The sequence below is a fragment of the Mugil cephalus genome, chromosome 9 (genome assembly GCF_022458985.1).
Source record: "Mugil cephalus isolate CIBA_MC_2020 chromosome 9, CIBA_Mcephalus_1.1, whole genome shotgun sequence".
Taxonomy (NCBI): Eukaryota; Metazoa; Chordata; class Actinopteri; order Mugiliformes; family Mugilidae; genus Mugil; species Mugil cephalus.
In genome coordinates, this window is record NC_061778.1 from 3,856,779 (window position 1) to 4,084,698 (window position 227,920).

Sequence of the window (227,920 nt, forward strand, 5' to 3'; positions counted from 1 at the left end):
CAGCGTGAGCTCAGCTTTTGGCACAAATCTGGCCTTATTTGGCCATATCTCTGGGTATTATGATAATGAACCACTTTGTATTTCCTACTCCGTTTTAATTTCCCCCTTGGTTTTCCCTGCGTCTGTGGCACCGGTCAGGATTTTCTTTTCCACCGTCACATGTTCACCCGATCCTCTTTTTTTTAACTCACGCCTTTTCCCCCCGTTCACGTCTAATTTTGTCATCATTCTCTCATTTATACGCTCTCTGCGTGTCCTCCTTTCTGTCCATTTTTATTTTTATTTTTTGTCTCATTTCGAACAGCATGAGTGTTTGATGTGTGCTGGGCACAAGAACAAGGGAATCGGATGCACACCCCAAACAGGAAATGAGAAATTCAAGCAAATGGACGCATGTCTGCGTGCCGAGGAGAGAAAGACAGAAACTCACAGGGAGGACCGAAGATAGATGGAGCGGAGCAGACGGTGCAGAGGATGTGAAATAGACACACTGAATCAAGAGGCTGTAAATGTTTGAGGGTAGAAGGCTGTTGCGCAACGTATGAGAAAAGAGACAAGAGAGAGGAGCAGTATGATTATTTATAGACGGTGGCCACCCATGACGCTGCTCCGTGATATCAGCCGTCCTCATGAGCCCGTCCAGAGCCCGCCGGAGCTAGACGCCGGCGGTGTTTGTTTGCCGGCTTCACCTGGAGCTAACACCAACTTTGTGACAGGCTTTTTTGCATCACACCCACACCCTACAGCTGTACCCGGCAAACCCTTTTAGTAGTTGAGCTCATAAAACCCCCGGAGCGAGCCCCCGGGATTATCTATCAAAGCGACAAGGAGCCGCGGCGTGACCCGGCGCGGCTCTTTCATCTGGTCGCGCGGCTGTTTTGTTTTTTTCCGCGGTAGTTAGCGGTAGCGACGACATGTTGTGGCGTCTAGTTTATTTTACATGGCAGGCTGCGCTCCTACTGTTTATGAGCAATGAACAACCGAGGCGCAGCACACACATGGTCAAGCTTTTCCCACAGAATGCAGCCCGCATCATAAGTGACTCAGGATGTCTGGGTACACGCACTCTGACCATTAGATGAGTGTGGAACTTAAAAGGGAAGGAAGGCTTCAATAAGCGGACAAGGTGGGAAGAGAGACGAAGGCTGTTGTGGAAAAACCACCTCGGGGCCCCTCCTAACGGGGCCAGAGCCGTCTCAAGTGGCGTGAATTGCTCAAATCTGATGCGGCGAGACGGAGATAACAAACAAGCGAAGCAAACCAGACAGACAGACAGACAGGAATCCATGTCACCGGGGTCGGAGACAAACAGCAAATATGTGTCAGTAGAACAGCAATGCTCTCCCTCTCAAACCGCCGCATAATAAGAGATGCACGCACACACTGAGAGGGGGAGACAGATGTTTTCAAGTCGCTAACGAGACACTAAAACTTTGCCATGTCAATACCAGCTGCGCAGCACAAACAGAGAGACCCCTTCACAGCGTCTGAAAATATCCAGTCACACATAAGCCGGCCATCCAGGATGTTGTGGGGGAGAGTTTCCTCTTCCTGTTGCTCTTACTGTTGGACTTTCCTGTCAGTTACCATTAGCTCCTGACAGACCTTTGGGTTCCTTCCAGACTCATCCTTGTGCCTCTTCTTCTTCTTTTTTTTTTTTTATCTCTAGGGAGTATGATTCCTCACTGTAAAGTATTAGTCCACATCCTGTACTCTTGGGTGGCCAGGCAGGGGAGATGGCATCAGATCAAGGTGTTCCTTTTTTTTTTTTTTTTTTATGCACCTATTTACAGAGCAGAGAGCGGCGGGTATATCTAAGAGAAAAACGAGGACCACACTCGGTGGCGTGGTCACATGTGTTTTTTGTCGGGTGGGTTTTTCGAACCGAAAAAATCAACCGCAGATATACTGTCTTCCAGCTTCTTACTGGACCACGGTGGAATGCGTTTCGCTTTGTGATCTCCATCTTGATCATCACTGTGGTCATATTTCTGATCAGCCCTGATGCATTTTGTCAGATAGTTCCAGGGAAGGCATTGCTGCGTGTGAAACACTTTAGTCGTTCCGTCGCGTTAAGAGTTTGCCTTTGTGATTCAGCGCGGCCAAAGGGGCTGCGCAGAGATGAACTGGCTTAAATTAGTTTCGTTTTCTGGGTTGTGTTAGTGTGTGTGTGTGTGTGGTGGAAGACGTGTGTGTTTATTGTGTGTATGTGCGTGTGAGTATGCCAAAACTGTTGTCAATACTAATTGGTTTGTTTGCTGCCTTGGAGGAAGAGGAGGGTGTAACCTGAGGAGAAAACTGTTTAAGGAGTTTTATTCTGACGTCAACGTGTAATCGCGTGACTTTTTCAGTTTAACATAGTTGACAGGTATCATGGTCGATCACATTTTGTCCGTTTTCAGGCCTTAAATCAACATGGACGCCTATAACCAGTCACCACAAAGATTATTCCACATACTATATACAAAACTGAGTAAACTGAAAGTTACTGTAGTGACTCTGTTGACGTGTGATAAATCCACATTTGACTCACGCACTAGTTTATATGAAATAACTAGGAAAGAGGAGGAAGAACAAACTGTAGAGCAGGTCATGAGATTCTGATTTGACACAGGGAGGTAGAATGTCATGTTTATTGTTTATTTTTTTCATTTACTGTTATTTATGCTCATTGTTTCCATTTCTGTGTGATTTCTTTTGTCTGTTTTTTACATGTTCGAATTAAACTAAACTAAACAATGGGTAAACGATAATGGCTAATTCTCAGACACAGATACATTTTGTTATTTTCCATATAGAATTTGATATATTGCCCCAAAAAAAGAAATATCTGTCATGATTAGTTCAACTTAACAAATGTTGAATAAGCTCATTTTATTATCGTTTAGTTGACATTTTATTGACATCTAGTCATTTTTTATTAATAAGTGGTTGTTTCCATAGTAAATAATTACAGATTCTGTAAAGACATGATCATAATGAACATAAAAAACATTAGTCTTTGGTAACTTTTAATAAAAATGTATCCAATACATATATCTTCAAAAGACCCTCAATTATATATATTGACCCTGTGAATATAATGTTTTACCAACAGTAATGAGCTATAAAAAGGTGGTCAGTGTAGAATTATTTATATTTTTCAGTATTTTAAGGTAAAATTTCTACTTTACATAACTTAATGACTCTTTTAATACAAAAAAGGATAATAAAAAGGACTATATTGCTGCCTGTGATGTAAACATATGAATTACACTCAACATTTTCCTTTTTTTTTCTTTCCTTGTGCCTTTTTTCTTAAATGTCCCAATACCTGTATACATCTACATATACTTGGTATAGATTGTCTTTAATATGTGTACTTTATATATAAATTGTGTATAAAAAATATATTTAACATACTTTTGCATATTTTATATCTATCTTTATACATTCTAGATTCTTCTACCTCTATTATACTTTTATTTTTTATCCCTTTTTCTTACTGTCGTTCCTCCTGTCTCTGCGTAATGATGCTGCTGGATACCAAACATCTATCTATCTATCTATCTATCTATCTACAGATCATATTGGACATCTATGAATGGACTTGTCCGAATATGTCCACAGAGGGACGAACTGATGTAGTTTGCGTGTGAGAGCGCAATGAATCCAGGAGACAATAAAGATCGCATAAACCACACACCACTTCACCCTTGCTGCCCACTCCCAAAGTGCCCCAATCACAGGAAATGGGTGTAAAGCGATGACTCAGCTGGCTTTGACCTCCACCTCCGCCCCCCCAAGTTGCTAACACCACCACCACCCTCTCCTTTAGGGCTGCTTTAATTAAAAAAAAAAAGAGAAGTAACTCATTCTGTCTTTGTTTCAACATCCAGTCTTCCCCTTCTCCTCTGCCTTTTAAAAAATGAGGGCATCCCAAGTTTGGAGATGACTCACAGCTTTCTCCTCCACCCTGCGCTCTCATGCTACTCTCTCCCTCTCTGTGTATAATTCACATGGCCTTGATTTCTGCCTGGGTGAAAGAAGCAGCTGTTGCACAGATGTATGCCCTTATCGTACCTGCTCAGGTATGTCAGGTCCACAGAGGAACTCGCACTGGCAGCGCTGCCCGAGCGCACACGGCCCAGCTCTGATAGCCCTGACATGCTGAAACGTTTATTTATTTATCAAGGCTCCGTTGCTGGAGGCTAACTCGCAAACAAACACGCGCACACATTTGTGCATCCGTGCACATACACGTACTCACACACTGCTTCAAAGGATATCGTGTCATAAACAGAGAGACTGGGAAGGAGGAATGTGTTGTTCATTGGGGAATTCAGAGCTGGTGGGGAGGGAAAGGAGGGGTGGGGGCACGCTGACCTAATGTCCCTCTGTGTGAGCGGAGGCAGCGAAGGAACTGGCTGACGAGCCTTCCTCTGCGCTGTCATAACCCTTGTACGCCCATCGGTGCAGCCGAGGGACACGCCGGGCTTCTTATATTCGCTCTTTGATTGCCCAGAAAGTTGGTGGCAGCTACAGCTTGAGATCACCAGACATTAGGCCATCAACTGTACCAAGTGTAAGGACTGAAAAACATGGTGAAATGTAGCAGTAAATACGGCGAGAACGGGGAAAATGTGGATTATCAGATCAAATTAAGCACAACTGGACTCGACAACGATCCATACGAACAAGTGTGGATTTAGAAAAGTGGATTAGCCTCAGTTTCAGTTAGTTCAAGTTCATTTCAGTTATGATAAATGCAGCTAAATGAAAGATGCTAACGCTAAGAGCTTTTAAAGGAGGACGAGGAGTGATCACAGATATTCCATTTATCGTTTTATTGTTATTTATTGTTGCTTAAGAAGCAACTTAAGGTTTGACTTCATCAAAAAAATAAATACAGCATAAATTAATGTTACCTGACACTAAATGTGAACCACAACACCAGGTTTCTGTGTCTGGATTCAAGTTGTTTCTTTGTAATTCAACAGTCCATTTACTTCTCTTTTCTTTGGCAGATATCTGTAAAAGTGTAAAATCTCTGACTGCTTATCTTTACTTTATTTTATTTGATATGGATATATTACATGCTGCTTTGTTTGGGTGCATGTACTGTATGTAGCAGACCAATCCGACAGACCAAGTTCATAGTATCATTAAGAACAATAACAATAAATGATAATAAATCCCGTTTTAAGTAAGTGATCCACAGGTTTACCCCTTTTGCTGAGAGGACTGATGTTGTGTTTTTCAAATCTTCTGGTTCAGTCAGTCACGCAACAGCTCTTCCCCATTTTTAAAATTATTCTTAGTTGCATGGTTCAAACTAATGCTGCTAATCTCCGCGCTCAACTCCAACTTTTTTACCACTCAATGGTAACCATGGAGACTTCAGCTTGTTTGTTGTGTCCTGTCTGTTACTTTTTGTGTTGCTGCTATTTTGGCCAGGTCTCCCTCCCTGAGATCATCAATCTCAATGGGACAAACCTGGTAAAATAAAATATATATATATAAATAAATAACAGCTGAGAGCCCCCTTGACACCGGAGGCCACAGATCATGGCTAGCTAATGAAAAACAGACCTGCCCCTCGAAAAGAGCTCACACCTCCCTAACCTGCCATTTATCCGATAAGAAGAGTCAAGTTACCGTGTGATACAACCACCGTTGTTAGTGTGTTTCTATCCTTTCTTAACTTTACTTGGATTCAGCAGCGTTGCCTCCTTCTTTCCTGAATATGTGTGTGTGTGTGTGTGTGTGTGTGTGGATGGATGAAGAACTCGGTGGGATGAGTAATAGAGTGTGACTGAGTTTAAGTTTACTCCCAGCGGTGAGGGTCACAGCCTCAGTTCAGCCAAACTCACTCTGGGGTCCACGGAGAGCGGACGCCCTGCCCCCACTCCCCACATGCCTCCTCCTCTGGCTTCTGTAAGTATGCGGCTTCAAGTGTCCAGAAGTATTTAGTTTTCAGTGCACAGTACATTAAAAGTGGTGGAACAACAACAACAAAAACAAGGCCAAGCGGCTGTCGGCCTGGTTTCAAAGTCAGTACGTTTACACGCACATGAAAAAAACCCACTAATTATTGCCTTAGTCTGACTTTAACTGGACAACTTAAGGTTAGCCTGGTTATCTTGGTGCTGGGAAAAGGAAAACATAAACCATTTGTGATTAAGTTTCATTAAATCATGTGTATTTAGACCACATTATAATCTAAAGTGGCATAAAGGTTAAATCATATACTTATTTTAATTAGTCAAACAAATTCAAATATAAAAGTCTCACTCAAGTGAACTCACTTCAGAGTTACAATATCAAAATAACCAGCTTTACAGTTTAACCAATTACAAAAAAAAGAAAATTTGGCAACTTTCAGGCTTTTAAAACTTAATGGATCAAACACATGTATTTTTGTTTACATGCAGGAGAAAAAAAAACAATTGTTGCCTCAATCTGACTTTAACTGGACAACGTAAGTGCATGTAAATGCCTTATTCGGACTTTAACTGGACAACACCCGTACACATGCATGAAATCCGGTCACAGAAGAAGAAGAAGAAGGTAAACAGAGCTGGTAGAAGAACCACCTGAGGGATAGCGCCATCTTATCTGAACCATAAGTAGCACGCACATTAAAAAAGCTGAACTAATATCCGTCTGGTTGTCGTTTAAAATGTCGGTCTTCTGCATTAACGACTCTTGTTTATTGTATGACGTAATAGGTCAACAAGGAAAGGGGACTAGTAGGGAGGAGGAGGACATGTCCTTGCCAGTTATTCAGTTTTTTACGTTGTATATAAAGTTTAATTTTGAGCATAGCTTCATTAAGCTGTGCATGTAAACGTAGTGTTTCTATCCCCAATCGACGAACAATCGGTGTGCAATTAAAAGTCCTGTTTTCTTTATTTTACATTACCGAGTATGCTTCTTTTCCTTTCTTTTTTTTTTTTTTTTAAGCAAAATTCTGGCAGCGTGTTCAGAATTGCAGATGCTGTTGTAACTGATCCAAAAAAAAAAAGGATTCTCAGGGGCATGACTGGGCCCTGAAAGGTCATCCCTGACGAGTCACCCTCTCGCCGTCACCATCGCCCACTGGGGTGTGTTCCTCAGTCGGGGTTGAGAGATTAAACTGCTATTTGTGGGTTTGTTGCTGTCCTCTGGGTATAGATCCCACATGGACGCAGTTTTGCCTTTTTCAGCCAATGTCGCTCCTCTGTTTATCAGCCAGGGAGATGGCAGCTGTTTATAGGAGCGGATCTGTCCCTCTGTGTCCAGGGAGAGAGCAGGGAGACTCTGAGAAGAAAGGAAATGGAGGGGCGGTACCCTGAGAAGAGGCCAGTCCAGAGATGTAATTGGTACCTTTCCTTTTTTAGAAAACTTTTCTTACTTACCGAGGTCCAACAAATGAGTCAAAGCACATCATGGTTCGCAACCACACTCACACACTCACTCGGTTTATCGTGCTCGCCCTTTGTAGTTTTCACTTTGAAGATTTTTTTTATTTTTTTTTTTTCAGTTTCTCCGGCCTGTCTTTGATCCACCGTATACTGAGCTATGATCTTAACTACTGGTTATTTGAATGACAAAAGCGTGCAGCCACCATCTGGTGAAGAGGAAATGAACAACTCTGAGCTGCTAATATGTTCTTCTTCTTCTTCTTCCCCAGTTAGCTTTTGTTTCTTTGAAACCGGTGCTAAAACAAACAAAACAAAACAAAAAATACTAAACGTTCAGCAAGTCGATGTGTGTGGTTTTTTTTTTTATCCTTTCTCTGTCTCGTTCATTCATTCACCTGCCTACATCTGTTTTCGTCCCCTATGTCTCGCCTTCTCTAGTTCGGGTGATTACTCAGAGTTGTCGGGGAATGTTCAAAGAGCGTCATGGTCCACTGGCTCAAAACCGCGATAACCATCTTAGATCAAACTGCAGGTGTGAAAAAAGGGAGCACAGGTGGAGAGGAGACACCACTGGGACTCAGTTTAACAACAGTTTGTATGATGTTTAACTTATTGGGGCTCAATGAATCCACAGACTCTGGGGCAAAGAACTGAGAAACCAAAGTGTTACTGTTACAGTCTTGTTTAGATTTATGTGGTATAGTAATCTAGGTAAATGCAAATAATAAACAATGCTAACGCGTTACTTACTAACTTAATAGCAACGTTGCTTAATGCCTTACTATTTTTCCCATTTCATATTTATGCTTTCTTCTTGCCACCCTCCCCCGCCCCGCACCCTCCGACGTTAAAAAGAACAACTTTACAGCGTTATTAAACGTGTTTACAGCCTGGTACGAAAAGACAGTTTTAGTCTCAATGGTTTATTTCACTATTCATGACAACTGCACATTTATTTATTTATTATGCTTTAAATTCCTACATAATTAAGAATGTTCCTGCTTTGAGTGACAGGTGCTAGCCTGAGCTAACAGGTAGCGGAGAGTTTGGTGGGCGGGTCCCAAGCGTCCGACGCGACCCCTCCCCCCCATGACCATATTTGGAATATCTGCGTGTGGGTGGAGCAAAGTTCATCCAACATAGCGACCGCGGGGCTCCGCCCACTTCGGGCTTCATTTTCTGAATGAAACTAATGTGTGACGTCACAATGGGTTTGTCCATAGTATAAACAGTCAATAGTATTAATAGTTTATGCGGAAGCCGAAAGGTCAGAGGTTCGCCTCCTCGAAAACTTGTGGAGCGTTGAAAAAGTTGGTAAAGCAGTATGTTAGTATGGAATTGCTGCATTTTTGATTAAAAAACACATATTTTATTTATTTATAGTTTTTTTTGTGGGGGAGGGGGGGCAGCAACTGCTGAATGTAACTAATAATGTAACTTGTAATCTAAATTAGTTACTTTTTCAAATTAACTGCAGCAACACTGTCTGTCAGAATTTTAAATAAATAAATAAATAAAGGATGTATAATGATCATATTAATGAGAACATTTTGAAGCAAAGTCTCAAAAAAACAACCTTAAATCTTAAATTTGCATATAACTTAAAAGATATATATATATAAATCAAAAGTTTTGTTTTTTATTCCAACAAAAATGACACAACAGGTGAAGTGGAAGTAGACGAGCATGTTTGTTGATGTGTGTGTGTGTGTGTGTGTGTGTGTGTGTGTGTGTGTGTGTGCGTGCACCGATTCAGCACCTGGAGCAACAATGGCTTTGAGCAGCTGTGTGTTTGTGAAGCGGAGCCGCGCAGCAGCAGGACATCAGCGTCTGTTATTAAGGTCGCAGTCAGCTCCGTCTGAGTCCGCCAGGCCGCTTTACTGCTCCACTTTTAATGACCAGTTGTGACGAAAGATCACCGGACGTATAATTGGAAATGTCATGGATGTTGTAATAAGACAGAGCTGAAAATAACATTTCGAGATCGGCGCTGTGGCGAGTCGGCTCACGTTTAACCGGATCGCTTTTCACGGGGGGGGAACTTGTAAAAAGCGCCTCGGAGAGAAAGTGTTTCAAACATCATTACGAGGACAGAGCCTTTAATTTTTTGCAGATAGAAGAAGATGAAACGCGACATATGGATGCGGTTAGGAAACCAATTATGTCAAAACCGATGAAAGGCAACAGCAGAACACATTTCTGATTACTCATGCAGTCGTATAAACTCTGCACGTGGATTGTGTTAGTGGTAAAAGAACACCTGCTTGACCTCGAAACGCTTTGTCTTCAATCTCGTCGCTTGTGTAACATTTATGCACAGTAAGGTGAATTAAACTTAGAGTCATTGATTCTCTTTGTACGGAGCGTTGTTTTTGTTTTTTTTTTCTTAGGGGATGTACGTTCTTCTGTCTGTATCTGTAGCAGGAGGTGTCAGCAGTAAGTTTCAGTCCCATAAAAAGCCCGAGGGCTTGAGAGGAAGCAGCTGCTGAGAAATGAACATCGGTTAGAAAGACAAGCCTACTTAGTTTAACTTCCCTCTGGGACTGTTCCATTAACACCACGATAGATTTATGAACCTCGTGACATCCATACCCTTTGTTTGGTCATTATAGAGAAAGTAAAACAGAAAGGTGGCATTGCAGGCATTCAGGGAGTCGTTTTTTAATGATCTTGTCTCCTCCAACAAAACTCATGAATTCCTGATTTATGTTTGGCGACGTTCCTGTGTTCTTTAGAGAGAAACCTCTTAACTTTCAAATTACATTTCTCCCCTTTGAAGATAATACGGTTCGTATTGTTTCTTTGGCACCGTCGCAACAACAAGAGCTGGCAGCAGATTATTCGGAATCATTTTGAGAGGTGAGACAAAAAGGAAGGTTCGGTTGTGCTGATCGTGTTTCATTACACTTTGTTTATGCGCCTTCAAAGAGGAGTTTCCAAGCATGCACTCAGCGTGTTCTCTGATAGGAGGCAAATTCCTGCGCTTTTCTGGGTAATACGACCAGCTCTGGAACAAGATAGCACAGATCACTGTCACCTTGTTAGCAGAAGTACAAGCATCCCCCCACACTGCTCACAAAGCTTATGCAAGGCATTTTGATGCTGGTGCGCGCTGGAGCTACGACCGTGTGTCAGTGGGTTCAGTGTTTTCATGCGTATGTGTACAGTATGTGTGTTTAATTTTCCATGTAGTCACTGCCCTTAAGTCTGGTACTTACCAGCGGGTCTGGACCTGTTCGCCTCATTCCCAATTCAGCTTCGTGGGCTGACAGTAATCCCTTGAGTGCAAAGGAAGAGGGGTGGGGCTGGCAGGGTGGGGGTGGGGTGGACAAGGTGCACAGAGATAGTGAAAAAAAAAAAAAATGTAGGTACGCCGTGCATCCCTTTCGGGTAAATCGCCAATAAAGGGGCCCGCGTGTCCGGGAAGCAGGACCTGTTCCTCCTCTGCAGTCAGTCCGCGGTCGTTCAGAGTAAACAGGCAGAAATAGTCCACACACACCTGGCATGCGCCGCGCTTTTCCATGATCTGCCTCACGACATTGGACACTCGTGACGCAAGCAAAACAACCCAGTTTTATGACATTTGCTTAAACGCGAGATGATAAAATCTGTCGCCACAGAGGGTTTAGACGTCGGGGGGGGAAAAGGACGTGTGCATGGTGCAGTATCAGCGATCAGCAGCCTGAGCCTCAGTTTCCGACTGAAGCCACATTTTGTTTTCTTTTTTTAATCTACATTTCAAGCAAAGGATTGTTGTTTTTTCATGGGCTGTTGTTACCCTCAGTCAACAGTTCAATTGCTTTTTATTTGATCAACAAGAATGAATGCATCATGCAATCACGTCTGCATCATCCCGTGTGCGCTTTATCTTGTGCTGCTTCCATATTTGTTAATAATTAATGCTCACTGGTGCGTGCATGCACTGACACGTGCAATAGACGTACAGCTTCACAACAAAGCTCAGACTCTGCCAAGTGGAAACATCTCGCATAGTTGGCTCAGGAAGTCCTCCACTCTGTTTTGATAATTTAACTTGTTTATTTCATTTTTTATTTTTTTTTTAATATTTACAAAAACAAGTTTCAAATAGTAAGTGCACTATAAAAAAACAAAATATCAAGAGCTGACAATTGTGCTGATTTTATAACTAAAGCGAATCATAGAAGCTGAATCAAATGTGGAAAAAAAAGAAAAATTACATTTCAGACGAAAGTTAAAAAAAAAATAAAAAAATCCTCCTCAAAACTCCCGAAATAAAAAGAGAATAATTTACCATTAAGATTAAATAACGTCTAAATGGCTTCCCTAACACCAACACCACGACCACATCCCTCACCATCTAAAGACAACAACGCTGGCTGTGAAACCCCAAGTGGGTGAAAAACATGCTGTCATCACTCTGAAAACCACCCATGTTACTCATTGCTTTGACAGACCAGGAGGCCTCAAGGACATTCTGATATTCAATTATGAACACAAACATGCTGACAAAGACGGCGTTGTAAAAAAAAAAAACAAAACAAACAAAGCCAGTACAGTAAAAACTGATGGACGGTTCTTGGGAAATGTTGCTCGGTTGCTTGTCCAGCCTCTCAGTCAGGGGGAGTGTCCCTGAGGTTCGAACTACCCCTGTTGGGGTTTTTTTTATTTTTTTCCATCCTTTACAATGTCGCTCTCTTCAAAAACACCTGCAGCATTATCTTCTAGGAAAGCCCCGACCACAGTTTTCCACCTGTCGTATAGCACCTTTTTTTTTTTTTTTTTTTTTTTTTTTTTTTCTGGGAAGCTGATGCCTGCAAACAAAAAATGTCCCAGGCACTAATCAAAACGAAAAGTTCTTCCATCCGAGTCCTCAGTTTTTGGTCCTGATTTTCTTTTTGGGTCCACCTTTCTTTCTTTTAGTTTCTTTTTTTTCTACAAATAATTTTAATCCTTTTTTTCCATGTCACACTTGTATGCCACTTCTTTAAAGATCCGTCCATCCAACAAATAAATTAATTCATTTCAAGACAGACATTTTTTTACTACTGAAGAGAGAAAAAAAAACAAAGTATGGACTGTACATAAACATGATGATATCGTTATAAAGTAGTCCGTTGTTGTTTTTGTGTCCGTCCGAAGTGATAATGGATGGCCTGCGGGAGAAAAGCTGGAGAGTCTAATGACTTTAAATATTGTGTTCCCCTCGTCCACATTATCGTTTATTTTTTTCTTCCTTTCTTTTCTTAGTCACACGCTCTTCTCGGCAGTCTCACACACAGTTTTTTTCCATCCGTGCGTGTTCTGAGAGGAAGCAGATCAGTGTGCCATGTGGTATTTTTAGCTACACTTGCAGGACTTCACAATCATATTGGACAGCTGCTCCACCTGAAAGAAAGTAAAAAAAAAAAAAAAAAAAAGGACATTAAATCAGCTGTAAGAGAGCAGCTTCCAACCGAAAAACGCTGTGTAAACAAAGGAGTGCTGCGGGCGCACACGTACCCTGTGTTGCCTGCCCACGTAGTATAGGATTGGTAGTGGATCCAGGGCCTGAGGGACACAGCAGGGCTGGGCAGAGGCTCCCGGGTTGTGTTGCTTATACAAGGCCAAAATCTGTAAGCAATAAGACGAGGGAAATACCACAAAACAAAGAGCTTAGAACGTCACAGAAAAAGGACAAAATGGTAGATGATCTTTTTTGTTAAAAGTGTAGCCACCAGTGCGACCGCACTTTCACCAGCTCATGTTTTTAATTAACTGTTAAACATTTTTTTGTTTCTTCCCATCAAATTATTCTTTCACGCCCAGAGTTTAATTTATTACTGGAACAAAGCTCCGTAAGGACATTCAGCTTCGAAAAGGAGACAAATAGTTATTCTGGTAAATGTAGCAAAATGCTAGTCGTGTGTGATTCCAGTCGGACAAACCTCGTAGTATCACTACTTAACCATAGTGTTGCCTTGAGCTAAGTCTAATTGGGTCACGGCGGAGGCTCGGACTGATGGGAATGTCATTAGTTTTGCAGGTGTTTATAAATAAAAGTGTCTGGACTGAACACGAGTTTCCGTACCAAATATAATGGCAATCAAACCTCAGACTGTGTCAATGCACTAGTAATGGATACCATCCTGTTAGCATGCTACTTTTCTCATCATATTCATGAGCATTACGGGCGTCTTCTAGTTCTGCGCTGAGTTCGGTCACATTTAAGAACCTAGAGCAGGAGTCTTCAACATTTTTTAGGTCAAGGACCCCCCCAAACTCACGGGGATTGATTAAGTAGCTTTCGTGTCGCATGCTATACCTGAGAATATTTGTTTTCAGAACTCCAGATGTAGGTGCAGGACCCCATGCAGTAGTTGGCGTGGTAGCCCGTCGGCTTGTTTATCCACTTCCAGCCGAGGTCTTTCCTGAAGTCGATGTATAAGCTCCGTACGCAGCAGTTCTCTTCTTGGCTACGTGAGAGAACGCAGATGTTTTATAACATGTAAGATGTAGAAGGAAATAGGCAGTAGTGCTATGTAAGTATAACCATTGAGGGAAATGGAAACTATTCCTAAAGCAGAGCTACTGATGGCCTGTGGTGGTGGCTTAGAGGGAAGAGTTTTTATGGTGGCACTGCATTTTAAATTTCACCAGTGAGGTAAGGTGCAGCTTTAAATATGCGTGCAATAGGATGTGTCCAGAGCTGCTTACGCTGAGCAGGTGTCCTTTGAATCCGTGGAGCGCTTCTTGCGTCCAGTGAGGTGGCTGCTGATGTTTTGGTTGGTGGACATGGTCAGGATGTAGGGCGGCTGCCATGTCAGCGACTCCATAGTCTGCAGGTCCCCCCGACGACGGTCAATCCCAAAGATGGTGAACTTGAAGCTGCAGCTGTCCGCCGGCTTGTCGCAGTCGCAGAACAGCCGGAGCTGAAAGCTCTGTTCGTTCTCTGGTGAGACAGAAATGTCACATGAGTCACGCGATAAACAAAAGCACGGAGGTTTCACTAACAGCAACTCCGAGGTTGTAAATCTCACCGGTCCCTTGGAGCCAGATCCTCAGAGGTTCAGTGACATCGAACGTCAGCCATTTCTCGTTCCAGTTCTTGTTGATGAGGCGGGAAGCGTGGTAGTGGGGTAACGTGTCCCTAACGTAGTAGAGGTCCACTCGTTGTTCGCGGTTCTCCTTGTCATCGGAAAACCTGGTCTTTTTAATGAACATCCGTAGTTCTGCGCTGGTCAGCAGGCGGTGTTCCCCTATGCTGCTCCGTATCTCAGACATGTTGAAGGACATGGGGATGATTTTCTCTTTCTTGGTGTCTGTGTTGTTTTTGTCTGTGTGATGTAAAAAAAATGGAAAATTGCTTTAATAAAGAGTTCTATTTCTGACCAGTTATATCGATTTTTTTTTTTTTTTTATTGTTTCTGATCGCTCCACATCAGATGTCACAGTCTAGTGTTTCAACTATAGGCTGTATTAAAAATACACAAGTGAAGCTAATCAGAGTCATACATCAGAGAGAGTCCAACCAGGGAATGGACCGTCTGAGCTGTCCCTCTATGCTGATTGGTTCTGAGCTGGTCACATGTTTCATGGGCGCCATGTTAGAGGCATCTAAGCAATATTCACCCATAGAGAAGTGGCAATAACAGAGCATAAAGTTGGAGTAAAAGTTAAAATATGCAGAACAGTATCAGGAAAACGTGGAGGAAACTCCACCGTTTCCCCAGAGAACAAAAACGATTAGAGTTATGAGAGCAGAAGATTAAAAGGAAGAACTGGATGTCAACTGATTTCTCCCTGTTATGTGATGAGGTAAATGTCAATGTCTCTCTTTGATGTTTATTAAGATTTTATATAGGAAAAATAAAGTCATAGCATCATTAATGTGAACCTTGATCTCAAAAACCCACTTTACAAATCAATTTGAAGTTAACCTAGCCTTATGCTAGCCTGATGCTAGCTAGTTATCTAGACTAATGGTCATATATACTGTGAAACCCATGTGTGCATGTAATTTATGTCGATGTAGTTAAACAAATTTTCATAGACACATAACATTGCCTTTGTTACTATTTATAATTTTCTGAGTACTGAGGTGACTGATGAGGTGATTGGATTACAAAACATTTTACAGGCGCATTTAAGATATTTAAAATAACATTTATAGGCACGTTAATGGTGAAAATTAGACTTTTATTTCAACATAGCACATCCGCCCCATAGGGTTACACTGTAAAATCTTCCCTTCGATGTAGCAAACATGGCGCCAATGATTTCAGTTGGCCAGTCTCTCTCTAATATACAGCTCTGAAGCAAGTAGAGCTCCCCCTGGTGGCTGGCTGCAGTATAGGTCATAAGCTCCTCCATGTTAGTGGATGGGACTTGAGCCAAACTCAAATACTAAAGTACACATCACATATAAAATGCTTTATATCATTTTATGTAGTTAATATAATGCTGGTGCATGTTCAAGTGACAGTTTTTTTTTTGTTTATGTTTTGTTGTAGTTAGTTATTTGACGCTCTAGAAACAGGATGTTACATAACGCCGACTACTAGTTGCAACGCTGACCGCTACGTGAACCGCTCCATTACCACCGTGAGAGTTTTTATAAATAGATAAATAATTAAGTACGATGTGTAATCCAACATTTGCTTGTAACTAGTGGAGGTATTACCCCTCCACTCTCAGGAGCCACACCACAATCCCTGGGAAAGTAGCATCAGTTTTTCTAATGCAAGGAAGTGGTCTAACGTGTTTTTATTCTTTTAGGCTCCGTTTAGACTCGGTATTAATGTGCGTGATCAGATCACAAGCACAAAGAACAGATGTGAATACCACATATAAAAACCATTTGGGTTTTATTTGAGATGAATTGCTTGGCATATTTTTTTTTTTTCCTCTCGATTTTGCTCATTAATTCAGAAAAAAAAAAAAAAACACACCACAGATATTTTGAATAATCTCTAGAAATGGTAATAGAGTGAACCACTTCAGATGTTTTCCTGCGAAACAAACACATCCAAACAAGTATATTGAATATTAGATGACTGCTTGTAATTCCATGTGGTTAATCTGCCACATTGATGTCTCTGCATGCACAGATAAATTACTAGATTTCATCTTCTGGCCACTGCCATTATCTACCTTTATTTTTCTGACATTCCTGTGCATGTGGAGGCTTCCAGGGTTGGGGTTACGAGTATAAGACTGTATTTTCAGATGCTTGCACGATTTGCACAATATTTTACTGCACTTGACTTATCCTGCGCGTCAATTTCCAATTATCCAAAATTAGTAGTGCAAATGTAAAAAAGGGTATGAGAAATACTGAAGGGGCACAACTGGTGGAGCTCTGGTGAGTTTTTCAGTCATATTTCTTGGCACAAGAACCAAGCGATTCTCCATAACTAATAAGACGAGACAAATTAGACACCGTGAGGGAGCAATTATTGGGTACAAAGAATGTGGTCGTTAAAGCTCCTTGATTTAGATTCATCATATACTTGTAAGTGTGTTATGGTTTTGTCAAGTTTCTGACCTTTTTGTACCACAACAAACTCAAAAAAAATACGTAAAAATGCCGTTTATGGTGAAACAGACTAGCGGAGTATTTCTCAATAAAGGCGAATGCAGCCAAACGTTCATCTGTTCCAGCTGCTGTAAAGTTGACCGTGGAGAGAGTTTTGTTTTCCTGCTGCCCACATTTGCAACGTTAATCCCTGTGTCTGCCCATGACATGACAGCAGCAACATGGAGCCTGATAAAAAAAAAAAAAAAAAAAAAAAACAGAGCCAAGAGCCAAGCTACTGGGGACTTTAGCACCATAAATCTACTGGGGGTTGCGATGCAGGAGACGTGCAAAGATGAGCACAGGAAGGCAGATGATGTGCAGGAAGATAGTGTGGGAGGCGATGGGAGGGGCGGTAGAGCATTTACCATTTGCCATACGTATCTATACAGCTCACAGTTGGGAGGGTGGGAAAGATGTAAGTAATTTGAGATGTGTGTATGGATGTAGCAAGGTTCTGGCCCAGGCCCAGAAACCTTCTGCCTCTGCCTCTGCCTTCCAAAAGCCGGAGGGTCTTTGCTCTTTTAAGACAGGGAATTACAGCCCTGCATACTTGCGCCTGGTTCGCAGGCCGTACCAGGACACTCCGTGTCACGGCTGCTTGTGTATCATTCGACAGCATCACCATCTGAGCTGTTGCAGAGGTAGAGTCCCCCCCCCTCCCTTCCCCAACCCCCCCCCACACTGAAAGTGAAAAGCGCTGATGTCGAGCGTAACGGGAAATGAGATGACATTTTACTGGTCCCACCCAGCAGAGCCAGAAGAGTCAAATGTTTGGTTACACTGTAAGCGAATGAATGGAAACACAGAGAGAGAGAGCGAGAGAGCAAGCATCACGACGGAGTACAGTACGGGGAGAGCAAGAGGGGGGGGAACTGGCAAAACTAGCGGCGTTGTGTAGCAGGCAACAGCGAGCGGAGGAAAGTCGACGAAGTCTCCAGCTCTCGTTTAAGAAAAGTGAGATAAATATGTTAAGGGTTAGAGAAGTGTTTGTGAAACAGGAAATTAAGTCATTTCCCCTCAGAAGCATATTGGCTGCAGTGCCATAACTACTGTGAATCTTTGTCCTCACTCTCGACTCTAATTACTTCGGTTTGTCGCAGAAAAGCTGCTGTGATCAAAATTCGAGCCTTCGAGGGAACAAAGTGTAAAAATTCCTTCGCCGTGCTCGACTGCCTGCCTCGCTCTTCCACATAGGGGTGAGGACGGCACCCTGGCCTGCATGGGTGTGTGTGTGTGTGTGTGTGTGTGTGTGTGTGTGTGTGTGTGTGTGTGTGTGCGCGGAGGTGTGTGTGTGTGGGGGGGGGGGATTTGTGTGTTGAATCAGGGCCTATCCACAGGTAAGCCGGGGACAGCTGTTGTGACAGGTATGGAGACAGCTCTGTAATTACCAGTGGGAGGAACCAGATTCCAGCAACAGGCTAAATATCTGCCTCCCTCTTTCTCTGCTCCACCCTCCCCACGGCCCACTCGGTCGATGTCGCTTCCCCCCTCCCACCGCCACCCCCCACCCGACCCCTATCGCTGTGCGATCCCTCCCCATTGTACAGTGGAAGAAGGTTCATTTACTTGTAATTATAATGATTATTCCAGAGCAGTGAACTCATTTCACTTCCAAGTGGCCGCCGTCCAAAGGAAAAAACAGCTCCTTTGGTAAACGAGCTGAATTACATGCGATGGCCGACACCGTCTTAATTGGTGGAGGTGAATTTGTGTGGGCTTCAAGGAGTGCTAACTAGCTGAAGGAATTTAGCCCTAATGCAAAATTACCGCAATGGAGACGAAAACGATTAAGCTTTTAAACGCTCTGCACACAAGTTAAGCATCCCCGTAGGCTGTTCTGGGGGTGTCAGGAAGGTGTGAGTCATCCAGTAAAAACAAAACGCAAATGAATGAAATGACGATTGCTAATAAGTATTCTGAAGACAGACAAAAAAAAAAAAAAAAATGTTTTCCACCAGGAATCTATTTTTATATCTTCAACTTCTCTTGAAGAAAAAGCAGAAGCAGCAGCAGCAGCGTCTCTCGCTTATTGTTAACGAAACCTTTCTTGGTGGGCCTGCATGCAGTTGCCATTCTGCTTTCCCGTTGCGTGTGGAGGATAAACTGAGGGGGGGGGGGGGGGGGGGGGGGGGTTATGACAGTGGACGACAACTCCCTGGCCTTCCACAGGAGTAGGAAACACGTGCTCCCCATGGGCACCCGCATGCACCGGACCTGAGTCACTCAAGATCTCAGTGGCCTTCAGAGCCGCTTTCCTTCCTGCCAAGCTGCCCTGTCACAAACACGCTGCTAACACTCTGATAATAAGTGCAGGAAACCCAGCGGCGGAGGGAGAAGGAGGCGGCTGATCGCGGTTAAAGAGATTACTCAGGGGGGAAATGGCAACACGGAAAAAGAGAAAGAGATACGAGAGCAGGCGACAGGATAAGTCAGGGAGAATCCGAAAGCTCGAGTTACAGGAAAACCCCGCTCCCTGAGGGACGACACCAGAAAAGAAAGGGACCAAGAGCTCGTGACATATTTTACATGTTTGCTTTACACCTAAGCAGAACAAGCTCTTCATTTCTTTCATTCCTGCTTTTTAAAGCTGCTCCCCGTTTGGTTTTCACACCCCCCGAGCGTGGTCCATCCACTCAAGTCTTTCGTTTGAAGTGGTGGATTAAAGAGGGATAGCATGGATGCCTGCCTGATAGGGTGAGGAGTATAGGCATGTAGAGAACAATAGCAGCATAGAAACAAAACCAAAAAAATATGTTTATCATAATGAGCGTCGTTGCACAATTACAGCCAACAAGTATTTGGCTGAACAAACAGCGCATCCAGCGTTGCCAAACAAACAGCGCTAATAAAGTAGTAAAAATGTAGCGGTTATCATGCGAACCAACGCGGAGCATCGGACCAGATGCGGCTCGCAGTTGCGCTAACTTGTAACGCCTGTGATCTCTGAACTCCCGAAGCTGCCTGGATGTGTCGGGCGGAGATCGTAAGGGGTTACACGTGTTGAGAGAATTTATGGAGGAGATTGGAACCGGCGCGAGGCAGCCATCAGGCAAATGCTGATTATTTCGGGGCCGCATCTGCGGAGTTAATCGATCCCAGAGACTGCTTTCTTTAAGACGCATTAGCGCCGAAGCCTGGCGGGCTAACACCATGTCAAACATTGGCTTTGGAACACATACAAGCTCTGTTTTGGTTGTTTGGTACATTCACACTCAGCAGCTCATTTGCAAACGTTTTATTCAAATATTATATATAAAAATGTCAGTATATTTTCCTCTGTTTTGTGTATGTGCCTCGAACAAACGTTCCAGTCTTGACAAACAGTTCAATTGAAGACAAACATTGCGTGTTACCCTCTTGGTACTCACTGGTCATGTTGAACTTGTGCAGCACCTTGGCGAAGTACTCCTCCTCCTCCTGCTCCGTGGTGACTTCTGTCTGGACCTCGACCTCCTTCAGCAGGTCCTTGGTGCTGTTGTAGAGCGACAGCAGGTTGGTGGGGATGTCCTCCGTTTCCCCGGACTCGCTGGGCTCGGGCGCCTTCGACAGCCGCAGCTTGCTGAGAATCTGGCTCCTGATGGCCTCGATGCGCTTCTTCTTCACCATCTCCAGGTCCACGGTCTTACACGTGGACATGCCGCTAACCTTGCCCACCGTGTACACGGCCATCAACACCAGCAGCCACAGTTTCATGGTGACGGCCTCGTCAGTCCAACCACCCCTGTGCTCTTTGGTTCCTAGCAAACTCTCCCTCACCTTTTTTTTTTCTCTCAACCGCCTGCCTCTCTCCGGAGATGCTTGGGGACAGTGAATCACTCTGTGGAGAGGTGTGACTGACGTAAGATGTTTACACACGACAGAACAATTAGGGCAGTGTGGAGACTCCTGAAAATTCACCGGTGCCGCAGCTGTCGCTGCTCCCGTAAAAAGCACCTAACACTCGCGTCGTCTTTGTACAGAGGCAGGTGGAGAGAATCCCCGTGGGCAGACAGACATGGAGGGATGAGCCAGCCTCTGACTCAACAGCCCAGGTTACACAGTGACGTCCCAGACTCTGAAGCGGAGCTGTCAAATGCTAAGAGTCCATTAAAACATGCACACACACACACACACACACACACACACACAAACACACTCCGGTGACTCCGGTGAATGAGAAGGCCGCTACCGCACCCGTACGTTCCCACACAAAAACAGTCCACAGACCTGGTTCTGTACCCGTACGCCGACTTGTTATTGTCTTCGAGCTCCGACGTTAAACTGAATACTGTCTTGTTCACGGCAAACATATACTACTCCACGTGTCGGCTCTGCTGTATTGCTCACCGATGCAGTCTCTCATTACACGTCCCCAGAGGCCATTCAAGCGAATGTGAAAGGAGCAATGAAACACTCAGCAAAACAAGTCCAACTTACTTACTGGCAGAGTACAAGGCTTTTAAACCTGGCACCGCTTCCTGTCCTGCAATACCCAGGAGGTGTCTTTGCAAATGATGCCAAATACCAAATACACTCGCTCTGAAAGTCTCTGAAGGAAGAGAAAACAACGCTGTAAAGCCTCGTGCTTAAAGTGGAAAAATGAGCTTCCTATTTTTGTGTTTCTGAAGTTTGATCAGATGACCTCTGGCTTCCTTTATAGCTCGCATAAATCTCCCTTGAGCTTTGAGTTAGCCCAGAGCTGAAGAGCTGAAGAAATACCCACAGTGAAGGGAAAGAGGGAGTAGAAAAGTATATCCACTCCTGATTCTCCTGACTGTACAGCAGTTAATAATTTCACTCAGACTATCTGTTCGAGAGAAACGTCTCATCAGTGCCCCTGCACAATCTCACTTGACATGTGCTCTCTGCTGTAACTACCTCTTTTTTTTTTTTTTTCACCAATAAGAGCATGTGATCAGCATAAAGCAGCAGCACGCGAGAAATTGCTTTTAATGCCGTGTCTCCGTCCGTCCCTTCACTGTCAAACATGGAAGTGCGACAGAAGCATGCTCTCTGCGCTGAGTATGAAGTGGAACGCCGTCCTCCTCTAAGAGATCTTAAAGTTTGACACACCTTCTGTTTAAATGAGTGCACCATCCAGACACAGCAGCAGCAGTAGTAGTAGTTGTAGTAGTAGTAGTAGTAACAGTCCTTCTTAGCTCGCACAGTTTTGGGAAGTGTCCTCTCTTCTCTCTATCCATCCATCGGTATCATCTCGCTTATGCCTCCACAGCTCATCCACACCTTCTGCCTTCTTCGACTCTCTCCGCTGACACAACTCCCTGTTCACACCTCTTCTTAAATCTGCCCTTCTGCTCGTACTCTCTCCCTCCCTCTCCAGTCTTTCTCGTGGTGCTTGTCAGAGCTTGCTGGTGACAAAGTGATTTGTGGGTGCCCTGAGCTCAGATAACTTTTTCTTTTTTGCGCTTGCCTCTGCCTCTCTGTGTTTCCCTCTCTTCCCCCTAACTCTTTTTTTTTTTTCTGGTTCCTGTTACTCATCTAATAGAGCGAGGAGAGCTCTCCGCCCAGGAAATGAGGGTAACGGCCACAGTGTAAAACATCTGCTGTTAAGCTCTCTCTCTCTCTCTCTCTTTCTCTCTCGCTGTTGCCTGACTTCTGTCCACATCAGGAAGCCGGCAGCCTGAACGCGCTGAATAACCAACTTTTTAACTGACTTAAGAAACGCCGGCTCTCTCTCTCTCACGCTCCCCGAGGCCCCCCCCGTCTGCCACCGAGGCAGCGATGACTGACATGTCAACAAGGCCGGGGCTGCATGGGCGGGCTTGCCTTGCGTCTCACCAGCCGGCCGCCACATTTACCTGGTGGCTGTGAAGGTGTTGCGCCTGCCAGGCTGGAGAGCCGAGGCCACTTGAGACGAGCGGCGTCTAAAAGTAGAACTTCGAAGGGATGGAGAGCCAACAGGGCAGGGCCGTGTGGTGCCGCTGTCCCATGTCTGGGTGCTTTTTAGAGGTTGGGATTGTGTATTTTCTAAAGGAAGGCAAGACTAAAACAAAACCCAGTGATGGTTTCAATCAGCGGGTCTCCGTTTGGAGGATGAATCAACGGGGATGTAAAGATAGCAAACTGACAATTTAACGTTTACTTTGTTCTGTCATTAGGGTTTAATCTGGATGTATTTCCCACGGCCGTCTATTGTTAGTTGTCAGAATGAGCTGCTCATCAAGCGCTGGCAATAAATGACATTCAACATGAGGAAGCTCGAGGCAAAAATCCCCTAACATTCCAGCCGTAATAACACTAGATATCAGCGATCTCTCACACAAACAAATTATGAGCTACAATATTCTAACCTGCTTTTGTTGGGGTTTTTTTTTTAAGCGAGCGCTGCCACCTAGTGGACAAAGATGTAACATTTTAGCATTGTTCAAGGGAAGTAACGTCCTTTTCCTTATGTTTTCACGTTGTAGTCGGGATTTCCCTGCGCAAAATATGCAAATCACCAGTACCCACACCAGTACACACACCAGTACACCAGTGCGCAGCAGCCCAGACGGTGTCAAGAAGAGATGCTGCAGATCTAGATATTGCAGTCATGCGTTTAATGGAAACAAGTACAACAGTGCATTTCCTTTTTCCCTCTTTCAAACGAGGATGTGCAGCAGTTTGCGATAGGGATCTGTATTAAAATGTCGCCGCACGGGCCTCTGAACACAGCCGCCCTCATGCCTTGTTGACCCCTCTGACCGATGTGCCGTGGGACATTTCATACCCTTCACCACAGGGCCTACGTGCCAGCACCCTCAAGGTGTCTGTGTGTCTCCGGGCACAAGAGTGCAACATAGCCTCTTTTTTCTACCCCCCCCCCCACCACCACCAACACCACCACCATTCTCTGTGAAGTCCTAAATGATTCACTGTGCAACGCTGCTGGAGATCACATGGAGCCGTGGCAAACGCCAAAGTCTCAGAAGGAGCAGAAAGGATTCACAGTCAACACAGAGAACAGATCATGTTGCTAATAATAAGATAACGTTCCAGTATATTTTTGTGCACGTAGATTATTAGAACTAGAGCCTGTGTGTCTTTAATGTAAAATCCAAACATTGAAAGTAAGTAATTTGTTCTTGCTAAATAATAGAGGAAAATAGTGACTACAAGCAAAGTAAACCAGCTGCAATGAAAATTCAAATATTTGTAGGTAACATTTAAAAATGTGCGTGGAATATTTACAACGTTATCCAGACGTTATAGTTAGTGTTTTATTTTTTTATTGATTGGGTAACTATGTGTCCAGGCTGCTTCCTGTCAACGTTGTCGGTCCTCTGTCTCCATGGCTACAGCGAACGTGTATTCACGTGCGTGTTTTAACTTACGTAGCCGCTATTTGTGAATCGGTGTCCGGCGTGTGGGTCGTGTCAGTGCTGCTTTTTTCCCCCATTTCTGCGCATTTAGAAGGAGGTAAGTGTTATTTTAAGTCTTTATTCCCCCTAGAAAAAGAAAAAGAAAAGAAAAGTAAGAAGAAATGAGCAGATAGTTGTAAAATAAAAAGCAGTGAGTTGTTGAACTGTGCTGAGAGGAAATGAGATCCAAAGGTGGTTACCAAGGTAGTGACGACGCGCCGGGCGAGGGGGACGCAAAGGGAGAGTGGAGAGGAATGACAGATAGAGACATCTAGATATAAATAATAATAATAATAACCAGTAGAAACGAGCTTGGGAGAAATGACAGATATACATACTGGTGCAGGAGGTTTTTCAGACTGTTGATGCACTAGACTCGCTGTTGACTGGATGAAGACGCTTCGAGATTCTGGACTGGATGTGAGTTTATCTCTCAGCCTCTCAAATGATCCTGTCTCGACTGTTCACTTCTTAGTAGTAGGCCTACTTGAGCTTGGTGATAAATATTGTGAGGTTGCAGGAGATCTCTAATAGCCTGTTATTTTATTTGACGACTTAATAACTGAATATTAAAAATAAGAGTTTTCAAAATATATATTTTTCTTTAATTTTGTCTGTGCACAGGTAACACAGCTGTAAACGGATGGAGAAATATGAAAAACTGGCCAAAATTGGCGAGGGATCCTACGGTGTGGTGTTCAAGTGCAGACACAGGGACTCTGGACAGATAGTCGCCATCAAGAAGTTTGTGGAATCTGAAGATGACCCGGTCATTAAGAAGATTGCACTGAGAGAAATACGTATGCTGAAGGTAAGAAGAGATTAAAATAAGGTTTGTTCGCACTGCATGCGCATAGATACCCATGCACTCTTTGTGGTTTCTGCACAGGAGCTGTTTCTATCTATATTAAATAAGAAACATTATAATGCACCAGAAAATTACAGTGTCAGTTTCATAGCTCCTCTGGAGGTGTGATTAAACATTTATTAAGCATTTTGTCCAACACGTTGAGCTGCAAAGTGCCGACAGAGTGTCTGTTTTTATGTTCCGGTCTTGCAGCAGCTGAAACATGTGAATCTGGTCAACCTGCTGGAGGTGTTCAGGAGGAAAAGGCGGCTGCACCTGGTGTTTGAGTTCTGTGAGCAGACGGTCCTGAACGAGCTGGACAAACACCCTCGAGGGTAAGTCAGGGACAACGCGGCGGTAAACTAAAGATGTCCAGAAAGGACGAACATCTGCTACATGTGTAGTATACAACTACAGTGAAAGTGTGTTCCATCTAATTGCGTTTCTTGCTTCTACATTGGTGCAGTCTTGAGATACTGAAGGTATTTGTGCATGTGAGTTTTCTATAAAGCTAATTTGCTATGAGGGTACAGCAGGAAGGAAGAGGGTGAGTTGCGAAAAGCCAAGGCGGTTGCCAAGAGACTTCAAAGATAGAGAATGTTGGCAGCTAAACGGAGGGAGGAATAGCTGAGTTAAAATCAAACAATCAAAGTATTTAGGGCAAATGATTCTTCCCTTTGCTCCCACGCTTTGAACACGTCACTCCATCTTTAGCTTGGTGTTTGTTTTGTGAACTAACACAGCAAACCACAATGTCTTCTCTGTTGTCTGGACGTTCTTTCCTTTTCCCACTGAGGCTGTGCGGCAGAAACTCTAGCTGCTCGTGAAAACAAAGGCGCTGCTGCTGCTGTTAGAGACAGGCCTAAGGTTACCCCGGTGACAAGACGACTGTGTAAAGCACCACTTCTTTTCTTGAAATGACTGGAATAATAGATGAGGAAAAAAAAACCATGACGGGCAAATAGGTTGTGTTCAGTTCCTCTTACAGCAATCAATATTCCTTTGTCTGTTGTTCTCTGTAGGGTGCCCGAGGCTCAGCTGAAGAGTATAGTGTGGCAGACTCTGCAGGCTGTCAACTTCTGCCACAAGCACAACGTCAGTATATCTTTAATATTTTTCTTCATTTATCGTTTCCCCGTTTAAACAAGAGTGAAATCTGTTTTAAAAGCAGAATTTACTGTTTATTATAATCGTTCCTCCTTTCCTTTCCACATTCAAAGAGTTTATTGTCACATGCTCAGTATAGAAACACATTTCCTCTTACAAAGAAAGACCCTGTCTACCACAATGCCATAAAAAGATAAACTGACACACACACACACACACACACACACATATATATATTAACATATACCGTTGTGAAGGATGCAGACAGTGCAAAACTGCACGTATAAGAATGTACATGTAGTTACATAGAGAACAGTAGTGCATGAGGAGGAATATTGCACATATGTTGTTGTGGGTCTACTGGTTGTGTCATGCACATTATTGTGCCCGGCCTACATTGGCTTACAAGACACTATACAGTATAAATTTAAACAATTCAAAGATGGCAAGCAGAAAAAGAACAAATGCCTCCATCAGCTCATACAACAACAAAAAGGTAAACAGATCAATAACACACCTGAACACATCTTCCAGTATATACAAAACCATAATAGAACAATGTTAATGTCCACGCTTTTTTCAATAATCAAGATGCATATAATACAAAATATAAAACAGGAAGTACAAATATCCTTGTGCATATGAGAATATTAGCAGAAACTCAAAAAGTGAACAGTTTCTCTGGATGAGAAAGGGGAATTAGCTCAGATGGTAGAGCGCTCGCTTAGCATGCGAGAGGTAGCGGGATCAATGCCCGCATTCTCCAATAAATAATTGTCTTATCTTATTAAAAACTAGCATTTGTTAGGAGTCAAAATGTGCCACTTACTCTCAGTCCAGAGTGTTATTATTACTTTACTATTTTATCGTGGCTAACCTGCTGCATATAATGTTTGAAGCTTGCTACAAATGATAATAAATGACCCAAATTCTTCTAAAACCTCCTTATATTTGACACACTAGTTATTTGGTACAAAACATTGGAAAACTTTACAAATCTTAGTAAATACTCCAACAGATGAAGCATATTATTAACCTTCAGCTCCCTCAGTAAGACCAATAAAAGTCTCAGTGTCTGCCGTTCTGTTTCAGTATTAAAATAGTATTTTCTCATCGGGCTCTAATCTGCCAGCCTCAGTTAAAAAAACGCTTCCTTCTCCATCACAGAGGAACAGATACCACTATCATGCCGTCTAAATCCCCGGCTCTGATTGTTTGTGTTCCAGTGCATACACCGCGACGTGAAGCCAGAGAACATCCTCCTCACGAAAACCGGCATCATCAAGCTCTGCGACTTTGGCTTCGCCCGCATCCTGAGTAGGTCACGCTCGCTGAGCACCAGCGTACTTATGTGCATTTAGCGTTAATGTAACCCCTAATGACTTATTCAACACGAAGGCTATATCGGCCGCTGGTGGCCTCCTCACTTTCAATGTTTGAATGAATGCATGGCATAGGAGGACCATTCAGCCAGTTAGCGTGTCTCTGTGTAGCGTGTCTCTGTTTACCCCTCCTGCCTTAGGTTTCAGTGTTATCTTACCATATATTAACATGTAGTCATTCAGCATGTCTTGTAATCCCCAGTCCTCTGCGCTGTACCTGTTATTTAGTGTCCATTATTCAGCATCTGCATGAATGTGTATGCCTACTTCTGCCTGTGTGTTGGTGTGCTCAGCGGGGCCAGAGGACGACTACACAGACTACGTCGCCACCCGCTGGTACCGGGCCCCCGAGCTGCTGGTCGGGGACACTCAGTACGGGCCTCCTGTGGACGTGTGGGCTCTGGGCTGCGTCTTCGCCGAGCTGCTCAACGGGAATCCACTCTGGCCCGGGAAGTCTGACGTCGACCAGCTCTACCTTATCCGAAAAACTCTTGGTAAGCTCCTAAGAGGCTTAGAAGAAACAAAACAGAGGCCGCAAACTTAACTTGTGTAAGTTTCTGTGCAGGAGTTGCGCAACATTTCAGTTCCTAGTAGAGTCTTGTGCTGCATCTTCTGCCACACTTGTCTTGTGGTTTTTTTGGTTGTTGTTACACCCTCTGCATCGACACTGCGCCTCACGCAGCGCTCCATGTAGGGAAATGCAGCCGTTTAGGTGTGAGTTGGAACGAACAGGTTAGGTGAGCACACCCTAAAAGAAACAGGCACGTTACAAAAGAAGAAAATTTACTTTGTTTACAGTAGAAATTAAAACACGGAGCCTGTTTAAGAGCTTAGTTTAACATTTCCTTAAGGTTTCTTCAGGGCAGAATGAGTTTCAAGCCTGCCAAATCCAGGTCCTTTGTCCTCAGGAAAGGAAAGATAATTGATAAGTTCCACTCCTTCTGTCCGAGAAGCCGGTGAGTTTGGGGAAGCTCTTCACTAGCGAATTCAACCAGTCAACTAATGAGGACATCAGTTCTTGGCTTTCCGCTGTGGACAGTTCAGGACTCCCTGGGAAATTCAAAGCCTGGATCTATCAACATGGCATTTTGCCCATTTTGCTCCTCTGACCTCTTCTGGTTTATGAAGTTCCTATTTCCACCGCAGACAGCTTTGAACGGAAGATCAACCATTTCCTGCACAGATGGCTGGGCCTGCCTCGGTGTCTCAGCAGCATCGCCCTCTACGGGCGTTACACCGTGCTGCAGATGCCATTCAGCAGTCTAGTGGAGGAGTTCAAGGTGACCAAGGCGAGAGAGGTCCTTCTGTTCAGAAACCCTCGGCAGGAGTGGAGGTCAGAACAGGGAGGAAGTGGCGTGCCCAGGAAGCCGTCGACCGGGCTGAGGCCAGACTGCGCCACAAGGCCCTGTTGGGGACGGTGGCTGTTGGGCGGGCTGGCCTAGGGTGCATCCCCACGCCGTCATTTAGCAGAGCCAGGGGTAAGGGGAGGCGGACTCTCATCCAAGCAGAGGTGCGGGCAGAAGAGGAGGAAATCCGCCTCAGCAGGATGGTGGGCATGGGCAAGCACGGAGCCTGGTGGGAACACGCTTCTGGCTGGAAGATCTCGTGGGCTGATCTGTGGAGTTCTGACCCACTCCAGGTCAAGTTCTTGGTGCAGTCGGTATATGACACCCTCCAGGGGTCTGGGGAGTCCCCTTCATGTCAACTCTGCCAGAAGAAGGGATCTCTAGAGCATATCCTTAGCCGCTGTGAGCCCTTCGAAGTGGCCTGCAGGAGCTTCGCAGGACGATCATTACATCGAGTGCTGGGGCTCTTGGGAATCTGTGGGCAGACGACGAGCCACCGAGAACATCTTAGAAGCCGCAGAGAAGGCTTCCCAGTGACTCTGGGTCAAGAGGGGGGATGAGTGGTGCAGCTAGCTACCTGGACACGAGTCGGGGGCTGATCACCTCCGGCTGGGTCGCCTGGAAGAGGGTGTCTGTAGATAAGACCCAAAACACCCGATGACGCCAGGTTCTTCACTGACGACGTGTCCAGGTTGCACCAAGAGGTGTATAGCAAGACAGGAAACACATACGCTGCTCAAAAGTTTTTGGTGTGTATTTTAATTATGTATTTTCTGACCTCAGGTGACCTGATCCCTCATCATCAACAGGTCTTCCGCTCAAATGTTTTCTTCAGTGGAGTCAGTATTCCTGAACCTGATACTACGGTATGAACTCTCTATGTAAATACAATAAGGTGCAGATAAGAACGCAGTATATTTTAGAAAAACAAAAGCATTTATCAGATATTGAAGTTTCACAGACATTAAGTTGTTTAGCTGACGTGTTGCTTTGGGGTAAACAATGTTAATGAGTCTGGAGAGGTGATAAATGAATATTATTAATAAATTATGAATTGTATTCTATTGGATTTTGTCTCAGGAGCCCTTGGAGAAGCGCTTCCATGGTGTGTCTCCTCATGCCCTCCAGGTTATGAAGGTATGTTATGTTCATGTGTAAGAGAGCATAGTTGATATAGTTTATTTCGTTGGCTGTATGATTTTGCTTGATTAGTGCTATTAAGTTAAACAGTAAAGTTTGTTTTTTCATGTGGTAATTATCCAATAATCAAATTACAGACATTTATTTATGTTTTAAATTAGCGCTGTCGCAGTATACAGGTATTGACGATAATTGTGGTATTTAAAAATGAAATTTCAATATCGTGTTAAAAAGGAGAATATGATAATATCGTGTAAATCCCAATTTGAGGTTTGAATACTGCTTATCGGTGCACTTCCACTCCTGACCAGATAATACCATTGTGATACATTGATGGTAGGGGGGCGCTGTTGAGCTCCTGCCAGCTCAAATGCTGTGGGGTGAAGAAGACGAGCAGCGAGCGAGAAGATGCAGATGCAACGTGTTAAGGCAGCGATGTTAAGACAAACCAAAGTTCAAAAACAGTTGGGAAAACGATTATGTTTTTTATCAAAATGTTATATCTTTCTAGTCTGGGGCGTATTTTTTGTCCTGTTTGTTGCACTAGAAGGCTAAATACAGTAGTGATTTCATTCCGGGCATGTTTTGTTCCATGTTTTTATCTATTGCACTAAATCTCTTTGTATTTAGATGAAGATATGGGTCCAAGGATTAGTAATGATCCATGTCTGTTTTTAAATATTTCAGAGTGCTTCAATCATTTTTCTTATTTAAAGAAGCTGGATAGATGTAGTATTTTTTTAAAACATAAATGTGAAGCACAAGAACCAGTGTCATTCATTTTCCAAAATTAATTTAGACTTAGACAGACTATAATGATCCACAAGGGAAATTGATCATAGTAGCTTAATTGACACAAAAAGATGAGTTGTTATAGAACTGGATGGAATATGGAATGACGGATGGATTGTCCATAATGGAGAGCAGTTTATTCAATGTCCTCCTGTCCCTCACTGAGACAAATGACTCCACGTCCCTACCGATCACTTGTCCAGCCTTTTGGATCAAGTTGTTGATCCTACTGTTGTCTTTTTTGATGGTACTACTTCCCCAACAAACCACAGCAAACAATGCACTTGCAGCAACAGACGGGTAAAAAAGACTCATTGTACACAGTGAAAGATCTGAGCTTCCTCAGAAAGTAGAGTCTCCTCAGGCCCTTCTCGTACACAGCATCACTGTTGTCCCTCCAGTCCAACCTGTTGTTCATGTGAACTCCCAGGTACTGCACTTTCCTCATCTTCCTAGAGTCAATGACCAGCTCCTTGGTCTTGTCCACGTTCAGGAGTAGGCGGTTTGCCCGGGACCACTCCACAGAGTCCACAATCAGTGTCCTATACTCCACCTCCTGTCCATCTCTGATACACCCAGAGTCACCAGAGAACTTCTGCAGAGCTGTATCACAAATCAGAGGTGTAAAGAGGGAACAGGAAAGGAGACTGAATGGTGTTAAAAGCGCTGGAGAAATCAAAGATCCTCACAGTGCCCCTCCCACCATCCAGGTGGGAGTGAGCCAGCTGCAGCAGGTAGATAACAGCATCATCCACACCAACATGAGGCTGATATGCGAACTGAAGAGGGTCCAAGACAGGGATAACCAGGGGTCTGAGCTGAGCCAGGACGTGTGACGTCAGTGCAGCCGGTCTGAAAGTCATTAAGCCATCAGATGGGATGGGCTTCTCCGACTCCGGTACTGCGCAGGATGTTTTCCATAGCACCGGTATCCTTTCCAACTCCAGACTCAGGTTAAACAGGAAGTGAAGGATGTCAATCAGCTGGAAAGGACCCCGGGGGATTACGCGATCCGGGCCCATTTTGCCTATATTTAACTTAATGTGGGACCACAACCCTCCCATGGATTCACTTCCCTCCACTGGGAAGAATCCAGGCCTCCCTGGTGTAAATGATGCAAAGCCACATGAACAGAGTGTGTGTTTTGTTTTCTTCTGTTTTACTGTTACTTTGAATGTAATTCATCTCCCACAAGAGAGAAAATTACATTAATTTTTCCATTATTGTTTATATTTTTGTTGATGTGTGACAGCCCTATTTTAAATCAAGATTGGTCAATAAACGACAAAATGTACGAAGTACAGAGGCCTCAACAGTCTCAGTCCAGTCACTATGACATTTATTTGTCATATGTGTTAAACGTGTCTTTGTGTCAGCAGTCATGCCTGGTGATGGACCCCTCTCTCCGCTTGTCCTGCGAGGAGATCCTGGAGCTGCCGTACTTCCAGGACGAAGGAGGAGCCTCGTGGGGCCGAGAGGGCGAGCGCCCGGGCAGACGACACGACCGAGGCTCTCGACGCAGACAGGCCGGGGTACGTTTCCAACGCGGCGCTTTAAAGGATCATCCCCTAACCGCAAACTCACCCTCCCTAACTCTTCCCTTCCATCTCCCCCGTCCAGGCCCAGTACCTGCCTCAGCTACCGAACAGCAACATCTCCCCAGCACCGGACGTCAAGAAACAAGTGAAGCACAAATACCACCTGCCCAACATTTAACAGGGAGGGGATTTGTGCAATGGATTTTAAACCATTTTTCAAAACGCATATATTCTTGCTGTGTTGAGTGTTAAAAAAAAAACGAATTTTTGATTCCGCTTTCATTTGCACAGACTGATGCTCACTCGATATGTTTGTTTGTGCATGTGCGGTAGCGGGTAAGGCAACACACGTACTAGAGAATGAACGTTCAATACAGTCTTACATCAAATGTAATGGGAACTGCATTTTTACACCTCCATAAAATGATATCAAATATCATTCACTAGTGTGCCATCATCACTCAGACTACAGCAGTGTAGTTGTCTGGCTCCCACACATTAGAATGAATCTTTTTAATAGTTTTTATTTTCAGATATGCAGAATAGAATTATAAAACAAAAAAAAAACATAAAAAATATATGCATTTAGCCTTAGATTCTGGAAACGTATTGTAAATGTTGTATTATAAATCAAACAATGCTGAATATATATAATAAAGAACAATATATGTGCCGCTGTATATTTGATGTCTGACTTCCTGACGTATTAAGGTTTAATAAAAAACCTGCCACGAGAGCCGATACCCTTCAGTAATTTGATGGGTTCTTAACAAAGCGGATCCACAGTGTCGACAGCGATCCCCAAAGTCGGACATGGACTCTGTCGCTCAGAGACAAGACACGCGTCAACTCGCTGACAGTCTGTCACACAGCTTGACTGATCACCGGACCGCCAACATATCGGATTACTCATGTAACTCCTTCTTCTTCTTCTTCTTCTTCTTCTTCTTCTCTGAGCTGGGAGCTGTAAACCAGCACAAAATAACTAATGGAATTGGGACAACACAGTCAACACTACCTGTTTACCAAGAAAATGATTTAGTATACGTCTATTTTAATGTTTTCTTTTGTAATCCATGCATTATAATAGCAGACCTTAAGGCAAACATGAACCATCAGGCCACGAAACAACACAAAAATACTATACAAAAAAAATATACATTCCAGTTGCAGTAATACTCAACTTCGCATTGCAACTGATATTACATACACATGCATTATAATATAGTTCAATTGCTTGTTTTAGTTGGGAGTTTGCAGAAGCAAATCTTCACATTAAGACAAGTGTGCAGCATTTAAGCATCCTTGGTCTATTCTATATAAACTACGCAAACTTAATCTGCTTACTGAGGTCACTTAAGATACTGCATTTAAAGGTGAATAGATGACACTGATGAGCAGGTTGTTATCATTGCCGCTACCGGGGCGTTGCAACGATGATGTATCTGCGAGGCACATTGGCGAAGCTGCTGTACTCGGGGCTCAGGTCAATACTGTCCGGTCCTCCAGGGCAGGAGAAGGTGTAATTCTGCAGGAGCGACACCAGGAAGAGGAAAATCTCCATGCGAGCGAGAGCCTCTCCAACACAGGACCTCTTTCCTGAGAGACAACCACAAATAAGAATAATGAAGAACTTAAAAAGGTTTGGATTTATAAGTCTTCTACACACCTAGTTCTAGTCACTATAAAGTTCTGAAATGTTGTGGTCCAGCGTTCACACTTTCAGATTGAGTGTTTGTGGCTAATTACCTGCAGAGAACGGCAAGAATGCTGGGTTTTTCCTAAAGTTTCCACTCTGGTCCAGGAAGTGCTGGGGGTTAAAAGACCAAGGGGTGGCCCACTGTTTCTCTTCCTTCAGCACAGAGTGCAACAAGGGGATAATTATTGTACCCTGTAGAGAAAAAAACTTAGTTTCAGAAGGAATGTCTTGTATTATGTGGGAACATTATCTATTAGCGGTATTTTGAAAGGCACAAATAGTGTTTTTTTTTTTGTTGTTGTTTTTTTTTACAAAGTTCTTCAAAAAGTTTTCAGATTATTTGTATTTAAGAAGAAGACAAACATCCTATCAAAAAGTTGCCCTTCCTCATACTTGACTTAACTGCATCATTATTTTTCTTGAATAGATTAGTATTATTATTATTTTTACCATGATCAGGTTGTGGAGGCAGCAAATAACTTTTAGGAAGTGGAGTTTGACCTGTAGATTATTCTGTTACGTTACATTAGTGTTGAGACGCCTGCAGTCAGGCTCTCACATGTTAGCGTTAGCTCGCTAATTCAGACTAACCTCTCTACCAGCTGAGCCACAGTCAGACACAATCATCATCACAGTCATGTTCTGCCCCTTCAAGTCGGCCTAAATCTCCTTTATTAGCTGCCTTTAATTCAAAACATCAACCAATACTGCAGTTACATCCATAATTATTACAGTGGACAATTCAAGAATACTTATTTTTACACGTATACAGTATGAGCATGCACTCAAACACTGTGAAGCCTCAGTGCAATAGGCTGACTCCTGCTTTACCATAGCCTCTGGTGACTCTCTTAAGAAAAGCGATGGGTCCCCTGCCAGAGAAGTCGTCTCCTTGGTCCACCAGTGCTTCCTTCACAGCCTCGTACCCGGCCAGGACCACAGCGCGCTGAGGGCCCAGATACACAGTAACCACTGGACCATAGCTTTCACTAAACTGAAAGTAAAGCGCAGCAGGAAATATTATTGTACAGGGACACAAGGAAACACGCAGAGCCACGCACTGCAGAGATTAAGGAGATATACACTTTGAACACAAACCAAAACAAATCACACACAAAGACAAAAATCACACGTGCAACTGAGATTTTGCAGTAGAGGACTTAAACCTTGAGTATCTTTTAATAAATGAAGTTCAGAATAGATAGAAGGACTCTGATTGTACCCATCTGCAGTGTGAACAACATGCAAAAGTTTGCACACACAACAAACACAACAATATTACTAGTCACTGTTTGGACACTCGCCTTTAGGAAGGTTTTAAACGGAGCTTTTTTATCCAGCTGCAGGATGTTTCCTATAATTGGCAGGCCGGCGGGTCCCGGAGGTAAACCCCGCGGTTTACGGCTCTTCAGGCTAAACAGCAACAGTAAAGCAGATATTAAAGCGATTAAAATGAAAGTCGGAGAAAGCTCCATGGTGACAAAGGGAAAGTGCGCTCCGTTACTGCGCTCTGTAGTTGAAAGGTCTAAATTCCTTGGAGCAATAAATAAACTGTTGGCACTGCTGTCTGTCAGGTGCCCCACACTGTGCATGAATCCCACGCTGTTTGTGGAATGCATCGGGGTCTTTCATGGTCATTCCGGTTAGTTAGGAGTGCATGCGGAGACAAAAGATTACTTTTATTTCTGCAGAAAAATCGAAATATGTGTTATGTTAAAAATAACAATAATAATAAAAATCAGGACATGCAAAAGACCAGTTTCGCAGGACTTTGTTTACTTGCCCTCAGACTCTGCGTGAGGAGGCGTTTCCTTTTAGCAAATGTCACAACTGTTTTTATCTCACGCGCATGCGCAGTTCTGAAGCTCGTCTTGGGTAAATTTGCATTTGGGGACTTCAAGGTATGAAAAAACTACGAAATCCGGTCTGGTATTTATTAAGTGTTGCAGATGCAATATCAACAAGTCATCATCTGACAAAAAGCTTGTTTTATTGCACTGTGTATGGAAACACTAGGGCAGCCCTGGTGCAGCTGTCACAAGGCTTCATTTTTTTTTTTTGCAGCTCATGACAGAGGCAAAGATTGAGAATTGTTATTGTTGGTCTGAGTGTTGAATGACAGTTTCTGGCGTCAGATAGAAGCGACTCCTCTAATCATTACTTTATTAAATATTGTTGGAAAATGTGTTGTTTTACGACAGACACTTGTGTAAAAAAAAAAAAGCAAAAGAATCACAATTTCTCTTTTAATAAATCTTTAATATGGAAAATTATTACACAATGTCAGGAAAAACATTTACTTTTCTGCCCAGGGGAACTCAGATGATCTGTGTCAGTTAAGGAATCAGCAAACATCGTCTGTACGATGAGTCTAAGAACATCACAATAATGCCATGTATATTGTAGAGAGATCCTTGTTCGTTCACAGTGTTTCAGTGATGTCAGACCGCCTCAGTGATGCCTCTGTTTTCAGCGTGGTGTGGCGATGATGTCGTATCTACGGGGCACACTGGCAAAGCCGCTGTACTGTGCAGTGAGGTCGATGCCGTCGGGGCCTTCAGTGTAGGAAAAGGTGAAACGCTGCAGCAGTGACACTAAGAAAATAAAAAGCTCCATACGAGCCAGAGACTCGCCAACACAGGCTCTCTTCCCTGAGAAAAGACACAAACAAAGATTAAAATATATTGACAAAGAAGACACTCAGGAACACTCAGGATCACTGGTCACTTATCAAGCGTGTGAAGTCTCTGTTTTACCTGCAGAGAACGGAAGGAATGCGGGATTTTTCTTAAAGTTGCCATTTTGGTCCAGGAAGTGCTTTGGATTGAAGGACCAGGGAGTCTCCCATTGCTTTTCCTCTTTCAGCACAGAGTGCAACAAGGGAATAATTACAGTGCCCTATTGAGAGAAGATTGTTTATATCATCATGATTTAATTCCTTAAACTTTAAGTTAGCCTCTGCAGTGCTGCATGCATCGAGAATACCTTGGGGATTGTGTAGCCCCTGAATGAGACGTCGTGCAGTGCGTAGTGAGGCAGGCTGAAGGGGGCGATGTCCAGAAAACGCTGCACCTCGTGGATGACGGCATCTGTAAAGGGGAGGGACTTCCTGTCCTCCATGTTGGGACAACGTTCTTGTCCAATGACGGTGTCAATCTCCTGCTGCATTTTCTCTGGAAAAAGACATTAAGCAAGAAGCATTACCACCCTGACCTGTTCTTGTGAATGATGTGAATACAGGTGCAACAAAAAGATGATTTAATTAATAATACGACTGTATTTGGATCTGTTGTAATAAGTGACCCACCCTGTATGCTGGGGTATCTGATCAGCACGCTGAGAGCGTATCTGATGGTGGAGCTGGTGGTTTCTGTTCCTGCCAAGAACAGATTCAACACTGTAGAGACCAAGTTTTCATAGTGGAACTCAGTTGTGGGAATGTCCTCTTCCTGCATGACAAAGTGGTGTTAGTGATGTGAGATGTGCACCAGAGCCAGAATATTCACAATATTCACTTGCACTCGGAGAACAAGTACCTGTTTCATTCGGATGAGGAAGCAGTCGATGTAGTCTCTTGGAGAGCTGGGGTCCAGTGTCTCTCTGTGCTCCTGGATCTTCTTCTTGATAAAATCTCTCACCTCCACAATATGGGCAAAAGCAGTGTGTTGTCGGCCAGGAAGACGCTCCATGAGCCAGGGAAAGATGTTGTACATCTGTGGGAGTATGAAAAATGCTGTGAACTAAGAATGCTTTCAAAAATTGAAGCGTTAATAGTTTCCTTTCATCAATTAATAAAATGAAGAGAATGAACAGAAGAGAAATCTAAATCAAATCGATATCTGGTGTGACCACCCTTTGCCTTCCAGACAGCGTCGGTTCTTTTAGGAACTAGCACACAGCTTTTGAAGGAACTCGACCGGTAGGTTGTCCCAGTTTCTGGTCATGCACATTTCTGGTGGGTGTACCCACACAGTTATTTAAACCTCAAGTTCCCACTAGTCTATCAGAACTAAAGAAGCTACTCGGATGAGTGGCGAAACATCTTCAAGAAATTCTACAAGTCCAGTCGCCTTTTGGATTACCATGACCTGGACACTCAGAGACACTCAGAGAACTAACCACAGATCTTCTATGGATGTAGGCTTCCTCAAATCCTTCTGTCTCTTCATGTAATCCCAGACACACTCCATGATGGTGAGATCAGGGCTCCGTGGGGGCCATGTCATCACTTCCAGGACTTCTTCTTTATTCTCACCATTAAGGAGGACGCCATTAATCCTGACCAATCCTGACTAACTCCATTTGCAGAAATGCAGCCCCAAGCTTTCCAGGAGCCTCCACCATGCTTCACTGTTGCCAGCAGACAGTCATTATTGTGGCTCTGCTTTCTGCTACAGACAAACATTTCAACATTTTGACTCATCAGTCCAGAGCACCTGCTGCCATTTTTTTCACACCCCAGTTGCTATGTTTTTGTGCATAGTTGAGTCTCTTGGCCTTGTTTCCATGTCAGAGGGAGAGATTTTTGGCTGCAACTCTTCCATGAAGACCACCTCTGACCAGACTTCTCCATTCTGCTGCAAGTTTCCTTGACCAACCACCGCATCTACGATGCCATAAAATCCCTGACTTTTATTATATTTATGTGTAAGGATTGACGCTGGTTTGAAGGCAAAGGGTAGTAACACCAAATATTTTGACATGATGTGACTTAGATTTTTCTTTTGTTCACTCACTTTGTATTCTGTAAATTGATAAAAAAAAATTAACAATCAAAGCATTCTTAGTTTAAAGCATTTTTTTCCACACCTGTCTAAAACACAGTACTGTATATTAAACTCTCTCATTCCTCCTTGTACGTACCTGACCTACTGGGCTGCTACCGAATTTTAAAGTCTCAGAGAAGATGTTGAGAAGCCGCAGAAATTGTTTGTCCTCGTAATCGAAACGTTCGCCAAACACCAGGCAGCAGATCACATTGGACACGGTGCGGCTCAACAGGAACGTTGGGTCAAATGACTTACCTGGAGGAAAAACAGTTAAAAGAATATTAGACTCATCTTTCAAAAGCACAAGAGAAAAACAACATTTTATCATTGTTTTTTATTTTGGATGTTGCAGACAATGTCATAGTGAATGTAAAATATTCACATCAACTAATTTCTAACAGTGCACAGTTACAACGTGTTTCAAGGTTTCTGGAACAAAGTTACCTTAGTGTTTACTTGGTCATGTACTAAACCATCAAGTCACCCTGTGGACACTTTTAATCTCAACCACTCGATTCAATCATTAACTTACAATGACGTTATGAATGTTACTCATTACATAAAGGTTCTCTAAAATTAATATTGATAAATTGACCCCAGAAGACAATTTGATCATTTTATTTTATCTTTTTTATTTATCTTTCTTGTGGTTTTATGAGTGTTTACTTTTATATGCAACAAAGCTACGGTGACAAAGTAATTTCCCTCGTGGATCATTAAAGTCTGTCTAAGTCTAAGCATACTAAATAAATATGACGCTTAAAACACTTTAAAATTCAGCGTCTCAGCAGCATTGAAGCTGTGACTGAAGCGTCAGTGTTTTGCAGGACATTATGTTTACTTTGCACAGACTACCACCAGAAAGAGATAAGGATTAAAGACTGCAAACAAGGTTGATATGTACGAAGCCAATCCACCAGAAATTACCTTGTTGTGCTTTTTAGTTGTTCACTAATTATTTGATGTATGTTTTACGTGGGAAGTCTAGACGAACCCTCTCCCGGGCCACTAACACCAGCTCCACCGGAGGAATCCCCAAGCGCTCCCAGGCCAGATGGGAGATATAATCCCTCCATAGTGTCCTGGGGCGACCACAAGGCCATGCCCGGAACACCGCTAACGGGAGGCGTCCAGGAGGCATCCTCATCAGATGCCCAAACCACCTCAACTGACTCCTCTCGACGTGGAGGAGCAGCGGTTCTACTTTGAGCTCCTCCCGAGTGTCCGAGCTCCTTTCCCTGCGAAGGAAACTCAATTCGGCTGCTTGTGTCTGCGATCTTGTTCTTTAGGTCATTACCCAAAGTTCATGATCGACTGGTAAATTGAGAGTTTTGCCTTTCTGCTTAGATGCTCAGATTTCAGGTGTGAAGTTGTATTGGCATCTTTTTTGTTCACATTTCAGTTAATGTCCAGGAACACAGACTGAAAGCTGGTCTTAATCTGAAGCTGTGAGCTGCACAAAGTAAAATTAACTTGACAAATTGTGCAACGTTCCTGTTTTACAGCAGGCTTGTGTGAAATACAGTATGTTTCCTTACAGCGGCTGAAGACACACCTTTGGATTCGTGCACGCGCGCTGTCAAGTGTTTGCTCTCTTCTTGGATCCACTCCTCCATCCCCTTGCGTCCCATCCCAAAGTCTCTCAGGGTTGTCAGCGTGAAGCGTCTCAGCTGGCGCCAGCGGTCGCCATTACTGATCCCTAAACCTGACAAAAATAAATGTGCACTTGTTGATATGGAGTCATGCAACATATAAAGACGTGCAGGCGAGAAGGTTCTGAGATGTGAGAAGCATTGACATAGATGAGTGGTTTGAAGTGTCCTGTCTTACCATAGCCTTTGGTAGCTTTCATCAGAAATGGAAGTGGCCCTCTGCCTGTGAAGTCGTCAGCCTGATCCACTAAAGCTTCTTTCACTGCGTCATATCCAACCAGAACAACTGTCCTCTGCCAGCCCAGATACACGGTCACCACAGGACCATAGGCTTTACTGAACTGTTTTGAAAAACAGCATATATTACGTGCATGAAAAACTAAATGTTCAGTTCTTGTCAGTTTACAGCTAAACAATCTGCAAAACACGCTGGTTCCGACACTCACCTTGACTAAGTCTTTAAAAGGGGCTTTTTTATCTATCTGAGGCAGGTTTCCTATTAAAGGGAGCGCAGGGGGTCCTGGAGGCAGTTTATACTTCCCACTGGTTTTTACCCTAACCAGCCACAGCAGAGCAAAGATTAACCCCACCAAGATAAGAGTCGCAGACAAATCCATAGCGCCGCACTTAACTCTCACTACACCGTTCCTTCTTTTATACTATCTGTCTCTCTCTCTCTCTCTCTCTCTCTCTGTGTGTAATTACCTGTTACGTGTAAACAGATGTGTATATGTAACAGGGCTTTGGGAGGAGCATTGCAGTAGGGCAAAGGGAAATTGGTGGTTGCTGCAAAGTTGTTCACTTAAACGTGGGGGACTATGGGGGGAGGTGCGATATGGTGTTGTAATGGTCAGAGCTGATGCCTCAACAGCACAAATGTTCCAGGTTTTGAACCTGCAGGAATGTGCCGTTTGCATGTTCTCCCTTCGTCACGGCTGCGTTTTTTCTCCAGGTGTTTCAACTTTTTCCTACTTTGCGAGTACATGCTTGTCAGGGTTCACTGGGGATTTTAAAGTGGCCTGCGGGTGTGCATGTGGGTGTGATTGGTTGTTTGTCAGTCAGTCTGCGTTAGCTCTGGTGATTGACTGGTGACCTATCCGCGGTGCATTCTTCCTCTTATATTCTTTACATTACATTACTTTTGTTCCTCAAAAGTGGAGCCAGAGTGACTAGAGCTCCCCTTGTGTCTGTCTGCATTACAGTTCATCCATGTCAATTTTTTATTTTATTTATTTATTTATTTTTTTTGTAGTTAATATAATACTGATGCATACTCAATATTCTGTTTAACTTTAGTTATTTAACACTATAGAAACATGATTTGACATGACGATGACCACTAGTTGCCATACCAACCAGCATAAGTGCCAGTGAGTCTGGCAGAAGTGTGGTTGGGTCATTGATGTTGCAGCTCCACGTGGCTCCACTCTTAGGCTGTACTGCACAGACTCTGGCTTCCAAGTTGCAAGATAGCATCAGTTTGGGGAACGCAAGTGAGGACGCATGCTCCATATTTATATACAGTCTATGGAACGGCAAGCCTCATGTGGCCATCTGAGGAACTGCATTTTCTCTGGACTTCTTGTAAAATCCTGCATACTGTACATATAGCAGTATTAACATTTTTTAAACAATAATTATTATTTAAAATTAAAATATAAATGATTTCACTAACAAATAGTTCTAAATCTAGCAGAAATGATTGTCACAAGAGGACAGTAGTTGAAAAGCTTTGAATTTATTTTATACAGGTTTCATTGAAATATACAGAAAAAGAAAAAACATTGACAAAAGTTAATCGCATTCACAGTTCAGCAATGAGAAAGCTGTTCTTTATATCTGACAGTCTTGTGTACAACAAACATCGTCTGTACGATGGGTCTAAGAACATAACAATAATGCCATGTATGTTGTAGAGAGATCCTTGTTCATTCACAGTGTTTCAGTGATGTCAGACCGCCTCAGTGATGCCTCTATTTTCAGCGTGGTGTGGCAATGATGTCGTATCTACGGGGCAAACTGGCAAAGCTGCTGTACTGTGCAGTGAGGTCGATGCCGTCGGGGCCTTCAGTGTAGGAAAAGGTGAAACGCTGCAGCAGTGACACTAAGAAAATAAAAAGCTCCATACGAGCCAGAGACTCGCCAACACAGGCTCTCTTCCCTGAGAAAAAGACACAAACAAAGCCCTGGATTAAAATATATTGACAAAGAAGACACTCAGGAACACTCAGGATCACTGGTCACTTATCAAGCGTGTGAAGTCTCTGTTTTACCTGCAGAGAACGGAAGGAATGCGGGATTTTTCTTAAAGTTGCCATTTTGGTCCAGGAAGTGCTTTGGATTGAAGGACCAGGGAGTCTCCCATTGCTTTTCTTCTTTCAGCACAGAGTGCAACAAGGGAATAATTACAGTGTCCTATTGAGAGAAGATTGTTCATGTCATCATGGTTTAATTCCTTAAACTTTAAGTTAATCTCTGCAGTGCTGCATGCATCGAGAATACCTTGGGGATTGTGTAGCCCCTGAATGAGACGTCGTGCAGTGCGTAGTGAGGCACGCTGAAGGGGACGATGTCCAGAAAACGCTGCACCTCGTGGATGACGGCATCTGTAAAGGGGAGGGACTTTCTGTCCTCCATGTTTGGACAACGTTCTTGTCCAATGACGGTGTCAATCTCCTGCTGCATTTTCTCTGGAAAAAGACGTTAAGCAAGAAGCATTACCACCCTGACCTGTTGTTGTGAATGATGTGAATACAGGTGCAACAAAAACATTTAATTAATGCCACAATTGTATTTGGATCTATTAGAAGGTCTTTCCTTCCTGCTGCTGTTCGGCTCCACAACAAATACTCATAATATGTGCAATATTATTAATCCTCAAGGTTCAAATGCTCTCATCATTTCACTACTCACTCTGTACTGTGAGCAGTCCTGTGCAATATACATCCGTTTACAATTCAATACTTTTTGCTGCAATTCATTACTTACTTACCGTACAATACTGTGCAATATTCGGCAGTAGCTATCTGTTTTGCAATTCATCACTGTCAGTTTGTCATGCAATGCTTTGTTTTACTATCCAATTACTTTCTGCTGCAATTCACTACTTTTATGCCAATTAGGGCTGCACGATTCTGGAAAAAAATGTGAATCGCGATTTTTTTTGCTTAGAATTGAGATCATGATTCTTTGGCACGATGTTTTTTTTTTACCAAATATATATTGCACTGATGAACTTTAACAAAACAAACAACAAAACATTCAAATGGTCATTCAAGTTGCCTTGCGGTGCTGCAAGTAGGGCAGAACACACTTGGCAATGCACCTCAGATTGTTTGTCATAGTCTGGCTTAAATCGAAAACACCGCCCAATGCGAACCTGTTTTGGGCGCATGTTCGGTTCGGGTCTGTGGGTGACTCTCGCCATTACCACCTTGGGGTTTCTTCGCCATCCATTTAATTCTCTTTACCACTGACTTCTCTCTGCTTCTCTCCCTCACCGTTTCCAAACACTCAACTGACGGAATCATGTGTTGTAAAGGCGCTTTACCATAGGTCGAGGGAGGAGTCAGCGGCAGTGCTGCCTTTAGGGGCGCTTGAAAAAAATCCGGGAAGAAATAGGAGCATTTGTTTGTGATGCCGCTCGTGAAATAAAATGCTTTCAGAATCGTTGAGTTTCGAAACGAGATCACGTGTACGTGTGAATCGAGATCTCGATTTTTTTTTTTAACGATTTATCGTGCAGCCCGAATGCCAATACTTGTATATTGTTTATTCTATTCTACTTTTTAAATCTCAATATTTATCCTTTTACACAGTCCACTCTTTATCTTGTTACTTTTATGCACTACGTATGCTGTTGCAAACTGAAATGTCCCCTCTATTCTATTAAAATAAGTGACCCACCCTGTATGCTGGGGTATTTGATCAGCACGCTGAGAGCGTATCTGATGGTGGAGCTGGTGGATTCTGTTCCTGCCAAGAACAGATTCAACACTGTAGAGACCAAGTTTTCGTAGTGGAACTCAGTTGTGGGAATGTCCTCTTCCTGGATGACAAAGTGGTGTTAGTGATATGAGATGTGCACCAGAGCCCGAACATTCACAATATTCACTTACACTCAGAGAACAAGTACCTGTTTCATTCGGATGAGGAAGCAGTCAATGTAGTCTCTTGGAGAGCTGGGGTCCAGTGTCTCTCTGTGCTCCTGGATCTTCTTCTTGATAAAATCTCTCACCTCCTCCATATGGGCAAAAGCAGTGTGTTGTCGGCCAGGAAGATGCTCCATGAGCCAGGGAAAGATGTTGTACATCTGTGGGAGGAGAGCACACAGTGTATTGCAGATGTGTTTGTGAAGTGGTACTAATGTACAGCTCTCTTATCATGTCTTGAAAACATTATATATTAAACCATCTCATTCCTCCTTGCATACATCCGTACATACCTGACCTATTGGGCTGCTACCGAATTTTAAAGTCTCAGAGATGATGTTGAGAAGCCGCAGAAATTGTTTGTCCTCGTAATTGAAGCGTTCGCCAAACACCAGGCAGCAGATCACATTGGACACGGTGCGGCTCAACAAGAACGTTGGGTCAAATGACGTACCTGGAGGAAAAACAGTTAAAGGAATATTAGACTCATCTGTCAAAAACACAAGAGAAAAACAACATGTTATCATTATTTTTATTTTAGAGGGTTCAGATAATGTATGGAGATGGATGGATGGATGGATGGATGGATGGATGGATGGATGGATGGATGGATGGATGGATGGATGCAAAACAAATGTTACGTTTGACTCAAGTCTGCACAGACATCAAAGATGAGGTGTCATAGCAAATTTAAAATGTTCACATCAACTCAAAGTGTTACAAGTCTTCGAAGCGAGCGCTGGAACAAAGTGACCTTAGTGTCTACTTGGTCATCTACTAAACCATCTGGTATGTGGGTCACTCTGTGCACAGTTTAATCAGTTTAATCATTAACTTATATTGATTACATAAAGGTTTTCTAAAATTCTGATTGATAAGTTGACCCCACGAGACAATTTGATACGCATGCTAAAATAATATGACGCTTAAAACACTTTAAGCATTGAAGCTGTGACTGAAGCGTCAGTGTTTTGCAGGACATTATGTTTACATTGCACAGACTACCACCAGAAAGAGATAAGGATTTAAGACTGTAAACAAGGTTGATATGTACGAAGCCAATCCACCAGAAATGATCTTGTTGTTCTTATTAGCTGTTCACTAATTATTTGATGTATGTTTTATGCGTGTGCAGTATTTCTTTTAGTATATAGTTTGTGCAGAATTGTGTTGCATGCTCAGATTTCAGGTTCAAAGTTGTATTGGCGTCTTTTTCGTTCACATTTCAGTTACTGTTCAGGAACACTGATTGAAAGTTGGTCTTAGACTAAAGCTGTGAGCTGCACAAAGTAAACTTCACTTGACAGATTGTGCAGTAATCCTCTTTTACAGCGGCTGAAGACACACCTTTGGATTCGTGCACGCGCGCTGTCAAGTGTTTGCTCTCTTCTTGGATCCACTCCTCCATCCCCTTGCGTCCCATCCCAAAGTCTCTCAGGGTTGTCAGCGTGAAGCGTCTCAGCTGGCGCCAGCGGTCGCCATTACTGATCCCTAAACCTGACAAAAATAAATGTGCACTTGTTGATATGGAGTCATGCAACGTATAAAGACGTGCAGGCAAGAAGGTTCTGAGATTTGAGAAGCGTTGACATAGATGAGTGGTTTGAAGTGTCCTGTCATACCATAGCCTTTGGTAGCTTTCATCAGAAATGGAAGTGGCCCTCTGCCTGTGAAGTCGTCAGCCTGATCCACTAAAGCTTCTTTCACTGCGTCATATCCAACCAGAACAACTGTCCTCTGCCAGCCCAGATACACGGTCACCACAGGACCATAGGCTTTACTGAACTGTTTTGAAAAACAGCATATATTACGTGCATGAAAAACTAAATGTTCAGTTCTTGTCAGTTTACAGCTAAACAATCTGCAGAACACGCTGGTTCCGACACTCACCTTGACTAAGTCTTTAAAAGGGGTATTTTTATCTATCTGAGGCAGGTTTCCTATTAAAGGGAGTGCAGGGGGTCCTGGAGGCAGTTTATACTTCCCACTGGTTTTTACCTTAACCAGCCACAGCAGAGCAAAGATTAACCCCACCAAGATAAGAGTCGCAGACAAATCCATAGTGCTGCACTTAACTCTCACTACACCGTTCCTTCTTTTATACTATCTGTCTCTCTCTGTGATTGGCTCTTGCATGTAAACAGCAGTGTCTGTATTGTGACTGGGCTTTGGGAGGAGCATTGCAGTAGGACACAGGTAAACCAGGTGACTTTTTTTATGTAACTCTACTCCTTCACCTGATTATTGCTTTCCAATGGTTAGAACTGATAGTACATTTGACTTGAATCACTGCGTCTGGGGTTTGGGTGAAAATGGCAGAATGTGCATTGTCGATCATTAATCTTAAAATGATTGTTTTATTCCGCAGTAGGGAGGTGTCAGTCAGTCTTTACTGAGAAAGGCTCCTTTTTATTTACATTTCGTTGTGCATGTTGAAGTGTGCATCAATCAGTCAGTAAATAAAAAGCATATATGGCATATATCCAGGTATTTATTTATGGAATATATTTACATATTTATTTTATTAATTATTTATGGCATGTATGTGTAGGTATTTATTTATGTATTTATTCATTTTATTTATTTATTTTTTAATTGTGGCAGAATTGATCCTCCATATATCACACCTGAGTTCAATTTCTCTAACCACATCCAGGCCTGATTGCTGCTACACCTGTTCCCAGTCAAGAAATCCCTTAAATAGGACCTGGCTGACAGAGAGACGTAGACCAGAAGATCCTTAAAAGCTAGACACCATGTCGAGATCCAAGGAAATTCAGGAGCAAATGAGAAAGAAAGTAATTGAGATCTATCACTCTGCAAAAGGTTATAAGGTCATTTCTAAATCTTTGGGACATTATCCAAATGGTGAAAACTTGGACAAAAGTTGAACTTTTTGGAAGGTGTGTCCCTTTACATCTGACGTGAGAGAACTTGGGTTCTGCAACAGGACAATGATCCAAAACACACAAGTCCACCTCTGAATGACTGAAGAAAAACTACATGAAGACTTTGGAGTGGCCCAGTCGAAGTCCCGGCCTGGATCTTATTGAGATGCTGTGGCATGAAATTAAAAAGGAGCTTCACGCTGGAAAACCCTCCAATGTGGCTGAATTACAACAATTCTGCAAAAGATTCTGAGTGGAACAAAATTCCTCCACAGCTGTAAAAGACAAGTTATCGTAAATGCTTGATTGCAGTTGTTGCTGCTGAAGGGTCCAACCAGTTGTCAGGTTTAGGGGGCGATCACGTTTTCTCACAGGACCATGTAGGTTTGGACTTAATTTTCCTTTAATAATAAAAACCTTCATTTAAAAACTGTATTTTATGTTTATTTATAAGATAATACTTTTCAAAGTTACGTTGTTGTCTAGTTTTTGCAGGTTTCCAATGTGTTTATAACTTGTTTGCTTCCTCTAAGTAATGCATGTTGTCATCTACCTTTCACCTGTACTTTTTTCAGGGGTGGTGCACCAGGGAACTTGTTTGTTTGGTCTGTTTGGCAGTCACCAGGATTTTAGGTATTGGATAACTTTGTATTGGATAACTTTGTACTTTATTGAGCTGAAGTGGAGCTGGTGATAAAAACAAATTAGGAGACATTAACGTATTCCAGCCATTTACCGTATTCTACATCGTGTCAGTGCTTTTTGTTCATAGTGTCTTATTAAATATGTGTCAGTTTTATCCTTTTTATATTTTATGTGACAAGAAAAAAAAATCCTCCTTTTGCACCACTACAAGCGGCAGTATACTGTATGTACATATAAATAAATCCAAAACACACATTTCAACTGGTATGACGAGCTTGCAAAACGTCTTATGGATTTTTTTTTTTGGTTTGTTTGTTTGTTAGCTGGTGCAGAATGCTGATCTCAGCATGTGCGATGCAGTCTTTTGAATGAACCGTGTGCACACTCGCAAACAAACGTCGATATTCGGCCCATGAACCGTGTGCACACTCGCAAAACAAAAGTCAATATTTGGCCCATGAACCGTGAAACCAAAAAGGGTATTTTTGCGGCAAAATCTCGGATAAGCTTGTTGTGTCATGGAGGATCTGCGTATACCGTCTCCTTACGCTGGCCCACGTCCACACCACGTCGGTCAACATGCAGCAGATGGAGCTGAACAAAAAGGAGCACAGTCACGGTGACAGCAGGGTTTATTTAGAAGCAAAAGACGGGTAATAAGGGGATTTCTGCAAAGCGGGGCAAAAGAAGTGGAGAGAATGTGGTCCACACGATTCCCACGTTACATTCTGGAGATACAGTATGTAGATGAGGAGAAATGTGTTTTGTTTAAAAGTAGAAAATGAGGCAAATAGTGGAAAACACAATAATAATTTAACACTGACAAAAACAATGGGGTTTCTGCAGCTTTGCTGCTTGGATCCCCAATTAATTCTGAGACAAAAAAAAAAAAAAATCCTTATGAATGTCCATGGAATGATGCTGCTGTAACCGAATCAACATCAAGCCGTCATGTTGCATGGAAAGAGTGATACAACACAGACAGACGGTGTTCAGAGGAGTCAAGATCATGAATCATTTACCTGAGGAGCATGGGCGTAAAGCCAGGAAGAACAGCTTCATTAATTTATAAATTCTTAAACCCATCAAGTGATCACAATGCCCTTATATTATAAAGGAATACCAGCGCAGGGGGATCTGTTGGGCAGGGGCAGGAAAAAGTGTATTTCACACAGTTTATTTCTCTTTCCTCACAACTAAAATGCAAATCCCCCACAGTCAAACGCATCAAAGTCGGAGTCTCCTTCAAAGTCGAAGCTGTTGAAGTGCGGGGAGTCGACGTCCTGGCTGCAGGCGTGGAAGGAGCCGCCGGCAGAGAGCTCGGAGAAGCCTCCGGCGCCGTGACCCAGCTCGGGGGCCCTGGTGGCCAGGGGGGAGGAGGGCCCGCAGGAGCTGAGGTAGCCCAGGGCGGAGGAGGCCGCCGCCCCTCCCATCAGCAAGCACACCGCCCTCACCGCCCGGGCATCGCTGCTGTTGCCGTGGCGAAGGCAGTCCGACACACGGTGGGGCGGTGCCGCCGAGACGCTACGCAGAGAACGCCGTGATCCACTGGCTGCAGGAGAAGAAGAAGACAAGGAGGGCAAGAAGTTATCACGTTTAATGTCTTATCTAGTTACAGTTTTCTCCATTGAAACAGAAGTTACATTCTCAAAACCACAGGATTAAACTCCTCATTCTTTTCATCAAATTACAAATGTCTTAGTGCATCTTTGCAAATGACTAAGTGCAGGTAGCCTGCAGCCCACAGCACAGTTTCCGAATGAGAAGATCTTTAGTCTAGTGAAAACACGTTCATTGTATAAGTCATCACATGCACAATAGTCTGTTCGACTGTGAGAATTAGTTTAAGAAGACAACACCATGAATACCACGTACGAAGCTGTTGAAACGTTTGATAAACTGATTAATTTGATGGACGCTGGGTGTGAAGATATTACAGGAGATCAGTGTAGGGGGGCGGTGTTTATATCACAGTTAATTTCCTCTTTACTCTGATGTATGGACGTTACTTTATGTGTGTGAATGAAAATGGTTCCATTTCCTTGGCACTATGAGCGCAATGTCAAACTGTGGAGGCTGCTCTCACATCCTATTTTTGTTTGTATTCCTTTAGCGAGACAAAAAATAAACTAGTACAGTAACCGTTGTCAGTGGAGGACTGGGATAAGACTGAAGGGGTGGACATGAGGGATATTTCCCTCATGGGGACACTGACTATATTTATATGAGGAAGGAATTTAGTTTTGAAGCATGAGTGAACAATTTTGGAAGAGATTTGAGCTTTTGCAAGTGAGCTGTGGCGTTGTGTTGAACTATAAGTCTGCTCTCTTTGCCAAGTGATCTTAGAGTTTTGAGAATGTAATTTCTGTTCCAAGCCAACAGAGTAAAAAACTGTAATACGCGACTGTGATTTAAGAGACAGATTCTGTCCCCTGATACTCAAACTAATAAGCCATATCATTAAAAAAATCATTAGGTGGAAACGCGCTGATGCATTTTATTTACAGGTGACACATTTTACTGTAAACCCTTCGACTTCCACACAAGGAAATACGATTAATCGCGATTAAATATCATTCATTTTTAATCTATATTAACAGCGTGCACTGACGTATAAATACTGAAGCTGTGTGATGTATATTTTTGAGCTAAAGCGCTACAGCTCAAAAAATATAAAAGCCACAGCTTAGATGTTTGTATATATAATGTGTAATGCAAATTGAATGCGGGTACGAAATGAGAAATTAAGCATTTTATTGTCTACGACTACAAAAAAATGATCAACTGTGTGGTTAATAATCATTTGTGAGTTATTTCTGCCCCATAATTACAGATGACCTGACAGCAGACCTTGGTCTAGGCCTCTCTCTCGGAAGGAACCCCCTCGCTCGGTGACTCGGAGCAGAGGCGGGGTCCCCTCGCCGACCCTGGGGGACCCGGGGTCTTTATCGCTGGATGAGTCGGGGAGGGGGTCTCTGTCCGTGATGCAGGGGGTGAGGAGGCTGCGTTGTCTCTGAAGGGTCACGGGCGACATGACACCCTAGAAAAAAACAGACAAATGCAAAGTCATGTTGCGGTAAGAGGTAAAAGAACTCCCCCCTTTTGAACGTTGACACAACTGTTGCCTCACCTCTCTCACTTTCCTGATCAGCTTCAGCCAAAGACTGTGAAAGGTAAAAGAGACACGTTATAACCCCTGAACCACAGCCAGGCTCCTGCTCTTTTATTACAACACAGGGGTTCCTGTCCAATTTGAACTGATAAAAAAAAAAACGGATGCTAAGTAGGACAAGGGGACATGTGCCCCAGCATGTCAATATGTCTCCAGATAACAGGTGACAGTGAGTGGGACAGAGGACATAGACACAGGGACCCACTTGCAGTCGTCCGGGTTGTCTGAGAGCAGCAGCAGGAACTTGTTCTGTGGCAGGATGAGAGCGAAGCAGCAGTCCCTTCTGCCCCCTGGAGGCAGCTTGGGCAGATCGAGTATTTCTCTTCCCTCTACGATGGACTCGCAGTTGGTCTGTAGCGCCACCACCTGGTCCGGAGGAGACTCTGCATCCCGGCACACCAGCAGGCTTCCCTCCATGGTCAGCACAAGGTATTTCTCCTTCCACTGCTTAAACATGAACCCTCCTGCAGAAAACACTTAGACTTTTACTGCCAGTTAAACATGGAGAAAAGCTGCTGATTGTTTCTGATTGACACCAGATAGTTGTTTACATATATTTATATATCTTTAGATAGTTATATATTAGATATTTCTTTAAATAATCCTTAAATAAATTATGTTTATATAAAAAGTATGTGCATATATGTACATAAAAAGTATAGTTGTATGCTTGAATATGTATATATATATATATATATAGTATATATATAGTAAGGAGTAATGTAATGATGCATTACATAAAAACATTATAAATTAATAATTTATGGAGAAGGAGTAAATAAGTTGTACTTCTTTCCATCTATTTTTAGGACATGTAAGTAAAATTATTTTTGCTGCTTTTTTAAAATTATTTTTTTTATTTGTAAGATTGTATCAACTTTTTTGTAATATCATTTCTGTTTATTTGCTCGTATATACATTCGAATAAATCATTAACTAAAAACGACGGGCACAAGAAATGCACAAGTTTTCCATCACACTGAATATAAACCACTTAATCACACATTCTTTTCTTTTGTTATTTAAAACCAACTGTGTCCTGTGCTGATTCCAGCCACGCAGGTAACTTTTTAGTGACGCGTTACTCTGATCTGACCACGTTTTTTTTTTTTATTTTCCAGTAACCAGTAATCTAACGCGTTACTATTTCCAAACCTGTAATCAGATTAAAGTTACTTATCAAAGTCAATGTGCCTTAATATTTTCCCATTTTCGTGAGTAAAAAGGAAAAATATTTTTGCGGGAGTGACGTCACACATGCGACAAGTCACGTTTTTAGCATGAGAACAACTCGCGTGCAGAGACACAAACGTAAACAACAATGGAGGAGAGGAGAGGAGGGAGATTGGCGTTTTCTAGGTGGAAATACCGCCGCTGTTTTGAGTTTGTGTCGGCTAAAGAAAACAAGCTTCAAAAACACAAGATGGAGTTTAAAGAAAGAGTCGCACCTAACGCAGGAAGCCCCCCCCCACCACCACCCAAACAACAAAACCTGGACTTTGGTGCAAAACCAGTAAGTAGGGGAAGAGTTGCAGAAGTTGGTCGGGCAGTGTGTTGTGGAGGAAATGCTGCCTCTTTAATTAAAAAAAAACAAACAAACAAACATGTGTTTTTGTTAACTGGTAAAACTGTTAAAATGCACTTCCATTGTCATGTAATCGGATTACGTTTTAAAAGGTAACCATGGCAACACTGGTTAATTCCAGTTTTTCAGGTGGACCTTTTAAATTATAATAAATAAAATATATAAATATATAAAAACAGTAATTCTGTATTATCTCCAAGTTATTGATGAACATTATGATGTAAAGAATTATACCAACATAAAGTACAATGGAAAACTTTAAATGTTTTTTTTTTTTTATGAGTCTGTCCATGTTAATTATTTTTCCCATTTTATATTTCTGCTTTCTTCTTGTGTCTAGGGGAGAGACATATGTGATGTGAAGTCACGTTTTCGGCATGAGGACAACTCACGCTTAATACCACGCAGCAACAGCGACACACAAACGTAAACAACAACGGAGGGAGGGAGAGAGATGAGCGTCTACGAGCTGGAAACACCACCACTGGAGGAGTGGTTAGAGTCACAGGTTCGTCATCCCGAAAAATAAATACACAAATAAATAAAAACTCAAATTAAAAGTCTCTAAATTAAGAATTTGGAGCAAAAAAACTGGTAAACTGGGGAGAGCTGAAGAAGCTGGTTGGCAGCATTCTGTTTTTGGTGGTGAGGTGGGGGGGCAGCTGCTGAATGTAACTTATAAAGTAACTTGTAATCTAACTTAGTTACTTTTAAAATCAAGTAATCGGTAACTAAGTTACTGTTTAAGGCAGTAATCACTAATTGGAGTGTTTTTTCAAGGTAATTGTGGCAACACTGCTCGTGACAGACAGTAAAGTTTATCTTATCTTATCTTATCTTATCTTATAACATGTCATGTAGTTGAGTGTAAAATAAATGAATGATCATAAATTAATGGAGTGAAACAAAAGCCACACAAAAATCAAACCCTTAAACCAAGTGCGTTTTCTTTATACGTGAAACAATAATAATTTGTGAGTAATTGCCGGCACATAACTACATATGACCTGACAGCAAACCTCGGTTTTGGACTCTCTCTCTGAAAAGAAACCCCCATTTGTCATTATTTAAAATTTTCTACAAAGGCCACTTCTGAACCGTGTACACCAAGACGACAAGGCAAATAAACTGCGAAGGCCTGCAGCCTGGAATATGAACCAAATGGACGTCTTTATATATACATTTATATTATGGTGTGACTGCTAAATGTCAACAATAATCTCCCTGTAATTTAAAACCGGTCGTTCGGGGTGAAGCGAGCGATTCCAGTCAAGTGTCGAACTGTCTGCCAGGACAGGACGCACACACTCACGGTGTGAGATTGTCCATTGTGTAATAATAATAAACGGAGAGCACATGCTGATGGACAGTGAGGGCCTGCTTTATTTGTCCGTGCAGAGGATTAGAGATGAACAGGTGGATTTTGCCAAAGAGGGAGAGACAGAGAGAGGTGTAAGAATATGATTCTATAAACGTTTCTTTTTTAGATTTTAGTGTAATACTGTAATCACGAGGATCCACCGTGACGCCAGCATCAGATAAAACGAAGGGAGATGTAAACCAGATGTAACATGAAGCACAAAGACATGAAACTCCGGCTCAGACCTGAATCATAACTTGGCTTTGACAACTAACATCTCGTCATTCTGGCAAAAAAACAAAACAAAAAAAAAACACACACATCTGGGACAGATTATATGATACAGTGTGTTTCTCGGAGTGATATCACTCGTCTCAGAGTTGGAGCGCTGATCTGAGACGGTGCTCCTCTTCGCTCTCTGCTAAATCGACAGCGTCATGAGCTGCGCTGCAGATAAATCTCAAAGAATAAATAAGCGCACGGTCATCATTTGATACATCCTCAACCACAACCTGCAGCCAAACGTAGGAAGAGCATTAAAACAGAGTGCGGATCAATAACCTCCATTAACAGCAAAAACATATTCAACCCTGACCCTGGTCTCTAATGTAAAAGGAGGAAGGAGGAGGGAATGAGTGCAGGCCTACCATATTTCCTGAGGAAGCCTCGATGAACCCCCGCCGTGTTCATGTCTGTGGTCATCACCGCAGCGGAAAGTGAAATGAGAGGCAGAACGTTTGATGCAGAAAAATAGGATAAGAGGGGGAGAGAGGGAGGGAGAGAGAGAACAACATAATCCCCCACTATTTAGGCCTTCCCTCCTTAAACCCATGCTGCTGTGAGTGGAATTGGAAGCCATCCCCGCTTATGTACACGTAAATATCATATGCACATAAGAGGCCCAAATAATCTTAGCAGCGATGGATAAATCCAACGAGAAACATCCCATCCCATCTCATTAGTTTCCTCCGTTGGCCGTCAGCAGACGTCACGCTGGACGTTTCCATACTGCACAAGTTTAAGCCTCCATTTTCTGTCCCACACTCAACATATGGGAGATTTACTGTAGCTTATCATTAAACTGTCGTCGGACCCTGTAACTTGGTGTGGCTCTGCGCCCTTGGACGGCCTCCCAGCCAGGGCTTGGATCGCCCTCCCGCTCTGGCAGATTAAAACAGAGGGATTATCTTTCCCCGCACAGCTGGAGGCCTGTTGTCAGGCTCGTGTGGATAGCCCCAACCAAGACTTTAATCTGTCCAGACCCGGGATGTGTGGCCCGAGAGAAGCAGCAACCTCCAAGATATTAACTGCTTTTCCATGTCATAAATCCCAGCGGGATTAAATGTTACTCATTCTATTGTTTGGCATTTTCTTGTCACTGTTTTAGAATAAGATTATGTAAGAGCAGAGACTTTTCAGGCCTCAGTCAAACGGGTCCCACGTTCAGATATGATGGCTGCATATTAAGCATGGCTGTAGGACTGGGTGAACTGGGTGCAACTGAGAGTTGGGTGAAGATGTAAAAGTCCAAAAATTGAACCAACAGAACCAAAAACAGGTGCTGTGTGTTGTTTTTTTTGTTTGTTTGTTTTTTTGAGGGTGACCAGACACCCCTGATTTCTTGGGACAGTCCCTGTTTTGGATGACCTGTCCCCCGGCTACACCTGCCCCCGAATATGTCCGCATTTTTAGCTTTTTATGAATAAGGGAAAAAAATGTTGCACGCAGACTACAGTTATTACGGTAACTGGTTGCGTTGCTATTGACGTTACAGACAGTTTAAATATGTTTAAATATGAATAAATCTATAAAACCGTAAATGTCCCTGTTTCTTTATTTCATCTTGATAACATTTAATTTTTTTTTTTTTATTATTGACCAGATTTCCACATCAGCAGGTAGTGCTAACATGGGACCATGCAAACCTGTTTTACCACTTATTCTACAATATTTACTCATCATTATATTAAAATAGTCCATCCTTAGTCAATCTACTGCATTAATTCCTCTCAACCAGTAGAAAATGCTGTGAACATGTGATTATGCATGAAAAAAAAATACCGTAATATACTGTGATACTGTCAGAATTTAGAAAAATACCGCAATATACATTTTTGTTATTTATACCGCCCAGCTCAACATGGCTGACTGATATAAATAAAATAAGAAATTACACCTCTAACAAAACAAAGCAGAGTAGAGGTCACGTTTGCGGAGAGGAACCCACTGAACCCACCCAGACTCATTCATTCACTCGGCTTAAATGTGAGACTTCTGGAAGGAACAGTTTTCTGATTTCAATCTTCCAGCTGCACTCAACAAACATTTCAAGCAAAAAAAAAAAAAAAAAGAAAAGAAAGAAAGAAAGAAAGACTACATGTGAAAAGAGCCCGGTCTGTTTGAAGCGTATTCTTGTTTTTTGAACTCCGTTCTGGGATTTCATTCCCAGTTATGACCTGCTCCGTTTGCAGTTCACGACGATCACAAATGGTTCCAACGAGGAGCTGTGAAAAGCCAAGCGATGATGGAAAAAGCAGATCATGGTCCAAATACTCACTGAGGCTTTGTGTTTATTGTGAAAGCAAAATAAAGGTGTGTATATACTGTATGTATATATATTTATTTCTTTCTGATATTATATAGATATAAAAATATCTTGCACGCAAAGTTTGTGCAACAAAACCTTCTTCTGGAAGTATGTGGATAAAAAAACCTGTGCTATTCTGGTTGCACACAAAAAGAATCTGTGCACACAGTATGTAAATTAATATCTTGAGTGCACTTTGTGATGTTTCCATTCTTTAACTGACACATAATATCTTCTGACTTTGTTTTCCACTTGCAGTGAAAGAGCTTTGTCACCAACAGGGGGCAGCAGAGCCTTCAACTTCAGGCAGACATGGTGCGATGGTTCTTTTCAAGGCATCAACAGGTTGAGGGAAGCAGTTTTTTTTAATTTATTTTTTTTTCCTACAAATTTTCTTTGGCTGTGCAATTATATGACGATGAAGGAGAACAAGGGGATGTTAGCTTATCATTAGCACCCCGGGTGTAGCTGGGAGAGCAGCGGGAACTTGTTTCCCATGTTTCGCAGCCAACAGGTCGTCTCTTTCCAAACGAACAGGTTGTTTTGTTTAGCAGACATTTGAGACTAGCGGGGATGCTAGCGCCGCGCTCTTCCTTTGTGACTGAACAGAGTAGCTGCCGTCTGTGGATTTTGCACAGGTGTTTTATAAGTGGGAAAAATACATTTTTTTTTTTTTTTAAATCGTGGTGGATTTTGGTGACACAGAGTCCTGAGGCCCATCCCCCTCAGAACCCAAACATTCACTCCTTCCAGGCCGATGCAGCCCCAAAAACTTTGTGTTTTGGAGTAGAACACCCCTCTTTCTTGTACAGGACCCCCTCTGTGACCCTCTTCCCTCCCTCTCACTGCTTCTATCTGGGAGCAGAGAGAAGCACCATTGCTCAAGCTCCTTTTTTGAAAAGGGAGCATATACAATGGGGTCTTTCTCAGTCCCTCTCTGTCTCCATTAAAGACCCTGGGAACACAACACTGTCCACAGAGCCACTCTTAAAGGGCCAGTGGGACCAGAGTCCTCGCAACCTGAGTTCCAGCACCTCCCATCGTTTTCATGGGAAAAAAAAAAAACGAGGAATATACTCAGCAAATCAATTATTCATGAATGGTATGTGAACTCTGCAGGGTTTTCTCCCAGGCAACGAGCACCAGCATCACCTCCGTCCTAACACACACACACACACATATATATGTGTATACACACACACCTCAGACATCACAGTCTGCAGCAGCAAAACAAACCAGATTGTAATCAGGGACATTTATTTAGACTAAAGCTGATTCAGGGTGTTTAGACTGAAACCGCATGTCCAGATGCATTCCCAGACAGTTTGGTGACATAACCCTGTTTATGTGGATTATTTCTGAAAAAACATTTTTCGTCTCTTCTGTTTTCTCATCTTCAGCTGCTTATAATAAAACTTTAATACATCCGATTATATTAAAAAAAAAGGGGTCGAAATATTTGATTTAAAACAGTTTGCAGCAGGTTAATAAAATTCCAGTGTTTCAGATCTTAACAGGTTAATCTCAAGAGGATTTTACATTTATATTTATATAACCTCTACAAATTATTTAATCACTTCATTATTATTTAGCCATAGCATAGGCTAGAAAGCAGAAAAAATCCATTTAAATAGGACTAAAAAAAAGATTATGCTGCAATAAAAACAAGCAGTACACGTGCAAATAAATTATGGAGCCCAACCTGACACCAGAATGAGAATCTGTTTGGGGAGAGGTTAAACAAATAGAGGCGTTTTTAATTCACTGCGCCTCGTTTATTAGCGCTGATTTACTTTCTGTCCGGATAAAAACGTGATCGATTAACACCAAAAGCCCAAAGCCCAGGTCTGTGACAACTGTTTCAAGCGGGAAAACCCTTTGATTTACGGCAGCTATTTACAACTTCTGGGGATCCGTGCGTAATTAAAAAGCGAATGGGGGATTGTGTTGAGACAATCAGCATGCCGCAGGGTTTCTCACATCCTTTTGAGAAAAGGAGGGAGACTGCGGAGAAGGAGGAGGAGGCGGAGGAGGAGGAGGTGGAGGAGGGTGGAAAGAACTTGAGTTGAGGAATTTGAATCCTGGTTGAAGGGGGTGAGAGGGGAAAGAGAGCCAGGGGAATGTCTGAGGGAGTCTGAGGGAACCGGTGGTCAGGAGAAAGAGACTTTGGACGGCAGACTAGCAGGAAAGACTGGTTTAAGAATAATCTCTCGGTTCATAGTTGCAGTTTCAACTTTGGACAACTTCATCAGCGGAATTAAAGTTTCGCGTTTTGCTGTGAACGCTACAACTCCAGCAGGAATCAACCAAAACAACGACCGCGTAAGAGGAAACACCAAGACGCTTCTTTTTTTTTTTTTCCTTCTACTTCTTCACAGTTTGTGTCCTTGAAAGAAACCAAAAAAGCAGAACTGAAACGAGCTGCTTTGGTCTCATCTGAGGATAATTTTCAGCATCTGCTCATCAGTCAGAAGTTTTACTACAACGCGCAAACTTCGAGCTGCGGAGATGCGCCGGTGATGTTTCCGAGATGACCGCTTTCCACAAGAAACTCGTTCTCAGAGGTGATCTGCTACCAAGACGAACCATGAGCGGCTCTGGCTGTTCGCTTCTCATCCTCGTCGGCGTTTTTTCGTGTTTGAATCCAGCATCCGCCGGAGCACTGACAGGTAAGGTTTAACCGAGACCGATCAGTTAAAGCAGCAGCTTCGTATCCAGCCTTAGTGTCGTTTCTTAACCTCAGTGCGTAATGAGCAATTAGCCCAGTCAGCTTTCTGCTCCTAACTCGTTAAATCAATTTGCTTTGGGGTGACGAGTTTAACCACAGCTGGAGAGAGCCTTCAACATCTGGCCGACATGAAGAAAGTCTTTATACTGCTAATAAAAAAAAAATCCATTAAAACAAGGTGATCAAAGAAAACAAGCAAATAGTTACTGCTTCATTGAGCCCAGTTCTGAAAATCAAAGTCACTTTATTGTGCTGGTGCTGTGGTGAAAGGAGTTGTTTAACTGATTGTTTAACAAGACAGCTGAAAGGTCATGTTGTTGTTTTTTTTGTAGATTAAATGTAACATGAATCTAAATCTTTACTCTTGCTGGGAACTCATCCAAAGACGCCAGGTACATCCAGACCAGGATTCCCACCGGTCATGACTTTTCCAGCTGTGGAATGTGAAAGATGTACAACTGCTGCTGCGGGCAAGGACGAGGCTTAAGAGTGTCTCCCATCCTGTGGTGGGGGGAAGTAGAAAATACTTTGAATTTCACTCCTTGGGCATATGTGCAAAAGAGAAAGCTTGTTTCTGTATTGATTATTATCTGCACTAGTGCACCACAACCCTGTTTGTCGTCTTTCAGAATCTGTTTTGATGGGGTTGGGGTGGGGGGGCTCTGTGCATGTCAGCTCATGTGTTTTGACCATCATGGTCACACGGTCTCTCTGGGAGCTGCACCCTCAGTGGATGCATGACCTGGAGACGTAGCTGGATGTGATTTAGTGATGCGTTCAGAGGAGAATATTTCCTGATGTCTCAGTTCCTATTTGGATTTGGTGATGGCTGCGGCCCAGGAGTGAGGGGATGTGAAGGATGAGGAGCGGATTATGTGAGCGAATGCTCTGGTTTGTGAGTCAGAGCCCGTCTGACTCAGAGACTCGAGCTCCCAGATGATGGATGGGGTACGGGGGGGGTGTGGGGGTGTTCAAGAGCGGAGGAGAAAGAGTTCGGAGGGGAGGTGGCAAAATGTGTAGCGATGAATCCGAAGAATGGCATGAAAAGGAGGAAAAGGGTAAAAGGCGCGGCGGCAGCGGCGGTGAATGGAGATACCAAAAGCCAGGAGGATAAAGGAGGGAGTGAGAGGAGGACAAATGGTTAGACTGTGTCGGGTATTTTTGGTATGTGCACGTCCACTGACATTTAACATCTGAGCACTTTCATCAGGAGGGAGTGGGAGTAGTGGTTCGGCTGGAAGGAGGGAGATGATGAAAAAAAAAGTGGGGGGACCTCAAGGGAATCCAGGAAACAAAAGGGAGGAGATGGAGTAGCTAAGTACAAATGAATCAGTGGAGACAGGCCACACACACACGTACACCACGGTCTGCTCGCTCTGCCTTCTAATAAAAGGTTTACAAGCTTATTATTATGTGAATGTAGCAAAAAGGAAAAAAAAGATACAGAGAAAGAAAGTAGGGCTGTTTTTATTCAGAGTGGCTCCGAGGAGGAGGAGGAAAAAGAAAAAGCTAAGCCAGGGTCACTTGAAAGAGCTCAGCCAAGCTTAAAAATAAAGGGAGGGATGACTTTTTACACCGAGAGAGCAGAGACACAGAGAGGAGGCCCCTTCATTTATTCACTCACACTCCCACAGCAAAGCTTTCAGGAGAACGTGAGGTGTTTTACATGCACATCAAGATCTCGATGTGTCACAGTGAAACGAGGCGGCGTTTGAAACGTTTCTCAGGAGCTGCTGAATTATGTTTTTTTCTTTTCGTTTGCTGTTTGGGTGAGACGGGTTCTGCTGGAATCCTCCGGGGTCACGGTGAAGGGGCCGAAGGTTGGAGGTTGACTGTGACTCGCGGGGTGGCGGCGGCGGCGGCGGCGGCTCGACAAGCCTGAGAAAATCTTCACAGGCGTCACTCAGATTGTCGTAGTCCAGCTGTAGTTGTTGTGCTTTTGCTCTCAGCTGGGGGTGCTTTGCACACATTTTTTCGATGGTTGCGACACTTTATTTCCTCCTAAGAAGTCTGAAAAAAAAAAGAAGAAGTTTACACTCATCACAGTTATGATGACTTTCTGTTCAACATTTTCAGAATTTAGAGCTTCGTTCTGATCACTGTTCTCTAGCGCTGAGCAACAGGAGCAGGCGTCCTCTGACAAGAAGCCTTTGTCCTGGTATCAGTGCTTGTCCTTCCCAGGTCAGAGTACACCTGTGTGGGATAAATAAACATTTATCATGATTAATTAAGAAGTAAACACCATAAGTCATGGGTCTTCAACAGGGGGTCCGCCGAGGGGTGCAAAATCTTTTGGTTGATTAGACATTTTTTATGTATTTTTCTTAATTTTCCGCAACAAATTTAAATTTCTTAAAATATACATTAACATTAAACCATTTTACTAATGAGATAAATGGAGGCAGAAAACCTGTGTATTATTTGCATAGCTTAATATTGAATGCAAACATGATAATAATGATACATATTTATAAATGGCACTAGGCCGAGGTTAATATAGAACACATATAGGTAGGAGCTCCCGACTTAATCTCTCATTAATTTGAGGGTTTTAAGGTATAGGAGCCAAGTGCAGGACCAAAGGAGATGACGCCGGGGTGCAAACAAAATGTGGCATGGAGAGGAAATAAAAAAACACGGCGATGTGACGATAAAGTGGAGACAAAACCCAATAAGCAATCAAAGGAAAAGGCAGGGAGTAACACCAAACAGGAAACGAAGAAACTTAACAAAATAAAACAGGAAACTCAAAACATGGATAGAATCATTGCAGGTTATTATTTAAATGTTTAGGTCATTGGTGAGATAAAAAGTCTCTTGGTGTGGTTCTGGTTTTTATATCACTAAACTGAATAAAACTTTGGGTTCAAACTGTTGTTTGGGCCAAATAGCCTTGAGTTGCGGTGGAGTTATTCAACAACCAAACTAAACAATCATTAACATGTTCAGTGTTTTTCTCTTAATTCTGGAAAACTATTAGTTATTTAAAGGCGTCATTCGCTCGTGTTTTTTTTTTCACCTGCTGGCTGCAAATGTTTGTGTAACTCGAACATCTTAAAGGCAAAAGATATACGAGTCAAAGTCCAACATCTATCCAGCGTTTTATGAGTTCAGCACAGTCTCAGATCAGAAAATATAACAGCATGAAATAGGTTTTAATATTTGGTGTAAAAACTGACCCATTGTCCCTTTTTTTAAATTTTTTTTCCTCTCTCACAGTCAAAGATTTGGAGTTTGTACGGAGTCCCGACACCATCGTCTCCTCCCAGGGCAAACCCGTAACGATGCAGTGCAGCCTGAAGGGTAAAGGGGGCGAGGACGAGGACCCTCCCGATGTGGTCTGGTACAAAGACAGTAATCCACTCCCATACGCAGACACCAACCAGTTCCAACTTCCCACCGACAGCAACGGCTGGATAATCATGAGCACACTCAGGTAAGAGGTGATTTTCTGCTACACTTCTACAGTTGCTTTTCTTTTTTTGTTCGAGTCAATCCTTTCGATTTAACGGGATTTAAGGATTTCAAGCTGTTGTGAGGCTGTTGTGAGGCAGCCACTCCTGGCGTGCGTCAACACATCTCCTCATCTGTGATGATTGCATGCATTTCCGGTTCCTACGCCTTATTTTTCTCCTCGCCGAACCAGTCTTGTTGCTGGATTAAGTCACTATGTCGGCTTCCAGCCAGTGTTGAGAAAGAAAAAAGTTTGTTATAAATGATATCATCCAAGGAAAATCCCATGTGTCTCTCCAGCTGGAGGTTCGTGTTTTATATTCTGGTATGACAGGAGGAGAAAATATGGATGGTTTTTCATGTCTTGATCTAAATTACAACCATTCCTCTTTATAAAACAGAATTGAGGAGGTGCGGCTCCTCGACATGGGCTCCTATAAATGTGCTGTCACATCAGGAGGAAACCAGACTTTTTCTGAGGAGGGAAAAATTCAGCTGGAGGGTGAGTTCAGCTACAAAAATAAGCAACTTTCCTCTGAGGGCCACCGTCGTATTTGGATTGTTTAGGGAGAGTGAAAGACCCTGACTCAGCTGATTCTCTCCTCAGGCCTTCCCCATTTCTCTGTGGGGCCCCGGGACATGTCTGTGGTGGCTAATGTGTCTCTGAGCCTGAGCTGCGTGGCCCACGGCCCTCCGGAGCCCGTCAGGGTCATCTGGCTGCAGGACGGAGCTCCACTCAACTCACTGTCGGACCCTGTGGCCCTGTCGCCCTCCACGCTCAACCTCACAGGTATCATCCGTCACTCTCACACCAGTTAAAACATATCACCTCAGTCGGCTCCTCCAGGGCTCACGCTTTCCACTAATGAACCCGACAACTGATTGTTTTGTCCATTTTTATCCATAAGATATGAAAAATATTACATTTAATGGTAACATTTTAATAGTTCCCCCACAAATTAAATTAATTTAAAATGCAATGGTGACAGTCAGACACTAGGCCCCGCCCCTATTGGCTGCTGAGCCAATCAAAATGCCGCACATTATATTATACACTCGGCCAAGACCTTATTCAGTCTCCAGGTGAAATCCAGACACACGCCGCTATGTTTATGTCAGGTATGTTTAGGTTTACGCCAGTTGCACGGTCATATATGACCTGTGCATTATTTGAACAGCTTAATACTTAATGATATTTATAAGGAGCACGAGTTTAATACAGAGCACATGCACTCGCTTGCCACTTTATTAGGTACACCTGTTCAATTGCTTGTTAACACAAATAGCAAATCAGGAGACAAGTTCAAACCGAGCATATGTCAATATGGACCAAAACCTCATATATCCATATTGAAAGTACGACACCAAGAATGAAGGCAGTTCTGAAGGCAAAAGGGGGTCCAACCTTTTACTTATTTGCTCATCAGTTTGGGCGTCCTTGTCCTGAAAAACGTTGAAGACTCCTGGGTTAGATCAATGAATTGTGAGTTGATTGATTATTGCAACCTGATTCAAACACTACACAGAAATAGATTCTTCCAAATCCCTTCTTCCACGGCTCTAACAAAACCACCAAATAACTGCCCTCCCTTAAAGGGAGGAGGGGGGGGTGATGGTTGGCACAGTTCCAGCGGATCCATTGAGGACGTGCCTCGTGGTTGGGTGAGCAAACTCAGAGCAGCAGGCACGAGAAAGACAGAGTCGGGAGATGGAAAATTAACGTGCCGAGGGACGGAGTGGGATAAAAGAAAGGAGAGGAAAGAGGAGCGTTTTTTGCTTGTGCTTGAATGTGAGCCACAGCTGCCTGCCAGATAGCTGGCCCGCGCTACAGTCCGGCGGTAGGGGTATGGGCTGAGCCGGGTGAGTCAGACGGAAGGAGGGAGCGTTCGGTTGATGGGTCTGGTTTGACTCATCGGAGCAGGCCGCCTGGTCCCGACCAGAATCCGTTTTGCCGGTAACCCACACTCACATCTCTGGAATGGACAGCTGCTCTGGCAGACTACGGGTCCAGACCACGAGTCCAGACCACGAGTGCAGACCACGGCACAAAACACAAATAATCCTTCAAGAAGCTCATAAAGAGAATGGAGGCATGAAGCACATGCAACACCCAAAAAATGTCAAGTATGAGGTTGTAGTTTTTTATAGTTTTATTGTTTAATATAAATGTCGAGAATTCGTCCCGTCTTCTACAAGTGTTTTCTGGTTTCACAGTCACGTGTTCACATCATTTTCTACTGGTTGAGAGAGGAATTAATGCAGTAGATTGACTAAGGATGGATTATTTTACTGTTATGATGAGTAAATATTGTAGAATAATCCCAATGCCCCGTGTTAACACAGACTGCTGCGAAGATTAAATGTTATCAAGATGAAATGAAGAATTACGCTTTCATTCATTTTGACATATTTATTCATATTTAAACACTTTTAAGCTGCTACGTCTGTGACGTCAGTAGCAGCGCGACCGGCTACCGTAATACCTGTAGTGTGTGCGCAACACCTTTCTTCTCATTCATGAAAAAAAGCTAAAATTGGGGACATTTTCAGGGACAGCTTTAGCCGGGGGACAGGTCATCCAAAACGGGAGACTGACAGAAATCAGGGACGTCCGATCACCCTAAAAAAAAAAAAAAAAAAAAAACAACCAACACGGCACCTTTTATCGGCTTTTCCCTATGACCCGTCTTCATTTTCAGACTTTTCCGTCTAAACCAAACCTCGCAGTGACACAGACGCACCGTGCATGTTTAGAAGCGATACATTGTTTCGGTATATATTAAAAATTTATATCATAACTTAAAAAAATATTTGGTATGTACCGGTTTACCGTCCAGCCTTAATGGCGTGTATGAACAGAACTATGTAGAACGTCGTTAAGATAATCCGCTATCTAATCAAACCAGGACTGTACTGTGTCATTCCCAGCTGTCATGAACCCTGTTGGTCAACACTGTGAAGATCATGAGCTTCTTCTTCTTTAGTGACCAACTATAACACTTCTTCAGCTCGGTGGGGGTGGGGGGGATGTTGTTTTGCGGTTTGCTGATGAGGAAGGAAAAGAGGAGAGACGGAGGAGCAAGTGGCGCAATCTCGAGATGGCCTGATGAGCAGTTCATTCGCCCTCACAGCCAGTGGTCATCCCTCACCCTTCCCTCCCTCCCTCCTTCCCTCCCTCCTTTTTCCTCTCGCACAACCCCTCGCTTCACCCGGCGAGGATCCGTTCTGTTCTTTTTCCGGCGGCGGCGGTGGCACAATGGAGGCATGGTGCCGTTGGCGCAGCGCGGCACGCTGCGTAATCCCGTGTCAGTTTGTGGCTTATTGACAGCGTCGGGGTTGTTAGATAACGGTGACAAAAACTTGAATGTCACATGTTTCTGTGTTCTGTGTGTGCCCCGCGTGTTTTTTTTTTTTTTTGTGTGTGTCTGAGTGTGAGCCCATGTTGTGGAATGTTTGGAGTGAGTGCGCAGTGACTCACTTTCTGAGAGGACTCATTCTCTCTGTCTCTGTTGAATGTCACAGTGTTTTGCCCCCTTTCAGCGGAGCCCCGGCCTCTCGGAGGCAGCGGCTCTGCCTTTTCTTTTTCTTTTTTTTTTCTTTTTTACACCTTAGACCTCAGCAGGACCGGCCTCTTTGTTCCCAGACACAGGGAAAGAATTTTTCTGCTCTCAGTTTTTTTGCATTAAACACCAACTGCAGCCGATTTCATGCTCACATTGTTTGAGATTCTTAAGAGTTGTTTTGCAGCAGTTCAGTCTTCTTGATGCAGCTTTTTTAACCACATATAACAATTTAAATACTCTAGTAGCCGCTATTACCTTTTGAGACAAATTTAGTCCCCATCTTCAACCTAAAAAGCCTCATTTTATTGTTTTTCCCATGCATCAATCTATTGATTATGCTCCATAAGATTAGAATCAAGACAACAAAAGCTTCCGTTAAGAAAATCTTGAAAGAGCAAAGAGGAATATAAATGGTTCAAGACTTCACCTCAGTGCATGTTTGCCTGTAATCGATCTCGTTATGACAAAACCAAACTATATTTGCTAATTATTTTATAATTCTTCTAAATATTGACGTCACAAACAGAGGGAAGCTTGAGGTGAACACTCATTGGTTAGACTACGTTGTGACTGAAATTACGTTAGGTTAATAATTACTTGGAGGATTCCTGTTATGTGTAAATGCTAATGCTAACCGCTAGCTAACTCAACATTAGTTGTGTGTTTCAGGGGTGTTGCATTTACTACGTTACCCTCCGCAGTGGTTCCTCTTACTTCTTGTAAAACATGTTGGAGAGGCTTCACTTGATAAAGACAGACCAGACTTTGTCCCCTCTGTGTGTCCTACTTTAGTTAAATCGTCCATCCAGTGAGTGAGAGTGTAGGGGTCGGTGAATGTAGTCCCATCAGTCAACTTTTTTAAAATAACACTCATGGTCTCAGGGAGTGAGTGTATTAGTATATTCTCTAAAATATGCGTTTTCCCTTGTCCATTCTTGCCAAAACAGTCCATTGAAATATGCTAACCACTGTTTACACGCTATATGTTTGAGATGTTTTGCCTCCAGTTAAGCTCCGCCCCTCAAAAAACGCCACATTGTTTACAAACTGTGAAGGGGTCTATAGTATATTGTGTTTTTTGTATTATATATGTTGTCGAGTGCCTGTACGTTGCTGCTGCAACTGTGAAATTTCTCAGTTCCTGTCTATTCTCACTGTAAAGAGGTTGAAGCTGCTTTCATGGAGAGATTTCTTATGACATTCAGAAAAATTTTTGCTTTCACATTAACAGGCACCCACTAAGTGATGGTAATACTGCTGACAGAAAGATCCTTTGTGGAAACTATTACCGACACACTAGTCTCACTTTAGTTTGAACTTCTCACACCGACATTAAGTCCGAGTCAGCACGCTGAGCCGGCAATTCTGTTCAGAAGACCTCAAATCTCACCGCTTCACACTTTTATGTTTCACGTTTTTCGACCCAGGTCTGAACAAGACCAGCACCTTCTCATGCGAGGCCCAGAACGGGAAGGGCGTGGCCACGTCCGGATCCGGTACCGTCACAGGTAGGTGCCGCACAACGGGAGACACAGAACTCTCTCTTTGATTAGTCTGTTTTCAATAGCTTTTATCTGATCATTTTGTTGCCTTTCCTCAGTTCTCCCATCGAAGCCCCAGAACGTGACCGCGGTGGAGATCACCCAGACCGCGGCCCGGCTGTCGTGGCAGCCCGGTTTCGGAGGCAACTACCAGATAATCCGCTGCTCCGTTCAGGTGAGACGTCACTCGGAACGTGAGGGGAAAATACCGCGGCTGGCCGAGAAAAGCTTGCCTGGAAAAAAAAAATCAGCGCAACTGTTTGACCTGGCAGCTTAAACAAACACATCATTCAAACCGGTGTTTGCAGACTGATTTCCGAGGAACAGGGCTTTACCTTTTAGCTTTAGCCTAATTTTAAAGAAAAGAGAAGTAGCTTTTCTTTTCTTGGCTTTACTCATCCTGAACCCCTCCCTGCCTTATTCATGAACCAGTGGATCATGTTTCACTCTGGGAAAGTGGCCTCCTGGACTAATCTTACGTAGCATGTCTCTCTCTGTGTGTGTGTGTGTGTGTGTGTCTGCCACTATTCTGCTTCGTGCTATTACAACTCAGAGCTCAGAGGAGGAACATTTTCTCCTGGAAGAGGGAGCAGCACAGCACCACCCCTAAACGTCTGGTTCTAATAAAGCTGCCCCTCATACCTCTAGCTGTTCTTGCCCCCCCTCTCCCTCCTTTCCCCCCTCACAAGGGAACAAGACAAGGGGCCTGCTTTAGCAGAATGGGGCAAAAAAATCTGAATTTAACACTTCACTGTTTGGCGAAGAAGAGAAACTGGGGCGAGAGCAGAACGATGTTGCGCCACTAATAGACACATAAGAAGAACAAAGAAAGTCTGTAAAAAGAAAACAGGAAAGACAGTGACAGCAGGTATCGCGGGTCTGAGCCATTCGAGGGGAATGCAGCCTCAAGCCGTGAGTCAGGTTTGAGCTGTACTATTAGATTCGAAACGCTTGTTGTGCTGCCCGGTCGGTGATTCATCGAATTAAGACTCTCTGTTACAAACATTCATACCAGTCTCTCATTCATGCAACAAACTCGTGGGATCTCAAACTCATGGAGTCACATGGAGAAAAAAAATAATAAATAAAATCTCATATACTGACAAATCACCACCTGCTCTCACACACACACATCTAACATGTTTGTGTAAAGCTCCATTTCACCACAATTATAAAGTGTAAAGCTCGTCCTGCCAAGTGCAGCCTGTAGCCTGGGGGAGCTGCCTGATAATGAGCAATACAGCAGAATAATGAGACCAGCCAGACCAGCAACTTTATTGTGGTTTTTAAGGATTGCTGCAGTGAAGCATTTTCCCCACCTTGTGTTCCTCTTTAAGTGTGTTTACTGCGCAGAGTTTGCCGAGGCAGCAGGTTTCTGCCGATGGTTTCTGGCCGATGAGTTCTGTATTCGGTGCACCTTGCTGAGTCTGGGCCACGTACAAAAGAGCAGTGCAGCAGGTTTTACGATGTTTATGGCAATTAACACTTAATAACTCCCCCCTCCCCCACAAAAAAAAAAAATCCCCTCCTGCCTTCAGCAGAATTACATGCTAGTCCTCCCTTTTTTCTTAAGAAGATACAGCTAATTATTAGAGAAACAACTTTAAATGCACGGAGACAGAATTTCTCTGTGAAGTTTTTCTTATTTTTACATTTGCATCAAGAATTATATTATAAACAGAAACCTACTTCTATAATTTTCCATTTAGATTATGATTTTCACAATTATAACTTCATCCCGTCCATTTGTATCTCGCTGCTTTCTGTCTGTGTCTCTAAAGCACTAATGCTCTTGTTTATATCATTTCTTTATTAGTGCATTTATTCATCAAAATCTTTGCCTTGAGTTCGTTTTGCACTGAAACGACGGCTTCCTCTTCCCGTTTGTTCCGTAAAGAGTCTAAATGCACGTGTGAACGCCGCCTCGTCTCAACGTTTTTTTTTTTTTTTTCAGGCCAAACACGCAGGAGACCCCTTCACGTCCGGCCCCGACGAGCTGATCCACAACCAGAACGTGAACATCCCACCAGCCACCCACCTCATCGAGAACCTGGAGCCCCACGGGCGCTACGCCGTCCGGGTGGCCTGTCACAGCAGCCAGGGCCCGTCCGACTGGTCGCCCTGGGTGGAGCTACGCACCAGAGAAGGAGGTGAGTCCTCCGAGGGCAGAGATTTGTTTGTTTTCACCGTGTCTAGTTGTGCATACGTGGGATTACTTCCTCGGGAGTGTGTCGAGGTCAAGGGCGTGTTATCTGGCTACCGATTTAGCTCAAAGACCAAGGCTATGGAGAAGCTAGCAGGTGCCACTAAATAGCTTTTTAGAGTATTTTTTTTACTCTGTTGCACAGACAATCTTAATATAATTTGCACTGAATGTTTGGACATAAAACATGTCTGGTGTTTAACAGCTAACACACATTTATTCAGTGCACGCAGTGTGCATGGGCCTTTTAATGGGATATTAAAAGATAATGGCTTTGCAAGGCCAACCTGTGGTTTTTTTAATTTGTCCAAAGTCAAAAATTGTGTCTGGGATGTATTCAGATCGGATATTAACTATTCTATTTTTTTGTAGTTAATGTGCTGCAGCTGCGTCCTAATGCTTTATGCCTCGGGTTGTTGGTTTTACCGTCTACAATTGAAGCTGTCATAGGCTCTGCAGCACTGGAGTCACATCCGTAGAAACGATTTGCCTTAATCTTTGCCTCGAGGATTAAATTGTTATCACTACTAAATAATAGTTTTAAAGTCTTGACTCTAAGATACTTTCATTTTTTTTTTTTTTTTTTTTAGAGATTAACTTAATTAACTGCAGACCTACATCTGCTGGTTGTTTATTCAGTTTGGTTCTGTGTGAGTCAGGACTTACTGTACGCTAACAGTGAGCTACGGGAGTCACGTTACAGTCGACCGTTAGTCATAATATTCCTTCTCGTTGCCCATTTAACTCTGAGTCTGTGTTTATGAAGGATTCCAGATGCGAGTCACCGTGCCTCCGTGGACCCGGTCTCAAATGTAAACTGAGGTGGAAGGCTGGCTGGTATGGAAGAGACAGAGAGGAGGTGGAGGTGGAGACGGGAAATAAAAAAAAAAAAAAAAAAGAAAAAAGGAAAAAGGGAGGGTTGAATTCTCCTGAAAGGCTGCAGTTAGTTGTGGCACTGTGTCCAAACTGTAACGCCAGGGCTCTGCTGCGAGTTTAAACCGAGGTGGGATTTTCCATGCCAGCTCATGCCGTCTCTACCCCTGGATAAATAGGAATGGAATGGAAACAGTGCACAGGAAAGAGGAGACTTAGGCCCATGCGAGGGGTGGCTGGGGCTTTCCATGATGGAAGACGCTTATAATGTGAAAACTCTTGTTTTTCTCATAAAAAGGAGAAAAGGAAGAAGTAGCCTCCCTCCTCCCCCCACACCCCACACACCCTCCTCCCCCCCAACTCCCTTGAAAAACTCGCGACAGTCATAATTTTCAGTTCTTTATTCCTAAGAGTTCGTACAAATCTTTGTTTCATTTCAAGTAAAACAAAATCACAAATTGCTTAATTTTCGCTTTGAACGACACGGTTTGATCCTCGTGCACTTGTTGCAATCAGTCACAGGACGGGAAACAATTAAGATAACATTCATTCAGCTTGTGTTCAAACAGTTTGGAAGGAACCGGAAAGTTTGCGTGTCTCTCTGCTTTTGTTCCCGTGAATATATTGTGCAGATTCTGCACGTGTCTGCGCGTTTACACACCTTCCATTTCCTCCAAGCGTCTTCCGTCTTCAGCTCCTGTTATTATTATTATTACTATTGTTATTTCCCGCATCCCCAAACAAGCTGGACAAGTTTTTTTTTTTAATCCAGTCTTCTCTCATTTCCCCTTCTTTCTTTCTTTTTTTTTTTGAACTGAGTTGACCTATGATTTCTTTTTCCAGCACATGCAGCCACTAGGCACTGTGGGAAAAAAGCTGGGAAAAAAAAAAAAAAAAAAAGTGGGTTGCCACTGGGAGCAGGGAAGGAATGGATGTAAGAGCAGGGAAACGGGAGACGGGGGTGCTTTGAGAAAACACTTCATTTTTTTTTTTTTTTTTTGCTATTTTCCCAAAGCCCACGATTTTCCCTAGAGTGGGAGAGTCTGGGAGAGGAAGTGAGGCGACCCTGTGGCACCCTTTTAATCCTAAAGCTGCGACGTGCTCGGCCCAAACAACTCCACAAAAATGCGTCTTTCTAAACAAAATGAATGAAAGAATGAATGAGCACAGAAAAGGGAAAGAAAGTGATTCCCCGTTTCCCTTTAAACATTTGTCACGTAACTTCTCTCGCTGGGATGCCGCAGCTAATCACACGACGACTAAATCCACCGTCCTCATGGAAGTGAGTCACGACGACGTGGCGCAACACACATGTGTCACATTTAATCTTGTTTATTACTATTTCCTGAAAAAAAAAAAAAAAATGCTACCACAAGCATTAAATAATTCCTTTTTTCAGGACAGACAACAGTTTGTTCCGCTGTGAAATTGAAACCTCGATGTCCTGCGACGATTTTCATGACACTGACATTCGTGTTCCCGAGTCTGGAAAACAGGTTTCCACTAGTAGGAAAGAGCTTGTTTTCCTTCACGGGGGAACAGACTCCAGAAACCCGGGGGTGAATATGTCAGCTCCTGGCTTAAGGATGACCCCTCTTCCGAACACATGTTGACCCACGCGGAGGCTAACTAGACCGGGAGGAGGAATGAAATGAAATGCGGCCCTCGGAGAGAGGAACAGAGCCACGTCTCTGATTATCCGACACTTGTTTTTTCAATAGCAGCACTCAAAGGGATGTGAAACAGTAGTCTGCCGCAGATGCAGATGTTAGCCTCTGCTAATTGTGGCTCAAGTGCTTGTTTCTCCGTGTCCTGCCAAACCTCGGCTGCTTTCACTTAGAACACAAAGGAACAACGCGAGGCGTTTTTACTCCGCGGTTTTTCTGCATTTCACGAAAAAACAGCACACGTTTTTTTTAGTTTTTTTTTCCTTTCTCCACAAAGTTTTACGTCACCAGTTAACATCCCCCGTTCTCCGCCGAGAAGAAAGAAAACTCGGAAAGACTGACATGGAATCGTGCTGGACGGACGACAGGGAAAAGATGAAAAAGGTGGAGAAGAAATGTAGTAGGTGGAGAAGGAGGCAGGGAGAGGAATGATGGAGCAGAGGTGGAGCCGAGCTGCTGGAGCGAGGCTTGTTTTTGTTGCTGCTGGAAAGCAGAGACCAGGGACCACATGTGGAAACAATCACCCACCAAACGCTTCCTGATAACATCATCCATATAGGCTGGGCCATGTTTCCCAAACTCTCAGTGATTTAGCCCGTGTGTGTGTGTGTTAGTGTGTGTTAGTGTGGGTGTCCTGCTATTCTGTGGGACTTTAAAAAGCCCGTAAAAAAGCGAGAAGCAAAGACAAAAAGAGTCTTAACTCAAACGACAACAAAGGAAAGAAGCCCTGTTTCTCCTTGAGAAAAGGTTTCTCATCTCTTACACACACACAAACATGCACACAAACATTTCTCACACTATTTCTAGCATGGTATTCAGCTTGGATTTCTATCCACTGGTTATTTTGGCTGCCAGCAAAATTTTCTTACTCTTCTGTTCCAGAAAAGGCAGAAAAATAAAAAGGAGTAAGCAGAAACAGAGATGGAAACAATGAAAGGGGTGGCACGGAGGAGCCAAGCGCAGGATTCATATTCATGTGTCCATGTAGCTTAGCACGTTAGCAGGGTTCGCTCTGGACGACTTAAGTGCACGTAAACAGTTCTCCTTATCCAATTAAGACTCAATTGGATTTTTGTGCTGGTGTATGACCCTGGAATAAAAACATAGAAGAAGAAGAAGAAGAAGAAGAAGAAGAAGGTAAACAGAGCCAGTAGAAGAACCACCTGAGGGATGGCGTCATCTTATCTGCAGCAGAAGTAGCGTGCACATTAAAAAGCTGGACTATTATCCATCTGGTTGTTGTTTGAAATACCGGTCTGACAGCGACTCTTGTTTATTATATGACCGGAAAGAGGGCTGTATTAATCCACTGACAAAACACGTATCGCCACCTAGTGTGGTGGAGGAGAAGGACATGTTCCTGTCAGATTTTCTTGCATGTTAAACTGAGATCACATTCAGAAAGTCGCATTTCGAGCGTAGCTTGATTAATCTGTGCTTGTGGCCTCGGATACCTTTTTTTTGTCCTGTCCTATTCTCCCTCCAGCTGTTGTAGTTATGCACACCCCAGAGGCTCTAAGCTGTCAAAACAAACACATGCCGGACCCCCCGCGTTAAGCCCCCTGTCCTCTGAGCTCTGCAGGCTTCTACATTTTAAAATAAAAAAACAAAAAAAGACAAATGCACTAAAAACGATTTTGTGTTTCAGTGCCAGAAAACTCACCTGCGAACGTGACCGCTGTGCTGAACGGGACGGAGGTGCTGATGAGGTGGGAGGGGCCTCCGGGGAAGCTGAATGGAGAGCTGCAGGGCTACAGGGTGGAGTACAGCACACCTGCAGCACCGCAGGTCAGTGGGAGAGACACCGTCCACACAGTCTGGTGGCGAGTGGAGAATATCCAGTCCGCTCGATGCTGAACTTCCCTTTGCTTTTCTTCCACTCACAGCTTGTTGTGGACACCGGACTGGACCCCGAGCTGTCAATCAATCTGTCTGTCCCCTTGTCCAATGTGTCTTTCCGAGTGTGCGCCTACACAAGCGCCGGTCAAGGACCCTGGACCCTCACACAGACTCTGACGCTTACATCTGCTGGTGAGTGACAACTAAACCACTCATATATATATATATATATATATATATATATATATATAAATACTAACACGACGATAAATAACATAATGAATGCGAACAAATATTGACTCGAGCTCTGTTTCTTTTCGCACCCGCAGAAATGGGGGAGTCTAGAGGTGAGTAATGGCCGTCTATGCACACACATGCTCTTCTGTGACCTCTCCGAGTGGCACAAAATGACAGTGTGATAGTGGAAGTGAGCTCATGGTGTTTTTTTTCTTTCCACCGCACGACTTCTCTTTCTGATTTCTCCGTCACTCGACTTGCTTGCTGTGTATTTTGGTTGAAAAAGGAAGGAAGAGGGAGGAAAAAAAAGAGAATTGAGGATCTCAGAGACACGGGAAAGGGGAAGGAGGAGGAGGAGGAGGAGGTGGTGGTGGTGGTGTGGGTGTGGGTGAATGAGTGGGGGGGGGGTGGGGGGGGGGCTGAATGGGGTGACGCATCATAAATATTTATAACAGGCTAGAACAGTGTAGCATCTCTGTTTGCTTTGTCTAATAGGCCCAGACAGACAATTCAAACAACAAGAAGAGCAGATGAAAAGAGGAAAGAAAAGAGGCAGGGAAAGTTGAGGGAGGATGAGTGCAAACCTTGTAAGACTGTGACGTAAAGAAGAGTTAGTTATACTGTTTTATACAGATTAAATCAACTTCTCTGTCGCCTAATATATAATAATAAATACATATAAGTCCGAAATTGTTTTCGGCTGAAGCGATGAACATGACTAAACCCTCCACACCCCTGTCCTCAGATCCGTCCTCGCCCCCGGCCTTTTCCTGGCACTGGTGGTACGTGGTGATGGCCGTCACCGGAGCCGTGTCCATAGCCGTGCTCATGGCTGTTTACGTGGCCAAGCTGCGGCGCAAGGAGACGCGATTCGGGTGCGTAGGTCGCCAGGGCTCCTCGTGGGCGGAAAGGGAGTGACTCATTAGCCGTGCCAAACCAGAAAAACATTAAATGTTTTATTTCCAGCAGCTCCTTGACCTAGTTGCGAGACTTCTGTTTGCATTCTGCAGAGCAGTAATTATAACAATGTGCCATTAATTTCAGCTGTTCACACTTACTTGCTTTGTGTTTTTTGCATGCGTGCGTCCACAGAGAGGCGTTTGAACCCATGATGGAGAGCGGAGAGCTGGTTGTCAGATACCGCGCTCGCCGCACCTACAGCCGCAGGACTACAGAGGCAACGCGTAAGTGCTTCCCTGCCCCGGCATGTTCGTCAGAAACGAGACACTTCATACTCGCCCCCTGAATGTCAATGTCCCTGAAGCGATCGCGTGTCCAAACCTGCCTTTGAGGACAATTCCAAAAAAAAAAGCATAACAGTATCTCTTCTCATGCCCTGGGACTGGATCCAGAGGTTCAGTGGAAGGACACTGATGCCTCTCATGTCGCACAGTGACGTCTCTAATCTCCCCCGTTTTAAGACGGGGATCACGTCCTAAGTTTGTTTGGTTGATCGAAGCCGGGAACACAACCAGCTAATGCGTTTCCCCACAGCTGCGACAACACTATATTATTTTTTATAATCACATCAATTACACGTTCGGTAAATTTGATAAGGTTGCGTCCCGTGCAATCAGTCAAGAACAGCGAGATTAAATCTGACTTTTACGGGTAAAGGAAATGAAGGTGAAACTTAGCAGCATATAGAGAGTTTGCACTGACGTCACTGCCGCAAAAACATGGTGAATACACTAAATACAGTGAGATCAGATTAAATGAAGGACAAATGGACTCAGCGATGATCCATACGAACACGTACGGATCTGAAAAAGTGGATTAGACTCAGTTTGTGAAATAGTTACTGTCGGCTGTAACTACGCCAAAATAACAACATCCACAAACTCATCTGACAGCCCTTCAAGAACGTAACTTAAGAAGTAACTTAAAGCAGGAGACGTTTTTCAGGTAAAGGACTGATCAACACATTGAGTAGGGACCCCCTACCTACTACATGTGTTCTATATTAAACTCTGACTAGTACTATTTATAAATATATATTATTATTTTGCATTTTGCATCCAAGCTATCCCTTATCCCTTTATTAAAATATGTTGGATTCGTGTTAATGTGTATTTGAAGAAAAGGGAAAACTGACACTAACTTCATTAATACACAGGACAAGATGTTACAATCTCTTGTGCCATGATCCGAGGTAAAACTTAGAAATTTAGAAGCCGAGTCCAACTGGAAAACCGACCAGCAGACCAGCAGTCAGCTACTAACTAGCCTAGCCTAGCTAGTCCCTAGATGGGACATGCAACTACACTTCAACCAACACTTCTCCCCTTTGCCAAGATCAGAAGTAACACACAAGAAAACACCAGCTAACAAGCCTGGACTTCAACCAACATGTCTCCCTTCTGCCAAGTTTGGAAGTAAAACTAAATGTGAATCACAAAAAACACCAGGTTTCTGTGCCTGGATTCCAGTTGTTTCTTCTAAAGCAGCTCTGCACCTTTTGTTTTTAATAAATTTTTACAATTTAGACGCTATTAAAGCCTCAGATTCAAACTAACGCTGCTAATCTTTGTGCTCAGCTGTGGCCGTAACCATGGAGACTTCAGCTAGCTGTGACATCACAGGCATACCCTCTGTTGGAGAGTTTAACGGGGTTCAGTTACACTGGGGAATGAGCAACTTGACGTTCCTATGTGATTTCAAAATGAACCGCAGTGAGAAATCTAGCTGTGAATTAACCTTTGGGGAATAAACGTAGGGAGTTTGTTCAGGTGGAGCGACGGCGAGTTTTGCAGGACGCTGTCACCAGCCTGCAGCCCCCGTGAGCCCGTGATTACAGGCCGAGATACGTACCTGTAAACACAGCACAGAGACTCAAATTTCACACAGCTGGATCGCATCCAAAACCCCGACATTGTCGCTGGTGTAAACACACCATTTATAAAAAAAATCTTCACGCACGAGTCTCAACTTGCCGCAGCCTCAAAAGAGGCCAGAGAAAAGGCGAAACTTTTCAGCGCGTAAAGCGATAGGAGCCGAGAGAAAAGAGACGTGGAGATAATGCGCACTCTTGAGTGAAGGATGAAAAGCGCGCTGGGAGTAGAGGAAGAGGTCAGATTGGAGGGATTTAGGCAGGATATGCGCTGGCGGAGAGCGCTAGACCAGTCATTTTGGCCAGTTCTCAGGACAAAGTCAAAACCCCGGGGTTCCGGTTATTGCTGCAATAATAACAACGGCCGGTCACGGCAGCATGTGTTGGAACATGCCTGAGGCCTGACCACATTGTTGTCCAACGCGTGGCAGATTGATAGCGCAGCAGCAGCTGGAGGGGGAATCGCCGAGCGTGTTGTTGCTTTGTCACGTCCCGTCGTCCCAGATGTGAAAACAGAGCCAGCGTCTGTAGCTCGGTCCCGCTCGCCACCATGACAGCCAGCTGTGGAGGAGGTAACATTTAAAGGCAGCATTTAAAAAGCCAACCTAAATCTTCTGACCTCATCTCTTCCAAAACCACCACCCCGGTCCCTCCAGGATCACATGGTCACGTGACCCGAACCCAGAGAAAAAAAGAGGACGCCGTCGAGAGGCCTGATGTCACTTTCTGAATTAGCTTTTGGTTTTTGTGGTTTTCAGTCCGATCCAACTTTATTTATAAAAAATACACCGAAAGGGGAACAGAATAAAAGAGACATGAATAAAAGAATTAAAAGCCTAAAACATGAGTAAAGTGAATTAGCTCAGATAACCTCTTGATTTATTTGTAGATTAAATTGTGACAATTAGGAAAAAAAGGGGTTTGAAATAGAATAATATTTATTATTCTAATAATATAACACCAGGGCCTCTAACTCTTTTTACATGAACAAACAGCAGAAAACTAAAAAGATTTAATGAGGGAGTTTTACAAGTAGATTGGATTGTTTTAGTTCGGTTATAGTCTCATTTTCCTTGTTGTTTGAGTCTGGCCGTATTTATTAACACTTAGTTTTTGGCTTCGAGTCGTGCATCGTGGTTTTGGAAAAGCACGGATGGCTGCTTTGTACAACCAGGCAGTTTTTCTCTCCCCCCCTCCCCTCCTCTCTTTTCTATGTCGTTAATTAAAGTGCTTTGTGCTCCAGGCAACATTAAAATTCCTGACTTTTTTCCTCTCCAGTGAACAGCCTGGGTATCAGCGACGAGCTGAAGCAGAAGCTCCAAGATGTGATGGTAGACAGACATAAACTAACCCTGGGAAAGACCCTGGGAGAAGGTAACTTTCTATAAGTTGTAAATCTCTCTTCTGGAGCTGATATTGAAAAAGTATCGTACTCATTTGCCTCAGCACCGATGCTTTTTCTCCAGTGTTTTGGCCCCTGACTGTAGCGCAACATTTCAACTAGACGCTGTTCATCTGATGTGATGTGAAGTTTCGTCTGAACTGGCTGTTTCGTTTTATCGCTTTATTCTTTCTTCAGGAGAGTTTGGCTCGGTGATGGAGGGGCTGCTGACTCAGGAGGAGTCTGTCCTCAAAGTTGCTGTCAAGACTATGAAAAGTGAGTAGACAGTATAAGCCACTCAACAGTTCCCACAATGAACCTCCTTCATCTCGGCTAACACAGGCCGATTGACGGGGCTGCCCCCACTTTGGGTCAGAAATTAACAGGACGTCCGGGGCAAAAATCTCAGTTTTTGATCAGAAAACAGACAAAGATGCAGCTTGTAGAAAACACTGTCAGAAGAAAAAAGCCAACCCCCCCTTAACATAAAGCATAGTGCCAGTGTAGCATCAATTATGTTAAAACTGGATTTTGAGACGGCGCCACCACTAAACAAGCTTCATGAGGGTTAGAAATAACAACCCCGTTAGCGCCGTGTGTTCCTGACTGTGGAAAGTGGAAAGTGGAAAGTGGTCTCACTCCTGCACCATCTTCTCTCCAGTTGCCATCTGCACCCGCTCGGAGATGGAAGATTTTCTGCGAGAGGCTGCGTGCATGAAGGAATTTGACCACGCCAATGTCATGAGGCTTCTAGGTGAGTCGGGCGTTCGCTGGGATGCTAGCGTGTCCTGGAAAATTTCAATTTACAATGTTATTTCTCTTAAAACCTCACTGTAAGTTCTTAATATAATACACTCTGCACATTCTCCAATGGTAAATTAGGTAAATGAGGCGGATATTTAAAAAGTGCGTGCACATAGATGAAATTAACCCACTGCAATGTCATCTTATTTAAACCAGAAAATCCAAGACTGAGGCTAATCGCGAGATAAATTGGGGTGTTTTTATAGGTGTGTGTCTGCAGACTGTGGAGAGTGAGGGTTACCCCTCCCCTGTCGTCATCCTGCCCTACATGAAACACGGAGACCTGCACAGCTACCTGCTGTACTCGAGGCTCGGAGACTGTCCTGTGGTAAGCCTGATTAGAAAACAACGAAACGCTCCGAGTCAGCAACACACACGCACACACACACAAACCCAGGGCGATACAGTTTAACAGCTGCATGCATTTGGAGTTTATCAGTTCAGACGAATGTCTATCAGCAAAAATGCGATCCAAAGTTCAGCTCAGATGTAAAGTATTTGTTAAGTGAGTCCACACCCACTCCGCTTTTGGCAAGCACGTACCAACTCTGAGGTCATGAGAGACAAGTGTGTTTTGTGTGTGTGTGTGTGTATCTGCAGTTTTTACTCATTAATGGATTAAGTGTTGTGTTGGAATCAAGAACTGCCATACGCAGTAAGTCCCAGAAGAGCCGTGTTGAGAAAGACTGGGCCTAATCAAAGCAAGACTCGCTCCAAAATGTAGAAACATCCATGCGCTCTGGCAAACTTTCAGAAAACTTTCAGAGCGCTGGAGCTTATTGTTCCCACAGGAGGAGGCTTTTTATATTCGCTCAATTCAGATGCTTCACAGAGCAAAGATGGGCACTGGTGCCCTCTACTGGGCAGAAAGTAAATGTCAGCTGGTTGAATACATGTGTGAATTAAACCCTTTTCTCTGTGTCCTGTCCTGCAGTACCTCCCATCTCAGATGCTGGTTAAGTTTATGACAGATATTGCTCGGGGGATGGAGTACCTCAGCGGCAAGAATTTCATCCACAGAGACCTTGCGGCTCGCAACTGCATGTAAGAATAATCTCTGCTTCCGCTTTTTACTTTTTTCAGTTCCTTTAGGTTTCCTTGTTTGCTGTTTCTCTTTCTCTTTTTAATGGTGAAGTAAAACACGAAGAACAAAAGCCCACTGCAATAGCAAAACTGTGCAAACATATAATTATGTGTTTTGCATGTAAAAATCTTAATAGTAACCCAGTCCGTGTATGTTTTAGTCATTGAGTTTTCCGTTCAGAAAAGGATATTAAAAAATAAAAAGTAAGTGGTTATTGGATTCTCATTTTAAAATAAAACAAAACAAAAAAAACATCAAGGCTTTTTTAAAAAAAAAAACAAAAAAAACAAAGCTTTAAAAACGCTCACTTTTAATTTTCTGTTTCTAAAAAAAAATATATAATCGACAGAAATACACAGAATAAAAGACAGAAACAAAAAGCGCATTTTTTTTTCATGTTGTGCGACCGGAAGTTGTCGTTTTCAAAGTAAGAGCACGTATGAGGACGGCGCTGTGTAACAGAAGTTGATAGACATGGATCAGAACGTTGTTTTAAGAAACAATAAAAGAGTCTCAGGGACGAGGACATGACTGCAGAAAAGCCAAGCCGCATATTTCAGGTAAAAACTAAAAACAACTACATGTAATCAAGGAATAGTTAGCTACTAGCTAACCACTAGCTAACATGAACTGTTATGCGTACAGAGATTTCTGCAGATGACAAACCTTGTTTTGATATCACGTCAAAAATCACGTCAGAGTAAGGCTCCAGAGACGTTTTAGCCTGGATTAGCTTAGGGAAACCAAAGATAGAAGTCGTATATTTAGGCGCTCTTACCGTAAACATTCTCGTACACCGTGCTCTTACTTTGGAAAAAAAAAACAACGTCCGGTTACAAAATATGAAAAAAATGGCGCTTTTTTGTTTTTGTGTTCTAACGATTTTATTTTTGTTTACTCATTCTCGACCCTGATAGAGAAAAGTGCCTTGAATTTCAATTTTAATTTTTTAATTTTAAAATGAAAATTAAAAAAAAAACAAAAACAAAAAAAAAACACTATTACATACATGGACCTAACTCTCACTCCAACAAAAATCTTATAATTAAACACTTAAATGTGCCAAATTATGTCAAAATCTTTTCTTTTCCAAAAATAATAATAATAATAATAATAATAATAATAAAAATACAGAAGTGTAACACTCTGATCCCTCTGTCTCAGGCTGAATGAGAATATGAACGTATGTGTGGCCGACTTTGGCCTCTCCAAGAAGATCTACAACGGCGACTACTACAGACAGGGGCGGATCTCCAAGATGCCCGTGAAATGGATCGCCATCGAGAGCTTAGCCGACCGCGTCTACACCACTAAGAGCGACGTGGTTAGTTCACATACACTGTCTTTGTCTGTGTGTGGTATTGTTCAGCGTTACAGAGTCAGGAGCTTATGTTTTGAATTATGCCACGGTTAAACCACCACCCAAAGTATTTTGAATTTAAAAACAACTAATTACATTTCTTTCAGTCAAGCCTGGAACATGGTTTCATTTGTAAACTGTAGGTTTTTGCAACAATTTGCCTAAGAACCAGCTCGGTATTCAAATCGTTGTTCTCCACATGGAGAAGAAAAGCAACATGTTACAACCACTGTGACTAACGTCTATGACAGACATCAGCAGTTACAGCTGTTAATGTCATTGCTTACATATTTTAGGGGCCTCTGTGTCCATGCACATGTCAGAGTGTGTTGATACAGTGTTCGTGTTTTAAATTATGCACATTCTTTAGTCCTTGTTCACTGAGGATGTTCAGAAATCCCAGACAGACGTGGTTGCTGGGATATTTTTCCATAGCCGGTGTTTGATTAGTGCAGATTCATGTTTGACTAGTGTGTGGCAAGGTGTGTAAAAAAAAAAACACTACAGGAATTCAAAGCGGTTTAATCCTTCCTCTTTCCCTCCATCTCTCTCTCTTTCTCAGTGGTCGTTCGGAGTCACAATGTGGGAAATTGCCACTCGGGGCCAGACACCGTACCCCGGGGTGGAAAACAGCGAGATTTACGATTATTTGAGACAAGGAAACCGTCTCAAACAGCCTCCAGACTGTCTGGACAGCATGTAAGATTCAGCTGCTTCATAAAACACACTCCAAATATGTTCAGATGTTTCCTCCTCTGATTAGAAACACATTTTATAAAGCAGTTAAGGCTAGAAGATAAATCGCTTCCAGCCCCATTTGCCTTTCAAGCCCTTTTCATTCGTTGCATCATTGGTCTTCAACAGGGATTCAACAAGGATTAGACATTTTTTATGTATTTCTTTTAGTTTCCCCCCATAAATTTGAATTTCTTTCAATACACATTAATATGAATCCAACATATTTTATTAAAGGGATAATAAATAGCTTAATATTGAATGCAAAATGACAGTAATAATGTATATTTATTAATAACACTCATCAGTTTGAGGGTTGTGGCCTTACATTATTCCTTCAGATACCAATGGTTTAAGGTTTGTAAGATCATCGCAAAATTAGCTTTTGAAGTTAAATAATAAAAAAAATGGGCCTTTTAAGATAAAGTTTCAAAATATGTGGTGATTTCTAGGTCACAGTAGAAATTAGCTGCAACTCTGTGCCAGTTATTGTGATCGGTACCAAAGGACTAACATTGTGTTTCTCCTCTAGCTACTCCCTCATGTTCTCCTGCTGGCTGCTGAGCCCTAAGGATCGTCCCTCGTTCGAGTCCCTGCGCTGCGAACTCGAGAAAGCCCTCGAGGACCTGCCGGACCCGCAAGACCCGGACGAGATCCTGTACGTCAACATGGACGAGCCCTCCATGGAGCTCGGGGCCGTCGGCGGCCGCGACCCCCTCGGAGGTCAGTCTCCCCTCTGCCTGAAGGCTCTGGACTCGGTGACGACGGTGGAGGTCCACCACCTCAACCGCTACGTCCTCTGTCCCCAACACGAGACCAACCGGACCCTCACTGACTCCTTGGAGAGCCTAGACATGCCCGTGTCGTCCTCCACGGCCACGCTGCCTCTACAGTCGTCGTGCCACTCCACCCCAAACCCCACGCCGGCTCCCGACCCCAGCAGCTGCGAGACGCTGGAAGACCGGGACGGATCCCGAAGAATGCCCTGGCAGTGATGTAGAAAACTTTTTTTAATGAAACAAATGACAAAAAACTGCCAAAGTGTGCCGTCCCATTCCAAGAACAACATCCAGCCTCTTTCTACTGACTTTAAGAAACCTCATGTGCCTCTCTACACACACACACATCCGAAGGCATTCCAAGGAAGTGAAGGACTGGGATTACTTCTTCTGTCGACCGATTCCCAGATGAGCACATTTCTGCAGCACAATCTGAATTCCCAGTCGCTTTAGCAAATGAAAAAAAAAGTCAAACTACCTGTATGCAGAACGTAAAATCATTTTTGTGAAACCAGCTCAAACACTGCCAGAATGAAAACTCAAACTAGACCTTTCCAGGGAGTAAGTGCTAACGTACGTGACCCAAATGAGCATGTTTCTCAGTAGCTTTTCAAAAGTGTCCAAACGTCCCCTTTGGAGCAATGGATTAAAAGAGAGAATGTGACAGTTAAAACGCTTTATGGAGGATCACACATCTCATACTCACAGTATACATATATATATATATATATATATATTTATACATATATATATATATAGCAGTTTGTATTACAGCTCAGTGTAGCACTCTAACAGACTCCTATATGTTCTCCAGGGTTTTTTTTTTTTACTACTATACGTCTTTATCATAACTCAGGAAATCTGAGTCTATTCTCGGGGGACAGAGGTACTGGTCAAATAAAGAGGGTACAAATAATCAGAGGTACAGGTGGATGGACTGAGGGCAGGTACACACACGAAGGACGGGATAAGCTCCTCACTTTTGCTTTTTTTTTTTTGTTTTTTCTCAAGCACAGTGTTCTTACGCGTTTTTTTTATGCTGTTTTTTTTCATATCTGTACAACTTTGCACTAATGTTTTTGTATCTGTTTATAAATTGTATATCTTTTTACGCTTTCATTTTGAGTTTGAATGTTTTTTTTTTTTTTTTGTCATGTGTCAACTAGCATATTCACAATGACAGTTTTTTTTTTTTTTTTAATTTGAAAAACGAGCAAAGACTGAGGTCCTGGGAAACATTTAAACACAACCTCATCGTCTGACGTCATCCTGCCGCTCCTGTTCTGGGATATTTCTTGTCGAGGTTTAGCACCAGCAGAGTTTTAGGAAGTCCACCGTGCATGCACTTATTTTTTTGTACATACAGTTTATGTTTTTGTTCTTTGGATCGGACTTGACCATATTCCTGCAGACATTTTGAGGGAACGAATAGTTCAAATGAGGCGCTGTGTTTTTTTTTTTTCCATTTGTATACATCAAAGGTACTTATATATGAAACTGTATACCGTGGCGTGTTATACATGTAGCATTACTGAAATCCTAAGGATAAAGTGTACATTTCTTTCAATACCTTTGGTACTGTATACTCAGACATTGTGGACCATGTTCAAATGTTACGCCAGTTTCAATGCAGATACACCTCCTGTTTTATGTGTTGAGCACTGGTACAGAAACTCCTACATCACACACACACACAGATCTGCCTTAAATGTCAAAATGTCACAACTTTACCAACGTGCCTTCAGAGAGCCAGTATTTTACATCACAGTAGACGTGTGTATGGATTTCTTTTTTTTTTTTTAAAGTCAGAAATGATTGTATTATAAATGCCTTTTAATTTTCACTGTTATGATTCATATTCGATGTTTTATACAGTACATGCAGTATTTCGCCTTACGAAATAAATGTGTTGGTTGAGGAATGACCTCGTCTTCCAGACACGATTAATTGAATTCACACGGGATGTTTGAGTGACATTTTTATTGGTTAAGCTACATGATGAGGTAACATTTGGAGATTTGTGATCACATATCAGTAGTAAGAATAAGAACCTGAGATAAAGAGCTCGGTGGCTGACGGAAAACTTCATTAACAGGTGAATAAAGGTTTGTATGTCAGCGCATGAGTGAGTGTGTGTGTGGTTTTAGAAGTGGATGTAGGAGATCTGCACGTCGCCTTCTATCTCCAGCATGTCGATCTCGTTGAAGGACTGCATGCGATGGAAGAAGTCGAACAGGTGCTGCCCGTTCACAAACACCTTAAACCTCTGGTTCCCACAACGAATCGACATCTGAGAGACACGCAGACAGAAAGTTTAACACCACAGTCGATGATAACAAATGATGCATCTCTGGTGACGGATGCTACGTACATCAAAGTACTGTCCCTCCGTGAAGGGGTTTACGCTGAGCTCTCGTTCCTCTTTGCCCCAGCTTCCTCCAATCTTGCTGTTCCTCACCAACACTCTCTCCCTCATTCTGGGGTTCATGTGGAAGGCGATGTCCCGAGATCTGCTCACGACGAAGTTGATGCTCAGTCTGCAACAAGAGAAGAATATTTGTCTTTAGCACCTGGACGCCTCAGCATAAGTCCTCTACAGAGGGTTGGTCCATACCAACTAGTATGGATTTGGAAAAGTGGATTAGCCTCAGTTTCAGTTCACTTCAGTGGTGATGAATGTGGCTAAATAAAAGATGCTAACACTAAGTAGCTTAACTGAGAATTAATGTTTAGTAATATTCATTAAAACACGAGATAAGACAATACAAGATAATACAATCTCTTGTGCCATGATCCAAAGCAAAACACATTTAGAAAACACATTTAGAAGCCTAGTCCAGCTGAAAAAACGACCAGCAGGCTAGCAGTCAGCTAGCAACTAGCAACCAACAAGAAGACACCAGCTAACTAGCCTAGCCGACAGCAGCAGGTAAGAAGTGACGGGACATGCGACTACACTTCAACCAACACTTCTCCCCTCTGCCAAGATCGAAAGTAAAACACTAGAAGACACCAGGTACCTAGCCTAGCTAACAGCAGTAGGCGGTATGCGGCACATCATTGGGGTTTGGTTAAGTTAGGCCAGGGGTCGGCAACACGCGGCTCCGGAGCCGCATGCGGCTCTTTCGTTCCTCTGTTGCGGCTCTCTGCCGCGAGCGGTGCAGAGCAAGGACGCTGATCAAAGCCGTTCACTCTTTCACGCTAACTATCTGCCTCAGAATAGCGGCAACTAGTCACTCATCAGTGAACGGGCGAAAGTTACACATCAACTGAGTGACACTGAATGCCTCACCACATTCACGGTTGTAACATCAACCAAAAAACACTGAACTCCCACAGTGCATTGCAGTTTATTATTTTTATTTTATTATTTTTTATTATTCAGTAAAATTATTTTTATTTTAGTGTTAGTTTAAAAAAAAAATCTAAATTTGAATCGATGATGATCTTGTAACATTAAAATAAAACGTATTTAATTTTTTGTCGCTCAAAATATACGTCATTTTTCGACCCCAGGTAAGCCAACCGTGGATAAATCCCTGTTATGTATGCATAATTCAATTTCGTTTTCTCTGTAGCAGTTGTTTCATTTCACAAATGCAACACACAATAGGCCTTAGCATAAAGATAAAAACGACGATATATGCAGTGTTATGTTCATTTTAGATGTCAAAGGGATTTTGTGGCTCCCAGTGTTTTCTTTTCTGTGGGAAACGGGTCCAAATGGCTATTTGAGTGTTGAGGGTTGCCGACCCCTGAGTTAGGCCCACGACACCTCATGAAGGCTTAACAGTAAGTTCCAGCGTCTATCGAGTGCTCACTATATGCGCTGAGACGGTCTGCTGACCGTTTAAGTCGGACCTCAGCTCACATGCTCCGCCCACCCTTAGCTGCCCTGCGCTATGCCTGATCCTCGCTGGTCTGGCCTTTTCTCACTCCCAAACAAACATAATATGCTTTCTACCATTTGTTTCAACCCGTTTTTCCTCAGTTGCAGCTGCTAAGCATTTGAGAACCTGGTTGTGACGCCATGTCACAACCAGGAGAGACTAACCCTGCATGGCAGCATCCTCCCCTAACCACTGGTTTAGGTTCTGCAGAGATGGCAGCACATCATAAATACCATACTGCGTACATACATAATACATAATAATGTATATTTATAAATAGTACTAGGCCGAGTTTAATATATAACACATATATTAATTTCTCCTCAGTTTGGGGTCCTTGGCCTGAAAAACTTTTAAGACACCTGCACTACAGTAATTTCAGACTGATAAACACCCACCTGTCTCCTCCATAGGGCACCATGCCTCTGATGATGATGGTCCTCTTAGGGTACATGCCTCCGGGGATCATATTGGTGTAGGGCACAGGCTGAAAACAACCCGAAAATGTAAGAAAATTGTCATAATAACAGTTGCCACAGCATTAGTTTGTTTGCTTGTTTCCAGTTAACACAATCTGTTATTTACTGCTATGCATATGTCTGTGAATTGAATATTACTTACAGGGTTGTAGACTGGCTGCCCGCCCATCCCCTACAATACGTTAATAGATACAAGATGTTAGTGTGTTGTTTACCAGAAGTCACAAACTTTATTGTATTGTGTTCTCACCGGCAGATTAGATCCTGGGAATCCTCCCTGTTTGGAAGAAATAACATGCAGAGTTTGGTATTATTATATATTTACAAAAGGCAGATTGTTTCCCAAGGAAAATATAAGCAATATGAGTATTATTGTCTCATACCCCCATTCCACCTCCCATGCCTCCTGGATATCCACCCTGCAACGAAGGTTACACATGGTTTTGTTACATGTCACACTTTTAAAAGGATATGAATTTAATCTTTGATGAAGATTAGAAACAGAAAGTTTTATTCACCCCATTGTCACCTCCTGGATATCCTCCTGGATATCCTCCCTGCTTTAACAGTGGAGAACATGTTAGAAATATTATACTATTTACTTTTATTTTGACACAAGGAAAACTAGATTAGATAAAATATTCATGAATATTACTCACCCCCATTCCTCCTCCCATGCCACCTGGATATCCACCCTGCAACGAAGGTTTCACACGGTTTTATTACACGTCACACTTTTAATAGAATGAGAATTTGATCTCTGATGAATATTAAAAAGTTGTATTCACCCCAGCGTTACCTCCCGGATATCCTCCTCCCTGCTTTAAAAGTGAAGAACATATTAGAAATATTATAATAATGTATTTACGTTATTTTTTGACAGAGAGGAGCAGAGAGAGTTTCTCTGTATCTGACGAAAAACTTTAGCAATATGCATGCGACTGCATGCAGAGACGAGAGAAATAGCATACCCCCATGCCAGCTCCTGGATATCCTCCCTGCTGAAAAGACGAATTCAATCATAAACTGTGCTGAATTCAATCATAAAGTTTTATATCCGGTCGTGTATAAGTTAGTATACTCACTCCCATTCCTCCTCCGCTTCCACCCTAAAAGGACAAAATAACATAAATCTATTTAATATAACACAGTTGTTTAACATAGAGAATTAGATTTAAATACGCATTAAAACATATTATAAATTAGCAAAACAAAAGACATCATCAAAGCCTCCTCTGAATATAACATTTACCCCATTAATCCAGTCAATCTTTGACTTATGCACAGAGAAAAGCGGTTCTTTGAATTTATATTTCTTGCATAATTTCTACTTTATTACATTTTTTTACTCATGCAAAGACCTGAACATTATGTGCAGGCTTTCCAGACTTGTGAACTCACCCCGATGACGTTTATTGTCTGAATGGAAACATCTCCTGCGATCTGCATTCCACGGACTCGCTCCACCGGGAGGCGGTGGCAGAAAGTATGGAAATCATTCCCATTGACTTTGATCTGCAACAGAGTAATGTCAAGGTTAAGCAGGAGGAGTCATTACATCTGCTGTAAATGAAGAACTAAATCTGAATAATATCTGACTTATTCATTGTTGGTTAAAAAGAAAAAAACTGCTGAAAACTTAACCTACCATTTATTGAATCTTTAAATTCAACTTGTAAATGCTATAAAGTCATAAAAGATAGTTTTATAGCTGTGTGTGTACATGAGGTTGGTCTGACCTTGTAGCCCTCTGAAGTGACTATGATGATCATTTCAAAGGCCTGACCCTTGGAGAAGGGCATGCTACGAATCTTCTCCTCTGACTCCCAGGATCCATTCTGACAGGAGTTAAAAACCACCTTGTCCCAGCCATCGAACCGAGGGTTGAAGTGCATGGCGATGTCGCTGGACTCGGACTCTCCGCAGAGCAGGTTAACGAAGAACCTGCCAAAAAACAATGTGTGGTGAACTGGAAACATCGCGTCTCTCTGATCTCTGAGTCGTGGAGTAATTGATTTGTTAGTTTGGGATTAGAAAGAAGAAACGCAAACAGATCAAGTGGGGGTCAAGGTTTGTGCTCAGTTTACTCTGTCTTTGGCCTGTAAAAGGCACATTTGTGAACTTACTATTTTGAAAAGGGGAGGGACGGATGATAAAAGTGGAGCTGTGGGTCACAAGTTTGCTTTGGTATCCAACAAAGCAATGAAACCTGCCTCGCCCATGAAAGAGATTACACAAGGTGTAGCCTCGGTGTTCAGATGGTGCAGGAAGGTTTTCATTGCCGATAAAATACGCCCCAGTGAATTTAGCTGATAAAATGCTTTCTATCTCAGAAACACTGGAACAACTATCACCCAGAAAAATCTGCTGCTTTCATGCTCAACAGGAAACTGCATGATAAGCAAGCGAAAGACAAATGGTTTCTACTCTACACACCTGGTCATGTCTTCAGGAGTAGATCCTTGGAGGTAGATGGACATCCCTTCCCTCAGGCCTCCATAAATTGGCCCCAGATAGGGAATTCTCTGCAGCGTGCACAAAAATAATCAACCACACATGTACAATGCATGCAAATATGCAAGGCAGGCATGCAAATTTCAATCATAACATACATGAGTGAATCACAAAGATTTGAGTCTCAATGAAAATGCAACAACAGGTTGATGTCACAGAACTCAAGAACGTCTATTTTATCCTTCTACTTTACTACTTTGTTTGATATCAGATAAAGAGATGAATAATATTTATTAGTCAAATATCAGGAGATTAAATCAGAGGTTCCTAAACTTTTTGTATTTGGATGTCTCACATATCCACTCTATAAGCATCAAGGTTTCAATAAAATATACGTCAATAAATATATATGTCATATGTTTATTATGCACCAGAAACCACTGGACTAAACTACACGGATTCTTCAAATCTATCTCTAATTTAAACAGTTACGGTTGAAAAACACTACCTAGGGTTAGAGTTGGGGGGGACAGCCGGCCCAGCTTCCTGTAGAATAACTTTTTACCTTCGAAACTTATTTTATGTTCAAAACTATGCAGAAAAACTTCTTTCAAAAATACTTCCATACATTTCTTTCTGTATCTTTTTAGTTCATATTTACATCAGACACATATATTGAATATTTACCAGACATTCTGCTGCAGAAAGTTCAAACACGTTGCAATTTTCAATCCCTTAATGGTGACAAAACCATGAGCAACAACAACTAAGCAACGACCAACACCCAGAGTTTTAATGAAATAATAATAATTTAACTGCAATGAATCTCACAATGTAAATAATGAGCCAAGAACAGATAATACTCCACTAACACGGGCAGACAGTCGTAATCCCCTTTTACATTCTTGCACCAGCCTGCATCTGCAATCTTAATCCCAGAAAAATCATCAGCAGCAGTTGGTGCAGATACTCACGGGGCTGTAGATCGGCTGGTAGCCAGGAGGAGCCACAAACGACATGGCAGCAGGCGGTAACGTGGACGAGTGATGGGCAACTGAAAGAGGAGGCTGAGAGGTCGGACCTCAGTCCGACGTCTCCTTTTATACGAGTGGCGAGGGAGGGGCAGGGCAGGGTACCGAACCCAGGTCAGTATCGCCGTGTTTGCTTTGGAGGCATAAAATGCAAATTAAACTTTGCCCCAGTTGAGGAGTGGCACTTCACAACAAAAGACAGTGTGTGTGTGTGTGTGTGTGTGTGTGCAGACTGGGGAAGTACAAGCTAAGCATCATTTACTCAATAAAACATAAGAATGGTGATACTGAAAAATCCTGTTTTTATCCTTATGAATAAATGTTTAATAACTATGTTGATCACAGTAGATCTGTTCTTAAAATCTCACTCGTGGAGACGTATTTTATAAATTCATTCTCACTGAAGGAACTCAAAACTGAACAAACATGTTGGGTGGAGTAAAGGAGAAAACTATAAAAGACCTTATAAAAGAATCTTCTGCATTTTCAACGTTCTTCTAACCTTTTTAATTTTTCAAGGCGACAATCTGTGTGTCAGATATAATCTCTGAGCAGAACCGTAATCTCATAATCCCCCATCATTAACAGAATTATAGGAGGGTGTAAGTATGATTCATGAAAGATTCAGACGAGCTTGTCAACCCAAAGCAAACAGAGAGTTAAGTAACTCGTATCAGTCCCTCTGATAACCGTGTGCACCTTTATATACGAACACTCTGTGGATGCACTTGGCTGCTTAGTAAAGTAAACATGGGAAGTGGTTGTATTACCATACATACACACATACACACAGAGAGACACAAAAATCCTCCAGAGAACAAACGAATACAGCGTAAAGTGCTTTTCATATTTGGTCAAGATAAAGTCCAGCCAGTATGAAACTCCAGCAGAGACGACTAAACGAATGTAGGAACAATTTTATTTAATAAAACGTAAACTTTAATCGTCTCAAAAAGGTAATTTCAACTCTCTTTACTACTGTGAATATTATTACTATTGTTATTATTGTGATTGATATTATTATAACTATCATTATAGTAGTTATTATTATTATTATTATTATCCTTTGTTCCTAATATATTATTAATATCATCACTATAATAAAAGAAATTTCAAGATGGGGTCGGGATGAGTGTTGCAACACAACCAAAGTCACTTAAATCCGCTTTCTTCTCCATTCTCATGCTCAGTTTGAACTTAATCACCTCTACATGCCTAAATACACTGACTTGCAGCCATGTGATTGGCTGATTAGCTATTTGCCTTAACAAGCAATTGAACAGGTGTACCTAATAAAGTGGCAAGTGAGTGTACGCGGCTGAAACGACAATAAAAAAACCTCTTTGAATAAGGACACGCGAGCAGTTCTCCTTAAAATAATCTGTTTATTCTGTATTGAAACACAGGGTTCAGTCAGAGGACACTCAGTCAGGTGGAAAGTAGTGATCTGCATTCAGCTCCGTAGCATCGACAGCCCAAAACAAAAAAAAAAAAAAGAAAAAGAAAACGTTAAATCTGAGATGGAGAGTTTGCACGTTTTGTTTTTCGAAAATGAAGCGCGGTGAGACAGAACTGTCTGAGATCAATGCATCACACGTGACTTGTTTTTTTTTTTTTTTGGTTGAGAAAAATAAACGGTAAACGGCCGAGTTCCTAAAAATATCTATCGTAAAAACCTAACTAGCAAAAAACAAAAGCCAAATTAAATTTTCTCTTCTGACTGCAAACTGGGCATTTTACTTGAGATTATATTCCTCGTTCACAAACAGTTACACGTGTTCATGTCTGATAAAGTAGCGCGGATCATTTAAATTCCTCAAAGCCCCCAAAGAAAAATAAATATATGTATATCTATGGTTTATGTAAAATATGTATTTTCATCCGAAAGGCCTCTAAGCAGCCTGGTCATTACTCAGTTACACAGATGACACTTTGGTGAAATGTATACATTAAATACATTCATTACTTATTTTTTAATGCACTCACAAAAAACTTACTTGTGCATAAAGTGTCGTAAAACAGACTGTCGGCCAGATACACAGACGGGCTAAAACGGTCGTCTTCAGAAGGTTCGATCTGCATACAAACAATAAATAAAGTAACCGTGGCGTCGTCCTGTGCTGCACGTGTGCGTACGTCCTCACTATCTTATATGGAGACACGGAGACACCGGCGGAGACAGCGGGGGGGACGGAGACACACACACACACACACACACACAGCCGGGGGGGACGCACATCGTAAGACTTCAGAGTGTCAACTGGGTTTTTTTTGTCTGTACAGCCGAGTCGCACCAGTGTTTCATTATGAGTCACGTACGCAGATGCTACTACGTTCGGTATCTCGGAAAAAAGTTCCATTCACGATGGCTTGTTTTTTTTTTTTTTTTTTTAATGTCGTGTCTTGAGGGAAAATAAAGGGAGGCCAAAAAAGCATCCACCGCTTCCCTCAACGGTCTCAGAGTCACGTTCCGTCCAAACTCACTGACAATCAACAATCAGAAAATGAAAGAAAAAAAAAGTACAAACAATAAAAAAAAAATAAGACGTATCCACCTCTAATGTCAATGTTAAAACTAAAACAGTCTAAAACAAGCTAATGGCGAGAGCAGTGACATTGCTATAGGCACTATAACGTTTACAGCAGCAGCGACTAAAAACAGCCCCTTGTGTAAAGACGCATTTGATATGCAAGGCAATCTATGTATATTTTACACAAAAAAAAGGCCATGTAGTGTATTTGTAGGTGAAACAAAAAAAAGGCTTCTTGTGCCGTCGGACGCCTTTTTTTTTTTGATAGAAATATTCTGCTCTTCTTAATCAAACCCATCGACATTTTTCCTGCAGGTGGAACAATAGTGCAGTCAAAGTGCATAGCTTCAACAGAGGAGAGAGATGTGCAGACAAAAGACAAAACTAAGACAGGATGTGTGTGAAGTGAAGTTTCACTTCTTTTCTTTTCCTTTCTCTGACTTTCCCTCCTCCTCCTCCTCCCCCCCCATCGCTCCCCTTTAAGTCGCGTATTTATAAAGACGGAGGACTTTATCCGAGCTGGTCCTCATACTGCTTCCTGAAGCAGTCTCCAGCCGGGAAGAAGTCCCAGCATCGCTCCTGGTACATCTTCCACACATACGACTCCTGGAAGTCAAAGGGGGAGGGAAGGAAAAAATGGTCAAAGGAAGAGTTTTGATATTAAAGATGTTTATTTTATATTTACTGACCTGTCCTGTGTGTTCTGTTTCATCCTTATTGATGAGATACATCAAGAAGAACCTGAAAGAGAAATTAAAAATTAGTTTTCACATCTTAGGACAAAATAGTGACTGTTAAAAAAATAGTAAACTGTAAAACATCACAGCTCCGTTTTGTCTCTTGAAGTCCAATAGACGCAACAAGTTTTCAATACTACTTCTAAACTTTTGTCTGTGTGATCCTTTAAGTTTTAAAAGAAGTTTTCAAGGATTAAATCACGGTATTAAAACAGACGGATGGATTTTAGATGAGTTTCAAAGCGAATTTTAATTTTCTCCTCTTCTTAAACGACCTAAATAAAAGAAATGTTAAATTTCTGACGTGACCTGAGTTGAGTTTATCTGAAGTTCACATAAAACTTTAAGTAGAAACAAAAGCATTAAACTTTAAATGATTTGGTCGCAGCAGCTTAATTACACATAAAAGGAACTGTCACGGTTCTGTGGCTTTTATTTGTGAATATGTTTTGAGTTTCCTGTTTTATTTTGGTAAGTTCCTTTGGTTTCCTGTCTCTTGTGCTTCCTTGTGTTTTCCTTGATTGCTGATTGGTTTGTGTGTTCCTCCCTCAGTTTCAGTCTCCTTAGATTTTTGGTCTTGTTTCCCTCTTTTTTTTACCATTTTTGTGATCTTGCCACCGCTGCAACGCTTTTTGTTTGATTTCTGATTTTGTTTAATTAAATACTTTTGTTTTGAAAACCCGGCCTCATCTTTTGTCCTGCATTTGTGTCCACACCTTCACCTCAACATGACAGAAACACTCTTAATAACCACAAGTAAAAACAAAGAGAAAATAGGAATAGGACTAAACAGTGATGCGGTTGCCTAGCAACAGTGTCACGGATCAGGTCACATGGTGTTTCCTCGTCCGCTGAGGGAGTGAAACAGTGTCATGTTGGTATATTTGAACATCAATGAGATCAGGACGTATAACTCACATGTAGTTGGCTAAGTTGTGCTCCTCTAAAGTGTGCGTCTCGAAGCCGTGCGGCGTCGTGTCAAAGTAGTCGCTTCCTATTCCGCAGATGAAGCACTTTGTCTGGAGGGGGAGAGGAAAGTCTGGATTAAACACACACTCTTACTGTCTGGTAACTGACAGAGAGCTGAAGGTGGATCCCAGCGAGACTCGTTATCTTACCTCCATGTCCTCTCTGACCTGCTCCTGCTGGTCTCTCAGTTCTCCAAAGGCGTCGATGATCAGACCTGAGACACACCACAGTTATTTCTCACTAGTCTGAAGAAACAATCTGTCTCTTCATCACTTCAGATGCAATTGTTTGCATTTTTGTCACACGAACCAGGATTAACTAGGGCTCGATGGTTTACAGTTCATACTGAATTATTGTTTTTTTTTCTTTATGATATGAACTTTTAATGTACCAGCATATGTTTATTTGATTACACCAAGTAGAACGCTGCGCCAGGACACACTGTTTCAGATCAGATGGAAAGGTTTGAAAAATGAAGGAGCGGTAGAACGAGAAGACTTGTGCTATGTTGGTTGTTTTTTTTTAGTGTGACCAGACGTCCCTTATTTCTGGGGACAGCCCCCGTATTGGATGACCTGTCCCCTGGTTAAAGCTGTCCCCAAAAATGTCCCAAATTTTAGCTTTTTATGAATGAGGAAAAAAAAAATGTTGCGCCCAGACTTCAGGTATTACGGTAACCGGTTGAGCTGCTATTGACATTAGAGACATAGAAGTTTAAATATGTTTAAATATGAATAAATATGTTAAAATAAATGAAACTGTTTCTTCATTTCATTTTGATAACATTTAATTCTTCTTTTTTTTATTACTTTTTTAATCTCTAAGCTGTAAATGTCAACATTTCCACATTAGCAGGCAGCGCTAACACCATGCAAACCTGTTTAATCACATTAAAATAGTCCATCCTTAGGCAATTTACTGCATTAACTCCTCTCTCAACCTGTAGAAAATTTGCAAACGTGTGATTATGCATGAAAAAAAAAAAAAAATAACCGTGTACATATACATTTTTGGTCAGCACTAGTTAGGATGAACCTTTTCATGCACGCTACAGGGAATAACACTGTACCTTGGATGATAGCCAGCAGGATGACAATGACAAAGAAGAAGAAGGTGATGTCAAAGACGACTCTGTAGAGCTCGTACTCATCTCCAGCCGGGTCCTCGATCTCGTCTCCTATGCCGCCACCGGCGCGAACGCCCACGTACATGTGGAACAGGTAACACTGCAGGAGGAGGAGGCCAGGACACACGCTTTTTTTTTTTTTTTTGCAGCACATCAGAAGTAAAGTTGTATATTTGTTTTATAATCGCCCTCTTCTTACAGTCATCATGTCGTCACACTTCATGTCCGGCTCGTCCTCGTCTTCGCTCATGTTGTAGAACTTGCGGAAGAAGTTGAAGGCCACCACGGTGTACAGGTACACGACGACGGCCAGCAGACCCACCGTCATCACCAGCTGTAAGGAGCGAGTGGTACGAGGTCAGAACAGAGCACAGGTAAAGCAGAAAGCCTTAAAAAAAACAAACATGATGCATCGGGAGTGGAAGCGTCACCTGTTTGCCGTTGTGGGTGACTGAGGACAGGATGGTGCGCAGGGTTTTCACACCCATGGCGATGTCCAGGAGATGACAGGCAAAGAAGAAGTTGTTGTAGTGTCCGAGCAGAGACATCAACATGTACCAAACCAGGTAGAGGAAAGTCTAAAAGATGGAAGAGGCTTATTATCAGAACATCATCCTGTAAAATATTCTCTTTCTAAATGAGCAGGAGCTTCTTCTTTAACTCACATTGTCGGTGAAAACAACACCGAACTTCCAGATCTGGTATTTGATGTCAATAGATGTTATCCTACAGAGAAAAGAGACACGTTTGTTCCTCAGTGTTTCTGTGCTATAACCCTTAACAGCTAATTAAACTGTAACGATTAAAGAGAACACACCAGCTAAACATGGAGGTGTCGGGTTCGGGCTTCTTTTCGTGCGTCATGGCGCTGACGTCCAGAGAAGCGAGGTCCATACCGAGCAGCTCCGCAATCCTCTCCCTGCCGTAGATGTCACCGTATTTATCCAGAACCTGGAAATCGCACGCAGTTGATCAAAGATGTTCACTTCAAGGTAAATCTCGTCCAAGAACAACGGCTGAAAAATCTGGGAAAACTCACCTTTCTCTTCACAAACTTATCCCAGTAATTGTTGGGGAAAGATCTGCATTAAAAGAGACACCGTTAAAAATGACATCAACTAATGACATGATTTATATTTGAGGTCCACAAGAAAATTCTGCACAAAGAAAACACGGGGGAAACTCCACCGTTTCCCCAGAGAACAAAAATGGAGAAAGTTATGGAGAAGAAGATTAAAAGGAAGAACTGGATGTCAAGTGATTTCTCTCTATTATGTGATGAGGTAAATGTCAATGTCTCTCTTTGACGTTGTTAAGATTTTATATAGAAAAAATAAAGTCATACCATCATTAATGTGAATCTTGATCTCAAAAACACCACTTTACAAATGAATGAAGTTTGAAGTTAACCTAGCCTTATGCTAGCCTAATGCTAGCTAGTTATTTAGACTAAAGGCTTAGAAAAATAGCAGCTAGCGTCATATATACTGTGAAACCCATGTGTTCATGTAATTTATGTCAATGTAGATAAACAAATTTAATTGACAAGTAACTTTGCCTCAGTTACCACTAAGTTATTATGGCTAGCGTGCTAATGCTATAATGATAATACTAATGATAATACTAAATAATATTAAGACTAGTTTAATTTTCAACCTTTTAATAGCGAAGGATGAACACGGAGACTGAGGAGAAGGTAAACACAGCTCCATGACTGATGAGGTGATTGGTCTACAAAGCATTTTAAAGCTCATTTAAGATATTCAAAGTAAGTAGATGCTGGGATATTTAAGTGAGGACCTTTTACATATTGACAGATGTCAGCAATAACATTTATAGGCCTGTTAATGGTGAAAATAAGAATTTTTTTTCCACGTAGCACATCCACCACATAGAGTTACACTGTAAAATCTAACCTCCGACGTAGCAAACATGGCGCCATGATTTGACTTGGCCAGACTCTCTCTAAGATACAGCTCTGGGTTTATTGACATGATATTATCTCTTCTCTATAAACAACTCTTGTATGAGAGTAAGGATGTGAAGTGTCCAAGCTCCATAGAAGACGAACTGTATTACACATGTCACTGCATCATGGCGGCCAACGCATCACTCGCGTTGAACTGGGCCTAAATTTTAATGTCTGATTTAACAGAATTCTTGCTCCGTGTCATCTGGGACCAATATGGGTGGATTGGGGTGAAATGATAATGTAAAAGACTCTTACGGAGTGTTGAGCACCAGTCTGTCCCACTGGCCCTTGATGTCATCGTCCTCAGGCTGCTCAGTGACATAGAGACCATCAAACTCCAGCTTTCTGGCCAGTTCTTTCTCTCTTTTGAAGATAACCAGAGGGACCTGAAGAGGTGGCAGGGGGTTACATGATGAAGAAGGCACAAAAAAACGTTTTTTAAAGAGCTAAGAAGAACAAACACACCTTGAGGCAGTTGTAGCCGATGATGCAGAGGAAGGAAATGATGGTGTGGACGATGCCGAAGAAAGCCATGGCCGGCTCCATGTAGCCTGTGCTCTCCTCCAAGAAGTAGTACAAGGGACCTTCTTCATCTTCATCTTCTCCTCCTTCTCCTTCTCCTAATCCAGACCCTTCCTCCTCAGCACCGGAGCCCTCAAACAGACCAGAACCTTCAAACAGACCGGACCCCTCGTAGTCTTCCTCACCTGGAGGACTTTCAGACACCTGGACACGTCAAACAAAAAAAAAAGCCATGCTCAATTTCTTTAGTAATAAAACCCCAAAATCTGAGGGAAATAAATGGTCAGTGGTTAATTAAGATAGAAAAACAGGTTAAAGTCATCATGTGAATTATAATAGTGAAGTATATTAGAAATGGTGCAGCATCACCTCCTACAGGGGTCATTTGATCAGATATTCATCACATTAACGGACCTTGTAGAAGAGCAGGATGAAGTTGAGAGCGAAGGCGATGAACAGGGCCAAGAAGCGAAGGTTGTAGAAGTTACGGGAAAGGTAGTTCTAGAGGTGGAGGAAATAAAGAAACCAGGAAGTTTAATCTCAGCACTGCAGAAAAACAGAAATATTTCCAATATAATATCATATAATTCACTGATAAACATGGCGCTCACCATGAATTTAATCCTCTGAATCTCCAGCTCGTTCCACAGCTCAAAACCTTCTTCAGCTTGTTTCTTGTCCTTCTTCACCTTCGCCTTCACGGTTTTCTCCTCCGGTTCCTCGGGCTCTTCCTCCACCTTTTCAGGCTCAGGCTCAGCAGCCTTCTCCGTCTTCTCCGTCTTCTCTCCGTTCTCAGTGCTGGAGAGGACACGGAGACATTTAGTGGGACGTGTTTTAAACTTTATTAAAAACATATGTGATAATATAAACTGCTAAAACTAATGAAAACAACACAGACGAGCCTGGACACACTTCAGGACAGAGAATTACATCCATTTAAAAGTGAAAACATCTGTAGCTGAGACTGATTCAGTCTTAACTTTACCAAAGACTTACTCTGCTTTCTCTGTCTCCTGAGGAGGTTCTTCTTCAGTTTCAGGTTTCACCTCCTCCTCTTGTCCTCCCACTGCAGCAGCCAGCTGTGCCAAAGATAATTTGCAGTCAATTAAGGCGAGACACTGCAGGTGTATTTTTAACTAATAGACATCACCATGAAACTTTTTCAGTAAATCACTTTTTTTTGTCTAATAAGTTTTCTGTGAATTTATATTTAAATATCCAAATGAGGAGTTATCTACTTAAATATGCACCAATTGGTACAGTTCCAGAGCAGAAATCAGCAGAAATTCTTGTTTAATTTTGTTAACGCATTAGATTTCCAGGTATTTACATAAGGAAATCTCTTTTTATCACTTCATACATCACAAAATACTGTCAACAGTCCAAAAAAATTAAATTTTTGGCATGATTTTAGGAGTGAAATATTCTATAAATCAGGCTCTGAACGGTATATGAAATATCGCCTCTGTAAATACCTGCAGAATGTAGTTAGGAATAAATCTGGAAAGTGTGGTTTGAAAAAGTGCTACTGAGGTGGAGATTTCTGGCTCAGAGCAGCAGAAAAACTTATTTTGGGAAACGGCCTTTAAAGTTTTACATCGAAAAGTCGTGTATATTTTTCTTGGAAACCACTATAAACCAAAACCAAACCTACTCAAATCCTTCAAAACATCTCATATTATCATAACAACATGTATAATATCAAAATATCAGATTAAATTTTCAATAAAGTCATTAAAGTATGAAACATGAGTCTGACTTCCCCTCTCGTCTCCTTCATCTGTCTTTTGTTTGACTTTTCTTGCTAATTTGAGATGTAATTTTCTTCTTAGAGGAGACTTCACAGCATTTTTAAATGTCCCTCGCAGATAAACACAGAACGGCAGAATATCCAGTCATGTGGCGCTTTTGAACGAATCACGTTGTCAGAAATCGACACCAACCAATGAGAGTGAGATGTTAACTTCAGATCTACCTTCCTACTTTCATGATTGGTTGCCAATAGAAAGGATAGGAAGGAAGGAAGGATGCCAGGAAAGAGATGAGGATCACAATGCTACGAGCAGGCTTAGAAAACTGACTTTAAACCAATTTAGGAATAAATTAGAGGAGCAACACAAACATAGTGCAGTGAAATTAACACCTAAATGTACATTTTGACCGCTTTTTTAAAAAAAACAAGTTTGATAGAAGACTGACAATGGTAATGAAGCAAAAAAACAACAACAACAACAACAAAAAAATCAGAGTGCACACCTTAAGAAACAAGTATCAGAAAGAAAAACTCACCAGTTTCCTCTTCAGTAGCGGCGTCCCCTCTGGAGTTGGAGGCTCTTCTGTTGTCGTCTCTCCAAAGTCTCCAAGTCCCCCGGGAGTATTGAAACCAGGTTGCCGTCCACCTTCCCTGTCCTCGCCGTCCTCTTCTTCTTCTTCTCCCCCGACAGCGTCTAAGATATCCGCTCCTCCATCTGCATCTTGGATTTCTCGAGTACGCGGTTCGGGAGGCAGTTCCCCATGGACTTCATCTTGTGTTGGATCCGGCATGCTGGCTAGAATCTCCGTGACCGTCATCTTCTTCGCACCCTCTACCAAACCTCCACCGAACAGCACCTTCCATATTAGCGTGAAGAAGCCCTTACATATGTTATAGACAAATATCAGGATGCCCATCAGAACGGTGTAGACAAACGTAACCAGGCCGACCACCATCTCCTTCACCGTCATTTTTCGTAGCTTGCGGTAGCGACGGCGCAGATTACGGAAGGTGAACATGTTGAAGAAGTTCACGACGCTCTTCAGGAATTCCGCAAAGGCAGAAGTTGACTCCGGAGCTTCGGCCTCACCGTTGCCTTCCTCTCCTTCTCCAGAGTCGCCTTCCTCCGCCGCGCCTTCCTCTTCTTCCTCGTCGTCTTCTTCTTCCGCGCCATCTCCCTCGGGCTCGGAGATGGACGCCGCAATGTTCATCTCAAAGATGGTGTCCTCGCAGAAGTTGACAAACATCTCCATCTTCTCGCTCTCGCCGCCCTCGTTGACCACGTCGAAGATGAACTGCCGCTTGGACTCTCTGACCTGCGGCATCTCCCACTGGTTGCGGTTCGCCTCGCTGATTTCAAAGTAAATGCGCTCGATCTTCCTGCTGGCTCCCATGATCTCAATGCGGCCGAGGAAAGGGCGGAAATAGTTGAGCACGCTTTCCGCCTGCTCCAGGAAGTTCTGAAGGCGAGTGTCGTGGGGAACGTGCTCCGACAGGTTCGTGAGCAGAACTGCGATATTGAAACCAATGTCTTTGGCCGGCTCCTGGAAGCGATCGGCAAACTCCTCAAAGTTGATCATCTCGTTCTCGTCGGCCTCCGAGCAAGAGAGGAGGAACTGGATTTCCGAGGGCGAGTATTGCTTCTGACTGTCCATGGCTTTGGAGAAGTCCTTCTTCGAGATGAGCCCACGTGGGTCGGTCACGTAGTCGCGGAAGGCGTCGGACGCCACTATGTCTTTGAGCTTGAGGAACATGTCGAAGAACTTCAGGATCATCTCCACGTTGCTGGAGGACTCCACCAACATGTCAACCATTTGCCTGGCGATTGTGCCGTTCACCACATTACCTGAGAGCATTGTAAGATGAGAGTAGATGAGGGCAGTATATAAAGTTAAAAGATAAAGCTTCTAGTGGTTGATATGAACCTATGTCTCTCCAGAAAAACTTCATAGACCCCTTCATGGCTCATGTCATTGTGACGACAGGACATTAACTGGAGGCAAAAAAGAGGGAAGTTTGAAGCGAACACCGTCACTGTCAACCAGGAAAATGTCTCTTGCTGTATTTTTTGGGCGTCAAAACCAAAAAAGCCAAAACACTAACTTGACGTTTTATCGAATACCAGACGTCTTTGGTTGAACGCGATGAAAAGAAAAGACTGGAGTGAGACAATCATCGACAACTTGCTGTTTGCATCACACACTTGATATCAGGTAAGAATAATATCTACAGTAACACATCATCAGTATTCTTCGCCTCCTCCTGCAGTGTTACCTGTTCCACAAATAGTTCATCACTATTTGGGGGATTCTTGTTACAGGTTAATGCTAATGCTAACCGCTAATGCTAACTGCTAGGCTAGTTAGTTGTATGTTTCAGGGGTGTCCAGGCAGGAGTTGTATTTGCTACGTTACCCTCCACAGTGATTCCTCTTACTTCTTGTAATATCTTAGTAGGAGAGATTTCACCTGATAAAGACATCCGAAACTTTGTCCCCTCTGTGTCCTCCTTTGGACAAATTGTCCATCCAGTAGTGAGAGTGCAGGGGTCGCTGAATATATTTCCATCAGTCAACCGAGTGAATGTATAAGTGTATTCTCTAAAATGCAGTTGCCTCGTCCATTCTTGCCAAAATAGTCATTGAAATACGCTAATCAGAATTTACAGGCTATGCTGTTTGAGATGTTTTGCCTCCAGCTAAGCCCCGCCCCTCAAAATATGTCACATTGTTTACAAACTGTGAACGGGTCTATACATACAACAACACTATATCTGATATTTGTATTAAATGTGAGAAGGAAAAGGGTACGTTTTTCCACTGTATTTGTACAGAAATGCACACAAATGTGTTTAAAACATTTTAAAGATTCAAATACATTCAGTGCCACATTTGTTTATATTAGCTCTATATCCAGACAATTTGAAGATCAAAAAGCATCAACGAATATTTGCAGATTCAAGTGTTTTAATGGCAAACAGAGTAATGGCCCTTTTACCTTCAAGTAGTGACAGAAGCATCACTACCATGTCCTTCTGCAGATCCAACAGTTCTTTCAATAATCCAATTTGACTGGAGTCCTGCACCAAAGTCAAAACACACAGCAGACAAATTTCTCAATATATGTACTGATTTATATATTTATATATATTTTTTTATTATATAATTGTTTGTATTACAGTTTATTTGATAGTGTATGTGCTTCTTTTGCAAACATAAGTTAAAGACGCTACCTCAGAGGGTGCTCTAGTCCAAAAATGATCCTGGGTTTGCATTTTTAAATAAAGAATATGCATTTTTAACATCTCGGTTAGTACAGTGACAGTGATGGGGGGGGCGGACAGTAGAAACAGAGGTGAGCGTAAAGAGGGGGGGGAGGAAGGTAATGGCTCTTCTAGAGAGCACCGCCCTTAATCTGAAAAAGAGGCTGCAGGATGGAAGACTTTCAGACGTTTGCAGACGCTGATCTTAAATCTCCTGAAGGCCTGCACCAGCAGATAGCAAAACAACCACGATTATATATATCAGACAATCTTTAGTGGCTGTCAGTCTGGTGGAGATCTACAGGAAAAGGGTGTCAAGACAAATCCTAGTGGTACCTCAACAACAAATAACAAAGATGGACGAGTGGACAGAAGCAAAGCGAGACGTTTAAATGCTTTAGGTAGCGACATAAAATAAATCTCAATCCATTTTTGTTTCCTTTTTCCCACTGAACAGTGAAAACTATATAATTCTTCTTTGCCCTAAACCTTAAACTACAGTAAAACTTGCTTTAACACATGAGTTGCCGAAGAAAGAATCTATCAAGATGCATATGTAGATGGTGCAGGTTGTTAAGCTTCTTAATTAAGACTATGATGGGTTTAAATAAAAAAAAAAAAAAAGCATTTACAGCCTATAAATGAAATGGCGTTGGTGGGAAAACACAGATTCTTACGCCATTTCGTTGTCCAGTATCAGGGTGCATCTAACAGGGTTACACATGAAAATAAAAACGTTATCAATCAACATTTTTAATTTTTTTATTTATCCTCTAAACCTTAATATTATTTTACATCAAGCTCTAGTTGTATCATCAAGTCTGCATCCATTGTATTTATCTTATGCTTTTATATGATTTGGTGATGATCAAAAACTAAAATTAAAAAAATGTATTATCTCACTTTTTTTTTTAACTTAAGATATATTGATGCAATTTCAACAGCAGTGTGAGTAGCATTCACAAACGTAACAGGAAATTAGAGGGCGCAAGAATAAACAAGTTAGAATAAACAAGTTACAGGCTGCAAACATATTATTCAGAGCAAACACACATTTGCACAATCAAACGCTGCGTATCGGTCAGTGTCAAATGAAGAGAAAATTGAATTAGGTGGATTAACTGCTGCACAAAGTCAGGAAATGTAAAGTGAGAGGAAATAGAGGCAAGAGAAGGAAAGAAGAGAAACTGTTTGTACTCAAACTGTTTCTGCCGACTAATCTAGATTTTTAATGATCTGAACCAGATGTGGTTGGACTCAATGATATTTGGAAGCATTTAAAAGTAAAGTTAAATTTCAATTTAACTTTAAAACTGAGATTACAATAAACGTATAAATGAACTTGCTCAATAATAAAGTAATAATGATTATACTAAACAACTTAAATAGGAAAAACAACTGAATCTAAATGTGAATTAGAAAAAAAGATCATCTTATATTTTTGTATTATTAAGATTTGATCTTTAATTGAAGCTTCAATTAGGATTAAACCTGTGACAGTAAAAAAATTATTTAAAGTTTGTATCCTATCATCACCCTTTATTTTAACATTAACATTTAAAAAAGGCAGAAACAATCTGACAAAGAGAAAAGGGGAAAAAAGCTAGTTCAGATTTAAAAACCAGTTTATATAGAGAGGGAATAATCAAATAAATACATACTTTACTCTGCAGGAACCATGAGAGAGACAGTTCATAAAATTAGTATAAATCACAATAAACTAACACTAATATGTAAACATTTCATGCACTGGAATAAAAAAAGAGTGAATTTTCTGTATTCTTTGCAAAAAAATAAAAACATAAATAAACTATACGCTAATCATTTAGTAAGATATTAATTACCTGAGCGAGTTTCATCATCATATGAGCAAAGACGTGCAGGAACCCAACGACAGCGTCCCACAATCTGCTGTGAGCCAGAGACTGTTGGTTCCCAGTGCAGGGACCCTGAAGACAGATAATGTTTCATATATGTACAAGTTATTTCATTTTTAAACGTGCGATTATGTTTATATTTTAGCAATTTTCAATAAGGACAGAGGTCTAAAATCCAATGGTGTAACATGTTTAAGCTAATTCCTCTAAACACTAGACATCCCGTCCTGTCTTTGTTGATTAAAACCTTCTTACCTGGATGTACTCAGTCAAGCTGTTGAAGACCTGCTTGGCCACGGTCATTGCTTTGGAGAAATTCCTCTTACCAGGCTCATCGATGATGTCTTTTCCTGAGTAGTACCAGTAAAAGTCACTGATCGACTCCTGCAGATAGAGAGGAGGACGCGTTTGAGTTTTATCTTTATCTAATAGGGTTCATGTTAACTCAGCTCTGAGATAATTATGGAAGAGTATTAGAACCACCCATGAGAAAAACAATTAGAGGAGGTAGATTCTTTTTTCATCATGCACTTTGAGAAAAAAGGTCTAATTTCCGCTTTTTTCTCGAAATTTCCACTTTTTTCTCCAAGTGCATGATGAAAAAAAAAACCCTCCTCTAATTTTATTTTTCATGTGTGGCCCTAATTCTCTTCTGCAGATAATAAAGTGCAATAAGTCTGAAATAAATCTATGTGCTGGTCGACTAAACTCTCAAAACATTTAAATAGGACATTTCTCGTTAACCTGATGCTCATCATCCAGCAACGATGAACTAAAATGATACTTTCATGGCCTCTTTGCATTTATTCAGCTTTATGTTAAGTAAGTAAGTGACCTGTAGTCGGAGCAGGTAGTCCACAGTGCAGATGATGATATTGATGGTAGTGGTGCTGCCTGTCTGAGTTCTCAGGTAGTTCTGGAAATCTGAAAACAGACGAAGGAGGAAATAAAAAAATGCACCTTAAACTGAAAACTTTTAACAATCCAGATAGAAGACAATAAAACAGGTGCATTATTTTTGCACAAGTAAATCTCACTCGTATCAGGATAAATAATATTTTCTCTTTCAGAACACGAAGAAGTCAACAGGTTTAATTATAATTAATTAATTAAATTACGTCTAATTAATGCCGTTGCTCCACTGATTTAAAATATAAATATTTAGTGGAGAAGACTCTAACTTTACCGTAAATGTTCCCTATTTACTTTTTATTTTATTTTTGGCCATTAGTTTCACTTTCCAGTATTTAATACACAGCATAACGTCTCAATCATTGACCAAAAAAGGATTTAGGCAGAAGAGGGTACACATTGACGTCACTGTTGCCTGAGGCCACGCCCCCTTGAGCGGCAAAAACATGGTGAAACGTATCAGTAAATACAGAGAGACCTGGAAAAATGTGGTTTATCAGGTCAAATTAAGGACAAATGGAGAGAGAACAGCAACTGAACTAGATAATTTTTCTTTTGTGAGCTCTACATGTGATTTAACTGTGAAATGTCTGAATTCTTCTTTACCCTAACAGTCAATAGGAGCCTGAAACACTACAGAAAAAAACATGCAAAAAACATTAATATATGAAATGTTACAGAAAGACAAAGGCAGATGCAAGAAAGAATGCATCAGGTGAACAAAGCTGTAATGTTAAGGTTTTACCAAGTGTGTTTTTTATTCCTTCAGCCGTCCATCGTAAGGAAGGCGCCTTAAAACCACACTGATGCTTATTATTATTTTAAATAACTGATCACCATTGACTCACCGTTATTGTGGCCCTCACAAAGAAGCTGCAGGAAGCGGAAGAGGTCACACGTAAATTCATCGTCTGCCATCACTTTCTCATCTGGACGGGGCAACAAAAGATTCACTGAATTAACGAGTGAAAGAGAAACTCTGCAACTGTTGGTTAGGATACTAACAATAGCAGCATGGATTAGTAGTAAGGTAAAGTCATCAAAATGTCTATTTTTATTTTATTTTTTTGCCTTTGATGATTGTCTTGTTACTGTTATATATGTAGGATCTGTCCTCAGTTTGTAGAAATGGTAAATTAAGACAATTAACCTACAGAAATAAATCAAATGTCTGCATATTTTTATTTAAATATATTAAAGTCAGACGGTTCAAAAGCCCCGAAACATTGTAACAAAATTGTTTTTGAGACAAGATTATTTTTACTTTAGTTCTAATACTGCACTGGAAGTTCAGATCCAATAGATGCCTCTTATTTTTGATTCTTTTTGAAAAAAAAACACCCTCAGGTCTCCTCATGATTAGCAAACCTCATTCCCAGTTTCCTCTTTGCTCTTCAAGTCTTTCCATCAGACCAGGCGCATAGACAACAAAACAGTAACAGTAATGAAACATAAAATTATTAAAATTACATCCAACCAACTCATAACTTCATACTCATATATGAGTAAAAACCAAACAAACAAAAAGCTAGAGGGGAACAGACCCTCACATACTTAAACAAAATTCCAATCCCAGTTTAAAGTGTCTAGTCGTCAGATTGACAATTTAAAAGTGGCTTCATCGTCTCTGTTGTTTTTTCCATGAAGTTTGTGGAGGATTTGATCTTAATTTAGGAAAAATAAGTTTAAATGTTAAACCAGATGGCTTGTTAAGCCGATACCTGAGCAGACTGTACAGTTTTCACAATATTTAGATTAAAAACCTGCACTGGTGAAACTGTGATTATAGGAAACCAGCTTTATATACACACATTTTATATTTATAGTAAAAACCGTACTTACAGCAGGAGATAAAACTAAAATAAACAGTTTGCGTGTGTGGAGGACATGTATAGAAATACATTACTGATGTTTGCACGTTACCGTCACCTCCTGCTTTCATTAGGACATGCTAATAAAAGTCCTCCACGTCCCCGTCCAGACAACAAAGACTCAACAACATCCAGACGGACAAACCACCGACACTCACATTACATTTAAACACACATAGAAAACAGATAAATGAAGACAGGAAACCACGTAGAAAAAAAGGAACTGAGACGACACAGATGTGGACAATGAACACAAGGATCCAACGTCAGTGCAAACCATCATGCAGGACAGATCTACTGAACTCTGCAAACTCCAGTTAGTTATGAGGGTTTGGGGGAAAACGATGAGTGATTTATATATGATGCAGAAAAAAAACACACACAAATTAATACCTGTTATTGTCAATGTGTAAATGACAACTAACCTCCTTTAGATTAGTTTTTTGTTTTATTATAGCTGGATATTGCTTTATATGCTGTAGTTTTGACTTAATTGTTTCCCTTAATTACATTATAAATTTTATCCAGTTCAAGAGATTCAAATAAATCTGTGTCTTTCCCAAAAAAAAAAAAATGCACAACATGCACAGATTTAATTATGACTGTACATGAACAAAACATAACAGAACAGATGTAGGTGCTGGGTTTTATAGATTCATAGTAACTCATCATACTGTTAAATAATATCATATCTGTAGCAGGCAAAGTTGGTAGCATCACATACAGGTACGAATTTCATTCACTGCACGTACAAAAAAAAAATATATTACTCTCCTCTTCTATTGTTCTCTGCGTGAAACCGAGCTCAGACCCTGTTCTATGGCTTTATATTTCATATTAATATACTACGACCTGATCCTAACCCGCCCCCCCGCATGTCGACGTGTCCTTGGGAAAGACGTGAAACCTGAGATTTCTCCGGATATAAAAGCCGCTCCCGCGCTGATGTGTGAACTTACGGATTTGTGAATGAGAAACTTTAAAAAGTGCTAAATACAGGGGTGGAAAAAAAAGTTTCGGACTGGATAATGCCTCTTCCCACACATCCAGGAGCAGTAGTAGTATCCAGGTCTTTGAGTTTCACCTCAGTCCCCGGACATGAGCCCCATTTAAAATCTGTGGTGAATTATCAAAAGGTCTGTTTCACAGCGCAAACCAAAGAATTTAGAACAAGGGTCATCAACGTTTTTCCAGACCAAGGACCCCTGAAACTGATGGAGATGGAGACAATAATTGACAGATTTAAACTTTAATCATAGCTAAATGTAATAAGGACAGTAAATCACCAGACTGCCTGATGACACACATACTCCCAAATCAGTGACATGTCTGAAGGTCACACAACTAATCAATAGAAATATGTCTCCTTAAATCCAAATGTCAGATATTATAATTAACTGAGTAATTTCAGGTTTTTCCCTTACCGAGCTTATCAGCTGCTATAGAATAAAAAAAATGCTGGATTTATGTTAATGTGCATTTAAAGAAATTTAAAATTGTGGGAAAAAAAACAAAAACAAAACATAAATAAATGTCTAACCAACCAGAGTAGTAACTCAAGAAGAATGGGACGAGATTATCCCTCAACAATGTGAAAGGCTCATGGGGAACATGCAGGACAGGATTAGAGCTTTACTGCTGCTAATGGCAGGAGGACTAAATATTAATTTGATAATGTGATGGTTTATTTATTTTTTGTTCAGTTTTGAACACATTCTCTGTTATTTGGTGACAGTCAGCGCGTTTACATGCACAGCTTAATCGATTTATGCTCTAAATTCAACTTTCTGAATGAGGTCCTTGTCTCAGTTTACATGCAACGGAGGAAACTGAATAACTGATGAGCACATTTCCTCCTCCTCCACACTAGGTGGCGACACGTGCCTTTCCAGTTATGACCTATTACATCATATAATAAGTTCATGTGTCAGCATTTCAAACAACAACCAGATGGATAATAGTTCAGCTTTTTTAATCTCATACGTAATGTTTGCGCTACTTATGGTGCAGATAAGATGGCGCTTTCCCTCAGACGATTCTTCTAACGGCTCTGTTTACCTTCTTCTTCTTCTACCACCGGTTTTCTTGGATGTTTTTGTTCCGTGGTCATACACCATAAGGCGTATACATGATGGAGAAAATCGATTTCCAATCACATTATCTGAAGGTCTAAATCGGATAAGGAGAACTCCGATTTTAGTCGGAGTAACATGTTTACGTGTAAGTTGTCCAGTTAAAGTCAGATTAAGGCAATAATTCATTTTTTTTCATGTGCATAAACATACTGTATGATACAGTCTGTCTAATGCAGCCACACACACAAAAAAGATTTTTTTACCAGTATTTCATGATGACATTTGAGATTAAGTTTTTAAAGGTGTCCGAAAAAGTTTTTTTTCCACCACTGTAGATGCAGATTATTTACCACATTCCAGAGAAAATCCTTGAACCTATTGTGGTTCTGCCATGACGTAAAATGAAGTATTAATATGCACTAGTTTGACACAGATGGTCTATGAGAGAAGTAAGAAGTGAGCTACTGTATTTGAATGATGCTTATAAGGGAGGTAGATGCGTTAAAATGGCTCCTATTGCAAATCATTTCAGTTTCTAGGATACAGGGTCAGTATAGTTTACTATGATCTATTACAGGAAAAAAAAAAGCAGAAAAAGATTCAGGTTACTGCATTTTCTTCTCTGCTGATCAGTCATGAGACTGAGATTGTTGGAGTTACAGTAGATCTGTGATAAAACACTCAAGGGTGAACATTCAGCTCTACAATCACTTCAGATGGAAATAAATGCAGAGATACAATAATATAATAACAGCATCACTGCAAGGTTTTCCATCACAATACGAGGAAGTGGCTGTAAAGCCTAATTTCACTGGGTCCTTGAGCGCGAAATGAAATGCGTCATAAGTTCACAGCAAGAAAAGGAGAAAGAAAGAAAGAGAGGGAGGGACAGCCTGGACAGGAAAGGAGGAAAAGAAAGAAAGGAAAGAAAGTATATATCATAACAAAGTTTCATTTACCACGTTCTAGCTTCTTATCTGAGAGGCACGGGCATGAGGGGTAAAAAAGTCGAAACGGGCAAAGTGACAAGATGTTGGGGAGAGAAAAAAACACAGAGAGACGAAGTGAGTCCAGACATCTCATCGGCCGTCAGTGGACGACACAACAGTTTCATACATTAACGATCAAAAATGCTGTGGTTTTAAGACTCTAAAACACAACGACGGGGAAAACGTACTTGCAACCAAGCACCCGCAATCAGACACAAACACACACACACAAAAAAAATAAAATAAATAGGAACACACACTGGAATTGGAAAATAGTCTGATGAAAATAAGGGAGGACAACATAGACGTGACACTGTGCGTGTGTGTGTTCATGTGTGTGTTAATGTGCGTTTGTTGTTTGGACCATACTCACTCGTCCCCTCCTCTGAAACCATCCCCAGTCCTTCAGCCTTGTTCTGCCTCTCAAAAGCGTTCAAGTCCAAAACGCTGTCAACAATCGAAAAATAAAACTTACCGTCGCTCTCAAAGCAAGTTTTAAAGAGTGGAAAATCAACCAACTCAATCGCACAAACGTCACAAACCTGCAGGTCTGCATCAGAGCCTGAACGCTAAGGAAGAATCCCACATCCTTTTTATCCTTCAGATAGTCCAGCATTCTCTGCACACACACAGAAAAAGAGTTTTACCTGAGGACGTCCTGTGATTCACACATCACCTCCTGCATCTGAGTTTCATGTGGCACATTCACACGGGATAAACAAACTCTGTGTTTTAACTTAAATTCACGATCTGTTATTATGACTCTGCTACTTTCCTCCTCACTCCACTGTGTGTCAGAAACAGTTTTAATTACTTTGGAAATTATAATGGATGATAAAAATATATTTTTGATACTTTTTTATCCCGGGGAAGAATTTACCAACAAGCTGGTGGTATTTAAATCAGCTCAACCTTTGCCGATGAACACATTAATGGTTGATTTAATGGTTTCAAATGGGTGAACAGTTCAACGACATCTCGACTAACATCTGTCCAAACTTTGAATTATAGCACATCCTTCATAATTCTTGACGACAAGAGGCAGAAAAAAAACACAAATCAAACAAAAGTTCGCGAAAAAAGTAAAAACTCAGCTCTAAATCACAGAGATGTCGATTTGCACTGTATTAATTGTGTAAGTTTTACTTTACAAATCACGAACATGGACGATTTACATGGGATTAAGATCACAGACGACCTCCGTGATTGGAGGTCCCCAGGTAAAAATAATACTAAATAAATAATACAGACTTTTATTTGTCATTTAGACTTCAATCAAAATAAAATTGCGGTGGAACGTCTCAGAGCAGAGTAGGAATACTTAACAAAAAGGCCTATGAATATACATTTAAAAAAGGATAAAGGATACATAACAGTACTATTTACAGGGGGGAAAAATGTTTATTTCATCTTAACATTTCCCGTAATAACCCCTAAATAATCTCTAAAACCTATGCAGGACGCTCGAAGGCCGTCTTTACCTGCTGTACGTCGCTGTTGCCTCCGTTGAGGATGGAGATTCCCAGTTTGAGTGTTGAAGAAACCATGACTCCAGGTTCACCTGAGACAAAGAGAGGGACTAGTGGTGTGCGACAATTTGATCCAACATCACTGGCATCAAAATAAACATTTTTTAACAATCAACCTTTTACAAACAATATGCATTATGATTCTCTCTAAGTGACTTTTCACTACTCAATTTACAATTGAGACCTGATCAACCAGGATATGATTTCACTAAACCTAAGACAAAAACCCATCAATGTTCTTTGATTCTAATTCTAATGACTGAAAGTGTGGGAACTATTATAGTATTATATTATATTATTGTTTTATACTGTGGTGACACATTAGCCCGACCATGGGAAACAAGGTAATAAGTACAGTTATAAAAGCCTATATAAAAAAATATATATATTTATATCCACTCAAGTGAAAAAAGTAGAAAAGAAACTTCAAGTTTCTGTTCACAATACCTTTCTTTAAAAAACCGAGTTCTATGTATTCTGTGATGTATTTACTGCATGATCAGACTTTGCTTTTATTAACATTTTCCGCAATTTACCTTTAGGTTTACGAGAAGATTTCTCAACTTGAGTGCAAAAGTTAAAGTTCACGTTAACTCTTTGGCTTTTGAGAGTCTCCACACAAATATAAAATCAAAATAAACTCAAATACCTGATAATTATAGTAAAAATGTCTTCTGATAAGTTACTCTTTAAATAATAATCACGTTTATTTTATGCACTAGTACCTTTACAGGCGCTGATCATTTGCAGCACCATCTCTGCAGCCCCGCGGTTGTGCAGACGGGACTGCTGGTACAGGAGTCTCTGTTTCTCCATCTCCTTTTCCTGTGGAGGAGAGAAGTAAAGGACACGGCTGTAACCCTGCCAACAGGTACTGCACTGCCCCCCGCACACACACTCACACACTCACACACACTCACACACACACACACACACACAAACATCCTAATTCTAATTATGATCCACTACACTACACTGAACTACAGCTCGAACACTAAGAGACGTACCAGTAGGTTAAATCATAAACTTGAAGGTTTAGTCAGCAGGAATGTTAATTATTATTATTTTTGTTTATTTATTTTTTAAAAAAGAAGCACCTCCTGTCACTCGGTTGCTAGTTCGTACAGTTATTTTCATTTTTATCTTATCAGTCCTGTCCTCATAGTAGGACAGAGCTACTCTTGCTGCATTAGTCCACATTCGCACTCTTCTTGCCTGAATGTGTCCATGATAATATACACAAAAAGAAAAAGAAAAATCTCATTTATGGCACTTGAGTAAATAGTTGTGCATCATGTAAATACATTATGAAATAAATTTTTGTTAATAAAGAAAATAAAGTTTTCATTATTCTAAATATATATGTGGTTATGTTACCTAATAATTTCTAGAAGTAGGTACTGAAGCTCATACAATAAGTTAAATTAATTTTTTTTAGGTTGCATTAACAGCTGGACTACCTGATGTTATAAAAGACTTGGCCTCACTGGAATTTTAATACATGAAATAAATATTCAAATATTTTTTTATCAAGTAACTAAATAAAGTACAAGTACATATAAATAAATTAATAAAATCCTAAATGAAACAAATTATAACTGTTTGTCAAAGCAGCATTGAAACTGGACGACACCTCGACCTTAAAAAAAAAAAAAAGTGGGTCGATCCATTTATTTCTTTTAGATATTTATAATGTTATGTTCTAGAAAATTTGAACAGTGGTAACATGAATATTTTTCCATACACTAGTTTTCATTTTTTCATACCTTGTACCAGTCAAAGTTTGGACACACTTACGCATTGAATCGAATGAGGAGGATGTGTCCAAACCTTTGACTGGTAGTAATGGACATTTGTAATTTATTTTTTTATTTTTATTTTTAACACTGTATTATATATTGGTGCTGGGAATATCTGGAAATGACATTCACGAAGACACATACACGCTCTTCCACTGGAACACAGTGTGTATTAGTGATGAAGACAGTTATTCCAGCTCTCGACATCGTCCAGATGTGCAGCAAACACTTGTTCCCAGAGCAGAACACACACTTCACACATATTCTCCCAAGGAAGCAACAGCAGTCGTCTGAATTGCACCACATGCAACTCCTGCCTCCGCAGACCAACAATTACGATACTTGCAGCAACCTGCATTATTAGACAATCTAGAGGAGCTTTCCTTAACTTCTGACTGAGAATTATAGTGATCATACTTAGCTATTATTCAGTTGCAGGGCTTTGCATTGTTAAATATCCTACTGAGTTTTAAAGGGATTAGATATTTGGATTTATTTAGAATAAAAAGGAATTAATACAGACACAAGTCTTCAGTTTGAACTATTTCAACTGAAGAAAATATATTTTTGTTTACACATCTTTGCAAACTACTTAATATGATAAATAAAGTTTTAATATTAATCATAAAACATGCTATAACAATAACAACAATAATAATAATTGCATATATTTACATCAGAGCCGTTGCATGACTCTTTTTCACTTTGCTGCATTTTAATTTTATTACACATTCTACAGCTAATATGAAGATCTAACCCATAAGACATGAACACACCATGCACAAAGCTCCACCAAAAGCAACAAGAACAGTATCTACCCCTTCTTCCGCCCCCCCTCCCTCGTAAGCCTGACGTGATGAAAATATGAAAGATTACGCGGAGGTTCTCTCTGTTTACAGAGGCCGTCATCGAAGCAAACCGTGTAGCTTGGTGCGTGATGGATGTTAAAGAGGTCGTATGCGACTGTGAGTGTGTGCGTCTGTATGTCTGGACGCTGTGGTTGTTGCAGTGCATGTTTGCACGAGTGTGTGTTTGCGCTTGGGGCAGCATGTGCACGGCTGACTGTGCAGGCGTTTACTGTAAAATCCTCGGTGAGCACAGAGAGGGAGACTTTAAGTAAAGAGAACTCAAAGTAAAAGACAAACAAAATCAGCTAAACTGACGAATGTTAGAACTCAGAACTCTACAGTTATCGGGGGCGAGTCGATGAGGATGAACGCGGCCAAGTCAGCAGCGGATGGAAAGAAACGGGAGGTTTGTTAATGCAAGTGTGTGAAGTGGCAACAAAACACACGAGATCAGAAGGAAGGAGCTACGGCTACTGCTGCGCCGCTTCTACTCAGTGGATTCTATTCAATCAAGTCTTGAAAGGCAACATCACATTTCAGAGCACATACCACATTCAAAAGAATATTAATGACGTGCGGTTGATGGAAACAACCCTACACTAGAGTAGAGAAATGAACAGATTCAAAGCTTAGATTAGATAAAGGAATTTACAGTGCAAATTGATGTAATGCTACCTTCCATGAAAAGCAATGGATCGCTATAGCTACGATATCACAGTGTCCAACACCTGGAATCTGACGCAGAACATCACGACTGCGATGTTGAATAAGGTCTCTGGTGGGGATGGGCGGTACAAAGGTTCATACCGAATACAGGTATTTCTTTAATATACCGGCATACTGGTGCATTTAATGGTGAAACGTCTGGAAAATTGCACCAGGAGACACTGTTTCAGACCGGACCATTTTCAAAGTAGCACTTCTAAACACACATGGTGCCACTGTGAGGTGTAGTGAAGATGGAAAGGTCCGAAAAATGGAAAATGAAAAAGGCACAAGAGGACTTGTGCCAAAAAAAAGGTGCCTTGTAGTGTTTTTTTTTTTAAACAGACGTCCCAGATTTCTGGTGACAGTCCCTGTTTCAGATGACCTGTCCCGAGGACAAAGCTGTCTCCAAAAATATCCCTAATTTTACCTTTTTATGAGTGAGAAAAAAAATGTTGCACGCAGACTACAGTTATTACGGTAGCCAGTTGCTCTGCTATTGACCTTACATTGACACAGCAGTTTAAATATGTTTAAATATGAATAAATATGTCAAAATAGGTGAAACCGTAACTGTCCTGTTTCTAAATTTCATCTTGAGAACAATATTTACTCATCATCACAGTAAAATAGTCCTTCCTTAGTCAATCTACTGCATTAATTCCTCACTCAACCAGTGGTTGTGAACATGTGATTATGCATAGGAAAGAAAATAGTGTAATATACTGTGATACCATCAGAGTTTTGAAAAAATACTGTGATATACATTTGTGGTCGTACCACCCAGCCCTAGTCTCCACTGCATTAGATTTACAGTTTGGGTTTGAATTAAACTAAATGCGTTTACAGCTGCATGTCGATGTATTTAAGTATCAGGTGGAGCTGAACCAGGATGCGGAGGTGACTTATTCAATTAGACTCAGGCTTGGAAACTGTGATTCTGAAATTAAACAGCCAGTAAAGACTAAGTGGTTTCTCGTTAACCTCAGTTTCATTTTGTTGTCTTTATCTGCACCATCTCTCTGCACTCAAGTCATGCAATTTAGGGTAAAAAGACGAAAAAAATAACATAAATAAATAACACAAATGGAGTTCGCAACATCGATCCTTTCTGTGGGCAGAGTCCAGCAAAGGCATGCACAGGTCAGTCCACCACCACAGCAGGAAAAACAAAAAAAAACAAAAAAAACAAGTGATGTGAGTGAGCGAGAGAAATGCAGGACGAAGAAATACGAGAAAGTGGTGTAACAAAGGTGGAGGTGGGGGGGATGTGCCGAGTGTGATGTCATGGTGTGGTCACTGTGGGGAGCTGCTTCTCCGCTGACTCCCCTGTCTCCCCTCCCCTGGTCCCCCCATACCATCTCTGTCTGTCGCACCTCAAAGGATGGCTCCTCCCCCTCCTGTTCTCCCCCTTCGTCCTCCTCACCAATGTGGCAGCTCTGAAGTCAGAGAGTGAGAACAAGGTCACATATTTGCATATATATATATATATGTCTTTGCAGCATCCGGTCACGTCTTGCATGAAAACTGCATCTGAAATCACATACTATTCACTACATATACACAATATGTGTACCAACAATCTGCAGTGCATTGTGGGATATTTACACCAGTGCTTGTTTACATATATGTATTATTGGCTTAATCCTTTATAGCACAGTAAAAAAATACTAAATAGCATGTTATTGCAGAAGCTCATATTCATATCAGTCTTACCTTTGCCATAATATCAGCATACGACATATAGAGATGGTCAACATCAAGTTTACTGCAATGAGACAATAAACGACAAGAGTCTACATGAGTTTTTCGTGAGGAACAAGTCATGAGACACGAGTGTTAAGCTGTAACTCAGGATGTTTTTGTTAATATTGTGTCTTTCTTTTCTTTTTTCTCTTCTTGTGAGGAACAAATCATGAGACACGAGTGTTAAGCTGTAACTCTGGATGTTTTTGTTGATATTGTGTCTTTTTTTTTCTTTTTTCTTTTTCTCTTCTTGTGAGGAACAAATCAAAAAAAAAAAAGCTGTGATTAGCAGAAGAAGCCCGACGCTCTTACGTCTTTTCTGTGAGAGCTGTTCGGCTGAAATGAAGAATCAGCTGATGAAGGGGGTCAGGCTTCGTCTCGGTCTCCTCTTCCTCTTCCTCCTCTTCCTCCATGGCTTTCTAATCATTGCAGACGACATTAATCTCAGTACACGCCGTTAACAATGCGCCTGTAATTAACCGTTTACTCCCTCAGACTTAAGTAAAGGGCGACGCACTGATAAGTCGTCAATCATCTTGTCTTCAAATGAGTAGCCCTCAGTCTCCAGCCAGTTACGCTTGTAAGCGTCCAAGAACATGTTGGTGGCCCGGTGCCTGTGAGAGGAGAAGTCACTGAGACTCAGTGAGGATTTATAACGCGTCATTTACTTCAGCCAGCACGCAGGGGACTCATTACCTGGGGATGTTGTACAGAGGTGTCATCCTGAAACAAGCCACCACCGCTCTGCGACGCTGCTTAGACAGCAGCTTGTGCCAAACCATTTTCTTTGACTTGAAGGGATGTTCAGTCTGAGGCGAAACAAGTACACGTACACTGAATGCACTGAATGGGATGAGAAAGTGCGTCCAAACGTTTGACACGTGTTTCCTTGCAGAGCAGCAGAGCTTGCATCTACACTCACCACCTCTATGTGGTAAAGGACGGCCGACACCTCTTGCACCCTTTTCACCACCTTCTCGGGATCCTCGGCATCTTCGGCTTTTCCAGACATCTCCTTATAAAGAGACATCTGCCAGCGCATGGCCGGGTCCTCCACCTGAACCGGTGCACAACATGCGTCACGCATGTGAATGTGAATCGATTTAATGCGTCATCGTCTTTAATACGTAAAAGAAGTCGGGTGTTCTCACCTTGCCTTGCAGGTGCAGATTGTTTTGCAGGAATTCTCTCACCTCCTCATCTGTGTCTTTCTACAACGTAAAAGCCATTTATAATTTATTCTGTTCATTTCACAACATGGAAAAATGAGCAATTAGTGAAGAATTAAACGTTTATCTGCCTCATCTGGACTACGGCTGAAAATTAGCATTTGTGCTAAGTTTGGTGCATTTCTACTGATGCATCAGTGTTGATTTAATGTGCATTTCATCCCAACTCAATAAACTAATAATAATAATAGTAATAGTAAAAATGTAAACGGGTAAATCTCATTGAGATATGAGGACGTATTTTCAAGAGAGACCTGTTCTAGCCTCAAAACACGTGCTAATCGAGATTTACCTTTTTTTAAGAAGAGGATAAAAACACCTTATTTAATATTTTGCATAAAGAATTATACAGAATATTATGAAACACATATTTCAAAGTCCATTAAACCGTTCTTTTTTCTCCTGTGTTTGAATGCGACACATTGACCGAGTTGGCTTTAAACGAAAGTACCAGTGAGTATCTGATCTTGGCAACATTGATGAGCTCCTGGTCTGCAGGAGAGCACATATTGAGGCCGATGGGCAGCATCTTCTTTAGCGCCGCTACAATGAGAGAGGTCTGGACGGAGTAGCGATCCCCCCGCCGCTTCTTCTTGGTGCGCTCCTGCTCCGAGCCTCCGGACTAAAAACAGAAAGAGGGTTCAAAATCGATGGATCACTCTGTGGCTAACAAGACCCTTGGAAAATTCCCTTATTTATTGTTTTTGAGGAAGAAAAAAAAACCCAAAGTGGTAATAACTCTATATAATATCATGACATGCTGACAGACAATCCACAAATGGAAATAATCATCCATCGGCTGAAATAAGGCAAACATTTTCCCGTGAAACATCGTGTTTCGGTTGCTTCGTTGCCGCATCGCCTGCAGTTGTTATGCACTACGCAGCCGCGCCGTTAGTAGTTCAATGGCTCATCCTGTCTATTGGACAGCACACGGAACAGCACAGCTCCATCACCCCGGAGCTCGTCTCACACACTCCTTCCTATCCTGAAGCTGCCAATGCTCATTAGTGACTGTTGTCTGGCCTCACAGCAGCTCTCTGCCCCCCCAGTGTGTCTGAGCGAGTGAGTAGGAATAACTCTTTGGGCACCGAGAGGCGTTGTGATGATCAGGTAACAGACACTGTGCTACTGGTCTGTTTACTTACACCAACCATGTGAAAACATCAAAAAGCGATTAGATATTTTAATTATTTAACGATTTAATGGTGTAAATGAATGTGACAAGGAGTAGTGAGTCCGGTTAGTAAATACGACGACGGCTAGCTTCACTTTTTTCCCCCGACTGATCCAGCTCCCGATGGACAAATCTAAGGGAAACGGCAAAGACGGCTACTCGATGCAAGCAAGAAGTGGACACAAAGCCGACGATAAATACTGAACAAAGAAGAGTCCCCCAGCGCAGGAAATCTTTAACACAAAAGCTGAAAGAAATCCAAGCGTCACTGATATAAAAAAAATCCAAAGTAGCAACGGGCTCCACAGCTGTGTCCAACCGGAACTGTTCGTCGATCAAACAAAAGTAGGGTGATGGTGCTCGGCTGCAGGAGCGCACGCAAAAAAAAAATCGGATACGCAGCTGCTCAGCCGGACACCATGAAACCTCTCAGGCCACTACGATCTACAGACAGCAAAGAGCTTTCATCAAGCCGCTCCAGACCCCTACTCACACAGATACAAACACACACTTAGACAATATACGCACTCACTCCAACACCATTTACTTCCAACTCACAGAAAACACCGTCAACACACACATTTTCCTCCATATATTCTGTATCCTATCACACATACATAGTGTAGCATCCTGGAAGTAAACTGTGTTTATAACCCAGGTTGTGTGTATGTATGTATGTATGTGTGTGAATATCGGGGTCCGGCTATAAGAAGTGTGGTAGTCCATAGGAGAGCTTGATGAAAAGTCTCCCCAAAACTCAGGGTGCCATGCGGTCAGCACAGCGCTCGTGCACAAACACAGTCTAACCTCTCCGTCTCCGGCCTAGTGGCCCAGCGTCCAACCCCGACCCAGGATATAAAGAGAAAACACAGTTAGCAACACTTACTTACTGTCCACAGACCACACACACTGCCACTTACATTGTCCTGGAAAAAGAACGTGATCAGTTACAAGAAAATTATTATCTTTAACCTCCTGAGACCCCGCGTCCTCATATGGGGACATTGAGTTTTAGTCTTTATCGCAGCTTATTTAAACCCGTTGTCCTCATTATTGGATGCTGTAGTCTGCCATCTAGTGGCAGCAAAGGGTCAATACACTAGTCGGTGTAAAACCATGCCAGACGATCACAGGACAGAAGTGGACGAGGCAGAAAACATCACTGAATTTTACAGTTGAAACTTATTTATTTATCATTATTAACATTTCTAGTTTGATATGACACACAAATTTAACAAATTTTATAATTTTTTACACCGCTAATTAGCAAGTACTCGTTTGAGGACGTCGGGACTTCATTGTTCTGTCATTGCGCAGCCATGTTCAGGTGTAAAAATAAATAAAATAAAGTTTTATGTTGTGTCACACATTGGGGTGACTTTATTTTAATACAAGTAATGAAATAATCCCCACATATGAGGAAAAAACTACTACTTCCTCTTCAAAGTTGAAGCTTAGATTTTATACGTCAGGTCTCAGGAGGTTAAATGATTGAATCATTTACTCTTCTACATAACAGCTTATAAAAAAAGAAAGAAATAGCTGGAATGGGTGTTGTTAGTGGAACATAAATTAATAGAGTTTAGTTTCTTAATGTGTTACAGATGAAGATGTGACGTGTCTGAGTCAAACTTCTAAATTAAAGGGCAGCGTTTTACTCCCGCTCGTCCACTCTTACCTTGCTCATTTTGCTCTTACTGTCAGCTGTCAGGAAGGACATGTTGTTGATCTCATTCATCACCACGAAGTTCTGCTCCTCCCTCTTAAAGTTCTGGAAAAACAGGGCAAGAGAAATGTTGAATGGCAAAAAAGAGAGAGACGGAAATCACTAAACGGGAGGAAATTAGGCAAAAAAAATAATAAATTATAGAGAGAGAACTCACATGAGATTTGGACCAGAATATAAAGACCTCTCCCACCATCCTGAAAAGTTCCTCTGCATCTGGGTCTGGACATGTCAACCACCTCGCTCTGCACAAAACACAAGTAGTGAATTGACTTAAACACTTAAATAAAGGTTTGTTAATCTGGGGCAAGAGTCAATTATTTTAAAGAAAACTTTTATTTTGAGGACAATCTTGGGTTTTGCAGATGAAATATTTATCTCCTTAGATACAGATTCTTTAAGTAGAATGACTTTGTTATTCTTTTCTGTTCTGTCACCCCCTTAACCAGGTGCTCATTTTATTTCTTTTATTTGTTCTTAATATTGAAATTTGTTGAAAATAATCTGATCACATACATTAGATTAGATTCGTTTCTAGTTTGCTCATTAAAAAGAATTCAAAAGTAAAGAAATGCATAAACAACTGAAAAAGAAACAAAACAGAAAAATAAAAATACTTCCAATAAGTAACATAAATTATTGTCAATGTTCAAAAAGGAGTCGGGGGAAGCAACACGCTCATCTGGCCCCAGTCCTTGTCATTATTAAATCAGATTAGTTTATATTAGATTATCATTGTAAATAACTATAACAAAATTTAAGCACAAAGATAAAAAACAGAGTTCATATAAAAGTATAAAAACTATAAAGACATAAATACTAAAAGATGATTCATGGTATTTGTACTCCACACACACTGAACACATACATGCAACAAACAAACAAATGAACATACAGTACCTAAAAGATATGCAGGGATCATAAATAAATAAATAAAATGTCACATAAGGTGGAGCAGTCCCAGTTTCTGCACAGGCCTCATGTTTTAGTGCATTATTTAGTGAAATAATGGCGTGTAGATAAAAACTACGTAACAGTCTGGTGGTTCATGTCTTAATTATCCGCTAGGTATCTGCAAACCTCATATGTATGTGTTCATAAAATCATGATGAACTGCTTCCTTTTGTCGCGCTATAAAGGTCTGACGACAGTTTTCATGCAGCTGACGTTCCCTCATGCACAAGTTTCCCTTCAGCCTCGTATATGAAAACACTATGAACAGCTTCACCCCCGTCTCTTAAGCTCAGTCACCTGTTATTGTCCACGTAGCGGATGAGCAAAGGGTAGAGAGCGTACAAGTCCCGGCACAGCACAGCGAACTCGTCGCGGATGGTCCCGTTTTCGCTGTCCACCTCCGTTTTGCCCTCCATGCGCAGATGGTCCTCCTCTGCCACCACCTTCCCCGAGCGCTTCTTCAGCTTCTCCATGGTGGGGATGAAGTGGGACTTGAGCATCTCTGGTTTGGCCCTGCTGACGATGGGCTGGGCGAACACTGGAGATGGGATCAAACAGCTGTCAGCAGTGGCAAGAGTGTTTCATACAAATAACACTATTTGACTCTATTTAACCTTTATATTCAGAAAAAAAATAAAAACCATCTCTCTGTCTCAGATCACCCGGCAGCATCGTGACTGACCTGCTAATCTCTTCATCCAGGAGGCCTCATCTATGCCCAGGTTGTTCACCACAATCTTCATGATGCTGCCCAGCAGCTGGTTGAGCTGCTCGGAGGTGACGGCCGTGCAGAGCTGGCCCTCCTGCTCCGGGAAATTCTCCGGGCCCCTCTCCCACCAGCGTGGGAGGTAGTTGCACAACATGGGCAGAGTGATCTCGATCACGTGGGGCATTTCCGTGTAGCGAGCGCCGGATTCGGCCAGGTCGTGGATCTCTTTCATCAGGATCTCCAGCTCTGGAATATCGGTGCACAGCTCCTCTACTTGGTTGGGAAGGCCCAGAACTGAGGAGGGATGGAGGAGACGGATGAAATAAAAGAGGTGGGAATAATTCGAAAAAGTTGATATGTGTAAGATAAAATTTAAAACACCCACTGGATCTCTCTCTGGGAGTCTTGGTCGTGTAGACAGAAAACGCGTTGAACTCATTCAGCGACGGCTCGAGGAAGGCGACTGGCATAGCAGCTGCTAAGTGAGCCAAACACTCGCCAAGAGCTGGTCGCTGTCTGCACGGGGAAAAAAAACAAAACAAGAAATGTCTGCATAAAACTGGAAAGCACATAAAAAACATTAACACTTCCTGCACTGCAAAGAAGGAATGTCAAGAAAGCATGAGAGACGAGAACTTTGTGCTTATTTTAAAGATTTTTGTCAAACATAGAAGCTTAACCCACTGGCAGATTCTTTTCTTAATAGAATAGAATAGAATAGAATAGAATAGAATAGAATAGAATAGAAAAACCTTTATTTATACCGACTATCCCACAATGGGGAAATTGCAGTTTGCAGCAGCAAACATAGGAGCAGAAAAATAACAAGAATAAAGAGTAGACTGTGTAAAAGACAAATAATAAGATAAAAAAAAAAGTGATGAATTGTAACAAAAAGTATTGAACTGCAAACAGACAGTGATTTCCAGATACAAGATGATTTGATTGAATATAAGAATATTTTGCTTTGCTTTCTAGTAATGCTGTTTTTGCAGTGTGTTAGAGTAGAGGTGGAAGCTGTTTGATGTTCAGAGTCTAGGCTATATAATTTAAATTAACTAACTAAATTTGTTTTGGACTTGTTGAGTATATCCACAGATGTTAGATCTGCTACTTACTTCTCTACATGTGGAGTCTTCACGGTGCCCAAAGAGTAGATGCTGCACATTAAGCGATAGCAGGATATTTGCAAGTCGTCCACTGAGGATGAGCGAAACAGAGGCTTTAGGTTTGTAATTTTATTTTATTTTTTTTGTGTGTGTCAATGAGTCATGAAGAACAAGAGAGAAGCGCTTTACTCACAGATGACATCATCTCCAAACTGGTGCTGGGCGATGTGGTCAAACAGAGACGTGAGGACTGGAAGCAGAGCGGTGGTGGTGTAGTTGATGTTCTGGGACACACCTTTAACCTACAGAAAGAAATATATACACCGTATATACACCGATAAGATGTAAGTCCACAGGAAAAATTAATTAATTTGCGTAATGTGCAAAGATAAATCTGCCTCTCGCCTGGTTTCGACTGGACACTTTGCCCAGCTTCAGATTCTCAACCATCTTCTCGATGTCATCTGCAGCGCTCTCAAAGAACTGACGCAGGCCGGCCTTCACGATCTCAGGACCCGACTTCATAACGGTCCTGGAAAAGGACACGGGAGAAGAGTTTACCTGCATATATAATCTGGGGGAGATGATGTGAGTGATGTGATGTGATGTGAGTTACCTGGCGTCCAGTGATCGTGAGAGGATGTGCAGACAGTTTACCACTGCACCTGCATCCGTTCCTGAAAACAGCACATCACTTTATAAAAGAGTTTTAGAAACTACTCGTTAATACTTTAAAACCATCCATTACAGTACTGTTACTTATTTGGCTGAAACAGGCATTTGTGAAACTATTAAAGCACATTTCTTAAGTGCGATACCACACAACACAGTTCGACTTGGGGGCACTTCTAAAGTGGAAGATCTGTCATACACAACGTGACACTGATAAGCCAAACTAACAGGCCCACTGTTATTTATTCGCTATGTCTACTGAGAACTGGCTGAATAAGAGTGTTAGAGACACATGGTGGTGAAAGGGGAGGTGAATGACAATAAAGCAGCTACTGCCTCAAATAAGCCAGGACAGGAACACGTCACGGAGCTGCAGTAAAGTACCATCTGTGGTCACCTGATATCATTACAGACATTCATGCTCTCACTCACAGACTGTATGAATATGGAACTGATCCTCTAAGGCGAAGCAAACCAGAGCCGTATATCAGAGAGAGTCTGTCCAACTAGAGAATGGACCGTCTGAGCGATCCCTCTATGCTGATTGGTTCTGAGCTGGTCACATGTTTCATGGGCGCCATGCTGGATACATCTAACCAATATTCACCCATAGAGAAGTGGCAATAACAGAGAATAATAAATTATCCAACAAGTAGTTTCCGACCAAGCAATTTTATTCAGGTCAATAAGACTTTATCCTTAACATGTAACTTTACCTCAGTTACTACTAAGTTATTATGGCTAACGTGCTAATGTTACAATGATAATACTAAATAACAGTAAGACTAGTTTAATGGTATTTCTAATTTTTCTGAGTAATTTTAAACTTTTAACGGTGATGGATGAAGACGGAGACTGAGGAGAAGGTAAACACAGCTCCATGACTGATGAGGTGATTGAGCTACAAAGCATTTTACAGGCTCATTTAAGATATTTAAAGGAAGTAGACGCTGGGATATTTAAGTGAGGACCTTTTACATATTGACAGACGTTGGTAATAACATTTATATGTAAATAAGTGACTTATTTCAACAACACATCGGCTCCCAGAGTTGGTCAGGCTCTCTCTAATAAACGGCTCTGAAGCCAAAGCGAGTACAGCCCCCCCCGGTGGTTGGCTGCAGGATTGTTTCAGTCATTTTAGGTAGTTACTATATTGTTGTTTTAGTTATGATATCATGGCTCCACTCTCGGACTGTACTGTGCAGACTCAAAGTCGGAAGACGCCGCTGCCCGTCTCCTCGTGAGAAAAACGTCAGTTTGGCCAATGCAATAACACATTTTCCATATTTATACAGTCCATGCTCTCACTTTAAGAGTCCCCATCTAGGCCTTATAAGCAGAAAATGACAACTTTTTTAAATCACAATACTGCAGAAAACATTAAAGCCAAGCAGAAGCCGAGCTAGAGAAAGAGAAGACTTGGTGAGGTGGGGAAGAGGAAACAGGAGCATGGGAGACTGAATGTGAATCTGCTGATTAGTAATTAAATGGGAAGGTAAGAAGGAAGCGAAGGGTTTATAGGAATAAAAACAGAGAGACAGAGAGATGGTGACAGGGCATGAAGCCACCATGCAATTTCCTTACCAAAAAGAGATACTCTGTGCCTCACCAAAGCAGCCAACTTACAGAAGATACTGAGGTAAGAGGAGAAAAGAGGAGAGGGAGGGAAGATGGCAAAGGGAAAAAAACGTTTCAAGTACACAGAAAGCAAAAGGGGAAAAGGAAATAATGGATATTGCACAATAGAGGAGGAGATGGAGGAACGTGGCAGAAGGAGAGGACAGACACCGTCCTTAAGGGGAGGTACATGGTAAACATTTAAAAATCACATAATGCAGAGAACCAAGTATGTTAAATACGCCTTTAGGCTACTGAGGATACCTGGCAATCATCTCCTTCTCCTTGTTGGAGGAATGTCCACCACTGCCCAACACTTTAGCAGGAGTGGAGAGGAAGTACAGGCAGTGGTTCTTGAAGTACTGATTCACCAGCGGCAAGAGGATCTATAGTAATAATAAAAAAAGAAAAGAAGATTAAATACTCATGACAATAAAATATAATGACTAGATGACAGAAGAATCTGAAGAATATGAAGCTCACCTTGGCGAAGAATTTAATCTCCTGTTCATGTGGTGACTTCTCCACTCTACCACTGCTAACAACAGCCTCTGTTTAAATAAATAAATACATAAAAAGAGAAGGAAGTCACTCCAAAACAACTCCTAAATAGATGGCGCTGATAGAAGCCTCTCAACGTATACAGTACCAAGATGAGCGATGAACTCCTGGGCGATGTCCATCCATTTGAGAAGCTTCTGGAGGAAACCGTAGGCGAAGCGCTTCTCGATGGAGGAGATGTCCTGCTCCATGTCCTTCATACCCCTGAGGGTGGAAGAAAGACGGTGAAGACAGAACGAAAGTGTACAGAAACACTGATCTGTAACTCTGAGACATCCAGCTCACCTTGTCACAGCGTATCCATTGAGCTGGAGGAACTTGAGAAGGTCCTGAGCTTTCTCCCTGTCCCGGGCCTTCTCCTTCGCCGTCAGGGTGTCGTAAGGCACAAGCAGCGGATGAGTGCCACCACCTAACGGTAAAAGAAGTTACACTTGGAACAAACTAGCACATTACTTATTACTGTAACTTCAAAGTAATTAGTTATGTCTTTGAATTATAAGGCATTACATTACTTTTGCATAACTTTCACCAACACAACTTCATTAATTGAATGAATTTGGGGTTTAAAATCAGCTGTAAAGCACATTTGTACTGAGTAAAATATTTACAGTAATTGCATTCACTTTGTAAATCCCAACACTGCTAGCAACTATCATAAAAAACACATTTCAGCAACCAAAAAAAAAAAAAAAACAGTTGCCTTTGGATTGCAGCTCCAACTTCTTCTTCCTGCCCCAGGTGTTGTGGTAGTTCTCAGCCAGCTGCTCAGCCATAGACTGCACAGAGAGAGGGTGAGAGTAATTAAGTTTTCTTGCACATATCTATGTGTGCAATATGAGATATATCAGTGCATTGAAATACATACCTGAAGCTCTCTGGACAGGGCCATTCCAGCGATGTCTATTGGCTGTGGGTTGTAGCCGTGACTGGGATCATAAGTGGCCTGAAGACAAAAACAGAACATAAATAAAACAGCGTTCATGTGAGCTTCCAGTTATTGTGTCCAGTAAAAAATACAGGAAGAAGCCAAATTAGATAAAAACTCTAATATATATCCAAAGGGTGGATGGCTTCCCTGATTGGTTAAATCATTCTTCTTTATGTTCATTGTAGGGAAGCCAACTGCAATACCGCGTTTGGCCATGTTACATTTAGGGGGCGCTGTTTCACAAATCATAAAATCCTCAATAATTAGAGAAGCGAAACAAGGAAGAGAAGAAGTGACACAACAGAGATTTGCTGAAAGTGTTGAGAAGATTTTTTTTTTGTTTGTTTAATGTCAGTGACAAAAAAAGAGAGAGGAAGCTTGGCTCCCACTGCTTCACACGTCAACATACTGATTATTAACAGGCAGAGCAGCTGAGTTTGATATTACTGCAAAACATTCACATATGAAATCACATTTTTTCAGATTTGATGGGGGATCAGTATGAAAAAAATCAATGCTCTTTCACTCTAGACGAGTAAGTGAGACATCAGTGCATTTCTGTTGCACATATGTAAAAACCGTCCTTTCCAATAAGGCCAATCAGAGCACACAGCATCGGAAATTCTCCAGAATAATGAATTCTTCTCTTGTACCTGAGCGGTTTGGGAGATCTTGCGCGTGGCCGCCTTCTTCTCAACTTCTCCCTCTCCATCCCTGGCTTTCTCCAAGGTCCACTCCCAGGCCAGCATGGCTTTGATGGATTCCTTAATGGGCCAGCGATAGATCTCCTTGTCCTGAGAAACAGAAAGGATGAACAAGGAGACTTTAAATAATACATTTTTTTTTTTTTTTTTAAATGAAATTCATGAAATAAGAGATGAGAGTTTCATGGATTAGTAATTATACACAATTTTAATTTTAGTTCAGTCCCTGTGTGCAGACTGAAATCATCACCTTCTCGGAGAATGTTTTGTACGGCCGGAGCATCGGGTGAGTCTTTGCGTTCTCGTCTAACACCTCCCCATAGGTCCAGTTGTTCTGAATCTGAAAAATTGATTTGACAGTTGAAGCATGACTAGAAATCATCATCATTATTATAATCAGCAGTTTTTTAATTTGTTTGCTTTTATATGTGACTGACCTTTTCAAAAGCCCATTTGTCGTGGGTGTGTTCTGCATACTTGTTGATAAAAGCATCCAGCCTTTCTGGGATGATGGTGCTGTGGATAAATTAACAGATATTTAATACTGAACAGTTTAACTAAACTTAAACTTATGAGTGTGACCCCAGAAAAATCCACTTTCCTGATGAATATTCTTTCAAGCCTGGTTCTCCAGTATCATATAAGTTTCAGATATTATTCTATTAGGAGATTAAAATAATTCATTCTAAATATTTAAAATGATCTGCACAACTACAACTAATTATCATATATAGCAGAATCTTCCAGTAGCGTTAAAATAGGATGATGATAGAAACTTAATGTGACATCGAGACTTTAAATGAGACTTTTCCTATGTTCTGTAATGGTACATTTATAGCAAGGCAGTATTTAAACTAAGAAAAATGGGTTCTTTCCATCTGCTCTGGAGATCCTTTTGATATCTAACCTTTTATAAGGTTAGATATTAATAACCTTAGTCTATAAGGTCGTTTGGGGAATTAAATTTAATGCTTTAATGCTTTGAAGAACCATAGACGTTGTACTTGTGGCTGTGTGTGAAAAGATATATATTTTATTTAAATAATGGTATTTTGAAACTACTTTTTATAGACAGCTTTTTCAAAGTAATGTAATTATAATTAGGAAAAACGTTGAAGACTCCCGCCCTGTGGCATCAACACGAAGAACCACTTTTGGTTCCAATCTGAACCTTTATTTTTACGGGTGCATAATGTATTTATAGTTCTTTTTCTGTAGGTCACTGTGTTTTGAAGTAATCTTCCTCTCACTTGGTGGTCTCCACTGGTTTGGGATCAAAGTTGCCCTCAGCGTCCACCGAGGCTTTTTTCTCAGTGTGAGAGTAGGTGGCGTCCACGTAGTCGGGAGGGATGGCTCCGGCTATGGCACAGAGGCAGGGCATGGCGATCTTAAAGAGCTCAGCGTCAAATTTCTAGGGTTGGAATTGACATCGGGGGAGAAGTCGAGTTAATATATATGCATGAGCTGAAACCATGTGAAACTCTATAAAAAAAAGCTCGTCTCTCACCTTGTGTGCCAGTGATTCAAAGATTCCCCAAAAGAGTTTCCGGGAAAGATGCAGCTCCTCCTCTGAGGTCACCCCGAAATTCGCCCATCCGTTTGGTAAACAGTAGTACTTCCAGCAGCGCTCGTAGTGATTGGTCAACAGCTGGAAGAATTAAATCAGTGAAATGACCGACAACTATGTATGTATGATGTATGATATGCAGTAGGATCATTATATAATTGCGTTTTGTCTGTTTTCAGGCCTAAAATCAACATGGCCGCCTATAACCAATCACCACATGGCATTTTTACGGAAAGATTCTTCTAAATATTATATATACAATTGAGTCAACTGAACTGAAATTGAAAGTTATTTATAAATATATTGTAGTGACACTGTTGACATGCGATAAATCCACACTTGACTCACACACAATACTTTATATTAAATAACTAAGAACGAGGAGGAAGAACACACCCTGTTAACACACTTCCTTGTAATGTCATGTGTTTGTAAATGGCAACTTAGTTGGAAGTGATTTCTCGGACAAAAATATAATATAATTGGCACAAATATAATTTGTTATTTACCATATAAAATTGTATATATTGCAAGAAGACACCAGCTAACTAGCCTAGCCAACAGCAGCAGGTAAGAAGTGACGGGACATGAAAAGGAACTATTGTTTATTATAATTTTAGTTAATTAGAAGGTGGTTGCTATTACATTTGGACGGTTATTTAGTGACATTTTAGTGATATCTAGTCATATTTGTATTAATAAGAGATTGTTTCCATAATAAAAATTGTGGATTTTGTAAAGACATGATAAGACATGAATAAAAATGTATGGAAGATATATCCCATGGACTTCAAAAGTCCCTCAATTATTATATATTGACCCAGTACTTGCAGAAAAATGAATGTGTGTTTATCTAAATTTAAATAACACTATAACTGGCAAACCTTGAGAGGCATCTTTGCGTATTCGTTGAGGATGGGGACGTCAAACACCAGCCTTCTAAGCAGATGCTGAAGCATGGAGGGTCGAAGGTACCTGTGAGTGTCACCAAAGAGGTTAAACTGGTGAAATGATTCCACTTTTATCATAGTTATTCATCAACACAAAGACTATTAAGGTTCTAAGTACAGTGTGTTTTTAGTACTGACTTGCAGAGCGACATGAGACACTCTTCAATAACGTCCCTCTGAGCCTTGGTGAGGGCTCGGCCGCGGGACAGACGGTAAATGGTGTGGAGCATGGAGTCGATCATGATGGCCCGGTGGTCTGTCCCAGCAAACAGAGGCGCACACTTGGTGAGCAGAGGCAGAACAGCCGAACAGAGGTAGCGGTTCAGAGCCAAGGCCATTTCAGTTGTACTGAACGCCACCTATAACCAGAGAAGACAGAAAGCTGTTCGTATATGACGTAACACCAGACAGATGGCTCCAAATCCCAAATCATTTTTTTCTCCTACTCACCGTATCCAAAGAAGCGGAAGCTCTCATGTCAGGCAGGAAGCCAACCTCCAGGACGTGAAGCAAGAAGTCCTGGTTTTCGATGCCATACACTCTGTCAAGGAACAGCACCATGGAGGCCTTGTGGTCTGGCACAAAACTGGCCGACATCTTGGGCTCAATAATCTGACCATCTGTGGTTTGGACAGAAGAAGTCATACATCCTGGAAGATGCCACACATTCCCACATTTTGTACATTATATTTACTCATCTCACCTTTGCCGTAGGCGGGGATCTGCACAGGTAAGCTGATAACTCCCACCAGGTCCTCTATGGGCACCAGAGACCTCAGGATGGCCCTGATTCGCAGAGCTTCACCCTTTCCTGCTTGGATCAGCTGTCGACACGAACAATCATCCCCATCAACTGGACGACCACATCCCCGAGGCTTGAAAGAAATCTTTGTGTTAAAAAGCTACTCACATGCATCTCTGGGGCGCAGCGACCCAGCAGATCGATGAGGGCTGAGTAGAACGACATGATGGCATTTCCCAAATGCACGCGGTTCTCCTCGTGTTGTTCTTCCCCACCAAACCTGCCAATTAAGAAAACATACTGTGCTCACCACTGCTTTGGAACTATAGCACCGGTCAAACGTTTTACAACAGCATCAGTTTCCTCTGGTATAGTTGTATAGCAAGATAATGACCCAAGCTTTAGTCCAAGCTGTACCAGAACTACCTCAGGATAAAAACATAGGTACTGCAGGAGGTCGCAAAATCTTTTATATATTTTTAAAATTTAAATTTCTTTCTATACACATTAACATGAATCCAACTTATTTTAGTAAATGGATAAACAGAGGCAGAAGATGTTACTTTTCAGTCGGAGATACGTGTCAATCTAAGCCTCCTGTACACAGTAGGCCCCGCCCCTATCGCAGCCGAGCCAATCAGAAGGTCGCATATTAAACGCCGACTCTGTCAGGTTCCCTGCTATTGGCTGAGAGTCCCCAGGTGAAATCTACGCTGCGATTTTAGCAGATGAGAAGCTAGAAGTGGAGCTATATATATATATAAATGACTATTTTAACCTGTGTATTATTTTTACAGATTAATATTTTATGCAAAATGTTAATGATGATGTATGTTTATAAATAGCATTAAGCTGAGTTTAACCCCATGGAGCTGGTTTGTGATGAACTGGACAGAGGAGTGAAAGCAAAGCTCCCTACAAGTGACACACATTTCTGGGAACTTCTGCAATAAAAAAAAAATTGGGAAGAACTTTCTGAAAAATATTTGATTTCCATTTTTAGAAAGAAAAATGTCACAAGTGTGTTCACAAAGATGGTTACTTTGATGAGTCCAATGTTTACAATATATTTATGGTTATATATATATTTTTTAAACTTCAATTGTGCTTTTGGTCTATGCTTTCATTTCAGAGTAAAATGAGACATTAAAGTGCTACATTTCAATAAAATAATTAGTATATATAAGTATACAATACAAAACAAGGGTGATGACCTAATCGGTGACTAAACCCTTACATGAAGCGTCTGTCTTTTTTGACGGTGGGTCCGTCTCTTGCTGGATCCTCTGATATCTTGATGGCCTCCTCCATGGCTGCCAGCAGACCATTCCCCCCCTCTCCTCTCAGGGCCGGGCCGAAGCACTCTGGGCGACGGATGAGCAGACGCACCACAACGTTGGCGTTCTCCTCCACGCTCTCACCTGAGAGGAGCAGGTGTGCAAATATTAGCAACGCTAAAGCTCAAAATACGATCAAAATACAGCATTATGTGAAAATGGTGGCTGACCATTGACAAAGACAGCAAAGCGGAGGAAGTCCAGGTATCGCTCTCCTCCGCAGGGGTTCCAGCCGATATCCGGGTAGCCCTTAGACAGCAGCATTGGACACATCTGCAGCCCACAGCCCGCCAGGTACGACACCACCTAAACCACCATGCAGGCGAAGGACAACAAGAATGATTTAAGCAGAAGGTCCCACTTCACCCACGCTTGTGTTTTACTCTCTTTTGTTTTCTCCAACCATTTCCAGGTCCTGCTCTTGCAAGGCCAAAGCCAGCTCATTGTTGTCAATGCAGGAGGCGGCAGCCACATCCAGAGGTGTGGATCCACGCATGCCTGCAATAAACAGCATAAATGCAGTGAGTATCCTGAATGTTTGCGTTTTGAGAACATGTTTTCCTATTTTTATTTGACTAGAAATTAAATCAATCGTTTTGAAAGAAAAGATTTAAAACGTGTAAACACTGACCCAAGCCAATGCCGCTGTTCTGCAGCAGATAGTTGAGATGGTCAAACATAGAGCGCTGGTTCTGTCTGCTGATACGACAGAAGTAGCAGAGGAAACGGCAGCAGTTCGTCACCATCTGAGGGAATCGAATCTCCTGGGGGAGGAAATGTAAACATCTTTGTCAGATCTGCCTTACGTGGGCTCAGCTACAGTACATGTATGTACATATATCCCCCTGAATTGCAGATGTTAACAGTTACCTTTGAGTCTCCACCTCCACCCAACACGTTGACCATCACCTCCATGACAGTCTCGTGCATACCCAGGGCTCTCATCAGATTGGGGTGTTGATAGAACAACTTGTTGTTCATGATATTCCTGAAAAAAAAAAATAACAAAAAAAATCCTTAGAGTTAGAAGTCAGGAATTGGTTAAGTTGTGATGACAGATTAGAAAACACAATAACCTCCTGAGACCCAGCGTCCTCAAATGGGGACGTTAAGTTTTAGGTTTGTGGCAGCTTCTTATTCTGCTTCATTTAGACTTTTATGCTCATAACTAGTTGGTGTAAAAACATGGATTCATTCTGCAGACGATCACTTAAGAAAAATGGACAAGGTACAAAAACTCATCAGATTATAGAGCTGAAACATTTTATGTTTATTAACTTTTTTAGTTTAATATGAAAAGCAAATTCTATCAATAGTAACAAGCTATAACTTCAAGAATTAGCAAGTACTCAATTTAGGACATTTGGACTTCATTATTTGCAATTCTGCTTAACAATTTTATATTTTGTTACATATTGGTGACTTTATTATGATACTGAGTAAAATAATCCCTGTGTCGACACAAAAGGACATAATTTTTCTCCAAAACCCACTTCCTGTTCAAAGTCGAGGCTTAGTTTCTTTTTTGCTGTTTTTCTTGTCCTACTGATCCTAAACCAACAAAAAAGCTCTGGTTTCAGGAGGTTAAAGTCTAGAGACTCGGTCATGGTCACTCCATGTTTTCAGGCTTTCCATCTTGTTTTATCCTGAGGTAGTTCTGGTTTAGCTCGGACTAAAGTTTTGGGTCTTACTGCAGAATGAAGCCCTGACCAACTATACCAGTGCTGGTTTAAAACTTTTGACCGGTAACATTACAAAATATTTAAAAAAAAAAGTGTCCCATACTGACCCGATGCTCTGGATCATAAGCCGCTCCTCCTCTGGACCCATCTGGACAATGAGCAGCGAGCGGATCTGTCCTAGACACTCGAGAAGGTCCATGGTGTCCTGAACGGACACGGCGTTGATGGCGTAGGCTTTGGGCAGCGCTCGGATCAGCTCGCCCAGGTTATCGTACTGTCTGTGGAGCAGGCTGAACATGAGACGCACCAGCTCAGGGTTCTGGATGAACGACTCCTGGGCCCAGTGGATCATAGTGTGAGAGATCAGTTCCTGGAGGGTGCCTGGGTGAAGGGAGCAAAACATCTGACTGTCACAGAATGGATTTCATATAAAATTAGTCAATGACGGCTATTTAACATGGACATTGTTCTTACACTCAATTAGTTCAAAATGACTTAAAACCAGGTTTTAACAGAGATTACTCAAGAAAAATCCAGATCAGGTTTATCCATTATCAAGCTGTTAATCTTACTGGGTTTTGCCTCTTCTTCAACCTCTGGCTTCTCCTCCTCCACCTCCTTCTTGCGCAAGCTTTTAACCTTGTCCACCAGACTAAGGAGTCTGCCTCTCAGTGACGTGTCCACCTCCTCCTCCTCTGCCTCCTCCTCAATATGTATACCTATATGTAAAAAAAAAAAAAAAAAAAAAAAGGAATTAACGTAATTAAAAAACAGAAGAGGAAAATAAGAATTATTTACACATTCGGATAATAAAAATGAAACCAGATGCACAAATAAATAACATAAATAACTTCTCACTAGAGATCGACCGATATGGATTTTTTAGGACCGATACTAATACCGATATTTTTAAATCAGCATTGACCAATGGCCGATACATGCTGCCGATATTCTGAGCCGATATTTGGAGCCGATACAGCTTTTTCTCCCTCCATTTACATGATAAAAATGACAAAATGCTAACAAATGTTATAAGTCCCAGTTTAACCAATATCATAAACATTTATTGAACTCAAAGAAAATAAATATAGATAAATAGATCTTTGGTTGGTAACCATTTATTTAATTTTTTTATTATTTTTTTTTTTAAATAAAAATCAGCAAAAGAAATATATATATATATATCAATTTCCACTTCTCACCGCAATGAAGCAGGAGGTCGTTGTGGAAATATGACAAAGTCTCCCGCACGTCCTCCGGCACTGGACACTCTTCGTCCTCTGGACCGTGTTTAAAGTTAGTCAACAGAAGAACCTTGAGAGAGAACAAAGAGAAAAAGAAAAGAATCAGTACATTTTGTCCATTTGTAGTACATTGGTCTGCATTATTTATGAGTTATTGGCAGCACTTTGGGTCCTTTGCAACTCTACAAATAATTATTTATTTGTTATGCTATGACACAGCATATTAGCAGTGTTGTGAGTAAAAACACTCATTGGTACCTGGTCATGTGGCGGAGAGCGGAACTCGCGGGTCTTGCGTGCGGTTTCAGCAGCAGACATGGTGAAGGCTTTCATCAACAAGTTGTAACGAACGCGCTGGTTATCCTGAATGCCGTGGACGAACTGGTCAGAGTAGGCAACAATGGCTTCCACTCTGTGTCTCAGCTCGCAGTCGCAGAAGTACTGCAGGAGGGTGCACATCTGGAAGAGGGAGATGAGATGAGAACGGGAGTTTGTGATGAATGAGTTAGTTCTGGAGATGGATGGAGTTGAAATATCACACTAACCTGCAGTTTGACAGACTCTGGCAGCTTCATCTGCAGCAGCCCCTCCTCCAGACCTTCCTCCTCCTCCTTCGCTTCTTCTTCACCAGCCTCCGCCTCCTTCTCCTCCTCTGCTTTCTCCCCATCCACCTTCTGCCCCGCGGCGCCTCCCTCCTCCCCTGCCACCCCTTCTCCCTCCTCCTTAGGTTCCTCCTCAAGCTCTTTCTCCATCTCTTTCAGCTCCTCCTCCTCCTCGTCGCCCATCCCTTCGTCCTCAAACTCGGCGTCCTCCTCGTCTTCCTCGCCTTCAGCGGCTCCACCCTCCGCGGCTTTCTCTTCCTCTTCCTCCTCCTCTTCCTTCCCGCTGAAAACGTTGGGGTCGATCATCTTCAGGATGTGCTTGGTGTCCTCGTCGTTGAAGATGCCCATGATGAGGAGCGTGCTGATCAGCTTCAGGATTGGGACAAAGTGGAACTCCACGCTGCCTCCTACTGGATCCCTCATGGCCTGGCTACCGTCCAGCACGGCCTCTGTTAACATGCTAATTGCTCTTGTTTTCAGGTCCTGCAGAAGCAAAACAAAACATAAGCAAAAGGCAAAATTTTTACCCCATTTTTTGCTCCAGTGCACGTGCTTCTTGATTCTTACCTGCAGAGGGAAGACAGGACTTAGGGTGTACAGATCAGGGTCTGTACCGACAAAGTTGATAGATGAAAAATGCAGCTTTGGCCGTAAACAGGTGGTGAGGCCAACGCCGGGAAGAGAATGGGCCTTCTTTAAATCGGGATAGAGATGGATGCTGAGGGTCTCTTCGGTCATGGGGACGATGAACTCCCTGTTGGTTCCCAAGCGCGCCCGTTTGGCCGACTCCAGGTGAATGCTGATGAGCAGGTCGTAGTAGCCGCTGCGGAGAGGTCCGGGCAGGTAGGTGTTCTCAGTGGCGTAGAAGAGCTGGGATTCGTCCACGTGGCTGCACAAAGCGTGAGCCACTCGGTTGTTGCCAAGCGCACACACGGCGCAGTAGAGCATGAGCGTGTGGTAGTGGAACTTCATCAGATCCAGACGTTCTGACAGCTCCAGGATGTCAATGCATCTGTGACAAGGACACAATCAAAGATCAATACTTTCTCTGCACTCTTTGCAAGACACTCTCTCTGCAAGACTTTCAACAAAAATTCCAATGCATCAGTGCATCATGTTTAATTGTCGTAAGGCTTCTGTTCCTGACCTGTTCTCCTCTGGGATGTGCAGCGCCATCATGATGAGAGGCTCAGTACACTCCACCATCCAGCCCAACCTCTCACTCACTCTGCACACCTCGGGGTTGAGGAAGTGATTGGGCATCCGGCTCCAGATGACCGGGGTCAGCATCTGGACGTCCAGCCTGGGAGGGCACTGTGGCACCGGGTTGTTACGTTCACTGCGGAACATGGCGGCGGAGATGGGCATGATGTTCTGATGTGAGAAACGAAGGAGGGGGAGGTTTACAATCACACACACAAAAAGAGTATAGTGAATAATTAGTTTTGACAATGTGAAGAAACAATGTATGAAAAGTAGTGTCTGTGCCAAATATCTTTTCCTGTTATTAACGTATATTTAGTAACAAGCAGAAAATCAATGCAAAAATACCAGACACAGAAGAATGGTCGTTATTTGGTCATGGATTTCTTTCAAAAAGGACAAAGACACTTATTGATTTTCATTTTAAAATTAGAAAACTGAAATTGAAATTCAAGGCATTTTTTCCTACCAGGGTCAAGAATGGATACAAAAACTAACTTATAAAAATTGTTCTATTTTCATTTTCTAAAAATAAAAAATTAAATCATTAGAGGACAGAAACAAAAAAGTGCCCATTTTTTCATATTCCGCAACCAGAAGTTGATATTTTCAAAGTAAGAGCACGGTGTATGAGGACGGTGCTGTGTTTATGGCAAGAGCACCCAAATATATGACTTCTGTCTTTGGTTTCTCTAGCTAGTCCAGGCTAAAACGTCTTTGGAGCTTGACTCTGACATGATTTTTGCATGCACAACAAAACAAGGCTTAATGTTAGCTAGTAATTAACTGTTCCCTGATTATATGTAGTTATTTGTTTTTACCTGAAATATGTGGCTTAGTTTTTCTGAAGTTATGTTCTCTTCCCTGAGACTCTTTTATTGTTTATAAAAACAACGTACTGATCCACGTCCATCAACCTCTGTTACGCAGCGGCAGTCGCACAGTATTAAAAAAACGACGCTTTTTTGTTTTTTTTGTCTTCTAAAGATTTTATTTTTTGTTTTTAGAAACCGAAAATTAAAAGCAAGTGTTTTTTAAAGTTTTGTTCATCCATTCTCGACTTTGACAAAAAAGAAAAATGCCTTGAATTTCAATTTTAACTTCTGAATTTTAATTTTTAATGCATTTTCTGGACAGATTATTCAATGACCAAAACACACACCGACCGAATGACAACCTTTGTCCCATTTTCAAATCCTTTGGGGAAGGAAAGTGTTGGACACTGACCCATTTTTCCAGACCACCTACAAGGGTTTAACCTACGTTATCATGTTGATCTGAATAAGGATGAGAGCTAGTACACTTCCAGAATATTTTAAGCGAAGGCAGCCGTATAAAAATAGCGTCTGACCTTCAGTTTGCCCAGCTCCAGCTGTGCCATGTTCTGATTGGAGGGTTGGATGAAGACGGCCGGGAAGAGCTTGGTGTTGGGCTCCACCTGAAACAACACAACACACCTCTGGTTTTACAGCTCCGCTAAAACAATAACAACTCATTCACACTTGCTGAAGAGGAGTCCTCACCTGGTAGAAGGTGTTGATCTCCTTTCCATTGGCTGTGAAGGTCATGAGGCCTGTTGCCAGGTCGACCAGGCAGCCAATCACCATGTCCTCCTGACTGAAGCGGGTCGTCTGATTGCTGACCAGGTCCCCTCCCCAGACCATGTAGCAGTTACTGTGCTTCATACTGCAAGGAATTAGCAAACATGAAACCCTTATAACCCATAAGATCATCAGCTATGGGTCCCTACATATGAGCTGGGATCTGCTCAAGGTTTCTTCCTGTTAAAACTGAGTTTTTCCTTGGTACCTTGGAGGTTGCAGGCTGGTTTTTGTAAAGTGTCTTGAGACAATTTGTATTGTTATTGGCGCTAAATAAATGAATTGAATTGAATTGAATCTCAATTGAAATCTGAATCTTCTGAATCTTACATTGCTACACCAGTGACACGCAGATCAACGAATAAAAAAGTGTTTTGAAGACTGGTTGGCTCAGAATTTTCTTCCCCCATATATCACACCATACGCGAGAATATAAGAAGCAGAAAACAGCACAAACCTCCACTTCGTTTGATCTTTTGTCCTCAAAAGTAAAAGCAAATAAAATACTGTCTACGTGCGGGAAAGACCAACCTGTCATGAATGTTGCCTCTGTCGTCTCCAACAGTGACGGTGACACTGCGCACTTTGGAGAGGTCAAAGGTCGGATCGTACTGGTGGTAGTCCGGAGTGACCCAACCGATCCACACAAGAGAGGGCTCCTGGCCAGCAAAGATCCTCACCGAGTAGTAATACTGACAGTAGAAATGGAGGATGTGAGATGTTTTGCTCATGTCGTCATGTTTTTTTTGTTTTTTTTTTACACGTGCTATGAACTAAATATGAACAGAGAATGGTGTTTATCTCACAGTGGTGGTATTCAGGATGATCTCAGGGTCATCTCGGTCATCAGGGACCACGTCTTCCACCAAACGTGGAACCGCTGGAGGCGCAGGAGGAGGAGCCAGGGGCGTCATGGCCGCCTTCTTGGCTTTGGAGAAAAATCTGTGGCGTGCAGAAGATAAAAGAAATGAAGTAGAACCAAAGGTTCAGCCCTTTACGCTTTACATACATCTTCAAAATGCTTTTGCTGTTCCACAAGACACACTCACCCCCTTTTCTTTCCCTTTTCTGACACTGTATCTTTCTCATTTTCCACAGAGATCTCCTTAGCAACCGACGGCTCCTTCTTGTCCTCCTCCTGCTCCTTACGACTGGCAGACTTCTTCAGAATTTCAAACTCAGAGTCCGGCTCCACGACCACAACCTCTTCCTCCGGTATGGTGAGGGGGTGGGTGAGAAGGGTGGTGCCGGTCGGGATCTTGAAGGTCTCGTGGAACTGGACGGGCATGCTGAGCCTGAGGAACATCATGTCGGTGTTGGCGTTCTGCGACCCGAACGTCTTATGAGTCAGCTTTAGACAGGGGGCGCTGTCCACCGTCCCGTCCACACGGGAAACCTCAATGTGATTGTGATCGATGGGTACAGGCACAAACTGGGGCAAACTTTTACTGAACCACATGGTGATGTCTCGCTTCATGTTGATGGCAAAAGGTTCAAATCCCTCCTGCAGGCCACAGATGGCAAAATAGCGAAGGCTGCTGACGTTCTGCCCAAGGTTAATCCTGCCCACTTGAGACAGGCCCAGTGCACACACAGGGATGAAACCTGAGGCGTACGACCACAGGAAGGAAGCAGTTAGATTACGGAAACAGGTTTTATGGTGCATGGTCCATTTGTAGTTAGAATTTCCGAGTTGGAATTGTCAACTGAAGTCGGGTTTTCTACTCAGAAAATCGTCACTACCCCTGAGTTGAGTTACCAAGATGGCCGCCCCGTGTGTAAACAGTAATTACAACCTCCAGTAATAATCTGTTTATTAGCACTTCTCATTAGTTTTTGTTGTATTAAATCAATCATACAGACAGTAGTTTCCCCAATACACATGTTGAAATGCTGTTATAGTGTAGTTTAAGTTTTTTTAATGTGTTATATGGAAACTACAAGTCGCGCTAATAACGGCTAAAAACAATAACCTGGTAAAACCATAAAAGACTCAAACACCATCGTAGCAAAACTATGATTAATAGTGTTTTTCTTTGTACATTTACTTTAAACAATTAAAATTTATGAATATTTTTATAACTTTCTGCCTCATGTGGTCTTGTAGATTTCATCACTGTAAATAATTCTAGTAAAAAAAACGAGTTGGTTCAAGTTCTATTTACAATTTGTGCATCTTAAATAGCCTAAATTTAGTCTAACATAAAAAAAAACAATAATTTCAATGTAATTATTGAAGACACCAAGTTATATTGAGACAAGGCATGAGCTTTCATGGTCTAGTTCTCCGACTTCTGTAACTCGAATAACTCAAAGTAACCAGTGCTAAATTCTGACCTCCGAGGTAAATTGAACGCACCAACAGGCCAGGAAATACTCCCTTTCAGTCACTTTTACTAACGCTAATCAAATAAGGTAAAATGACGATTAAATCTCACCTTCCCCAATTTCAATGTCCTTGAAAGCCATCTCCGATCCTGAGTCACTGATCAGCATTTCTCCATTGAGAGTGAACATGATGTTCATCTCAGTCAGGTCAATCATACAGCCGACCACGTCACCAGACTGCCACTGGCGACCAAATGGTTCATTGCCAATGTGCCATCTTTGAGCCTGGAGAGAATGAGAATTAAATAAAATGCAGTTTCTCCATAACAAGAGGCGTCAATCTTAGGCTATACTGTAGCTTATTCCTGGGATCTTTTCTAACAACGGACATCTTGACTCTTTTCTAACTCAGTGGTTCCCAACCTGGGATCCGCGACCCCCCAAGAAGGGATCTGATCACCATCAGTTTTCACCTGTTTCACCAGTTTTTAACCAGTATTGCATGTTCAATATGCAGGGCTTAATGTATTCCAGCACCAGCGTGTGACGTTTTGGCGGGGGGTCTAGGAAAACTTGGTTGAGATCCAGCTGCAGCTGGTGCTGCATTCAAGACAACTTGGGAAAAATGAGCTCTGAGTTTTCAAATTTGATTACTGCTTCCAAAATAAAAAAAATAGCTGCTGCACATATTTTAATGTTCAGCAAACGGTGACAATATACCAAACTTATTTTTTTCTTCTCAGAGTTAACCTGTAATGTGAGCGCTAAGATATCTGAAATTTGAAAATGAAATTTACGAGTTTTCATGAGGTCACTGTTGGAGAAGATGGAGAATAAATTTATGAAGCTAGGAGAATGTGTTCTAATGCCAAAGGACTTAAAAATATTAAAAATAATAATAATAATAACCAATATTAAATGTTAAAATGTAAATTTTGCAATTTTGAATATGATCTACTGTTGTTTTTGTATAAATTGAAACTGAATAAATATCTAGTGATGTTAACAGAAAGTATTTAAAGAGGCCTGATGCTGGATAATCAGATGAACTAAACCTAAAGACGTGGCCTCACCTTATTGCCGTTGAAGACGTAGGCCAGTTCATCTGCTCCCAGCTCAGTGTCGGAGCGGACACAAGGACGTGACCAGCCCACTCTCATCTCCCCCGTGGTCACGGCCTCGAACTCAAAGTACCACTTCCCTTGGGTCACGGCGTACGTCTTCTCTGCCCGGAAGATTCGCACTTTGTCCCCGCGGATGTTCTCAAGGCCATGGCCAGCTGCGGAGAAAGAGGCTTAGATTTAGAAAGAAGGAGATATGAGTTGGTGTTAAAAGATGCCAGCGAGATGTAAGCTGACTTACTGCTCTCCTGATCTGGAGGCTCAATGTTGTAGCCATAACCGATGAGCGTGCGGACAGCATTGTTGACGCTGTCTCGGTTGGTTTTCTTGGTTCTCTCGTCCAGAAGGTTGTACGGTACCAGACGAGGGTTTCGCTTATTAACGATGTCCTGAGAGGCGGAGCAGAAATTAGCTTTATAGAAAAATGAGGCACAGTCTAATCTGATTCATAGAAGGTCTATAAAACCATGTAATTGGAAAAACTTTAGGGGGGGAAACAGTCACCTGCACGATGCTGTAGGTCCACCCCTGCCGAACGCGGTCCCTCGCCCAAACGTTGTGCCCGTTTTCTGCCAGTTTTTCGACCAGCTGATTCTGGTTTGGCGTCAGTTTGACATGGTTGAGGTCAAGAGGGGCAGGCTTGTATCCGTTGGTCATCACGTAGCTGGAGGAGAGGAAATGATTCTTTAACTGTGCGTAAACGATAAAGCAGAAAGTTGCTTTGTGAAGTCACATGTAGCGTCGTTTCCGTACGTCTTGGGCAACTTGATCTTCTTGAGATTCTCCTCTGCTTTCTCATCACCCATACCGACATGGCAGCCCAGCGCCAGGAGAGTCCTACGGGACGATACGGACATAAAGCATCACAACAATAGCATCCACGGAAATACAAACTCAACCCACTACACACAATCCCATTTCAAACTCACTTGAGAGTCTCGCCAGACATCTGCAGGTTGTAGTTCCTCTCTGGTTCAGGCAGACTCAGGAAGTCCACCAGACAAGGATGGAGCTTCTTGTTGTCGTCCCTGAACTGTTGGAAAAGACGATAAGATTTTACTACAAAAACATGTAGTAAAAGTAAGTTTTAGATTCCTTTTACCAGGGTTAAATAGGTGATGCATGTCACTTTTTTTTTTTTACATCTATGTTCATCTATGTTAATCACATATTAATCCATTTACATTTAAGTTTAACATTTACTAAATATGATAAAATAAAAACTAACCTAACTTGATGAGACCTAAATGACAAATTTATGAATCATTTTTCCTTCCTTTATCTTGTCGTGGTTTGTTTTGTTGCGTTTTCTTCAGCCATATCCTTGACAGTATCATGAGACAGAAAGAATTTGACTACTCTGAATGTTGTGTATATCCTCATATAGCTTCTGTCTCTCTTCATATTATTTAATTTACTTAATTTGGCAATGTCAGATGCTGATAACCCTGATAATTTTTTCTGTATTTCAGTTAAGAAATGAAAAAAAATATTCAAAAAAGAAGAAAAATATGATAAAAAAGTGTTTTTTTTTTTAATTGTTTTTGGAGCTAAATGTAGAAAATAAATAAGGGTTCATTTTAACTACTTCTCCTCTATGTGTTCGTTCATCCCGCAGTCAGGTGAAATTCTGGTTCACGTAACTTTCGGCAGACAAAAATATCCGAATTGGAAGGAACGCCCAAATCGCCCGTTATCCATTTGTGCATTAAATCCAAAATCAAAATCAGTTAAAAAACAAACTATTAGCACAATATATACGAAATACCTCATTCTCATAATTTGGTGCCTCTGAACCTCCTCAAAAATAAATGGGAGACAGATTTAAATGAACCAATTACAGACGACACTTGGCAAAAAATAATACTCTCTTCAAATCAGAAAGTCAGACACTCAGGGGATCTACAAGAAAATGTCACAATGTTTGGCAGCTTTTTTTTAATGTTGGTTGAAGATATGGAGGCAGATAATTAAATATTCTGCCCACTGTCATTTATGTCTGGCTATGTGAATTTTATATCCTATACTATCAAGTTGGGTTTTTTCATTTTGGTTTTGGGAACGAATAGTTCCGGCTTTGTTTTGAAAAACAAACGATACACAGATTATTATGAACAGACTGTATTAAAAGATGGACTACAGTCAGATTTTTAGTCTGAGCTGAATACATACAGTAATGTTTAATTATATAAATGAATGCATGTAATAATTGAAGTTGTCCAGTCACTAATCCTCTTTACTACACCATACTCACAGACCCATAGGTCCAGCCCTGCTCAATACGAGTGACAGCCCAGAGCTCGTGAATATTTTCTGCCAGCTTCTCTCGGATACGCTCCAAGTGGGGTGGCAACACAATCTATACGGCAAAGGAGAGCCAGCAAAGAGGGAAGAGGTTATTACATCGAAAGCTTTTCTGAACCTGAACAAAGTCTGATTTGGAGGCTTTTACCTGAACCGTGTCCACGGGGCAGGGCGTGAACGAGGTGTGGGTGAGGGACAGAGTGGGGCCCAGGAGGTTGCGCACGCCTTCGAAGTCGTGCTTGTACTCCTTGATGGGTTCGATGCGCATCCTCTCCCGGGGGAGCACGGCCTCGTAGCACGGGGCGTAGCCCGGTGGGGGCATGAACTTAAACTCTCCGTGGCGACCACCGAGGAGGAAGCGAGCCCTGAGGTCACAGATACAGAGTCAGTCCTCCTCCTCCTCCTCCTCCTCCTCCTCCTCCGTTTGAGACCGAGCTTAATTTACTCATATGTGACAACAGTCCATTGAGTTTTAAGAGATTCATAATAAAGAAAACATTGATTTAATTTCTGTGCCAAATCCTGAGCCAGTGTTTCCCTTCCTGCTCATCAATCAATGCACCATAAGCCCATCTAAGCTCTCTGAGACTGAGTGAGACTGAGACTATTATACACAGCACCTGTAGACATAGACTTAGACTGAGGTTCAGACTGAGCAACAGCTTTTTCACAGAAGCTGCAAGATTGTTAAATTCTGGTGGAGCTCTGTGATTTGCACAATGTTTTGCACATTTATTTACATTTATTTATTTACTTAGTATCTATATATTATAGTTATACTGTGCAGTTTTGTTCCATCTCATTCCTCTGGTTGCGAATGACAAATAAAAATTTGTGAATCCGTAAATTTAAAGGAATTATTGGGGAGATTTTGACGTGACTTTTAATAACAGTGAATTAAACGTTATTGTTGTACTAGTTAAACTGAAATAACTGCATAAAAAAGCACAGTCGTGGAATTTGTCATGTTTTCGTACTTGACTCCGGCAGAGAAGCTGATGACAGGAAAGAAGAGGCCGTCCACGTTAAAGTTTTCAAACATGCCCTGAACTGGGTGGCCGTTGATACGGAAGGAGATGCTCGGTACGCTCAGGTCCAGACAGCAGCTGACGACGTCATCTGCAGCCAGCGTGTGTGCGTTGGGCGAAGCCACCTGACGGGCAACGGTACCTGAACGGCAGAGCAGAGGCATCACGGTAAATAGTCTCAAAAAACATAAAAGAAAGACAAAGAAATAAAACAGTTTATACAATTAAAAAACACATCTGGTCCCGTAAACGTTGCTTTGAATACTTCAACAGAACATGTCTGCTTAACGTCTTGAGGAAGACTGTTCCATAACATTGGTGCACGGAAAGAAAAAGCACCAACTTCAACAACAAGTGCATGTGAAGCTACAATGCCATTTACAATTTTAAAGGTTTGCAGAAGCACCTTGAAATCTGCCCTTAACCTGACAAGGGAGCCAGTGAAGACAGGCCGACACAGTGGTAATGTGCTCTTATTTAGCCGCTCCGGTCAGACTATGAGCTGCAGCATTATGCACCATCTGCAGGCCTTGAAAACTTTTTCTGACAAAAGGGCATCGCAGTAATCGAGGTGAGAGGTCACAAAAATGTGAATAAGGACATCAGCATCCTTCGACGACAAAATCGATTGGATCTTTGCAACATTTCTGAGATGAAAAAAGGACACCTTGGTCACCTCCTTGATGTGCAAGTCAAATGCAAGGGTCTGATCAAAAATAAAAGATGTTTCACTCGGTCTCTACGATGAAAATCACAGTCATCCAGAGACAAAGCAAAATTATCAAACAGATGATGCAGTTTCTGGGGTCTAATAATCATTATCTCCGTTTTAGAAGAATTTAGGCCCCGTCTCCTACAGATCAGCCTTTGAGGAAGGAAGGCCGGCTCCTCACGGAGAAGCTCCTCCGGCACCGAGGACAGATGTGGAGGAAGTAGAGTATACCTCCCTCCATTTGAAACATGCAAAAACTTTCTACTTGAATGTCAAAAAGCACCTGGCGTTCTTGCACTAACAGGGATTGGGTATTAGTCACGAGCAAAGACATCACTATGCACACAACAAACGATAAAAACGGGAGTGAAACGGAGCCAGAGAGACGGCGCCATCATCGATGTGAATGTCTCACCTGACCACAGATGCAGGCCATCATAACCATAAGAGTAGAGGTCATCTCCAACACCGTTTCCACCCCAGCCTTCTCCTCCTCCAGGGTACGGGCTATAGCCCTCAGTCATGGCCCAGCCCACGCGTAGGTGAGAGGCCTGCGCTGTCACAAAGGGCTCCACGTAGTCCACCATCATCTCATAGTACCACTTCTTATACTGTGTGGACCCCTCGCACGTACCCAGGAAGATGTTGGGCCTCACACTGAGCGCAGAAGCCAAACGAAATAAACATTAATTTGATGAATGGTTGATGAATCCTGCAAGTTATAATAATTTTTGTTGTGTGGTTCAAGTACCTGGTGACGTAGTTCACAATGTTGGTCTGCAGCAAGAGGTCACGACCCGGCAGCAGGTTTTCAGTGATGAGGTTCTGGTTGGACCTCACAGCGACACCGTTACACACACACAGAGAGCGCAAGACATCCAGCACCTAAAGGAAAGAGGAGGACGAACGTTCACCTCTCTGTTTATAATAAATAAATAAAACACGTCCGTCCACCCGCTGTAATAGTTAATGTAATTACAAATCAAATCAATCAATATGAATCATGACCCAAATATGGTCGCTGTAACTTTCTAAATCACCCCGAACAGAAGAGTCATCTGGACTAAATTAATATGCTGCTGGCAAATGCTTCTCATATTACTGGCAGAGAGAAAAGACTAACCTTGTGGTTCCTTCCATGCTTGTCCAGGAGGGAGATGATTGATTTAATGTGGTTCTCCTGGATGATATTCAGAACCTCAGGGCTTTCAATTAGGACACAGTACAGCACCTCCAGAATACCTACATGTACAAAAGGATATGTTATATTCTATTCTTAGAGGTTGTGCATGAGTAATTGGAAAAAACAAAACAAAAACATAGATTTTTAAAATAAACTACATGTAAAAATTGTGCTATTTAAAAACTATGGCTATTTTTCAAATTAAGTTTAGTCCTCAGGTGGCTGAGTTGTCCCTGACAGTATAACGGTTCAAACATTTAATACAAACAACCTTTAACCTCCTGAGACCCCGCGTCCTCATATGGGGACATCAAATTTTAGGTTTTAATCGCAGCTTATTCTGCTTCATTTAGACCCGTTGTCCTCATTTGTGGACGCTCTAGTCTGCTATCTAGTGGTAGCAAATGGTCAATACACAAGTCGGTGTAAAAACATGACAGATGATCACTGAGGTGGGAAACATCCACCTATTTATTTACTCTTATTAACATCTCTAGCTTGATATGACACGCAAATGTTAACTAATTTTATCAACAGCAACAAACTAGAACATCGCTAATTAAGTACTCGTTTGAGGACGTTGGGACTTCATTGTTCTGTCGTTTCTCAGCCGTTTCCAGGTATTAAAATAAACAGTTTAATATTTTGTCACAAGTTGGGTGACTTTATTATGATATAAATAATGAAGTAATCCCAGTGTCCACATATGAGGACATCCTGTTCCTGTTGCTCAGTTTTTATACAGCTTAGATCCTACTAATCCCAAATACCGTGGATAAATTAAAAACGCAGACCAAATAAAAGCTCGTGTCTCAGGAGGTTAAAAGCAGCGTATTTATTCTAAAGATGAACTCTAAATTGTGAAGGTGTCAGTAAACGAGTGAGGCATATTTAAGACCTGAAGAGGCCTCCAGACGATCCAGCTTGCTAACCAGCCAGTCCAGGTTGTCGCAGAACAAAGCGCAGTTAGAGCGGTTCCCCCTGATTAGAGAGGCTGTGTGGTGGAGACACAGGGAGAAATAATGTTACGTTATTCAGCAGACGGGCTTTAATTTGCAATTTGTGTTTTTCCATAGTCATTCTTCTACCCAGCAGCTCATAAAGGAGGTTGACTATCTCCTTCCAGGACTCTGCAGCCTCCTCTCCGGCAAATTCAGAAAAGTGGGCAGCAGTGTTGTACACGTTCAGGCGGTCGATGCACTCCAGCACAATGGTGATCATTCCCTGGCGATAAAAACAGACACATGTGGATCAGGTTATGGTAACATAATCCTTCTGTTTATGTGTCTTTTCCTGCAAGGAATTAATTAAACTTAACACTACGTACTAAGAAGCGATTAAAAAGCAACATACGTGAGTACCCTGTATGGCATGTGCAAGAAATGTTTGTACGTTTACATGCACGTTAAAAAATTATTGCCTTAATCTGACTTTAACTGGACAACTTAAGGGCACGTAAACACGTAAACACAACTAAAATCTGTAAGTAGAATTTAAGCTCTTCAAAGCAAGCAAAATTTTGAGCATAGCTCGATTAAGAGTGATGTCAAATGTTTCATTTGCCAAAATAATTCACTTCTTTACTAGTTCATTTTGTTCTAATCAATCATTTTGCAGGTCTAAGGGTCTGTGCGTTACCTCCTCTTGGAAGAGGTTCTGCCGGTTGCGGAGGGAGCGGAGCTTGGTCTGTTTCTCCTCGTGCTCCAGTTCCTCCTCTGGGGGGCGAAAGTAGAAGATGAGATCCTGCAGAGAGAGGATCACCCCCTCCAGGGGAAGTGACACTGCTGATGGCGACTTGCTCTTCCCACTGAGGGAGTCCAATCCCCTGAAAAACACACACAGACATTAACATTAATCTAAAAGAATATATGAGGTAGCTGCTGCTTCCTGTCACGAAGAAGAAGAAGAACGATCCACTCATGCTGCCACATTTGGAAATGTATATATTTACTTGATGAACTGCCTGAAGAGGCCCGTCGTGCTGTAAATCATTCGAGCAGCCTGAGATTCCTCAGTCTGGGAGCGGGACACGGTCAGGGCATCGTCCATATGACCCTCTTGGTGCAGAATGACCTGGAGACATAGACGGCATAATTATGTAACAGATGAGATCCCTCATTTCTCTTGGCGTGTCTCCTTTCTGGTGGCTTTGTTATGTAAAATGTATACAATGTATCACAAAAGTTAAAACAAAGGCAGCTTTTTGACTTTTTGTCCAGTTTTCCTCAAGACATTTCACTTCACATACATTATTCAGTTCTTTATCTCCAATATGCAAATGATGTAAGCCCAAATTGTTACTATACACACTATTTATTTATTTATTATTATATGTGGCTTTTACAAATCATTCCCAGTGTGGTACTGGCATCGCATTTTTAATCATTACCTTTCTCTTCATCATTCCCAAGCGAGCAGCTTTGGCATCAAGTGCGGCGTATGTCAACCACAGACCAGTGGACACATGCTGCACAAAGCACATGGACTCTCCATACTTTATCTCTGGGATGCCCATCCCCTCAACATCACGCTTCTGAGCCACATCCACTTTCTCCTGCTCGGGGGAACCAGGAAAAACAAAAAACAAAAAACAGACGAAGTGGGAGAAAATGAAAAAAAAACAAAAACATAGTATGACAAAGCACGGAGAGGATAGAAATTCTGACCTTTGAGATACGGAAGCAGAACGCAGACAGTTTGGTGTTGGCCTTCTCCGGGTCAACAACCATCAGACCCTTCTCCTCATCAAGACACAGGTACCGGCCCGTCGTGATGTGGCGAATACGGAAAGACTGTCCCCACTTCATGTGGCTGCCGCTCCAGCTGCAGGCACAAAAATATGTTGAATGAATTTATATTTACATATGCAAATGAGGAGGTATCTACTTAAATATGCACTACATTTGCAGAACAGAAATCTGATTAATGGCTAAAGCGAAGATAGAAGTTCTTGTTTCATTTTGTTAACGTATTAGATTTCCAGGTATTTACAGAGGGAATCTCTTTTTATCACTTCATAAATCACAAAATACTGTCAACAGTTCAAAAAAATTGTAAAATGTTATATAAATCAGACTCTGAATGATATATGAAAAATCGCCTCAGTAAATACCTGCAGAATGCAGTCGGGAATAAGTCTGGAAAGTTCGGTGTGTGTAAGTGCTACTAAAGTGGAAATTTCTGGCTCAGAGCAGCAGAAAGACTCATTTTGAGAAACAGCCTTTAAAGTTTAACATTGAAAAATCATTTTTAATGGAAACCACTATGAACCAAAACCAAATCTACTCAATTCCTTCAAAACATCTCATGTTATCATATCAACATATATAATATCAAATTATCAGATTACATTTTCAATAAATTCATTCAAGTGTGAAACATGAATCCATTGCTGATCGTCTCCACCTTCGTCTCCTTTTGACAATTTACTGCTGGATGAACTCAGATGAGTCTGACTTCCTCTCTCCTCTCCTTCTTTGACTTTTCTTGCTAATTTGAGCTGTAATATTCTTCTTAGAGAAGACTTTTAAATGTCCCTCGCAGATAAACACAGACCGTCAGAATATCCAGTCATGTGACGCTTTTGAACGAATCACATTGACAGAAATCAACACCAACCAATGAGAGTTTAGCTTCAGATCGGCGTTTCTACTTCACGACTGGTTTCCAATAGAAAGGATACGACCATATTTGGACCCGACAGACTTCTGCAGGAGAAAAAGTGCTTCACAACGATACCTCATATGCCGGGATAGAGATGAGGCTCACAGAACTACGAGCCGGCTTAGAAAACTGACTTTTAGCCAATTTAGGAGTACATTAGAGGCGCAACACAGACAAAGTGTTGAGAAATTAACAACTAAACGTACATTTTCACCACTTTTTTAAAACTAGTTTGATAGAAGACATATTAATGAAGCGAAATTGCAAAAAAACAGTGTTTCTGCTGCCGTGCCTCGTCTTAATAATAACTTCCATAGCTTATTTTTCAACAGTTTCAAACACAACATGAGAAATATTCTACAATAGTCAACGAGTATATATTACTATTTAACTGCCTTGAGGGGGAAATCACCTGATTCTGAGGGGCTCCAGCCTCCACAGGGATCGAGCCTGACTGCACACGGCGCCGCCTTCGTAGTGAGCCATCCTGTAGCAGAGTGCAAGCAAACACTTGTACGGTTCACATGGCATCAGATGTTTTATTGCTCGGAACCGAGTGACTTTCTCTTACTCTCACCTACGCTTTTCCTCTCCTTCCTCTGGCGTAGAGATGGCCAGACACTCGTCCATGTGGCCGTGGAAGAGCCTGAGAACGTGACCTCCTGTTAGAAACCCTGAGAGAAGGAACACACCATGATCAGAGTGAATTTAAGTGTTGATATGCATGTGAGTGAATACGGTTCAAAGATCAGATAAAAGAGTGTGTGTACTTGTGCATATAAGATATGTTTGAAATGGGGGGCAAAAAGCAGGTTTGTACCCTCAGCTAGTTCACATCCAGAGCTAATTGGGTTCATGTTCCACAGAGTCTGCATGAAAGAGGCATCCACCATCAGATCACCGCTGGCGTAGGACAGATGCTGAGATAGACGACAAGAAGAAGAAGAAGAAGAGGAGGAGGAAAGTTTAGTGTTTAAATCCTCCATGATGAAACAACAAAGCAGGTGGAGTACGAGGAGTCTTACCAGGTATCTCTCGGAGGACACACTGACGAGGATGAGGTCATCACCCACCCTGACCTTTTCACCTTCCGATCTTTGCTTGGAGGCTGGATGAATGGTCCACCAACACGCCTCACCTGGAAGAAGAACAGGGACCAAACAACTACCTAAATATCTCAATATGGCGCCGCTATGTTCATCTTTTACAGCAGAAGACTGCAGACAGTGAAGACTAATTAGTTAAATGCATCTGCAGAAAAATAAAACAGTTTCTCTGATTCGCTTTACCAATGGAATCCTCTTGTAAGCCCACATCAAAGGCCAGCTTGTCCGTGAGGGACCGAGATGTAGTCAGACAGCTCAGATACTGGGGAGAAAATTTACATTCAGGACGTGATGATGCCAAAATGAAAAAGATAAATCGTCGCTTTTAAATTTCAAACCATTTATTCTGAGATACGACTACTTTCAGGGCCTTACCATGCCCGAGTGATGGTGTCTCAGGAGGATGGCATGTCCGTACAGTAAGGTTCGATGACCTCCACCTTGGGACGACTGGAGTGGAAAAAAATGTAGAAAAATATTTAGCAGAGCAACGTACACTTCAAATAGACCCTGATCTGACAAGGAGGAAAAAAAAGAAACTAATTCTTAAAGATGAATATCAAATTAACAACATCCGATTTCCACTGATGGTATGTAGATTCTAATTGTGCTGTATATGAATATTACTCTGTATGCTTCTTGTGACATGTAAGCCTCGACTTTTATTTATTTTTTTTTATTTCACAGAGCCAGAACAGTTTTAATTTACAGTTGAGTGTGAGTCAAAGGTTTTCCCAAAACAAATAATACACATACAACATCTGAGTCAACAAGAAAAAAAGGGAGGTGTCGCACTGAGGTGACTAATTTAGTTTAGCCACAAAATAAAAAAAAAAAATGAATACACTCACCACAGATTACAATTTCACAGGCACAACACAATATTATTAAACCGTCCTACCTTTTCTCAACATCCAGCAAGGATGCAACAAGAAAAGACAATTATTGTGGCAGTTGTAGAAAGATTACCAAAACAACCATTGAGCCGAGGGCGACAGGGAAGATAACTCTAAGCCTCTGTGTAGGGTTAAGCACCCGTAATCCAGTGGAATGAGTCAAGGGCAGGTATGTCAAGTGGTAGCTTGATACCGTTAGCCTTAGCTCTCATTAGCACTAGGCTTGGATAGGACAGGTGGTGGTGGTGGTGGGGGGGTGATGATGATGACGTTGGGGGTGTTTTCCCAAAAGCATGTGTGTCTGTTAAGAGTGAGATTTGATGGTGTCCAGTCCCCCCCCCCCCATCAATCCCTAACAGAGGTGGGTGGGACCCTCTCCTGGGCTGAATGCCAGGCTATTCTCATCCTGCTGCTGCTCATCATTAGCATGGCCCCATGTGGCCCCGTGTATCAGACTAGTTGTGATTCTTCACCACATAAAATTACACAGAGAGCTTCTCTTACAACTATTTTTTGTTCTCCACCAGAGAATGTTTCTGTCATCTGTTTTATAAAAAAAAAATTAAAAAAAATGACAGTAAAATAGGATTTATTTATCACTTTGGATCGTGCCTATTGAGGGTATATATCTATGGAGGGTATGCGCGTGACGTCACAGCCAGCGAAGTCTCCATGTTTCCATGGTTACGGCCACGGCAAAAAAAATGACGGTTGAGTATGGAGATTAGCAACATTAGCTTGAATCATAGGTTTTAATAGCGTATAAAATGTGAAATTATTTTTAGTAAAAAATAAATAAATAAATAAAAATAAAAAAAAGGTGAAGACCTGTGGTGCGATAGACTGAACCAACAGATTCGTGAAAATGTTTTACAGATATCTGCCAAAGAAAACAGAAGTAAACAGTCACCGAAACCTGGTTGTTCTCATTAAGTGTCAGGTACTATTAATTTATGATGTAATTTTCTGATGAACTCTTACCTTAAGTTACTTCTTAAGTTATTCTTTTAACCTCCGGTCGGACGCCACACTATTGTATGGCTAAGCTCTTAGCGTTAGCTTCTTTTATTTAGCTACATTTTCATAACTGAAATGACCTTAAACTAACTGAAACTGAGGCTAGTCTACTTTTCCACATCCATGCTAGTTGGTATGGATCATGGTCGAGTCGGGTTGTCCTTAATTTGTTCTGATAATCCACATTTTCCCGGTCTCGCTGTATTTAAATCACTGCTACATATGACATTTCACCATGTTTTGCTAATCAGGGGGCGTGGCCCCAGGGGGCAGTGACGTCAATGCGTACCCTCTATTCCTGTCTATTGTTATTGTTATAAGCTTTAAGTTTATCTTAATATTTCCATTTTTCGTGCCTTGTTTTTGTTTCATACGCATCTCATGGGTTTGCTCCATCTGCATTTCACTGTACTAGTACATTGACATTAAAGATATCTGTCTATCGAGGAGCTTTGATTAAAATACTCTGTGATTTTACCGCCAACAAGTTGTCCCAAGCTTGTCTTGAAAGTAAGGCAAGTTTGTCAGTTTATTATTATTATTATTATATTATTCTATTCTATAGAATAGAACAGAAACCCTTTATTTGTCCCACAGTGAGTTACAGCAGTATAAAGCATGTTCCATATAAATAGGGCAACAGAAATTAGTTTGACATCAAAGAACATTGATCTGAAATTAAAGAAACCACATCAAGCAGGCGAAATAATAATTATACCGAAAGCATAATGATAAATGAGCTGGTGATATTTCTGCATGAAATGTAAATGAGACTACTAATGAGGCATTTTTTGACATCTTGGTATGTCTGATATTTTAGGTATTCCAACGTAACAGATAACAGTGTGTACTTATTAGACAAATTACTGCTCATTTGAACCTTGACACGAGCTGTTAAACTGTGAAATGAATCAAATGTTTCAACATAAGAGATTAATCTGGGTGCGCAGGGCGATCACCACCTTTGGGGCGGGCGCTAAACAGACATGAGTCGAAACGTGTAAATGATACAACACTATCCAGTTGCCAACAGAACAGGAACAAGGACAGTTGCCAGGTTGGACACACATTACAGGAAAAAAGACATGTTAGCAGACATACCCATTTATCCAAATCGACTGCCTGCTTGGCAGAGAGCAAGAAGGGGAGGGGGAACGGGAGGGGGTGTCAGATAGCAAGTAAAAAAAAAAATATATAAAGTAAAAGCCAAAAATAGTTCTATCAATGGTGCTTGTATCGACTAGAGTCCTGTGACGCACAATATGCTGCATGAAGCTTTGACGTTCAATTTAAAGGCCGAAGGTAGTCCCCTACACAACTAGAAGAAAACAATCAAACTCAAATAAAACTATTTCACACTGCCGATCTCCACTGAAAGTTAAAAGTTATGGAGAGTGAAAAGAAAGTTAAAAAAAGATATTTATTCAGTCTCAATGAAAAGAATCTTTCTAACAAAGTTAGACAAAGAATCGTCAAATGATTTTCACAAGCGTTTCTTCCCTTGTCCATACGTTATTCCACTGTGTCTAGGTCCCATATCTTTATTTGTGGCTTTGACCATTACCTCTGTCATCTCCACTGTGTTGGCCAGCATCTCCTGCAGAGCACGGACGGAGAGTGACTGCTCCAGAATGAAGCTACATATGGCCAGATCCGGGGGCACATTCTGCAAAGGTATTAAAAAGCATGAAGGTGACTTACTGATAAAAACAAAATGATAATAAGGTAGGTAGGTAACAGCATCATACCTGAGCGTTGGATGTGGTTTCCAGGAAGCACAGACGGTTCCCAAAACCCTCACAGGATAGACATAGTTTAATCTGCTGCTCCTTCAGGACGGAGGCAGTACACTGCAGAACCACCTGGTCATCCTGCACCACAAACACAAACAAACAAACAGTTAAGGACAATTCTGTGATGCATTAATTACTAATTCAACAGCAGAGTTATTGCCCTTAATTCTTGCTTGTCTTGCTTTTTATATTCTGCTACACTTGTATTTTAACAAACATCTCGATTTGACATCTGATGCAGACACTTGTGTAAAATAATGGTGTTTAATTAACTAAGGGTGCAAAAGAGGGCAATTGTCGTTACAGTATGCTGCAACTAAAGTTGTTATGTTAACATCCAAAATACGAATGATTTCACAGCAAACTATTAATAGTGTTAATTACACTTTTACCAAACTCTTGAAACTTTATATAATTTATTGCAGGGAATGTTAAATCTGCAGAGAAAGAAACTGCACGGACCACAGATCCGATTTTTGCAACAATGGCCGGCTGGGAATTCTTCAAACACCTCCTCTCAGCACAGAGCACAATAGCTACATGCTAATCAGCTCCACAATGCTACCACGCTAGCAGAAAGCTAAGAGTCAGTTATGTGTTGCTACTTGTCAATGCTCGGACCCTCCAGAGGCGGGTGTAAATACAGCGATAAACACCCCCTCCCATGTGAAACCCACACCTGACCCTCAACATTCCCAGCTGCTCCTTCTGCTCAGTCATTGTGTAAGTGGGTCCGTCGCTTAAGCTGACTAAAAATCCTCTCTACATTTCTAGACAGCTTCCTGACTTTTCTCCGCTCTCGTCTGACAACTAATAAAACAGCGGCCTTGTTCCTGACCTGCTGATTCTGCCTTAGAAATATGTCACGAGTTATTGTTATGGGTAATATGCAGGCACTTTAAAGAGAGTCCAAAGGCAAGTGGAGGAGTTTGCATGTCTATGTTTACGGCACGATATGACAGTAAAATGGAAAGAGATGCAGATTAGTGACCTCATAACTTCTACTCAGATCTTGTACCCGCCGGCCTCTAATGTTTCTTTGGCTGGAGTGTCCCCTTATCCTTCGGCCAGGCTATCATCTATCTCTGCTCAGCCTAGAAATGTCTCCTCTGTCCTGTCCTCGCACTCCTTGCTTTGGACTCCCCAAACTGGAGCAATACGTCCTCTCTTTTTCACTGCAGGTATGAGCAGCAGCGCTCAGTATACAACTCAAGCATTACCAAAACTGTGCAGCCGGGACAGACGTGACTCTTTATTTGCAAAATCTATTACAATGACATGGATATTTGTTCGTCAGGACTGACTAAGGTTGTCTCAATTGGACCAAGCACAGGTAAAATGGATCAAACTGGTCATATTTGGACCATAGAGTGTAAAAACTCAAACTCTGCAATAGTAAAGAGACAGGCCGGTGCTACTGGGTGTCTAAAAGCAGACTAAAGTAACAGAGTGACTCATTGCTCCCAGGCAAGATGTGCGATCAGGTGACAACCGTCGACGATATACGTCTTAATGTTGCACAGCAGTGCTGTCCAATATCTTCCATCTATTTCAACGGCTACATCCTCACGTGGCACACTTACTGTAGGGAGGAAGATTACTAGAAGATAGTGAAAGAGCTTATGCAGAGAAATGCAAATGTGGATTCGGAAAATAGCGCAGAATGAATTACAAATACTTGTGGTACGTGCCGGTTTTGTTAAAACGAGTGACCAACTTTACCTTTACAAACCTACTGAACTGATCTCCTAATTTATCCGTTAGAGTAATGATACAAAGCCCTTCTGAGAATAAATAAATAAATAATTTAAAGAAAATGGCCGGTTGCTTGTCAAAGTGGTCTTTGAAGTGAGGAAACACATAAACCTCAGCTAGAAGTTGCCACCATTTTCTACTTGCCTCAATGTTTGAGTTATAATAATCACCCGTGCATCAGCGACTACAGACAGCTACCCTCCCAAGTGTCCCACTATGTGAATCACATCCAATCTGAGCATGTGAAAAACTGATTTAGAGACCACGCAAACCGCTCGGCTTAGCTCACGGTTTTATTAATAGAGGTTTGCTTTCACCATTTGAAGGCACCTGACAGTTTACTGAAAACCAACCACAAGCTCTGATCATCTGTTAATCTCACATGAAATGTCTGATGGAACCCAGACAGATAAGAAGTGTGTGAGTTATCATCAGCCTGACCCACTGAACTTATACCTGGGCTGTGTATAGATCTGTAAATGCAAAACATTTGATGCCCCGTCACATGCCGGGTGTAAAGTTACCACCAAACCATATTTGAGCCTGGCAGCTGAAGCATCCGGGTTATGTGGATGTTCGGGGTCAAAGGGAGCGGAAAAGACAATTGGATCTAAAGTGGATCCAATTGGATCAGACAGGCAGACAAAACAAATAAACACATCCGCGTGCACAAATAGAGGTGAGTAATGCACCGGGGATTTACAGCCAGAAGAACGGATAGCGCCTGAAAGCAGACACCTTTGTATTTTCTTCGCGACCGGCTGATGGTGCACATGCAGACAGAGGGTAGCCAGGCTTCCCCCAGACAAGCAGGCATGGTGCCCGCAGCACACAGGAAGCAAAACGCTGAGTGACATATGACTGCTCGCCTAAATTAAGAGGCAGAGCAGACTGGAAACCTCAAAGTAAGTCCACAACTATCACGAACAGTCATGGCACATGATAGGGACAGAACATGCAGCTGGTCTCCGAGTGAGAGAAATGAGATCAGATTTTCTGGAACATTTTGGCACGAGATCAACTGATGCTATGAAGGCAACACCAGCCCAAATTATACAGTACATTACAATATTTATAATATATTTATCTTGATTCTCAATCATGTGGCAAACATGATATTTGTCCTTGAAACTTTGTTTTCTTAGTTTGAAAGTTAATATGTTCAGTTCATAATTCGAATGTCCTCGTTTCATTTCAATTCATCATTTCAGCCTTTCACTGTCAAACAGTGTCGTTCCACTGAAAACCCCCCCAGTGATGGAATCGCTCATCTCAGATGAAAAACATTTCCATTCCGTCTCCACGCCTGCAGATTTCTGCCCGACGCTCTCATTAAACTATGCTGACGTAGGCCACCCCAGGGCATTGATTATATTTCTGCAGTTGTAAGACAGTGAGGGACAGCGCACTGCTCAGTACGTAGGTGGAGGAGAGGAACAGTTCAATAAGGCGGACGGGAGAATAATGATGGGGTTTCCCTCTGAAAACTAGATGAGATCGTGCAGGTGCACTATCAGCATCCTCCCACATAGAGCGCAGTCTGAAGGGCCTTCCTCAGTATCTTTAATCACGTACTCCCGCTCGTGTTTCCTGTTCCACTAACTCAAATATATGCAGTACACGTATGCATGTATCATTATCATATCAGGTACCAGAGATATAAGAAGTTAACATACAATACAGTGCAAATGTCTTTTAGGTTTCGATTTTTAATTATTATTATGGTTTTTAGATCATTATCTGAAAGTCATTCTGCAGCACATAAACAATCTTCAGCAACATTAGAGAAAAGCACTAGAATTGTGCACCAAACAACAAAGTAAGTTATTCCGCCCATATATGCATATATGTAAGGCAAAACAATTCACAGTACATGTGTTTTCTCACTGAAGCAAATGAGAAAATGTTTTCCTGTTCCTTCGAGTCTCTCTATTTGTGGAAGGGTGTCACGGTTTCGCAGTTATTAAGCATAAAAGTTATTTGCGAGACACCAAAAGTGAGACTGTAGCGCAATCAAATCAACCTGGTGATAAATCTTTGAAGTGAGCATAAAGCGCAGCAGGGTCGAGACCAGACTTTAATATTCTGCCTTTGTTTCTGCAGCTCTGTTCGTATGTATCACGCCGCCTGCTCTCATTCCACACCACTTCTTTCAATCGACACTTCAAGGCCCAATTTTCCCCCATTATTCTATCTCCGTCCTCTTCTCCCATCCCTTTTTTCCCAGTCCTCCCTCCATTACTCTGCTCCGGGCCTTCCCCCTCCACTCGCTCCACTCCTATTTTAGTTGGCTGCACCTGTCACTATCACATTCCCTCCTTCTGCTGACCAGCAGATACTCAGAGGTCTCACTTGAAGAAAGAGCCAAAAGAGACGCTCTCGTTCATGAGAAAAGAGGTTGAACGCACAGGAAACCAGCTCATAACCTCTGCATGTGACGCAAAAGAGATATCAGATGATTAAAGATAAAAAAGCAGCAATATTTGAGCCGCTTAAATAAAACCATTTTCAAGCATTAGAAGGTTTCTTGAAGCTTAGTGGAGGATACATTTCAGCAACGCTCACGACAGAGTTGAAGTTTTGGACGAGGATCCCAATAAATACGAAAAATGATTCTTAAACAAATGATTCTAAATCTCACCGATGTGTTTCCATATTTTAAGATCTCCACCGACAACGGAGCTACAAGTTACTCTAAGCGCGAGCTACGATAGCTCTGAAAGTTTCACATTAAATAACGCACACGGTGTTTTATCAGGCCGCGCACACTGCCTTCATTTCCCCGCGGATCAGTTAAACTGCTACAAACCACCAGACATCAAACACTAAACTGCTTCTGCCCTTTGAAAGACGATAAGTCTGGCAGACAGCAGTAATTCCAAGCAAAGCGTGTTATAAATAAATTATTTTAGCTGGCCTCGATCCAAACTCCTCAAAAAAAAAAAAAAAAAAAAAATCTATTTGCCTTAAGAGCATGCAAAGTACTTTCCTGACCGACAGGTGTATATATATACACAAAACAAATGTGCAATCCAAAAATGGAATATGCTCCGGGTTAAAGCATGGAGAGAGATTTATTGTGCAAGAAGAAAATGACTCAGTCAAAGTGAAAACACAAAGGCATGAAAAATGGGTGCATCACGGAGCTGTGTTCCAGAGATTGTATTTTTTTTCCCTCGTTTTCAACCATCCACGTTTCAATTAATTTCTGTATGATATTAATTTGTTCGCAGAATCTATCTAATCTATCACGTAAATTGCAAAATTTAACTCCCACGCAATGAAGTCGTTTAGACTTGAAGAACAGGCTGCATGTTCTCAGTCTGTGCTGGCTGCTAATATGAACCTAAAGCTCCTGAAAACTGTACATAAACTTGTGTGTCTTATGTTTGTGTGTGGTCAAAACATGGCCTGGGCACAAGACTTAATGCAAGTGTGAACACGACAACAGTGCTAACGGTGCTAACCTGCCACAAACACATAACAGCGTCTGACACAGTAAAGTAGACCACCTGTTTATTGTGTAAACTGCTGTGACCCAAGCAGGCAGGCAAACAGGTGCTGTGTTACGTGTGTGTGTGTGCGTGCGTGTTGTATTTGTATGTGTGGCTTTTCCCAATGTGAATGTGTTCATCTTCTGGGCTCAGCACTTCTAAAGCCGGGGGTTTCGCTCACCGTCCACCTCCCTCCCTCCCTCCATACGTCATCAAAATCCGCTGTGGCTCACGCATGTACACGGCGAATACGAGAGGAAAGAGGATAGAAATACGGACAATAAAAGAGGTTAAAACAAGCAGAGCAGCTGTACGACTAAACAGGAACAACGTTCAATAAAACACCGAAGTCAGATCTCACAGGAAAACGCAACACATGAGAGTATTACACTCAGAAAGATGAAAATAGGTAGATTTTGTTGCACTTTGATGAAGGCAGGAGAGACTATAGCACATCTCATCTAAGCTAAATGCAAAGTTTGTTAACCAAATCATTTCAAAGCTATTATTAGACATATCTAAATTTAAATGCACTAAAATTAAAACACATTTCTACACTGCTTTTCTAAACACAGTTTGGCACATTTTGGGTATTATATCAACTTGGAAGTGAATTCTCTTGGCTATTAGAGCGTCCCTGGAAAGAAGTGGCTAAAAAGAAACTGGCAGAGCATCCGGTGGCCATGTGATTATAATACACAATTAGCACCAGATCTTTGTTCCCTCATTGCATTTTCCTGCTTCCACTACCCATCACTGCAAGATCAGTCGACAGGAGCATCAAACGTATTCCCGATCTCAACATAAAACCTTCACTGCATCTGCAAAGCTCATGACCTTAAAGTACGTTGGCTAAAAACGAACTTCCTGGTTTTAAGTGGGACATCGATTCACGTTTAACCTTCAAAACATTCACGGCGACAACCTGCAAACACGCAGCTTTCGCACTTAACTCCGCGGACCATAAATGTCACAGCTGACTGTCACAACACTGTATATAACATCCCGGGTTCAATTGACACACAGAGAGACGCGCACACACACGTCTCCCAAAGGATGCTGGCAAGTAGGACATTGACTCCTCTGGTTTCTCCCTCCAGAGCGTGTGCACTTATAGTGGCGCTCTATAAAAAGAAACTGCTGCTATAGACTGGAACTCGAATACCCCTTAAACTCACTCAGCCCTGTGTGTGATTTAAGCCACAAATGTGCCATCGTGCAACAGTGACAGAGCTTTCAGCGTCACCTGCAGAGAAACGGTTACCTGTAGACGTTCAGGTTTATAGCGCATTGAGATTTCTTTTTTCAGCAGAAAAAGGAAAAAGAGTGCCGGGCGCTGCAAGATAAGCCGGCCGCTGACAGTAAATGTGGGGGCTCGAGTTGCTTGCACTGTGTTTTTTTTTTTTTTTCCTGGGTTGAGGCTGAACGCTAGATGTAGCGCAACAGAGGGCATCCACTTTAAGTGACCTGCTACTGTACAGCAGGTGGTATGGATGCACCTCTCCGGTGAGTGTAGACTGTACAAACACAGCCGTTACTCAGCACTGTGTTAGTCACAGGCCTGAGCTCAAAGACTAGAAAACCAAGATAGAACACAGAAGTACCTCTGAGTAATGCGTGTGTGGCCTTTTGTAATATGAAAACGATGTGTCGGACATGGCCGTAACGCGTAAGGTTTCTACCCGGGTGTTTCCCCAAACAGCATTCGACATTTAAAGCGTCTAATCTCCCCCTTTATTTCTCCGCTTGCTATTAGAACGCACAACAAACGGCAGCAGCAGCTCTGCATCGCCTTAACTCCGACTCTCCCACTCGCTCGGCTTCTCTTCTTATTTAGAGGATTCTCGGCAGGGGAGAAAAACAATAGAGTAACGGAGAAACTGATAGGAAAAAAAAAATGAAGAGGATTACAATGCCTTTGCCATTTTTAGATACTTCCTCAAAAAAAAAAAAAGAAAGGTCACGCTATCAGCAGGAACACCTACGTGTTCACGGTTAACTTTATGCTGCCACGCTGAGTGGATCCCTGCAGGGGAGAAGGACCATTGTTAATTGTGTTTGTGTGTTGCATATACTGCATTAATGGCAGTGCATACTCATTATTAGCTTAAGCTAACCACAAAAGCATGTGTCAGTCAGAGTAAACACTGTGTAGTCAGTCCATGCTGCAGGCCCGACTTTATTCCTTCCATTCAGCATCATCTTTGCATTTAAAGAAAACTTTAAGTGCAAAGAAAATGCAATATAATAATCTTAGTTTCTCATCTGCAATGACTTCTATTTAATTAACCTGACAACAAATAGTCTTAAACCACACACAGTAGTTAGCTCACATGCTACTCACACACAAGATTTCTTTGTTAAAGCATACAAATATTTTCAAGGGCACTGGACTGAAAAGATTGCATCAGGTGAATATATGACTACAGTCTGCTGCCCCAGCTGGTCCAGGTGAGTTAAAGCTCCTCTGTGCTCCCATGTCCAATATAACCAAGGGGAAAAACCTGAACAGAGCAAGACAGCTGACTCACACAATGCATCCCATCACCGGCCGCTAATTAAAAGACTGATAACCAGAGCCATTTGGCGCACGCTTTAATCCGACGGCCTCGCAGGAGCCACCAGCACTTACAATTTTAGCCCCGCGTCTCTGTCGGGGATTGAGCCGCTCACCCCGACAGTGTTAGTGTCACAGATAAACTCACTGATGTACACAAGGCATTAATAATTCATAGGGTGAACCCTGTTCCTCCTTCTGAAGGGACGGTGGCGTGTAACAGTTTGATCCTAACCGAGGCTCTTGAAGCAAAAGGCCAAACCCAGTGGAAGCATCCACAGGGTCTGGACTCACAATTCATCTGGCCGGTTTCTGAAGACGAGAAGAAAAACAAAAAAAAAAAAACACTGCTCACGGTTTTGTACCGGAGGGAGAGCGATGTCGGCCTCGCGATGCCGTCTTGTGGTGGTTGTTGTGAGCTGACACCACAAGCGTGACAGGAATCTTATTCATCACTATGATTTGTTTGTGTCGTGGCTCTGTCTTGGCTCTTCTGTACTTGGGATATTATTTCACATATAACTTTCAAGTGCAAGTGAGGTTGCAGCACCGGTAGCAAACAGCCATAATTCATTATTATAGCGTAAACAGGGGGTTTCACAGAGGCACTGCAGGGGGATTAAATATATATATATATATATATATATATATATATATATATATATATATATATATATATATATATATATATATATATTCATCACATGAATCCAACATATTATAGTAAATGGATAAGGCTTCATATCAAATGGAAAACTATAATAATAGTGTATATTCATAAATAGCACTGGGCCGAGTTTAATATAGAACACGTCCCTACTTAATCTCTCCATCAGTCTGAGGCCAAAACGTTGAAGACCCCGGCTTTAATGAATGTCACTGGACCTGAAAGTCATACACAGTCACAAACACTGTCTGAATTAATGGATTCATGCAATAAAGTTCCCAATTGATTAATAGGTTTTTTGTTTTGTGTGTGTGCAGCAGCACAACATTCACAGCCTTGAATGTGAATCTGCAGTTTAGAAAACTATTGCATGTTAATATTTAAAAAATATTTGGAAAAATATTTGGCTCCTGAATCACCCGTCATCTTGCATCAGTAGGCTTCAAGGCTTTTTTCAGTGTATTGCCGTACTTTGCAGGTTATGTCATGAGGTGGTAGTTTTAGTTCTTGGAAACAGTTTGTTCAGTGAAAAAATGTTATTTTTAGACCGGGTTAATTTAGTGTTTTTTCTCAGGAACTATGAGCTTCTTCCTTTCTCTTTAGCTTAAGCACTTCAGCAGTTTTAGCTCATTTTTTGGGGTCTGTCTCCCCCCCCGCCCCCCCACCTCCACACTCCACCCCCCCCAACACTTGACACGGTGAAGTGGATCTGCGACTCTTGCTTCCTCAAGAAGGACTTACAGGTTTTGGGCAGCTGTCCCCTGCAGGATCTGGGAAGCTTGTTGCTCTGCCTTCTCACCCTACACTGACAGGCTCTACTTTCCTCAGATATAAATAGATAACGATGCTAACAGATGCATCAGCCCCTGTCTATCTATCTGTGCGCTCACACACATATGCACACATACACTGTTACCCATCTATTCTTAAGCCTTAAGGGAACGTTCTGGAAGTAATTTTTTAAAAGAGATTACAGGCTGGACGGCGCCTTTTCGGAATAAAGCGCGATCATTTCACGTTAAAGTTCGCGCAAGATTTTTCTGAGCTGGCGGAACATTCAGGAAATCAATTACGGAGTTTAAACGGAGCAACTATTAAGCAGGTCATGGCACATTCAGGGCACTGCAAAAATAGTCTATAACTATATTCAGAAGCGGGGGCTCGGCTCGGCAAATTGCAAACTACAGCTATGACTTTTAAAAAGATCCGGCGGAGGGGACGGGGGAAAAGTGATCCAAGTGAAGAAAGTGTGCAGGGACGGAAACATGAAGCCGATGCTGAAGGATCCAGACTTAACAACAGAGTTGTGCGTGATGTATAAATGAACATGGTCTAATTTCTGTTCTAGAAATCGCTCCTCCTCATTCACCAACCCTCCAAAAAAAAAACTCCAGCAGCCCGTCAACCCCAACCCAGATATTAAAAGCAAAGTGGGACTCACCGTTCGCAGGAACTGAATCTCCTCTTCTCCTTCTCCCCCTTCTGCCATCTTTCGCTGAGGGTTATTGGCAGCTCCTCAGGAGAAAAGAGAAAAAATCCTTCTGTTTTCTCCCGTCAGGATATGGATTATTTTATCTCCTCCTGCCGCGTCCCTCCCTCTTTCTCCCCTCTCTCTCGCCGCTGTACCCCGTTCTCCCTATCACACTCTTGTCTCAGTGTGTCTCACTCCTCTCAGTGTGTCTAGTGTGTGTGTGGGTGTGTGCTGGAGGACAGCATGAGTCCTGCGCTCTCACGGTGTTGTGAGAGCGAGTGACGGGAGGCAAGGCTCTCTCTCTCTCTCTCTCCCCCCCGACCGGCTCCTCTCTCCTCTCTTCTCCTCGTCTCACCCAACCGCAGACGAGGGAGGGAGGGATAGTATGAGGGAGGGGCATGCACCTTGTTACACATTTACACCGCTCCCATCCCACCGTGCCGCCATGTTTGTAGAAGTGGGCCACTCCTTCACCTCCCCCCCTCCCCCCTATCCATCACCGTCCCCTCCTTCCACCCGTCTCAAGCTATAAAAGGAAAGAGGGGTGAGGACTAGCCTTGGGGAGTGTGCAGTCAGAACACACACACACCTTAATTTCTCTTTTAAAGTGCGTAAAGTCTCTGCAAAAGAAAGCCCCGTCAGGATCAAATGAATCATCTAAACTGAGTTTAAAGTCATCGATCTGATCTACTTGTAACTTAATCTGAAGTCTGAAAATCTAGAAAACTCCACTGCCAACACACAAAACACAAGAGTTCAATACACAGAGATGAGCAACACGTTAGTACGACAAATATCGTTATTGTAAACTGTAATTATGCAAATTAAAAATGACATCCCATATTTCCAAAGCCCTTCACTGTGCTTATATATTGAACTGATGCTGGTTTTGTGAGTCTATTGATTGACATTGTGTCTATTTTTGGCTGCATACGTCCTTTTAAATTATCCCGTGGGGACGAATAAAGTGATATGAATTGAATTATATTAGGTTGTCTGAAGAACACTCAGTTTAAAATCATCCTTTTAAAAGCAAACTAAAGACCTAACTTTTTAATCTTGCTTTCAACTGAATTTTATTTATCTTTTTGTCCAGTTATTTATTTATTTTATCAATTTATGTTTTTAAGTCTGACTTTTTACTGAATTTTATAATTTTTTTTTAATATATTTATCTTTTTATTCTGTTATTAATTTAATTTTATTTTATTATTTTATCTTTTTAGTGGCTTTTCATTAAATTTAATTTATTTTTATCCTTTAAGTATATTACTAAATTATAACTTATACAGTTATTTTTATCTTTCTAGTGTTTCATTAACTTCACAGTGGTGTAGTGTGGTGTGAGGATAGAGATTCCTCTGTGTTCTTAAATCTACATGTGTAAGTATGTGTGCGGCCTCTTGTTTTTTGTTTTGTTTTGTTTTTATGTAAAGCACTTAAATTGCATCTTTTGTATGAAAAGTGCTCTTTAAAAAGTTTGTTCGATTGATTGATTGATGGAGGAAAGGTGAAAAGCTTAGAACAGAATAGAAAAACCTTTATTTGTCCCACAATGAGGAAATTGCTTCACGTCAGAAGGATGTTTGGAATTTTTGTGTGACTGTGACTGAAGCAAACTGAAAGCGCCGTTAGTCGGTGGGAGCAGCCGCAGGGTTTCATCATTTCATTTCAGCGTGTCACTCCACCTCAGGGCAGCTGTAAATGATATAATTTATGTACTTATCTAAATGATCCAGTAATCTGCTGCTCCAGCCTCCAGCTTGGCACGTCCAGTGCAGCGGATGCCCCTGACGCTTTCCTACAGTCCGATCAATAACAGAATGAGACTCGTTGTGGAGACATTATGTCACGCTTATAATTGGCTCGGTGCACTTTCACACTATCCTATAAATCTGCGAGCTTCACCGGTAGCAAAGGTTTTATTTGCACTTTAGTTTTAACTGTAGCAATGTTGCTGTGAACGGCCCACAGACATTTTTGTGTGTGTGTGTGTGTGGTGAATCCAACGGATCAGGTTGAAAGACTACATCATAAAGACATTAGTCATTTTATTTCATCTCATTTTAATTCTCTTTTTATTGGACCTGTGCAAGCAGCATTTTAGAAATTAATGCTTTGTATTATTTTCTTTGGTGTCTAATCTAACACCATTAACCTGAAGATGTCACCTTGTCTGTGTGAAATATGGAACATTTCAGAAAATATGGTTATAATTTATTAATGTTATACCTCCACACAAAATGGTCAGGAGCCTGCCTCCATGAATAAACAATGTACCAGAGAGCATATCTTGCAGACTATAAAACTTGCATAATGGCTAAAACGGTTTAACGCGTCCTTCTCATAATCAACAGTTCCGGTGTGGAAACACTGAGACAAAGTGGACGTGCGTGAGTGTCCGTGACACAGCCCCTCCTGATCGTGACGGGCAGCAGTGATGCACCACACACGAAATCTGGAAGTCTGAGCGGAAAAAAAAAAAACGCGTCACGCACGCTCACACAGAAACCAGTGACCAGCCTTCAGTCAGTCAGCGTGCGCACATGCACGCACGCACGCACGCACACATCCTTACCTCCCCAGTCCCCATCTGGCATCCTTCAGCATGCTTTCCTCCTCGCCCATCTCCCACTGCAACAGCAGCTGGAAGCGGAATAAATGTCTCCGCACGCTGGACGCCGGTACACAACTCCGACCGCCGGTAAAACGAGGAGGAGGAGGAGGTGGATGAGGAGGAGGAGGAGGGCGAAAGGAGGCGGGGGATACGGTGGTACGCCACTGAGGCAGAACTAACATGAATTCTGGGAGTGTGAGTCTCGCAAGTAACCTGCTGGTCTCCGTTTTTTTTGCCAACTCACGAATCAGCCTGCGGTCATGTGCAGTTGCAGGGCTGCGCCTGAGGGTAGTGGCATTGCACCGAAAATCGAGCTCCTGTCCTGAGGACGGTGAACTCCGTAAACGTTCCGCCAGCAGCGGTGTTTGTAAAGGTGGAACGAGCGGTCACGGGGTTGTTTGCTGTGTGTTGACTCCTCAACGGGAAGAAGAAAATCCCTGCAAAATGCATGGAGCCGTTTTTATTAAACGTTCAACTCTTCCGTGCAGGAGGCTAAATTTAACATAAAGTCAGCATTACTTTCACTTTTAGTTGCTGTCTTCTTTCCTTCCACAACGAGATAAAAGCATCAACACTAAATGCACTCGGCTCCAACTTTTAACCACGTTACAAATCAAGCGCGTGGCTTTAAGTCTCATCCGTCCAATGCTGCAGCTGAAACGTTGCATTAGGTAAAATTAAAAAAAACTAAATAGGCCACTGGAGCTTTTTCTGTTTGTCAAATGTGTTTAGATTCACCAGCTGAGTTAATTTTAACACTTCCTGTTTTATTAAGAAGTATTGCCTAAGATAACAGTGAGATTACACACACATTGTCAGGAAACAGCGTTTCTTTTCTTCTGTGACATTTCCATGGACTCTGTGAAGGTCCGTCAATGATCTACTTTGTGATGCAAATTCAAATGCACTCTAGGTTTTTGGACTTGGCATGCAGGGTCTGCAGGAGCCCTGCCCCGAGCATCTTTGCCCGCTTTTGAATGCAGTATCACCCTCTCGCTCTGCCAGTCAGTCGGCTTCCTGCAGCAAATAAGCCACCTCTGCAGACTTGGGAGACATTAATGTCCCCTGTTCGGTGGCTTCTTCCTCTTGGTGTGATAAAACAAGGATTCCTTTGAGCCTCCTTGTCCAGCTGCACCGCCACATTCACAAGCACAAACACTACCTCCCTGTGTAATCACTTGCTACCCTGAGAAATGACAGCGCGTGTTTCGGGGAGGGGAGGGAAAAAAAAAAATAAAGAAGTAAGAAGAAAGAAGAAGAAGAAGAAGAAGCAAAAGTGAAGGAAGAGATCAGGATGATAGACGTGATTTGGGGGACCCCGGAGACCGCGGAGGAAACAAATCCAAAGTGAGGACACGTGTCAGGACTCAACAATGTTATCAGACGCCCGATGATTTCTTTTCAGGAACTGATTCTCCTGCCAAGAAAGCTCTCTGTGACAGTGACAAGGTGTGGCCTATTGTTTTTCTGTGTTGACACTTTGAAACTGCAGATGTCACCTCCCGGAGTACACTGATGGTGCTTATATGATTGCTCATCACTATCTCTGAAACCCTCCTCCTCCTCCTCCTCCTCCTTCCTCTATTGGTACTGCATTTGTTCACTATTCTCTCTCTCTGTCCCTCTCCCCTCCCCCTTGCGCACTCGCACACATACACACACGCACTCTGAAACTGGTGTGAGTTCCCCTATCTAACAGAGCCAGTTCCTCCATTTAAGATGCTGACTTGTTTATGTTGAAGGGACACAACTTTTGCCAGCTCTAGACTACTTCTACTCCGAGGCTCGTTTTCGAGGGCGGTTTTTGTCTCTTCGCGTCTGGTCCGCTGCAGGAAACGGGGGAGCATGAAGACTACTCTGTTGCTGATCTGTGGTTGATGGTGTCTTCGGGTACCAGAGGGAGGTTAACAGACGCGCACGGAGAGGAGTTTGACGGGCAGGGTTCGAGGCGTAGTCTGTGAGTGGTAGGTGAGAAGCCCTCACCAGCACCACCAGCAGCAGCAGCAGCAGCAGCAGCAGCAGCTCCTCTCCGTCCTGTGCCCGCTCTCGCTGCCCAGGGCACATAAACACACAGAGGACACAGAGGAGGAGAAGGAGGAGGAGGAGGTGGAGGAGGAGCAGGGTCAACCATGGAGCTGTAGGGACACGCTCAGATGCCCGTGTGGATCACCAGTGGAGGAGGAGTGCTGCTGAGGAGAAGAACTCTGCAATGAACAAGACCAAAAGGTAATTAAAACCTAAGAAACAAAAAAAAAAAAAACAAAAAGGAAAGAGAGCGTTAAAACTGAGAGTCTGCTGCTGTCGGACCCACCTGCAGTTCAGTTTCATAGCAAGCGTAACTCTGCGTATGTGTCAGCAGCAAGTGCTTCGTGTGCAGCACTGATGTGTGAACCTTGAGGTTATATCTTAGATGCAGTGTGGTTTGTGCAAAGGCTCTTGACAAGTCGGAGAGAAACAAGGGCACTCGGTTTTATCGGTTTGATTTTCTGCTTGTGCCGTGCGCGCTCACTGTGCAGGCAGGCAGTGGAGTTTGCTTCAAGCGAAAGGCTGCAGCTAATGACTTTGACCTGCATATCAGTGGAGAATATCAACTTCTCAAATTATTTGTGTGTACTGCACACAAATGAGCCCGAAACATTCAACAGTTGTGCGCGCGCCCGCTGCACGCTACCTGCTCACCTTTTCTGTGGAAAAGTGTTTTTTTGTTTTTTTGTTATTGTTGTTGTTGTTTGTTTCAGCGAGGCTCCATTTTCAAGCCAGCTCAACATTTTTATTTTTTGATCTTAGATACTGCCGAAGAGCTACATGTTTTGCCTCTCGTGTTTTTAGTGGTACTTTTTTTTTGCCGCGGTAGTTGTGACCACACGTCTTATCTGATTGCCTGGAACGAAAGGGCTGTGCATTGAATGTTAAAGTAGTCAGACGTGTGTTCTGAAGAATTTAGCTACCTGGGTTCAACAGAGTCTGGTGGGACGTAAAAAAAAAAGCCCCAAATTAGGTTTTTATCAAATGGGCCTGTGCAGGTCGAATTTGGCTTTTTACGTACAAATTCCTAAGAGGTTTAAGGACGTGTGCTGTGCTTATCATAATGGTTGATACAGTGGTTTTTACGGTGGATACTAATACGTGAATGGATGCATCCTGGTAATGTGGAGGGAACAAGAAACGCAGGTTGTGAGAGGGGAGCGCAAGGGAAAAAGAGCAGCGCACAAACAAGGCCTTCAAAGGGCCTGGGGTTCAATTAATCAATTAAGGGAAGAAAGAGAGGAATTTGCATAACCCCCCCACCAGTGGGGGAGCGACAGAGAGAGAAAGGGGAGGTGGGGGTGAGGTGGGGGCGACGGGGGGGTGGGCTCGATCTGTAGCCAGGAGCCCTGACACGGATGGGAAAGGCAGTGAGAGGGCGATTTCCAGAGAAAAAAAAAAGGGAGAAGCTGTTTCTTGAATGGCTTCAATAGAACATGGGTGAAGGAAGAGGAAGAAAGTGGGTGAAGGAAGAGTCGGGTAGGAAGAGGAGGTGTGGAAGGTCTTCCTAAAGGACTACCAGGCTCGTGAAGATCCAACATTTTTAGCGCTTTTCTACCATAGAACTTGCGTTCCCACGGATCGGCTGTTAAATATAGACTGTCTGACTCTCTGGAAAAGATGAATGCAAATGGCCAAACACTAACTCCAATTGTGTTAATATTTGCATGGGAGTCCACCACACACACAATGTCTCTATTTACCAACAGCGCTCGGCCTCTAAAAGGTAGTTGTGCTCATTGCACACGAAAAAAAAAAAAAAACGATGTCTGGCCACTGGCTATGTGTGTTACCTGCTCAGCACTCAGGGGGGAAATTCCCTGACAAACATCATGACATCAACAACATTTCCCCATCAGCGTTTCTGTTTGTAGCCGAGACCGTGTCTCCTCATATTGTGCAACCGCTTTGACGGCAGGTGGATTCGCTCTGAGTTGAACAGAGAGGTGACAAGTTGTAAAGGGCACTAAGATAAGAACGGCAGTAGTTACAAGTCGGACGACGTAGTGGCTAAACGTACAAGAACCTGATTTCATTTAACGTTATTTTATTTTTACCTTGTGAAAGACAAAAATGTAAAAGTTACATATGAACATATTGTTTATTACACATTTTACAGGACAAAAAAAAACTGAAAATTTAAAAATCTGTATTTGTTCTAGCCTGATTGGACACACATATAAGTGATAATTAACATTGTTTAACGTAAAAAAAAATAAATTATTGATAATATTTGTCTGGAGTGTTGAAAGCTACTTATACTCAAACTCTGAGTGAGTCAAAATATCTGTTTCACAGTTAAACACACATTGTCAAAACTAAAACATTCTTGACGTGGTTTAACCCCCTGAGACCCGGCGTCCTCATGTGGGGACGTTAGATTTTAGGTTTGCAGCAGCTTCATTTAGACCTGTTGTCCCCCTGTAAGGAGACACTTTTGTCTGCCACGTACTCGTTTATTTACGCTTATGAACTTTAAGAAGTTTGATGTGACATGAAGCACACGTTTGAGGACGTTGGGATTTCATCATTTCTAATTCTGCTTTCGCGTTAAAAACAGTTTTATATTTGGGTTCGCACTGGGGACTCAAAGTGTAATATACAGTGGAAATAATTCCTGTAAACACATTTTTTTATTTATTTTTATCATAGTTTCATATTTTTTAGGTCCTGCTAACACCAAATACCTAAAGATCTTAATCTTAATCCCGTGGCCCAAAATTAGACTTACTACTGTACCAGTGTCAAGTGTCTGTAAAGCGACATGCAAACTAAAGCATGTTATGAGTAATTATTGAACATGTAACTGAGGCAGTGATTGTGTCTTTCTCGTACTAAAGTGTGCACGACGCAATAAAATAGTGTATCCACGCAATAAAATAGCTCTCGGTGGAACATGCTGTGTTGTTGAGTGTTTTGAATTCAGCAGCCAGACGGTGTAATGAGGCGAAGAAGAGGAGGAGGAGGAGGAGGAGGAAAAGGCGGAGAGACAGGGTTTTTGTTGCTCAGCAGGTTTTTCCAAACCGGCAAACCTGGAGCCATAGTACCAGGATGCAGATTGATGGGGTCATCACTAACGTCCCCCCCTCATCTTCTGAATCCAGGCATGTCTGGATGGAACAGCACGTACACGCAGCTCGTGGTATAAATAGATCAGTGAATGTCACCACCCCCGTATGCCTGTGTGAAATTGCCCATCCATAAATGTCCTCTCATTTGTGGTACGTTACGAAATATTTTTATATATATATATATATATAAGGCGAAGGGTTGATTCATGCATTTAATTCTGCACGTATGCAACGCCTGTTTTGAGAGTGTGAGGGGGGGCCGGCGAAACGCAGGTTAAGAGAAGGGGATGTAGGTCTGGTCATTCAGGGAACTTGTCACTAGTTCTCTGAACTCGCGCTGTTTCCTGGTAATGTCACTACATTAGCTGCAGTATAGAGACCGACACAGCTTCATATCACCACACAGAACTCGCCGCTGTTGCAGAAGCATGCGGACAAAAATGAGGACAGAAAGTTTTACCACCTTTTTTACGTTAAAGACGTTCAACAGTCGTTTAGTGACGTTTAGAAAGTTGTTTTCGTTTAATTATTATTTTTATTTACATAAATTAAAGATTCAAAACTTTTATATTTTTTGCAAAAACTGAAGTCGGTTAAAATGTGAAAGGAATAAAAGAATCAGTTACTGGTTATTGTGAAACAGTCATTGCTCAACTGAGCCCCCGATCTGAAGAGGAAGCATAAATCTGATCATGAAACAAAAAAAAAACACACAACTCTTTTGTGTTTAAGCGTCTTTGAAAAAGCCCTTAAAGGAGTAACTAGAGAGCAACTTGACACCAAAAAAGTGTCACTCCCTCATCTTCACTGGTTAAATTATTTTTTTTTCTTTTCATCAGTTCGGCTTCGTTGCGAGGTGTGACCTAAGCTGTCTCTACGCCACGCCACTTCCATAATTCTCTTCAGCCTAACCACCACCACCGCCGCTGAAGAGCCAAATAAATAAGCAGCGTTTCCCATTAACACCGTTCTACCTCGACGCTGCCACACCGTCACACAGAGAGAGTCTATCACGTCTATACAATTTTTCCTTCCTTTTAGAAACCAGAAGAAGCAAATCTATTTCGTTTCAACAGAACAAAGGAAACGAACAAAGAATTGCAGTGACTTACTCTATTTTTACCCTGACGGCATCCATGTGTGATGTAATATTGTACTTTTTCAGCTTTGTCAGATTCTCGGGGGATGCGGTAGTTACCTGTAGAGCAGAGGTGTTGCTGACGTTTTTTAAAAAAAGTACACATGCAGGCGTTATAGTTAGACAGTTAACTAACAGTGTAGTTCTCTGTGTTTCAAAAGAGGAAAGTGTGTCGCTGAGTGTGATCAAAAGTAAAACTATAAGCAGAATAAGTATAGTGGGTCAACAAAGACACCCCCTCCAATCAGCACCCCGGCTGACATATGTAAGCTATCTGAGCTCTTTGCCTTTATCTTCCTGTTTAATAGCTTCAAGTGGGGAAACACACAAAGCTGTTCAGTTGTTTGAAGTTATTCTGCCTGTGCATGATGTCTCATACAGCTGCAGAGCTGTAGCGCGACTTATCAGATGTGGGGAGCTGCATTTCCTCAGATGCTGACCCGCAGTATCTCACCACACTCTGCTCTACTTATTTCTAGGCTACCTATGCTCTGTATCTGTCTGACTGACTGACTGACTGACTGTCTCTATTCCGCCTGTCGCTGTCTCTGTCTCGCTCTTAAGGAAGTCCAATGTGGAGAGTCCGGGTGTGATGAAGAGCAAGAAGCTGGTGCAGCGGAGGAGGAACACATGTCCCAGTCCTCAGGACATCAGCCGGGCCCTGCAGAGCCCCAGCTCGGCCCCCAGCGCCAGCGCCGCCAGCCTGGATGAGCTCATACAGCGCTGCCTGAACTGCTTCGGTCAGCCTCCGTCCCTTCACGTTTGCATGCGTTTCCATGTGTCTTTACTCTGTATCACAACAAGGTTATATAATTAAGGGATGAGGGAGAGTGGAGGGGGGATCCAGGGTGAGAGAAACTGACAGGGAGGGAGGGAGGGGAGACAAAAGGCCGTCTCATACAATCAAGCTTTGTTCCTTTGGGCTCCAGAAGCCAGCCAGCCATTCCCATGCAGAGTTAAACTACAAATCTCTCCTTCTCTTCCCCCCCCCCCCGAATTCAGCTTCTCTTTTGGTGGCCTCAATACATTGTTTTTGTTTTTTTTGCAAAGATTTTGGTGAAATTTCCACCTCCAGGCTCCACTCAGACTATAAAACAAAAAACATACAGAACCTGTCCAGAAATAGGTTTTGTGGTTATGCGTATATTCAAACTATTTTTGTGGGTTTTGCGTAGGTTGGTCGGAGTTTATTTTGGAAGGTGAACAAAATTAACCCAGAGCTAAACCTAAAAATAACTAATCTCAAGTCAAAACCTGACCCCACGCTGCTGCCAGTAGCCTTTGTTTTGTTTTGCTTTCAATCACACTAATCCTCCTTATGCGGCCCGCGCCGCTTGTGTTTGCGCTCGCAGATTCGGAGGGTAAGCTGTCCAGCCCCAGAGGGTCCCAGCTGGTCCACATGACCCTGATGATGCACAGCTGGGTTGTGCCGTCTCAGATGTTCGCCCAGAAACTTCTCACTCTATATCCTGTCACTGTCCACCACTCCGTCCGCGTATTACTACTCCTCCGGTCCCGCCGGCGCACGGCCCCCCCAATCACATGTTAATAATCAGATCAGGAAACAGCCGTGTCTTTGTTTTCGCGCTCCTTGTTTCTGCAGATCAGAATTGAACTGTGTGTTTGGTATAACATTTGCACAGTGCGGTTAGACCCTTGACTCTTTCCCCCCCTCACATATAAGGATTGCCCCTCGGAGAAGAGAGAGCCCAAGCGGACGCAGATCTGCCACCTCGTCAGGTGAGTGAGGACGCCGGGCGAGAACAGGGCGCCTTGTGCGACGTGCGTCAGAAACTGGTTATCCTGCTCTGTTTGCGAGTAGTAAACATGTTTTCTGTCTCTTCTCCGTGGCAAGGCGGTGGATCAGCCAGTTCCCGGCGGTGTTCGAGGTGGACCCCCTCCTCGAGCAGACCATGGGGGACCTGTGGGCGCTGGTCCAATCAGACGGAAAGGAAACGCACTCGCAGCTCATTGACAGCTCCTGCTTGTGAGTCTTGTTTTCATTAGATTCACCTTCACGCTCCGAGGGAACGTTTGGCTTATTTGGCCAAACGGGTCTTTCTATAAATAGAAGATATAGTTTTTTCTCCAAATAGATACGTAGAAAAACTATTCCTATTTCTGTCTCGCCGCCTGGCCTTTCTTTTCCTAGAAGCCCTCATGCGAACATATCCCAGGCGCCCTCGCCCTCCGTGAAGAAGAGGAAGGTGTCGCTGATCTTCGACCACATGGAGCCGCACGAGATGGCCGAGCATCTCAGCTACCTGGAGTTCAAGAACTTCTGTAACGTTTCGGTGAGTTTGGTGAACAGCCCCGTCACTCTGCTTCACGCCACAAACATTTAATCGCGGCTACAACAACGAGTCTCCTAAATCTTTCTTTAAATTTTCCGACGCAAATTTAAATTCCTTTAAATACACATTGATCCAACGTATTTCATAAATGGAGACACTTCACTCATTCGTAGTGCGACACACTAGCCGAGACCTGTCAATCTAAGCCTCTTTTACGCAGTAGGCCCCGCCCCTATCGCTGCTGAGCCAATCAGGAGGCTGCATATCACACGCTGACTCTGTCAGGTTCCCCCCAATTTGGCCGAGATTAAATCCCAGAGCCACGCAGCAATATTAGCAGAAGAGAAGCTACTTATTTTATTATTTGAATAGGTTATATATCGAATGCAACATTTCTAATAATGATGTATATTTACAAATAGCACTAGTTTAATATAGAGCACATATAGAAGGTGGGGGGGTCCCTACTTCATCTCACCATCAGTTTTTGGGTCCTTGGCTTGAAAAACATTAAAGACCTGTGTCCTAAAAACTTCACCTGAGAGCAAAGAGGAAACTTTTCAGATGTTTTCGCTGCTTTTTTGAGTTAAATTCACTGATGAACAGTAAAAATTGCACGGCTACGTCAGTAAAATTGAATTCCAGACGTGTGTGAAAGTATTAATGAGAGTTTAAGAGGCCAGTGTAGTAGTATTGTGTTACTTCCTAGCGTTCCAGATGTACTAAGTCTTATTAATTTATAGAGAAGTCATGGTATATTGTTTCTCTTTGAGTCAAAAAGCTGTTATGCAAACTCTATTTAGTTGGTGAGCAGGTTTGCTTACATCTCTTTTTTTTTTTTTTGCGATTGGTTAGTTCATGGACTACCGGAGCTACGTGGTGCGCGGCTCGGTGAGGGACAACCCTGCTCTGGAGCGGTCGGTCATGATGTGTAACGGCGTCTCCCAGTGGGTCCAGCTGATGATCCTCAGCAGACTCACGGCCCATCAGAGAGCGCAGGTCTTCACCAAGTTCATCCACGTGGCTCAGGTAAACTGAGAGAGGATCCACATATGAAGATATAAAACAGGGCAAAAATAAATAAATAAATAGTTAGGACTTAGGACTCTGATCTTTCCTCTGCAGAAACTTCGAGCTCTGCAAAACTTTAACACGCTAATGGCAGTAACCGGAGGCCTCTGTCACAGCTCCATCTCACGCCTCAAAGACACTTCTAACCTGCTGCCTCCTGACATCACTAAGGTAATTTAAATATCATGCGTAACCATGACTCAGCGTTTATTGCCACCTCACCACAAAACAGTATGATAAATATGAATTCGGACGTTTCTTTTCTTTCGCCTTTTATTATGTGTTCATCCGTTAACCGCAAATGCTTGGTTAAAAGTATCTGTTCAGACCTCAGAAATCTATTTACGTCTTTACGTGTTGCACAAGACATGTGGAATATTTCCATTTGATGACCTAGTAACGAAATTTCCCGATAGAGAAAGTAGGTCTGAAACTACTGGAGTATTTCTCTCTGTGTTACTGTCACGTACTGCGGCTCATAGGCAAGTGCAGCAGAAACTTTTGTCAGATATCTTTATTTGATCACCGTGTCTTGATCTTTATCTTTCAGGCCCTGAGTGAAATGACAGAATTGCTCTCCTCACGCAGCAACTTCAGCAACTACCGGCGGGTCTACAACGAGTGCACCGGATTCAAAATTCCCATCCTGGGGGTCCACCTGAAGGACCTGATCTCGCTGAACGAGGCCCTGCCGGACTACATCGACGAGGAAAAGATCAACCTGAGCAAGCTGCAGCACCTGTACAGCAACATCAACGACCTGCTGGCCATCCACAGCTGCACGCCGCCCTTCGAGGCCAACAAAGACCTCCTGCATCTGCTCACGGTACGACACAGAAACGGCGTCGATTTTCAGGAATTGAGATCAAAGGGCACATCTTAAATTGAGTTCTCCCGCTCCTTCAGCTCTCTCTAGATTTATACTACACCGAGGATGAGATATATGAACTCTCATACACAAAGGAACCCAAGAACCCCAAGATCCAGGTCAGTAAAGCCGGACGGAGCCCTATCTAATGCCATCAGGCTTTTCACAAGAGGAGGGACAGTTGTGTACTCTCTGTGGGTGTAACATCTTCTCCAAAACAAAAGCACAGACGCAGTGCTGAAAATCATCAAAGTCAGCCACATCAAAGCGCTGTACGTTAGGGAAGTGTGTTATGTGGTGGGTGTGCTCTTTCTTGTTTCTCACAGTCCTCCGTGTCTCATCACTGCATGTGTCGGTCCACAGCCTGTAGCTCCGGTTAAATCTCCGGTGGTGGCAGAGTGGGGGTCAGGGGTCACCCCCAGGATCGACCCCGACACCATCTCCAAGCACGTCAAACAGATGGTGGATGTGAGTACGGGACCCCTACTACTACGAACTCCTCGTCTTTCACTTCCTTATTACTCGGCAAACCTAAAGCAGAACTAGCGAGCTGCTCCTTGAAAGTGAATATCCGTTTACTTTATCGCCCCCTGCAGTCCATAATGAAGAACTACGACCAGAACCAAGATGGCTACATTTTACTGGAAGAATTTGAAAAAATAGCAGCCAACTTCCCGTTCTCTTTCTGCACACAAGAGACTGATAGGTGAGGAAGCTGCAACACACACACACACACATACACACACACAAACACAAAAGCCCTATGACATACATGCAAATCAGAGGAACGTTAAAGGAAAACTTCATCTTATTTTCACGTGTTTTCCACGGCGGAAACTTTTTGTGCACAGAGAGGGACAAATCAGCCGTGAAGAAATCACCTCTTACTTCATGAGGGGAATGTCTGTATGTGCCAAGCTGGGCTACAGCTTCAATGACGCACACAACTTCCATGAAACCACATACAAGCGACCGACGTTCTGTGACACATGCGGAGGCTTTGTGAGTATCGTTTTGTACCGTCTCTGGTTTTTTATATCAACAAGCTCAAACAAACTATAATATGACATATATATGTCTGCCCTCTTGTAGCTGTGGGGAGTAATCAAACAGGGCTACCACTGTAAAGGTAAGCTCATAAAGACAAAGATTAAACTCTGAGATTACAATCTATGCCATTTATTTATCCATCGAGAATCATCAGCTTGATCAGAAAAGAAATCAATAAAAAGAATTTAGTGGAAATAACTTTTTTTTTAAACTCCATGTGGCCTCTTTCACTGCTGATGGTTTTGTTTTTGAGACATTTCAGCTTCCGTGAAGGTATCGGTAATTTGGTTTGTGGGCTCAAAGCAATTTAAAAATTACATCTAAAGACTCAAAAGCAGGATGCTGCTGCAGAAACATTGTCCCTACTGCTACTCTGGATGATCCACCAATTTCATGTGCTTTGAGCGAACTGAACCCTTTAAGTGTTAAATTCTCAACATTTTCTCCGTCTCTCAGACTGTGGGATAAACTGTCACAGACACTGTAGAGATCTGGTGGGGATGGAGTGCTTGAAGAAACACAAAAACACGACTGGGTCCTGTCCGTGCACCCCGGCCCCCGACTCAAAAACCAAGGGTAACAGCTGGAGTGCGTAGCGTCCCGATTCACCTTGCACTTCTACCTCCAAAATAACCGAACTCAGCTCACGGATGTCTCACGTTCCCTCTGTCAGGCTCGGAAGAGGACACCTTCGTTTTCCCCCAAAGCAACGAGACGGAACACAATAAGGGCTCATCGGTTTGGAAAATCAACAGCAGCGACCCGACGCTGTCGGACCGATCCACTCAGACGGACCCCGGAGTGTGGATGCCGGAGAGGAAAGACAAAAGAGGAAACCACCTCAACTCTGTCGTCCACACGTCTCCAAGTAGAAAGGTCAGAAGCAGCGATGAGATGATCGACGCCACTGATTTCCTTCCCGAGCCGATACTGGCTGTTATCAATCCGATTGCCGATACTTTGAGTAATGTGCAGGTCTTCAACAGGGGGTCCGTTCCCCCTAGTGGGCCTGTGGCGGTACTGCAAGGGGGGGGTCGCAAAATCTTTGGTTGATTAGACATTTTTTATATATTTTTAAATTTAAATACACATTAACATGAATCCAACATATTTTAGTAAAGGGATAAGCAAAATGATGATAATAATAGTGTATATTTATAAATAGCACTCGGTCGATATAGAAAGTATATGGAATATAGACCAAAAAAAAAAAATCTGTATTTCATATCATAGCTTCATAAAGATTACAAGACATCAGAATTATTTATTTATTTATTTTAAACTTGGATCATATTTACTATGTAGCCAAACTAATACCATAAAATATAGGTCTTCAACAGGGGGTCCGTGACCCCTGGGGGGGCCGTGCAGGTACTAATCTTTGGTTGATTACACATTTTTATGTATTTTTTTAATTTAATATTTTCCCCACAATTTTCTAACTTTAGAATTAAATACACATTAACATGAATCCAACATATTTTAGAAAAGGAATAAATGGAGGCAGAAGACGTTATCTATCAGTCGGCACCGAGTTTAATATAGAACACATTCCTAAAAGTAAAATAGTAATAAGTAAAATAAATTATTTTTTAAGAACTACTATAAAATGAAAACTGTTTTCTCCTCTTCTGTCCTTCTCCTCATAAAAGCCTCGTATTCTTTGTTGTAGTTTAACCTGAGGTTTGTTGTGTTGCCACAACTCAATAGTTTAGTTACTTTTCTACATCACCCCCAATCACAGAAGTCTCAGTGTGGATACCTGGTATCAGTGTGGGTCAAACAAGAGGACACGAGGTCTTGACTTTGTCTTTTTTTTTATCCTACTTTCATGTCACAAATGCTTCACGCTGAATCTCAGCACATCTCTCCCACGCAATAAGCTTCCAGCGGTTAGATCAAATCAATAAACTAAAATTAAACCAAGACATATGTTCCTTTCTCGTAATATTACAACATATATTATATTTAACAGTGTCTTTCATGACACACAAGTTCACTGTACGTCATGTAAATGAGTATTAAAACGTATAATCGCAGCTTTGTCAGTTTGTCCTTCCGGAAATTAAAATTTTTCTGCCACCAAAGGCTCTTTCTTTTGCTTTTATTTACAGTTTCTTTAGGCACAAAAGAAGTGGCTGGAATTTTGTTTTGGCTCATTAAATAATGAAAGAATTACATAAGACGAATTCAGAGGCAACACAAAGGGTTTCGTGTAACTCATAACGACGGTTACAGTAACTTCAGTGTTTCTAGGGACCGAGTTGAGTTTTTCTGCTTTTTAAAAAGTGCTGCGTTGTTTTAATTTTTATTTTATTTTTATTTTTTCCCCCCCCCCAGGTCAACACTCTGCCGCATAGAAACCGTGGCTGCTCCATGCCGGTTTCCTTCTTACAGGAGAAGATGGAGGAGCTGCACCTGTACAAAGACAAAAGCCGAGAGCCGGACTGAACGCTCTCGAGTCAAGTCATCCACACGGACAATACAGACACCACCGAGCCTCAGACGGAGAAGACGTCTGACTGGTGTTGAACTGATGACAATTACTGGTCATTCACTTTAAAAAAAAAAACAAAAAAACAACAAAAAAAAAACAGTAATTTTAAATGGACTCCTTCGTGTTTTTCGAGTACGGCCGTGACATGTTTGTAATAAAATGTTTGTCTGTCTTATTAGTTTGGCTGTGAGGCTTCAGACATGGTCTTTCCTACTGTAATTTATGAACACCTTGTTTTGTTTTTGGAACATGTGCCTTTGGGTTTCTGGTGCTAAGATCCCACACAACCTCTGTTCAAACATGTTCATCACACACATTAAAAAAACGCAGGGTAGGAAATTAACACTACACTCAACGGTATTTGGGTTAATTGTTAACTTAAGATGCATGAAAAAATGAAATTACTGGATTTAATTTCACTGCTACCGCATATATACATACATTCGGTTGATAATATATCCAGGAAATGTTATTTAATGTTTATTCTTTTGTGTGAACAGATTAACAAAAATACATCATCCAGTTTGGGTTTTTTTTTAGAGCACTGGAAGGAGCTGAAAGCCTGAAAATATTGATTTCCTGCCCTGACGACATGCTTGACTTTAAAAAGTTCACTCGAGATCCACTGGAACAAAAAACATATGGTCCCAAATCGGAACATTAATTATAGCTGAAAGCTTACGTGTTTTCGTCCTTTGTCCATGGTTTCAATTTTGTTGGAAAAAGAAAAGAAAAAAAAAAAAAAAAAAATACAGCAACATTGAATCATCATCAGTATGTGTTGTGTTTACTTGTAGAAAATAAGGATCACATTTACATCTACAGGCGTATACAACTGTGTTTATTGTATAAAGACAAGAAGACAGCTGGTCAAAGTCAGATTTTGCATTTGCAGGTAGAAAAAAATGGGATTTGACAGAACAGGCGTTTTAACTATTGGACTCAATGAACAGCAATCACAAAAAAGGGGTGGAAAAAAAAAAACCTGAATATACAACTACACAACAAGAGTGGCAAAATATTCTTCTTGGAGATTAACGCTTTACTACTGTACTACCGTATCAACACCTATAAAAAAAAAAAGAAAATGCTTTGATGCAGTAACTAAAATGGGCTCACTCGGTAACTAAAACGTAAGACAGAAGAAGAAAAGGGTCATGAAGGTAAAAAGCATGCATTTTTGTTCTCGGTTAAGCTTCTCAAAGCAAGCAAGATTATTCAGGTTTTTCTGTACTTTTCCTGTCATTTATTTTTTTTTAATTATTTCTCACACTATGCGTCCTAGAAATATACAATTACCTCTTTAATCTGTAGGAAATGTGGAGTTCAACAGACGTCCACACTCGATGCATAATCAATAACATTCATTAAATGTCTACCACCTCACGGTCACTGCTTGGAGTAAGACTTAATTTAGTAAAAATAATGAAAAGACATCAATCTGTATACAATGTGTGTGTGTGTACAATGATTAATGGAAAAAAAAAAAAAAAAATGAAGGCTACTGTGTTGAACTAGACAGAGAATGTTACGCTTGGTGGCTTTTCAATGTGGGACTGTACAAAAATCACTTTGCTGCAGAGGTCAGAGGTGTTCAGGAGACAGGTGGATGCAGGTACACCATCAGGGCGGAGCTACTGGGAACCAGAAGAGGAGCCTTGGCTGCCCTGTCCAGGGTAGCTGCCGTACTGGCTGTAATACTGGTTCCACTGGTTCTGGTTCTGGTAGTACTGCTGCCACTGCTGAGCATACTGCAAGGGGGGAAAAAAACATATAAAAACATCATATAAGGTTTCAACAAGTCAAATCTAAGACGTTTTTAAGACCATAATGAACTAGCGTTACTGTACGGCAACAGCTAATAATGTTGAGGATAATATTCAGCTCACAGGCTGAGCAGTTAGCCTGTTAGCTCGTTAGTAGCTTACAGAGCAGCTAGCCTGTTAGCTCGTTAGTAGCTTACAGAGCAGCTAGCCTGTTAGCTCGTTAGTAACTTACTGAGCAGCTAGCCGGTTAGTTCGTTAGTAGCTTACTGAGCAGTTAGCTTGTTAGCAGCTTACTGAGAAGTTAGCCTGTTAGCTTCTTAGTAACTTACTGAGCAGCTAGCGTGTTAGCTCGTTAGAAACTTACTGAGCAGTTAGCCTGTTAGCTCAGTAGTAACTCACTGAGCAGTTAGCCTGTTAGCTTGTTAGTAAGTTACCGAGCAGTTAGCCTGTTAGCTCGTTAGTAACTTACTGAATAGTTACCCTGTTAACTCGTTAGTGACATACTGAGCAGTTGGCCTGTTAGTTTGTTAGTAAGTTACTGAGCAGTTAGCCTGTTAGCTCGTTAGTGACATACTGAGCAGTTAGCCTGTTAGCTCGTTAGTAACTTACTCGTTAATAAGTGTTGTATTAGCACAACTTGGCCAAAGAAAACTAAAGTGAGGCTGCGGGGTTTCGTCAACTTTTCCCGCTGCTATGCTCCGTGCTAACACACCGCGGCACACGTGCACAGCGGCATACTAGCTATATGTACTAGCTAGCTGGTTCTGCTCGACCAGGTACGTTTTGTAGTTAAGTGTAAGCGTCAAAAATCTAAACATTTAAAAGCAAGACTGAAGTTTATACATTTGTTTTAAATAAAGGTAACGTCAATACATTTTTAAGACCTTTCAAAATCGTATTTAAGACATTTTATGAGATTTAGAAGAGAATTTTAGACATTGTAAGGCCTTAAATTCAAATTATTGGATTATTAAAGTAGCTTACAAGATACTGACTAGTTACTTGATGTACTAAGAAAGAAATTCAATGCTGTCTGCCCTTGTGTCTTTTTAAAATCAACATACATGGTCCTTTACAGCGTACGTTAATGATATTCAAACATGCTCTTCCAGTACCTGCTGATATTGCTGGTTGTAGCTCTGTTGCTGCTGCTGCGGCTGTTGCTGGTGGTGGTTGTACGTCTGTCCAGTGGTGGGTGTCTGGCTGTAGCTCTGGCTGTATCCAGGGTACTGACTGTAGTTGCTGTAGTAATTTGGGTTGTAGCTGCCCTGGTTGTAGCCCTGATTGTAGCTCTGGCTGTAGCCCTGCTAGTGAAGGAATACAAATTCAATTTACTGGTCCAGTATTTATCATTTAAAAATATTATACACGATGATTTCATAAGTGGTACATACCTGGTTGTAGCCTCCCTTGTTGTAGGGCGCTGGGCGGTTGTAGCTTCCTCCTGTTTGCTGGGTGCGGTTATATCCACTACGTGCATCAGAGCCTCCATCGCGGTAGCTGCTGCCCCAACGGTTCTGGTTGTAGCTGCCACGATTGTAGCCTGCAAAATAAAATGGGATAACAGGATAAATATACCAAATAAACACCCTATAATTTTAAAAGTATAGAGCACTGACGTCACTGCTGCCCGGGGCCACGCCCCCTTTAGTGTGAAATGTATCAAAATACAAGAGGCCATTTTACGGTTTGTTTACAATGTGACGGTTTTTTTTTTAGGGGGCGGGGCTTAGCTGGAGGCAAAACATCTCAAACACTGTAGCTTGTAAACGGCGGTTAGCATATTTCAACGGCCTGTTTTGGTACAAATGGACAAGGAAAACACATATTTTAGAGAATATAGTAATACACTGAGTATTATTTTAAAAAAAGCTGACTCTGACTGGGACTATATTCACGTAACTACGGCAAAACACTGACAAACTTATCTGACAGCCCTCGAGAACGTCACTTAAGAAGTAACTTAAGGTATGAGTTCATCAAACAACAAAAAAAACAGCATAAATTAATATTACCTGACACTAAATGTGAACCACAACACCGGGTTTCTGTGCCTGGATTCCAGTTTTCTATCTGAAAAATTCTACCTCTGACTGCTATTCAAATCTATTGACTAAGTCAATCGCAAAACAACTCTTTGCCTTTTTTAAAATTAATTTAAAATTGAGACCCTGTTGACGTCTATGGTTCAAACTAACGCTGCTAATCTCCATGTTGAACTGTTGCCACTGAGCGACCGCAACCATGGAGACTTCGCCAGCCGAGTAGTCGCGTGCATACCCTCAATTATTATTATTATTATCTGATTAATGCATCATTATACCTCCTCTGTATCCACCACCGCCATCTGCACTGCGGTTCTGGTAGCCGCCACGTGCCCCGTCGCGGTTGTCGTACCGCTGGAAGCTGCCGCTGCCGCGGCCGCGGAAACCGCCCTGCCTGTTGTCGAAGCGTTTCTCGGGCGGCGGGCCGGCCTTGCGGCCCTCCTCGTTGTACTGCTTCAGCAGCTTTTCAGCCTCGTCGCGCTGCAGCTCAACGAAGGTCACTCCCTCCAGGAAGTCGCAAGCCTCCGGGAGAGTAAAGTTGGCTTTTGGAGAGTTGACAACAAGAGTTGACCACAGGTGGAGAAGAAAAACAGCCCATCCAGCAAGAGATGGACGGAGAGGGCAGAGAGAGAAGGGGGTCGGGGGGGGGTTGGGGAGGGGGGGGGAGTCGTAGTGAAGACCAGAGCAGCCACACCACCGGAAGACAAAACGAAAAAACAATTACTATTATACAAGGGCAGCGTCAATCAGAGAAACTAAGAGCAGATAATGAAAGCAGATGGCAGGGTAAAGGGAACAAACGTCACCTCCAGGGGGATTATGGAGGGAACATTTGTTTAAAGCAGACACAGGGAGGAGGGAGGAGACTTCAGTAGGTGGGGAGGGGGGGGGGGACAAAAAGGGGGACAACTAAAAAGGTTGGTGAGAAGAGGAAACAGCACTGCAAACCAAGGACGACTTATGTAATGGTGTTACAAATTAATTTCCAACAACTTGAGCATGTGACTGCTTGTAAGTGCCATTTGGAAACATCCCTTCATGGAAGCAAGTTGCGTAATAATTAGCGGTAATGGCCGTAGCCGGGGCGCCCAAGTCTCAGTTTGCAGTGCATTAGAAGTGAGCTGAATGGCAAGTGGCAAATAGAGGTCAAAAATAATCAAATTCATGTGGACTGTTTTTTTTTTTTTTTTTTTTTTTGTAATAATAATAATAATAATAAAAAAAACGAAAACAAAAAAACAAAGTCCAGGTCTGATATCTGGCCAAAGGGCTATGATGGGGGGGGGAGAGGGGGAGGGGCATCTTCCAAGTTTGATTTTTAGAGACAACACATAGAAAAAGTAAAAAGTAGATCTGGTGTTTTGTTGTTTCCACAGCGTTCCTACCTTTCATTTCTAATACAGCATGATCGGGCACATCCTTCCCCTGCTCATTGGTTTGCTTTAATGTTCGTTCTTTTAAATCCTCGTCCGTGGGACAAATTACAATAGCCTTGCGTTGAAAACCTTCAAAAGGACGCATTTTTCGTCTCCTTGCTGATCCATATACATTTGTCTAGCAATGGTGACAAGAAAGAAGTAGAAGCTTGTTTGTTATTGTTTACTTGTAATGGCTTTCCACTGGGAGGAAGCTGGAACCCTGCAATAATGAAGTGAGAGAGGTTTGGCTTGGGTTGTCAAGTCTACGTTTTTACTCAGGTACTAGTGGCCTCTCATCACTCCACAGACTTACCTCCAGAGTCTGTGCATCCGCGAAACCCAAGAGAGAGACTGCTGGTAAATGTTAAATACGAACAGAGGGACCCCACAAGTATTTTAAAGTGACCGTACTGTCCTACCGAATTACTTATTAATACGCACAAGATCAATGTTCTAGGATAAAATTACATCAAGTCATGATTCTTGTAAATACGTTTTAAAACCCGGCTTTAAATCACTCACATGGTTTTTTGGTAATAACGCAATTTTGGTAAATGTTGATTCACTACTGCACTATTGCATGCATGTATATATATATATATATATATATACATATGCAACATTTGTGAAGAAAATATACAATCAAAGGACAGATACGTGGTAAAAATATTATTAATAGCTGGAAAAAAAAAATGTGGAAAGGAGGAAAACCCTCCCTTCCCTTTTGTACAGGATCAATGGATACAGATTGTAGACGATATCTACACAATGGAAAAGATAACGCACACTGCGTAAAACTACAGGAAGCTGAATTTAAAGAAAAACGGATGAAATGCACATTTCACTAAACATATAACTCCCGCATGTTCATTTGTTCTTGTACATTGTTTTTTTTTGTTATTGTAGCATATATGTAAACTAAACTGAATTAAATAGTGTTTTATAGCGGACACCTGATGATCCTACGACATATTTCCAAACTGTATTACATTTAGCTTTCAGCATCTTAGCAAAAACATACAATCAATAAAAATAAATCAAAATGTTATTGGTCACAAATAAATATCAGATCATTTCTATTGTTTATATGGAAAAAAACAAATAAATATGAATATTCTACATCTTTTCCGTGTAATACGTGAATTCAGCACCGCAGTTTTTTGCCCATAATATAAAATAACATCAACAATTTACATTCTCGTTTACATTTTTTATAAGATTCCATCTATATGCAACGATGTGAAACGTGCAACTCTAGTTGCATCACTACTGTCACACGTCAACTCAACCATGCTGTGAATTAATTCGATCCGGTGTATTGTTAGAACTACTTAGGTTCCTCGACGCATGCGTACAGACAAAAACGAATTACTAAATTCTGCTTTAAGAACTGACAAAGTGTTTCCTAACAAACTCTTTTCCACTCAACTTACGAATACATTCTGCATCATTGCATGTCAGAGATACACAACTGTCCCTACACGCAGCTTTAAAACATTCTCACTGACTAAACAGAAGCTTTTACGAGTAACTTGTTCACTTTAACATCTTAAAAACGTGCACCGAGAGTAAAATAATCATAAATAAATGTAACTTTTCATGATAATAAACCGCTACGAAGCGAACATATACTTTCTTTTTGACACACAACGTTTCACGCATGCTTGAATAGAAGCGACCTGGTTAATGTGATGGGTCCCCCCCACACTTACCTCAACTTACCTCATCTTAATACGAGCTCTAGTCCCGTTCCAGACAACGACAGACAGATATAACCTACCTGCGAATACTCACAGTGTCCATAGAAAAGCCCGTCCTCCATTAGACCCACCTACCTTTTTTTTTTATTATTATTCACATATGCTGAACACAAGGACCTGAAAATCTAAAAGCTGTTAGTCAGTACTTACCTTTGGGGGTCAATAAATAAAATAAAAAAAAAAACACACTCAAAAGTTCCATGTATCTCACTTAAAAATAGCTTTTAAAAAGCCATGAACTCTGTCTTATTAAATTAGCAACAGAAGGTGTTTTTCTTACTCACCAGTCAGAGCTTACTTGTTTCTCAACATCTTTACATAGTCATGGTTTACTTGTACATTGTTGAAATTCACAAGACAAACAATACTGTATTATGACAAGAAATATAGCAAGCGCAAATATACCGAGGGATGAAAACATAACATGTTCTGTCACTTATGAGAGCCATTAATCATTTTTCTTTTAACAATGCACGACAAGCAAGTGACAAGAGGGTGATCAAAGCTTCTTCTACTCTATAATACACAGAGAACCCCCTGAAAGATAAATAAATATTCCATTAGAGAGAGAGTGATCATCAGGGCACATTGACTGACTGTGGTGAGTATCAGGAGCAGTGCAGGTGGAGGGGCAGTACCTGATCCAGGATGTAGTTGCGTCTCTTGCGGGCGGCGATCTCGATCAGCCTGTTCAGACACTGGGTGGCCTGTTGTATCAGAACGTCCCAACGCCCCGAGTAGTTCCTCTGGCGGCGCAGACCCATCACCTGCATGGATGAACGTGGTGTTAAAAAGCGTGTTCGTGTAGATGTTTAGGAACGGTGGAGAAAGCGGAGAGATGAAAAAAAAGAAAAACCAACCTTCATCTTGTCCATGATGGCGTTTGTTCCCAGGATGTTGTACTTCTTCTCAGGGTTCGTCTCAGCGTGTTTTATGGCCCAGGTGGTTTTTCCACAGGCAGGAAGGCCAACCATCATCAGTATCTGGAACAATTCAACAAATAATCTGAATTAACTCTGCATTAAAAGAGTCGTATATTAGAGAGAGTCTGGCCAACTAGAGAATGGACCGTCTGAGCTGGTTTCATTCATATTCACCCATAGATTTTATACAGGAAAAATAAAGTCATACCAACATTAATGTGAAACTTAATCTCAAAAACGCCCAACACCACTTTACAAATGAATGAAGTTTGAAGTTAACCTAGCCTTATGCTAGCCTTATGCTAACTAGTTATCTAGACTGAAGGCTCAGAAAAATAGCAGCTAGCGTCATATATACTGTGAAACTCATGTGTTCATGTAATTTATGTCCATGTAGATAGATAAATTTCATTTTGTCTCAGTTACTACCAAGTTACTACGGCTAACATGCTATGATATAATGATAATACTAAATAACAGTAAGACTACCTTGATTTTCTGAGTATTTATATATTTTTTTTGAGTAATTTCAAACTTGTAATGGCGATGGATGAACACGGAGACTGAGGAGAAGGTAAACACAGCTCCATGACTGATGGCTCGTTTAAGATATTTAAAGTAATTTAAGTGAGGGCCTTTTACATACTGACAGATGTTGGCAATAACATTTATAGGCCCATTAATGGTGAAAATAAGACATTTATTTCAACATAACACATCCGCCCCATAGAGTTACACTGTACAATCTTCCCTCCGATGTAGCAAACATGGCGCCCATGGTTTGATGCAGCCCATACATTTCCCCTATGCACCTGCAAGCTGAAAAATACTTGTACTCTACTTATGTTTCCTGTTTATTTTGTATGAATAAGAGCGTTAAATATTGCTCGAGTTCGAGAAATCTTTATGTTTTTGTTTAAATTGTAACTTGAAACATTTGTTTTTATTGTGTCATTTTTATCATGTGGAGGGAGATAAAAACAGTATCAGCTCCAAATATCAGCCTTAAAAAATCCATATCGGTCGATCTCTAATACTTATTACTAAATTCGCTGTTTCTTTTCTGGTGATAAATGTCCAAATATTAATGTTTATATTGTAAATCAGTTTTATATTCACTGTAATATACTTTTTTCTTCCATTCACAATTAATTGTTTGAAAAGCATCATCAACTTTCAAATTTTCAGCTGTGTCCTACCTCGCATTCAGATTTGCTGGCGGGTCCTTTGGTGCCTCTGATCTTGTGCTCCATGTCGAGATTGTGGATGTACGTGAATCCCTCTGGCGGGGGGAAGTACGGCTCCTGCTTCTGCCCAAAGTTGAACTCAACGGCACAATTCTTGACCAGGACGTGAGGGAACAGGGCGCGACCTGCCAGCTCCTCCTTGGTCGTCCGGAAAGCCACACCCAAGTTCACTCCGTTCTTAGAATAGCCCATTTCCACCTCGTCACCGCTGTCGAAGTCCTAAAATTATAGTCGCGCGAGAGAAAAATAACACAATTTTGCTTATAAATAGATTAAATGCAGTAAAATTTGTACTTGATATAACAACAAAATGACTCCATCCAATGATTAATAAAAAGTTGTCCTTATATGATGCTATTAAAAAAATAAAAGAGTAAATGTCGGGATAACTTACAATGTAGCAGCCGATGACGTCGTTCTCACCAAACTTCTCACCAAAGTCTGCAAACTTGCAGTCAGCGGATTTCTTTCCTGTTCCTCCGTATCCAAAAGAAAAAGGCTCCTCACCTAAAAACACGACGGAGGTAAATGCACCGATGACTAAAAAGGAAAAGATTCGTGCATCATCTTGATTGTCGGGCCGGATGCTGCTCTTACCGAGCTGAGTGCTGCAGTGATTCAGGGACCATCCGATTCTGACCACATGGGGGTCGGGCTCACTGCTGGGGAGGTGCTTCACTGGGATTTCTTCATTGATCTGCAGGACGAGAAGAAAACGAGGTCAAAAACGAGTGTTTAGTCATAGTACAATTTCCTAAACTGTGTGAAATAAACATATTAAGAAGTAGCTCACAACTCGATCATAAGAAGTATTAAATATTTTCTGATTCATTCCTGTGAGGTCTAACATGTTATGACCTACATATTTTTTTTTTTTAAAACAAATTCTCTGTATATTACCTTCATCTCGTAGCACACGCGGCCCTGGGTGACCCCGTGTGTCGCTCGTGCTCCAGCCCACAGGTAAGCGAAGCCTTCGATGGTCAGTGGATAACCGCTGTAGCGGTCCCGGGACACTTTGAAGTGCAAATCGCAGTTATCTGAAAAGAAGACAATTTTAATATATAAATATATATATATATATTTGCCTGCATATCATGTCTTTTTCTTGTCTTAATTGTCTGCTGCCAGACTATCTGTTCCCCACACTTATGCAAAAGCACCTCAGGGCACCTTAAAAGGCGCTATAGAAGTTCAAATTATTCGTCTTGTATCTGTACTTCCACGTATTATTTCTCCGGTTTTAACATTCATAAACTCTTCAATATAATTTACCATCCTTCAATATCCGCTACACCTGAAATTGTTATTCATTCATTAGATATTAGAAAAGGAATTTGATGTTAGTTTATATCACGGGTCAAACTATTGCATTTACATCCCATCTCATCGCACAATACACACAAACAACACTGCATCTGAACTGTTCCCAGTTTCCTGTGGTACACGACAAGATTGTCCTTTGTCGCCTGTGATATTTACAATTGTTTTTGTGTCACGCTTCACATGTCGTGTCTTTTTACGTCCTTTTAAGTTATTATAAAAATGTTCCCGGAATACTTGTAATTTCATTTCCAGGTCAAACTAAAATTATATGTATATAATAACTTTGGGTTGTAGCTGCAAACAGTCGTGAAAATGTTTCTCCTATGATACATATATATAATATCTGAACTGGAACTTCATGAACCGACGGTTCACAATCAAAAAGTCTCCAGTTGAGACAGATGTTCTTTAAATTTATAACTACATTTGTCTCAAGTCTTCATTTTCTTACTCACATGTGTCAATCGTGATAAGAGTGTCATCAATGTTCTCCTCCTCATCTTCAGCAGGAGGTTGTGGTGTTCGGGATCTGCACGTTATCAGAAGAATGTTAGGTTAAAAACCCGTGCAGCCACTTTCACAGAAACATTCATTTCGCTCAGTCACACATTTTTTCTAATCGTCTTACCTTTTTTCCTCGCGGTGCTCGTAGTAGCCGTAGCTCCTGCTCTCCTCGTACGGTCTCTTGCGGCCATAGTGTCCACCCCTGTCAGCTTCCACTTTAACCTGTGGAGTCTGTTCTGAAGCGTCCTGCTCGCCCTGCTCTTCTTTCTCTTTAGGTTCTTCTTGTCTGTCTTCAGCGGCCTCCGTCTCCTCTTCTAGTTTGACTTCCACTTTGACTTCTGAAACAACACATCAACAAAAACAACGTGTCACAATGGGAACTGCGAACAAGGCACTGTCGTGTTTACAGGTTCTAGGACAAAATAAATCTGGAAAAACGAATGAATGTGCAGACAGACCATATAAACTTTATCAAATTTATGTTTAAAGTGCTGCACGCAACTGCAGACTGCACATCAAAGTCAAATTGCTCTATGACATAACAGTGCTAACCACTGAGTAACTGTGCCGACCTCAAATTTAGATAAGCACTAGTAAAACAACATCCCCGCCACAGTTTGTGAGGTGACCTACCTTCAGGTCGTAAACACTATCAAAAAGGAATTGACACGCATGCAAAAAGCCAGGGTCTTTTTGGGTATGTGTCAATTCCTCTTTATTCTCAACACAAAAACATTATGTCTGCGACACTTTTCAAGACAACTATTTAGCTGATAAACAGTTAAAAAATTACCTTGTTTATTCTCAGCGGCCTCCTCCTCCTCCTCTCTCGGTTCAGGCTTGGAATCTTCTTCGGACATCATGTCGGACTTCTGTATATCTACATCGGCTGTGAAGTCGGGCATGCTGTGACCCGAGTCTGAAGCTGGCTGACTTTCATAAGGTTCGCCTTCTGCTTCCTCTTCTTCATAGTAGCCACCCGAATCTCTACCCTCGTCCTCTTCTTCTTCTTCGTCTTCTTCTTCTTGTTGTTGAGGTGCTTCGGCTTCGCCATCATCTTCTCCTTCTCCGTCTCCATCCCCATCTCCACTTCCATCGCCCTCACCATCACCATAGTCTTCAGTTGCCTCTGCACACGAAAAAAGGGGAAATTCAAAACTATGAGTTCACGTCTTATAACGGCAAATTATAATTCAATTTACAAACTATATTGGACAATAGACTCTATAGTTTATATGTCACAAACCACGTAATTACATTTCATATAAGACTATTTATTTATTTATTATTGGAGTTATAAACAATTACAACTAAAATTTTACTTGAAAAGAACATATAAATCTTGTCTACAAAAGATCAATGAAAATATTTGGTGTTTTGTGAAAAGTTTATACCTTTTTTCTCCCATCTAAAAATATATATAACAGTTTGAATTTTCCTTATCTCAATTATTCCAATATTGTCTACCTGTCCTTCCTTCTTTTCTTAACTACTCATCACACAATAGAAATGCTTTTTCTCACAGAAGCGCTTCGTTTAACTGTAGATAAACAGAACGCAGAATCCACGCTTCAAATATCTGAAATACAAACGTAATCTGCTCGTTTCTCTACAGAAGAAATTCTCTCCATATTTCATCACATCGATAGTACATCCAAACACCAACATTTAATCCCCTTTAAAGGTCCCAAACTTTGGACATTTGTCATTAAAGTCTCACTCTTTGTTACCAGCCTTTAAAGTCGAGCTTAAAAAGTTTCTCATTATGTCCTGAGATCTGACTTTCACTTTTACATTCCAATTTGCTGCTTGTTATTATAACTCTTTTCATGTTTTTAAATTTTATATCTCAGAACTGTATTGTTTTGAGTGTTGTTATCATTAGATTTCTTTGTTTTTCCCATTAATGTTCATTTTTGTTGTGTTTCCCTCGCAAAAACCATTCATTGTTTGTGTTTCCAAAACTAAACTCTAGTGTCCCACCTTGTTGTTCTTGACCATCATCTCCATCTTCATTGTCTTCGGCGTCCTGGTAGTCTTGGTCGCATTCGTCCTCCTGCTCGCCTTGCTCCGAGGCATCAGCCTGCGATTCAGCCTCCAAAGCTGCCTTCAGCCTCTCCACCAAGTCCGCCTTCAGGCCTCTGGTGTCCAGGCCACGGCGCTGGAGCTCCTCCTTTAGCTCGTTCACTTTCAGTTTTTTCACGTCGACACTCATTGTGTGTGTGTGTGTGTCTGATTGCTTGTTTGCCTGAAGTTTGTTTGTGTTGGTTTGCTGACAAAAACACAGGGCAGAGAGGACAGTCAGATGCAGCCAGCAAACACTGTGTGTAACTTTCAAATCGATACGTATTGCGCGGCACTCCGTTTCGCTAAGCTAACGGGCGCTGCACAGATAATGCACAATTGCACCTCGCAATACTACATATTTGCACATATTATTAACACAGGCTTATTATGACCCTCCGTCGAACTGCTTGCAATACAAAACTTTAACCTGGATACATGTGTGTTTATTATTCGCCTTCAGCCTTTCGATACTTGGCTAAAGCTAGCAACCGTTTTAGCTTAGCGTTAGCTCTCAGTTCACAACCGATGTATGGTAAATAATATAAACTCAAAGAATATGCAAGCCGCATGCCTCACTTTGGGTTTTTAATTTGAGTTTAACCCTAACTTGCATTGTGTGTAGCACTTAAAGTGTAGCAATAAAGTAATATATGGCTAAAAATAAGGTTGAGGCCTACCTTCTTTTACGCGAGTTGGCGGGTGAGTCGTGGTGGATGATTGAGAGCCGCTACTGCCCCCTAGCGCCACACAACAGACCGAAACCTAAACCCGGAAGTGAGCCAAACCACTACACACATAGACACGGATTTATTTTTTATCTGTTACAAACGATTCAACGAAAACTTTGACGCTCACTGAACAATATTTCGCCGAAAAATACATAGTTGTAATGCTAAGTGGTGTTCTTAAAGCAGAATGTGTGGGAAATCTGCATTTTGATTTAGTGAGTATTTGCCCCGTTACCCATTTGGAACAGTCCACAGTGGGAAGTGGTGTTTACATTCAAAGCATGCTGGGTAGTGTAGTTTTTTTCCTTCTTTTTTTTTTAACTCATAACTTGCACATATCATGACACAAACTCTATTAACAGATAGCATATATTTTATTTCACACCATATATTTTGCAATTATCATCTCACCCCATAAACCAGCAGACATGTAATGTACAACATTGCAGGCAGTTACTGTAAAAAAAAAAAAAAAAATGCACTGATATGATCTGGTGTTTATTTGTTTTGTTGTCTGTTTATTTTTGTGGTACCATATAATCAACAGTCACTCACAATCAAAGCCAATATAGCACGAAAATCACAATTCCTTTAGTGATTTAAGACCATGAAGATTATTTAGTTTAAAAAGAAATTATGCTGGAGTGGTTAGAAAATAAATTAACTTTAAAGTCAGCATTGCCATATACTGACAATCTTTATGTTCAGTCAGCTTTATGATGAGGATGCAAGATCAACCTTAGAAATTCACTATGAATATCATAGTATTCCCACTTTACAATTAGTTGCTCAAAAAACACGAGCCAGTGATACCACCCAAATCCACAATGCACTGATATGCTTCTGTCCACCTCTTCGGCGTGGAACAGAGAGTGAAGCGGGGTAACTGTCAGGCATTACGTGACTACTATGTTGGAGTACTCTCACTCTCGTACACAGAGACCGACATTATGCCGCAGCGTGTAAACAAGAACAGATTTGTCACTTATTGGTGGGGACAGGGAAGGAGAGCAGTTGCCTGTTGACCTCTCTCAACTGAGCACCTAGAGTCTCTGTCGTCAGCGTCAACTCTGCTATTTGAGTTTGCAGGCTTATGAGGTTCTCGTTCAGTTCCTCCTCTTTGCGGCGCGAGTTAGCAGCCTGCCTGCTGTATTCCAACACCATACATCCTCCGCCGATGAGGAAAATGATCGCCTCTCCCAGCAACTCAGCGCCCAGCTCTGCAGCCGCGTCTTCGTTCAGTGGCTTGATGACGGATCCCCGGAAGCCCATGATCCGCATCTTCGTTCTCATCTCGATCCAGTGGTAGACTGTGAAGACAACGAGCATGCAGCACACAAGCACAGGCAGCTTAGTAAAATCTGATATCGGAGTTTTGCTCGCATTTAGAGTGATGTGCCAGACCACAAGTGAACAAATATTTGTGACAATGTATGCATTCAAGATTCAAGAATCATTTATTGTCATTATGAGTGTGCATGCATGTAGAATAAGCATTATAAAATAAAACAAATACAGATCATACAGATATATACATATAAGTCCTCTTTTGGACCTGGTCTGTCTGCACAGGCCGAGTCCAAATCTGGAAGAGGACTCCCCACAATCCCCTATGTAGTTCTTAATACACAAGCTAATTCCTTCCTGTCCTGTGCCATGAAGCTCCCATACCACACTGTCCACACCAAGACAGAGGTTCCACTGTGGTCCTGTAGAAATTTGTGAATTTGTCTTCAGCTACCTGAGGAAGAACAGCCTCTGTTGGGCCTTCTTCACCAGGTGTGCAGTGTTTGTTCACAGAGCAGGTGAGGTCAGGTCAGATGTAAATGTTTCCAAAACTAAATGGGGATTATTTTCAGTGTACGCTTCTCCTTGTCTCATATTAGCCACAGTTGTCTCATAGAGTACACAGCACATACTATAAATAACACGAGACGCTCTTAGCTGTCCTTGCCGTTTTTTTTAAGGCTTTGACTGGCTAAACAGAGGTAAACATCTAATGCGTTTCACAGGACAACATATATCTGTCTGTCTAGAAGTGCTTACTTGGCTTTAATGTCATATCTTAAGCCGGACTGTGCGAAAGAATTGAACTATTGTCATATCATGTCCTCACAGCAAAGACAAGGTTTCACCCAACCTGTTCAATGACAGAACAAATCCCGCCCTCATCCATCATACCCGGCTCCTATTGGTCGAACGCGCCGACCCGTGAAAATGATTGGACGAGCGCTCATATGAGCTTCAACGTCATTGGCTGTGGCGGCGCTCCTAGCGTGAGCAACGGTCACAGTGACAGCGAACTATAAGCCACTATCAGCCATTAGCTCGGTTACTCACACTGCGCCGGTGGAAGGCAGATGTAATTCTTGAAGAACTCGCTGCTCCGAGCTCCAGCTTTTATCCTGTTCGCCACGGGTTTGCTCATCTGTCTCACTCCAAGGTAGAGGAGCTTGGCGATGGGGAAGGCACCGACAACCATCTTGGCGGAAACGCTTCACCACAGTGGGGCGTACTGATTACGTAGGGGTGATGACGTGATGACGCTCGATTATTCACAACCCCGCCCACTTGTCCACATCCGGGTCTTTTGATAGTCACTGACCCATTAAAACTTTCTTATCGATCTTCTCCCGTATCGATTCATTCTTTATTCTCCAAAACGATCCTAATATGGTAACAGACGCCACAAAAAGATTTTTACACAATAGGTCCGGTCATTATACATTACACATTTGGTTTTATATTTTAAAAACGTCTAATTATTAAATAAGACCACTATGTGAAAAACGTGCTTTTAACATAACAATAAAAGTGAGATGTGTAACTTGCAAATCAAAAGCTCACAAACCACCTCATTGTCTACATTTTATAATCTTAGCAAATTGTAATTCCCATTCCACACTGTGTATTCAGGATGTCCTTATGTGTCTATTTTCCTCTATATATTTTCCAGAGTTATTTGTTGTATATTTTTGTATATTCCCTCAAATTTGATATATTGTTTTTTTTTCGTAGTTTTTTTTAATATATATTCTTGTCTAATTCCTTGTTATTGTGACACGGATGTTTCCCATACGTATAACAAATTAACAATGTCTTACGTCTTAATAACATTTATTGCATCATAATAATAAATGATCATTTGCAAGGCTGGGCTTCGTTTCCTCTGAAGGCGTCGATGATAACTCAGCTTCACCTGGCCAGCTGTGGCAGGAACACCTGGCTCGGGTTACAGCAGCAGAGGGAGCCGAGGGGCTGGACTGAGCCAAAATAACTCAGTGCGCAGCTATGACTAAATGTCTGGAGTCGCGGCCACAAGAGAAAAACACAGACTGATCATTCAGGAAGACCAAAGGCTGCGAACAGAGCTCAGCTTTCCTCTCGAGTCTTGGACAAAAGAGCAGAAAGACTCCTCTTTTTTTGGGGTAAGGAAGTTTTTTTTACTTGTAGCTCAGACTACACTAAAGTGCGTGGTGAATCCTGTTAGAGGAAAAAAGAGTGACGATGGTTTATGTTTTATTTTAAGATGATTTCTGTGCTGAGCGATCATCGCAGTTTGGAGCGTGTTCGCAGCTCAACGTGTTAAGACGCATTTTCTTTTCCGCCTGGGTAGCTCTTTCCATGCTTTTCTCTCGCTCGTTGTGAGTGGCCCTGTATGCGAGGAGGAGCCTTGTCTTAAAGTAATGGAAATCAGATGTTACCAACCGTGCCTGGCATGGATCTGCTCTACGACCACAGAGGAGCTTGGGAAACCTGCACACAACACAACACAATACTGACTCGTTTCACATTTCACAGGATCACATTTACAAACTATGAGGATTTACTGACAGAAATTCGTGAGATTTATTTATTTATTTATTATTAGGTGGTATATGGTTAGTATTTTTTATTATTCTTCACGTGCAAATGTAGGATGTACACAACAGAACGGAAATAAAACCTGTTGTAGACCAATAGGATTGCATCAAATCAGGTGATGGCAAGTAACGAATCTTTTAAGTGTCAGTTATTCCTTATTTACCAGGTCGGCTTGTCTCTGCACTAGTGTAATCTGCAATGAAACCAAACCGTCCTGTCAGAGCAGGACTTAGTTGGCACCCATTCAGCCCTCTGCACTTTGTGGTGGTGTTAAAAACCAGCTGGGCCGCATTGTGCACTTGTTGCAACCTGCTGCCAAACAATCTCTTAAAAAGTTTTTTTATTTTTTTTGTTTGTTTGTTTTTCTTTGGAAAAGGAACCCACTTAACACGCATGATCAAATTCGTGCATATATGGGCATGTCAGCTGACTGGTGGTGTTTGGCACTTCTGCTAGGTAAGGACCTTTGTTTGTGCCACACCATGAGCACGACACCGTTCAGACATTAGCTGGAGAATGCAACTTGCCAGAAATGCCTGTTATGTTTTGTAGCTCCGAGACATTCCTGAGTCACATGCTGTGGAGAACAGTAGCGCTCCAGGAGCCAAGAGGCTATTGCTACGGTAAAGAACAGTCTGCAACATCGCGAACGTAAAGAGGAATGGAGGCAGCTTTAGATTATATAATAGGTGGCTGCAGTGAAAGGTCTTTGTCGGTGACAGCTGAGGACACTTGTGTTTTTTATACATTTCACTGACTAGCAAGGAGTGTACATGCAATCGCTATAAAAATAAACACTTTGGGTGGAGCTCTGATGTCTTAGACAGTCGTTGAAGGAAGAGATTAGTAGTCATATGGTAGAAATCAACCATCACTTGGATCTGTAGTCATATGTCACCGAGCTCCTGGGAAACGTGTCGGTTTAATTGTATCTTTGTGATCTATAAGGAGGTTTAAGGTGGGACCTGGATAAGCATTCTTTCTATGGCAGCAGTTGATACTGACGGTGAGAATCATTAACGCGCTACAATCGCCTCCCTAATGCTCTGTGACACAGATTCCTGAACACATACGCAATAATTACACACTGCCTCCCACCTGTGTTTGCACAATTGCTGTGTGGCGCTATTGTCCACTCAGAATGTCCCCTGGTTTTTTATTTATCTAGTTTGTGTTGTCTCATGATGTAAGACTTAAGTTTAAGAAATCCATGTCAAGAACACATAAAATGAAACGAGTTATAATAGGACGTGTGCGGTTATATCGGGGGATGTTTTTCTGTCCCCACCAGGACAGATCCAAAGGCATTTTTTAGAGGAAGGATACGAAGGAGGGGCTGATAATTGTGAAACGGGTCAAGGAGGAAATGACTGGATGCTCGATGGAAATAAGGGGTTCAGCAGAAGAGTATCGAGTAGATGCGTAATCATAAATTACTGGTACAAAAGGAATGGGAAAGGGAAGGGACTGCTTGTGTTTTTGGTCAGACACGCCCTGGCAAAACTAATGATTATTGTCTTTAATCGTTAAATCTCATTCCAGCGTTTTTTTTTTTTTGCAGGAACTCTCTGGTTTTCTAAGTTTTAATTTGCAGATGCAACTGGTAGGTGTTTTTTTTTTTTTTAGCATTTAATGTTTGCATCTTGGTTTCACTGCTCAGAAGAGAAAGTAATCGTTAAAAAAGTAGAACCAGCCGAGATTGTAATCTGACACTGTAGTGGGACAAAACTGTAGTCTTGGAAAACCTCATGTTTTCTAAGAAACCCTTTCTTCTTTTCACCGCACCAGTGGCCACAAGCTGCCGGTCTACTTGAAAATTTCAGATGAATAATCTTTCTGTTATCCGGTAATTCCCTCCTTTCTATGTAGTATTGACTTTATATACTCTAGTGCATGTTTGCGACAAGTTGTGACAGTACGTGATAAGAGCAGCTTACTGTATATTGTCCTTTCCCTACAGAGGATTATTCACTGTATTCCTCTGGAAGAGCCGCCTGGTTTTGTTTGTATAATAAAATCTGCTGATAAGAGCAAGACCGGATGCAAATTACTTGTACTTCTATTAACTCCTCATTACCTTCTTATTTATTAACACATATTGTGGAGATAAAAAAAAAAAGCATAGGGGTGATAGCAGCGAAGCAGAAACTTAAACACCATAAAAAACAAAAAAAAACAACAACATAGTGAAAAGCGGATCCAAAAATTATATTTGAGGGCAGTAAAAATGTGACGAAAGAGGACAGAACAAGAAGCATAAACACACTGAAATTAGAAAATTGATGGACCCACTTAAAAAAAAGCTTAAGTTTGCAAGTTAACAGAACTGATTTGAGTCAGCTACAGTTAATAACCCACTTAGAAGTTTTTCATTTCAATTATTTGTAAAATATTGTTGCTCAACATTTCAGGAAAGGCAGCTTTTATAGTCACTGGGCGAGAGGGCGAGAGCACAGAGACAGAGGTTGAATTTAGAATCATCAATCAACCTAACAAACATGTCTTTGGATGTGGGAGGAAACCGGAGTACCCGGTACTCAGACACAACGAGAACATGCAAACTCCACCCAGAAAGGCCTGAGCCGGACTTGAACCTGCACCTTCTCGCTGGGAGGCATCAGTGTTAACCACAAAGGTCCAACATCCAAAAGAAGTTCAGTTTACACGCTCCATTTGCTTCCATTACATGGCACATTTCTTAAGGGCAATCGTAGTGTGTGTGAAGTGTGTTATATATGAGTATATTAATCTAATGAGGGAGAAATTCCTTCCATTTATTTACAACTATCAGGATAAAAAAAAAAAAGATATTTGGTCACAAGAGGCCGAGTGTGTTTCTGAAAAACGACGTAAGATACTTAACTCACACACTTGAATAAGAACAGCAGCTTAAAAATACAATTTTTAGTTGATGTAATCCAGAAAAGCACACTGCCATGACTAAAGCGGAAAACTGAGTGAGACTCATGCAAGACATTACGTTACTTCGACTGCTACACAAATACACTTTTTTAGAGTGCGCTGTAAAGTCACTTGACACAGTAATTGTTTTTTTTTATGTCTTATTACGCCCCATGAACAAATACAAAAGTGTGTATTTAATTACAGCCGAAAAGTGCCATGAGGTACAGTCTCGTTTGGATGCTGGAGAGATGCCTCTTGCCACTGAACCAAGAGAAAATGGCGAAAGTGTGCGAGCGGGAAGGGAGGGGTGGGGTGAACGCATTGCTGGGCAGCGAGCGAGGAGTTCAGTGAGCGATCAGCTGACCTGACCTTTGTGAGTCAATGAGAGCGTAATCTCTCTCTTTTTTTTTTTTTGTGTGTGGGTTGCTCTTGACGGTGATAAGCGTTCCCGACTGTTTGAGGTGAATGGCTGACTGGAGCGAGGCGTGTCCAGGAATGTGAGACATGACGAGCCCCTGCAATAGCACATTACAACACACACGATGTGAAGAACACATCTTTTTTTTTTTTTTATGCTGGTTTCAGGAGATTATTCAGTGTCAAAGAATTTATATGAAATGTTGTTTGGTCTGGTTTAATGATACACCGCAAACATTACATAACAGAAAAGATAAACACATTCATTTCCCTTTCTCTTTAGGTCACCTCCATGTTAAACGTCTCTCTGTTTGTCGAGCACAATAGTAGTTTAGCCTAATACAAAGAGTGAAAGAAGGAAGTAACATTATAAGTGAAAGTCTTGAGTCTTCCTCCTAAACAGCACCAGACCTGTCCCATGCGTTGATGCTGTTATGACTTGTTGCAGCTTTTGTGTTTCCCCCACTTGAAGAAACGACTTCATGTGTTTTTCGTCATGATGTGAGTTTTGCATATTCAGTGTGAACATACGTGGTGCGACTGTGGTGAAGCTGGAAAGGTCTGAAAAATGAAGCAGCAGAAAAAAAAAGAAAAAAGAGGTGCTGTGTTGGTTGTTTTAGGGTTTTTTTTAGGGTGACCAGACGTCCCTGATTTCTGGGGACAGTCCCCGTTTTATATGACCTGTCCCCCGGCTAAATTTTAGCTTTTTATGAATAAAATAAAAAAATAAAAAAAAGATGTTGCACGCAGACTACAGTTATTACGGTAGCCGCTCACGCTGCTATTGACATTACAGACGTAGAAATTTAAACAGGTTTAAAACATAAATAAATACGACAAAATAAAATAATGATTACTTTCTTACTTTCTTTCTTTCATCTTGATAACGTTTAATTCTTATTCATTTATCTTCCACATCAGCAGGCAGCGCCAACACGGAACCATGCAAACCAGTTTTACTACTAATGTCGTTTTATTCCACGGTATTTACTCATCATCGCAGTAAAATGGCCCGTCCTTAGTCAATCTACTGCATTAATGATTAAATATTTACTTAGAATTGTAAATGTCACGATCAGCTTACGTTAAATGTTTTTAATAACTAAAGGTTAACCACCATATTTCAGAGCACGGACGCCATTTAAAGAACACATTTGTTTTTATGAAGATCCTTTATTATAATACAGAATATTCACAGTGGATGGTTCGACATGTGTCATATAAATGTGTCACTAACTACGTGCTATTCTTTTTTTTTTTCATGCTGATACTTAAAGTCATTATCATCATGCAAGGGAACTGAATTGGCGTCACATATTAGCCGAATTGCACAGTCTGGAGTTAACACACACACAGTTGCCTGGAACATAACTGTAATTTTACTGTTCACCCGACTCTGTGCGTAATCCACCTGTCTGAAGCTGGTTTTAGTCATGAGCGGGTACACCTGGTATCACAGAGAATAGTGTTGAGTCAGCGAACAGGACAAACACATAGAACCAGTTTCCCAAAAGGGTCATGAAAGTGTTTGTGGTGTGATTTAGTGTGTTTCCAGGTATTTGCAGCTTGTTTAGACATGACAGACGTGCCCAAAGGGGGTTGAGAGAGTTCGGATTAGAGAGAGAGGAAGAGATTTCACTTTAACGTCAGTGACAGTTTGATAACATTGTGCAGGCGACGTCAGGCAGAATCAAGAGAACCTATGCAACGAGCCTGTTTGTCCAGATCGTTGTGTGTGCTTACCATGATATGAGCATTGTTAGTCGAAGGAGGCTTTTTCTTTATTCTGTGGCGGTTTTTCTTTTTCAGGAGCCTGGCTCTGCTTCCTCACAACCATGACTTCTCAGAGCTTTGGCAGCAACATGCTGTGTAAGTTTACACCACTCTTTAATTTGGATTTTTTTTTTGGCCGCGCGTTTACTTGTGCGCGTGGGAGAGTACATCCTCAGCTAATCGTCTGCGGTGCTCGTGTGTGTGTGTGGTTCATTTGCAGTCCAGACCATAAACGACGACCTGAATGCATCGCTGGCTACGGCGGATGAGTTGTCCAGAGAATTTAACTCCCTGCTGAACGAGGCCTCGTCCTCCTCGTCCTCCAACAACAACAACAACGACACGACTTCTGCGTCTCAGGTACGACACACGCACTCTGTGGTGGGTTTCTCGCTTTAGCTGTTAAGTTTCTGACATTTATGTTTTTTGTTGTTGTGCGTGACAGGCTGTCTCTTTTTATAGTCCCACGCCCACGTTTTTCAGGTGTAGAATAGAAACACTCCTCGGGCATTTACCTGTCCATGTGAGATGAACTAAAACAACAACGATTATTATTATATATTATTATTTTTCATCGTCCGCCCTTTTTTAAACTCGTCCTACAACTTTCTAATTCTTCTACTATTATGTAACTGATATTAATACTATACTATTATACTATTAATTCTAATTATTCTACTATTATTTAATTGATATTCAGTGAGACGTCTCACACACCCTGGTTCAGTCCATGAATTAATCAGGGCCAGACACTACAGGTTTAACTAATAGATATCACCATGAAAGTTGTTGATTACTTACATAAATACAATATATATGTTTTTGGATTATAAGTTTTCTGTGAATATATATTTATATATGCAAATGAGGAGTTATCTACTCAAATATGCACTAATTTGCATATATTTCCAGAACAGAAATCTGAATAGAGGCTAAAGTGAGGTTCAAAAATTCTTGTTTCATTTTGTTTACGTATTAGATTTCCAGGTATTTACAGAGGGAATTTTGGATATCTCTTTTTATCACTCTATAAATAACATAAAAAATCTATTTTGGGAGTAAAATGTTATGTAAGTCAGGCTCTGAATGATACATGAAACATCCCCTCAGTAAATACCTGCAGATTGTAGCTATGAATAAATGTGGAAGGTTTGGTTTGTGTAAGTGATACTGAGGTGGAGATTTCTGGCTCAGAGTAGCAGGAAAACTCATTTTGAGAAATTGAAAGTTTTACATTGAAAAAAATCATGTATATTTCTATGTACCTAAACCAAATCTACTCAAACCTTTCAAAACATATCATATCAACACATATAAGATCAAATGGCACCTCATATACCGGGATAAAGACAAGACTTTTAACAAACTTAGGAGCAAACTAGAGGCGCAACACAAGCAAAGTGTAGTGAAGTGAACACCTAAATGTGCATTTTGATTGTTTTTTTAACTAGTTTGATAGAAGACATTTTAATGAAGCAAAAAAATAGCATAATTTTCAAGTTGCTTTTCTGTTCAAAAATGAAACGTGGCTAAAACAAGTTGCTTGTACATTTTTCTGTTTAGACCAGCTCCACCATTTACAGGGAGCAGCCTCAATTCACCGCAGGCTCCAGCTCCTCCATCACGTCGTGGGACTTGGGCGGCAGCCCAAATGGCAGCTCCACGAATTTATCTTCGAGATCAGCCCCTTACAGTCCCACCGACTCCACAGAGTTGTACACCAGCCCGCACTCATCCCCTAAAGTCCAGAGGGCGGGACACATGCCCCGGTCTGAATCTGACACCTACCTGTCCAGGCGGCAGAGCCCTCAACAGTCGCCTCACAGCCAAAGACGCGGCTCCCCGTCTCGTTACGACAGGAGCCCAAAAGGCTCAGTCGCTTACATAGAACGGAGCCCTTCTCCAAGCCGCACATCTGGTCCTTTGGACCAACCGGGTCGCTCTGCTCCGGGGCAGGGGTCCTTCAACATGCTCAGCCCATATGACAGCAACCAGATGGGCCGCCGGTCACCCCGGCTGGAAAGAAGTCCCTCTCCCTTGTTATTTAATCATCCGATGTCCAGCACGCTTCCTCGAAATTTCAACGTTTTCAATCAATCCAGTAAGTTCCCAATTAACCCCGACAAAATCACGCAAATGTTAAAATGGCGAATGGTGTCAATTCTACATGATGAATAATTGATGGATTTAAATTTTAATATTAATGTAATGTTTCAAATATGACCCACATTTAATGTGGGGTAATTACGGCAACAAAATCAGCCAACATGTGGCTCAGTTAGAGACGGCGTTAAAGTTCTACTTAAGCATGAAACTGGCATTAATGACGTGATAATTATTCCACAATGAACCAGTAATTCTGAATTGTCCCAAGTGATGGAAGTTGACTTTGACGGAAACTACCGGAAAAAATGTGATTGAAAGTTTTCCAGTTCTTAAACATTCCTTACCCCAAACTCACCACCCAAAATGATTTTATTACAAAATAAATAAATAACATGTAGCCCTCATTAACTCTGTTTTGAAACTGTCTGTCAGACGATAGTTTGCAGCGCCAAAAGAGTCCTGGCAAGTGGAATGAGACCGACCTGGATGTGTCCTACGAGAGAAAGCCGCACCACACCTATGACAGTAAGCGGATTTACGCTTCCAGCTGTTTTACATTTGCATCTTGTTACATTTTCGGGAATCTGTCCCTGCTTGCCCTCTCTTTTTTCTCATGGAACGTCTTCCTGTTGCAGAGACAGAGTGGCTGCGGCCGTCTGTGCCAAACAGCAACTGGCGGGAATCCAACCTGGATAACCCGACTCCAGCCCCAGGCCCAAAAAAGGTGGGTTGGGTCAACAGACGCTTAAAATAAAACTTAAGAGGAGGCTTCTTTGTCTGGCGTTTGTGCAGCTCACACCTTTAGTCATTGCTAGTCATCTGTTTTCAGATATCCAGGAAAGGTTGTCAAAAAATGACGCAAATTTTTATAGACGACTTAGTTTTCTTTGGCGTCTTGAAACCAGAATATCACAATATTTCTAATAGAAGTCTGTATTTGTGAGGGGTTTGACCTTCTACAGGACAGAAAAATGTCCATTTTGATACAAATGAACTTAAAAAACTGGAAGATGCACCATGCATTACTTTTATATTATGGATTTACTTGAAGCCAGTGGTGGAACAGCTGTGCACATTTACAAGTCATGCACCCAAGTATGCGTTTGTGATTAACTTGAGTAGTTTTTTTATTCTGTTTACATTGTTTGATTCTTTTTCAAGAACCTTTATTGTCATTATGAGAACATAGCGAAATTTTGCAGACTCCCGGCTTAAAAAGGTTCACATATAACACCCGGACATTTCAGTAAAACACTTATGAGACGTATGAACACGCTTAGAAAGAAAGAAACATGTTCAGAGAAAATGTTAAACATGTGCATAAAGTGCAGTTCCCAGTCTGTGAAATGTTCTGCAGAGGACTGATGATCTGTTTTTCTCTTTTTTCATTCTTTAATTAACTATCACAAACTAAAATGTCTGCCCACAAAATGTCTCAAAGTGTGTTAAAATGATTTATTTTTTATTATTTCTGAATTACAGTTAACAGATACAGTAATATGACCAATAACTAGTCTCTCGGAGTCTAATGAAAGCGGTTGAGCTTTAAGAGCTAAACGCTCCGGCTATAAAATCAAAACAACAGAAGAGGCTTCTTAAATTATTCACGAGCTGGATGATAACTCTTTCTGCTCTTTCTCTTTTAAATCATTTACAGGATCCCCGCTCTAACTCTCATCAGTATTCCCACGCTTCCCTTCCCCGCAATGCACGGATATCGGTGCCGCCAGATGTTTCGTCCCCGACGCACTCCCCTTACCACCCTCAACCCATCATCTCCCGCATTTCCATCCCTCCCGCTTCTGCTCAGTCCCGCCAACACAAGCCCATTCCCCTCTCGGTCATCATGCGCCTCCAAAACCCCCAATGGGGAGCGATGACACCCCAGCACCCCAGGGTCCTGGGACGGGAAGGAGGAGGAGGAGGAGGCATGCCACCTTACCAACCACCTGTGCCCATGTCGAGGGAATTCTTCCGCCAACATGGATTCCAGCCACAGCAACAGCCTCCTGAGCTGAGACAACCAGCTGTATATAGTGACGGTAAAACACATTTAACACCCGTCCACAAGTCCACACTTTTCTTTTTTTTTTTTTTTGCAACTAAATGTGGTTTGTCGTCATGTTTCGCAGCTCTGAACCCAGGGGATGTAGACGCAGAGTTGGAGCGCGTGGACTTTACTCATCAGCTCCCCACGATTACGCAGACTCCCACCATACCAGAAGGGAGGGAAGTCGAGCACGTCTCCCAGCCGGCCCCCCGTCCCCTGAGCCCCACCAGGCTGCAGCCGGTGATGGCCCCCGAGGCTCAGAGCGACGTGATGCCGGACCTGGAGGAGCTGCTCCGCATCAGGGCGGAAATCCCTCGGCCCCTGAAGAGACGGGGCTCCGTGGACCAGTCGCGTCCCATGAAGAAGGCCTCGCATTACCAGCCGAACCAGTACAGGCATCTCATCGACAGGCTGTTTCGCAAGAAGGAGCACCGCAACAAGGGAGAGCAAGGCAGCGAGTCCAGCAGCTCCTCGGACGGGGAGGAAGGCGCCACGCCTCCTTCCCGTCCACCTGCAACTCAGACGTCCACGCCGAAGTTCCTGGACATCAAAGTAAGAACTTAACCCTTTAAGACTTGAACATCTGCCTGTCGCAAAAAAATTAATTACCGTAACTCAAGTGTGGCTGAACACTGGGAAGTTGTGCTTTCTGGGATAAAAAAGCTGCCATTACAGTAATTATGATGCCTGCACCAGGAAGAGAGAGACGTTTGGAGGAATTTGTTGGTAAAAATTAAGTTAGTTACACCCTTGAGATGTCACAAAAGCACAACTTCCCAGTGTTCAGCCACACTTTGAATCTGAATGGAGCAAACCACTGTGAGTTACGGTAAATTAAATACCGCATGCTTAAACGTCACCAGCGTTCAGGCTTTAAAGGGTTAACTGTGCTAAAACCAGTTAATGCAGCGAGATCCTTTTACTTACAGTGTATTTTTATCCCTTCAGAACTATCATTCAATCCTGCGGCAGAACAAGAAAGACCGCAAAAGTTCTGGAAAGCGAGCCCGGCTCAGTCCGCTGGTCCTGCTGCTGGACGGAGCGCTGGTCGGGGAGCTGGAGACGGTGCAGCGAGCTGTGCAGGAGGTACGCTACATACGCATTAAGCAGCGGATCATAAGCCTTTAAGTGCAGCCAACTAGGATGACACACATTCAGTTTGCTAAGAAAATCTAAGAAAACGTTTGTCCGCAGATGACTGACCCTAGCCAGCCAAACGATGAAGGCATCACTGGCCTTCATAACGCCATCTGCGGCGGCCATCACCAGGTGGTGGACTTCCTGGTTCGCATCGGAGTCAACGTCAGTGCACAGGACAGTCATGGCTGGTAAACATTTACTCATTCTTCTGCACCTTCATCCTCTGTCTTGTGTCCTGTAAAGGTTTTGTCAAACCCAGTCAACCTAAGCTATCGCACAACATAATGTCACACTAGTAAATGAGGACTTTGCTCATGGCTCTGTGCAGTGAAGGTGTGAACTATCTGTTGCTTACCTGCTGCTGTTTACTTGGCCCACAGGACCCCACTGCATTGTGCGGCATCTTGTAACGACCGTAATCTGTGTGAGTTCCTGGTGCGGAGTGGAGCCGCCGTCATGGCCATGACAGAGAGCGACGGAGCTACTGCTTCCCAGAAATGTGATCCTTACGCTACTGGATATGAGGAGTGTGAGAGTTTCCTGAGGGGTGAGGCAACTATTCCTACTTTCACATCACACCCTTTAAATCTGCTAAAGGGTGACGTAATAGGATGTTCTGCACGTTTCAAAGCCATGTGTCATGTCATTACGATGATGTAAAATCCTCATCAAAAGTGTCTCAAAAGGTAGATGCACTTGGCCAGAGTGGGACGGCAAGCTTAAAAATATTAGGTGCATGCCAATATTTCATATCAACAGGAAGGATTTATTTATAAAATAAAATTCCTAGATATCAAGAAGCTATTTCATCACTCGTCAAAATGAGCAGCTTCCTTGTATTGTAAGTTGTAACCATGCATCCTGTTTTCTTTTCCAGGTGTGGAGGAGGCCATGGGGGTGGAGAACAGCGGGGTGCTCTACGCTCTGTGGAGCTACCCGGCTCAGGCAGCCGACGAGCTGAGCTTCAAAGAAGGAGACATGGTCACGATCCTGCAGAAACCCGAAGGCTCCGACTGGTGGTGGGCTTCGCTCTGCGGGAGGGAGGGCTTCGTCCCAAACAACTACTTTGGGGTAAGATGATAAAAATGAATAAATAAACAAGCCCCTGCCACAGATTTTCGATTTTTATTTTTTTGTGAGGCCTTTTATAACGTATAATCTCTCTTTTTTTTCAGCTTTTCCCAAAGGTCCGGCCAAAATCTCTGTGTTGAGTGAACTCTTGATGATCATCCCTGGTGAAACTGGTGTCGAAGATAGTCTCAAAAACTGTGCTTTACCGGCGATATTGCTGCAAGACATGTGAAATGTTTATTATCTGTAAGTCAAGGAGAGTTGAAGGAGAAGTCTCAGTATTCATTCGGGCCTTACTGACAAGGATATATCTCTTTTCATTTATATTTGTTCTACTGTAGGATATATATACTTTTCTTCTAATAAAGGTACAATTCTGTTTTTACTCAGTGTTTCTGTCCAGTTTTACCTTCATGTCCAAAGGTTACTAAAAGGTCACTAATCGCAGTGTAAACAGCGGATGTTTGAGTCCACTCGTCTGTGAGGTCAGTGTGCAGCGGTAGCTCGGTCTCATTATCGGAACAGTTTATCTGCTGCTACATCAAAATGTTTAAATAAAAAGAACAGTTTGAACTTGACATGGAACTTTTAAGAAATATTCTCTTTGCAGATGTCACTGTTAAATATTAGTGCTATGGCCACTGGAGCATATTTTTCTGATCAGAGCATCTGAAGGATTCTAATAACTACATTCATATATATAGAGAGAGAGGTAGTGTTCTCCATCACCAAGACTTCTGCTTAGCTTTGGTTCTTATGCACAATGTTCATCCCCTGTTATATATATATATATATATATTGCTGCCTATATAAATGTATCTTATTTAGGAGAGAATGTGTTTTCCATGACGATGGGACCTGGTGTATTTGTGGATGTGTACGTTTTTCCTAGTGGTAGGATGAATGTGAGTGTTACTTCATGTGATCCGTGTACAGTGTTGTCACTCGCTAAGCGCTTAACATTTAACTCTTTTCATGGGCACACGGTGACCGAGTGGTTAAATATTCAAAAAGTGTATGAGTCATGTGTTTATAGCTTTGTTTTCAAACCGTGTGAATCATCATCGCAATCACGTTTTTTTGTGCCTCGAAATAAAATTGTGAAACGTCTCTTAGTTGCCCAGCAGGGGGCACTGTGTAACCAATTCAGCGTCCGCAGTTAACAGTTGAATTTGTTTTACCGGTGGCAAATATAAACTGATGCAAACATTTATCATTGTTTCGTGTGATATCGCTCCTCTCTACTACACTTTATATGTCTTCTGTTTCTTCTTCTTTGAAGTTATATTCTTTTTTTTTCTTGTTAACGAATCAGTTAGCTGCACTATTATTCATAAGTGTAATTACTAAAAAAAAAAAGCTTTACGCATGATGAATATTTTTTTAATTAAGTCTGACTGAAGCCTTTTGATCTGCAGACTATATGTGTCCCACTGGTGTTAAGAAACCACCAACGCTCGTATTCTTAATCAAAATCCCTGAGGACGATTAGTGTCAACATTGTCTGAAGCCGACTATTGTTCCACTTTTAATGTTTAGTTTTATGTAGATTGTACGAATATGAGGATAAGGACACACCGTAGGACTCACACACATTCCCACTTTACTAGTGTGTAGCTGTGGTGAACAAATGCAGTGTTTCTGGTGAATAATTCAGGTGATTTAAGTGTTGAGAAGTGGCCGGTGGCCAGCAGCAGAATACATAATGTTTCACTGTAATACATCTCCTCTTAGCCTCAAGTAGAGCCACCATCAAGAAAAGGAACATATGAAGATTTTTTTTTTTTTTTTTATTAAATTAAATTTACTCTTATTTAATCAAGTCAGAGAATGAGTGAGACAACATGACTTACTACTCATCATAGTAATTTGTGGATACAGGGTGGGACGCAGTCTTGAAGATTGACTCATCACTTTCCTTTTTACATTTAACATAAGTAACTCTTTGCTATTGATCATAAAAAAGAAGAAGATGGGTTTTGTCATTATATAAAATAGTGGTTCCCATCTTTGGGGCCAAAATCAGTTCTGCACAAAGCGTTATGGTTTATGATTTCACTTTTATTTTATGAAATCTAAAACCTAAACGTTGCCTCGTCATGAGTTTCTAAGCTTCTGGGTGAGGCTGCACGACATTGTGCACAGAACCTGTTTTGTTCTCATAACCGAGTGACACCCTCTGCAACCACAAATGTTTTCTTTGTGCACTCTGATCTCTCCCTGTTTTCCTCTTTAACAGTTCGTCACCAGTGAAAGAATTGTTTCTGCAGAAGAAGGGGCGAGAATTGTGCTGAACATTGAATCCGTTCAAGCAGAACTCATTTGATGCCTCATTGAAACCCCATTATAACCACGAAGGGGCAAAATGAACTGGTTAGCGATGAGGTCTGCAGCCGGCTGGTTCAGCATGGCAGAGCGGTGTGGCTACTCCCACGGTCTTCAGCGGGGATGCACATTTTTTATTTGTGTCTCGTTTCTCATTCCTCACACTGCGTTCAACTCTGCCCCACAGTCTGCGCCACCACCACCTACACGTATACTGTGATTGCAGTTGCGATTGCCATTATCGGAGACGGCCCATCAAAGTCTGACACAACAGGCCAGTACATGAGTACAAAAAGAACGGATGGGCTTTACTGTCCTGAAGTAAAAAAAAAAAACAGGTCCGGAGATGCTCTACGGACAAATAAGAAGGTTGAGACAATGATGTAGTTTGATGGGAAAATTGAATGAAGAGAAATTAAGTATGTGATAGTAGGAATGACACAGCAAATGTGCTCTATTGTATCTGCCCTGACTGATATGTACAATCTGAAATTTGTTCCCATGGTGACAGAACAAAAGATTTTATTTTTTAATTCTGAAACTAGGCAGAACAGAATTTTGACGTTAATCTCAGAATTGTGATTTTTTTATCAGAATTTTGACTTAAATCTCAGAATTTTGACTTTTTTCTCAGAATTCTGACTTTTTTTCTCAGAATTCTGTTTTTTTTTCTCTGAGATTTTCCTCTGAGATTAATCTGAGAATTGTGAGATTAATCTCAGAATTGTGACTTTTTTCAGAGTTGTGACTTTTTTTCTCAGAATTCAGATTTTTTTTCTCAGAATTCTGTTTTTTTTTTCTCTGAGATTTTCTGAGAAATGTGACTTTTTCTCACAATTCTGACTTTAATCTCAGAATTCTGTTTTTTTTCTCTGAGATTTTGTTTCTCTCTGAAGGTCAATTAATTTTCTCTTCAGGAATTTTGTTGATGGAGATTAATCTCAGAAATGTGACTTTTTCTCACAATTGTAATTTTTTTCTCACAATTCTGATTTTTATTCTGTGAGATTTTCCTCTGAGATTAATCTCAGAATTTTGAGTTTTTTCTCATAATTCTGACTTTTTTTTTCATAATTCTGATGTTTTTTTCCTCACATTTCTGAGATCAAACTAAAAAAATTAATTCGCTCTAACTACAATTTTTCTTTCCAGTGACCCTAATCCTCTTCCATAGTTAACATATACATATCCAGAGACAACTAAGTTGACCTCACAGGTCATGAATGTTGTATGTTTTCCGCCTTTTAAGTATTTAACAGACGCATTTCTCAGTTACACCTGTGACAGACCGGTCTGGTAAAATACCTCAGCAAAAGCTCAGCTTCATTATTTAGAGGCAGCAACAGCAGTTGGAGATGCCAAGTCTGCTTTTCCGAACAGCCCAGACTTGTGTCTCGCTGCATTTTGTGAGTATTGCATGTGACAGCCAGCACACTGCCTCGGAGGAAACAACCCTGTGCATGCGCATGTGTTTAAGTGTTAGTGGATGTGGGGTTTTGTTGTGCATTGCTGCATGCATGCTCCAGTCTCGCTCAGACACTGAGGTGAGCAGACAGATTCATGGCCCTGCAGAAACGTAGCTGAACTGAACCCGGGCCGGCCCTACATCAAGGGCACACCCTGAGAAAAAGGGGGGAAACAAACTAAAACATACAGAAGAGGGATGGAAAGCAGCGTGTCGAAATGTGCACTCCACTTGTGTTTCTTCGTTTTTTTTTGCTCTACACCACATCCATTCCAGCCATGCTTCCACTCTGCTCCTGTGGAGTAATGAATAATAGAGGAGTGCTTGTCCTCCCTCGCTCCCCTAGTTAATCAGAGCTCGCCTGGCTGCCCTCTTCCCCGCCACTCCTCACTTTAATAAATCATTCAGGCCTTCAGGACGACAAGTTCGTCAGCTCGGACTAAGCAAGGGCCACGTTGGTAAAAAACCCTGCCAACTTCACTCACAACAACCGCTAGCACCCCTCTAATACCAGTAACAACCCTTTCTTACTATCATCCCTCTTCCTCCCTCGTGTGTCCTTCCCTTTTGTCAGTTGTCGCATCGTTTAAATCCATCTCTCAGCATTTTTTATTTATTTACAGAGGCAAGAAGTCCCACTTCATCTTTTTTCCCCCCTCTCTCTCTCTCTCTCTGGCTCTCACGGGGAACCATTTCACTTAAGCTCTCACTCTGCCAACCAAATGCATTACATTCTTATTCCTCATCTCTTTCCTCCTTCTCCTTTATGCCTTCACACTCTCTGCCCTCTCCTCTTTTCCGGAGCAGAAACTCCTGTCTGGGATGACATCACATGGATACGTCCCCAATGAATGCTGCTGCATAAAGGGTCATAAAAGGGACGAGAAGAGGGAAAAAAAAAAAAAAAAAACACTGAAGGATGTGCTGAGAGAAAGTAATTGCCCCGCAATTTTTACATCTAGTCATAATCGCAGCCATTGAAACACTTTGCTATTCAAGGGTTGCAGTTGCGTCATTTGAAGTCACTTTTAAAGAAGAGACAAATGGAAATAGGAAGAGGCAGGTTTGTCACCTCAAGGACACTTGAGCTTTTTGGGAAAACTAATGCAAGAATATCCAGTTTACAGGTTTTATGATGTATAAAAGGTTCATTTTTACATGTATGTTACATGTTTTTTATATCTCCGGGTTAGAGACCCATTCGTGGCCTATGTCACTGTGATGCCACAACGTTAGCTGGAGGCAAAATGGAGGGCAGCTTGAGGTGAACACTGTCACTTTCAACCATGAAAATGCTAAATGCTAAAACTGAAAAACCAAAAACACCAACTTGAAGTTTTATCACATAATGCATCATCAGTTTCAGCCTGGAAAACGTCATGGCTTAGACTGAATAGTGACTGAAAATACCTTAAATGAATCCTTATTTAGGGGATTCTTGTTACATGTTAATGCTAATGGTAACCAGCAGGAATCTTGTTACATGTCCATTTAAGGCAGTGTTATAGGCGTCTAATGATTTGTACACCTTAAATTTTTGTTTTGTGTAGATGCTGGGTTTCTCAATTAGGTGTAAATGTCTGGCCATTGCATGGTGGACAGTCCTGTCAAACTCTCTATGGATGAACGTTTTGACAAATTACGTTAGGTTAATCATTATTTTAGGGGATTCTTGTTACACGTTAATGCTAACGCTAACCGCTAGGTGTCCAAGCAGAAGTTGCATTTACTACGTTACCCTCCACAGTGTTTCCACTTACTTCTTGTAATATCTTTTTGTAGGAGAGGCTTCACTTGATAAAGACAGACCAGACTTCGTCCCCTCTGTGTCCTCCTTTGGTAAAAAATCATCCATCCAGTGAGTGAGAGTGTAGGGGTCGGTGAACATGGTCCCATCAGTCAGGGTCAACTTTTTAAAATGACACTCACGGTCTCGAGGAGTGAGTGCATCAGTATATTCTCTAAAATATGCGTTTTCCTCGTGAATTCTTGCCAAAACAGCCCATTGAAATATGCTAACCACTGTTTACAGGCTATAGTGTTTGAAATGTGTTGCATCCAGTTAAGCCCCGCCCCTCAAAAAACGTCACGTTGTTTACAAACCGTGAAGGGGTCTATTTCCATTTAGTTTAAAAAGACAGCTTCTCTGTTGCATGTAGATCTATACGCTGCACATTAAGCTAGCTGATAAAAGGAAACCAATTGCATCGTAAGGTTAAATGTAATGATACAGCATGTTTGTTGCAATGTAATAAAACAAACAACGACCTGGATGCATGAGCGAGTGTCTTTTCTTTTACCCTGCATGGAACTACTTTTTTTCCCGAGTGAAATTGATCATCCTCAAACCAAGACCGCAGGCAAGCATTTCCCCCCCAATACCCCCCCAAAAAGCCTGGCCTGATGCTATGACAAGAAGCTACACTCAGGTACTGAACAACGTCCTCATTAAAAGGACCATCAAGGACAAGTGCCAGAATGGATTTGCGGGGGGAAAACGAACAAAAGAAGATTGGAAAGCTTTCACAAAAGCTTTTTTTCTTTTTCTTCATTCTCTTCCTCTCCATCTATCCACTTTCTCCTTCTTTTCTTTCCCTCCCCTCGCTGCATTAATACACCATCAGATCCTTTTTTTGAGTATCACTGCTTTATGTGAGCAATCTCTGCATTTACCTCAGCTTTCTTTTTATCTCTTCCAGGTGTTCTCAGCCTCTTTGAGCCTTTTACAGACAGACTGTCTGAGCAGCAATTATTCTTCATCTGCCTCCATTAACCAAACACTTCCCAGTCCCATCACCTCCTCGGCGCAAGAGTATTAATCACTTTAATTGCCAAAGGGTCTGGGACCCCCATCCAGTGCCCCAATCTCTCATCATCATCCTTCTTTGGATGTTTCTCTCATTGTCTCCTCTTCTTTTCGGTCTCCCTGTCTCTCCTCATCGCGGTTTCCCTCTCACTTTGCACATGTGATCCCCTCAAATGGCTACTTAAGCATTCGTTTAACTATTTACCGCGATTTCATTGCAGCCATTAAAATCGAGCAGAAACTTTGTGCACGTGTCCGTGCATGTGAGCATGAGCATGCATGTGCAAAATATTCCACAGCTACAGTATGTGTGCACATCCTGGTATTTACTGGCTGTCTGAACTGATTAGTGGCTGTTCAGCTGACCCTTTTAAAATGCTCCTAACAAGGCGCTGTTCCCGTTCACTGTGAGGTTAATGAGTAAAAAAAAAAAAGAAGGAAGACGTGAGCAAATGTGCTGCATCTGGGAAAATATATAACAAGACACCACCAGAGATGAGGGAGAAAGGAAGAGTGAGGACAATAGACTGTGGCATGCAGAAGGGATTTGTGTAATATCATCATTTTGTGTGGTGACCTCAGTTGAATAGTGCATTCTCCCTCACTCTGTGCTCAGCTCTGCACTGATGAGGCTTCAAATGAAGATGTGTTTATGCTTTAAACAGATTTATAGCATGTTGTTGCAGAAGGGAACAACTATTGCAGGTTGTTGACGATTAAACAGCATCGCTAACGGCACCAAACACAGTGCCGCTTTGAGCTAAATGCTAATGTCAGCGTGCTAATATGTGCACGGGGAGACTCAAAGCGTCTCTATAAATGTGAATATTATGCAGCTTCGCTCAAAACACAAAGTATAACTCAGGGCTTCTACAGATTACAGTTATATTATGAACGAGCGTTGACATCATCGCGTTGATCTGATGATGACGATGATTCTTTGTGACGTTTCGCTAAATGGCAGAAGAGCTGACTCACGGTTGCTTCAGGGATCTTGAGTTTCCACAGAATTTTTAGGCAGTTCCTTCTGCCGTTTGTGGGTAAACGGTGGATCATCTGATATTTGCCGTGACGTGTGCTGACTAAACCTTCAAGCCTCACTTACTGTACGTCTGCTGAGTTTGCTTTTGGGAATGTTTCTCCTTTTGCTTTGGTTGCAACACTGTTTTGTTCGATTACCAGCGTATACCACGACAATATTTCTACCAGACATCACATAATCTATAAATCTATAAAGCACTTGTGTGAATTTTAAGCTCTGTTCGTAAACTTGTAAAAACACTGATACTTCCACTAATACTTGAATGCAATCTATATCTCTTATTAGATGAGTAAGACAAATGTATTATTATCTTATTTATTTTTTTCCAGTAAGATTCAAATGAATGAAAAGCGTCTCTTTAAGTGTAGCAAACTTTAAACTAGTTTTCCAGTTCATTTTTAATGTTATTTTAAATTTGTGAAATATCAATATCTTGCACACAGCGGCACACAGACAAATGAAAATTCAAAATAAGTTGGTAAAAACGATCATCTTTTTACCCAGGTCGATTCCACCGCGGTGTATGTTGTGAGAGTGAAGTCTGTATGATTAATGGGGACATGTTTTGTCCCATGTAACTTTGCCTATTGCACTAAATGTCTTTGTATTTGAAGATATGCAGTAGGTCCAAGGACTAGTAATAATCCATGTCTGTCTATATAAACATCTTAGAGTGCTTCAATTATTTTTCTTATTTAAAGAGGCCAGATAGATGTTCAAGCTGAACATAAATGTGAAGCACAGTAACCAGTGGCATTCATTTTGTGTTTATTTTGTACATGCATGTTATATATATTTAAATATTTTTAAATAATGATATTTTATCAACTAACCAATTAAGTAACTGCATTGTTAAAAATGTTGGTTGATGTTTTTTTGCTTTCGTTTATCTATTTTCGTTCCTCTATGTATCCTCATAAGCCTGGTAATTTTATTAGTATCTTGCCCCCAAACATCTGGTCTGGTTTTGTTTCAGGTTAATGTGTTGTTTGCTCCCACGTCCCTCACGAGGGCGACCGTTGTAGAGGAATGAAACCCACTACTACGCCACATCGACAGAGGACAAATGAATAATCCTCTGGATGCACAGTCCTATTTCAAAAAGGACTAAGCTGCTGAAGCAATCACAGTTAGCAGAGTTAGAGGCGTCGCGTCTCATCAATAAAGTGGACAGGACCCTTTGCTCGTTGGGTGGTCACTTTCCTGGACACCCTTCATATCTCTGCCTCTCTCTCTCCGCTTTCAATCAGTCATCGAGTCTCTTTGCAGCCTGTCTATTGATTGATTCTTCAACAAAACTTTTAACTTTTCACTATGAAATACTCCTTGTAGACATGAAAGGTGGCAGTAAAAAGTTTGCAGTTTTGTCCTTCTCAGAGAGCATGAGTTGTGCTTCAGTCACATCTGTCACAAGAACCTGTAAGAGAAGGTTTCATTGTTTCACTAAAGTGTGGTCGGACACAAATTGTAAATCGAAGTTTTTTACTAGAATTATTTACAGTGATGAAATCACTGAAGATCACCCAAGGCAGAAATTTATAAAAATACTCAAAAGTTTTAAATGTTTAATTTAATGTAGAAAACATACGATATTAATCTCACACTGGTGTTTTATATGGTTTTGTTTTTTATTGTTTTTAGTCATTTTTAGCGCGACATGGACTTACAGTTTCCATTTAACATGTGAAAATTTTAAATTACACTGTAACAGCATTTCGACATATGGATGTGGAAAAACACTGTTTGTACGACCGATTTAATGCAACAAAAACTAATGAGAAGTGCCAATAAACGGAATATTACGGTTACTAATTACTATTTACACACAGGGGCGGCCATCTTGGTAACTCAACTAAGGGGTTGAGATGATTCTACGACTTTCTGAGCAGGAAATCTGACTTTGGGGGGATTTCCAGTTGAAAATTCCAACTCAGAACTTGGAAATTCCGACTTTTGAGTACAAATGGAACTAATGTACTAATGCGCTAATGTTTACGGTGGATTTATGACTATGGCTGGTAGAGACGCTAATGTTCAACCCCACCAGTTCGAACCAGAATCTGACCCTGAAGAAGTTCAGACTCTGCAGCTGCAGCAAAACGCTAAAAATATATGTTACCTAGTTTATTCATATGTGTTGTTACAGTTACTAATGTTACCATGTAGCTAATGCTAGCTATGGTTCATTGATGCAATGGTCTCGCTTTGCTCGTACCTTTGCCAAATGTTTTCAAGGAGAAAAAATGGCAGAAAAAAAACGCTCGGTAATTTTAGAGGATGGCGGGTCAAAGACAGTATCCACTACCAGAGGGAATGGTTATTTCTCCGCATGACGTCAAGTAAGGAAAAATCTCATCTGAGTGCACATTGGCTAAAAAGAATTTCTTCACTTCTGGGGCCCCGTACACACATATTACTGGTAGGAAACGTATATAAAGTGGATTTTGCATAATATTGGACCTTTTAAAGGCTGTTGAACCTTTGTGGTATAACAGTTGTAAAACGTTCTTGTTTGGATATTACAGTAATGTCTAAGCTTTTTGCTGCAGGGACTCGATAGACCACTGGGACGAGTCAGCGGCAAAAATGGGTTGAGTCCATTTATACAGGTTTTCCATCAACTTCAGCCTTGACATGCATGCTTTAACACCCACGCCGATAACTGTTCCTGCATCTGCGTGGGTTCTCTCCAGCTTCCTTCCACTGTCCAAAGACATACTAGTCGTAGTAGTGAGAATGAAGGGTTGTTCTCTGTCTCTGCGTTAGCGCTGTGACCCGGGAACCTGTACACGAGTGACCCTCCAGGTGGACAAGCGCTTATAGAAAATGCATGAATGCTGTTTGCATTATGCATGTGTGGGAAATGTGAGATGAATGAAATGATTATGTATCTATATTTTTGCGTTCTTGCTTTAACTATAGATTAGCACATATCTGGAAACAGAGACAAGCGTTGCAAAGCAGACAAAAACACTTTAAACTCTTTAAGCAATCGCTGAAGTTCACTGGGGTTTGTTTGTAGAGATAAGTGGAAGTTATGTTTAGTTAAGTCAAATAATGCTCAGTGCTCTAATATTGATTTATTAAAAATTGTCTTTAGTCTTGTCAGGCTATAACATTCTTAAATTTTTTCCGTTGTGTTACTTCCCACTATGAATGTAATGCAAAACACAGTACAAAAACCCTCCATTCACAATTTGATTGACACTTTATATCTTGAGATGCCACTCAAGCCCTGAAGGCAACAGTTTAATCACAGGTGTCTCCCAGACCTCAGGGTGATGAAACAATGATACCTCTGGAAGTTTTTTTTTTACACACAACAAGCTGCTGTGTTGACTTGTTGGTCCCCAGCGTCTCCTCCTAAACAACACATCAATTTTTGCTCCACCGTGTTATCAATTTACCGTTTCAGTCTCTCTCTCTCCACTCCTGAGAAATCCTCACTCACAAACACACACTACGAGTCTTTTTGTGTTTTCTTTACGTCTCTCTTCTCTGGTTATTCAGGCGGATCAGCTGATGTGATGACACTTCATGCATCCGTGATCACAGTGCAACGATGCAACATGCATGCATTTTGTTGCGAGTGTTTGTGTTTGTGTGCATATTTTAAGCGTATTTACATAAGCACTGCCTGCATATGTGTGGGTGTGTTTGTGTCTCCCAAGCCTGAGCTCCCTCCATTTTGATGCTCCTTGTAATTCCTTAGCATTTCTTTTCTTATTTAAGATAAATAATTTAGTCCTCCAGAGGCAGAGAGTGGAGCGGGAGCATTCATGGAAAGAAATGAAAGAGTCATGAGCCCACTCCACCACCACCCCAACCCCCTCAACTTTCTCCGTGTATTGTCTTTCGGGGGACGGATGGGTGTACAAAGGCTGCGCGTTTCCTCTCTGGCGGTGCATAAAATCCAGCCACGCTGCAGCATGTGCACACACACAAATCATTCCTCATCAGCCGCATGCAGTCCCGGACGCAAGATTGAGCTGCTGCATTTGCATTTTGCCCCAAAGTGCTTGGCACACAAACAGAATCTCTTGTTAGCGCTTCTCTGTAACAAGGATAATAGATTACGTTCTTGCTAAAATATCGATATGTCCCCTGGAGCTGTTTCACAGAAGAAGAAAAAACAAAAAAACAGCAGCATGCTTGAGAGAAGGACATTCTGTACAGTTCAGCATGTTTTGTTTTTTTTTGTTTTTTTTGTATCTGTGTTGAATAAGTGAAGCCTTATGTTGTAAGCCAGATTGAAAACGCTGTAGCAATAATTATGTTTTTGAACTCTTGAGCAATTGTTTCCCCTCCTCGGGGAGAATTAGATTAGCTGTGTTTTCCTTATTGAGCTACTTACCACCTCAGGGTTTCTGCTAATGCTACACATCCCCTCCTCTAACACACTCCTTCTCCAATGTAAAGATGCTGCTACAGCGCTCGAACAGACACATGCTGGTTTAAAGAAAGACCCTGGCCTTTTTAGCTATTTATTTATAAAACTTAAGTTACTTATAATCTCGGCTATTTGCGTGTGATTATCCGTGGTCTCATCGTAAGGTGGGTGTTGCCTTTTCACCTAGAGGTCGTTTCAATCCCTTTATTCTCAAAGCGGCTTGTAAAAGGAGGTAAGAGTCTTACCTTCTTATACCTCAACACCAGATATGTACCTCAAACGCACACTCTGCAAAAAGGACTCACAAGTTTAAAGTCACTCGGTGTGAATGGTGGTGACAGTCAAGAAGAAATTAAAATATATTAAAATAATAATAATAATAATAAAGGATGCAGGTTTATTCATTTTATTTAACCTCCTGAGCTTTTATTTGGTTTACATTTTTAATTTCTCCAAGGTATTTGGGATCAGTAAGACATATTAAAACTAACCATCATCTTTATTATTATTATTATTTTTACATGTTTCTCTTTGCTCTCTCTTTGTCTTCCTTCTATCTTCTCTTTTCCTGTGTGCGTGTGTGTGTTGTTTGTCCCAGTGTGGTTCAGAGCTGAAGTGGGTGGGTTTGTGGGTGGGTTTTAGGGGATTTGTTGACATATTGTTGTGAATGTCTCACTATTAGATGCCACTATATGTCATTTAGTTTAAAAAAACCTCATCTTAACAGGAATTAGTCCTCATATGTGGACACTGGAATTATTTCCTTATTTATATTATAGTAAAATCACCAATGTGTGACAAAAATATATAAAATATATTTTGACACCTGAACATGGCTGAGCAAAACCAGTGGAGTCCCAATGTCCTCAAACGAGTACTTGATAATTAGCGACGTTGTAGCTGATGATATTGATAAAATCTGTTAGATTTGCATGTCATATCAAACTAGAAACGTTAATAAGCATAAATAAATAAGTTTTAACCGTAGAATTTGGTGGGAATTTTGTTCCTCGTCTGCTTTTGTCCTGTGATCGTCTGCAGAATGAATCGCGTTTTTACCGAGTAGTGTGTTGACCCTTTGCTACCACTAGTTGGCAGACTAAAGGGTCCACTAACGAGGACAGTGGGTTTAAATGAAGCCGAATAAGCTCCAATAAAACCTAAAACTTAATGTCCTCATATGAGGACGCAGGGTCTCAGGAGGTTAAGAAATGTGAATCAATCCACTCATCTGGTCATAATATAGATCATGATCCTTTTTAATTACATGCAGTTTGTCTTGTATTTTCTGCTGTTGTTTTTTTGTACTTTTATTCAAATATTTAATGTAATTTCTTAAAGTCTCACAGTAGCTGCATCATATATGTACATTTTCTTCTTTACTTTCAACTTTACTTTGTCTCTGCATAAACAAACGAGCAGATTTCTTTGGACTGGTGATCTAATTGCTATCAGTCCAGAGGAATCTGCTCGTTCGAAAGGATTCTTTGTATATCATGACAAAAAATGTGTATCATATAAATGGTAAATGGTGTTAAACCAACATTTTCAGCATATTTAGCCATATTTAGGTCGCTGTGGACAAATCTTTGTTGTTCCATGTAATCTGACGTAAACAAAGCATACGCTGGTCCCACCCTGTAATGTAATATCATCAGAGACCT

General features: G+C 41.9%; 13 protein-coding genes and 1 non-coding gene across 39 annotated transcripts; 5 read left to right on the forward strand and 9 right to left on the reverse strand.

The window, feature by feature from the left end:
• Positions 1–11,403: 11,403 nt before the first annotated feature.
• tgfb1a (transforming growth factor, beta 1a) lies at positions 11,404–22,388 on the reverse strand. 5 transcript variants are annotated; one of them, XM_047594188.1, is made up of 7 exons: positions 21,976–22,388; positions 20,292–20,740; positions 14,384–14,680; positions 14,061–14,295; positions 13,669–13,819; positions 12,867–12,977; positions 11,404–12,752 (listed from the first exon to the last, which is right to left on the reverse strand). In XM_047594188.1, exons 1-7 carry the CDS (start codon positions 22,101–22,103, stop codon positions 12,705–12,707), a joined length of 1,419 nt encoding a protein of 472 aa, XP_047450144.1. In that variant the 5' UTR covers positions 22,104–22,388; the 3' UTR covers positions 11,404–12,704. The 5 variants fall into 5 exon arrangements, with proteins under 5 accessions (XP_047450144.1, XP_047450148.1, XP_047450146.1 ...); XM_047594192.1 differs by having other exon boundaries at positions 20,292–20,998; XM_047594190.1 differs by having other exon boundaries at positions 20,292–21,451.
• A 1,823-nt stretch (positions 22,389–24,211) lies between these two features.
• LOC125013479 (cyclin-dependent kinase-like 1) lies at positions 24,212–33,308 on the forward strand. 3 transcript variants are annotated; one of them, XM_047594201.1, is made up of 10 exons: positions 24,212–24,321; positions 24,888–25,074; positions 25,324–25,445; positions 26,133–26,205; positions 27,444–27,534; positions 27,893–28,093; positions 29,729–29,811; positions 30,026–30,082; positions 32,254–32,409; positions 32,498–33,308. In XM_047594201.1, the coding sequence occupies exons 2-10, from the start codon at positions 24,907–24,909 to the stop codon at positions 32,591–32,593; spliced, it is 1,047 nt and encodes a 348-aa protein (XP_047450157.1). In that variant the 5' UTR covers positions 24,212–24,321; positions 24,888–24,906; the 3' UTR covers positions 32,594–33,308. The 3 variants fall into 3 exon arrangements, with proteins under 3 accessions (XP_047450157.1, XP_047450156.1, XP_047450158.1); XM_047594200.1 differs by lacking the exon at positions 24,212–24,321 and adding an exon at positions 24,368–24,683; XM_047594202.1 differs by lacking the exon at positions 24,212–24,321 and adding an exon at positions 24,371–24,683 and having other exon boundaries at positions 32,257–32,409.
• Positions 26,911–26,983, forward strand: trnaa-agc. Its single transcript has one exon. It is a non-coding gene; the product is annotated as a tRNA-Ala (tRNA).
• A 128-nt stretch (positions 33,309–33,436) lies between the features above and the next one.
• LOC125013481 (cytochrome P450 2A13-like) lies at positions 33,437–35,084 on the reverse strand. The gene is made up of 3 exons (XM_047594204.1): positions 34,946–35,084; positions 34,165–34,306; positions 33,437–34,014 (listed from the first exon to the last, which is right to left on the reverse strand). Exons 1-3 carry the CDS (start codon positions 34,946–34,948, stop codon positions 33,833–33,835), a joined length of 327 nt encoding a protein of 108 aa, XP_047450160.1. The 5' UTR covers positions 34,949–35,084; the 3' UTR covers positions 33,437–33,832.
• A 1,268-nt stretch (positions 35,085–36,352) lies between these two features.
• Positions 36,353–41,171, reverse strand: LOC125013474 (cytochrome P450 2F3-like). The gene is made up of 9 exons (XM_047594186.1): positions 40,982–41,171; positions 40,714–40,876; positions 40,439–40,588; positions 38,978–39,138; positions 37,651–37,827; positions 37,422–37,563; positions 37,100–37,287; positions 36,871–37,012; positions 36,353–36,765 (listed from the first exon to the last, which is right to left on the reverse strand). Exons 1-9 carry the CDS (start codon positions 41,150–41,152, stop codon positions 36,584–36,586), a joined length of 1,476 nt encoding a protein of 491 aa, XP_047450142.1. The 5' UTR covers positions 41,153–41,171; the 3' UTR covers positions 36,353–36,583.
• Positions 41,172–42,398: 1,227 nt separating this feature from the next.
• Positions 42,399–46,762, reverse strand: LOC125013475 (cytochrome P450 2F3-like). Its single transcript, XM_047594187.1, has 9 exons — positions 46,577–46,762; positions 46,309–46,471; positions 46,034–46,183; positions 44,980–45,140; positions 44,671–44,847; positions 44,442–44,583; positions 43,038–43,225; positions 42,809–42,950; positions 42,399–42,696 (listed from the first exon to the last, which is right to left on the reverse strand). Exons 1-9 carry the CDS (start codon positions 46,745–46,747, stop codon positions 42,515–42,517), a joined length of 1,476 nt encoding a protein of 491 aa, XP_047450143.1. The 5' UTR covers positions 46,748–46,762; the 3' UTR covers positions 42,399–42,514.
• A 2,071-nt stretch (positions 46,763–48,833) lies between these two features.
• On the reverse strand, positions 48,834–56,037 carry si:ch1073-83n3.2. The gene is made up of 5 exons (XM_047594203.1): positions 54,984–56,037; positions 51,597–51,855; positions 51,350–51,383; positions 51,070–51,259; positions 48,834–49,771 (listed from the first exon to the last, which is right to left on the reverse strand). The coding sequence occupies exons 1-5, from the start codon at positions 55,036–55,038 to the stop codon at positions 49,416–49,418; spliced, it is 894 nt and encodes a 297-aa protein (XP_047450159.1). The 5' UTR covers positions 55,039–56,037; the 3' UTR covers positions 48,834–49,415.
• Positions 52,711–85,917, forward strand: LOC125013473 (tyrosine-protein kinase receptor UFO). 2 transcript variants are annotated; one of them, XM_047594185.1, is made up of 21 exons: positions 52,711–52,904; positions 53,317–53,484; positions 62,871–63,087; positions 63,506–63,606; positions 63,712–63,894; positions 68,095–68,175; positions 68,268–68,383; positions 70,163–70,358; positions 74,600–74,739; positions 74,838–74,982; positions 75,120–75,137; positions 75,773–75,902; positions 76,120–76,211; positions 79,136–79,231; positions 79,437–79,514; positions 79,900–79,992; positions 80,249–80,370; positions 80,977–81,086; positions 82,291–82,450; positions 83,049–83,185; positions 83,754–85,917. In XM_047594185.1, exons 3-21 carry the CDS (start codon positions 62,936–62,938, stop codon positions 84,214–84,216), a joined length of 2,613 nt encoding a protein of 870 aa, XP_047450141.1. In that variant the 5' UTR covers positions 52,711–52,904; positions 53,317–53,484; positions 62,871–62,935; the 3' UTR covers positions 84,217–85,917. The 2 variants fall into 2 exon arrangements, with proteins under 2 accessions (XP_047450141.1, XP_047450140.1); XM_047594184.1 differs by lacking the exons at positions 52,711–52,904; positions 53,317–53,484 and adding an exon at positions 59,001–59,592.
• Positions 85,918–85,965: 48 nt separating this feature from the next.
• Positions 85,966–91,932, reverse strand: LOC125013478 (galectin-4-like). 6 transcript variants are annotated; one of them, XM_047594194.1, is made up of 15 exons: positions 91,798–91,932; positions 90,806–90,894; positions 90,109–90,313; positions 89,771–89,884; positions 89,455–89,478; positions 89,341–89,370; positions 89,158–89,190; positions 89,029–89,064; positions 88,888–88,926; positions 88,753–88,788; positions 88,620–88,646; positions 88,512–88,541; positions 88,289–88,377; positions 86,372–86,537; positions 85,966–86,290 (listed from the first exon to the last, which is right to left on the reverse strand). In XM_047594194.1, exons 1-15 carry the CDS (start codon positions 91,840–91,842, stop codon positions 86,144–86,146), a joined length of 1,110 nt encoding a protein of 369 aa, XP_047450150.1. In that variant the 5' UTR covers positions 91,843–91,932; the 3' UTR covers positions 85,966–86,143. The 6 variants fall into 6 exon arrangements, with proteins under 6 accessions (XP_047450150.1, XP_047450149.1, XP_047450153.1 ...); XM_047594193.1 differs by having other exon boundaries at positions 88,888–88,929; XM_047594197.1 differs by lacking the exon at positions 89,158–89,190.
• A 1,287-nt stretch (positions 91,933–93,219) lies between these two features.
• ryr1b (ryanodine receptor 1b (skeletal)) lies at positions 93,220–168,820 on the reverse strand. 11 transcript variants are annotated; one of them, XM_047593414.1, is made up of 106 exons: positions 168,459–168,819; positions 158,500–158,622; positions 158,316–158,417; positions 155,214–155,288; positions 155,022–155,100; positions 154,758–154,870; positions 154,553–154,652; positions 154,310–154,406; positions 154,145–154,219; positions 152,736–152,892; positions 152,459–152,623; positions 152,021–152,142; positions 151,708–151,894; positions 151,158–151,293; positions 150,968–151,063; positions 150,010–150,128; positions 149,638–149,771; positions 149,302–149,543; positions 148,124–148,316; positions 147,295–147,511; positions 147,097–147,201; positions 145,772–145,875; positions 145,596–145,679; positions 145,347–145,506; positions 145,084–145,231; positions 144,795–145,000; positions 143,832–144,006; positions 142,443–142,998; positions 142,200–142,335; positions 141,925–142,085; positions 141,316–141,478; positions 141,144–141,230; positions 139,737–139,963; positions 139,157–139,601; positions 138,533–139,072; positions 138,246–138,446; positions 137,946–138,057; positions 137,316–137,462; positions 136,851–137,124; positions 135,932–136,049; positions 135,693–135,825; positions 135,465–135,559; positions 135,232–135,367; positions 134,962–135,145; positions 133,893–134,004; positions 133,686–133,806; positions 133,433–133,602; positions 133,121–133,341; positions 132,917–133,007; positions 131,973–132,113; positions 131,716–131,876; positions 130,903–130,981; positions 130,716–130,805; positions 130,415–130,555; positions 129,699–129,776; positions 129,534–129,609; positions 129,119–129,242; positions 128,922–129,037; positions 128,756–128,823; positions 128,537–128,658; positions 128,240–128,289; positions 126,597–126,657; positions 126,386–126,512; positions 126,174–126,282; positions 125,990–126,071; positions 125,257–125,387; positions 124,845–125,165; positions 124,460–124,700; positions 123,366–123,453; positions 123,161–123,253; positions 122,290–122,304; positions 120,757–120,927; positions 120,228–120,287; positions 119,999–120,133; positions 119,773–119,885; positions 119,594–119,690; positions 119,389–119,495; positions 119,047–119,098; positions 118,707–118,769; positions 114,704–114,803; positions 113,931–114,010; positions 112,992–113,068; positions 112,823–112,896; positions 112,420–112,437; positions 108,363–108,443; positions 107,438–107,526; positions 106,858–106,986; positions 106,570–106,674; positions 104,696–104,725; positions 104,461–104,542; positions 102,001–103,310; positions 100,708–100,790; positions 100,323–100,509; positions 100,126–100,212; positions 99,655–99,915; positions 99,445–99,575; positions 98,257–98,299; positions 98,035–98,168; positions 97,883–97,943; positions 97,649–97,795; positions 97,417–97,551; positions 97,161–97,317; positions 96,241–96,305; positions 96,041–96,141; positions 95,075–95,126; positions 93,220–94,991 (listed from the first exon to the last, which is right to left on the reverse strand). In XM_047593414.1, exons 1-106 carry the CDS (start codon positions 168,504–168,506, stop codon positions 94,896–94,898), a joined length of 15,219 nt encoding a protein of 5,072 aa, XP_047449370.1. In that variant the 5' UTR covers positions 168,507–168,819; the 3' UTR covers positions 93,220–94,895. The 11 variants fall into 11 exon arrangements, with proteins under 11 accessions (XP_047449370.1, XP_047449368.1, XP_047449373.1 ...); XM_047593412.1 differs by having other exon boundaries at positions 118,689–118,769; XM_047593417.1 differs by lacking the exon at positions 122,290–122,304 and having other exon boundaries at positions 168,459–168,820.
• A 3,901-nt stretch (positions 168,821–172,721) lies between these two features.
• rasgrp4 (RAS guanyl releasing protein 4) lies at positions 172,722–186,233 on the forward strand. 2 transcript variants are annotated; one of them, XM_047593381.1, is made up of 17 exons: positions 172,722–173,331; positions 177,904–178,079; positions 178,692–178,803; positions 179,017–179,079; positions 179,195–179,326; positions 179,492–179,633; positions 180,489–180,662; positions 180,759–180,875; positions 181,255–181,530; positions 181,611–181,691; positions 181,936–182,040; positions 182,169–182,278; positions 182,424–182,574; positions 182,665–182,701; positions 183,079–183,198; positions 183,296–183,498; positions 184,963–186,233. In XM_047593381.1, the coding sequence occupies exons 1-17, from the start codon at positions 173,315–173,317 to the stop codon at positions 185,071–185,073; spliced, it is 2,127 nt and encodes a 708-aa protein (XP_047449337.1). In that variant the 5' UTR covers positions 172,722–173,314; the 3' UTR covers positions 185,074–186,233. The 2 variants fall into 2 exon arrangements, with proteins under 2 accessions (XP_047449337.1, XP_047449336.1); XM_047593380.1 differs by having other exon boundaries at positions 172,724–173,331; positions 183,079–183,210.
• On the reverse strand, positions 185,940–198,969 carry hnrnpul1 (heterogeneous nuclear ribonucleoprotein U-like 1). 2 transcript variants are annotated; one of them, XM_047593379.1, is made up of 16 exons: positions 198,853–198,969; positions 198,092–198,380; positions 196,902–197,237; positions 196,233–196,446; positions 196,060–196,133; positions 195,179–195,318; positions 194,876–194,975; positions 194,673–194,785; positions 194,231–194,497; positions 192,969–193,091; positions 192,747–192,875; positions 190,316–190,484; positions 189,209–189,472; positions 188,280–188,428; positions 188,001–188,189; positions 185,940–186,870 (listed from the first exon to the last, which is right to left on the reverse strand). In XM_047593379.1, exons 2-16 carry the CDS (start codon positions 198,321–198,323, stop codon positions 186,754–186,756), a joined length of 2,616 nt encoding a protein of 871 aa, XP_047449335.1. In that variant the 5' UTR covers positions 198,324–198,380; positions 198,853–198,969; the 3' UTR covers positions 185,940–186,753. The 2 variants fall into 2 exon arrangements, with proteins under 2 accessions (XP_047449335.1, XP_047449333.1); XM_047593377.1 differs by having other exon boundaries at positions 188,001–188,192.
• Positions 198,970–199,258: 289 nt separating this feature from the next.
• On the reverse strand, positions 199,259–201,406 carry opa3 (outer mitochondrial membrane lipid metabolism regulator OPA3). The gene is made up of 2 exons (XM_047594211.1): positions 201,244–201,406; positions 199,259–200,213 (listed from the first exon to the last, which is right to left on the reverse strand). The coding sequence occupies exons 1-2, from the start codon at positions 201,383–201,385 to the stop codon at positions 199,885–199,887; spliced, it is 471 nt and encodes a 156-aa protein (XP_047450167.1). The 5' UTR covers positions 201,386–201,406; the 3' UTR covers positions 199,259–199,884.
• Positions 201,407–202,112: 706 nt separating this feature from the next.
• On the forward strand, positions 202,113–215,439 carry ppp1r13l (protein phosphatase 1, regulatory subunit 13 like). 2 transcript variants are annotated; one of them, XM_047594981.1, is made up of 14 exons: positions 202,113–202,331; positions 204,329–204,370; positions 207,898–207,957; positions 208,082–208,221; positions 209,425–209,962; positions 210,400–210,492; positions 210,603–210,691; positions 211,625–212,009; positions 212,100–212,569; positions 212,966–213,103; positions 213,212–213,345; positions 213,538–213,704; positions 214,035–214,228; positions 214,333–215,439. In XM_047594981.1, exons 3-14 carry the CDS (start codon positions 207,924–207,926, stop codon positions 214,366–214,368), a joined length of 2,418 nt encoding a protein of 805 aa, XP_047450937.1. In that variant the 5' UTR covers positions 202,113–202,331; positions 204,329–204,370; positions 207,898–207,923; the 3' UTR covers positions 214,369–215,439. The 2 variants fall into 2 exon arrangements, with proteins under 2 accessions (XP_047450937.1, XP_047450936.1); XM_047594980.1 differs by lacking the exon at positions 204,329–204,370.
• Positions 215,440–227,920: the final 12,481 nt, after the last annotated feature.

Coding starts and splice junctions, on each gene's coding strand:
- ppp1r13l (XM_047594981.1), top strand. CDS start 207,924: ATGACTTCTCAGAGCTTTGGCAGCAACATGCTGT. Junction 210,692..211,624: donor CAGCCCCAGGCCCAAAAAAG/GTGGGTTGGGTC, acceptor AATCATTTACAG/GATCCCCGCTCTAACTCTCA. Junction 213,346..213,537: donor GCACAGGACAGTCATGGCTG/GTAAACATTTAC, acceptor CTTGGCCCACAG/GACCCCACTGCATTGTGCGG.
- opa3 (XM_047594211.1), bottom strand. CDS start 201,385: ATGGTTGTCGGTGCCTTCCCCATCGCCAAGCTCCTCTACCTTGGAGTG. Junction 200,214..201,243: donor CTGCCTTCCACCGGCGCAGT/GTGAGTAACCGA, acceptor TTGTCTTCACAG/TCTACCACTGGATCGAGATG.
- LOC125013478 (XM_047594193.1), bottom strand. CDS start 91,842: ATGTCGTTTGTGGCTCCTCCTGGCTACCAGCCGATCTACAGCCCC. Junction 89,065..89,157: donor ATCCGGGAGGTAACGCTGGG/GTGAATACAACT, acceptor CCTTCGTTGCAG/GGTGGATATCCAGGTGGCAT. Junction 88,378..88,511: donor GGCAGCCAGTCTACAACCCT/GTAAGTAATATT, acceptor GGTTGTTTTCAG/CCTGTGCCCTACACCAATAT.
- si:ch1073-83n3.2 (XM_047594203.1), bottom strand. CDS start 55,038: ATGACCACAGACATGAACACGGCGGGGGTTCATCGAGGCTTCCTCAGG. Junction 51,384..51,596: donor GACAACCCGGACGACTGCAA/GTGGGTCCCTGT, acceptor TACCTTTCACAG/TCTTTGGCTGAAGCTGATCA. Junction 49,772..51,069: donor AGAGAGAGGCCTAGACCAAG/GTCTGCTGTCAG, acceptor CTTCTCCTGCAG/CCAGTGGATCACGGCGTTCT.
- rasgrp4 (XM_047593380.1), top strand. Junction 179,080..179,194: donor CAGATCTGCCACCTCGTCAG/GTGAGTGAGGAC, acceptor CTCCGTGGCAAG/GCGGTGGATCAGCCAGTTCC. Junction 182,702..183,078: donor ACAGGGCTACCACTGTAAAG/GTAAGCTCATAA, acceptor TCCGTCTCTCAG/ACTGTGGGATAAACTGTCAC.
- LOC125013474 (XM_047594186.1), bottom strand. CDS start 41,152: ATGGATTTGTCTGCGACTCTTATCTTGGTGGGGTTAATCTTTGCTCTG. Junction 39,139..40,438: donor GCGCGTGCACGAATCCAAAG/GTGTGTCTTCAG, acceptor TTTTTCCTCCAG/GTAAGTCATTTGACCCAACG. Junction 37,288..37,421: donor CAGATACCCCAGCATACAGG/GTGGGTCACTTA, acceptor GTCTTTTTCCAG/AGAAAATGCAGCAGGAGATT.
- tgfb1a (XM_047594188.1), bottom strand. CDS start 22,103: ATGGATAGAGAGAAGAGAGGACACTTCCCAAAACTGTGCGAGCTAAGA. Junction 14,296..14,383: donor GATCTGGCTCCAAGGGACCG/GTGAGATTTACA, acceptor CTGTCTCACCAG/AGAACGAACAGAGCTTTCAG. Junction 13,820..14,060: donor TCAAAGGACACCTGCTCAGC/GTAAGCAGCTCT, acceptor TCTCTCACGTAG/CCAAGAAGAGAACTGCTGCG.
- LOC125013479 (XM_047594201.1), top strand. CDS start 24,907: ATGGAGAAATATGAAAAACTGGCCAAAATTGGCGAGGGATCCTACGGT. Junction 29,812..30,025: donor TTCCTGAACCTGATACTACG/GTATGAACTCTC, acceptor ATTTTGTCTCAG/GAGCCCTTGGAGAAGCGCTT. Junction 32,410..32,497: donor CTCGACGCAGACAGGCCGGG/GTACGTTTCCAA, acceptor TCCCCCGTCCAG/GCCCAGTACCTGCCTCAGCT.
- hnrnpul1 (XM_047593377.1), bottom strand. CDS start 198,323: ATGAGTGTCGACGTGAAAAAACTGAAAGTGAACGAGCTAAAGGAGGAG. Junction 197,238..198,091: donor TGATGGTCAAGAACAACAAG/GTGGGACACTAG, acceptor TTTCGTGTGCAG/AGGCAACTGAAGACTATGGT. Junction 193,092..194,230: donor CCAGCAAATCTGAATGCGAG/GTAGGACACAGC, acceptor GAATTGTTCCAG/ATACTGATGATGGTTGGCCT.
- LOC125013473 (XM_047594184.1), top strand. CDS start 59,454: ATGACCGCTTTCCACAAGAAACTCGTTCTCAGAGGTGATCTGCTACCA. Junction 79,515..79,899: donor TGCTGTCAAGACTATGAAAA/GTGAGTAGACAG, acceptor TCTTCTCTCCAG/TTGCCATCTGCACCCGCTCG. Junction 79,993..80,248: donor CAATGTCATGAGGCTTCTAG/GTGAGTCGGGCG, acceptor GTGTTTTTATAG/GTGTGTGTCTGCAGACTGTG.
- ryr1b (XM_047593412.1), bottom strand. CDS start 168,506: ATGGCAGAAGGGGGAGAAGGAGAAGAGGAGATTCAGTTCCTGCGAACG. Junction 104,543..104,695: donor GGACTAGAGCACCCTCTGAG/GTAGCGTCTTTA, acceptor ACTTTGGTGCAG/GACTCCAGTCAAATTGGATT. Junction 96,306..97,160: donor CCTGCTGGCTATCATCCAAG/GTACAGTGTTAT, acceptor GGTGTGTCTCAG/GTCTGATCATCGACGCCTTT.
- LOC125013481 (XM_047594204.1), bottom strand. Junction 34,015..34,164: donor ATTCTTGCCGTTCTCTGCAG/GTAATTAGCCAC, acceptor GTTGTCTCTCAG/GAAAGAGGTCCTGTGTTGGA.
- LOC125013475 (XM_047594187.1), bottom strand. CDS start 46,747: ATGGATTTGTCTGCGACTCTTATCTTGGTGGGGTTAATCTTTGCTCTG. Junction 46,184..46,308: donor GAAAGCTACCAAAGGCTATG/GTATGACAGGAC, acceptor TATTTTTGTCAG/GTTTAGGGATCAGTAATGGC. Junction 43,226..44,441: donor CAAATACCCCAGCATACAGG/GTGGGTCACTTA, acceptor GTCTTTTTCCAG/AGAAAATGCAGCAGGAGATT.